The sequence below is a fragment of the Ovis canadensis genome, chromosome 26 (genome assembly GCF_042477335.2).
Source record: "Ovis canadensis isolate MfBH-ARS-UI-01 breed Bighorn chromosome 26, ARS-UI_OviCan_v2, whole genome shotgun sequence".
Taxonomy (NCBI): Eukaryota; Metazoa; Chordata; class Mammalia; order Artiodactyla; family Bovidae; genus Ovis; species Ovis canadensis.
In genome coordinates, this window is record NC_091270.1 from 44,473,521 (window position 1) to 44,761,878 (window position 288,358).

The following is a 288,358-nucleotide window of genomic DNA, read 5'->3' on the forward strand; positions in this document are numbered from 1 at the left end:
AGTGAAAGTGAAAGTTGCTCACTCGTGTCCGACTCTTTGCAACCCCATGGACCATACAGTCCATGGAATTCTCCAGGCCAGAATACTGAAATGGGTAGCCGCTCCCTTCTTCAGGGGATCTTCCCAACCCAGGGATCTAAACCAGGTCTCCCACATTGCAGGTGGATTCTTTACCAGCTGAGCCACCAGGGAAGCCCTGAATTAACTATGTGTTAAACTAAATCATGTGAATAAAACTATACATATCAAGGTAGGGAAAGAGTGAAGAATTCTTCATAGGGAATAAAATCATGGAGGATTTCCCATTGGAGCAGACAGGTTAACTTGTAAAGCTTTGAAGGACAAATTCACCAGGGGCTAAGGGAGTGTCGTGGTGTTATAATCAGTATGTGTGTTCAGTCGTTCAGTCATGTCTGACTCTTTGGTGACCCCAGAGACTGCAGCCTGCCAGGCTCCTCTGTCCATGGGATTTCCCAGGCAAGAATACTGGAGTGGGTTGCCATTTCCTTCTCCAATTTTAATCGGTAAAAGAAAACGCAAGACATGGCACAGAGTGGATGCTCTCTAAGCAGGGAGCTGAATGAAGGAAAGAATGGAGACATACATTTGTTCTCAAAACAACAGCTTTGTTTTTAAGTGCCAAGAAAAAAAATCCAACTTGGATGGCTTGGCTTCATTTTAGTCTCTCCCTTGCATCAATAATATTATTTTTGTAAACTCATGAGAAATGAGGAAGGAAAAAGTCTTAGACATTTCTCAGACTTTAACAGATAAACCAAATAATAATAAACAATCCTGACTATGATTCAGTCCCCTCATCGTCCAAGTCTCCTTTGTCCCAGCACATTACTCCCCAAAGACAAGGGCAACCTCGACCCTTCATCTGAGCTTGTGGAGCAGCGAACCTCAGGAGGGAACCAGATGTTCATGGAGAAAGGGAACTTTGCTCAGAGCCACATCTTTGAAAAGTGCGTACAATACAGATCAACTGTTTCCTGTTTATCAGTGGACAACAAGCGATCCAACAAAAGGCAAATGTCGTGCAAGACCTAAGCCAAGACACATCACCAAACCTCCCATGACGTCAGTCTGCCTCTAGACATTCTGCTAGGGTTCAGCGAAAAGACTTAAAGGTCTGAAGAAAATGAGGAATGGCCACATGGAAGATCACTGAGGACCCAGACCTGCAGTGAGAGGTACCGGGGAACGACAGCGAGAACAAAGGAAGCGGGGAGGCGAGAGTGATGGGAGGTGGTGAGAGCGAAAAGATCAAGGACCAGACCAAGCAGGGTGTTGACGGCCACAGCAGAGTCTTCAGATGAACGGAACAGACATACGCGCTTCCTTTACAGACACATGGTCTACCAGAGAAAGACACATCTATGAAACAGTCATCACAGACATGATAAGCACCATGAAGTAAAAATGCAAGTATTAGAGGAGCATCAAATGAAGCACTTTTGTGCATCTGAGGGATTTAGAAGAAAAGGCTTCCCAAGTTCTTTAAAGAAAGTATCAGCTAGGAAATAGACGAGTTGGGGTAGAAGGTAGAGCATTCCAGGGAGAGGAAGCAGAATGGACTAAGGCTCAGGGGAGAGAGTGAGAGTGAGCATTTGAGGCCAAAGCACTGAGTACAAGGAGGAGGAAGATTCTAAGGAAGAACACACAGCCAGACAGGGTTGGATCTTGGGAGCCCTTATATAACACAGCAGAAATTTTGATCTCTATCCGAAGAGCAAGGGGAAGCCACTTTAAGCAGTGGAGAAATAGATCAGATCAAAGTTTTAAGAAGGTCACATTAGCAGGTAATGTAGTGTGGCTGAAATACAGCGTGCAGAATGGAGCTGGCAAGACATAACACTGGAGAAGTTGGCTGAGGCCGGGTTGTGCAGGAAATCCAGAAAAGTTTATCTGTCCAGAATTTTTTTTTTTAAAGAAAGAAAAAGTATAGGCAATTTAACATGCAAGAAGGAAAATATCAGCTGGGAAATGGTGCTCTCCTTCCCACTAACTCTATTCTCTTGGCCAGTGAGAGTGAAAGTTATTTTCTCCTCTTGTTCTTAGCCTCACAGTAACTGCCATGTACATTAGTGATTCTTACACTCACTTGAATGTGCATAAAAATCGCTGGTGACATTAGTGAAATGCAGACTCTTGCTCACTAGGTCTGGGGCAGAGTCTGACATAATATATATCAAACATCCTCCCAGGTAACACCTGAGATGCTGGTCTATGAATCATATTCTGAATAGAGCTAAATGGAAGGTATTGCGGCTTTCAGAACATATAGGTAATTCAGGGTTAAAAATGCAAAAGAAGCAAGCAAACAGAGCCAGGGAATTATGCCTCTGGACCTGTCCTGCCTGTTTTCAGAGAACCTGGGTGTGAGATATGTTTGTATAAAGAGACTTTAGGAGATGTTTGGTGTGTAACTTAACTGGAAGCAATTCAACTCCAACAATACTCAGGAAGCCCGAAACTGGAGTCCTTCTGACGGTGACCCTGCACCACAGTGACACCTGCTGGTAGATTGGTGGATTACATTTTAAGGCTTAGAAGAATTGAGTCAAGTGAGCAAATTTTTTCACACATAATTTTGCCTGAAGTGCAACTTCTGGCGATAAAAGCATCCTTTAAAACAAAATGTCAGAAATACCTTGATAAGAAAAAAAGGAATATCTTTATAAGGGTTAAGGTCTTCACTGTATTATATTGATAAAAGCTCCAGGAAGAAAATAAGTGAGTGAATACACACATATACAATAAATTTCACTCATACAAAGGATATGCAACCCATGATTTACCAATAACAGGTTACGTTGTCAATTCTGTATAGAAATTTATTCTTACAGAATTCTTTCACGTATTTTGCCAAACCCATATCGGTTGCTAATCTATAAGTGCAATTCGACAATGTTTTCACAAAAATAGCCTCTGGAAAAATGCTTGCTTAGTATGCAGTTTAGCAAAACTCAATTCATGTCATTGATGGGATGAATGTAGTTCTGACATAAATATTGGTGGGTATTTTTGTTTATATTAATGAATAAATTACCGAAGCAACAAAAACATACGTGAGGACATCTCTCATTTGCTAGTGGCATGACAGTGACCTTTTTGTGGAACTGGATGGTAGCTTTGAATTCTGGAAGACTATTTCTTCATTTCGGGGGCAACTTATAACAGGTTAAGACATAACACAATTTTAAGTTTAATCTACACTGGTAACATTCTGCCATCATTTTCTTGAATCCAGGTGATCAACAAAGCAATACATCCAGCTTTGAATTTGTGAAAATTTTCAGGTTCAATGATAGAAAAGCTCCCACTGTGACCAGCTTCAAGTTACTGAGGTGACATCACTGACTGTGAAGTCGGGAAGATGTGCGTTAGCCCACCTCTCTGCAGTGTTTCTACCAGGCAGATAAAATAGACGGAAATAACCTCAAGAGTATAGGTAACAGGACACTGCAAAAAAATAATCAGGAAAGTGATAAAAATTTTGAGTGTTCTGAACCTTCGTTTTTAAATCATTTAATTGTAAGATTATATAAATAGTGACTGTTTCTAAAAACCAGCTCACAAAGTTCCTAGAAGTTTGAGCACTGGTTCCCGTGAGCCAGTAAGAGCCAGCTCTAGCACGGCACGGGGTCCTTGATGGGAGGTTTCAGAATAACGTAGAAAAGGATTCAGGGAGCGTGGAGAATACTCTAGGACTTAAGACCTAAGATATTTTGTGCCAGGCAAAAAAAATGGCAGATGATGTCATAGAAATCACAGTAGAATATAGAATTATTCCTAATATGAGGAAAGAACTCAGACAAATCGCTCTGCCTAACAGTGGATATAGCAGGGGCCTGGAGGGGGCAAGGCAGGGGCGCTGAGGCAATGACGAAGATTGCCAAAAGGGAAACGAGGGTGAAGAGCCCAGACTCTGGTGCATGATCTCATCCAGAAAACAGAAGGGAAGGAAATACTCTCTGATTCATTTTATGAAACAAGTGTTAAACTCTGATACCAAACCAGACAGAGCACAAAAGAAAAAAATAAAAAATAAAACTGTCGCCAATATCCCGCATGAATGTAAACACAGAATTTCTTAATGAAATACTAGCATATAAAATTCATAAATATATTTTTAAATTATATGTTACGACCAAGCAGACTATGACCCAGGGGTGCAAGGATAATTCAATCCTTGAAAAAAATCAGTATAATTCATCATACTATCAGGCTAAAAAGGAAATAATGACACGATCATAGCAATCAATGCAGAAAAAGCATGTGATAAACTTCAAAACCCATGAACAATTTTTTTAACTTTTAAATGGTTTTTAATTTTTAAAAAATAGGAAATAAGGTGAACTTCTTCAACTCGATTAAAGTGCATCTATAGGGCTTACCTGGTGGTTCAGTGACGAAGGATCCACCTGCCAATACGGAGGACACGGGTTGGATTCCTGATCTGGGGAGATCCCACATCCTGCGGAGCAACTGAACCCGTGCACCACAACTCCTGAAGCCCGTGTGCACAGGGCCCGCGCTTCATGAGAGAAGCCACTGTGCCAAGAAGCCCGAGCACCGCTACTAAAGAGTAGCCCCGCTTGCTGCAACTAGAGTAAGTCCACACGCAGCAACAAAGACCCAGCACAGCCAAAAGTAAAATTACTTACTTAATTAAAAAACAAAGGCACAAATGATAAATGCAAAAAAAAGCAAATTTTGCTTTGCAAAAATCCTGTTAAAAAGGATGAAAAGACAAGCTACAGAGTGGGAGAAAATTACAAACCACTTATACAACAAAGGGACTGGAGTCTAGAATATATTTTTAAATGCTCAAAACTCAACAATAAAAAGGAAGCAATCCAATTAGAATATGGGCTAAAGACACGAAGAGACATTCACAGCAAAAAAAAAATATAGAGACAGCAAGAAAGTCCATGGAAAGGTGTTAAATGTTATTAGCTACTGGGAAATGCAAATTAAGACCACCATGAGACCTCACTACGCACCTATCAGGATAGTGAAAACAAAAAATCAAGAACACGAAATGCTGCTGAAGATACAGAAAAACTGGATCATTCATAAGTATTTGATGGGAATGTTACAGTCACTCTGAAAAAGTTTGCCAATTTTCTTTAAAAACTAAATATGCAACTACTATATGATCCAACAGCTGCATTTCTGGGCACTTATCCCAGAGAAATGAAAACTTATTTTCACACAAAAACCTACATCAGATTTTACTTTGCAATATTTAATCGCCCTCTTGTGTGTTACACGGAAGTATATAAGCGGACACAGGACCAGATCTCTGTCCAGTCCCCTGCCTTGTCACTAGATCCCTGCTCACTCTATCTGGAATGGCATGTAAGTTTTGTCTTCATCTGATGGATAGTGGATGCTTGAAATTCTGTGAAAAAAGGATTCTGAGGCCTTAGAATTCCAAGGTTGGCAGGAAAAGTTCTCACAGTTAATTAGTGGAGTCTGCCATGAATATAACCAGTAAGAATAGCAATATGCAAGTTTAATATTTGCCATTTCTAAATGGAAATATGCTGCCTCACCAATCATAGCATACTGAAACCAAAAGAGGTATTAACAATTACCAAGTGCATAACTCTTTTATTTTACTGATAGGAGAAGTATGAGACAGCCAGACCCCAAGTTTATTATCTGGCTTCTCCATTTTACAAAGTCCAGCCTTGCTCTCAGCAGTAACTGACCAGGTATTTCAAGTCCATGAGTTTTCTCTTTGTGAGGAAGGGATTTTACTTGCGTACTCATTTCTCACAAACAGCTTTCTTGATGCTGGAACTGTCCTAGGGAAAAGGCGAGAGCATTCTAGAAAAGAAAGTACTCAACTTCAAAAATGTGGAACAGAATCTCTTTCATATTCATCATCTTGCTAGTCAGGCTAAAGTTTTCAGACACTCTCTGGCCTTATTTTAAGAAGTACAGGTGTTCTTCACTCATATTTTGGGAAGCGGTAGAGTAGAGATGTAAAAATGTGACGCTGGCACCTTCGAGTCCTTTGCCTACGCAAATCAGCAGCCCCCATCGTGTTGTGAATTTACAGGAGTCTTCTCAGGTTTCCAGAAATAACAGGTTCCACCTTCCTTGTTAGTTCTTTTGCCCTGCTAATATCGAAGAGATCACTAGGGACTTCCCTGGTAGTTCAGGGATTGAGAATCCGCCTGCCAATTCAGGAGACACCAGTTCAGTCCCTGGTCCAGGAAGGTCCCACATGTCATGAGGTGACTAAGTGCACGCGGTGCAACTGCTGAAGCCCACAGGCCCTGCAGCCTGCGTTCTGCAACAGAGAAGCTCCCAGAATGAGAAGCCCGCATGCAGCAACAAGGACCTACTGCAGCCAGAAATAAATAATAAAAATAAAATTAAACAATAAAATAGAACTTTAGGATAAGTAAATGCTCTCAAAAAAAAAAAAAAAAGATCACTAAACTCCATGAATGTTGGTGGTGGTTTAGTCAATAAGTTGGGTCTGACTCTTTTGCAACCCTATGGACTGTAGCCCACCAGGTTCCTCTGTCCATGGGATTTCCCAGGCAAGACTACTGGAGTAGGTTGCCACTCCCTTCTGCAGGGGATCTTCCCGACCCAGGGATCAAACCCACGTTTCCTGCATTGGCAAGTGGATTCTTTACCACTGAGCCACCAGGGGAGCCTAAACTCCAGGAATAAAGAGTCAAATTAAGATTTTCAGGTTTTGACACTTTCGTGTTTTTCAAAGGGAAAGAAGATTGCTGCTTAAACCCTGTGGCCCTGAGAACATGCTGGGCTAAGACATTTGAATTCATTACTGGCTCTTTTGGTTCCATGTGCCTTGAGACTCAGAAACTCTGTCTGAAGCCTCACTATAACCTCCCCGAGTAACCACATGGTGATGGTTAATGAATAAGCAAGGATTTGAGGATGGGGTGAGCAAGCCTGACACTTGATCTTTTGAGTGAAACTCATGATAACAGTTCTCAGTGTGCCTTCTGAGAGCTTCCCAGAGCCCTTGTCACTGCCAGTCCCCCATCTTATCGGCAGGCACCGAAAGCTCCACATTACAGCAGCTAATCAGATGAAAACTGAAATACATCCTTCTAATGGAGGGAGAGATGAATGCCCTGATGTTCCCCCTTCACTCGCGGAGGCAAAACAGAAACACAGATGAAGGTGGTGATGCAGAAAAGCAAATGAGCTCTTCTGCTTCAGCGTCACAAGAGTGGATGTTCCAACTAAAATCAAAGATGTTTCAGAGACTACAGACACACATCAAAAGGACAGAAAACAACCCAAGATAGCAGCTACCAAATTATCCTGGAGACAGTCTGCAAACCCTTTGCTCAGTAACAGTGATCAGTACAATTTACTTTCTTATATAGACAAGTTAGTTTGTAGCTAAAGGTAATTTCATTTATGGCCTGTTTTTATGATATTTTTATATTCTTAATATGCTATGTGGTCCCCAGAAATAAAGAGCTGAAAACTAAGAAGATTCTAAATAAATATTTAATGTGAAACTGTCTAAGGCAATTGGTGCTCATAATTTAGCCAAAAAGAGTATCTTTTTCATGAGTATTCTATTGCACCAACAGATTTCTTCAGGACTAATATAGTTTGTATTAAAAACATATTTGCAGTTGATTCAGGAAAGAAAATTCTTCTGATATTAACCTATTTTATCGAAAGGGGTGCAATATACTGGGTAATTTCATCTTTTTATTAAATTATCCTGAAGAAGAGAGCAATCTTACCATAGGGTGATTGAGACACTAAAATTCAAAGAAGCATGAATGTGAGATAAGTGGGATTTATAGCATTTGAAAAAAATAAGTCTGAGATCAAGGGTCTGGGTGATTTTCTTCTGATAGTTAATCACCACGTGTGGTATATTTTAATATGTTTTTATACTCCATTTTCAAGGGATGAAATTTTGAGTGCCTGAAGGAAGTGTCAGCCTCATGTCAGGGGAGCAGTGGGGAGCAAAAAGAGGAAAGATGATAGCAATCAGACAATTACAGAACTTGGTATTTAATTCATTTAAAAATAATAACCCCTTACTCAGTGAGAGGGAAAGAAAAAGATAAAAACTCCAAGAAGCACTCAAAATGCCTACTAGTGAGCTAAATTTCCTCTCTGGAATACTTACCTTATTGTTTTGAAAAAACTTCTAGATCAACGGATGTCCATCATCTTCTGTCATCTGAGAATTTGGTTCCAACAAACCCATCTCTCTTAATCACCAATCAAAAGCAGAGCCTTGGGTTATATACTCCATGCATGACCAACATGAAATAGACATCATATTTAGATAACATGAATACAACAATCCCATGACCCCCCAAAATGCTGCCTGTCCATTTTGTCAGCTAAAGGATCTCTAAGTACATCCTCTGGAATAATTCTGTTTCTTTAAAAACATACTGCAGAATGATCATGAACTCTATTAACGTATCATGAAATCTATTAACGTATCTGGACTCAGCCGTTTAACTTGCTGTGTACCTTTGGATAAGTTACTCAACACTCTGCATCTGTCTTTCCATCTGCAAAAATCAGTTAATACTATGTTCACTTTGCAAAGTTGTTCTGAGAATCGAATCACAAGACAGCCATAGGAAAAATGTTTGAAACATAGATTTATACTGAGCTATAGAGAATGCAAAGACATGAACCCTTAGGATAAGATAACATAGTAGATGAGCTACAGTGTGGGAATATCCTAAGGAAATACAGGCTTCCCTGGTGGCTCAGATGGTAAAGATTCTACCTGCAATGTGGGAGACCTGGGATTAATCCCTAGGTTGGGAATATGCCCTGGAGAGGGCATGGCAACCCACCCAAGTATTCTTGCCTGGAAAATCCCCATGGACAGAGGAGCCTGGTGGGCTACAGTCCATGGGGTCACAAAGAGTTGGTCATGACTAGGTGACCAAGCACATCAATAAGGAAACATATAGACATACATTATATAAAAGCAGAGAAGACACATCCCATATGAATGTTAGTCACTCAAAGCAAGCAAAAGTCATCATAAGAAAGGTTGGTTAGAGAAAACTTCCAAGACATTTTTTTAAATTTACTACTTTGGCCACCTGATGTGAAGAGCTGACTCATTTGAAAAGACCCTGATGCTGGGAAAGATTGAGGGCAGGAGGAGAAGGGGACGACAGAGGATGAGATGGTTGGATGGCATCACTGACTCAATGGACATGAATCCGGGTAAACTCCGGGAGCTGGTGATGGACAGAGAGGCCTGGCGTGCTGCGGTTCATGGGGTCGCGAAGTCGGACACGACTGAGTGACTGAACTGAGCTGAACTGAATTTGTTTATATGGGAGGTTAATTACTTTACAATAGTGTAGTGGTTTTTGCCGTGCATTGACATGAATCAGCCATGGATGTACACGTGTCCCCCGTCCTGAACCCCTCTCCCCCTCCCTCCCCATCCCATCCCGCTGGGTTGTCCCAGGGCACCGGCTTTGAGTGCCCTGTTTTATGCATCAAACTTGCACTGGTCATCTATTTCATATACAGTAATATACATGTTTCAATGCTATTCTCTCAAATCATCCCACCCTCACCTCCTCCCAGAGTCCAAAAGTCTGTTCTTTACATCTGTGTCTCTTTTGCTATCTTGCATATAGGGTCATTGTTACTGTCTTTCTAAATTTCACATATATGCATTAATATATTGTATTGATGTTTCTCTTTATGAGTTACTTCACTCTGTATAATAGGCTCGTTTCATCCACCTCATTACAACTGACTCAAATGCATTCTTTTTTATAGCTGAGTAATATTTCATTGTGTATATGTACCACAGCTTTCTTATTCACTCATCTGCCGATGGACATCTAGGTTGCTTCCATGTCCTGGCTATTGTAAACAGTGCTGCGATGAACACTGGGGTACACGTGTCTCTTTCAATTCTGGTTTCCTTGGTGTGTATGCCCAGCAATGGGATTGCTGGGTCTTATGGCAGTTCTATTTCCAGTTTTTTAAGGAATCTCTACACTGTCCTCCATAGTGGCTGTACTAGTTTGCATTCCCACCAACAGTGTTACGAGGGTTCCCTTTTCTCCACATCCTCTCCAGCATTTATCGTTTGTAGACTTTTTGATGGCAGCCATTCTGAGCAGAGAGAAATGGTACCTCATTGTGGTTTTGATTTGCATTTCTCTGATAATGAGTGATGTTGAGCATCTTTTCATGTGTTTGTTTGCCATCTGTCTTCTTTGGAGAAATGTCTGTTTAGTTCTTTGGCCCATTTTCTCATTGGGTCATTTATTTTTCTGGAATTGAGCTACATGAGCTGCTTGTATATTTTGGGGATTAATTGTCAGTTGCTTCATTTGCTATTATTTTCTCCCATTCTGAAGGCTGTCTTTTCACCTTGCTTATAGTTTCCTTCATTGTGCAAAAGCTTTTAATTGGGTTCCATTTGTTTATTTTTGGTTTTATTTCCATTACTCTGGGAGGTGGGTCAGAGGATCTTGCTGTCAGAGTCAGAGATTTATGTCAGAGGGTGTTCTGCCTATGTTTTCCTCTCTAAGAGTTTTATAGTTTCTGGTCTTACATTTAGAACTTGAATCCATTTTGAGTTTATTTTTGTGTATGGTGTTAGAAAGTGTTCTAGTTTCATTCCTTTACAGGTGGTTGACGAGTTTTCCCAGCACCACTTGTTAAAGAGATTGTCTTTTCTCCATTGTATATTCTTGGCTCCTTTGTCAAAGATAAGGTGTCCATAGGTGCATGGATTTATTTCTGGGCTTTCTATTTTGTTCTACTGATTTATATTTCTGCCAAGACATTTTGACCCCTGATAGAGTGCGATTTCTCCATAAAATCTAAAATTACAGTACATATCTGCACTTAAAAGGCACATATGTCTTCAAAGGACTTCTTGAATACTTTATCCAACTTTCTGACACCTAGCAATACAATCTATTCTTCAACAAACATTTATCAAAAGCCAGATGATTTTCAGGTGTCCCTTCCCCTGGACCTGTCACCATCTGTACAGAAACAAGAGGACCGATCTAGGCTTTTCCACCCCCTAAGAACAAGGTTGATCTCTGCAACCAGCACTTTGAACTGACACCCAACTTCCTTTTTCAAATGTGCTAAAGAAAACAGTGTATACTGCTTGGTTGCATTTTCTGTGATTGGTTATTCTGTGATTGGTCTTTTTAATGTTCCCTTGATTCTCCAAATATTGCCTACCTCTGGGTGCTCTTTGGAAGGAATGATGCTGAAGCTGAAACTCCACTACTTTGGCCACCTCATGTGAAGAGTTGACTCACTGGAAAAAACCCTGATGCTGGGAGGGACGGGGGGCAGGAGGAGAAGAGGACGACAGAGGTTGAGATGGCTGGATGGCATCACCGACTTGATGGACCTGAGTTTGAGTGAACTCCGGGAGATGGTGATGGACAGGGAGGCCTGGCGTGCTGCAATTCATGGGGTCGCAAAGAGTTGGATACGACTGAGCAACTGAACTGAACTGAATTGAACTGATATACATATATGTTCACCAGCAGCAATAAGACTTGGCAGATTAATTATTCAAATTAATTATCTCGGCTTACCTTTAATTTCTATTTTAAAGGCCAATGTCTTGAATTAGAAGTATCAGCACACGAAAACACTGCCAACATTTATTGCAAATTTTAAATGGAAAATGTTTTAAATTCAAACATATTTGTAGATGTTCATAATTTAACTCACTCATAAGCAAGTTTTAAATGAAGGAAGAACATGCTACTTATAAATCATTAACTTTGCCAATATGTGTGTATAAACAGTATTCAAATTCATAAATGAGATTCATTCATTGAGTTTTCTTAGGCACTAGGGATATATACAAAAACACCATTTGATCTTAGAGATTCTTAGTCTGCAGGAGACAAACATGTAAAATGATTATACAGGAAGTCCTTTATAGACATTGTAGGATAGGTTTTTCCCATCTGACTTTTCTCCTTCTGATGTCAGATGCCTATCAGACTAGGATGAGAGAAGGGAACAGGAGGCAGATGATATTTTAGCAGGACAATCTACAGAACATGCTTATGGAGTTACGGATCCTACATAGTCCAGAACATCAGGGAAGCCTCTTTTCCTCCAGCTGGGATGGCATCCAGCTGATGGCTTGGCAGTGCAAGGACACTCACCTACAGAGAAGAAACAGAGCCCTGAGTGTGGAACAAAAAGTAAAGATGCTAAGTCTCAGACCAGTTGAGAGAAACCAGAGAGGAAGATCCTAATGAAATGTCACAGGAGGGACTCACATAGATCACTTCCTCACTGAAACTCTTAAATAAGCTAGAAGGTAGACCCAAAGATCAAAGACTCTTCAGTGTGTTCTTCCTCATTCCCTGCAGGTATGGGGATGGGCATACATGTAGTATGAGCTTAACCTGTCAACTGTTAAGACCAGCTGGGGAATGGGTTGTCCTGTTCCCTCCTCTTCTACACTGGAGGGTAATCTTGGTGATTACAAGGGGAAATGTGCATTGTGCAATGAAGGGAAAGAAGAGACAGTAATAGTAATCTTTGAGGGTATTAGGGAAGGCTTCATGAGGAAGTCATTTGAGCTGAGGGTTGAAGCGTAAGTAGGGATTCATCAAATTGATATTGGAGCAGAGGAAACAAAACAGTGTATACAAAGATGCAGAAGTGAGGAGAAAGCATGGAGTGTTTAGACAACATATAGTTAGTTTGGTACAACAGAGCACAGGGGCATATTAACAGGTGAGACGTTAAGAGGTGAGCTTGGAAAGTCAAGTAAGGGCTGTATCAGAAGAGTCTGTATCCCAAAGGGAATGAGGGGTTATGAAAGGATATTAAGCTACAGAGTGTTTGATTTACAAGAAAAAAGTTTCTCTTGAAAGAAAGGCCCCAAAGTGAGCAGACTACAAAGCTGACACCATCTAAATAAATTGGGGAAAGGTTATGCAAGGGTCATTTGAGCTTCCAGATGGAAGGATGTGGGGCGTGACCTTGGAAGAGATCCGTGGAGTGCCTGAATCTGGGGGGAGTAGACTGTGGTTGGTGGGGTGCTCCACAAAACAGTGGCAGAAGGAAGGGACTGATGCGAATACGATAAAGGAATAGATCACTAAGTGGGAAGTGTTGCTATGCAGAGAGGGGGCAAGGAAGGAAGAGAGAGGATGCTCAGATGTGTAGTTTCAGTGATCTGACAGACAGGTTTATGAGGAAAGATCTTGATTTCCATTTCATTAAGATCAAGGGGCCGGAGCCGCAGCATGCAGGCAAAAACTGTACTGAAGGAGCAGGACAGGAAAACTCACAAAGTCATCAAACAGCATTTAGTGCTCAGCCATGAAACAGAATCGTGCCATTCTGAAGCTCTTTGGGGGTTTGTATGTCATCTAGCAATGAGGTGAAATGAGTTCATTTTACATAAGAAGGAACTGGGGTTTGTATGAGGTAAAATGCTTTGCTCAGGGTCACAAAGGTAGTTAATAGCGAAGGGAACGCTAGATACAAGCCAGGACCCATGACCTAGGATGGCTCTGTCCTGGGCTATTCCATCAGTGGGACTCAAACATAAAAGGCATCCTACACCACAAAAAAAGGATCCCACTGATGTCCTACTGGAGTGAAGCCATATATTTCTTCCTCTTAGTTACTGTCTTGTGCAGGGCTCATCAAAGAGCCACATGACCCTAAGAGCTTGTAGAAAGCTTTACAAGTCAAAACCACCTGCCACCCTCTGCGATTTTAGAAGTGAAAGGAATATGCTTAGATCTAGAGGTGCGCCACCATGACTGAAAACAGAGGAGGCATTTTTTTTTCATCAACAAGACATATATACCTACAAAGCAGGGTTTTTTTTGTATCTCTGCACACCACAAAGGCATCCTCTGACAGATCAAATGAACATGTCACAAGTCAGTGAAAATTAAGAAAGAGGAGGTGTAGAGAAGGTATCGAACAATTTATCAAGCCACACACCATTTTTCCATTTTTATTTTCCTCTATATTTCTTACAAAACAAACTCATATAAGCATACTTTTATTTATAATGAGAAAAGAGACCAAATGTTGACTTCCTTGGTGAGTACTGAACAGATGGAACCAGAAGCATCAAGGGGAGAGGAAATAGAGACAAACATGGTTGTCATGGTTTCCTTGAGCTGCAGTAAACACAGGGACCCCAGTGGACAATGAAAGCCCCCGTTGGGAAAAACCACATGTCGCTCTTTTCTTCCTTAGATAATTGCCAGGCTCACTTAGAAGATCTGAAGTCCACAGGAGATGAGAAAACAAGCAATGCTGTCACTCATCTCTGGCTCTTCTCAAATTATATCTACACTGAAACCACCCTCCCATCCCATATAACAGGCATCAAACAATTAATGACCATCTCAGATTAATCAGTTATCCCACTGGGCAATGCCCTGCAGAAATCTGTGACACATTAAATGCAAGACGTGAGGGGAGCTGGGCACTACCCGAGACTACACTCTCTGTTTCACTGGGAAGCAGTAAGCCCTGATGCAGAGAACAGCATCATGAAAGATCTGCACGTCCTGGTGACTTGGTCAAGGTCCCAGACTTAGAGCCACTTTCCAGTCATCTCCAAATTATCCTAAACCCACCTCCACTGTCTTCTAGGTAATATGTGAATCGTATGAGAGCTTGATATATCTGCATGGCCCAACTACACGCCCATAGTTTGTTTACAGGGGTGCTAGAAAAGGAGAGAATGGGAGTGGAGAGGGACCCCTTCTCAACTGCTTTCTTTGAGGTTCAAATCAAAGTCTAGCGCCATGAAGACTGTCTCCACGTGATGGCAAACCGTCAAACGTCGGAAACATTCAAATGTTTGGCTGAACGCACGCGTTTTGTCTGGAGGTTCTGATCAAGTTGACATGAGGTCTTTTCCAAGGACATCGCAGAGGCTGCCAGCACTGAGGTCAGACTGCTTCAGCCCTGAGTTCTGCAGCAGCCCCCCTCCCGCACCTGCCAAGACAGACTCTTCCCAGTCCACAGGAGATTAGGGTTGTTTTCTCCTAAAGATGCCCATGAATAACCAGTTTGTTCCAGGCTTCTGCAAGGTGAGCAGATTCCCTTGTCAAGGGAAGGAACGTAGGCTGTGTAGGGAACACTGATTCTGGGGTGATGGGTGCTGAGATAGATGCCAGGTGCTCGAGCCAGCAACATGGACAGGAGGAGGAAGCGGGGTTCACCTTGGCTCAGCTGCATGTCCTCAGAAGCCAAGAAGAGCAGTTTTTAGACTGTTGAAATTTATCTCTCTCGTGAGTCTGTCCCCAAAGCCCAAAGCCTGCAACATCTCATTTCCTGTTTGGGGATTTCCTGAAATCAAAACGGAGATCCTGGCCTCTGTAAAGAAACCTGTAGAAAGGCTTTTTCTCTGGAACTAGGACCATGTGCGGCAGCCTCAGCGTACAGTTTGGCCTCACCAGCCTGATGCTCTTTCACCATCTCCTCTGAAACTGCACGCACCACCTCTCCCTCATTGCCCATACCCTCTGTTCCTGGTCGTCTGCATTCCCCTTCACTTTTTGAAAATGTGAGAGCTTCTTATAAAATTTAGTTGGAGGTACTGCTTTTCCAAAAGATGGGGGCAGAATTTGGGGGAAGCCACATTATCCCTTATAATTGCAAAACTAAAGGAAATTTTGGATAAGCCTCAAATTAGAAAGCATAGCCTTGATGAATGGTACCTTTGTAAACACATCATTATTTTGGTGAGCTTTGCTCTGTCAGTTCTCACACTAGGAAAGAGAAAGGACTCATGTCAACAGAGTTGCATGAGTCTCTTCTAACAAATCAGGCACAATACCAGCAAACTGAGGCCTTCCCAAAGATGGGAGTAAGTTTTGAGGCCAACATATGAGCTTTCCTGCAGACTTCCTAGGTGGCTCAGTGGTAAAGAATCCACCTGCCAATGCAGGAGACATGGGTTTGCTCCCTTTGTCAGGAAGATCCGCTAGAGAAAGAAATGGCAGCCCACTCCAGTATTCTTGCCTGGGAAACCCCAGGGTCAGAGGAGCCTGGTGGGCTACATCCATGGAGTGGCAAAGAGTCAGACACGACTTAGTGACTGAACAATAACACAATGAGATTTCCCAAGTGCTTCAGTTCCCAATACACACAAAGCAAATAGATTATAACTCCAATATCGCAAGAACATTTCTGAAGAGGAAACAGATTGACTTATAAGAATGACGCAAGCTCCCCTCCACTAGTCAAGAATTCCATACCTATTTTAAAGGCTATAAGGGTAGAACTAGATTTTTCCACATCAGTGGGGAAAGGGACATTTTCTTCTCTTCAAAGCCACTGGAAAGAATTGCAGTGAAGAACTGTAAAGGACAAAGAACCTCTTTGTCCTGCCATGGGAGAAGACAGAGTATGGCAAAAAGAATGTGGACACACAATCTTGGGTTTCAAGTTGGATCTGTCATTTCTTAGGGACACAGTATTAATAAGCCATGTATATAATTACTATGTCCCGCCTCACTAGCTTAGGTGAAGTAAAAGCACATGTCTTTTAAAATGAGCTTCCACCTTCCCCATCTCAAAAATGTTTTTTTTCTCAAGGGAACCCTCCTACATTGCTGATGTAGCCACTACTATAGAAACCAGTATGGGGGTTCCTCAAACTACAAATAGAGGTGCCATATGATCTTGCAATCCGACTTCTGGACATATATTCAGATTAAAAAAAATAATTTGAAAAGATACATGTACTCATATTCACAGCAGCACTACTGACAATAGCCAAGACATGGAAACAACGTAAATGTCCACTAACAGCTGAAGAGATAAAGAAGATGTAAGATGTTTTATAAATATATGCATACATATATATATACACACACATACACACACACACACACACACACACACACACGGAGTATTACTCAGCCATGAAAAAGAATGAAATACTGCCATTTGCAGGACCGTGGGTGGACCTAGAGATCATCATATTAACCAAAGTAAGTCAGAGAAAGACAAATACCATAAGATATGACTTATATGTGGAATTTAAACATGACACAGATGAACTTATGCAGAAGACAGAAACAGACTCACAGACACAGAGAACAGACTTGGCTGCCACGAAGGAGGGGATGGAGGAGAGATGGATTCAGAGTTTGGGATAAGCAGATGCAAACTATTATATATAGGATGGATAAACAACAAGGCCCTGCTGTAGAACCCAGAGAACTATATTCAATATCCTGTAACAAACCATAATGGAAAAGAATATGAAAAGGAATATATATGTATAACCGAGTCACTTGGTTACACAGCAGAAATTAACAGAAATTGTAAACCAACTATAGTTCAATTAAAGAAAAAAGATTAACAAAATATATTTCCAATGGCATCCCTAGAGTTACTGCAAAAACAAACAAACAAACCAAGGAAGGGGTGTCAGAGAAGACGTGTTTCATTTTCTTCTTTCCACTTCATCACCTCCAGGCTAAAGACATACTGAAGCTGAGAGGTTAGACCATGAAAACAGGAAGTAGAATCCGTGATTATACTATACTACTCAAAGATGTTCATCTAAGTGACCTGCAGTCTTTCAGACTAGCAGATATTATTATTTCAGTGGTGAAATGAGTCTTCTTATGAATGGTGTATGAGTACCATACGCAATGACTGAATGCAGCTTGGAAGGTAAAACTTTGTCAGGTGCTGCAACTAAGTAAATACTGACTTGCCCCAGACCCTGTCCTGCAGGTGAACAGATGGAGTTCAGCCTCACCGCAGGACCGCTTGCCCAGTGAGCTCACTCCTGTTAACTGCCATTCCCAAGTCAGTTCTTACTCTTGCTGGAAATCACACAATGTCAACAGGACAAATGCTTCCTCTTCTAGGAAACAGGAATAAAACAATGGAGTGAAAAAACGAAAAGAACAGAGAAAGGATTTGCTTCCAGACTTCCCAACTCACTCCAAAGTCGAACCTTCAGTACTTTGAACCATCCTGTCAATACAGCACATTTAATACACTCCTATCCATACAATCCGTTTATACCACATCTCATGTTTCAAATAGAGTAGCAGAAATTCAGGAAGTAAACTCCATCTCATGGGGCTCTAACAGAATAAAGGAACAAAAACCTCCTGGAAGTGATCTGTATTTTCTTAAGGCGTTTCTATTTTCATCCACTCCTAGAATTAGCAGGTAAGCTCTAATGGTAGCAAGGGTTTTATCAGTTTCACTCACTGCTGTAGACTCTTGGCCCAGAATAATTTCTGGCACATATTAAGTGCACAATAAAAAAAATAGAGTAAAGTAATAAATTCCAGGCAGCCTGACATTCTGCTGCTGCTGCTGCTGCTAAGTCGCTTCAGTTGTGTCTGACTCTGTGCGACCCCATGGACTGCAGCCCACCAGGCTCTTCCATCCAGGGATTTTCCAGGCAAGAGTACTGGAGTGGGGTGCCATTGCCTTCTCCACTGAGTGACCCAAATAATGATTTCCTCAATATATTTTAAAAATATTTTTCTTGTTTTTTAAACATTTTTTAAAAATTTCCCAGTTGAAAAAAAAACAAAGGCTTTATTTCCCACATGGAAAGCTCTGATTACCTTTTATCTCACCTCAGTTTTTAAGTGACAGTCATTTTTAAAATATCCATTGTAAACTCTACTTTCACTGATGGAACTCTTTGACCAAAAAAAAAATTATTTAAAATAAATGCCTATCTCTCTAGAATATAATACTACTGCTTTCTTCCTTTGAGTCATAAAAACAAAGAAATAAACTAAAAACACCTTTACACACCATCATCTCTGTTGCCATTCAATGTCAGAAGTAACATCTGTTAGCCTCCTAAGCAAAGTCTCCCACATCAGGAAGGTGTCAAGTTCAAAATGGTGGAAACTCATTTTCAAAATTTGAATGTGGTATATATATGCAAGGGGATATTTCTCAGCCATTAAAAAGAAAGAAATCATGCCATCTGCAGCACTGAGGATGGACCTAGAGATTGTCAAACTGAGCGAAGCAAATCAGACAGAGAAAGAGAAACATTATATGCTATCTCTTATATGAGGAATCTAAAGAGAAATTATACAAATGAAGTTATTTCATCTGAAAGCTGAAGTTTTATCATTGGCAACAAAGTCTATCAGGTCTCTTAAAGTGACAGGCTCACTACATTCCCATGAAGATGACGGACAAAAATCCATCACTGAACAACCACAGTTTGCCAGACACTCTTTTAAGCAAAAATGCTTTTCCATGGAAAAGTTCAGTTCACAACTCGAACCATCACACAAGTACTTTTCTTTGAGATTCCTGTTGTGTGCATTGGTGTACAGCAAATGTGTATAAACATACGCCCCATTTTGTCACACAGAGTATGAAAAAGACATATACTCAAAGGTCAAGGTTTTATAAAATTAGTCATTTTTATTACTTCATCAAGAACACCATTAAGTAAACTTGCTCTATCGTAGTTTACTCTGTATATACGAGAAGCGATTTATGTGAGGCTCCTGGGATAATGCCCTTGCTTCAAAACCATTAATGTCACTTGCTACCTGCATTGATGGTATCTAAAATCTTTAATTACCTACTCAATCAGTTTTTTTTTTTAATTAAGGATTTTGTAATAGTAAAGTTCCAAGTATTCCTAATGGCCTATTGAGGCTGGCTGTATAACTTCCCAAGCTTATTTACTTATTTATTTATTTGTCTGTTTTAAAGTATCTGTCTACTTATTTTTACTCTTCGGCTGCGTGGCACATAGGACCAGGGACTGAGCCTGCACCCTTTGCACTGGAAGTGCAGAGAGGAACCACTGGACCACCAGGGAAATTCCAGGAACACAAACCTACTTAATTATCACAACAACAACTGCACAGACAGCAAACATGATACAGGAGCAAAGCAAAGCTTTAGAAGACCAAGTGACCTGGCCAGGGTGATGAAGATGGCACATTGAAGAGGGGCACTGTAACCAGGTTTTTCTTCCTCTGGAGTCACAGCTCATCATTCCATATTCCCTCTGAGTTTCTCAAGCATTTCCATTTCTGTAATCAGAAGGAACTCAATACCTATGACGTTAGAATTGTGTGTTCTTCTTAGGCACAAAAACGAAGGCCCAGGGTGGTCAAGAGCTTTGTTCAAAATCATATTTAGTTAATGGCAGAGCTGGGATGGAAAGAACCCAGTCCTAGGCGAGAAGCCCTGTGACGCCTCTTGCCTCTAAAAGAATGTTCTGGTTTCATCCTTATTTCTCTGGCAGAGCCAGAGACAGACCTGCGAACAGGAGATGCCCTTGGCAGGCACCGAAAGACACCGGCCTGTGATAAATGGGCAGCTGGTGCCAAGGATGCCTTCCTCAGCTTCCTCCTTGTACCACGTCAGGCACATGAGTACCAGGACCCTTCCTGTCCTCTGCAACTTACGTCTTTCCACTACAAAGCCAGCACACGGCAAGTGGCAACAGGCTCGAGTGTCATCTAGAAGACTTCCCAGGCTCTCAAGAAAAGAGAATGGGAGCTCATGTTTTCTCCCTGTCTTTCATGAAGCTCCAGCAGAAGCTCCAGACAAGACAGTTGAAACTCCTTTGTGACAGGGTCAGAAATGAAGGGGGATGCTCCCAAAATGAAGGGCTGCCCACCACAGGTTGTACATCACCCTAAGACAAGTCAGATTCCACACCACGGGAGTTCTGGCAGGCACGTACTCTCACCATGATGCAAACACACGGACCATCCAGCCCAGCTCATAGGATTCGAGGTACTATTCTGCTCAGTGGAACATGGGACCTCGGGGAACAACTCATTGCTCAAAACATCCAAGGAGGAGGCATGACTTCATGAGAGGAACAGGGGAGGATACAGGGCAAAGTGATGATAAGAAAGGCAGGAGGGGTGGCTGACAGCATGGGGGAGACAGGGATGTACTACGTACTATAGACTTGAAGCAACAGCGGATCAATGCCACGCAGCCTTCACGACACACTCGCGCCCCTGGAAATCAACAGATGGCACCTCTCACTGCCAAGTTCTAATGCATTTCCCATTCACGCTCAGCGTCAGGACACCGGGCTTGCCAAATACCCACTGATGCAGACAGCGAGGGGAGTGGAAGAACCCGCAGCTATACACCTCTGCCTTCTTTGCAAGACCTCGTTCCTCGCAGCAAGGAAAACATTCACTCTGCAGCAGATGAATTTCCACACAGGACGGCAAGGACACGCACCCAGACATGCACTCTGAAGGTGACTAGTATTTGGTAAGAAATGTTAAGCTCACTCAGGTTTTTCCATAAGATGGTATGGAAAAACCTAAACAAACTTTTTGGCCAACCCAATACTTGCTTTTTTTTAGTATAAAAAATAGAGAAGCGACCTCTAAGGGTAATTCATATCTATCATTGGACAGAGCTCACTTGAGTACTGCAGCCATTTATTCTCATCCTAATGGATCGTCAACAGAGCAGCTATTATATTCAAACAGCAAGGCAATCTAGAAAGTAAAACCCTAATACCTTTTGGATATTAGTCCTTGAATACTAGGGCCCAAAACTCCTGAGTTGAAAAGTTTTGATTCCTATCAACCAGCCACCTGAGTGCCTGGGCTTCTTTCTTGGATTGCTGGAAGCTTGGTATCCACATCTCTCGCAAAGAGCGCCGACGTGGGGCCAGGGGTGAGAAAGCGAACACTGTAGGCTCTGGACAGCTCAGGTGGGTAACGTCTGCCTGCCATCTTTTGGGTGGTAAGCCCTGCATTGAGAGAAAGAGGGAAGAATGAAAAATGCAAGTTAGCACAAGTCTCATGTTCCCTAAGTACCTAAAGCAAGTACCTTCACTCCATGGAGTCTCCATAGTCACACTGCTGAAGAATTAAAAGGAGAAAGTATCTAACATTTATTGAGAATATCCTGTGCACTAATGGGCTTTCCAGGTGGCTCCGAGGTAAAGAATTCGCCTGCCAATGCAGGAGATGCAGGAGTCGTGGGTCGGGAAGATCCCCTGGAAGAGGAAATGGTAACCTACTCCAGCACTCTTGCCTGAGAAATCCCATGGACAGAGAGGCCTGGGGGGCTACAGTCTATGGAGTCTCAGAGTCAGGCATGACAGTGACTGGGCGCACAGAACACACTTGGATTAGAAACTCTGCTCGGTGGGCTTCACAGATGCTCTCATTCAATCCTCCAACCCACTCACGCCCAAGTACATTCTTATGGAATTTTAGAACACAGAGGAAAAGGAAGAGACTTTACAAACTCCCTAAGAGGGAAAGGTTAATTCGGAAGGTCAGAAGTTAGGATGGTTTTGGATTTCTGGACAGTAACACTGGAAGTTAAAAAGCAGTGGTGAAAGTCACTGATGAGTATTAACACTAGTAAGTACAACTTTAAAGAGAAAAAAAAAAAGTTGCATAGCCTCAAAATATCTCCCCCCATATATTTACTAACTATTGTGGTGGTTTCAACATATGTCCAGGGATTTCCCTGGTGGTCCAGCGGCTAAGACTCCATTCCCAACGCAAGAGACTTGGGTTCAATCCCTGGTCAGGGAACTAAACCCCACTTGCCATAACTAAAGATCCTGCATGCTGCAATGAAGATCAAAGACCCCACATGCAGCAACTAGGACCCAGGGCAGCCAAATAATTAATTAATAAAAAATATATATATATCCTCAAATTAGTTTATATTCCTCCCCCAAGGAGGTGAAGCTTAATTCCCTTCTCTTTGACTGTGGGCTGCATTTGCTGACTCACTCAGTGGAAAAAGAAAATTAGTGACTTCACAGAGGAAAAACCTAGCAGACACCACCTTAAGCAGGTGATTAAGAGAGCATCACCAGTAACACATCATGCTGATATCACTCATCCTCTGATACGATGCAATGAGAAGGTCCTTTTCACCTCTGTGCTCTTATTCCCCCAAATCCAAAACCCAAGTGTCAACATAAGAAAACATCAGAGAAACTCTATAGAGGGACATTCTGCAGAATATTGACCAATCTTCTTCAAAAATGTCAGCACAACTGTCACAAACTGAAGGCGTCTGAGGCGACATGAAGAGCAACCACAATCTGGTATCCCGGATCTGATCCTGGAACAGACAAAGGATGTGAGTGGAGAAGCTGGAGAAATAGGACTCAAGTCTGTATTGCAGTTCATTGTAGTATTAACAGTCAATATTGGTTTCTCAGTGTTGACACATGTGCATGGTTATGTACAATATTAACATTAGAACAGAATTCTGGCACTCTGCACTATCTTTGCAACCCTTCTATCAATCCGTAATCCTTTCAGAAGTTTAAAAAAAAAAAATTTAAAGAAAGCCAATAACAAAATGCCTTCAAAATTCTAAAAAAAAAAAAAAAACAAAACTAATGTCCATTTTAGTAGTTTACATTCAGCTAAACTACAGCTTAAATGTTAGACTCAAATAAAGACATTTCAGACACCCCCCATACATCCTTTGTCAAGAAGCTATATGAGGGTCAGTTCAGTTGAGTTGCTCAGTCGTGTCCGACTCTTTGTGACCCCATGGACTGCAGCATACCAGGCTTCCCTGTCCATCACCAACTCCTGGAGCTTGCTCAAACTCATGTCCATCAAATCGGTGATGCCATCCAACCATCTCATCCTCTGTCGTCCCTTTCTCCTCCTGCCTTCAATCTTTCCCAGCATCACGGTCTTTTCCAATGAGTCAGTTCTACACATCAGGTGGCCAAAGTATTGGCACTTCAGCTTCAGCATCAGTCCTTCCAATGAATATTCAGGACTGATTTCCTTTACAATTGACTGGTTCGATCTCCTTGCAGTCCAAGGGACTTTCAAGAGTCTTCTCCAATACCACAGTTCAAAAGCATCAGTTCTTCGGCACTCAGCTTTCTTTATAGTCCAACTCTCACATCCATGCATGACTACTGGAAAAACCATAGCTTTGACTAGATGGACTTTTGTTAACAAAGTAATGTCTCTGCTTTTTAATATGCTCTCTAGGTTGGTCATAGCTTTTCTTCCAAGCAGCAAGAGTCTTTTAATTTCATGGCTGCAGTCACCATCTGCAGTGATTTTGGAGCCTCCCAAAAATAAAGTCTCTCACTGTTTCCATTGTTCCCCATCTATTTCCCATGAAGTGATGGGACCAGATGCCATGATCTTCGTTTTTTGAATGTTGACCTGTAAGCCAGCTTTTTCACTCTCCTCTTTCACTTTTATCAAGAGGCTCTTTACTTCTTCTTCACTTTCTGCCATTAGGGTGGTGTCATCTACATATCTGTGGTTACTGATATTTCTCCCAGCGATCTTGATTCCAGCTTGTGCTTCATCCAGCCCAGCATTTTGCATGCTATACTCTGCATATCAGTTAAATAAGCAGGGTGACAATATACAGCCTTGATGTATTCCTTTCCCTATTTGGAACCAGTCTGTTGTTCCATGTCCAGTTCTAACCGTTGTTTCTTGACCTGCATACAGATTTCTCAGGAGGCAGGTCAGGTGATCTGGTATTCACATCTCTTGAAGAATTTTCCACAGTTTGTTATGATCCACACAGTCAGAGGCTTTGGTGTAATCAATAAAGCAGAAGTAGATGTTTTTCTGGAATTCTCTTGCTTTTTCGAAGATCCAACGAATGTTGGCAATTTGATCTCTGGTTCCTCTGCCTTTTCTAAATCCACCTTGAACACCTGGAAGTTCACGGTTCATGTACCTTTGAAGTCTGGCTTGGAGAATTTTGAGCATTACTTTGCTTGTGTATGAGATGAGTGCAATTGTGCAGTAGTTTGAACATTCTTTGGCATTGCCTTTCTTTGGAATTGAAACGAAAATTGACCTTTTCCAGTCCTGTGGCCACTGCTGAATTTTCCAAATTTGCTGGCATATTGAGTACAGCACTTTCATAGCATCATCTTTTAGTATGAGGGTACAATCAGCCAAATAAAAAGAAAGTGAAGAGAAAAGGAGAAAAACATACATGAAACAGAGGTATCAACATAAAAGAAAAAGACAGTAAAGGCAATTCCCAAAATGCTCGGGAAGGGAGATCTCAGAGTGGTCTCTACACAGTGTAGAGGGCAACCAGATGTACCTAACACATGTCACAAGGCTCCAGGAGAGGTTTATTGAACAAGATGAAATGACTTGAATGCCTGGTATAGCTGAACATCTTCAAAGGAGGTTTAAGCAATCAACAAGGATTGAATTCGTTATGTAAAAGTATAAAATAAACAAACAAGAAATAAGACAATTATTAACTCAAGGGAAACCAAAAGCTGTACAGGTAAGGGAAATAAATCATAGTATGTACTAAACGGTTCATTTCTACATAAGTTACATGATCATATAAACAGTGGATATTAAAAAAAATTGTGTATGAGAGCATGTTATTTAGAAACATTGAAAAACAAAAAATTATTTTTGTTAAGTATAATAATAATTTGTTAAGTATGGTGGTAAGTGGCTTCCCAGGTGGCGTCAGTGGTAAAGAATCTGCCGGCCAACGCAGGAGACGCAGAAGACGTGGGATTCGATCCCTGAGTTGGGAAAATCCCTTGGAGGAGGGCATGGTAGCCCACTCCAGTATTCTTGCCTGGGAAATCCCATGGACAGAGCCACCTGGTGGGCTTCAGTCCGTGGGGCTTCAGGGAGTCGGACATGATTGAGTACAGCACATGGCTGGTGGTAAGTGGCTGCCTTCTAGGGAAGGAGAAAAGAGAAAAGAAGTAGAAGATTGTTTTGTTTTACTAACTTTGCAGAATTAATTGATAAGCAGAACTAATTGATAACCTATGTACCTATATATCTCTTTCTTAAAAATTTTTTTTTATCTTTTGGCTATACCACGTGGCATGTGGGATCTCAGTTCCTCAACCAGGGGAAAAACCCACGCCCTCTGCATTGGAAGCAGTCTTAACCACTGAACCACCCGGAAAGTCCTAAAAAATTTTTTAATGGACAGGGAGGCCTGGCGTGCTGCGATTCATGGGGTCGCAAAGAGTCAGACACAACCGAGCAACTGAACTGAACTGAACTGAAGATATTAGAGTTGATAATAGTCAGGTTTGCAATGATTACTCTTCATCCATACCAAATTTAGAAAGAAGAGCAGAAAAGCCAATCTGAAATATACGAGAGATGTTTAGCCTGTAAAAGAGATGACTTTGAGTGAACATAAGGCTTGTTTTGAAGCATCTAAAGAGATTACAAGCGGAAGAGTGAACTAACTTGTTTGGTAGAGCATGAAGGATAGGGTTGCCTAAATTCCTTCTTCTCGATAACTACTCACAGATGGTCATGGAGTTGGCTTCCAAGAGCCTGGAACAAGTGTAAGGATTCTTTACCAAGACAAAACTGAGCAGAGAAAGCCAGAACAGGAATCCAAATGGCAAACCACAAGAAAACGCAAAGACTTTCAATCTGGGGAGTCTAAATGCCCACCCAGGGATGTCCCTGATGGACCAGCGGCTAAGACTCTATGCTCCTGGGCTTGACCCCTGATCAGGGACTAGATGTCACATGCCACAATTAAAGGTTCCACATGCCAGAATGAAGATCCTTCTTGCATGCTGCAACTAAGACCCGGCACTGCCAAATAAATACCAACTCAGAGTTCAAAGGGTTAGATGCAGGCTCAAACTTCGGGTTACTACAGCCAGAGTTCATGATTGGGGACAGCCTGTATTTGGAGCAAAACCAGAATTAAATAAGGAGGACCCCAATCGATTACTACAAAACAGCTTTGGAAAGGCCATTGCTCATCTTTCCTGACTGATGGTCACATATGCAAAGCTGTATCTCCCTGCATTAGAGTTAGAAGTGGGTAGCTAAGAAAGAACCATAGAAGGGAAAGTCTTGGTTCAATACAAAGACCGGTATAACTGTAGAAATTTAACAAAAGATAAGATTTGCTACCCTAAAAAATGGTGAAATCACCAGCTCTGGAAATGTAACATAAATTAGCAGATGACTTGGTCGTGATATTTGAAACACCAGTTTCATCTGAACTGACCACACAACCGTCAGTGGCCTTCCCAACCCTAACCTTGTGTAACTGTCTACATGAGAAAGTCAGTAGTAATACCCTCTTTCCCTGCCTGCCCACCTGAGAGTTCTTCCAATGGTGTAGGATAAAGTTCCACTTAAGGTGACATCATAGAGAAAGGAATCTTGTGAAATGGACTCTTTCAGCTCTAGTGTTCGTCCAGAAATGTCTCACAGCGCGACCTGAAGAAAGTGTGTCCGATGAAATAGTTATGACATGTTTAGTAGTAACTAACTTCCAGCATCCCGAATTGCCTTTCCAGCTGAAGTCCTAGACAGAAAAACAAGCCGTTCCTAAACTACAATTAAAAAATATTTTGCTTCCAAGGAGAACATGGCTCCTACTTTAACAATAAGGAAAAAGTCAGATGATCTACAGATTCATAACTCTTCTTGAGTTCATCAGGGAACCGAGATCACACAACAACCAAGTGACCTGAATCCCAAAGTGACATGTTCGTCTCAGGAAAGATGGACACAGGATCAACTTCACTTTTTGCAGAACACAGGAGGAGGTGGCTACCACAAAGTAGGTAACAAGAAATCAACTAAAATTTTAACAAATCCTTAAAAGTATGGGCCACCATGTTAGTTTGGAATAGCTGGGTTACACCAAAAAAGAGGTCAAACTCACTCAAAAGCTCTTTTCTTTTTTAAAAAAATATTTATTATTTATTTGGCAACATTGGGTCTTAGTTGCATGCAGGGGGCACATGGGCTTAGCTGCTCCACAGAATGTGGGATCTTAGTTCCCAGACCAGGGACTGAACCCACATCCTTGGCATTGCAAGGCAGATTTTTAACCACTGAACCACCAGGGAAGTCCCCAAAGCTTTTTCCATGCACCTCCATCAGATGCCCAGGAAGAGACTGGGGCCAGGGCAGAATACTGGAAACAGCCTCCTTCTTTGGCTCAGGGCAGGGAGGGGAATGTCAGGAAGCCCCTTCCATCTCCCCAGAACCTTCCCTCACAAGGAGAAAAAGCCTTATGACACTGAAGAAGCAGGAGCAAACCTTTCATCTTCAGATCGAAGGGATGAAAATCTACCACTCCTCCATGCAAAATTCACCTGTCTCATGGTCTGGGGGGAGGCTGGAAATGAATCCGGACCTAGGATCCCACCATGATACCAGAAGTCACCTACCCCTGAAGGGACACAGAACTCTCTTCCATCCAAACCAACCACAGATACAAGGCAGAGTCTGGCTTGAAGGAGAGGCAAGAACACTGAGAAAGCTTCACTCCTGAGTTCCAGGAATGCAAAAACCTGCCTAAGCCTGATGCTGCCGAGAAAACAAAGAACCCACCCTGCCCACACCACAAGCCAGTCGCTGAGCAACAAGCCACAGCAGTTTACTGCCGATGGAGAAGCAAGAGAAGGGAGACCTCCTCTGTGACCCGGCAATACAGGACCTGCCAAAAGCTGAGGGTAAGGGAGAAAGGCTGAGAAAAACCACTTAGTGCCAGGTCCCACTGTAAGTACAGGTAACTACCATAGTTAATACTGATGATGTTTAACCTTTGATTATTGTAATTATAAATACTGGAATAATTTGAAGCTGTAGAGCACTAAACCTAACAGTAACAACACAAACCTTTCTTTTTTCTCTTTTTTTAGCCACAACCCGTGGCATGTGGGGTCTCAGTTCCCTGACCAGGGATGGAATTTTCACCTCTGTAATGGAAGGCAGAGTCTTACACATTGGACTGCCAGAAAAGTTGTGCAAACCCAAATTTAGGTCAGCTCTTGAGGTGGCGCTAGTGGTAAATTGGCACTAGTGCTTGCCAATGCAGGAGACACAGGTTTGATCCCTGAGTTGGAAAGATCCCCTGGAGGCAGGCACGGCAACCCACTCCTGGAATCTTGCCTGGAGAATCCCATGGACAAGGGGAGCCTGGCCTATGGCCCACAGGGTCACAAAAGGTCAGACACAACTGAAGTGATTCGGCACTTGACTAGACCAACTTAACTGGCATTAGATTCTCACAGGAGCATGAACCCTACTGTGAACTGCACCTGCGAGGGATCTAGGCTGGGTGCTCCTTATAAGAATCTAATGCCTGATGATCTGAGGTGGAGCTGAAGCGGTGCTGCTAGCCCTGGGGAGTGGCTGCCACTGTCTCTAGTTACCCTGAGATGTTTTCTAGTTGCACGAAAACAAGCTCATGGCTCCTGATTCTGCATTATGGTGAGTTGTATGATTATTTTATTATATATTACAATGCAGTAATAGCAATAAAGGGCACAATAAATATAATGCACTTGAGTCTTCCCAAAACATTCCCCTCGCTGTCCCCTGGTCCATGGAAAAATTGTCTTCCGTGAAACTGGTTGCTGGTGCAAAAAGGCTGGGGACGACTGGGCTGAAGGACTGAAAATGTGGATGAGATTCAGAACTTGCCATTTAAAAAATTTTTTTGGCCTTCATGCCTCCGCTGCAGCTTCTGTGCATCACTGCCCAGCACCTGTAGTGTGGTAACCTCCAGAAGAAAGAGTAAAGGAGAATTTAGAGCCTTCAGGACAGACTAGTAAACTTCATGGCAGTCCTCAAATAGAAATGAAATATCCATCCTTCTCGCAGAGCCTGGCCTCTCTGATAAAAGTGAGGACCAGTGATGGGGCAGCTGCAACAGAAGAATGCGGAGCAGCAGAGAACATCAAGACGGCCATCCCAGCACCTCTCTGTGAAACCTGGACCCACTTACCTTCTCCTGGAGCCTAATGTTATCCCACACCTTGCTGCACACCATACACTCAAATGCGTCAATGTGGCTGTCCTGCTTAACGTCCTGCACCCCCCATTTCCGTTCCCTGAGTGCAGTGAGAAGTCGCTGATTGGAGATCTCGCCCTCCAGCTTCCATTCTATGTAGGCCTGGTAGCGTCTGTCATCCTGATCCAGCGCTCTGATGTAACTCGCCAGCTCTCTAGGGTGAGAAAATTCTGATACCATGATAGCACTTCTATTGCTTGGAAGCCAGTCTGCAATGTTGGGGGATCCATAATACACAGGGACGACCCCCAGTTTCAGAGGTCTCCAGAACTTCTCAGTGATGTAATCGTCACACACCGCATTCTCAAAAGCAAGGATAAACTTATACTGGGCAAGGATCCTGTAAAAGCCATCGGCGTCCATAGAGGCTGGATTGCTCAACCGTGGAGGGAGAGGTTTGTTTCGCAGACACTCGCCGTAGGAATCGACCTCAATGTATGTCATCAGCTCTCGAACATAGGTGTCCCTGTCTGAGGGCGGGTCACAGTCGGACTGTACGTACACCAGTGGGGCGAGGCTCTTCCGGAGGTGGTTTTTGGACCGCAAGGGGACCAGGTATCGGAGTGACGTCAGGACTTCCGTGCCCTCCAAGTACTGGGTGGTTAGTGGCAGGTGAGAGTGCCGGCTGAAGGTGGCGGTGTAGTTGAACAAGGTGATGACTGGCTGGTGAAAGAGCTTATAATTATTTTTTGGAGACTCTTCGTGAAAAAGGGCCCAGTCGTGATGGGCTTTCCGAGGCAGAGGTAAGCTATCTATGCTAAAGTCAGTACCTAGGAGAAAAAAAGACAATGTTAGTATGTCCAGAAGAATTCTGGTGTTTCAGTTTGAGTCACCTGGGAAGACTAATACACAGAAGAGCTTGAGGCTATAAATAAGAAGCCTGTTACAGTGGCTGCAAAATGCCTGGCAGTTAGACTTCCCTGGTGGCGCAGTGGATGAGAATCCCCACCTTCCCATGCAGTGGACATGGATCCATCCCTGGTCCAGAAAGATCCCACATGGCGTGAAGCATCTAAGCCCACACGCCACAAATACTGAGCCTGAGCTCTAGAACCTGGGAGGCACAGCTCCTGAAGCCCATTGCCCCAGAGCCTGTGCACCACGACGGGAGAAGCCACTGCAATGAGAAGCCCGCACACCCCAGCTAGAGAGTAGCCTGTGCTCACTGCAACCAGAGAAAAGCCCACACACAGCAACACAGACCCAGCACAGCCAAAAATAAATATATGAAGAAATAATTTTTTAAGTGCCCAACGGTCAAAATCATGAAGCTTTCACCCTAGAAACTGCTCATAGGGAGGGTCACCAAGGAAAGGGACCCTCCCTCTCGTTTCATGAAAAGAGAAATGGGAGGAAGTGTCCTAGTCTGGTTCTAAAGGATTTATTTCACTGCCTCCTGCAACTGAGTTTTTCTTTCCAGAGGCATTACCCAAAGAGGGAAGGAGAAACGAAGAGAGAGACAATTCTTAAAAAAGAAAAGAAAAAGGAAGCCAAAAAGGGGAAAGAAAACCAGCTTGGCAGATTGATTAAATGGAAAAGAAAAAAAAGGAAAGTATGCAAAAGTAGCCAGAACAAATACACGGGAGAGATTTTTTTTTTTAATCCAAAATGATCGATTTTCAACAAAGTGCAGTGAATCAGTCTTAGTCAAAACGGTAGATAAGAGGCTTTTAAAGACTTAAGAGCTGATAATAGCACTATGTTACAGATCGCTGAAGGATGAATGTGAAATAACAAGCACATCATGAAATAAAGAAGGCATAACAGGATTATAATTGTGAGTGATTCTAGCTTCCAGAGGATTAATTGGGGAAAACTTTGAAACATGATAATGTGCAGACAGAAATGATGGATGTGGTAAACCATTGTTTCCTGACTGTGGGTGGAGACCCAATCAGGAAGAAGTAATTTCCATAACTGAGAAAGAAGAATTAAGACAATATCACAATACATAATACAATTTCTAAGGTGTTCCAGACACTGATGATATTTTGGCCCAGTGACTTGATTTTTTTTTTTTTAATGCAAGAAAATGGTATACACACACACAAAAAATCCATCTTCTAGCATCCACTGGGGAAAAAACACACCAAATAAATTCTTCCAGAAAAAATGAGACATATTCTCTGGTAGAATTCATAAAAATCAACTATGTAATGCCAGTGCACACCCTCTCAAATAAACACATACTCTTTGGTGCAAACAGTACATCAATGAGAAATCAATTAATCAAGAAAGGCTTTTAAACAATTAAAGATCAAAGAAGTTTATGCTGGAGGACGTATATTGAGCCCAGAGAAACTGCTGAAGGTTATGTATTACTGTCTTGATAATAGGCTTTTATTCTCAGTGAGAAGGAATGAAAGACCAGCATCTAAAAATGGTCATGTCTTGGTTTACTTGGCATTTACTGCCCAAGTCCTTTAGAAGCAAAAAGAATACTCAGGGGACTTCCCTGGTGGTCCAGTGGTTAAGAATCCACCTTCCAGTACCCCAGTGTTCATCGCAGCACTGTTTATAATAGCCAGGACATGGAAACAACCTAGATGTCCATCAGCAGATGAATGGATAAGAAAGCTGTGGTACATATACACAATGGAGTATTACTCAGCCGTTAAAAAGAATTCATTTGAATCAGTTCTGATGAGACGGATGAAACTGGAGCCGATTATACAGAGTGAAGTAAGCCAGAAAGAAAAACACCAATACAGTATACTAACACATATATATGGAATTTAGAAAGATGGCAATGACGACCCTGTATGCAAGACAGGAAAAAAGACACAGATGTGTATAACGGACTTTTGGACTCAGAGGGAAAGGGAGAGGGTGGGATGATTTGGGAGAATGGCATTCTAACATGTATGCTATCATGTAAGAATTGAATCGCCAGTCTATGTCTGACGCAGGATACGGCATGCTTGGGGCTGGTGCATGGGGATGACCCACAGAGATGTTATGGGGAGTGAGGTGGGAGGGGGATTCATGTTTGGGAACACATGTAAGAATTAAAGATTTTAAAATTAAAAAAAAAAAAAAAAGAATCCACCTTCCAGAGCAGGGCACTCAGGTCCGTCCCTGGCTGGGGAACTAAGATCCCACACACAGCAGGGCAACTAAGCCCTTGCTGAAACCGCTGAGCCCAAGCACCAAAACTAGAGAGGAGTGCGCGTGACACAACCAAGACCCGATGTAAACAGACAAGAAGAATACGCACACACGCCTGAACTGTATCGGCACAGAGTCGGACGGCCAGCAATGGTTAACAGACAAACATCAGACATGAAAGAGAACTTGAGAACAAAGGCAATTTACTGCACTGAACTGGCAGCTGCTCACAAAGGTTCTAAGTTGGTCAAGTGGCCAGTGATGGGCACTGAACCGATAAATGTGAGTTAGAACATAAAGCTTCCACAGAAAGCAGAGCAGAGAATCAAGGCCATTTTCCTGGGAGAGGAAGATTCAGAGTCCAAGCCACAGGCCTAGAGGGCAGGGATCCAGATGTACGATTAGAGGCTGGAGGCGATATGGTTAAGATGAAAGCGGGTCCAGAATTAGCGATCAGGCACCAGTGCTCTGAGAGAGGCACTCAGATGCCAGGGGCTGTCCGCTGCTGGTGCCTGGCACACGAGTGACTCTTAATCGCCTCACCCTGCAGACACCACGGCAAAGATCCAAACTGCTGAGCGAGGAAGCAGAAAGACACCACTAGGGCTTCAGAGCGTGCAGGGGGCCTGACTCTCATCACTGCTTGTCTACATCTGTAAAGTATAAGAGGAAGTAAACATGTTGAGACCTCGTCACAGCCAATATCTAAGTCTGTGTGCTGGTAATAAGAATGAGACTTATTCTTATGAAACTGGGACCAGTTATAATGAGCTTCTCACTCCTTTTAACTAGGAGGTGAGGGCTTCCAGGCTCATTATACCTTGCATTATACCACACACACACACCACATTGAAATAAGTTGTGTGTGTGTATTTTTTTTAATCAGATTCTTCCTAACTAAAATTCTCTGAGGAAGATTAAAAAATATATGTCATCTTGCCCAGCAAGCTCCTCCCCTAAACTTACAGCTTACACTCAAGAAATCTTAAGTTACAACGATAACAAACCTAAAATACGTCTCTGAGGATATTACAACTGACAATGCGAGTGGCGGTACTGAGCAATTTCTCAAAGGTACTTGGATGTGGGTTGGGCTTCCCAGGTGGCGCTAGTGGTAAAGAACCTGCCTGCCAATGCAGGAAACGTAAGAGACTCAGGTTCGATCCCTGGGTAGGGAAGATCCCCTGGAGGAGGGCATGGCAACCCACTCCAGTACTCTTTCCTGGAGAATCCTATGGACAGAGGAGCCTGGCAGGCTACAGTCCATGGGGTCACAAGAGTCAGATACAACTGAAGCAACTTAGCAGGCACACACGCACTGGAGGTGGGTCAGGAAACAGCTGAGTTATTTAGCTCTGACTCCAGGGCAACGCCCACTGTAACAAGAGTCGGAACCGGGGTATTCAAAGAAAAGAAAATCAACTGAACTATGATAAGTCTATACAAATGTGACTAACTTGCGTGTGACCAGTTCAGGAGTTTTGTACAGCCATGTTCACTGGCTCTTACAGGTAACAACTTCGGATTCAAACTTCCATTTCTCTGGGTTATTTTGTGTTTCCTGAATACTGACAAATTCATTCATCCCTTTATTAGCTGACAAATAGATCTTCAACACTAAAGTGCACTGTAAAGGAAATCACAACTGGAAGCACAAAAGGAATACAATTCATGCTGGCAAACGGTGCTTCCGCCTCAGACAGGAAGGGGAGGCGGACACCGCCACAGCATGGATGAACCTTGGGGACGTAGTGCTGAGTTCAGTGACATAAGTCAGTTACCAAAAAAAGAAAAAAAAAAAAAAATATATATATATATAGTCTGATTCTTCTTGGCTGAGGTCCCTAGAATAGTCAAATCCAAACGGTGCTAGGATGCTGATGACGGGGACTGAATCTGAAAAGGCAGAGAAGCAGGGTGATCATCCTTTAGGAAGTGTTTATGTGCTCTCTTTCTTCTTCAGGGGCATGTACTCTTCTTTTATTATTCCCACACAAACTGGGAAAAGCAGGAGGCAACACATGTTACTAACCCGACTCTACGAAGAAAGTTTGGTTTGAGTTGTGTATCTGAAGTTAAAGATCCCTGGTGGGAACCAGAATTTTCAGAGTGGCTAATGGCAAAGGACCAGAGAGACCACTGGCCCCGCTACAATGCTGATGCTGTTGAATAACCGACTCTCGGCAGTCCCAAGACACTCACAGAAATATGACCCAGCTTACACCCAGTCCGCTTGGGAAGAGGCATGCCTTAACTCAGAAAAAAGAAATGTTCCCACACAATGTCCCCCAAAGGTCACCTGTTTTTAAAAAAAGGACCTGTACTGTAAAATGGTATGGCCCATAAAATGTGATCCCGCAAAAAGACCCCAATAGAAGGATCTAAAACTGCAGAGGAAAACAATTTAGGCCAAGGGGCTCCCTGATAATATTATCATCTGCATAGTCCATGGCTAATTCATTTCACATGAATTTTCTAGACTTATTCACAAGGTCCTATCAGATTGTTTATTTTCTGTAAGGTTTGGCGGGTTACCTAAAAATACCGCACACACACTTCTACAGACAGCCTGGCTCTTGCCACTTCAGAGGGACTCTGAGAGAGGTCCCGACTTCCAGACCCATGTTCTCCTCTCTTCTCCCACCATCTCTCTTCATGAGTCTGCTTGCCTGACCATTACATCAATTCTACGTCACGTAGCCCAGCAGTCCCCGATGTTTTTGACACTGGGCAAAACTGGTTTCCTGGAAGATACTGACCGCTGGGCAAGGACTGGTTTTGTGGAAGACAATTTCTCCATGGATTGGGGAAGGGGGGATGGTTTGGGGATGATCCTGTTCAGGAGTGCATGACCTGGGGCCCTCACATGCGCAGTTCACAGTAGGATTCAAGTTCCTCTGTAAATTGCAAGAATCGAGAATCAAACGCTGCTGCTGAGCAGACAGGAGGTGATAATGCAAACAATGGGGAGCGGCTGTAAATACAGAGGAAGCTTCACTCGCCAGCCTGCTGTTCGCCTCCTGCTGCCCAGCCCAGTTCCTAACACGCCCAGGGCTTAGGGACCTCTCTCGATGATACACGTTCAGCTAGGCATCTGTGCATTCTACCTCTAAGCATGGAAATCTCTCAGACCACCCTGAACTGAACCTGTGCTGTAGGCCAGTCAATAACTTTGCAGTTCCCTTCCTAACAGCACACGGCCAGAGGCAAGAGTGCAAACAGAGTCCCACCCACCATATGGCTGAATATTTCAAGGCTATAAATCAATCTAACAGGCTGTTAAATGTTTTGTCTTCTACCTTTACCACACATACACAACTCATGATTTTTTTTTTAAATCATGCAAAGTAACAGTTCACACCAAACATGGATAACATCTATTCAAAATGAACATCTTTCTCTACGACAAACCACGACTCTCTTTGGGGCCTGGCAGGGCATGACAAGAGGAGAAGAGAGATAACTCTTCCTCACTTGCTGACTCACCCTCACCTACTCGCTCAGACCTTGCCCTCCATTCACTCAGGACACCACAGAGGAAACACCCATTTGCTCTCCCTCCTCGGGGTCTCTCCCTCTCTGACCCCCACTGACCAGCCGCCTCAGGAAGCAATGAGCGTGTCGTCTGTAAGGGTTCTCCCTGGTTGAAAGAGCCCCCACCAAAACACGTCTGCCCCACCTTTCAAGTCCCTCAAAGGACCTTGCAGCCGAAGGCCAGGTTCAAGTTCAGGACTCTCAGGCTCCTAAGAGTTCCAGACTAGATGGCAGTGGTGCCTGGACTCCCTTCCTTCCACCCTGGCTCTGTCCCACACTCTGGGGATCTTGCAAACATCGACACTGAAAATTGACCTCAATCTGCAAGGCCAAGTTCCATCACGTGTGCTCTTTTCATCACTCAAGCTTGGCCAGCCGCCCGCACTTGGCCCACAGAGCCCAGCTGCAGCAAAGAATCCTGCTTGTTGGTTTAGTGAGACACACCCCCCACCCCGACCCTGGACCCTCAATGTCTGAAAAAGTTTCTCAATCCCCACACTCATTGGCTAAAGTCTGTCTTTAGCAAGAACCCTGTTACGCCAGTTTAGCAAGAATCTTCCTGCCTTTGCTGTCCTCTTAGTCATTTTCTCTCTGCTGACTCCTCATTCTTGCTGGCTCTCAGTCCCCAGCTGTCTTTGCTGGACTTGGAGTTGAGCTCAGTTCTATACCGAAGTCTCTCTTTTCTACTTGACTAACTCCAATAAAATCTTCCTTGCTGTTTTTAACAAGTGTCTAGTGTAGAATTTTTCTTTTTCTTTTTTTTTGGCTGCACTGTGCAGCACGTGGGATGTTAGTTCCCAAACCTGGGGATCAAACCCTCTCCTTTGGAAGTAGGGAGTCTTAACCACTGGACCACCAGGGAAGTCTCTGAAATTTTTCTTTTACACTCCACACGTTTGCAGTCACCCCCGGCCATCTATCAAGCCCAGGAGTGCATACTAGCAGCCCAGTTTGACCTTGGGAGGATAAAGCAGAGAACAGCCCACTGCAAGGTCTGGAAGTAGGCCCCACCTTGGCCTTGGGGGCAAGGGATTCTGGGATCCTGGTGTGTGCAGTGTGATGCTCAGCCAGGAAGCATGGGCTCTGTGGGCACAGGTGAGCAAGTGACCTTGGTCTGTGGACTCTGCCCCACATGAAGGGGAACAGCTGAAGGAAGACCACATAGACTCTTCCTGAGCAAGTATAAACATTCCAGTATCCAGATTCACGCTGCATATGATCCTCTTCAAGCACAGTTACTGGGAGGCTGGAATTCAAGCTCTGAACTACACAGATGCCTGATGTACCTTTTCTATTCCTTAAACCAAAGATACAAAGTGAAAGTGAAAGTCGCTCAGTGCTGTCCAACTCTCTGCGACCCCAAGGACTACACCGTCCATGGAATTCTCCAGGCCAGAATACTGGAGTGGAGTGGCTAGCCTTTCCCTTCTCCAGGGGATCTTTCCAACCCAGGGATCAAACCCAGGTCTTCGGCAAGGATACAAAGTTGGACTTAAAACCTCTGAACAGCGACACCCAATATGGTTGGGGAGGAAGAGGAGTGACTGGAGGGGTGATCACTTCCTTTTAGCACTTTTCCTTAAAAATGACTCCTTTTTCAATGATTTATTCTAAAACAGGTCTACATAACTACTGTTGTTCCATCTCCACTGAGGTTTTTAACTAAACCTAGTTACTGATGGATCCTAAATGTATACTGTATCCAGACTGTTCCCCTAAGCTTAGACCAGACATCTAGCAGCATTCAGAAAAATTCTGCTTGGAGAGTCCAGAGACAATCACAAAGTACGGGCCTCTGACTAAATTAGCCATCTTGCTCTGAAACCCGTTCCTTTATGGGTCTTCTTTTTCTCCATCAATGTCATCACCAAGGTTGGCTTAAAGCTCTTACAGTAAGCCAGGTGTTCTGCCTTTGAGCATAATGCTTCATTTTTTAAAAATAGATCTCAGGTGCACAGAATTGGAGTTATAACCTTTGGCACATGACACACTTTAAAAGCCCAAGTATAAAGCTACAGAAACGACATCACAACGACATCACAGATATTTGGAATCTTAGCTCCAACACAGAACTCCAGAATACCTAGGAGTTGCGGCCCAGTGTACAGCCCCAGAGATCTGAGCAGTTCCTAAAGCTTTTACAAGATGGACCAATAAATAGCTTTTTATGCTCATTTTTCCTTGGAATCCCTATGAGGAACAAAACATCATGTACGTGGAAGATTTTGCCATTTTTTAAACAATTTCCACCCAAAATGGACCCAAGGTTCTCTGCAGTTACACAGGTTACACAGCCTTCCTCTCTCTTCTTCTCCTCTACTGATCCTTCAACCCCTCTGTAATCAATTCCTGTAAAAATTCCTATTGTTTGAAATGCCTAAGATAATCTTTATTCCTATCAGACTACGATTAATACATAAGTCTGTTTCCAAAACTTGAGATTTCTATCTGATTATAACTTTTATTCCAAGTTTTGCTCCGAGTTTTCCCTTGGTTTCTTTCTCCTTGATTTTTCTAAAAATGCTATCTTTCTTCACAATTCTACCCCCTTGTTACCACTTCCCAGGCTTCCATTTTCCCCTAAGAAAGCCACCTTTCTGTTTAATCTCTTATTCCATCTGGTGAGGACGTGGAGGCAGGAAAAATGCAAGCCTTCTATTTAAGAAGAGAAAATATAAAATCAGAAGACGAGACTCCCTTTAAGAAAGGAACCCTCAAATTACTGGAAATCAAAAGCACATTCTTCATTCAGGTACTATGTGGAAAAGTCTCTCTCTGAGTTGCTAATAAAAATAGACAGAATACTGATGACCTCAGTTCAGTTCAGTCACTCAGTCGTGTCCGACTCTTTGCAACCCCATGGACGGCAGCACGCCAGGCTTACTGATGACCTAGGCAGAACAAAGAATGATGAGGTAGAAGTGAAGATCTTCCAGGAAACTCTACCTGACCATATTCTAAGTTTTATCGCAAATTACAAATCTTCTTTGCTGTATGTTTGGCACAATCTGAAAAGAGATAAAGACTTTCTTGTTGCTCTAATAAAATAAAAGATTTTATTAAAGAGCCTTTACCCATCACAAATGAACACTTCTATGGCCAAAAGATATAAAAGCTAATGAAACAATGAGCAAAATATGGTTATTGTGGGAGACTGCAATAGTTCATAAATCACACCTACTGTTAATCATCTCAGCTGTAGCTAAACTTCCAGTGACCTCACTGAGTTTGTTCTCATTTCCTGCCTTGGATTAAATCATAAAGCTCAAACAACTTTTAGTTTTTGAGATAAACTATTACAATTGCTACCTCCCTGCCCCAGCTGTCTGCAATAAGCTTAACAGCCAATTTAAGTACTGGACAGTTTCTAAATCTAAGTGAAAAAAAGAAATTCAGTGTCTTTCCCAGTAATAATTAGAAAAAGTGAGGATTAGGTTCTGTGAAGACCAAGGAGAAACCGGAGCAGAAATAACACTGTGCGGTGCAGCCAAAGCTCTGCCCTCTGCCTGGGGAGACAGGAGCTGGTGTCACCAGGGCTTGATAGCACAGCCACTTTGATAAGTTCCAGAAAGTTCTGCTCAACAGGAAACTTTCATGGCCCTGGTTAGAGCTTATGGTCTCTCTCAAGGCATGTGAAGAATTTACTCTCTGATATTAAACCCACATTCAGGTGTTTCTTTGCCCCCATTCTGAATCCCACTATTGAAGGCAACGTACGTAGGGACAGGAGATACCACCACTAACTCAGAGAAACCCAGCCACTCCTAAAAGAGCAAGGTTTTACCAAACCCTCATACTTGGAAAACATTAAGTAGGAAACTCTGTGGCTTCAAACATGAACCAAATAGGTCTCAGGTATCTTATGATTATAAACATAAATATTAAACCATTAGCTGTAATTCAACATTTCTTGTTGTTGCTCATTCAGTTGTGTCTGACTCTTCTGTGACCCCCACGGACTGCAACACGCCAGGCTCCTCTGTCCATGGGATTTCCAGGCAAGTACACTGGAGTAAGTTGCCATTTCCTACTTCAGGGGACCTTCCTAAACCAGGACTAGCAGACAGGTCTCCTGCATTGGCAGATGGATTCTTTACCACCGAGCCACCAGGGAAAGCATAATTCAACGTTCAGTTCAGTCGCTCAGTCGTGTACGACTCTCTGCCACCGCATGGACTGCAGCATGCCAGACTTCCCTGCCCATCACCAACTCCCGTAGCTTGCTCAAACTCATGTCCATCGAGTCGGTGATGCCATCCAAATTCAACATAGAATAATACAAAGGCAGGAAAAAGAAAGGAATATTTACTTCTGACCGGTCAGACAGTTGAAAGCTGAATTTCTGATAATTACATTTTTTAAAAAATCAAGCAGGGCAGCGGTGGCGGCGATTGCTGTTCGGAGCAGTTGAGACACCTCTGCAGCAGCCGGTGGTGCAGGCAGCGTGGACGCGGGCAGGCGTGGCCGGCACCCCGAGGCATCCTCCCCGCCTCCCGCCTGCGGAGCCCCGGCCCCCGTCCACCCTCCGGGATCCCCTCGCGGTCCTCTCCGCCGCACCTCCTGGGCTTCGGAGCCTCTGCCTCGCCGCTGAACCATGACTTGCGAATTCAAACCTGGGACCTCATCTTCGTCAAGGTGAAAGGTTATCCTCACTGACCAGCTCGAGTAGATGAAGTTCCTGACAGAGCTGTAAAACCACCCACAAACAAACTACTGATTTTCTTTTTTGGAACTCATGAGACTGCTTTTTTAGGCCCAAAGGATGTACTTCCTTACTCAGGAAATAAGGAAAAGTATGGCAAACCAAAAAAAAACAAAAAGGCTTTAATGAAGGTTTATGGGAGATGGATAATAATCCAAAAGTGAAATTTTCAAGTCAACAGGCATCAGCTAAACAGTCAAATCCATCATCTGATGTTGAAGAAAAAGAAACAAGTGTTTTTACAGGAAGACACCGAACATGAAGGAAAAGCCAGCAATGAATGTTACCGAAGCAATTGACGTAACCCCTCCAAAAGCTGCGGGGTGAGGGAGGAAGAGAAAGGCAGAAAAACAAGCAGAAACTGAGGAGGCCGGAGTAGCGCCTGCAGAACAGCATCTGCTGATCTAAAAGTGAGTCAGAGAGGACAGCCTCCAGCTACAGAGGCAAGATCCCAGAACCAAGAGGCAGACCCCCCAAATGGCAAAACAGCCCTGTCCTTCAGAGAGTGGCAAGGTAACTGAGGAAGACAAAGGGAAGAAAAGGGGGCAAGAGGAAAAACAACCTAAAAAACAGCTTAAAAAGGATGAAGAAGGCCAGAAGGAAGAAGAAAAGCCAAGAAAAGAGATTAAAAAAAGAGGGGGAAAAGCAAGTTGAATCAAAAAGGAAAGATTTCGCCAAAACAGGGGTTACATCCACCTCTGATTGTGAAGAGGAAGGAGATGATTAAGAAGGTGAAGAGGAAAGGTGGAAGAAACTTTGAAACTGCTCATAGAGGGGATATGCTCAAAGGACAACAGGAGAAAGAAGCCGCAGATAGAAAAGGCAAGCAAGAATAGCAAATGGAAACTGAGTAACATAATAAAGATGAAGGAAAGAAGCCAGAAGTTAAGAAAGTGGAGGAGAGAGAAACATCAATGGATTCTCAGCTTCAAAGGATACATGCTGAAATTAACAATTCACTCAAAATTGATCACCTTGATGTCAATGGATGTATTGAGGCCTTGGATGAACTGGCTTCACTTCAGGTCACAATGCAACAAGCTCAAAAACACACAGAGATGATTACAATGCTACAAAAAGTACAGCGATTCAAAGTCAGGCTATCATGCAAAAGTCTGCAATATTGTATAACAAGTTTAAGAACATGTTTTTGGTTGGTGAAGGAGATTCTGTGATCACACAAGTGCTGGACAAATCCCCTGCCGCACAAACACAGCATGAGGAAGCAACTAAAACCGAAGATCAAGGGGAAGAAAGGGCCAAACAAAAAGCTAGAAAAGGAACAAACAGGTTCAAAGGCTCTAAATGGAGGATCGGATGCTCAAGACAGTAATCAACCGCAACACAATGGAGACAGTGATGAAAGCAAAGACAACCGAGGCCAATAGGAAGAAAAAGCCATCCAGTGAAGAGAGAAAGACTGCAATATCTCTGAAAGATTCTAAACTAGATAACTAGGTTGACATACCTGGAATATAAAGAACATTTGAGAAGTTTGCAATGGTCTTCATTTGAAATATTTAGACTGCTGAAAGTTTTAAATTTTGAAAGCATAGGTTTTGATGTTTGAAACTTGTTTTGAGGGAGTAATCTCCTTATCTTTTTTTAAAAGTGACTAAACACTGCTAATTGTACTTGGTGCAATATTAACAGCTACATTATACAGTGATGTGAGGGGAAGTTCACTTAGGAAATGTGAAACTGCTCTTCCAGACTTTGGTTGTAGTATATTTTCATTTAGTGTGCGTATGTTAATGTGCAATTGATAGTAGAAAAAAGTTACATTTTTAAAACTGCTACTTGTATAAACCTTTCCTCTTTTCCCAGATACTATGGGTTTTGTGCACAGTTTTTTTTACAAATGTTGGATTTACCAGACTGTCTTTTCACTGTTGTGGGTTTTGTAGAATTTAAGCATTTTTATGGTTGATAAAATGTTACGTCCATACAAGCACTCACTCCCTCCTTTCTTTTATCCAAAGTCGATTTTAATCTCAGTCTACCTTGTGCTACATTATCCTGCTGCTTTGTAACAATGTGCAGTCTGTACGTCTTTTTGTATGACAACTAGATACCCAATTGACATTGAACTGACAATTCTAGGAGGTGCGAAACTCATGTTAACTTCTGAAGGTAATTTAGTTTTGTGGCTGAGAAGTCAGTGAAAGTCACATGAGTTTCCTGCAGTAAGCAGTAGTGTACGTAGGGATGAATTTGGCTTTTAGGGTTCAACCATTTAAGATCCTTTACAGGTAGTAGTAGCTGAAACTGAAAACTAAATGATAAAAGTTTATTTTTGAGAAATGTCTCGAGTTTCTGAATTTTTTAAAAAGTCCCACTCATTAAAGAAGTCATTAAGTATTTTTTTAACTGGAAAAAACACAATCCATAATGCTTTTTTGCAATAAATAAAAATAAATACTATATAAGGAAACTAACATATTTGAAAACATGGCTGTATGAGAAGGGAATTTTTATTTCTAATGCATACATGTGACAGGATTGCAAAAAGCTAGTTACTCCGAGGCAGTAGACCAAAGTAAAGAAGCTGTCTGTATATTCATGTATATGGAGTAAATGAGAGTGAACCAAGGTTAACACAAAGTTTAAGAACAACCTTAACAAACAGCATTTCTAAGATATTCTGAATACTAGGCCAGCTGGTGCTTTGCAGTAGCTTAAAAGATGCTTCCCATGTTTGAAAACTAGGAATACAGGGGAAAAGGCTTCATACCAGTGTTTGCATGTGACATGCATTGCATGCTTTGACCTCTGGGGTAATTGTTTTTCATCTTTATGAAAACTTGGAATCATTTCAGTAATTGGAGTTTTGCTTTTGAGAGGTCTTATAATGGAACTAGGACCCACTGTTTTGAGGGAACTCTGGCTATTATATCTGTTTGGTCCTTACACAATTTAAACTTGGACAAATTTATTCTAGTTAAGCCACAAGTGTCAACATGTAAACTTGTTTTGATTAAAGAATTTTTCTATCAAAAAAAAAATCAAGCAATTAAAAAAAATCTAATTATTAACTCAGGGTAAACAAGAAAAGTAATCAGTATACTGATTCATCCATGAATATCATTTGGATGGCTATATAATGCATGGTGAGCATTGGTCTATCAAATACAATAATAAAAGTGGAAGACAAGGATACTAAAAGGGGAGTGTGTATGTGTGTGTTGAGCAACAAGAGGTAAAAGAATAAATCCTGATCTTCCAAGATAGAGTCAGAAGTTAATGCCTAACATTGAAAAATTATGAAATAGTCAATATCCCTGTGTTACTTAGGCTTCTCACTTGGCTCAGTGGTAAAGAATCTGCCTGCCAATGCAGGAGACCCAGGAGATTCAGGTTCCATCCCTGGGCCAGGAAGGTCCCCTGGAGGAGGAAATGGCAACCTACTCCAGTATTTTTGCCTGGAAAATTCCATGGGCAGAGGAACATGGGGTCTCAAAGAGCCAGACACAGCTCAGTGACAGCATGCGTGCCCCATGTTATAATACTCAGAGATCTGGTGGTAGTAACCAAAGCAGTCAGATGACAGTCTTGAGTGGTCACATCAGGAGATAGCGACTCGTGGTCTAAATGTGGAATATGTATGGCTTTCATAAAAATTAAAATGAAGTGAACAAAAGATTTACGTAAGAAACAGTATCTTCCTCCTCATCCCTTAGGCACCCAGATCCCTCTCCTGTGTTTATGTTCCACATTTTATAAAAAGGGCTTCCCAGGTGGCACTAGCAATAAAGAATCTGCCTGCCAATGCAGGAGACGTGGTTTTGCTGTCTTGGGAAGATCCTCTAGAGAAGGAAATGGCAACCCACTCAGTATTCTTGCCTGGAGAATTGCCCAGACAGAGGAACATGGCAGGCTACGGTCCATGCGGTTGAAAAGAGTCGGGCACAACTGAGCACACACACATACACACACATACATGTGCGCACATGTGTGACTTTTTAAAGATGGAAGGATGAATGGGAGGAACTAGGAAAGGAAGGAAGGGAGTCACATTTAATTGAATCCAGGAAAAATAAATTATAAGATGTACTATTATTTTTTGTGTCACTAAGAAAAATATTTTGGGACTTTTCTGCCAATGACATTAGACATTCTCTCCAATGGTTAAGACTCTGCTCTTCCGCTGCAGGGAGGCACAGGTTTGATCCCTCATCCACCTGCCACAAGGTGTGCCAAAAATAAGGAAAAGAAAAATATTTCCAATTAAACTGTTGATACAATGCTTCCACATATTGAGAATTTTTATTTATACTTACTAAAAGAACCCTTTCAGATTTTCTCATACCTTTTTTATCACCTATCACTCCTGTTAATATTGTGAGAAATATAGAGGTGAAAATTTAAGTATCTAACACACTTTCACAGAGTCCAGCTCTCTGAATCACTTTCCAATCTCTGAAGTCTCTTTTTGAACACACTATTTTGCTCTGCGCCGTTGAGACTGCTGGCAATCCTAATACAACACTGCAAGTCAAATACAACTCAGTTAAAAAGAAAAAAAGGTTGCTGGCAATACAGACTGCTTAAAAAATGCTCCACTACTGTCTCCAAGATTTTTCTCCCAAACCACTGACACCCATTCCCAACTTTTGATGCCGATGCTTTCTCGATGCGACCAGAAGCTGTCAAAGAAAGGTTTCTGACACCCCCTTAACTCACATTTTCCTCAAATGACCCTTCACTGGTTTGGGGATGGAAACATCCACCAGCTGCTGTGGTCCCCTCATGCCAGACGGAAGGACAGCCCCGTCCATGCCCACACAGACTGTCTCAGCTGCATCACTGGTGATGCTCCATGGACTGAAGGAAGACTGGAAATGCACGTGGCCACCTGATGCGAAGAGCTGACTCACTGGGAAAAACCCTGATGCTGGGAAAGATTGAAGGCAGGGAGAGAAGGGGGTGACAGAGGATGAGACGGTCAGATGGCGTCACCGAGTCAATGGACATGAGTTTGAGCAGACTCCGGGAGATGGTGAAGGACAGGGAAACCTGGCGTGCTGCAGTCCATGGGGTCGCAAAGAGTCGGACACGACTTAGCGACTGAACAACAGAAACGCAAAATACTTGCTGATTTCAGAGATGTTGAATTTGAAAAAGAACAATGCTCCTTCTGCTCTTTTTCTAAAACAGGCTAAATTGCTACTGCCAATGGACCTGAGGAGGAGAACCCATCTGAAAGATGAGTTTTCCAAACTGCCCTACTCCTCATTCCATTCTTTCCTATTCAATTATTTCATGGTCTTCTGTATAGGCCTGAACTATAGCTTTTCTCACACTCAACTATAATTATGTGAGCACCTGTACAGCACCCCCAGCAGACAGAGGGGCTTTCGAGGAACCATGTCCTATTTCATCTTTGCTGTGGAACCTAACATAGTATCTTGGATATAGCAGGTACTCAAAGATATTTGGGAAATAAATATAAATACATTTTGGTCTTATTTTACATGAGCTTATTTGGGCAAGAAGAGGTAGTGAAAGAGAAAGAAGTAAAAGTAAAAATCCAGTGTTGGGACTTTCCTGGTGGTCTAGTGGTTAAGAGTCTGTTTGCCAGTGCAGGGGACAGGGGTTCTATCCCTGGTCCAGGAAGATCCCACGTGCTGCAAGGCAACTAAGCCTGTGCACCGCAACTACTGAAGCCCAAACTTAAGGGCCTGTGCTCTGCAACGGAAGAAGGCGCCACACTGAGAAACCCACACGGTGCAACTATAGAGTAGCCCCTGCTCGCTGCAACTAGACAAAACCTGCACAGTCAAAGACTTAGCACAGCCAAAAATATACAAATAAATGTTTCTTAAAAAAAGAAAAAGGGTGTTAACGACAAGCATGTGTCAAGGGAATAGACTCAAATGTGGAACCACTGAGAATTATAAAAAAGAAATCTTTCATACAAGTGTCATTGGCAAATTATTAATATATCAGTCCCATCACAAGCAAACAAGAATTTCAGTTCACAATCCTAGACGTCTGATTTCATGACTTGCATCATCACCCAATGAAGTCAACAGGTTTCTGTAAACATAAACATATTAAGTTAGGGAGAAAGAGATGAGAAAAATCACTACATCATCTTAGGACTTTTCTCCTGCCTCATTTGCTCTGACAAGTAGAGCAATTTTATTTTAATTACTTATGACAACACTTCATGATAGACTAGTGATACTACCGCTCATTTAAAAAAATAAATAATAACAAAGTCTTTGCAACACTTTAGCATCCAGTTATTAACTCTTTGCAAAAAAACCAAAAAACTGACAGAGCCAATGATTTGAGAAAGGATTAGTGAGTTATAAAAATTAAACATGGAATACTGGACTTCCCTAGTCTGGTACAGTGGATGGCAGTCTGCCTGCCAATGCCAGGGACACGGGTTCAATCCCTGGTCCGGGAAGATTCCACATGCCTCAAGGTAACTAAGCATGTGCACCCCAACTACTGAGCCCCAGCTCTAAAGCCCATAAGCTGCAACTGCCTAGTCTGTATGCCTCAAGCCGGTGCTTCACAACAAGAGAAACCACCACAATTATTAGAGAGCACCCCACTCACTGCAACTAGGGAAAGCCCTCCAAGCAACAAAGAACCAGCACAACCAAAAATAAATACATTTTTTAAATGGGATCATAAGGAAATACTAAAGAACTAGGCTCTTAGCTGAGTTTCCATACAAATGTTTCAGGCGGAGGTCGTGTGTGCACGCCCAGCGGCTCAGTCGTGTGTGACTCTCTGTGACCCCATGGATTGTAGCCCACCAGGCTCCTCTGTCCATGGGACTATCCTGGCAAGCATACATGAGTGGGTTGCCATTTCCTTCTCCACAGGTAGAGCTCTATAGAATTCCATGCTGACCACATTTTCATCAGTGTTTATTCTAATGAAACATCTTAGCAGTCGGCCACGGAAAATGATTAAAACTCATTCTAATCCTGAGCTCATGCAAACTCCATGAGATTATAGCTGGCAAGTTAAATCAATAAGCCAAGTGTCTAAAGTCTTTTCTGAGCTTTATACAAATCAGATGTATAAATAAGCAATAAATAAGATTTTATTGAAAACAGAGCAAATTCTCAATTTGCTGTTTGAGCTTGCAAAATTTAATTATCCATTTTCATTTTGTTTCAAAATTTTCACATGTTAAAAGAATTTAAACTTTGAGGGGAAATTGGTGTAGCCTTGTTGAGGCCCATTTGGCAGTGTGTACCAAAATTTAATTTAATTTATCCATTGACACAATAACTCCATTATCAAATATCTAGAGTAGTAAGAGTACATATGGGCAAAGACAGATGTATGTTCATGGTAATGTAACAGAAAAACAGCAACCTAAATAGCCATGGACAGGAGAATGGTTAAGTAAATGTAGGTACTGCCATACTACTGAATCAACATAACTTTAGACATAATGAAGTAAACTGATATAGTCTAATGTGAAAAAATTCTTTAAAACACATGTTTAAATGGAAAAAAACAATATATATCTATGGTATGATTCAGTTTAAGGAAAAAAAAAAACAAGACAAAACTACAGGCTGAATTCAATTATACATAAAAATTCTAGAAGGAAAATCTAACTGGGGAAGGGATTGAGAAAGTAAGGTTGAATGTTTTCGCTTGCTATATTTATTGTTTAAATTGTGTCAGTGATTTGTTCATGCCTTAATTGTGTACATTTTGAAAACCAAAAAAATTAAAGGCAGGACTTTCCTGGTGATCCAGTGGCTAAGACTCCAAGCTTCCAAGGCAGGGAACAAGGGTTTGATCCCTGGTCAGGGAAATAAGATCCCACATGCTGCACAGCAGAGCCAAAAGGGTTCTTTTCTTTCTTTTTTTTTTTTTTTAAGGGAAAAAATGAGACACCTCTCTGAAGAGAAGCATTAAAAAGCCTCACAAATTCTGTATAGCACATAAAGGCTCCCAAATCAGAGCCCAGAACTGCCACCTCACCCCAGTGCTACTTTTGAAAGATTTCCGTTGGAATCCAGTGTGCTTACAAGAGCATTATATTTCAGAATTTATGTTGGAAATTATGTGACTCAGTCAACTGCCAAGAATTTCATCTGCCCCAAAAGGAAAGCAGGCAGATTACAGCTTCCTTGACCATCAACAAGTGAACGTGTTCAGCTAACATCCAGTGAATGAATTACTTCAGATATAAAAGAGAGATTGGCACACATCCTCAGAGAAGCCACCTTAGGGCAGAGCCTTGTAATTCAGTCGAAAAAGTGGTTGGATTTTTAAAATTAAACACATCAAAATAATCAAGCTGGAGCCCATCAAACCAAGCATCTTGAAATAATAATAATTATTATTATTTTAATGTTAATCTTTGTGCTTTCAATAGGGCTTCACAATTTTTGACCACATTGAAAAGGATTAAATGCTGGCAGTGCTGGAGCTCTTAAAGGAGTATTCTGGAAAGTAGAAAAGTAATGAAACATAACATGTCCTTAATAAAATAAGGAACTAAACTATAAAAAGTATTTTTTTACAAAAATCAGTTGAGTTCAGGGCTCTGTGATGACCTAAAGGGGTGGGATGGGGGTGGGGTGGGGGGAGGGAGGCTCTAGAGGGAGGGGATATATGTATATACTTATGGCAGATTCATGTTGTTGTATGGCAGAAACTAACACAACATTGTAAAGCAATTACTCTCCAATGAAAAATTTTAAAAATAAACAAAATTTTTAAAAATCAGTTGAAACCGGGTAAGTGACACAAAGCCAGCAAGCCCTCCAACTGCAAGGCCTGCAGAGGGTTCTCCTGGAGCCGGGTCCTTGGAGCTGAGATTCAAGGTGAAGAAGCCTAACATGTCCCTTTTTCTTGCCCTTCGTCTGCTGTTTAGATGCTCCCTCCCCTGGCAGCCGAATCTTCACCGTCTCTAGCACAGAAGCTAGGGTGAGCCACTCATCCCAACTTGCCTGGGGCATCTCCAGTTTTACCAGTGAAAATACGGTACCCTAGGAACTACCTGGTTTAGCCAGGTCTTTCCCTAGTGGCTCAGAGGTTAAAGCGTCTGGCTCCAATGCGGGAGACCTGGGTTCGACCCCTGGGTCGGTAAGATCCCCTGGAGAAGGAAATGGTAACTCACTCCAGTATTCTTGCCTGGAGAATCCCATGGATTCTGGCTTACAGAAGGCACAGGGGAATTTTCTGGAGTGGGTAAATGCTCTATATCTTAACTAAATAAGTTGCAACCAACTGCTGACTTAAAATGTGTGCATTTGTTATATGTACACTTAACCTTCCAAGACTTTATTTCTATTTTATTATTGGAGTATAACTGTTATACAATGTAGTGTTGGTTTCTGCTGTACAATCAAACTAATCAGCTCTGTGGATACATAAATCACCTCCCTCTTGGACCTCTCCCCTAACCACCCCCATCCCCCCTACCCAGGTCATCACGGAGCTATATATAGCAGCTTCCCTCCAGCTATTTATTTTACACCCGGGGTCGCTAAGAGTAGGGCACGACTGAGCGACTTCACTTTCACTTTTCACTTTCATGCATGGAGAAGGAAACGGCAACCTACTCCAGTATTCTTGCCTGGAGAATCCCAGGGACAGAGGAGCCTAGTGAGCTGCTGTCTATGGGGTCGCACAAAGTCGGACACGACTGAAGCGACTTAGCAGCAACAGCAGCAGTGTATACATGACATGAGCTGATTTTAAAAATAAGAGTGAGGGACTTCCCTGGCAGTCCAGCAGATAAGACCCCGCGCTTCTGCTGCAGAGGGTGCAAGTACGCTCCCTGGTGGGGGAACTAAGATCCCACATGCTGCGTGGTGGAGCCAAAAAAAAAAAAGAAGAGCTGGATCTTCCATCATCCAAAGGACGCAGGATAGACCGGAGCAACATCTTTTAGGGATGCTGTTGGAGCGCTCCCTGAAGCTTGAGGAAGGTCGAAGTTCCAGGGTCACTCTCAGCTCTACACTTACAGGAAGCTAGGGCAGCAGCCCGTTACCCCAATCCCTGTGAAAAATCAATTCAAAATTCACTCCAAGCTTGTGCAGCCCTCCATTACAGGAAATTGTACAGATTCCTTCTCTGGTAATATCGAAAGAAAAGCAGGGCCACTGTTCTCCCCTTCTGCAGTGTTTTGCTGTTGTTATAACCATGAACTCATCAAAAGACTAGAAGACCCGGGGCACAATAGAAAAGGAGGCGGGGTAGATTTGAGTGCCTTCTGAACAATGCACTAGGGCAGCCCAACATAAACAGAGATAATCCCGACTATGGGAACCTAATCTACTGAAAATGCGTGAGATGGCTTTTGCTTAGGAGGTGGTCTCCGTTCTGACCCTGAGGTCTTATCTACTCACTTCGAGGAAACATCTGAGAGTTGGTGAGATACTAGGGGATGGAGGCACAGGCCTTCAGGATGGAGGGATGGGGTACCTCAGGGGGACCAGAAAAGTCAAACCGGTGCCCTTCAGCCAATCATGAAGTGACCCTACCCTTCACAACCTCGAGTATTTGGTTTTTTAGAATATTATCTTGCCCTGCTCCCAGGAAACCATCACTTTTCAGTTCTCTGTCTCTTCCTTGATTCTAACGAGGCCCAGAGATCTGGGAGGCGCTACAAGTTGTTGGCATCTGAGGCTGGAATGGATGGACTCTGCCTTATTGCTGGGCAACCCTGAGACAGCTATGACCTTGCAAGGCCCACAGGAGGGGAGGCTCTGCCTCCTGGTGGTGAACGGGGAAGGAGACAGCAGTCCAGCGGGCTGTAGCTCCCATGAACTTGCACTGGAAACTTCTCAAGCAAAAAGCCAGAAGTTCTCCCACTTGCTCCGTACCTGGCGAGGAATAAGAGACGCCTGAGCCTCTGGTGTGTGCGTGCATGTACGCTGCCATGTGCCAGATGTCTGCTGGTTCCTGCTAGCCAGTAAAGCAGCTCCTCGCACGGCACCCGCAGAGCCAAACGTCTTCCCAGAATTATTTCCCGACTGGGAAATGGAAAGTAACTGGGTTGACTCTCCCATCTGCTGGTATGTAATGAAGTCTGGTCCACAGCCGAGATCCTGGCCCCAGGGGAACATGAGAGACAGTCCTGGAGCTGAGCGGGCATGCAGGGGCCCCAGCGCAGCGTCATCTGTCCAGGCGGACCCCTCGGGTCAGCCGCCTGGCGCTGATGACCACCCCGGACCCCATTTCACTCAGGTTTCCTACCATATCCTCAGGTCCCCTCCCGTCTAATAACGAGCCGTGGATAGCGGCTGGGTTTTACAGTCCAGGCCATTCAGGTGCCAAGCCTTGAAAATAAATCCTCCCCCAGTAACTTGGAGCTAGTGCTCAGGAAAAATAATGGCACCAGAGAGATATCTTTGAGCTCGCATGAAAGGAGTGAGAGGATTAGAATCGGTGAATGACGTTATGAGAAAAATAGCACTTTCGCTGATCCAAGGTACATAAGAAAATTAAGAGGGGATAACACAAAATCAGGATGAAGGAGAGAGACAGGGAAATACCGAAGTAGTGTCTAATCTACAGCACAGCTGGAACGAGGCCAAGATGAACCATGGAGTAGTATTTCTACTAATCTGCTCCCTCGCAGATACGCTGAAGAGGATGCGCTTACAGAACGGCTCTGTCTCAGACTGAAAAACTGCACAGCGCTGTTAATCAGAAAAGGAGACTTTAGACAGTCTTCATTTGGGGTTTAAAACAATAACAGGCCAAACGAAGAGGGAGTAATCTAGAGCAGCGGTCCCCAACCTTTTCAGCATCAGGAACCGACTTCATGAAAGACAATTTTTCCACAGACTGGTTGGCGGCGGGGGTGAGGGGGAGGGGCAGGGGATGATTTCGGGATGATTCAAGCACATTACATTTATTGTGCCCTTTATTTCTATTATTATTACATCAGTTCCACCTCAGATCATCAGGCCTTAGGTCCCTTAGATAAAGGTTAGGGACCCTTTATCTAGAGGACTATGTCATGACCCGCTCTAAATAAAGCACGTGTGAACCTCACTAAGCACATTAGAGACTCTTGAAGCTCAAAATTCTTAGTTGTACTTGATCAGCATTCGCCGTTCACAGCTCAGAACAGGCATTTAACCGCTTCCAACCAATTCTGGATGGACATCGGGTCACACCTCCTCGTGGGTGTTCTACAGGCCGAGGGAGCCATCCTGACAGCTAACATTGGAGCAATGATTAAATAACAAGTGTTTAGTCGCTCAGTCATGTCCAACTCTTGCGCCTCCATGGACTGTAGCCTGCCAGCTTCCTCTATCCATGGGATTTCCCAAGCAAGAATGCTGGAGTGGGTTGCCATTTCCTTCTCTAGGGGATCTTCCCAACCCAGGGATTGAACAAGTGTCTCCTGCATTGGCAGGCAGATTCTCCACCACTGAGGCCCCCAGGGAAGCCCTAAATAACAGTGTGCCACACTTAAAACCCATCCTTACTGACTACACATCTTCATTATCTTTAAAGATCCGAGACAGGAAAATCCTCCACCAGCAGTGAAACTCTCGACCTTTAAAATCAACATTACCAAGCTACTCTCTTGAAGAAGCCTTCAACCTATCTTCAAAGACATGGAAGAACCAAGGAAAGCAAAAGTGAAGCCCTAGGAATAAAGAGTACACCAGCATGAAGTTTAAAAAGTCCTCAAAAACACAGCAATGACTCTACCACTGGAACGGCCATTTGATCTGGTCAATTCACTCTCCAACCTCAGAGCCACGCAAAGCAAGATAGGAAATACTGGCCAGCCAATCACAGGCCTAAGAGTCCATCCCAATGGGAAAAAAAACATCACTATGAATTTTTAGAACACTGGTTATTTACAAAGGAATGGGAAGAAAAATATTACCAGATACAAAAAGGTAATAACCTAATATGAAGGTGAACCCAATTCCAGAGTGTTCTCAGCTAGTACAATACTTACGGTATCTTTCCTTCAAACACAGAAAACTGCACCAAAATCAGAAATCCAATGTCCCTTAATTAAATGAGCCTGTGTGACTGACTGGAAAAAGAATCAGAATGACAGTGGACTTCTAGAAAACACTGGTGCAAATCTTCCAAAATTCTGAAGGAGGATAAACTTGCCCTACACAGACCCTTTAATGTTAAACTTTATTTATGTACCTAAAATTCATTTGTTTTATACATACAAACATTCTACCTACATAGATAGGTATATATATCTATGGAAAACTGCTAAAATAAAGTAAATGATAATTAATACAAATTAAGCAATCACTTGAAGACAATTATTAGCTCCAGGTAAAAATATCCAAAAGGGAAATGTAAGATGATATAGTGCTTAGAAATTATTTAAAATGATTAGGAGGGCAAAGAGAAATGTGGGGATGGTCAAATACAAATTGGAGAAGACTGATGACTGCTGAAGCCGGATGAAAAGCGCAAAGATGAAAACTTAAAATTCTAACGATTATATAGCAAACAATGATTTCTGATGTCATTAAAAATAAACTAAATAACTATCTCAAGAAATACAAGTATGCACATATTATTTAGAAATATGAACACAAATTCCAGGAAAGCTATAGGAAACAGAAGTACAGGGGAGAGGGAAAGAGAACTTTTTTTAATTAAAAAGTTTAGAAGATGTGATATACAGTGGAATATTACTCAGCCATAAAAGGAATGAAATAATGCCATTTGCAGCAACGCACATGGACCTACAGACTGTCATACTTAAAAGTTAATTCAGAGAAAGACAAATGTCATACAACAGCAGTCAATGCGAAATCTAAAAAAGGGAACAAATGAACTCATCTACAAAACAGAAACTGAGTTACAGATGTAGAAAACAAACATGGTACCAAGGGGTAAGGCAGGGGAAGGATAAATTGGGAGACTGGGACTGACAGATACACACTATCATATGTAAAATAAATAACTGATAAGGACCTACTGTACACCATAGGCATATACCCTCAGAGTATTGAGGAAATGGCAAACATATAGATTCGTTTCCCCAGTTGAATAAACAGCCGTTAAGAAGAACTCAACTCAATATTCTGTAATGACCCATACGGGGGAAAAAAAAAAACAAAACTAAAAAAGAAGGGATATACGTACATGTATAACTGACTCACTTTGCTGTGCTGTACACCTGAAACTAACAAAACATGGTAAATAAATTACACTCCATGGGATTTTCTAGGCAAGAATACTGGAGTGGGCTGCCATTGCCTTCTCCAGGGGATCTTCCCAACTCAGGGATCGAACCAGGGTCTCCTGCATTGCAGACAGACGCTTTACCGTCTGAGCCACTAGGGAAGCCCAAAATTTTCTTAAACATCTCTTAATACTATCTCATTTTTTAAATTGCTTATGCATTACTTTGGTAAAAGGAAATGGCAACCCACTCCAGTACTCTTGCCTAGAAAATTCCATGGATGGAAGAGCCTGGTGGGCTACAGTCCATGGGGTCGCAAAGGGTCAGACACAACTGAGCGACTTCACCTTTGCTTTGGTAAAAACAAAACTCTTTATCCTCATAAGTTATTTTTTGTTATAGTTGTATATAATTTCAATATCTTCTTCCCATTATTTATGTAATGCAAATTAAAAATTAAGGGGTGACATTTGAACATAAAAAAGCATAACTAGAAATGATAAGAATTCAATAGCTGTTTTCATTATGAGGTTTGACTGTACATACTGCCCTCTAGTGTCAAGTCATGGGAAATCATCTCAAATTTTATAAACTATCAGCCTGTTCAGCCGCTCAGTCGTGTCTGACTCTGTGACCCCATGGACTGCAGCATGCCAGGCTTCCCTGTCCATCACCAACTCCTGGAGCTTGCTCAAACTTGTGTCCAAGTCAGTGATGCTATCCAACCATCTCATCCTCTCCCGTCTCCTTCTCTTCCTGCCTTTAATCTTTCCCAGCATCAGGGTCTTTTCCAATGAGTCAGTTCTTTGCATCAGGTGGCCAAACTATTGGAACTTCAGCTTCAACATCAGTCCTTCCATTCAGGACTGATTTCTTAAATTCACTTAAATCTTCAAATGTCACATGCTCTCTTAATCTTGGATCTTCTAGCCTCTCCATGGAGTAAGTCTCCTATTTCTAGGACCCAATCAGGTTTGGACTATTAATTTTACAGTCTGGCTTCATTATAGATTCAATAGGTTTTGATAGGCGGGTCCTGGAACCTAGTCATGATTAATGGGGAAATGTGTCCTGAATTCTTAACAACTATTTATTCACCTGGGGAAATGAATCTATATGTTTGCCATTTCCTCAATATTTTGAGGGTATATGCCTACAAAATCAAATATAATGCTGACAGAAGTCTGACACATAGATGCTCAAAGAGCAATGCGTAAGTCCAGCAAGTGACTGATTGCAGAACTCATTTTGCTATTTGTGGGCAATTTGGAAGAATGAAGTGTCTCATATGCAAGTGTTCACTGTTGTCATGAATAACCGCTTTAAACCAAATATTTAAGGAATATGGACAAGGCAACCCAGAGAATATGATCAAAATCATTTCTGGAGAGAAAATGGAGAGAGGAAATGATGGAAGGTCCCCCTTGACACCCTCCATCCCCTCTCAAAAGAAAAAAACAAAACCCAAGAACACTCACTTTTCACCACACTTTTGCAATGAAAAGAAGGCACTTTCTTCCTAAACTTTTATTTACTCCTTGATAAAATCTCCCACCTTTCCTTGCCAAAACACTGACACGCTGTGTGTCAGTCTCTCGACACATATTCAGTTCCAAGATTTGTTCCTCTGCCTTTAGATAAGGGAGGGAGCCCTGTGGTTCCCCCAACTCCAACAGTTTTCTGTTTCTGGAGTGGCTGCCCCCTCCTGTCCCCTCCTTGCTCTGCTGATCACAGAAGCATGCTCTTGGACCTGAGTGTTCGATCCTGCTGTGTCAGCACTACAGCAGCGTGGCCTGGGCTCTCCGGAGAAGCACCCTCTTCTAATCTTCATCCTCCAACAGCTCTATTCAAGGTCAGACTTTTTTTTACCTAGCTCAAGGTCATTCTGATGTTAGCTCCTAACCCATGAGCAGAGATCCTATTTCCTACATCGGTATCCCTTTTTGAGGGGGTGGGGGCACTTGGAGCTGCACACAGGATCTTAGTTCCCTGGCCAGGGGTCGAACCTGCACCCCCTGCAGTAGAAGGGCAGAGTCTTAACCAAGGGATGTCCCCTATCAGTACTCCCTTGATAAATATTTTGACCAAGAGCACCGGATGATGGATTTGTACCCACCCGTGGAAAATCAGAATGATAATCCTTGCAAAACTTCTGCCCTTCGCAAACATGCCATACAGAACTTGGACATTTCAGATGCTGAGTTCTTTGTTGGCAACTGTAGATCATAACCTGTCAGTTACATTGCAAATTTTTTGTTTTTTCTTTTTCTTCTTCCAGTTTAATGAGATACGATAGATTCACTGCGCTGTATAAGTTTACAGCATAATGATTTGACTTATGTACATCATGGAATGATTACCCCCAAGCTGAGTGGAGCTCCATCATGTCACAGAGATTAAATTGCAGTATTTTATATTTATGGCACACTTGCTTTCCCGAAAGTCAACAAGTTCATAAACAGGGATAATAGTTTCTAGTATAAACACTGAGTCTACCAACACGACACATAATCTGTGCCATGAAAAGGCTCTGTCTGCTTCTCTTTAGGCACAAGAAGTTTTTTTTTTCAAAGGCCGTTGCCAAAGTCTTCAAGAAGTCACCAGAGTATCTGAGAGAGAATGTGGGTTTCTGAGCCAAGGGAGTTAGGAATTTAAAAAAAACAAAAACTCAGTTTAGCTGTACGAATATGACTTGGAGCATATTATCATAACTCTGAGTCACAGCACCCTCATCATTCAAATGAGGACCAGACAGACCTTGTAGGACGATTTTGTGTCTGTAACTCAGAGAGTACTTGGGAAATGTTAGTTTCCCCCCTTTCCTCTTGCCGCGTCCGGAGGCAGCCCTAGGTTCCTCCCCCTTCCCCCCCCCAATCAGTCCCATCTCCCACTCAAAGGACAGAACGACCACCATTTATCACAAGCTTCTAAACAAAGCCACACCAGCAGGAAGAAACTGGCCTCACTCCTTGCTTTAGGCCTCCACCTGCATCACCAGAGGTTCTCGGTTTCTTGGAGCAGGAATCTTTCCAACCCCAGAGAGGCCTCCTGAGGAGTAATAAGCCACAGATCTGCCCAAGTCACATCAGAGCTCCCCTCCCCACTCCAGCCCCACCCCAGGCTCGTCTACCGAACACCAGCTACAAGTTTCTCCCTGGGGCTCCACTTCTCTTCTGGATAATCTGTTCTGTTTTCTTCTCCGTTTCCACTCACATGTTCTCCCCTTCGCTTCCCCTTTACTCCCGATTAAAACAGCCTGACAAAGGGCATCTTTTCTAACCTAAAAGACAAACCCGAGGCCGCTCCTCCGGCAGCTCTCTGCTGCCCCCTCTTGTCATAGAACGGAACTGGTCCCCACTCTGGCCACAAACAATCAAGTTTCAGGAATGCTCAGTATTTATTGAGGGCCTATTGTGTGGGAGGGACTGTGGCCAGTATCAGAAATACAGTGATGTGCAAAATCAGAAATGCCTCTGTGTTCCTGGAGCCTACACTATACAGTGGAAAAGCCAGCATTTATCAGCCACTCACGTAAGTCAACTCTTGTCATGAAATCCCATGAGAACCCATAAGAGGGAATTGACCTTGTCAGAGAGGTCCAGGAGGGCTTCCTGGAGGTAGTGACCCAGGCTGAGATGGAAAAATGGGTGGAATAAACAAACAAAGAGGGAGAAGGAACATTCCAGAGGGGAGTCAGAACATTCCAGTTCTAAGGGGAGTTATAACATTCCAGTCAGGTGTTCTAAGGTCTATGGTAAGAGGGATCACAAGGGAAATCAGCGTAGCCAGAGAAGGTGGGGTGGGGAACACAGCTGGGTGGGCTGGAGGCCACTGTTGGGGGACCAGGTAAGAGTTACAGTGGATTAGGGTAAAGCTGTGACGATGGAACCTGGGAGGATAAAAAGATTTGAGAAAACATTTAGGAACTATTTTCCATGTTTAGGAAATAGAATCAAAAGAATTTTATGATGGATTGGACTCCTACAGAGGGTAAGGGGAACAGGTCTCCAAGGACCCCTACTTCCCTGCCCTGCGTAAACGGATGGACACTGCACCCACTATCTGAGTCTGGAGGTGAGTCTGTGACCCGTAAAATGGGTACAAGCAGACAATCGGTTATTCAGATACGGAGTCCAGAAGAGAGGTCTGGAGTGAAGGCGCAAGGGCCTGTGTGCTATCTGAACATGGGCTGCAGTCCTGGAGGGGACTACCCCAGCCAGTAGTTCTCAACTACTGAGCAGGACCCCCAAGGGGGGTGGGAATTTTCCAGGGAAGGGGAGGTAGGGGTGGGTATCTCACAGTGACTGAGGGGTTGCGAACTGCCATTCACAGGGGGGACCCGGGATGCCAGACAACTTGAAAAGCACAGCGCGGTTCGCAGAGAAGAAATGTCCCGTGTGCCACGTGCCATGGAGGTTAAAACCCTGTTTTTAATTATGTGAGCCTAGAATCCAACTTTATCTTCCGTATACACACCAAAGCTTGTATTTCATGCCTAGTTTCAATTTACACTGAATTTCCAGTGTAAGAACCATGTAAATTAAGGGGAAATCGTACTACTGTTTAGTCTTTACCCTGACCTACTCACCATTTCAGAAAACTGCATCACTGCTCGAGGTAACTGAGTGCCAGTTAAACAGCCCTCTGTCCGTCTATGAAGCAGAGTCTCCACAAGGAGCCACCCATGTTCACAACTGATGATTCACACAGAGGCTTAGCACGTGGCTACATCGTGATGCCCTCGTATGGCCAAGCACACATACTGAAATACCTATTACATGCAAAGTTATTTTCTTTATATTACAGAGAAGGCATGATATTTTTAAAATTAAATACTGTTGTAAGAAGCAGGCACTTAGGCTGATGGGATTGGGGACCACCAGGCCAGGGAGAACGTCTACAGTCAGGAACAGAGAGGGCCTTGGATGAGTCTTGATGGTTGTTCAGTTGCTCAGTCGTGTCTGACTCTGTGACCCCCATGGACTAAAGCACATCAGGCTTCCCTGTCCTTCTCCATCTCCCGGAGCTTGCTCAAACTCATGCCCATTGAGTCAGTGATGCCATTCAACCATCTCATCCTCTGTCATCCCCTTCCCCTCCTGTCTTCAATCTTTCCCAGCATCAGGGTCTTTTCCAATCAGTTGGCTCTTTGCATCAGGTGGCCAAAGTATTGGAGCTTCACCTTTAGCATCAGTCCTTCCAATAAATATTTAGGACTGATTTCCTTTAGGATTGACTAGTTTGGTCTCCTTGCAGTCAAAGGGAGTCATCTCCAGCACCACAATTTGAAAGCATCAATTTTTCAGCTCTCAGCCTTCTTTATGGTCCAACTCTCACATCCATATATGACTACTGGAAAAACTGTAGCTTTGACTATAAGGACCTTTGTCAGCAAAGTGATGTCTCTGCCTTTAAATATGTTGTCTAAGTTTGTCACTGCTTTTCTTCCAAGGAGTAAGCGTCTTTTCAGTTCATGGCTGCAGTCACTGTCTGTAATGATTTTAGAGCCCCAAAACAAAATCTGGATTCCAACAATGTTTTTTATGATGTCAGTAGCTCTCTTATTATCAAGGTCCAACCTTCATTGATGGATTCTAATGTTTAATTGCTACCTAGAAAAGGGTCTTGCAAGGGCACACAAAGGAGAAAAGAAACAGAAATGCTGGGTTGGAAAAGCACAAGAAAGAGAATATTTCAAAAAGGAAGACATAGTTAATGACATCCAATGTTGCTGAGAAGTACGGACAAGGACTAGAAAAGGCCTCCATCTTACTTAATCTGGAGGATCTGACAAGGGAAATGTCACTGACAAGTCAGCAAGAGCTGTTTCAGTGGAAAGGAAGTAGTTTATCACCATAACAGAATTATTGAGTATAATTCCATTATACTGAATACAATTCCCTGTGCTATTAGTAGGACCTTGCTATTTATCCATTCAATATCATTCTTTATATAATAGTTAGGATCTTGCTATTTATCCATTCAATATCATTCTTTATATAATACTTAGGACCTTGTTATTTATCCTTTCAATATCATTCTTTATAAAATAGTTCAAGTCAGTTCAGTTCAGTCGCTCAGTCGTGTCCGACTCTTCGCGACCCCATGAATCGCAGCACGCCAGGCCTCCCTGTCCATCACCAACTCCCGGAGTTCACTCAGACTCACGTCCATCGAGTCGGTGATGCCATCCAGCCATCTCATCCTCTGTCGTCCCCTTCTTCTCCTGCCCCCAATCCTTCCCATCATCAGAGTCTTTTCCAATGAGTCAACTCTTCGCATGAGGTGGCCAAAGTACTGGAGTTTCAGCTTCAGCATCATTCCCTCCAAAGAAATCCCAGGGCTGATCTCCTTCAGAATGGACTGGTTGGATCTCCTTGCAGTCCAAGCGACTCTCAAGAGTCTTCTCCAATACCACAGCTCAAAAGCATCAATTCTTCGGTGCTCAGCTTTCTTCACAGTCCAACTCTCACATCCATACATGACTACTGGAAAACCATAGCCTTGACGAGACGGACCTTTGTTAGGACCTTGTTATTTATCCATTCAATATCATTCTTCATAAAATAGTTAGGACCTTATTTATCCGTTCAATAGCATTCTTTATATAATAGCTTGCATCTGCTAACCTGAAACTCCCACTCCACCCCTCTCTCGCTCCCTGCCTGGCACCCACAGCTCTGTCCTCTGTCTGTGAGTCTGTTTCTGGTTTGTGGACAAGTTCATCTGTGTCATATTTTAGATGCCACATACAAGTGCTATCATATATTTGTCTTTGTCTGTCTGACTTCACTTAGTATAAGATTATCTCTAGATCCAACCATGCTGTGCAAATGGCATCATTTCATTCTTCTTTATGGCTGAGTAGTATTTGGTTGTATATATGTACCACATCTTTATCCACTTCTCCTTCAAGGGACATTTGGGTTGTTCCCATATGTTAGCCATTGTGAACAGTGCTGCTATGGACATGGGGGTGCGTGCTGAAGATCTTCCTAACGGGGCTGCAGATAAAGGTGACCTCCAATCACACAAGAATCACTGCCAATGTCTGTGGACAGTGTGGAATGAGCATTGAATGGCAAGCAGTGAAAAATGGGAACTGTGTCTATTCCATTTTGGTACTAAATTATTTTTAGGAAACTTCGAGCACTAGCTATGGGGCTTACAATGATCTTGTCTAAAGACCTTTAGAGACATTGGGCAAGAAAACACAGCAAGGATGCAAAGAAGCTGTAGGAAAAGGTTCAGTGACCAGGTTGCAAAATGTGCGCACACCCTGTAGTTCAGATGTTGCAGAGGAAATGGAGTGTATCTCTTGCACAACTAATCCAGGTTTGCACCTAAATCCCCATCCATTGGGCATAAAGGGAAAATAGTGGATTCGGTCCAAACGAATGAAGCAACTTAAAACAGTCCTCTGAAGTACCACCCATTCTCTCCGGGTAAAAAGGCCTGTCAATTTCTCAGATTTTGCCTCCTCTTCTCCAGGACCATATCTACTGGGGGAAAAGATGCCCTGGAACCTGTGTGGTGTCCTCCGATTTCTCTGACCTTGAAGTGGACATCCTGCTGCTGGGGCAGCCAACCTCAGCACCTGGTGTAGCCCACGATCAGGTCCTGAGGAGCCCCGCCCAGGCCGGGGATGCTCCACTGATGACTCAGCCCCTCCTCTCTGCTCTCCGGGGGTACACCTCCCTGAGGATAACCACATCTTTCATGGTACATTTAGGACATTTTTAAACAGAAAGTAATGATCAGAGAGGATGCTGGCCCTGTAGGTGAAAAGAGGACTGTCCTGGGCAAACTGGGACATCTGGTCACCCCGCACCTGCATCTCCACTACACACTACAGGGCCTTGGCTAAGCATCCACCTGCAGCCTTTTCTGGCATGCACTTCGCAGCTCCCCATTAGGAGACATCCACCACGAGAATACAGAGGCCCTCTGCCTTGCCCAGTGAACAACTCCACATTTTAGCTTGAGACATGCTGGTCATTGTGGTTTCCTCAACTTATCAAGATATTTCTAAAGGTTCCTCTTCACAATCTGACCCCAAGGCATGATTTGGGGGTTGGTAAGGACAATTTAAACCCTGCCTCCATCTTCCTCCTCTCCTCTCTTTGTTCTTGTCCCACCAACTCCCTTCCTCCCACCAAGGAGCAGCAGGACTTGCGACCAAGATGTCACAGCTGGAAGGATGATCTTCTCAACAGGAGAAATGTGAACTGAGTCCTCTAGTCTTAGTTCCTGCTATGTTAAAGCAGGAGCTAAAAACAATTTAGAAAACTGTCCTCAAGAGAAGAGTCTGACTTCAGAAGGCTGTTTACTCTCTTACAGAAAATATCCTGTTATGAAAGTCAACACTGAACATGAATGTCAAGCGTTCCTTCTGTATCACTTCTATTCTCCCCCAAAACAGATTATATGATTTGGACCAGCAAGAGAGACAATGATCTACTCTAAAGTAAAGAAATCTTCTTTACCCCAAAACCTCTATTAGTTTAATCTGTTACAACCCTATTATTATTGCTCTTTAGCTTTCTATTTGCTTATCTGAATATAAACATGGTAATGATCACAGAAGCATGTACACTTAGCAACAGACTGCCAAACTTGATGAAGCAGAAACCGACAGAACTGCAAGGAGAAATATGCAAGCCCACAATGATCCCCTGCAGACTTCAACACCCCTCTATTGGAAATGGAGAGATCCAGCAGGCAGAAAGTCAGTAAAGACGTAGCTGAACAAAGCAACACCATCAGTCAGCTGGATATAACAGACATCTATACACTATTTCATCCGACAACAAGAGAATACACACTCTTCTCCAAGGTTACATGGAACATTCATCAAGAACAAATTCTGGCCACAAAACACATCTTAACAAACTTAAAAGAATAGAAATCATACCATGTCTGCTCTCAGACACAATGGAATTCAACTAGAAGTCAAGCACAGGAAGTAACAAAAATCCCCAAATATGTGGAGATTAAACATCACACTTCTAAATAACACATCAAAAAAGAAACTTTAAAATGGAAAAAAAATTAAAACACATGAAAATGAAAACACAACTTACCAAAATTCGTGGGATACAGAGGAAGAAGTACTTAGAGGTAAGTTCATAGCATTAAATGTATGTAATAGAAAAGAAGAAACATCTAAAATCAATAACATTAAGTCTCCACCAAAAAAGAAGGGCAAATTAAATCCAAAGTAAGTAGAAACAAAGAAATAATAAAAATTAGAGCAGAAATCAATGAACTTGAAAACAGAAAATCAATAGAAAAAAATCAATAAAATCAAAAGCCAGATCTTTGAAAAGATCAATAACACCAATAAACCCTAGTCAGGCTAAAAAAAGAGAGAGGGGATACAAATTAGCAATATCAGGAATGAGAAAGGGAACACCCCTGTAGAAACCATAGATCTCAAAAGGATAATAAAAGAATATTATAAATAAATATTACAGTAACTCTCAGGTTGTATTGATAATTCTGTCATTATTTATTGAGCAACTACCATGCCCCAGGCAACACGGTATGCAATTTACATGAATTACCTTAAAACTTCACAAAAACCTCAAAGAAATTGGACTTACTCTCATATTACAAACAAGAAAAGAAGCTTAAAGAGATTGTAACAGTTGTAGCATCACAGATCTCACAAGTAGTGGAGATGAATTCAGCCCAGCTCTTACTGACCATCAACTCCCAGGCTTTTCCATTCCACCACAGAGCTTCTCAAGCAATGTGGGGTACATAGTTTGGTTATAGTATAGCTCACCCTACCTCCTCTCTGCCAGAAAAAAAAAAAAAGCCACATCATGTCTGCAAAATAAGGAAATATATAAAACTGAGCTGCCTTTGGTCATGAACAGAGAAGTTCTTCCTGTCAGTCTGTGTTTCTAATAATAGTTTGGCTAGTGTAAGACAACTTTCAGCTTCTTTCTCCCAAGGAACAAAGTGATACAAAATAGAGCATGATGGGATATTACAAAGAGATTATTTCTATAGTTCATGCCAGAAACGAAGGAAGCAAATGAGGAAGAGGAGACAAGGGTGAAAATGCTGGCCAGTAAATAAGTCAGAAGAGGTATGAGGGCAGAGGAAAAGAAGGTGAAACACTTGATCTCCGCTAAAATGGAAGAGATAATCCAGGGACTTCCCTGATGGTTCTGTGGTTGAGACGCCACACTTCCACTGTAGGGGGCACAGGTTCCAACCCTGGTTGGGTAACCAAGATCCTGCATGCCACATGGGGTGAAAGAAAGAAAGAAAGAATCTAGTTTATATCTAAGCCTAGCAACTCTTTTCCGTGTGCTGAAACACACCACCCTCCACCACCAGCACCATTACCATCCATCACTTCATATGCTGAAGCTGAAACTGAGAAAATCATCTACTTGTGTGGGCACCATGGTGTCCTGGTACCAGATGTCAATTAAGACAGAGCACTGGCTAAAGTGATCAAAGTTATAGGATAAGTAAAAACCAAGCAGTCACTTGGTTGCCATAAAAAAACAAACCCATGGCAGATTCATGTCAATGTATGGCAAAACCAATACAGTATTGTAAAGTAAAAAAATAAAAAATAAAGAGCACACACACAAAAAAAATGCTCTTTTCTTTATGCTTTCAACTCCTCTCCAGATATTGGCCACCCAACCAGGGAGTGTTTGGAAAACTGAATTTAGAGGCTGAAAGTAGGCAACTTCAGAAATTAGAGAATTCGCCTTCACTTTAAACTACAAGACAACTAGGAAGCCTGCAAGCTGCTTGATGCCACATGTGAAAAATAAAAACTAGAGTTTAGTGGACTTGAGAATAAAGAGAATACGGGCCATGCTAGTACCAAGACTCACTCCCAAGAGTCTCTGAAATTAGGAGCTTTACAGGCATTGATCAATGAAAAATGTAAAGGGATTGTTTTAAAGGAACCTAGGAATACATGCACTGCAGCAGACAGCTAAGTCAAATGACCTTGAACATCTTCCCCCTCTTCCCCAGCCAGCCTTACTCAGTAGCTTTACAGAAACACACAGAAGCCTCTCCTCTCTCCCCGAGAGGCTGTGCATTCTGGGTCTGTGCACTGTTGGCTGGAGACAATCGAGAAAAACTTCTATCTCAGCCCTCCAGGATGCATGCTTTTGCTCAGCATCAGCTAAATAATAAGAATCAGATTCTAAGCAGAAGCTCCTGGTTCTAACATTTTCAGGCATCATCAGATGCTGTATTGGTCCAACAGCCAAGTGCTTCCCAAAGACTAAACTGTGCCCATGTGACTAAAAGAATGCGCTAATTGCATAATTCCTTTGAAAGAACCATCAAAATCCACATTTTCAATTACAAACGCTTTTCCAGTCTCAACATAAAACATTCTTGAAAACTCTGTCACTAGGCAGATGTCTTTAGAGAGGAGCTTATTTTCCCAAAGGCACCGAGTTATAATTGGATATTCTGTTAAGAAAGACTAAGCATCGAGTAAATCACAGGCGTACAGAAGTGACAATGGGATAGAAAAGCAAGGACACCTACAAATTCCCATGATGGAACCTAGAGACTTTATACTAAGTCATAAAATGATAGTGGTGGTAGCCACCTAGGAGATCAGCTGTCCCCAGTACCCGTCCACCTGGTCTGGCCCCATCATAACGTCCTGGGAAGCTGGTAAAGAGCACAGGTTCCCAGATCTCATCTCCAGAGACACTGAATTGATACGCTGTGGAAAACAAAATGCTGTATTTTCTTCTCAACTCTTCCAGGTGATTCAAGACACTAGGGAGGGGGGCATGACTCATATAAGTAACACTCCATGTTTTTCTCCTACATTTACTGATCAAATGCTAATGGCTTCATCAGTAAACAAATGAACCTAATGAATCTGTATTCACATTTTTAGACGTTAAAGTTTTTGGCTGTGGATTATATGACAACCCTTGCACAACTTAGATTTTAATCATTGTGCCTTGCATGCAACTGAAATATATAGTCACTAATGATTTGGCTTCCCTGGTGGCTCAGACGATAAAGATTCCGCCTGCAATGCAGGAGACCTGGGTTCGATCCCTGGGTAGGGAAGATCCCCTGGAGGAGGGCATGGCAACCCACTCCAATATTCTCACCTGGAGAATCCCCATGGACAGATAGCGTGGTGGACTCCTGTCCATAAGGACACAACTGAGCAACTAAGGACAGCGCAGTGATCTGAATGTCAAATTCAGACGTCAGTACTTTCCTATACTCAGTAAAGTAAAGTATGCAGATGTCAATAAGCTTAAGGATTAAATATTACAGGCTTATGTAAGCAAAATATTTAGTGATCAATAATTTACTGATTTTTTTTTCATCGTATCAGGAAGGAAATGAAGAGCATTTTCTATGCATCACAGTTGTGGTAAGTTGGTGACACAAGATTGAACTAAGCATCTGAGAGGCCGAGGAGTTAAACGAATGTGTACCGTGAATTTTGCTCCTTGGACACCTATATAAATGAAAATAGGTACCACTAAGACATCAGGACGTCGAGTCTATCTTGAAATTACATCTCAGATCTACCCATTTCTTTCTCCCCTGCCTCCTACCCTAATGCACTTCAATTCAGTTCAGTCACTCAGTCGTGTCTGACTCTTTGGGACCCCATGAATCACAGTATGCCAGGCCTCCCTGTCCATCACCAGCTCCTGGAGTCTACCCAAACTCATGTCCATCAAGTCGGTGATGCCATCCAGCCATCTCATCCTCTGTCATCCCCTTCTCCTCCTGCCCCCAATCCCTCCCAGCATCAGAGTCTTTTCCAATGAGTCAATTATTCGCATGAGGTAGCCAAAGTATTGGAGTTTCAGCTTCAGCATCATTCCTTCCAAAGAACACCCAGGACTGATCTCCGTTAGGATGGACTGGTTGGATCTCCCTGCAGTGCAAGGAACTCTCAAGAGTCTTCTCCAACACCACAGTTCAAAAGCATGAATTCTTCGGCACTCAGCTTTCTTCACCGTCCAACTCTCACATCCATACATGACCACTGGAAAAACCATAGCCTTGACTAGACGGACCTTTGTTGGCAAAGTAATGTCTCTGCTTTCGAATATGCTGTCTAGGTTGATCATAACTTTCCTTCCAAGGAGTAAGCGTCTTTTTAATTTCATGGCTGCAATCACCATCTGCAGTGAGTTTGGAGCCCCAAAAAATAAAGTCTGCCACTGTTTCCACTGTTTCTCCTTCTATTTCCCATGAAGTGATGGGACCGGATGCCATGATCTTAGTTTTCTGAATGTTGAGCTTTAAGCCAACATTTTCACTCTCCTCTTTCACTTTCATCAAGAGGCTCTTCTTCTTCACTTTCTTCACTTTCTGCCATAAAGGTGGTGTCATCTGCATATCTGAGGTTATTGATATTTCTCCCAGCAATCTTGATTCCAGCTTGTGCTTCTGCCAGCCCAGCGTTTCTCATGATGTATTCTGCATATAAGTTAAATAAGCAGGGTGATAATATACAGCCTTGACATACTCCTTTTCCTATCTGGAACCAGTCTGTGTTCCATGTCCAGTTCTAACTGTTGCTTCCTGACCTGCATACAGGTTTCTCAAGAGGCAGGTCAGGTGGTCTGGTATTCCCATCTCTTTCAGAATCTTCCACAGTTTATTGTGATCCACACAGTCAAAGGCTTTGGCATAGTCAATAAAGCAGAAATGGATGTTTTTCTGGAACTCTCTGCTTTTTCGATGATCCAGCGGATGTTGGCAATTTGACCTCTGGTTCCTCTGTCTTTTCTAAACCAGCTTGAACATCAGGAAGTACACGGTTCACATATTGCTGAAGCCTGGCTTGGAGAATTCTGACCCTAATACAGAGCTGCAGCATTTCCACTTATTTCACGAAACTGTGTCCTGCCTCTACTTTCACATTCCAATCCCCTCTCCAAGGAGAACCCACAGGGCTCTTTTCAAAGCACATCTCAGAACAGAACAAAATAAAAATCAGAGCACAGCACCTCTGGTTAAAACTTTCTGCTATTTCCCCATTGCTCTTACAACAAATCCAGCCCTCTCACTCTACGTTAGGGAGCCCTTTCACCTGGCCCTCGTCTCACACTCCAATCTCATCTTGTACTATCCTCCTTCACACGCACACTGACTCCAGCACAGTGACCTTCCTTCTGACCTTCCATCATATTAAACTCCTTCCCCTCTCATCTGTATCTGCAGTTCCCCCTCCCTGAAATGAATTCCCTCCATGTCACAGGAATGATTCCTCTCATCTTTCAAGATTCAACCTCAAATGTTACATCTTCAGAGACGCTTCCCTGATCACTCCATCTCAAGCCAACATGCCTGTCCCTGCCTGGTAGCATCCTATTTACCAAACTCACAGGCTCCATGAGGCTTCACTCTTGGTTCAGTGGTAAAGAATCCGTCTGTCAAGGCAGGGGACTCGTCTTCAGTTCCTGGGTCAACAAAGATCCCCTGGAGAAGGAAATGGCAACCCACTCCATATTCTTGCCTGGTGGGCTACAGTCCACAGGACTTGCAAAGAATCAGACACGACTTAGCGACTAAACAACAGCTACCAACTAAGCCCCATGAGGGCAGACCCTGCTGCAGACAAGCTTGTAGAATCAGCTTATGGAACCACTATAACCCCAGCAGCCAGCACAGTGCCACACATGAAAAAAATGGTTCTTCCATCCCAGCTCCACAACATCAGGAAGGAATATATCCTGAGATAGTCTCAAATTCTCCCAAATTACATGTAGCGCATGATTTCCTGAAACAATGGAGTTTCATAGCCTATTCATACACATCCAAACCTTAAGTTAGTCCAGTGTTCTACTCCTTATCTAAATATCTAACAATTCCATGGACAGTCCATGGGGTTGCAAAGAGTCGGACATGACTGAAGCGACTTAGCACACACGACTGATGACTGCTGTATTTTATTTCTTAAAATACATCTCTTTGTCCTCATTTCCATTATCAGCCCTAGTGGATTACTTTCTTCCTTCAGAGAGGTTACTTTGTCACTAATAAAGAAAATGCTGAATATTTCAGGAGATTTCCAGCTTACGCAACAATATAACACAGAGCCAACTAAGAGATGGACAGACACTGGTTGTTCTTTTTTCCTTCTTCTCTTTTCTCCTTTTTTTAAATTTGTATTTGATTTTGGAGTACATTTGGCTTACAATGTTGTGTTAGCTTCAGGTGTACAGCAAAGTGATTCAGTTATACATATATTTACTCTTTTTCGGATTCTTTTCCCATGTAGGTTATTACAGAGTATCAAGTAGAGTTCCCTGTGCTATCAGGTAGGTCCCTGTTGATGATCTATTTTATATACAGTAGTGGCACATGAATCTCCCCAGCTACCCACTTCTCCAAGGCCAGAAAACTCTAATCTGTGCCCTAGAACTTACTGAGATGGGGTGGATCAAACTGTGAACGTAAACTCTGCGAAAAGACATTTTCTGCTGCCCTTCCTTTCCAGCTGAAGCTGTTCTGGGTCTGTTTTGTCTTTTAATCTTAAAAAGCAAGAAAACTTACCCATTAAAGCCGCCTGGTTTTGTTTTGGGGGCCCATGAGAGATGTGGCTGCCTGCTCTGAAGAACGAGCCGCCAGATTGGTCTCGCAGGATTTCTGGGTGGCAGAGAATCAGCCCAGAACTGGATGGGCACCAGCATATCCAGCGGCCCAAACTGCTGAAACTGCAGTGATGCAATCTGTCCGCTGCCTCCAGCAGGACAAGGCCTGGCTCTTGGCACTTGTCACTCCCACGCTTCCTTTCAGATTTGTAAACCTAACCCGAGAAGTGCTTTCCGATTTTCAGTCCCTTCTCTTCTTCCTTTCATCTTTATACCATCACACGCTCTCAAAGACTGGACAGGGTCAAAAAAGCTAAGTCAGAAACAAGGGGGAGAGAGCTCCCAGTCCTGACAAGACAACTCTTACCACTAAACATTATGACCCTCACGACAGCCTTTGTCCTTAGACCAGACTAACTCCAGCAAAACTCGGCTGATTTATTTAGCTGGAAAGACTGAAAATCAGATAATACGAAAAGGCAATTTCTTGATGGAAGGAAATGAGTACCTTAGCTGTAAAATATTAATGCCTTTGCATAATGAACACTCTTCCTGAAAGGTATCTTAAGAAAGCAAAAAAAGTCTAGGATTTGGATAATTTATTAATAGCTGTTCTTACTATCTTTGTGCTTCACTACTCCTAGGACAAAATGTCTTTGTTAATTCACTTTTTATTGATATCAAATTAATACCTACATATAGCTTTCAGTGTGAAATAGTTTTATCAAGACAGTAACACAGGAGAGCAGGGTGCTACCACCGCATTCCCTATTTCCACGTGCCACGTCGATTTTTCCAGGTGTTTCTTCTGTATTTGCATTTCAAAAATATCTAAATAACACATTCACTGGGCTATTTCTTGATTTTTCAGTTTTAGATAATTCCTATTGTCTTGTTACTATGGAAGGTATAGATTTAATTCTCCCATCCCCTCACACACACACTTGTCTTCCCTCTTCATCCATTTCTGATTAAGTGTCTATCAAGTGCTTTCATTATTACAAGTATAAACACTGTTTACGGCTGTGCCAAATCTGTGCATTACTGCTAAGTTTTCTTTTTTGAAAATCTGTTTTGTTTTCATTTGGTTTGGTTTCAAAATCTCTGGGCCAACCCTCTCCACACCTTCTAACACCTCCCCACAACCTGCAAAATCCTTCTCAAGCCAATATTCCTTGTGGACAAATTGATATACAGCTGACAGATCATGAATCTTCAACACTAGAGATTCTGAGTAAGTTTGCAGTGGGGCCCAGAGGCTTAGGAGTTTGTTTGTTAGTCTGTGCATCTATGATCTTAGGATGAGCTAGGTTTGGGAACCACTCACCCACAGCAAAGCAAGTAAGACCAAAAACTCTCAAGCTTTAGAAATTTAAGTGGCAGAGAATTAAATTTTGGTTCTGTTCTCCCCCATTCTCGTATCACTTGCAGCAACTTCCTAGAGATAGTAATGAATGTGAAAGAACTACCCACACCTTCTATTACATGAATGATCAATAATACTTTCACAACTCCTACCCAAAGGGCTGAAGTTTTGGCCAAGGTTTTGGTTTCCCTGCTTTCCAACCATGGACAGTGACGCCACAACACTGAGGATTTTCTAGTAAGACTGATAACCCATCATCTCCCACTGATGTGACGAAGGGTACAAGAGAGCTGCCGGCAGGGCCTGCAGAGTCAGAGTCCATGGTGAGGATCTGGAATTTTAACAAGATGGGAGGTCGCTGCAGATGTCTGAGCAGAGCTCTGAGAGTGGGTTTACCTTCTGGAAAGATTATGCGATAATTATTTGCTCAAGCAAAAATGAAAAGTCAATTATTTTAATTGAGACATAGTTGATTTAAAATATCATGTTAGTTTCAGGTATACAACAGAGTGATTCACAAGTTTCATACATTATACTTCCTTTATAGTTATTATGAAATATTGGCCTTATTCCCTGTGCTGGACAGTATATCTTTGTAGCTTATTTTTTTTATACATAGCAGTTTGGACATGGGACTTGATTACTGCAAAGATGTACATATGCAGGTAGGTACACCTATACATATCTATACATTCATCGTACTCACATATGATCTATCACTCAGTTACAAGCTTCTTTTCCATGTTCAATGTTGCTGCTGTCCACACAGTCCAAAATAAGTCCATTTCTTCCTCCGCCTCCTAAGTAAATATTAATCTGGCAAAAGCAGTTACCATTACCTGCATTCAATAGGCAGGGCCCAGAAAAGTCAGGTGGCACAGAGGCAAAAATGCAGGAGACCTGGGTTCAACCCTTGGGTAGGGAAGATCCCCTGGAGGAGAAAATGGCAACCCACTCCAGTTCTTGCCTGGAGAATTCCCATGGACAGAGGAGCCTGGCGGGCTACAGCCCATGGGGTCGCAAGAAGTTCAACATGACTGAGCACGCATGCGTGCGTGCGCGCGCGCGCGCGCGCGCACACACACACACACACAGAGGAAAATCAACCTCCAGAGAAAAACCGCTAATAAGGATTGACTCATAATGGCTGATATCAGCAGAAATTACCCCCGAGAACGGTTCACAGATGCATTACTCACGAAGTCTCAGGGACGCTCTGTACAGTGCAGACACCCCCAGTGGCAGAATTCACAGAGGGAACGAAGGAGAGCTTGTTCTACAGCTCATGGATTCCTCAGCGAGGTCACGAATACAGAAAGGGGTGAGAGAAGAGCCTGTGAGGAGATGAATACGGCGCTTCCATGAAGAGGCCTGTTGCCCTGCTCTGAAAATCCTGCTCCAACAGAGCTCCCTAGAGAAATCTGAAATATGTCCTTGAAGTTTGGAGACACAGAGGACGAGTGCCTACCTGAGGAACTCAGGAGGGTGAGGATCAGGTGCAACCGCCCTCTCCGATACGTCTCACCCGGGAATGGTGATCTGCCTGCATGACAGAGGAAAGGGGGACAGCTGTGCTGTGGTCTGCCTACACCCCCGAAGCTCCTCCCTCCAACACATGTGAGCACATGGGGAGTCTTGGGTCCTCAAAGAGCCCTAGGCAGACACAGCTCAGCAGAAAGAAGCTGGATGCGCTGCGGGACCCAGGAGCTAGGAAGCCATCCCACATGTGTACCCTAAGCAGAGATGCAACTTCCTGGAAAAGGACACTGAAAACGCCAGGATTCCAGCGGGAAAACTCGAAATGCCACAAAAAGGGCCCAGAATAGAAAAAGTATAATCATCTGCCACACCCCATCAAGGCCATCCTCTCTAGCCACTTGTTGAGTTCACAGGACATGAAGCCACACAGCCAAGTAAGAAATATCCTGTCTGCTTAATTCTCCTCACTGTCTTCATGATATCGCTGCCAGGCTCCACAAAGCAGACAGTGCAGGATGGAGGAGGTGAGGAGAGGATAGAGGGAGGAAAGACCTGCCCTGCAGAAGAAGAAGCATCACAGGCTTGCGGCAGCGTGAGAGAGGTCCCTTGGACTGCAAGGAGATCAAACCAGTCCATCCTAAAGGAAATCAGTCCTGAATATTCATTGAGAGAACTGATGCTGAAGCTGAAGCTCCAATACTTTGGTCACCTGATGCGAAGAACTAACTCACTGGAAAAGACTCTGAAGCTGGGAAAGACTGAAGGCAGGAGGAGAAGGGGACAACAGAGGATGAGATGGTTGGGTGGCATCATCGACTCGATGGACATGAGTTTGAGCAAGCTCTGGGAGTTGGTGATGGACAGGGAAGCCTGGTGTGCTGCAGTCCATGGGGTTGCAAAGAGTTGGACACGACTGAGCAACTAAACTGAACTGAAGAGAGGTCCGAGCTGGGGACGCAAAAATACGTAACCCCAGGCATGGCCATGGGGCTGAACACTCCATTTACTAAGTTTGAAACTGTATTTGCAACTGAAAGTGACCACACAATTATCCATTCCCTGAGAGTTAGTGCAAAAGTCAGAGTTCTGCCAGTTTCCAGTTAGGGGATGGTGAAAACCCCCTGAATGAGGTCTTACAGGATCAGCAAGAAACATAAGAACCTGTGCTTCCGAACATAAACGTAAAATGGCTTCAAGACGTACATGTAACACACGGCACCATAAAACTCCTAGAAGAGAGCACAGACAAAACATTCCCTGACATACATCCTAGGAACGTTTTCTTAGGTCAGTCTCCCAAGCCAATAGAAATAAAATCTTTCAAAAAAAAAAAAAATTCTGGTTCATAAAATCTTCGAGGTCACAAAATCCTTCGAGTTTCCATTTCCATTAATTAGGTCAGCCTTTGATACCTGAATCATTTTCCTGCCTTTTCTTCTTCAGTCCTGCTGAGCCAGAGTCCCATCTGCAGTTTTCGGTGACCTACTTAATTAGAATTCGGAAGCCTCAGACAGGAATAGTGTGCTGTGTTCAATCTGTTTTGCTCCACAGACCTTATTAAAGAACTGAATTTCTAATCCAATCTGTTAAAACCATATACTGTAAGCAATCCTCAAGTCCAAATATCCAGGTTTTTATAGTTATGAGTGCACATTCACATACAGTTTGGGGGAGGGAGCCCTGGATCGGATCAGGGCACCTTGGTTCTCCGCCCAACTCCTGGCTGTTAACCTCTGTGTCTCTTGACACATCCCTACCCTTCCGGAGCCTCAGTCCCCCTGCCTGTACAAAGAGGAGGTTATACTCCTAGGTCCTTTCGGGCTCCAAGTCTCTGAGACTGTTTCCTGAGTGTCAAATGTGCACAAGGCATTGTGCTCATACAGAGGGGAGGGGAGACACAAAGATGGGGCGATGCCGCCCTGTCATCATAAAAAAAGAAAGAACGAACTTCACAGTCTATCGTGCAAGAAATGATACAGGCCAGAAGCAAATATCGTTACCTTATTTTTCTTCTTTATTCCCCATTACTGTTGCTGTGCCCGACATGTAGAGGCTCAATGAAACAACATAAAAAAAGATACAAAATGCCTATGGACATTTAGAGAAGAGAAGCTACATCTAATAGAGGGGAATTATAAATACAGGTGCTACATTTGAGTTGGGTTTTTAAAATAATTTTTATTTTGGGGGGAGCGCATTGCATAGCATCCAGGACTTTTGTTCCCCAACCAGGGATTGAACCCACACCCCCTACAGTGGGGGCACAGAGCCTTAACCACTGGGCCACCAGGGAAGTCTCCTTGAGCTGGTTTCTAAAAGGCCATTCTATTTCACTGGCTCCATAACACTGGCCTCTAATTTGATGCAAAATCTTAAGCCAAAGTTAGAGTCTCCATGCTTTGGTTTCAGTATATCCTTCAATCTTAATCTCTCTCTTACATGAAACTAAGCTATAGCCATCCAATCTCCTTGCTGTAACCTCAGATATTACCCATAATTTTCTAACTCCATGCCCCCATTCTTGCTGATTTTCATACTGAAATGTCCTCCATTCCCAATATAATCCAATTCCATTCTCCTTCAAGTTCCACTTCAAATTCCCCCTATTTTATGAAGATCTTATGAAGCCTTTCCTGATCCTTCCACTCATATGTACTCTCCCGTCTTTGAAATCCCACAAGACTTGCTGACATTTCTCTTATGGTATATACAAAGGTGGTTCAGTGGTAAAGAATCCGCCTGCAGGAATAAGCGTTCAGTCCCTGGGTGGGGAAGATGCCCTGGAGGAGGACATGGCAAGCCGCTCCAGTATTCTTGCCTGGAGAATCCCATGAACAGAGGAGCCTGGTGGGCTACAGTCCATGCGGTCTCAAAGAGTCAGACACAACAGCATGCATGCACACTAGGCTTCCTGGCAACCAGATATGTGAGTGCTCACCTCAACAGAAGCAAACAGACAAACAGCAAAGCAACCATTACTGAATTTCTTAACATGAATGTCTCAGATAGAATGCCAATTACTCAGTAATTTGGTAAAATACTATGTGTTGTGATGATGTTTATGATTTCAACAGAGTAACTCCAGCGTAATTTGTAAACTTTCAGATATTTTCCCTAATAATTCAAGATCATTGATTACTGACCTTTTAGAAAAGTTTTGTCTAATTTACCTTACATTTCAAGCCTGAATGTATCCCCCTGTAGTGGTTTTCCCTTCTTCATCAGCACTTTATCCTGTATTCCAGGATATTCTTTCTATGTAATCTGTCAGCAGAGTCAAGAATACCAAAGTCTTAATTCCACGTAGGCAGACCTCTTCTGACTCCCACACACATACACACTTAACACTGTTTTATATTCCTATTTTACTTTATTTTAAATAATAAGCCTATTTTTGTTAATTTTTCATCTTCTCAAATGACACTTTAAAGGTTGGTGTAAAAATAATAATCATCATCATCAGTGGAAAATTCATTACTGAATTTCCAAACTGGTGAAAAAGTGAAGGTTCTATATTTTTCCAGAAAAAGGAGAAGGGAAAAAAAAGGCACACTACAAAGGATGGGAAATCAAAATAGCTCTGGATTCCTCAGCAGTAACACTAGAAGTCAGAAGACAGGGGGTCAGTGTCTTAAAAATTCAGAAAGAAAAGAATTTCCAAACTAGAATTCTGTCCTGAGCAAAAGCATCAGTAAACGTAAGGGTAAAATAAGCATATGGTCACACATACAAAGTCCCTGAAAAACTTGCCTTCCATGAACCCTTCTCAGAACACACTGAAATAAAGACACAGACTGGCACTTCTGGGGTCCAGTGCTTGTGACTCTGTGCTTTTCACTGCAGGGGAAGTAGGTTCGATCCCCGCTCTGGGAATTAAGATCCCACATACCACATGCTGCGTGCGTGCTAAGTCACTTCAGTTGTGTCTGACTCTTTGTGACCCCATAGACTGCAGCCCGCCAGGCTCCTCTGTCCATGGGGTTCTCCAGACAAGAACACTGGAGTGGCTTGCCATGTCCTCCTCCAGGGGGTCTTCCCGACCCAGGAATCGAACCCGCATCTCTTATGTCTTCTGAGATTGCATGCTGGTTCTTCACCACTAGTGCCACCTGGGAAGCCCACCGCACGTTACGGCATCACCAAATAAATAAATAAATAAAGACACAAACCAAGAAAGAGGAAGATAAGACATAACAGAAACAGAAAATCCCACACATGAGTGAAATAGAGGAAATCCCTGCAGTGATAGGCAGCCAGGTCAGTACCTGGGCACCAGACAGAAAGGATGATGGCTCAAGTGGACAGGTCAGGAATCTCTGGGAGATGCTTCTCTAAGAATATCTGGGGACTTCGTTGGTGGTGCAGTGGTTGGGACTTTGCCTTCCAGTGCAGTGGGTGCGGGTTTGATCCCTGGCCAAGAAGCTAAGATCCCATGTGCCTCCAGGCCAAAAAACAAAACATAAAACAGAAGCAATATTGCAATAAAGACTTTAATAATGGTCCACATCAAAAAAAAAATATATATATCTGTTGCTTCTCCAGGGAAAACAATTTGTGCAGCAAAAGAAATCTTAGTATCTTAAATCATGGCTCACTGTGACTACATGAAGATGCAGAAACTAGATGTTTTTCTAAAATGATGATATAACTTTCGAGGAAGAATGTGGGGCCAGGAAATGAGTGGGAGGAGCAGGGTGAGGAAGGACAGTTAAATACTCATCCTCCATAGTAAGAATCAATATATAATGCCCCCAAACTGAAAAACCACGAAGTCACAATCTTAGTGCGTTACTTGGAAATACTGGAGCTATATGTGCATGTATAACATGTTAAAAGTTTTAAATATTTAAGATAGTGACTATGATGTGATCGCTCTGGATATTGGTTTGGAAATATTCAGTAAATGTAAATTCATACCAAATAATTCCACTTCTGGGTATGAGTCCTCATGGAATCTCACCCATGTACGTGGATGGTTTATCGTAGTATTTTTTGTCATAAGCAAGGTTTTGCTTTACTTTTTAAATTCATTTTTATTGGCATATAGTTGCTTTACAATGCTGCATTAATTTCCACTGTAAAGCAAAGTGAGTCAGCTATATGTATACATAGATCTCATTTTGGGGGGGTTTCCTTCCCATTTGGGTCACCACAGAGCTTTGAGAAGAGTTCCCTGTGTATTACAATACGTTCTCATTCGTTACCTTAGTTATGTGAAAGTGAAAGTGTGCGAAAGTGAAAGTTGCTCAGTTGTGTCTGACTTTGCAACCCCATGAACTGTAGCCCACCAGGCTCCTCTGTCCATGGGGATTCTCCAGGCAAGAATACTAGAGTGCATTGCCGTGCCCTCCTCCAGGGGATCTTCCCAACCCAGGGATCGAACCCAGGTCTTCTGCACTGCAGGCAGAGTGTTCACTATCTGAGCCATGACACAAGGCTTAATGCATAGTATTGATAGTGTATATATGTCAACCCCAGCCTCCCAGTTTATCCCATCTCTTTTCCCCCGTGGTATCCATGAATTTGTTCTCTACTTCTGTGTCTCTATTTCCATAAGCAAGTTTTCTTTTAAAACAACTTAAATGTCTAACAACAGGAAAATGGTTAAATGAAGTGTGATAAATACAATGGAATTCTATGTAACAGTAAAATGGGTGAACTAGAGCTATAAGGACACATTAATAAGCCTTCAAAAATCATGTAGGAGAAAAAGGAAGATATAGAAAGTTAACTTATCATGCTATGTAATTTTCAAAACATACAAAATAATGCTTTATGTTGTTTAAGTGCACACAGACACACACACACACACACACATATGAATTTCAGAATTATAATCCCCTCTGGGGTAAGACGGAAGGGAATGTGATGGGGTCAGGGAAGGGCTCATAGAAGCTTTCAATTTTACTTGTAATATTTTATTTTTTAAGCTACGTAGTAGGTTTTCTATATACATTACCTATATATTTTTGTGTCTTACTGAAATATGTCTAGGGGCTTCTGTTAAAATTGGGAAAATTAAACTCATATATTTAATGTTGCCTTATCTCAAAACACCAATAGAGGATTATTTGTTGTTTAGTCTCTAAGCTGTGTCAGACTCATTGGTGACCACACGGACTGTAGCCCACCAGGCTCCTCTGTCCAGGGGATTTCCCAGGCAAGAATACTGGAGTGGGTAGCCCTTTCCTCCTCCAGGGGATCTTCCCAACTCAGGGATCAAACCAGAATCTCCTGCATCTCCTTCATTGGCAGGCGGGTTCTTTATCGCTGAGCCACCACGGAAGGCCCCCCTTGCTCTGGAGCCCTGGCCACCTGTAGGGCCCACACACCACCTGATTCCTGCTGAGGCCACTTTCCGCTTTATTGAAGTTGTTGTTAGGCAGAACACTGAAGATGACTCAGCCCTACACCCCAGTCTCAGTCCTGCCACTCCAAAGCCAGCACCACCACACTCACACACACGTTCACAGGCACACACACATTCACAGGCACACACACATTCACACTACTCTAAAGCAGCTGTCCTTGCCCTGACTTCCTAACGTAAGTGACTAATCTTGCCTATATCCCGTCGAGCTTGCTAATCTGTATTCCCCCACACCCACCATCACTCAGCGTCCAAGAGTTCCATATTTCTAACAGCCGCTGGCATCTCGCCACCTCCACCTGGCTGGGTCTGGCGGCCCTTCAATCCCAGCATGACATATAATCAGCCTGGGGGAGGGATGAATACCAGCTTGCTGTAGAAAGCTGATGTGGAACACTCTTTTTATTTCTGACTAGTGAAATAAAAGATACTGTGCTGAGTGTGTGTCCAATGACACATGTTACGGTAATCAAAACCTCCCGGCTGTTACCACAGATGATATTCTGAATTGGTATCAACCGTGTAACCGATACCCAGTTCCTAAATACCAAATCCAGTGAGCGTGGTACCCAACTGTGAAAAGGTGAGAAGAAACAGTTCTTCTCCCCCATAATAAATGCCAGGTGGCCCGGCCCACCACCCATCTGCTGGTGCAGCTCGCATATTTATTATATTGGCTCAGTGCTCAGGCCTTCTCTGTGGCAAGCGTAGGGGTTCAGGCAGGCAATGAGCTTTCAAGGGGAGCCCCCATGTCCTCCTTGGGAGAAAAGTAGTAACTCAGCTTCGGAGGGGGATGTCAGCAAACACGGAGAAAGGCAGAAGCCCCACCTACCATAGAAGAGGAAGGCTTTGGTCCTGTGATGATGGATGTAGGTCCGGTTGATGGTGAAGAAGCAAGCATCCGCCCCGCACTGGCCGAGCCTTCCGGTTTCCCCGGTCAGTGGGGACCACCAGAGCATGATGGGGAAGCCGTCAGCTGCCAATGTCTTCTTCCTGTTCAGGGTCGGTCCTCCTCTCTTAAAGAACGGACGGAGGTGGAGAGGCTCTGCTTCCATTTCTGCACGTCCATCTTTCAAATGAGAATTTTTAAACTTCTTGCCTTCAAATTTTCCCAACTCAACCACGACCTAAAAGAGATGATGACCTATTACCAGTGTCAGACTGTTTACAACTTCCTTCTGCATATTTCCTATGCATCGTGAGGATTTAGCTTCTTGAGTGCATGCGTGCTAAGTCACTTCACTCATGCCTGACTCTGTGGGACCCCACGGTCTGTAGCCTAAGAGGCTCCTCTGTCCATGGGATTCTCCAGGCTAAAAAGACTAGAGTGGGTTGCCATTTCCTCCTTCAGGGGATCTTCCCAACCCAGGGATCAAACTTGATTTAGCGTCGTATTAGCCTATTGCTATTCTAACAGATTATCACAAGTTGAGCAACTTAGAATGATACACCTTTACTATCACAATAGTAAACTGGTTCTGGAGGTTAGAAGTCTGAAATGGTCTTGCTGGGCTAAAAGGTGTTGGGCACTTCACCGACGAGGACAGGAGACTCTAAGTGCTAGGACTGCACGCTGTACTTAATGGACTGGACTCTTAATGGACTGGACTCTTGCCACGGGCCTGGAGGCAGATGTTCAGGGCAAGGCAGGGTGGCGGGCACTCCACCCCCATTTGGAGGGACTTCTTACCTGTGTCTCTATGCCCTAGCAGCTTCCTTCCCTGCCCTCTAAACTCTTCCATTCAGTGTGTGGAGTCCCCTCAAAAAATAAAGAAAAAAAAATTAAGGTGTTGGAAGGGCTACGATCCTTTCGGGAAACTTGGACAGGGAATTCATTTCTTGGTTTTCTTTCAGAGGCACCCGCAGTTCTTGGCTTGCGTGGCCCCCTTCCTCCTCCTTTGGAATCAGAAATGCTGCCTCTTGGGGCTTCCCTGGCAGTACAGCGGCTGGGACTCTGTGCTTCCGCTGCAGGGAGTATGGGTTTGATCTCTGGTAGGGGAATAAGGACCCTACACGCCTCATGGCACAGCCAAAATAAATAATACATTTTTTATAATTAAAAGAAAAAAAAAAAAAGAAATGCTGCATCTCTCTGACCCTTCTTCTGTCATTTCACTTTCTGACCACAGCCAGGAAAGAGCCTCCTCTGTTAAGGACTCCTGTGCTTCCTCCAGGCCTGCACACATAACTCAGGGTTATCTCCTCACCTCCAGGTGTGTCACTGTAATCTTACACACAAGGTCCCTTTTGACAAAAGTGGGCTTCCCTCATAGCTCAGCTGGTAAAGAATCTGCCTGCAGTGTGGGAGACCTGGGTTCGATCCCTGGGTTGGGAAGATCCCCTGGAGAAGGGATAGGCTACCCACTCCAGTATTCCTGGGCTTCCCTTGTGGCTCAGCTGGTAAAGAATCTGCCTGCAGTGTGGGAGACCTGGGTTCGATCCCTGGGTTGGGAAGATCCCCTGGAGAAGGGAAATGCTACCCACTCCAGTATTCTAGCCTAGAGAATTTCATGGACTGTATAGTCCGTGGGGTTGCAAAGAGTCAGACACGACTTGAGAGACTTTCACTTTCTTTCTTTTAGACAAGTAAAATAACACATCACAGTTTCTGGGGGTTAGGGTAGAGACATAGCCTCCAAAATATCTACCATCAAAGACATGTCTCTCTACTAAACACTTAACAGATACATCTCTCCTCCATTTTGTAGGCATATATAGAATCCAGCAGTGGTTGTGTCTCTTAATGAAACCTGCAAGAGTCAGGGCTATTATCTGGCTAATGCTGGAGATTACATTCTGGGGAAAGTGAATTATAAAAATCCTATTGATTTCCTTTTAGTACAATTAAAGGTGTCATGGGGCTTCCCTTGTGGCTCAGCTCGTAAAGAATCCGCCTGACATGCAGGAGACCCTGGTTCATTTCCTGGGTTGGGAAGATCCCCTGGAGAAGGGAAGGGCTACCCACTCCAGAATTCTGGCCTGGAGAATTCCATGCACTTTATGGTCCATGGGGTCCCAAAGAGTTGGATGCAACTGAGCGACTTTCACTTTCACTTTTCAAAGGTGTCATAACATGGGTCTTCTTCTCACTTAAAACTCTGTCCATAGAATTTTCCAGGCAATAATACTGGAGTGGGTCATCACTTCCTGCTCCAGAGAATCTTCCTGACCCACGGAAGGAACCCATGTCACTTATATCTCCTACATCGGCAGACAGATTCTTTACCACTAGTGCCACCTTGGAAGTCCAATAATATCCACCATGGCATGGAGATGGCATAGTACTGGGCTCCTTCTCACTTAAAACCATGTTTTTTATGTATTTCAAGACAGTCTGGGGACTTTCCTGGTGGTCCATGCTCCCAAGGCAAGGGCCCCAGGTTCCATCCCTGGTCAGGGAACTAGATCCCACAGGCCACAACTAAAGATCCCGCTTGCCAAAACAAAGATCGAAGATCTCACATGCCACAACTATTAACAAGACCTGGTACAGCTTCCCTGGTGGCTCAGGAGTAAAGAGTCTGCCTGCCAATGCAGGAGACAAAGGAGACGCAGGTCCAGTTCCTAGGTCAGGAAGATCCCCTGGAGAAGGAGATAGCAACCCACGCCAGGATTCTTGCTGGGAAATCCCATGGACAGAGAGAGAAGCCTGGTGGGCTACAGTCCATGGGGTTGTGAAGAGTCAGACACTACTGAGCACATTGTTCACAGCCAAATAAGTAAATTTTTAAAAGAGACCGAGAGTCAGGGTTCTGGAGAGCAAGGCCATCAATCAAAGTAATCTGGAGGGCAGGGTGGGCAGGTAAAATCAGAGGCAAAATTGCTGCCATTTCATCAAACTTTAAGGTTTGATATTCAGATGGCAAACAAATGTAATACAAACAAATGTAATACATTACAAAAAAAAGATAATATATTTCTAACAATTACAAAATATGTTAGAAAGAGCAGTATAAAAGTAGGGGATGGTCTGCATCATATATAAAAAAACAACAGTCAGACTGTGCAAAGAATAAAGCAGTTAAAAGAAGATGTATTTTCGTGTATTAACTGTTCCACCAGTCAACAGAAGAGACTATCTGCTGGCCCTCAGGCCCCACTCTCAGCAGCCAAGGGTGGTGTCTTCTTTATGCATTTGCTACCTCTGGTGTCAGAAGAGGGCCCCTGCCCACTGATGTGACGGAGGGTCTGTAACTCCCAGGGGAGGGTCTGTAATGTTCACTGGATTTTCTGAGGGATCCAAGGCCAAAAAAACTATTAAGAGCCACTTGGCAAAAAGCCACACAGTATTCCAAAGGAGGAAAGAATTCCATTGGCCTTGAAAAAAGCATGGCTCACTTGTGACACTGAAGTCATCATTAGAACAGTAAAACTGTCACTGAAAACCAAAAACTCTGGCCAACAGTGTCCCTGGCACTTTCATGAATCCGCCCGCAACGCAGGAGCCCTGGGTTCGATCCCTGGGGTGGGATGATCCCCTGGAGGAGGGCATGACAACCCACTCCAGTGTTCCTGCCTGGAGAATCCCATGGACAGAGGAGCCTGGTGGGCTACAGTTCATGGGGTCACAAAGAGTTGGACATGACTGAGCAACTAAGCACGGCACAGCAATAAGATGGCTACGCCCCAGAGCGTGATGGAACAGTGTTGACTTTAGCCACAAATGCTCTATACTTTCACTCAGCCTTTCCCTGCAAATGTACCACCAGCGACTTTAAAGAATCACGTTGAGAAAATCATGGGTATAACTTCAAAGACAAATTTTGCTCCACATTTCTGATCGACATCTACTGTGCGAGGCATAAGGTCATATTCAAATAACAGGGATTGCTTCAAGGAGAGATTGTCCTACCAAACAGCTTTTTAAAAAATGTTTTGCCTCAGACATCAGTACCAGGTGGTAAGAAATACGGGGCACAGAGGAACATATTAAACAAAACCATGAGGAGAAAATCAGCCAAATCAAAAATCTGGGAAATTCAAAATGACAAATGACCTAGTTTCTTCCACAAACCCATGACATGGAATAAAAATGTGGGGCAGAAGAAACTTTTATAGAAAAAAATCCACAAAACTTGAGATAAATTCAAAATGTGGATTTGTTTATTCCAGATTCAAATCAACCCGTTAAAAGTTTTTTTTGAGATAACTGGAGAAACTTTAATATGGCCTGAGACATAGATGGTCCTGAGTAATATTAATTTTGCTGAGTATGACAACAGTCATATGGTTATACTAAATTTAAAGTTCCCATCTGTGAGAGCGGTGGTTCCCCAACCTTTCTGGCACCTGGGAACGATTTCATGGAAGACAATTTTTCCACGGACTGGGGGAAGGAAACTGGGGGGAGGATGGTTTCAGGATGATTCAAGCACATTACACTTATCGTGCACTTTATATCTATTATTATTTCATCAGCTCCACCCAGATCATCAGGCATCAGCTCCTACACATTGGCGGCCCCTGTGTTAGAGAATCACATTAAAGAAAGTCCAAGTGAAATAATATGTCTTAGATTTGCTGTAAAATGATTTCATCAGTTATTTGTGCAACTGAAAGGTAAATAAAATTAAAAAAAAAAAGTAAAGATACCATACACCCAAAGAATCTACAGATACTATATACAAAATATAGTTAAATGTGAATCAAAAACTGTCTCAGATGAATGACTTCCTCCAGAGAACCACAATGCTTTAGTTTAACTGTAGGTCAATGAAACATTTTCAAGTTGAGATTATTAATCATGTTATAAAATCTGTTATGGGTTGAACTGTGCCCCCTCCGCTGCCCCCCTGGCCAAATTCATATGTTGAAGCCCTAACCCCTCCCACCTCGGAATGTGACTGAACTAGGAGACAGGGTCTTAAAAGAGGCAATTAAGTTAAAAAGAGGTCATCAGAGTGGGCCCTAATGCAAAATGACTGGTGTCTGCATAAAAAGAGGAGACAGGGAAGCAGAGAAGTATAGGAAGAGACGTATGTGAAGACCCGGGGAGAAGACAGCACCCACAGGGCCAAGGAGGAGCCTCAGAGAAATGCCCTGCTTGCTGACACCTTGACCTTGACTTCTAGCCTCCACAACTCTGAGAAAATAGATTCCAGTTGTGTAAGCCACCCAACCCAGTCTTTGGTCCTTTATATATGGTCAGTCAGTCAGTTCAGTCACTCAGTCGCTCAGTCGTGTCTGACTCTTTGTGAATCGCATGAATCGCAGCACACCAGGCCTCCCTGTCCATCACCAACTCCTGGAGTTCACTCAGACTCACGTCTATTGAGTCAGTGATGCCATCCAGCCATCTCATCCTCTGTCATCCTCTTCTCCTCCTGCCCCCAATCCTTCCCAGCATCAGAGTCTTTTCCAATGAGTCAACTCTTCACATGAGGTGGCCAAAGTACTGGAGTTTCAGCTTTAGCATCATTCCTTCCAAAGAAATCCCAGCCCTAGCAAACTAATGCAGGATTCATGACGTGATTTTTTTTTTTAATTTAGCCTTCCTTTTCCCTACCTACGTGGCAAATTATTTCATCTTGCCTAGCTTACAAGCCAGTAAAAAGAGGAACGGTCCTAAATGTGGAGCTCTCTACCAAGGTCACAGGTGTACAGCCTTGTACCAAGGGCACAGATGTGGACCCCTGCACCAGGGTCATCTCTGGAACTGATTAAGCACCATAGCAACCATTGCCAGGAGCCCCCCTGGCCTTATATTAGGTAAAAATACCTACCCTCTAGCATCCTAACCAATCATCTCATGTTACCCTTCCAGCAGGAATTTTTCTGTCTTGAGGCTATAAAAATTGGCTGTGCCGTGCTATGCTTAGTCGCTCAGTCATGTCCGACTCTTTGCAACCCCATGGACTGTAGCTTGCCGGGCTACTCTGCCCATGGAGATTCTCCAGGGAATAATACCAAAGTGGGTTGCCATGTCCTCCTCCAGGGGATCTTCCCACCCCAGGGATCAAACCCAGGTCTCCTGCACTGTGGAGACCACAAAAGGGGTCGGCTCTCCCTTGAACCTGCCCACTGTCTAACAGCGTCTCACACTCTAATAAACTGTTCTCCTCTCATGCTGCCTCGTGTCTGGAAATTCTTTTCCAACCTGTGTACAGACTATGACACTAAATATACAGGCATTATATTTGTTCATTTTATAGTGTTCAAATAAAAATAGTATTACAGCAACGCTGAACAATGAAGTACTCAATGTATCCATGAGGACTGGGTAACATTCCAAATCAGACCACCGATAGCAAACTGCAATCAAGATCCAGGTGAAGGTTCAGCTCCAATAAACACGCTACTACCTCTTCTATTCTGGAAACTTAGAGATGACATGCCTACCAAAAGCACAGTAATTTATTCTGACATCAAAAGCAAAATTCTTAACTTGTACACAGGCATTCCTCAAGCCTGGAAAAGAGGTCAAATGTCTAGTAAGATCAAAGCTTTCTCATAAGTTCCCACAGAATGAAGCAGAAAACTGCAGCCTTTCCAGCTCAAGCAGGTCCTAGATCCTTAGCTCCAAGAGAGACACAATGAGAGCCAGGGGTCTGCTCTGACCAGAATCTCTACCTGGCAGCGGAAGGTGGTGGAAACAGCACAGACTACCTGCCAAAGTGATGGTATAAGCATTCATTCACTCATTCCTAAGCAAGGAGAAGGGCAATCCTCCAGAATAAAACGCCCAGAGGACACTGTCGTCTCCATCAGGCCTGTGTGTGAACTACTCACATCCACGAGTAATCTCTAAAAGTCCTTTTGGATTTTGAAACGGACAGGAGGGACACAAGTAGGGGCTAAAAAATCCGAACTCATATTTATACTTTTACCTTCACTGTGAAATTTTTATTTTACTTTGAAATCAGCAAATGAAGTTCAGAAGAACCAACCATATGAGATAAATGGGAGGACTGAAGAAATGCTTCAGTTCATTCACTCTACTACCAACAAATGTATTAATGCCGACATTTGTGTTCTGCAGAACAAACTAGGTTGTTCTTGGAATAGTCACTGCTTCTTCAAGAATGGCATCTTTCAGAAGGGGTCATGACTTGGGAGGAAGTCATCCAAGCTAAACCTTCATCTGGATCTTAATTGCAGTTTGCCATCAGTAGTACAATTGGGGCTGTTACGCAGTGCTCATGGACATATTGAGGGCATCTTTGTTCAGAGTTGTCTTGAGCCAACAAGACAGACAGGGCTCTACTAGAACCAAGACTCCGGGACTTCCCCGGTGATCCAGTAGCTAAGATTTCACCTTCCTATGCAGAGGTTGTGGGTTCGATCCCTGGTCCAAACCAGGAAACAATACTGCAACAAATTCAATTAAGATTTTAAAAATGGTCCACATCCAAAAAAAATCTTAAAACTAGGATCCTGTGAGTCACAAACTGATTTCCCAACTCACTGATCTTGTTTCTACCTACCACATCCACTCACTAAACCTCAGTTCCATATGTTATAAAAAGAAAGTATTTTTCCTGCCTTAGAGAGAACATCCTGACCCTGAGAGATGAAGCAAAAAGTAAAGTCCTTGGCGAGCGTGGGATGGGGGTGGGGGTAGGAGAAGAGGCCCAGGAATCAACACTACACGACCCAAGCTCTTGGTACCTGGAGCGTGATGAGCAGAAAGACAGTAGCCATGACGCACAGGCAAAATGCCAGAAGCTTCCTCCTCTGAATCCGCACCATGCTGCCCTGCCCTGAGTGACTGCCAGAGGGCGAGCCTGGTTACCAGGTGTTCTCGAGTCGGCCCACAGACCAAGACAACTTCACGTGGAGGAACCATCTGCATGCCAATTTCCTCCGCTGCCATTCCTGCTGGGACCCGGGCTCCATGAAGGACTGAGATGTGAGGTTCTGAGGTCGCCTGGCTTGGCATTGAAAGGGAACAGCATGCAGTCTTCTTAAGCTATCATCAGAGCAGCTGGGGATTCTTTAAACCAGAAGACATCCAAAAAATATCTGTAACAAATGAACAACAGTTTGGCCTTAGCACAGGAGATTTTATTAATGCAGTCTCGCAGGGCTGCAGTGTAGAAACGAAAAGCTTTAAAACTAAAAGGAATCTTTGGGATCATTTAGACCTAACACCTCACTCATAGATAAGGACACCAAGACCAGAGAGGTGAAGAGACTTGCTCACGGTCATACAGTCCATTAGAGGAGAGTGAGAGATCGACAATCAGGTCCCGAGACTAAAATGATGCTTCCACTTAATTTTCTTTGCCATCAGACTTGAATTCCAAAAGTCACTGACATGTGATCATTTCCTTTCATCTAAGTTTCAAAAGAACAGACAAGTGGAGCAGAAATAGCCGTGACTGTCCACTCAGTCCTGTAACAATTAGGGAAAGAACAAACGTTTCAGGCTTTGCTCAGAAATGGCAAATGATTGACTGACCTCAGTTCCCGCCAGGGAAAACCACTTTGACCACAACATAAGGAATTTAGGTTACTGCTTTATTTGCTTAGTCTTTTACAGCAAGTGCACTAAAGCAGTGGATTGTGCGGGCAATATGGTTCTCTGGATGTCTTGAAATAAGGTGTCCATCCATCAGAAATGGATGGTCTTTTCCAAAAGCTTTTCAAATGAACTAAATAGTCCCACAGAATGCCTCTTATGCCTGGGGTTCCCTGAAGTCAAACATGCTGAGCAAACCACACCGTGGAGTTCAGAGGAGAGCAAGGATCCACATTTCAGAGAAAGAGGGTGCTCCAAGGACCTGGTCCTAAGATCTGACTGTATACCTCTCAGATATGGAACTGAAGATCCAATGAGAAATACAAAAGTGATGCTTAAAACCTTGGTTTTAAAGGTGTACTCCCCTCTCACGCATCTACCTTGATCAACTTTTAAGTCCAGGCTATTTCTTCCCCTCGGCAACAAAATGACTCTTGGTCTCTGAGACAGCCAAAAGCTCTTTTTTTTTTTTTCATCTGCATAAGTCTTACAATCCACAGGGTCTAAGAAAACAGGCTCTAGCCAGCCTGCCAGGATTCAAATCTCAACTCCTCAGACTGTCTGTGATTCCACGACTCAATTCCCAAAATACAGGTCATAGAGGTGCCCAATTAGAGAGTTACTGTGAGAATTCTATGAGATAAAATTGGTAAAACACTTATTTCAGAGCCTGACACAAAAGAAATACCCAATAAATGTTTGCTCTTCTCATTCTCATTCTGGGCTTCCCTGGTGGCTGAACAGGTAAACCATCCCCTGCAACGCAGGAGACCCAGGTTCAGTCCCTGGGTCGGGAAGATCCTCTGGAGAAGGAAATGGCAACCCACTCCAGTATTCTTGCCTGGAGAATCCCATGGACAGAGTAGCCACGGAATACAGGGCTACAGTCCACTGGGGCACAAACGGTTCAGAGACAAATGAGCAACTAACACTTTCACTTTTTCACAAATCAAGCCAGAAGAATTTAAGGTTACAAAAATCCCTTTCATCCAAAGAATCTCAATAGAGGTCATAGCTCCCAAACGAGATGTACACAGTACCGTCTCAAGGACTGAGCTGTGGGTAAACACCCAGTACTAAAGAACAGAGTCAGCTAGGGTAGATGGTCTGATGATTTAGAGCAGGCAGCAGCCAACCAGGCCTTGGGGCACATCAATCTAATACACATAGGGCACTAGTTACCCGGGAGTCTGTCATCAAATCAGCGGTCCCCGAACTGGGGGCGACAGATGGACCTGCAGAGAGCACCCTGAAGGCCGACAAGCTCCAAGACAAAGAGACCCCAAGAAGAAAGCTCCCTTCTGCTTCCTCATTGCCCTCAGGGTGAATCTCAGACCCTCACTTCTAAGAGAGCACGCCCAGAACACCCCGTCTCAGGCTGGAGCAGTGTGTGTTTGCTCAGCCAGGTCGATAACAGCTGAAGTGGACTCACTAACCTACCCGCCTGACCCAAGCACTGAGCTCTGAGATGCATCGTCGGCCCGTGCACACGGCCTGGGGCCGGCCATCTGCCGCCTAGAGAGGGGTCTGGAGCTGAGAGTCACCACCGCATAGTCCTGCAGGGGCTGTCCCGTCAAAAGCAGCAACACTTTCAGTCCCCAGTCATTTCCACGTTCTCTGCTTTATGTTGAATTAAAATGCACAGGAGGGAGACTAGACGTCTCAGTGAATTAGCAGCCTGAGGATGCCAGCTTCCCACACGGCCCCAGCCATGCAGGGCCAGTCCCCGGTGTGGGTCAAGGGCTTCAGCCGTGGGACTCCGGTGATTTCTGCCCTGTGGTCCTGAGTGGAAAATGAGAAGCCAACCCTGGGTGACACCCACCAGAGAGATCTGGGAAGTCTCAGATCCTCTCTCCTCTAGTAACTGCTGGGTCATTTGGGTTAATAGTGAAGTTGCTCAATCCTGTCCGACTCTCTGCAACCCCATGGACTGTAGCCCACCAGGCTCCTCTGTCCATGGGATTTTCCAGGCAAGAATACTGGAGTGGGTGGCCATTTCCTTCTCCAAGGGATCTTCCCGACCCAGGGATCAAATGCTTCACCGTCTGAGTCACCAGGGAAATCACTGGGTTAATAATCAACTCTTAACTGAGTTTGAGGTTATGCCAGGGAAAGTCTTTTGAAAGAATATGTCTAATTACCAGACACGTTATTCACACCAAAGTGTCATTTTTCAAATGAATACATTCCAAGATGTTTTCATTTCATAATGTATAAAATCCTCGGAGCATCCCTTAAGTAGGGGCTGCTGTCCTGGGAAAGAGAGATGACATGGCAGGCAGATAGGAAAGTCTAAGGGCCTCTGGACAAAGCTCCAGGCAATTTTTAACTCATTGCCTTCGACTCTACTTGACTTCACCTGCACTCCACATCGATTCCTACTTGGTGACTCCAAAAGCCTGATAAGAACTTCCCCAGCAGTCCAGTGTTAAGACTGTGTTTCTATGTCAGGTTTGATCCCTGGTTGGGGAACTAGGATGCCACATGCTTCTCGGTGTGGGAAAAAATAAAAATAAAAAAATTAAGTCTGATAACTAGGATTTCTGACCTGCTAGCATCCCCCACTCAGCTCAGAGATGTTGTTGGAATATAGCCTGGGTATTTCTCCTCTGATTAAAATCCATCAATGGATTTCAATGCCAAAGAGTTCAAGGTAAAGACCAAATTCATTAGCTTAGAAAACAAGAGTCTCTGGACTCTGTCCTATTTCTCCACCTTCTACCTGACAAACCCTTTGTTCTAGCTGTTCCTGGAATATAGTTTCTTGTTCTGTGCTCTGGTCCCTACCTACAACACCCATACCTCTTTCCCTACCAGAGCCATTCTGGGCATTCAAGGCTACCTGCTTTGAGAAGCCTTATTCCACCCTAGTGCCAGGTCAGATAATATAGGGCCATTCATTGTGCTTATTTCTACTACATTAGTGGACAGAATGCTGAGGGAGGTTAGGCAACTCTTTAAAGCTGCTTTATTGGGTGAATATAAAATAACTGTTAAACGTTAAAAAAAAATTGACCAAACACACTAAACAGTTGACCAGTGTTATTAATTCGCAGAAAGACTGTCCCATGGGCACCTGATGAGCATGGCGTGGTGGTTCCACAGTTTCCCTTTTCATCCCATTTTCTTGATTAATACTTATTTGTGTTAATGTGTTCTTCACTTTTTTAATGGACTGCATACTTTGTGGAGCTTTTTTTTCTTTTTTGAGTGGTACTCTGCCTTACAGATTTCTGTCTGGGAGGGTCATCCTCTTGGACCAAGCACACATTGCAGGAGAGACAGAGAATCACAAGAGAGAGAAAGGGATACTGGCAGCTGATGGAATCAAGACTGGTGATTAGGAGGTCCCCTCGTGGTCCAGTGGCGAGGGCTCCATACTCTCAATGCAGGGGCACCAGGTTCAATTCCTACCTGGGGAACTCGATCTTGCATGTGGCAACTAAAGAACTCCCATGATCCCACATGCTACAACTAAGAGCAACAGCAACCGAATGAATAAATAAATACTTTTCAACTAAAAAAAAAGACTGTATTAATAAAAAAGAAAGATTAATGGGAGGATGGAAGCGGCAGCATGACCACCTTCATTCTTCTACTCCTGAAAGTGATGCCATTCTTAAATTCTTAAATTCCAGACACAAACTGAAGCACTCAAAGTATACAGTATTAATACAATCTCACTTAGTGGGTCTAGTTTCTAGATAAAAACAAACCCACTAAAGAACTAAATAAAAAGACTGACATGAAGACCCAAACAGAAGCATTCAAAAACAATAGGTTTTTTAAATGGAAGACGGGGGTGGTCCACTATTGGGAAGATTCTGTATGACACTTAAGAGCTGAGCTTCTTTTTCCTTGGAAGGTGTTCTTTATAACTGTTCTTTCTCCAGGAGGGCTTACTGGTTATTCTGTAAAAATTTTCCTTCCTGGCAAAGATAGGAACTAAAAATCCCTCAGCTGCTTTGATCATTCCTGTAATCATGAGTGAGGAAACAATCAAATAACATGATAAAATCTGGCTAATACTTCACATGCCTAAAAACAAAGAGCTGGAACAAATAATCTTCTGAGGATCTTTATCCCAAAATTAAGTTCTCTGATCTCATGAACAGTGCCCAGGAACACTCCACAGAAGAAAAATCAATCAATTAAAGAGATAGTAATCGGGACAAGCTGAGTCATCACAATCTAAAGATTTCTGGAAATATAAAACAAGAAATATTTCTATATGACAACTGAGGGTTACTTGATCTTCATTCTCCTTTTGACTAATTCAGCATTAACTTTTAAAAACTGAGATCTTACTTTGAAGTAAATAAATATCTGAAAAATACTGTCAATAAGGATGAACTTAATTGTTTTTAATTTTTAAAAAATTCACAGTCAAGAACTCTACTACAAATCTTTATTGTGTTAACAGAATGCTAGTATGTGAAACAGGTACTGGATTTCATACTGAAATCAATTCTTTTCTAAAAAGCATAATTGCTTTACAATGTTGTGTTAGTTTCTGCTGCACAATGAAGTCAATCAGCTACATGTGGAGAAGGTGATGGCACCCCACTCCAGCACTCTTGCCTGGAAACTCCCATGGACGGAGGAGCCTGGTGGGCTGCAGTCCATGGGGTCGCTACTTCACTTTCACTTTTCACTTTCATGTATTGGAGAAGGAAATGGCAACCCACTCCAGTGTTCTTGCCTGGAGAATCCCAGGGATGGGGGAGCCTGGTGGGCTGCCGTTTATGGGGTCGCACAGAGCTGGACACGACTGAAGTGACTTAGCAGCAGCAGCAGCAGCATACATATATCCCCTCCCTCTGGGACCCATCTCCCACCCCCAACCTCTCTTACCCATCTAGGTAGGTCATCACAGAGCACCTGAAATCAACTTTTTACATTCCAAATTTAGAAAGGATTTAAATATGGGTTGGAAATGCCTGCAAACTGAGCAATGCTTACACTTACATGAATAACATCATTGTTTGTCCAAACAATATGTTCATTTTCTTTATTTCCTAACTTTAATTCTGGTTCGAAATTTTTTTCAAATATGTTGTTTGCAAGAAAAAACTTGAAAAATACTTTTTTTTTAAACTGAAGACTGATGAGCCATAAGAACAGTAACAGTTGAGACTGTGTATTTAAATTCACTGTTACACACTGCCATCTAGCAGGAAGACAGCAAATGAAGAGTCACCACAGCAAGTCCAAAAAAGGGACTGACCTAAAAGATGCAGCCGGGCTAGGACATTGCCTCTGGCTTCAGGCAGGAGAGGGAGAAAGTTCTAACGCTGAGGCTAGACTGGTGTCTCTGCCACTTCATTGTGCAAATACCCGGGGCTGCTTATTCAAGTCAGAGAGGCAAGATCCAGGTCCTCCTCTGGAGACCACGTGGGCCGGGCAGGAGAAACAATGCCCCAATTGTAGAATGACGTCACTAACACGCCCACGAGTGGCCCTGAGTGTCCGGGCGGGGGGGCGGGGGCGGTGTCTCATCACCAGTAAATGAAGGACGTAAAAGGAGAACGAGGTCCTGAAGACCAACTTGCCAAATTCAAAACTGCACGTAGCCCTCAACTGAAATAAACAATCCAAGTTGGGACATGAATACTACTCTCCCCGACTATCTCAGACCGCTGTGCGGAGGGGGGTAGGAGGGGGGGATTCTGTTGGTGGTGTTGGGGGTTTGGAGCCGGCAGCCTGCTGGAGCCAAGGTGTTAAGAAAAACAGTCATTTTGCGTGGCATTTGCTACATATTATAGAATCATTAAAAGAGTCCCAGGAAACGTCTTAAAATCACGCCAATGTTCCTTCCATAGCTTACATAAAATGTGTTCTGAGGATGCTAATCGGGTATGCAAAATACCTTGCATATCTTAGGCAAAGCCTGCAGTTCCGGGGTTTTCCCAGGGCATCTTCTGCCTTAAATAGGCAACGCTCTCCCCAACTGGACAGCCAGCCTCGTTCCTACTTCAGCACACAATTCTAGCAACAAGTGATGCTTGAGTCAAGACAGGGAGAAGGAAGCTGTTCACAGCGCACAGAGGTGGAGTTAGGTTCTGGAGTTAGTGGGGCTGGGAAGATGGTGGCAGACGGGGAGGGATGCGAAACCTTCCTTGCGGGGTGCGGGGACGGTGGGGGGGAGCGCGGGAACCCGTTCTCGCCGAGGCCCCTGCACATCACCTCCCTCCCACCTGTGCTTTTCAGCAGCCAGATGGGTTTGCATCTCAGGGAGGGTCCCTGGAAAGAGCTGCCCAAGGTTTCCCAAAGCGGACGCGGACACTTTCTCAGCACAGAAGTCCGTCTTCCTCTTACACTCCCTTCTGGGCACAAAGAGGTTTCCCTAGGGCTGTGAGTTCGGCGAGCAGAGTCTCAGCTTCGGCGCGCCTCTTTAAAGTCTCTTTTCGGTTCTCCGCACCGAGACCCTGCTCCCACCAAGCCATCGCTCAGGAAAGACCCTTAAGATGGTACTCACCGCAGCGCGGACGAGGCGCGCTCTGCCGGGTGCAGCCCCGCGGCTTTTCACTTTCGGTTCGCTTCCCAGCCGCAGCTTGAGCGAAAACTCGGAGAGGAGATTTGGAAGAAGGGATAATAACCCTGAGTGCGTCCAGGCCTGGCGATCCTAGATCCGGGTTTTCGCGCGGATGCTGTGTTTAAAAGCCTGCAGGACCTCCTTGCCCGGGAAACACCCACCCGGCCCCTCTCTTGCCTGTCCCAGGCGCTCCACCCTCTGGAAAGCTCCTAGGAGGCTCCCAAGATCCTCTTCTAAAGCAAGTTGTTGTTTTGGTCGCTAAGTCGTGTCCGACTCTTTTGTGACTCCATGGATTTTAGCCCGCCAGGCTCCTCCGGCCGTGGGATTTCCCAGGAAAGAATGAATACTGGAGTGGATCGCCATTTCCTTCTCCAGGGAATCTTCCTGACCAAGGGATCGAAGAGGGTTCTTCACCACTGAGCCACCAGGGATTTTTGCTTCTCAAACTCTGAGCGAAGCTCATTCAAAGTCACCTATCCAGGAAAACTGAGAACATTTTAAGCTGTCAGTGTTTGGAAGACTGAGCAGGATGATCACTTAGCTCTATTTTACTGGGGAAGAAAAAGTGATTTTAGTTACTTGACTTCTAAATGCAGAGAATCCAATTAAAATTATTTTGGCCTAGTCTAGACCGAAAGGGATAAACCTAGAGGGGTCTTTTCAGACTTTGGGAGGGCCAGGACTAGGTGAGTGTCTAGGGATAAAAATTTGGGGAGGGATTAAGAGTCATGCACCTCCTGGGCACATCTGCAGACAGTGACTGCTCTTGGCTGCCCAGGGCCTGCCTCGCTGTCCTCCAGGCCCTGAGAGCACCAGTGCCCAGCACCTCTGTTATCTGCTTTAGTCATCAGGGAAATGCAAATTAACACTATAATGAGACACTACTACACACCCACCACAATGGCTACAGAATTTAAAACATAACACAGAGCAAAGGCCGAGCTGTGGACCACATGGAACTCTAGTGCATGCTTAAGTGAAAGTGAAGTGAAGTGGCTCAGTCGTGCCCGACTCTTTGTGACCCCATGGACTGTAGCCTACCAGGCTCCTCTGTCCATGGGATTTTCCAGGCAGTAGTACTGGAGTGGATTGCCATTTCCTTCTCCAGGGGATCTTCCTAACCCAGGGATTGAACCCAGGTCTCCCACATTGTAGACAGACGCTTTATAGTCTGAGCCACTAGGGAAGTCCTAGTGTGTGCTTGGTGGGGTGTAATTGTTACAGCCACTTTGGAAAACTTGTCTGTCAGTATTCACTACATCCAAATATGCACTCATTTTGTGATCCACAATTTTACTCGAAGGTATATGGCTAGGAAACATGCATATGTATGTACATCAAAAGACAGGTATATATGTCAAAAGACACGAAACACATCGTAACATATTTAAAAGAGCAGACATCATACAAAATATGGCTTTTGATCACAGTAGAAACCAATTAAATCAGTAATAGAAATATTCTAAAATATTTGGGGATATTTTGGACTATCTCCAAATATTTGAAAATTAAAGAACACACTTCTAAATAACACATGAGTCAAAGAAAAATTATCTGAGAAAAATATTTATGATCAAATAAAAATGAAAATATAACCTATCAAAATTTATGAGATACAGTAGAAGCAATGCTTAGAGGGAAATTGTAACATTGAATTATATCACTGAATGTTAGAAAAGAAGACATCTAAAATCAACATGTTAAGCTTCCACTGTATGAAACTAAAGAAAGAGTAGCAAATTAAATTCAAAGTAAGCAGAAGAGAAGAAATAATAATAATTAGAGCAGAAATCAATGAAATTGAAAGCAGAGAATTAACAGAAAATCAAAGAAATCAAAAGCTGGTTCTTTGAAAAGATCAATAAAATTGACAAATGCTTTTCTAGGATAACCAGTAAAAAAAGGAGAAGACACAAAATACTAACATCAGAAGTAAAAGAAGGGTCATGCCTACTAACCCTGTGAACATTAAAAGATAATAAAGGTCAAGAGAATGAGACAAGTCCAGACTAGGAGAAAATATTTGCGAAAGTTATATGTGATAGAGTCTGATTATCCAAAATATACAACAAACTCTTAAAATTCAACAATCAGGAAGCAAACAACCCAATTTTTAAAATGGGTGAAAGACCTGGACACATCAAGGAAGATATAGAGAGGGCAGATCAGTATATGAAAAGATGCTCGACATCATGTCCTCGTGACTACTGCAAGACCTTCCCAAAGGTTCCCTGTTTCCACACCTGCCTCGATATGAAGCCAGGGTGATCTTTTCAAGTCACAAATCAGATCAGGCCCATATTCTGCTCAAAAAATATGGTCCGGGAAGACTCTACATGCTGAGGGACAGCTAAGCCCATGCACCACAACTACTGACCTGGAGCTCTGAAGCCCACGAGCTCCTGAGCCCCCGAGCTGCAGTTACTAAAGCCCGTGTGCTCTAGACCCCCGGCGCTCCGCAACAAGAGAAGCCACGGCAACGAAAAGCTCCTGCACTGTCACGAGAGAGTAGCCCACGCTCACCATAACTAGAGAAAGTCCTCGCCCAGCAACAAAGACCCAGAGCAGCCAAAAATAAAGAAACAAGGAATTTAAAAAGAAGGGCAATCTCTTAACTGACTATGAGAAAATTTAAGGGACAGATGAGACATGTTGAAAAAGACAGCGGTGTCTTAAGTCAAATTTCTATTAATACTAATTGCAATGATAATTCATTCTATAACTTTTTCTTTACACATAGAGCTTTAAGATTATAGGACATTAAAAAAAAACTATGTAAATGTATAATAATATTTGTGTAGGGAATATGATAGGATAAAGTACCAAAAAGAATAAATACTCAGGAATAAATTTAACCAAGAAAGTGAAAGATTTATACACTGAAACTGTAAGACACTGATGAAAGAAACTGAAGAAAATGCAAATAAGTGGAAAGATATTCTGTACTTGTGTTTTGGGAGAATTAATATTGGTAAAATGTCCATACTACAAAAAGAAATCTATAGATTCAATGCAATCCCTATCAAAATTTCAATAGGATTTTTCACAGAAATGGAACAATCCTAAAATTTGTATGGAATCACAAAGACTCAAAATAGCCACAACAATCTTGAGAAAGAAAAAAGCTAGAGGCATCATGCTTCCCAATTTTAAACTATATGACCAAGTTATAGTGATAAAAGACGGTATGTTATTGGCTTGAAAACAAACACACAGATCAACGGGACAGAGTAGAAAAGCCCAGAAATAACCCATGCTTATACAGTCAATTAATTTACAACAAAGAGCAAAGAACATTGAATGAAAAAAGAACTGTCTCTTCAATAAACAGTGCTGGGAAAACTGGCAGCCACATTCAAAAGAACAAAACTGGACCACTGTCTAACACCATGCACAAAAATCAACCCAAAATAGACTACAGACTGGAATGTAACACCTGAAAATCCCTAGAAGAAAACATAGGTAGTAAGCTCCTTGTCCTCAGTCTTGGTGCTGATTTTTCGGATCTGACACCAAAAGCCAAGGCAACAGGAACAAAAATAAGCGAGTCCACATTAAACTAAAAAGGCTTCTGCATAGCAAAGGAAACCATCAACAAAGCAAAAAGGCAAGTTACTAAAGGGGAGAACATATCTGCAGATCATATGTCTGATAGGGGGTTAAGATCCAAAATATATTTTTCAAAAGCTCATATGACTCAGTAGCAAATAAAACCCACAAACAATCTGATTAAACAATGGACAGATCTGAACAGATAATTTTTTTCAAAGACATACAAGATGGCCACAGGTAAATGAAAAGATGCTCAATATCACCAATCATCAGGGAAATGCAAATCAGAACCACAATGAGGTATCTTTTCACACCTGTTAGAATGGCTGTTATCAAAGAGACAAGAAATAACAAGTGTTGGTGAAAATGTAGAGAAATGCTCAATGTGGAGAAATGTTCAAGAACCCTTGAACACTGCTAATAGGAATGTAAACTGGTGCAGCCACCATGAACAGCATGGAGGTTCCTCCAAAATTTAAAAATAGAACCACTTATATGATCCAGTAATTCCACTTCTGGGTATTTATCCAAAGAAAATGAAAACATTAACTCAAAAAGATAGACTCACTCCCATATTCATTGCAATATTATTTACAATAACCAAGTATGGAAACAGTCATGTCTACTGATGGATGAATTTAAAAAGAAAATGAGGCATATATGTACATACATATATATGTACAATGGAGTATTGCTAACTGCTAAGTCACATCAGTTGTGTCCGACTCTGTGCGACCCCATAGACAGCAGCCCACCAGGCTCCCCCATCCCTGGGATTCTCCAGGCAAGAACACTGGAGTGGGTTGCCATTTCCTTCTCCAGTACATTAAAGTGAAAAGTGAAAGCAAAGTCGCTCAGTCGTGTCCGACTCTTTGCAACCCCATAGACTGTAGCCTACCAGGCTCCCCTGTCCATGGGATTCTCTAGGCGAGAGTACTGGAGTGGGGTGCCATTGCCTTCTCCAACAATGGTGTATTAGTCAGCCATAAAAAGAATGAAACCCTGACATTTGCAAGAACATGGATAGACCTTGAGAGCATAACGCTAAGTGAATTAATCCAGAGAAAGGCAAATACCCTATGATCTTACTTATATATGGAATCTAAAAATAAAACAACAGAGCTCATAGCTACAGAGAACAGATTGGTGGTGGCCAGAGGGGAGGGGTGGGGTGGTGGGGTGGTGGGGTGGTGGGGTGGTGGGGTGGTGGGGTGGGGATGAAATGATTGGAGGGGACATATATATACACACACACATATATGTATATATACATATATATTCAGCATGGTATGTATATATAATAAATAGTATGGTATTGATAATTTATCACAGTTGCAAATTTGAAAATTGCTAAAGAATAAAAACTTTTCATCACAAGAAGCAAATTTGTAACTATGTATAGTGATAAATGTTAACTAGACTTAAGGTGGTGACTCTTCTGCAACATAAACATCAAATCATTATGTTATAGTCCTGAAATTAATACATGTTAATTATACCTCAGCTAAAAATATATTCACAGAACTCACCCGGTGGTGGTGAGCAGCGACAGTGTTATATGAAACCAAACTGAGAAAAAAGACACCATTTCTGATTACCAAAGACCTATTATACAGCAGATGGAACTCTACACAATGCTGTGTGCCAGCCTGGATGGGTAGGGGGGTTGGGGAAGAATGAAAGCAAAAGTGAAAGTCTCTCAGTCCTGTCCAACTCTGCGACCCCATGGACTATAACACTCCATGGAATTCTCCAGGCCAGAATACTGGAGCCGGTAGCCTATCCCTTCTCCAGCGGATCTTCCCAATCCAGGAATTAGACAGGGTCTCTTGCAATACAAGATAAAAAGTTTGAAAAAAAAAAAACCCACACGATTTCTCCTACTTAATTCAGAGAGTGCTGTAGTCCAGGTGGTAAGTGTAGTCTAGGTAATATCCAGCTTTTCAGTTCTTCCACATTGTTTTATACTTGATTTTACTAGCATAAAAGGGTATGTGTATTTATAGTATGACTTTCCTCTGGTCTCTAAACCAGTCTTGTATAAGGCAATAGGCTAGTAAGAAAGATCACTGTTTTTTAGGAAGCAATGTAAACCATACTTTTAACATACTGTTACTGAGTCCAAGCTCTTACTGCTGGCTGCAAGACAGGCCAATGAATAAAAAGATTAATTGTTGAAGCAAGGAATAGCAGTTTTATTTGGAAAGCCGACAGTGGAGAAGATAGAGGACTCAGGCCTTTTTTATAAAAAGGGAAGGTTAGGTTGGTTGTTGCAAACTTTTTGGTGCCAGAATCTTTTATTCTTAAGCTCTCAAGGTGGGCCGGGTCATGATGTTCCCATGAGTCTCCAACAAGAGAAGTGTTATTCTCTGTTCTGCAACTTTTTCTCTCTATATGAATGGGAAAGTGTTACACCTTTAAAGGTCTGATCCTTGAGAATGGGCCAGCCTGTATATTTCAGGCTATAGGCAACATCCTTTTAGTCATTAAAGAGTAAAAAGAGCAATGGAATACAGACGTGGTGGGGGTGGAATCCAATATGAAGTCAGACTTGTTCTTGCCTATCGTAATACCTCTAGGCTTTGCATACTCCTAAATTTGCTAAAGGTTAAGTGACTCTCGCCCAAATATCCAGTAAACTGAAGTCGGTTTTTATCCTCTTATAAGTTTGGCTTCAAAACCCAGTGCTATATCAATGCGTTCTAACAGGATGGTTCCAATTCCTGGTTTTCATCTGCATGCAACGAAGTTATACTATTTATGACACACTGAATTATTTTATAACGTGGTATGCAAATCAAGGACCATCTTTATTCTGAGCGTGTGCCTTTCTTACTCTTTTCGTGGCCTTTTGGAAAACGGTATGAACTAGTGAAGATTTTCTTCTTTCCTTGTCAAAAGAAAGAGCGTGGAAAAAACCTGTTGCTCTTGAAATATCCTCTGATGCATGAATTTCAAGTCAGGACCCAATTCCACACCAAGCAAATGCGTGTTAAGTGCGGAAGAGAGGGTTTTACGTCTTAAAAGACCGCGTCTGAGGTCCACAGACGGGGCGAGGAAGCGACAGCCTAGCTTACCGCCCCGCGCGCAGCCCGAGCCCGCGTCCAAGTCCCGGCGGCCGACTCTCCAGAGAACCGACAAACCGCGGGCTCGACAGGGGGCGCTCCTGGCCTCCCCCGTCTTCTCACATCGGAATCGGCCGGCTCAGGAGCGGCCTCGCACGGACCCTCAGCGGGGTTGACAGTCCCAAGGCCAGCTGGGGACGAGAACCGGCGGAACGAGCGTGTGGGGACAGCCCGGGGACTCGGCGGCGAGCGCGAAGGTCAGACCGCCAGGAGCCGCTGTTGCAAGGCCGCGAAATCAGAACTCTCGCGATAGGCGAGACTGGGCTTCGCGGAAGTGATTATCCGGAAGCAGCATGGCTGCTCCCCTCAATTGACCCGGCTCTACCTGGTGAACTGCTGACGAGATGCAGTCGGACGATGTGAGTCCTGATGCTCTGCCACCCAGATTTTCTGCACAGGGTGTCCTGCCTGTTTTAGGAGCCTCAAGAGCCACCCGTTAGCCTCGTGGGGCTCCGGAAGCGAGGCCTCCAGAGCCCTGATTTCCGAGCGTGGGGCTCTCACGTGTCTACCCGGGTCCTTCGGGGTTCAGGGGACCGCACACCGCACCTCAGCCCCCGGGTTCGGTGTACACGGCCCTTGGTGCCTCGCAAGGGAGGCTTTTGCATATGGTCCCTCGGAATTTGGGAGGCGGCGGGGCGAGGGGTGGGTGCCGGCGTGGGGGACGGTATGGTGAGCTTTAGATAACAAAGTTAAGCGTGCTTTTCATCCACGTGCGCGTTACTCTTCAGCCTGCTTTCCCTGTGTTAGGTTTTTCCTTTACCTTTGCTCCACTCTGCCCGCGTCATAATTTTGGAAGCATCCTAGGTTCATTCATTATTTGTATGAAATATATTCAAGCGCCTACAGTGTGCCAGGCGTTGTAGTAATTACTGGCAATTTGGTTGTTATTAAGCCAGGCAAAAGACCTCTGCTTTCCTGGAGCTCTGGCAGGGGAGACAGTAAACACGTGAACGAATTAAATACAATTGAAATGTGTAGTACTACTATGAAAGAAACACCCGGGTGATAGAGAGTGATGAGAGACCACTTCGGATCAGAGAAGATTTCTCTGAATAGAAGATATCTCAGCCGAGATCTGAAAGATTAGAAGGAACCGCCACGGGGGGCTGAGGGAAAAGCAATCAATCCGGGCCATAGGAACAATATAGTACAAAGATCTGGAGGTAAGAAAGAAGGAATGTGGTAAAGGACATTCGTGTGACTGTGTTACAGGAGTCAAGGGAAGAAAAGTAGTGAAGCTGGATGTCTTTGCAGGACAAGATCATGTAGAGTCTTGAAGGAGGTGTTTTAAAGGTTTTAATGTTACATGACATCTGACTTGCATTTGTGAACTTTTCTGTCCTATGAAAGGAGGGAAGGAATGAAAGCAAGGGGACTACATCGTGATGAAAGTCGGTTCAACTAAGGTAGTACCAGTCGTGAAAAGAAGTGGATGGGCTTGAGATCTGTTTTATCAGTGTAACTGGCAAGACTTGGTTATGGTGTGATGAGGAGAGGGAAGAAATCAAGGGGCTTTCGGATTTGAACAGGCTGTTCAATGGTGATTCTGTTTATGGATGTGGGGAAGACTAGGGAAGGTATTCTTTTGAGAGGTGTGGAATTGGAACCTCCATTTGGACCTGCTAATGTGTTTGAGGCCTTTCAGACATTCAGGCAGAGATGTCAAGTAGGCAGCTGGATGTATATACGAATCTGGTGCTTAGAAGTCTGACTAGGAGATGACAGTTTGGGAGTCTTCAACTTTGAGATGATATTTAAAACCACACACCAGAACTAGCTCCTGCTTTTCCAGTTTCGTTTCCTTGTACCTGTTTCCTACCGTCCCTCACCAAACAGGTCCCATAAGGTTCCAAAAATGTTTCATTCTTTAACACTTCTTTGTGTTTTTCCCTTTAACTTCTCTAGAGCCCTTTGCAAGCTCCTCAAGGCAGCTCACTCAAAGGTTCTCAGGCGCTTATACACCTCTATTGTGGTATTTAGCAATGACTGCTGCTCGATGTTTTGTATCTTTCTAACTAGATAGAGAACACTCTTTAAGGACTGTACCTTCCTTCATTCAGCATGTGCTTGAGTACCTCCTGTGTGTCAGGACTTTGAAATGTCAGTGTCTTACGTAACTACTAAGTGTACATTCAGTGCCGAATGAATATAGAACACGAGTTAGTGGAAGACGGTAGATGATCTTCATTGTCCTCAATGAGATAAAATCATGGAATGTATGTCTAAAAACCTAGTACTGTGCAGCCTTTCACAATGGATAATGAACATATTAAGTAAAAAAGGAAAGTTACTATTATATATATAGTTTATATATACATACTGCAAACTCATATGGTTCAAAATATCCATGTAGGCATATTAGTTGGTGTAACATACAACTATTTATAAAATACTAATGAAATTATATCTCTGGGCAGTAAGGTTATGGTTATTGTTAATTTGTATTTACTTTTCCTGTAAGAATCTGTTACTTGTGTGAAATAACAAATAAATCAGACTATTTTACAAAGCCCTTTGTCCTCATTCCTCAGAGACTTTTTCTCAGTAAAGCAGGGCGCTGCCCTAGGGCATTGTTTTCTTGGATTAATGTGGCGTCTGTTAGGTGAGAGCAATTGAAATGGATTTCTACTTTTGTCTTACAGGTTATCTGGGATACACTAGGAAACAAGCAATTTTGTTCGTTCAAAATAAGGTGAGTCTAGATTTTCAGCTTGAACAGAGATTCTTTCAGTTACCCTCTTGGTAACCCATCTTATAATTTTGGTTCTTTCCCTCTTATTCTAGAACCAAGACTCAGAGTTTCTGCAGAAATGAATATAGCCTGACTGGATTGTGTAATCGGTCATCCTGTCCCCTGGCAAACAGTCAGTATGCCACTATCAAAGAAGAGAAAGGTAACTCCTCAGGTTTAGCTTCATGAGAAGTACTCGGCAGCTTTTAAAAGGATGCTCTTTAGTTTCTCCGCAAATAATAATCAAAGTATTTACTGTATTCTGCAGGACAGTGCTACTTGTATATGAAGGTTATAGAGCGAGCAGCTTTCCCCAGGCGTCTCTGGGAACGGGTAAGACTTGGGGTATTAAATTACCATGACCATTGAGCAACAGCAGAAAGGCCACACACTTTTTCTCTCTTCCTTGACCACATCTACCTTAAACTCCTGGAGTTTAAGGCCTCTAAGAGGCCCCATGGGTGTCATTAACAGTGAAGACCTGATCATTTATCCTCGTTCATCGTGCTTCTGTTAATCTGTTCAACAGGTCCGGCTTCATAAAAACTATGAGAAAGCACTGGAGCAAATAGATGAAAACCTAATTTACTGGCCCCGTTTCATTCGACACAAATGTAAGCAGAGATTCACCAAGATCACCCAGTATCTAATTCGAATTCGAAAACTTACACTTAAGCGACAGTAAGTATTGATCATTCATTTTTTAAATGTCTTTGCATGCATCATATTATGAAAGCTGAGAGATGGTGAAACCTCTAGAAACGCTTTCTCTTAAGTTCAGCTTTGGGTAATTTTTAATGAAGTGCTAACCAGCAGCAGTTTTACCACAAATTAAAATTGTGCCCTTTGATTTTGCAGGATTTTAAAAGCGTATAGTACAGCTTGATTATCCCCTTCCTGTCTGAAAATCAGCTTCAGAAAATTGTCTTTATAACCCTGAGAGAATCCTAAAATTAGAGAATTTAAAATGAGTGTAAGAACTTCACTCTGGGTTCACTGAAAACTAATTTTTAAAAGTGATATGAAATCCACACAATTAATTGCATGCCTTCTTTAAAGAGTGATAGCCCTAATGCTTTCTCATTGTGACCTGCAGAGAAAGCTAGAGATATCACTTCTCTAGAAAGTTCTTTTCTTGTAGTTCACAGAAGCGTTAATCTTCAGCGTTGTGAATGCCCTCAGAGATCTCAGAATGCCTAAAGAAACAAAAACAGCCATGTATGTGAAACATGTCTGTCAAATATATGTAAAATTGCTTGACTTTATAACATTATCAAGGATATTTTAGTATATAATCTTGCTATATTGAGGTGAGCCCTACAAAATCAATTCCAGTCCTTTTTTCTTCTCATTTTTTAAATAAAGGAACGTGTTTTCTGATCATGTGTTTTATTTCCCATAGGAGAAAACTTGTTCCTTTGAGTAAGAAGGTGGAGCGGAGGGAAAAACGAAGAGAGGTAACTTATTGTTCTGACAGTCACAACGTCTACATGTTCACTGAAGAGTATGGGTGTATAAGCAGGGCTCATGAGAACCGTTCAGTCACCACTGTTTGTGAACTGTTCATGCCCTAATAATAGACAACACTGTTAATTGCATATGGTATCTGGTATTCTGTATCTGAAGATTATGACTCTCAGGGCCGGATAAAATGTGGGTGCTTCAGGGACATTTGTAATATGAAACAGGAAGAATACCTTCAACAGAGATTCAAAGCTCTTTGTCTGAAATTTTTGAATCAGGGATTTCAGATTTAGAATCCTGTTATGTGTTGCCGTCTTATATTTTACATTTTACTCTCAGCTAATTTTGAGTATTCTAGTCACACACACTAGTAGTTGTACAGTGATATATAACAGTGTTTCACTAGATAAATTTACGGTAGGTGGAATTTTTTGAAAAAAACTTTTAAGTAGCCTCATGCCAGTCTGGGTCATATTAGACCTCTAAATTGAGCACTGTGCTGTGCTTAGTCACTCAGTCGTGTCCCACTCTTTGTGGCTCCATGGACTTTAGCCCACCCAGCTCCTCTGTCCAAGGGGATTCTCTAGGCAAGAATACTAGAGTGGGTTGCTGTCTCCTCTGGGGATCTTCCCAACCCAGGGATCGAACCTAGGTCTCCCGCATTGCAGGCAGATTCTTTACCATCTGAGCCACCTGGGAAGCCCAAGAATACTGGAGTGGGTAGCCTATCCCTTCTCTAGGACTTCCCAATCCAGGAATTGAACCAGGGTCTCCCTCATTGTTGGTGGATTCTTTACCACCTGAGCTACCAGAGAAGCCCATATTGAGCTTTGGGAGTTCTGAAATTGCTGGTAAGGGATTGAGATTATTTGTTTCTCTGAACTAAACTAGGCAGCTTTGTTACTGAAGTAGTCAACAGTGATGGTAATATTGTGCCAACTGTGGAAAATCTAGTCAGGAAATTCTAGCCTTTGTGGAAGAGAGCAGTCTCCTTGTCCGCCTCATGGGAACCTCACTCAGACTGAACATTCTTACGCTTTTAAGACCTGGAATTAGGTCTTCCTGACAGGTTCACATTTTCAGTCAGTTTAAGTATTTGCTTTGCTCATCCCACATCCACAAACATGTACCTCATCATTTGTCATATCCTGTCAAGAAACAGCTTTAGTAATCTTGATGCTTTTGTTTCCACTAATCACGTAGAGTTCTGCATTTCAAGCCTGAGTCACTGGTCTCCAAACTTTTTTGATCACTCCATCAATAAAATTTTTGAACATTTGCTGCCCAATATATTATTTACAAATGTTATTATACATGTACACTTGTGCTGTAGATATATTTAAATAATAGTTTGTGATGTAGTGAAGGTCTGGTTCTCAGCAAAGTAAAATTTGCCTCTAAGGGCTGTCATAGGTGATAGAGCTCAGAGACAGAGAAAGGAGGGTATTGTTGAGTGCCTGCATTTCGTACTTGCTGTTCACTTTTCATTCTCCACCACCAATTATGCAGACACCTTTGTTTAAATGTGGCTAGTTTTCATCTTCCTTGTCAAAACTTCTTTATATTACATACCACTGACAGCCATTTTTTATCTTAGAAAAGACAAATCTGAACGATGTGTGTGTGTGTGTGTGTGTGTGTGTGACTCAAGTGCTAAACCATTAAATAACCAGCATATATAACTACTGCCTATCTTATTGCAAACTATTCACTATCATCTATAGAGCCACGTAACCAAGCAAACTTAACCAAATAGCTGTATGCTGCAAGAATCTGAATGAGATCACCACTTTCATGCTCTTTGTGTAGCATTTTAAAGAAAAAATATTTACAGAAGTTTTGCGCATTTGGTTCCTATATCTCAGTAGATCACCCCTGAGATGTAAGCACCCACTTTAGAGAAAAATGTAGAACATCATCATAACCTCTTCATTGCTCTGTGAGCCCCCAGCTCCTTTGTAACTGATCCTGTGCACTGTTCATTGTAACACAGCTTCAGAGTGTAAGGCTAACATCCTCTGAGATTTCCACTATCATCTTAATGCACTCTTTGGGGAAAAAGGTAGATTGAGGCTACATTTTGGTTTTTATGTTTCAGTTTTGTAAAGGTAGAGATACCATGTATCACCACCTATAAGAAATCACTAAAGGAAGAGATTTATTTTGTTCAAGTATGTCTGATTTATAGTATTGTGTTAATTTCTGCTGTACAGCAGTGCTTCAGTTACACATATAATATTTTTATGGTTTATCACAGGATATTTAATATAGTTCCCTGATTTATACAGCAGGAAAAGGAAGAGATTTTTTTATCTTCTTTTCTAACATGTCGTATCTGTGGCCTTAGAAAATGTAAAGTGAAGGTCTCTGGTCCTTTTTTGCAGCTTCTATAGTTTTGCTTCAGGGTTGCTAATTTTCTGAAATATTTTAAGTGTTTGTATACCAATTTGCTTTATCAAAGACTCTGTTAGAAGTTAATTTAGAAATCTATTCATAAAACCATAGGAATTTTTTAAGTCGAAAGATTTCCAAAGTTTGACCAGGAAAAAATACATCTATCTGGTTGGACAGGCAGAAGTTCTGTCACAGCAAGAGGGAAAAGGCAATTACGTCTTTCCCATAAAAACTTGGTTTCTTCCCTTCTATAGGCTGAACAGTGAGTACTAATGAAGTAAATGGGTTTGTTCTTTTTCTGTTACAGGAAAAGGCATTAATAGCTGCTCAGCTGGACAATGCCATCGAAAAAGAGTTGCTGGAGAGACTGAAACAGGATACGGTGAGAAAGCTAGAGACTTTGGGGTGCAGATTTTATTTTTTAGGTGGAAATATGCTAGGAGATATGGGACTAGTTGGAAATGGGGTTTATTTTTAAAGATGTTAGAAAGAGCCTTACCTTGATTTTATTCCTGGAATAAAATAAATATCATATTAGCTCTGGCTTGTAATGCAAGCATGTAAACTACTGCAGTTAACCCTTGATACTCGAGTTTGGAGACCTTTCCTTTTGGTCATTATTCCCAACTCCTCCTCCAAACACAGCAATTCCAGGTCTCTACAAAAGCCACACAGCTTTGATCCTCCTGCTTATTCATCCTAGGTTGAATTTTAAGGTTCTTTAAAATGAATTTTTCTTCTCTTTTGAAAAATGAATGTCACTTAAAGAGACAACATGAATAAAATATGCTTTTTAAACCTTATTTCCTCTTTGTTGGTAAAACTACATTTGTTTCAATCCATGGGTTTTATATACTATTAAATTTTAACTGATCTAGCGTCCGTCCTTGATAGAAGTTACCAGTTTGGTATTAACTGCTGATTATTTAAATGTCAAATATGGGTTTTTTAAAGACATCACTGGCTCTAGGCTTGAACATAATATAGTACTATTACTTATCAAACTAAATGTTTTTATTTAATCACTGATAAAAACAATATGCTGGTTGGACAGTGGACTTGACGCACAAGGTCAAACATGGCGAAAGCTGACCCATGTTTCTTTTCTTCAGTACGGTGACATCTACAACTTCCCCATCCACGCCTTCGACAAGGCCCTGGAACAGCAGGAGGCAGAGAGTGACTCTTCAGATGCTGAGGAAAAAGATGATGAAGAAGATGAAGAAGTAAGCTTTGTGTTTTTGCTCTGTCAAACAGTAATCTGTAGGATTAGATCTATTTTTATGTAATAGAAAATATCATTTTCAGTTCTCTAACTAGAAAATAGTTATCTGGTCACTCATTTCCTATCATGATTTATTAATTTGGTTCAGTAGTGGCTTCTTTGTTCTCCAGGTTCAGCCAATAAACCACATGTTGACAATTTAATTTTACTTAGTAGCCTTCTAAAATTTTTCCTGCACGGTGACAAAGAGTCCTTATTGCCTAAGGGAACATAACATTAAGGAACCTACTGAAATTTACCAAGGGTTTAATCTTACTGTTAAATACAGGAAGTACTTAAGTGATAGTATTTTTGGGAAAGGGGCAGACTTAACAAATTGATTCCCAGGAGACTTGCATAGGGACACAGGTATATTTTCCCTATTAGTAATCTAGTTTTTAATATTTGAAATGAATAGTTTTAGTTGAATGTGTAAAGAATTGTTTGTTCCTATATACTGATTTTAACCAATTAAAATGAGGATGTTTTTCTCTCTGATGATTTAAATTAGGCATGAGAATTGATATCCCTAAAGAAATAAGTTGATTTGGTTGCCTAGTAACCATTCCCTCATTGTGTTTTTGTTACTGATGTACAAGCTTAAGCTGAATTCTCATTATGTATCTTGAACCTAATGGTTAGTTTTATTTTAGGATGTGGGCAAAAGAGAGTTTGTGGAAGATGATGAAGTGGATGAGAGTGATCTAAGTGATTTTGAGGTGAGGTTCATGGGTAAAAAACTGTCCTTTGGCTCCAACCAAAAATGGGGGGTGGAGGTTCGGATCACACAGGTAAATTATCTAATTTTAGTTCTAAATAGAACAGAGACAGGAGTTTGGGGAATGAATCTAGTGTCTTTTTTTTTCCCCTTCACGTGTTAGGATATGGATAAACTGGATGCCAGCAGTGATGAAGATCAGGATGATAAATCCTCCAGTGAAGAAGAAAAAACCCTTGATGCCAAACACAAAGGCAAAACGCCTCTGAAAGGGCCTTTGAGGAGGAAAAGAGCCTACGTAGAGATAGAGTACGAGCAAGAGACAGAGCCCGTGGCCAAGGCCAGAACCACGTGACTTCCCTTCAGACACTTGTAAAGAGGACTGAACATCTTCCTTTTTTACATCTTAAACACATAACACTTCTGGGTTTTGCTCTTCTTGTTTTTTAACACAATATTTGTGTTTTTAATATTTATGCTAGTTCTGTGGAGCAAGGAGGGAGTGGAGAAAAGCCTAAATTGTGAATATTTTTATAGCATTGTTACATGACATGTGCTGAAGTAACAGCTTGAGCCCAAGAAGCATAAGGGATGAGTCTGTGGGTATAAATATTTCTAAATTTAAGTGTTACCCATTCACCCGTTTCCTTGGCATCCTCCCCCTTGCATGCCTCCCCCACCCCTTTATTTAGAAATGTCCAGATTCCATTTGTTCACATTCTCCTTTCCCTACTTCTGTGGGAGTTAAAAAGAAGGAACGAGAAGGTCTAAGTTATAATGTTTAGTATAAATATACCTTTTGCCTGAAATAATTCCATTGAAAACAACTGGAAGAGAAAGACAATCCTTTCCTCTTCAGGAAAGTAATACAAGTCTTAAGTTGCGTCGCAGGGAGCGCCTTCAGAAAGCTGTTGCACTCTTCGGATGCAGTTCCCCACCTGACTGTCTTCACAGCTGTGGGGGATTTTAGCCAGGAGACCCTGAAACGTGAAACCAAACAGGCTTGTTTTTCTGATTGTTACTTCACCTTAGCGGTTCTTTCTTGGTATCAGACTCAAAGAAGGAAAGAACTGATGACACTAGGGCAGCTCACAGAACTGGTGACGCTGGGAACTGGCAATGTCCTACTGGCTCACGAAGCAGCAGCTTTCTGCCAGCCAGCATGAAGCAGATGAGATCTAGGGCTTGAAAACCACTTGAGGTAAAAAGCCAAGATGAATATAGTATCCCTCAATATTTTTAGGATGTTAATTTTTTTTTCATGCTGCCTATAACTTTAAATTGAAGATTTTGAGACAATGATTTATAAATTATGTATACATGGACACACAGCTGTTATATGCGATGGCTTGGAAAAGTAAACTTCTATGGAATATGAGACCAAAGGAAGAATTCCCACATGGATAAATAAAGTATGTGGAAAACATCGTTGCCTCTGAAAAACTGGAAACATTTCTGTTACCTGAATTACTTACTCTGCCTAAATTATTCCTTGGTGGATTACAGACCATTATTTTTACTTTTTCTTTTCATTCGAACCACTAGAACAGAATTACCATTTTGCAAACTCTTGATCATGATCCTTTTGCCCATTCTCTCTCCTAGCTCTAGAAGCATCCACTGATCCTCTTGCCTTTTCATCTAAAAAGTTCTGAATAGCTTTAAAGGGAGAATAAGGTATTGATCAAACTCTGAAGGCTAAAAGACTCAGAGGTAGAGACTAGAACCTTCCATGTCCAATTACAGACTTGGTCAGGCACTTAACAATCAGAAATTGCCTGAGGATGTCGAGGCCTCACCGAAACCAAGCAGTGGATGGTCCCTTACCTTCACCCGTCCCGAAGCACAGTGGTCCAGCAGAATCAAGCAGTTGGTGGCCTCTTCTAACAAGGCACTCTTAACACTCTCGGGTGTGAGGCTTGAATCCCTTGCTACGTCACATATCAGTTTCAAGAGAGCCTTCAGTAAGACCACAAGTCTACAGGAGACTCTGGAATCAAGAAGAAACATGGTATTCATACTCTGAATCAGGATATTAAAACTGAAAAAGGGATCTGAGATATGAAAGCCCTCATTTCATAAAGCAAGGAACTGAAGTCCAAGTTTAAGACCACAGAGCTGAAAGCAGAACGAGAGACCAGACTCAAGATTTCTGAACTCCAAGCCTGTTGGTTTTCTCTACAGCACACTGCCCACACACCCTGACACACTGGCATGCCCAAGAACACCTGGCTGCCCTCCAGAAGTTGGTGGTTTTACTGTTAGGAAACAGCTCTCCTGAAAAGGGAGAACTGGGCCCTCCCTACCAGGGGCCTATACTTTTGGCCAGAGAACAGGAAATGGCCCATAGTTCTTTAGCTTGGATGTGGTCTTTGGCCTGGAGGTTAAAGATACAGTGAGAGAAATAAGCTTGGCTTCTGAGAATTCAGTGTTGATTTAACTTTTCTGTCACTTTAATGCTAGATCCTAGATTACCACCAGTTAGGCCCTGTCCCTATTTACTTCTACTTTGCCTTTCTAAAAATTTTTATGATGATGATTATATAAAGTCGTAAATGCGCTTAATGCCACTGAATCATACACTTGAAAATGGTAAATTTTATGTATTTTTTAACCACAATTAAAAAACTAAAAAGCCCTAAGGAAGCTGAAAATTTTAACTTGTAGTGTGGAAATAAAAATAAACCACATTTCTCGGCAGAAATGTGACTGGGAGAAGAAAAGTTTACACCCTTCATCTTGATCTGAAAACCATTAGGTGGTTTCCAGTAACATGGGTGCTATTCAGCACTTCACCTGTCTTCCTTCAACACAGTCGGCTCTGCGTTCCACTCCCCAGAGCTCGCCCCCTCTATACTTCACATTCATTTTCTGACCTCTCCACATTTTCTTGACTTCTTCTACTTAGTATCTGTATTGATTCAGTTTCATTCATCCATCTATTCCAGTCACTTCTGAAATATCCATGTACTTGGTACTGGGCTTTCCCTGGTGGCTCAGTAGTAAAGAATCCACCTGTCAATGCAGGAGCCTTGGGTTCAATCCCTGGCTCAGGAGGATTCCCTGGGTTAGGAAGATCCCCTGGAGGAGGAAATGGCAACCCACTCCAGTATTCCTGCCTGGAAAATCCCATGGACAGAGAAGCCTGGCAGGGGTCCACGGGGCTGCAAAGAGTCAGACATGACTTAGTGTCTAAACAGTAAACAATACCAGGTTCTGAGTAACCCTTGGAGTTCTCGGTATACTAAAGTGATCTTCCATCTTCCTGGAGCTTAGAGTTCAGCAGAGGAGAGAGTAAGTAAATAAATGCAACCTGGGTACAAATGTGATTCTGGGGTGCATTATAAGGAGATGAGAGAATACAGTTCAGAACAGACACATACGTGTTGCTAAGATACTGGGACTCGTGCCCAGTTAAGTCTTGTTATCTCATTCAGACTCACTGGAAAAAGCCCAGATACTGGGGAAGACTGAAGGTAAAAGGAGCATTGGGTGGCAGAAAATGAGATGGCTAGATAGTATCACTGATTCAACAGACAAGAGTTTGAGCAAACTATGGGAGATAGTAAACGACAGGGAAGCCTGGCGTGCTTCAGTCCATGGGGTCGTAAAGAGTCAGACATGACTAAGCAACTGAACATTTCCTGCAAGACAGCCTTTTGCAGACTCAAATGTGTCTGGGTTCCAGCTTGCTGTTCATGATACCGCCTTTGAGCCAGAGTTGGAATGCTAAGCAAATGTATCCCAAATCAGCATTCTGATCACACATGTTCAGTGATGTGCTGGAAGTGCTCTGTTCTAAATTAGGCTTAAGAATCCAAAGGGTGAACAAAGTCAAGTATGTCTACTGTAGCACTGCGAACAGGCCTTGTAAATAGAGATGTCCACCTGAAGGAACTGAGTGTATATCTTGTCAATACCACTCTCACAGTTTAAAGTCCAACTGGTATAGAAAATGGGAGGTATTCACCTGTACAGTATGTCCTTAATACTTTGTACTGGACATACATCTGGGCAAGTTCTGCAGGGAGTATGGGTGGAGTTTTGCCCCTTAGCACACCTGACTGCTGGCTGTCATACCTGGGCCAAGTATACTGCAGGACAAGTTTTAGGGTTTCCAGTATCTTCAATCTGGCCTCCTCCTCGGGTCCATCATATACCTCCAAGTAACCAATGATGACTCGCTCCAGCCTTTTCAAGTGCCGGACAGTTGAGATCCCCAACCTAACGACAACAGAGAAGATGTGATGAAGAGTGAAGTTGAGAATGGCCAGACCCAGCTGCTCAGGGACTCACCTTTTCACAAAAGCTGGTAGGTTTCTTGCGTAAGTCCTACGTAAGAGAAGGCGATGCTCGGGCTCCATGTGCGTCAGGATCAACTGCAGGACCTCGTCACACTGTGTGGTGGGTCGGGCCCCATCTCCCTTCCAGTGCAGGGCTTTCTCCAGGATGGGGAATAAATCCAGCAGACACAGGAGCACAGCCTAGGAGGAAGGAAGAGAAAGGAGCTGTAGTTCACCAGTTGGTAGTCATAACACTCTGATTTCTCTTGCAGCTTCCACTCATCTACCATCCTCAGTGTCCATGTCATAGAATTCTAAAAGATGCTAGTAATAATACATTAAGTATAATGTATTACTTTATCTTTTTAAACATTCTTTATTTCCATCAGACAGTCTCAAGTTAACATCTCCTAGGACTGTTCTTTGCTAATCTATAAAATGGAGCAGAGCTAAGACTTTAATTCAGAATTTAGGAGTCTCAGTCTATTGTCACTAAATACCTAAGTTGATATTTACAAGTGATGACTCTATTTGTACCCAGTTTTGACCAACCTATCTGAAGTTTCAGTATCCATGCAATCCCTTTTAGCTCTCCCAGGATCTTTGCTTTTTCTCTTACTTTTTAACCACCATTCCAAGAGCCCTAACCTTCCTGGCTTTTAGGATAGTCTAGATTCTCAAAACCTAAAACAATATTTTAAAAAGAAAGGGGCAGGCTGAGGTAGGAGGAGGGAGACTATCTGGCCTAAAATAAGAAACAAGGTTATTTCTAACTCTAATTTTATGTAACTTGTTTCTTGACTTCAGAATGGCCTCGGCACCTCTCCCCACACAATATCCCCCAGAAATTCTAACTCATTCTTTATAAGCAAATATCACCTCCTTATCAGATCCTCTTAAAACACCCCAATACCACCAAACCTCGTTAGCTGCCTATTGCTAAACACCTACTGCATTTTATACAGACCTTGATTACTCTCTACTTCGTTTACATTTACAGTGTATTTATTTACCTAAATGTGTCTGCAAAGGATTTCTTAAAGCCAGAAACCTTGCCTGACTCGTTCAGTCTTGGAACCTACAATGGTTACTGGCACACAATAGGTACTCAGTGTCTACTGGATGAAACAGCAAATGACACTTACCCAACTTACAAAGAGTTCCCCATGTCTGTACTGATATAAAAGCAGCCCAGAAGGAAGGACACTTAATAAAAATAGAACTTACTTAGGAGTTCCTTGGTGGTCCAGTGGTTAGGATTCTGCACTTCCACTGCTGGGGCCAGGGTTTAAGCCCTGGTGGGGGGAACTAAGATCCTAAGAGCCATGTGGCTAAAAAGAAAAAAAAGGAAGCAGAGGGCAGAGGGAGGAAAAGAACCCGTCTCTCTCTTGTTCATAAATAGGTGAGAGACTACCAAAAAAAAAATATCTTTTTTAAAACTAGAACTTTTTCAGACATAAAACTGCCCCCAAGTGATATATAATTGACCCAGATGAAGATAAAACACTGGCTTTTCTGTGCAGGCTCAGAAACATGGATGCCTCTTTGGTACTGAGCCATTTTCACTAGCTATTTGCTATCCCCATTTTCTTTTTTTAAATGTATGTATTTTTGCCTGTGCTGGACCTTTGTTGCTGCTCAAGGGCTTTCTCTAGTTGCAGACTGCCAAGGCTACTCTTCATTGCAGTAAACTCACTTTTCAATCAGGTTTCGTTCTCTTATTGCAGAGCGCGGGCTCTAGGTATACTGACTTCAGTAGTTGCAGCCCAAGGGCTCTAGAGCGCAGGCTCAGAGACTGTGGCACAGGGGCTTAGGTGCTCTGCAGCATGTGGGATCTTCCTGGGCCAGGGATCGAACCTGTGTCCCCTCCATTGGCAGGCAGACTCCTGACCACTGTACCACCAGGAAGTCCAGCTATCCCCATATTTTCAACTTGTTAGTGGCTCTCAGTTATTATCCCCACTTTCCAAAAAGAGAAAAATGCTACCAACTATTCTTATTCACATAATGCCACCTTCTACTCAAATTTGAAAGCTTAGACTTAGCGTTATGAGCAAATCTTACAATTACCTGAATGAGGTGGTGTTCCCGTGCGTACAGGTGGTTGAAAAGGGCGTGGTAGAGGACCTGAGCCCTGTTGTACTGCAGCAAATCAGCAGCTGGCTGCAATCAGACAAATTACCCAATTAAAGCTTCCCAAGGCTGGCAAAATGTTGATAAATTTTGAGACTGAACATGGTACATGGGATTCATTACACTACTTTATTTCTGTGTATATTTCAAAAGCTCCATAATACACAGAAGAAAAAAAGTTTCCTTGAGTAATAGGTTACACATTTGAGTATAATCCCTTTCAGCTTCTCAATTTTTTGTTCCTTGAAAGTCAGTTGTTAATTAGTCAAAGTCTGGTTCTTCAGTCTGACAATGGTCTATGTTTCTTATATATAGCACCTCTGAGATACAAGCTACTTGTATTCTTGCCTGGGAAATCCCGTGGACAGAGGAGCCTGCCAGGCTATGGTATATGGGGGTCACAAAGAGTTGGACACAACTGACAGACTTTCACTTCACCTCACAAGCTACTAGGTTGGTAGAGGAAAATATAGGCAAAAATATAAATTATTGAATTGAGTCACATAACAGCATTAATAGTGAATAAAAGATATAAATACAAGCAACAATAAAATGGTGATATCGTGAATGAGGAATGGCCAAGAAGACTCAGTCTGTGCCATCAATACACACGCCAGAGATCGGAGGTCACTCACCACATTAAGCACAATGTGATGGAGGCAATGGACACCCAGGATTTTGTTTTCAGTCTGATAGTCATCTGAGATGAGCAATGATGGAGGAAGTATTCTTTCCAGATGTTGGCTCAGCCAGGGTCGAGTGACCTTTTGCAGAGTCCATGAGAAAACGTATTTGGTGGCTGGGTTATTCTTCCAGGAGTCCCTAAATGGAAATGTGAAACCACATTAAGTGACATGGTGTCCCGGTGAAGCTCAATGTATTTTCTTGGACTTGAAAAAAAAAAGTCCCACATAAGGTAACTCCTGATGTTATAACATACATTTTTAAGATTCAGATCAAAGTAACTTACAGAACTTACACTAAATACATTTATTACCCAGGGCTCTGGGCCTAAAGCATATCCAAGGAGAAGGAGCCAGTTACAGCCACAGCTATGTAAAGAATCTGTGGTGATGGTGGTGGTGGCGGTGGTGGTGGTTACAGTGAGAAAGTCTTCAGAAGGGAGAGAGGTGGAAAGAAAATGCCTTCGGTAACATTATTATTACTATAAGGGAGCAAATGATTCAACATTCAAACAGCAATTTATAACTTATAAAGTAACACATTACTCAACCAATCTTCAAACACAGTATAACAGGTAATGTTATCTTTATATTACAAACAATGAAACTGGTCCTATTCCAAAGCAATAAAAACCAGCACTAGACTGCCTCAAAACTATCTTTTAACTCCATTGTTGTTGTTTAGTTGTTGTGTCCGACTCTGCAACCCCACGGACTGTAGCCCGCCAGGCTCCTCTGTCCATGGGACTTCCTAGGCAAGAATACAGGAGTGGGCTGACATTTCCTTCTCCAGGAGATCTTTCCCACCCAGGGATCGAACCTGTGTCTTCTGTGTCTCCTGCGTTGGCAGGTGGATTCTTTACCGCTGAGCCACCAAACATCACTACTACATCTAATAAACAACGATGAGTTTCAATAGCCCTCAGTTTAAATTTAAACCTTACCTTTAAATCTCCAACTCCCTAACCCCACCTAACTAAAGAAAGTTAACTCTAAATAAATGGGACAGAACTTCCAATTGCTGGGCAGTTGTCAGGACTGGAAAATCGAGTCCGAAGACCTGGGTTCTAATGTCGAATTTGCCACTACCTACTTAATGTCATTTATAGCAAATCACAATCTTTCTGGGCCTTAAGAGACCTGCTATTAAACTACCTCATCTTAGTGATGAAAAAAACAAGACTCCTTTGAACTCCAGCCTTCTAAAATATTAGGCTGATGCTCAAGTTGATGGCATTTATTGGCAAGAGTACTCACTTATTCAAATCGGGTTTGAGAAGCCCCATGATCACAGTAAATCTCCCTTTCTCGTCTTCATTTTCTCCGTGAAGGAATCCAGCCACAGAACTACACTCAGTGACCTGAAGCAATAAGGCGAGCACCTGTCCAGCGACCTCTTGAGATCTTGGGCTGGTCCACGGTTGCTCCAAGCTGTGTGTGACCGCAAAAACATAGATGGGTCCTGCCAAGGGACGGAGGCTTGTCTTCCACGCAGGGCAAACCAAGGAATTCTTGGCGGCCTCGACCTTCCTCAAGAGCTGAAGAAACAGTAACGCAACTGCCGCCGCTTTCTCCGCCACTTCGGAGTGGCGGTCACCTTTCCCTTCCGGCTCCTCTGCAGGGGCTGCATACTTCCCTAGGGCTTTTGCCACCTGCCCCAGCATTTCGGGCATTCCACGGAGCGAGGCGTCACTCCCCTCAAATAACCGATCACATTCTTTAGCTTCGAGCAGAGCAGCGAGGTCCTCAAGAGCTGCACTTCTGGCCTTGCCCCGTCGGGATTCCTGGCCGGCAAACTGGTGCAAGATCTGGGAGAAGGCCTGCCCGAGGGCGGAGGAAGGCCATGCTCCGGGCAAGGAAGAACCCTCCCAAGGTGGGGATTCCCGAGGGCCGTGAGGCTCCATCCGTCAGACCAAGAACGCGGACGGAGGCGGCCGGGGATCTGCTACAAAGCGGGAGAAAAGATCACCTCGGGGGGCTAGGATTCTCGAAAAGCACAGAAAAAAAAAAAATCAAATAAAACTGTGAGACGTCTAGGAGGACCGCGGGGAGAGACGGTCTAACGGGCGGAAGAGTAAAGATATAAAGGAAAAGATGAGGGGAAGAGGTCTCTCTGGAAGTAACAGAGTCTGATTCCCAAAATGGAAAAGGGAAGTTACTCTTGCCTTTCTGAAAACTTAAAAAAAAAAAAGTTTAAGAAATAAACCCTATACACACGATATTCACACGGCCACCGTTACCTGTAGCCCTTCCGGCGCGCCTGGGCGTGTCAGGATCCGACTCAGCCAACATCACTGCCGCAAAGCAGAAGTCTAGCTTCCGCCATTACCGCAGCAACGCTCCGTCATTTCACGACGGACGATCGTAAAGCAATGGCGTCCCAGGTTCAAAAAGGGTGGAGCCGTGAGGAGGATTTTTGCATGGGGAATAACCCCCCTAGATCTTTTCTTTCTATTCCCGCCTACTGGTAGAAACAAAAGAAATAACACGGAATGTCGGTGACGGTGATAAAATGTACAGGATTTTATATGCAAGTATAAATAAATAATCCTACATCTGTCATCCTTCGTGTAAAGTTAGTGGGCCCGTCCCTGGAGCGCCTTAATTGACTAGTGAAGCCGATCCTTTTGTAGTTCATGAGCGTGATGATTGGGTGTTCACGCTGCTGTGTGACATGTGCCTCCCCGCAAACCTTGTTACGACACCGGCACATTACCCGTCTGACGTGAACTAAGAGGATCACTTATAATTACAAGAAAGCCTTACGAACTAGTTGTGTCTTTGTGGTTGATGCTTTTTAGATATTTAGTACGCGCACTGTTTTTATTCTGGTTTGACGTCAACTTTTGAGAGACATTGAGCGCGCGTAGTCGCAGTTCTCTGGGGAAACTCACCCGCAGGGAACGTTGAAGGGTTGCGAGGGTAGAGCGTCAGGCGCTTGCTCGCCTGTGTCCCCGCGACTGTTGGGGCGGGGCCGCCACCCGAAGTTGCCGGAAAAGCGCCGGCCACTGACGCAGTGGGTTCCCGGCGTGAAAGTTGATTCCCGCGTTTCTCAGGGGCCGGTCTGGGAATTTGCCGGGTGATTTCCCGTAACTTCCATCGTGCAGTTGGAATCCGGGGAAGCACACTCCGTTTGTGCCCAGGCGTGGGCGGGAGCGCGCGCGGAGAAACGCGCGGCGGACACCCGGAGGCGGGGGGGCGTCGGAGAGCCTCCTGGGCCGCCTCTAGAGGGAGGCCTCGGGTCGCTGCGCAAACCCACGCAGCCCCGAGGGCCGGCTTAGTCTACGCGGTGTGCCCATCAGGTCGCTTCCGGTCTCTCGGATTCCTCTGGGTTCTGAGCCCTTAGGCCGCCCTGAGGCAGATCTTGGGGCGTGGGACGGTGTCAAGAGCAGGTGCCGGTCCCCAGAGCGTGATTAGGGTGAGGGGAAACTGAAGGACTTTCATTCCGCCGTGGACAGGGCACTACTTGTCATGCCATCGCTCCGTCTTGACTGGCTCTGCTACCGCATGGACTGCAGCACGCCAGGTATCTGTCCATCACCAACTCCCAGAGCTTGCTCAAACTCACGTGCATCCAGCAGGTGAGGACATGCAATCATGCCAACCCTGTTCTCGCCTTCTCTTCCCGCCTTCAGTCTTTCCCAGCATCAGGGTCTTTTACAGTGAGTCCGTTCTTCGCATCAGGTGGCCAAAGTATTGGAGCTTCAGCAGCAGTTCTTTCAATGAATACTCAGGATTGATTTCCTTTAGGATGGACTGGTTTAATCTTTTTGCAGTCTAAGGGACTCTCAAGAGTCTTCTCCAACACCGCAGTTCAAAAGCACCAAACACCCTATCTGGAGATCTTGTCTGCAATTCTTTCCTGCTTCCAACCCCCTCCTCCCCCGACCGCCACCCCCGACCTTGGCCAAAATTTCAGTAACTTCTCTGTGGGTTGTAATGCTGCCTACTTCTTAGGAATGTTATGAGAAATAAAGAAGTTAAATATACGCGGCTCAGAGCAATCCCTAGTCTCTTGTAAATTTAATACAGATGTCAGTTCTTATTGTTAAACCACAGCTTCTGTATTAACTTTTATTTCCTCCTTTTAGGGGAATTTTACGGTTAGGACCCTTAAGCTCTCCCTTTCACCCGACCTTCTTTTCTCTGACCAATTGGTGGCACTGATGGTTTTCTTAGCAATATCCAACATTGATTAAAAAGTCCTCCCAAGGGGATTCTCCCATATCAGATATTGGCCCCTATGGGAGCAAGATGGCAATCCACAGACCATTATTGTACCCCTCTTTTGCTAGACCCTGTCTGCTCTGTTCCACATTCCCCTTGTGCTAAGTGGATCCAAGTTAATTCCTTATGAGGAAAGTACTTGTATTGCAAGAGCTCACCCTCTCTGCACACTGAGTTTCCGGAGGCCAGAGACCATGGCTTTATCTCCAGTGCCTGGCACAAGTTAGTCATGCAATGAATGTTTGTTGAACCCACAAGTCCATCCGCAGAGGACTGGCTGAATAAAGCACCTTACATCCACACAATGCAGGTCTGTGCAGCTGAACAAAGGAATGAAGACCATCTCTGTGGAGGCCACGGAACCCTAGGATATATTGTTAAGTGAAAAAAATCAGGGCTGAGGGACTTCCCTGGGGTCCATTGGTTAAGACTACATGTCCAACGCAGGGGGAGTGGGTTCCATTCTGGGTGGGGGAACTAAAATTCCACATGCTGTGCAGTTCGGTCAAAAAACAAAAGCATGCATCACATATATGTTGCCTATTTCCTAAAAAAGATGTGGTGCATTTGCTCACATTTTTTAAAAGCAGCAATAGAAGAAGAAATTGCACACTAATTTTTAAAAGGGCTACTTAAAAGAACAAGGTGAAAACCATCGATGTGGAAGCTAGACTTCTTTTGATCTACTCAGGTCTTATACTCAGTTTTGACTTTGGGATCTTGTAAATACATAATTATTTTTAAAAGAAAATGACAAAGCACTTCCTACAAAGGAAAAAAACGCCATGAATCAAAGTATATCTCAAGTTACTGGCATAACATATGGAAAAATAAGAAACTGACTTTAAAACTGATGATTTTGGCTGTATATCCTTAGTGTGATACAGGCTAAGAACAGAAAAGAATGGCAGAAAAACCAAGCTGCATTCAGTAACAGTAGTTGTTAGTAATAATACTGGTATTGTTATTTAGATGTTGTTGTATGTATATTTTACATATTTTGTGCATATAAAGTAGCAAAGAAGTCAATGTTGTTAGAAACCAGATCTTTGGTGAAAGATAAAGATATGCAAGTATGAAATCAATGAAGTTAGGTGTAAATTTCATAAGCGATTATTTGAATCGGCAATGGTAGTGTGATTAATCATTAATTTTTCTTATTCTATAAAATAAATATATCGTAACTGTGTTCACTGAAAAGGTCAATAAGTAATGATAATCCAATGGTTATGAGCAGCTCTTGTGTTCAGATTCACAGTTTAAAGGCCATTGTCCACTAAGAGTAGCCAGGATTCCTTGAGGAAATGACTCATGTTAGAACTGGGGCAAGGATTGTAAGATGAGCTTGAGGTGTTTTATAATGACAGAAAGCGAGGTAGCCATCAAATACTACTGAAGTTATGTGAAAAGAACCCAAGAGCAAGGATGAAGGGGGACCCTTTGGCCAAAGATGGAACAACTTGGACTTAAAAAAGAATAATGACTAATGGATTGAAACACATCTAATATCCACAAGCCCATGAATTCACTTATGGTAATACTAAAAAAGTAAAATAAAAATCTCTCCTCATTCACGCTTATATCACTTAAGGCGCTAAATATTTATTTTAAAATTGGTAAAAGGGGAAAAAAGCAAACGTTTATTCTAGTATAAATTTCAGGGTACCCAGATAGTTTGTAAGGGCAGCAAATGTCACAGAACTAGTAGAATTAGGAAGTTACTGTTCACAGCTCCTAATGAAACTCTGGGACTAGACAACAGTCATTCATGGCTATTGGAATTATGAAGAGGAACATTGATGGGAAACTTATAATGGCTGGATCAAGCTAACAAAACCTGAACCCACTGATTGTCTTAACATCATTGAAAGGGAGACAACCAGATGCCATGTGCCTCGATGCAATGCAACAGGAAATACACACGTCGATGAAATATTCTTGCACAAAAACTGACCCTAAATCTAATCAAACTTCTAGATCTAACTTCGTGAAATGGCAAAAAAACATGGAGGACACAGAAATAGATCAAAACACCAAGTCAATATGAGCAGCAGAACTAAGGATACGGGAAATTTCACAAATGATCTAGTTTCTTCAATAAATAACTAGCACAAAGGAAATTATATAGAAGAGAGAATTGATACAGTTTTTAGAGACACTTCAATCAAATGCAATGTTGTATCTTCTTTTCAATAAACATATTGTAAAAAATATATTTAAGACAATTGGGGAAATTTGAGCATAGTTCTGTTACAGGGCGTTCATATAATTTGTCATCTAAACAGGGTAAGTTGAAGTTAAAGGAGGCACTTCTAATAGTTATGCTGGTACAAAGGTGTAAACTGGGTCTGTCCCAAGCAAATTTGATTATCCTAGTATCATACAACTTAGTGGAATTATTGTTAATTTGATAGTGTTATTATGTTTGTTTTTTAACATATTAGTTTCAGCTATACAACATTATGATTCAATATATGTATTGCAAAATAATCACCACAAGAAGTCTGGTTAATGTCCATCACCACACAGTTAAATGTTTTTTCTTGTGATAACTTTTAAAATGTACTCTCTTAGCAACTTTCAAATAGATAATACAATGTTTCTTAATTATAGTCACCATGCTGTACATTACATGCCCAGGACATATTTATTTCAAAGCTAGAAGTTTATGCCGTTTGACCGCCTTCACCCGTTTCGTCTGCCCCCTTCTCCGCCTCCGGCAATCACCCATCTGTCCTGTTTCTATGAACTTGTTCTTTATAAAAACGCTTTCATGTTTTTTTAAAAATTATTTGTTAGTAAAGCAGTCCTCAAATTTTTTAGCGTCAGAAGCCTTTACACACTTTAAAAATTATTGAGTCATACTCACAAAGATAACTGGAATCTAAAAGACTGAAAAATTTTGGTAAGGATGTGGAGACGGTGAAACACTCACAGAGTGGTGGTTGAAATGTAAAATGGTGCAGCTGTTGTGGAAAGCAGTTTGATGGTTAGATTGCATGCGTGCGTGCATGCCAAGTCGCTTCAGTTGTGTCTGACTCTTCACGACCCTATGGACTGTAGCCTGCCACGCTCCTCCGTCCATGAGATTCTCTAGGCAAGAATACTGGAGTGGATTGCCATGCCTTCCTCCAGGGGATCTTCCTGACCTGAGATCGAACCCACATCTCTTACATCTCCTGCATTGGCAGGCAGGTTCTTTACTACTAGCACTACCTGGGGAGCCCCCTATATATAGAATAGCAAAGAAGTAATCATATGAGACCCAGAAACTCTATTCCTAGGTATGTAGCAGAGAGAACAAAAAACATGTATTCATTCAAAACCTTAGATGCAAATGTTCCTAGCAACATTATTCATAATAGCCAAAAATGAAAACAAAAGCCCATCCACTGGCAAAACATGGTATGTACATGCAATGAAACACGATTCAACCATAAAAAAGAATGAGGTTTTGATATCTGCTGCAATATGAGTGAACTTTAAAGACATTATGTTAAATGAAATTAGCCAGACGCCGAATAATTGATGCTTTGGAACTGTGCTTTTGGAGAAGACTCTTGAGAGTCCCTTAGACTGCAAGGAGGTCCAAACAGTCCACCCTAAAGGAAATCAGTCCTGGGTGTTCATTGGAAGGACTGATGCTGAAGCTGAAACTCCAGTACTTTGACCACCTCATGCGAAGAGTTGACTCATTGGAAAAGACCCTGATGCTGGGAGGGGTTGGGGGCAGGAGGAGAAGGGGACCACAGAGGATGAGATGACTGGATGGCATCACTGACTCGATGGACGTGGGTCTGAATGAACTCTGGGAGTTGGTGATGGACAGGGAGGCCTGGCGTGCTGCGGTTCATAGGGTCGCAAAGAGTCGGACGTGACTGAGCAACTAAACTGAACTGATGGATTTCATTTATATGAAATACCCAGGGTAGACACATCAGTGAAGTCATAAAGGGATTGAGGAGGAACTTCCCTGGTGGTCCAGGGGTTACGACGTTGTGCTTCTAATGCAGAGTGCACAGATTTGATCCCTGATGGGGAAGCTGAGATCTCACATGCCTCTTAAGTGCAGCCAAGAAAAAAAGAAAAAAAGTCTGGTTGAGGAGAACAGAGAGTTGACAGTGGCTGTTAAGAGCCATGGGGTTTCTTTTTAGAGTGATAATAATGTTCGAAAATTAACTAGTGGTAATGGTTGCCCAACTTGTAAATATACTAAAATCTACTGAATTATATACTCTAAATGGCCAGTCCTATGGTATGTGATGGAGGAGGAGATAGCAACCCACTCCAGTATTCTAGCCTGGAGAATCACCTGGACAGGGGAGCCTGGCAGGCTATAGTCCACGGGGTTGCAAAGAGTCAGACACGACTGAAGCAACTGAGCAACATGGTATGTGAATTAAATATCAATTTAAAAACTAATTTTAAAAAGTATTGAGGATTCCACATTGCTTTTCTTTATGTTAGATATTATTTTGATAGATATATTTTTCTATGCAAGAAATGAAAACTGACAAAATTTTCATATATCCATTGAATTGCTTAAAATATGGCAATAATAACCCCATTCATTATAAGTTAACTAAAATTTATTTTTATGAAAATCAGTTCTATTTGTCAAGATAAAACGAAAATCAAGAAGAGTAGAAATCTTTACCTTTTTGCAAAAAGTGAAAAAGTGTGAAAGTGCCAGTTGATCAGTCATGTCTGACTCTTTGCAACCCCATGAACTGCAGCCTGCCAGGCTCCTCTGTCCATGGGATTCTCCAGACAAGAATCCTGAAGTGGGTTGCCATTTCCTTCTCCAGGGGATCTTCCTGACCTGGGATCGAACCCACATCTCTTACATCTCCTGCATTGGCTGGATCTTCCCAGCCTAGGGATCAAACCCATGTCTCCTCTCCTGCGTGGCAGGCAGATTCTTTACTGTCTGAGCCCCCAGGGAAGCCCACATTTTTAGGTAAACATTTCTGTAAATATTTTCAGCTGTCATATCTGGTTTAATAGGAGAAAGCTGGATTCTCAGATCTGCTGCTTCATCCAGTCTGTTGAAAAACTCCATCATACTTTCATGAAAGAATAAGAATGAAAAAGATAGACAATATATTAATATTATTATAAAAATAGTTTTGACCTGGCAGACCTCCTAATAGAGTCTTGGGAAAACTCAGGGGGCTCCAGATCATACTCTGAGAACAGCACCTGGAAATTCACACAAGAGTCGGATACAACTGAGGCGATTGAGCACGCGTGCATGAACCATTGATATCAGTTGATATCTAGGATTCACACTGAAATACTTCAGAAAGAGGGGTGGTGGGCAGAAGTGATTGAGAGAGAGAGATGAAACAAGATTATCAACATGTTGAATCTGGGTAGTGGATCATGGGTGTTCTTATCAGCCTCTCTAATGTAAGTCTGAAATTTTCCATAATACAAGATGTGCTGTTGCTCCTATTTTAATCAGTGTTGGTTTAAGGGCTTCCCAGGTGGCCCTAGTGGTAAAGAATCTGCCTGCTAATGCAGGAGACACAAGAGACTTGGGTTTGATTCCTGGGTCATTAAGATTCCTTGGAGTAGGAAATGGCAACCCACTCCAGTATTCTTGCCTGGGAAATCCCACAGACTGAGGAGACTGGCAGGCTACAATTCATGGGGTCACAAAGAGTCAGGCACAACTGAGCGTGAGTGTGCCTGCACGCACACACACCCACATACACACTACTGAGCAAAAGACCTTAAAGAAATTGGTAGGAGAGAAAAGCAAGTGACGGATTGGATAGGTAAAGATGCAAAGATGTGGGGCTTGCCTGGCAGTCCAGTGGTTACGACTTTGCCTTCCAAAGCAGAGGGTGTGAGTTTGATCCCTGGTCAAGGGCTTCCCGGATGGCTCAGTGGTAAAGAAGCCACCTGCCAGTGCAGGAAACGCAAGAGACATGGGTTTGATCCCTGTGTCGGGACGATCCCCTTGAATAGGAAATGGCAACCCACTCGGGTATCCTTGCCTGAAGAATTACAGGGATAGAGGAGCCTGGTGGGCTACAGTCCGTGAGGTTGCAAAGGGTCGACACGACTGAACACACACCCATACACACACACACACACACAGGGCGCTAAGAACTTATATGCCTCTCGGCCAAAACACCAAAACACCAAACAAGAACAATATTGAAACAAATTCAATAAAGACTTTAAAAAGTGGTGCACATTTGAAAAATAAAAAATCTTGGGACTTCCCTGGTGGTCCAGTGGCTAAGACTCTGTGCTTCCAATGCAAGGGATGAAGGTCTGATCCCTGGTCAGGGAACTAAGATCCCACATGCCATTCGGTCAAAAAATAGAAATAGACACTTTTTAAAAAAGGATACAGAGGTGAATTTGAGGAAGTTCTTGCCTTCAACAGCTTTTCATCTGCTGGAGGATGAGCTATAAAGAAGGCATTTGAGAAAAAGTGGCGCTTTTAGGGGGCGCCAGCCATTCTGCTCGGGGCCTCAAGTCCGATGTTTCCTCCTCACAGTCACCCTATGAGGCTGGCATCATTATCCCCGTCCTGCAGATGAGGAAACTGAAGCTTTGAAACTTCAAAGTTTAGAAACTTATCCAAGATCTCGCAGTGGAAAGTGGTAAAATGCGATTAAAACTGGATCTGATAAATCCCCAAGCCTTTGCTCTTCCTGGCTCTTCCTTTTCTCTGTAGACCCCCCTCTGGGAGGTGGTACCCCCTGGAACGTCACTACTACTGTGTACCTCGTGAATGGGCCCCTTCAACAGAAGCCCAGGTGGTGACATGAGGAGCCCCCAGTCTATAGGGAAAGAACTAATAATAATTAGGGCTGGTCTTTACTCTCCACCTGTCCCCTCACTCAATCTATACAACTTAACTCCTTGGAGTAGGTATGCTGTCCATGCTGCCTCCCTCTCCTCAACTCTTTCTCCTCCCCCAGCTTTTGGAAAGCAATCTGGCAACACCCCTTGAAAGACTAACTGAATTCAGTGGCAACTGTAGTCTTGAGACTCCATCAAATATAAATAACTCTATATAAGGATATGGGTTTAAGACCACAAAGGAACAAGTAGGTTCCTTGTGTGACTGTAAGGCAAAACCCTGAAGACAAAATGAACGTTCGTCAAGACACATCCCCACTGGGGAATTCCCCAGCCATTTATTAAAAGAATGAAATAGAGCTAAACCAGAGGACCAGGCAGGAGGGGTTTCCACAAGGTGTTGTGCAGTGGAGAGTGTAAGATGCAAGAGATGTCCCAGTTATCAGACAGTGCTTTAAAGTTAATGCCTTTAGGTCTTAGAATACTTGCATAAGGAAGACATATGCCAGTCTATACCCCAGAGTCTCTGCACAGATGACCGTGGATGCTGACATGGGGTAAAGAAGGAGCAGAGGAAAATGCATGAGCTTAAGAAAACCAAAACAGAAAGGGGGAAAAATGACCACATCTTTTTACAAAGCATATATGTGATTATATTTATATACTTAAGTAAAATTATGTATGAATGTGGTTATGTATATAAAGAGATTCGAGTTTTAAACCTTTCTTTTAAAGAGAAATGGAAGAATGCAGTAAATTCCAGGGATTTTGTGGCTAAACATTTAGTAGTGCCTCTCAGGTTTTCCAAGACCATAGGTCTGACGACTTAAAGTGAAAATGAAGTTTTTGCTCCCGTTTATTAAACTAAGTGTAAAAGCTGATGTCAGAAAGTGAAGAAGAACTAAAAAGCCTCTTGATGAAAGTGAAAGAGGAGAGTGAAAATGTTGGCTTAAAGCTCAACATTCAGAAAACGAAGATCATGGCATCTGGTCCCATCACTTCATGGGAAATAGATGGGGAAACAGTGGAAACAGGGTCAGACTTTATTTTGTGGGGCTCCAAAATCACTGCAGATGGTGACTGTAGCCATGAAATTAAAAGATGCTTACTCCTTGGAAGGAAAATTATGACTAACCTAGATAGTATATTCAAAAGCAGAGACATTACTTTGCCTACAAAGGTCCATCTACTTAAAGCTATGGTTTTTTAATGGTCATGTATGGATATGAGAGTTAGACTCTGAAGAAAGCTGAGTGCCGAAGAATTGATGCTTTTGAACTGTGGTGTTGGAGAAGACTCTTGAGAGTCCCTTGGACTGCAAGAAGATCCAACCAGCCATCCTAAAGGAGATCAGTCCTGGGTGTTCATTGGAAGGACTGATGCTGAAGCTGAAACTCCAATACTTTGGCCACCTCATGTGAAGAGTCGACTCATTGGAAAAGACCCTGATGCTGGGAGGGATTGGGGGCAGGAGGAGAAGGGGACGACAGAAGATGAGATGGCTGGATGGCATCACCGACTCAATGGACATAGGTTTGGGTGGACTCCAGGAGTTGGTGATGGACAGGGAGGCCTGGCGTGCTGCGATTCATGGGGTCGCAAAGAGTTGGACAAGACTGAGCGACTGAACTGAACTGAAAAGCTGATGTGATTACAGCTTGACTATATTCCAACTATGTCTTTCAAGGCTCAGATGGTCTAAACATGGTTAATAATAGGATTCTGAAACACACTGTAAGATAATTACTGCTTGCGCAGAGAAACTTTTCTGTTTATAGGGCCAAATAGAAAATGATAATATAATATTTAAACCCTTGAATACCCATGGAGAGTGAGGCAACCACTATATCCTTTTGCATATAAGGTTATAAAAATTTTAACATTGGTTATGACTATAACTCTTGGACTAAGAATATACTAATTATTTTGAAAGTTCATATGTTCATAAAACCTGTAGAACAAGCACCAAATGGCTCTTAATGAACAAAAATTCTTTTGAAACAGTATCAATTCAGTTCAGTTCAGTCGCTCAGTCATGCCCAACTCTTTTTGACCTCATGGACTGCAGCATGCCAGGTTTCTCTGTCCATCACCAACTCTCAGAGCTTGCTCAAACTCATGACAACTGAGTTGGTGATGCCGTCCTACCATCCCATCCTCTGTCGTCTCCTTCTCCTCCTGCCTTCAGTCTTTCCAGCATCAGAGTCTTTTCCACTGAGTCGGCTCTTCACATCAGGTGGCCAAAGTCTTGACGTTTCAGCTTCAGCACCAATCCTTCCAATGAATATTCAGGACTGATCTCCTTTAGGATGGACTGGTTGGATCTTCTTGCAGTTCAAGGGACTCTCAAAAGTCTTCTCCAACACCACAATTCAAAAGCATCAATTCTTTGGCACTCAGCTTTCTTTATAGTCCAACTCACATCCATATATGACTCCTGAAAAAAACATAACATTACAGAGAACTATAAAGCAAAAGAGTATTGTAAATATGGATGGAACCCAGGTCTCCAGCATTGCAGGCAGAGTCTTTACTGTCTGAGCCACCAGGGAAGCCCGTAAACATGGAACATCCATCAAAGTAACAGTTGTAGCCACGTTGAAAATGTGACTAAGTGAATTGACTTTCACTATGATATGAGCCCATGGCATCTCCAGTTATATACCTTTCTCCCTCCTAAAATTTTAGGTTCACTTGGCCTCCTTTTTGTGCCTGTGCTCTCGGTGTAATATGTCTACAATCATTTCTTTTGTTAAGGCGGTATATGATCAAAGAACATCTTCCCCACGTGCTGTTCCTTCCACAAGGGTGTGGATCCCGCGCACTTGTTTTTCCTCGAGGACCTCGTTCCAATGGCATGACCTGCCTATGTTCCCTACTCCATATGTTTCCAAAAGGCTCATTCTATTCCACTGCTAAACCGTCCTCCCTGATGCCATATTCCCCTGGAGCTACCCTCTTTCTCTGCTTAGCAAAAAGTCTATTTATTGTCTGCACCAGGTCTTAGTTGGGGCACTCAGGATCCTCGTTGCGTCTGTGGGATCATTCGTTGCTGTGCACAGACTCTAGCTGTGGCTCACCACCTCAGTAGTTGCAGCCCGTGAGCTTCATTGTTCCATGGCACGTGGGATCTTAGTTCCCCTACCAGGGGTCAAACCTGCATCCCCTTCAGTGGGTAAGGTGGAGTCTTAAGGTGGAACCTTAACCACTGAACCACCGGGGAAGTCCCTCAGCAAAATACCTTACAAAAAAAAAGAAAACAACAAACCTATTCGTGTTGTCACCAACTCCCCACTTAACATTCACTCAGATTTTTTTTTTTAATTATGAAAAGTTCACATCTGGTTGTCTCCCCTAAGTTTTTACTACTTTATAATACTTGTCTCTCTTTACAAAAAATAAAAAGCCATTGAGGAAGAAGGACCATTTCTTCCTGTAAAGGGACCAGAGCTCTGAGTTTGGCAGACTGCTTCTGTTTGGCATCATTTAAATTGTTCCTCTATCGCCCCCATTTCCTGTGAAGAGCTAGTTAGATCTAGAGGCAGGACTACAGCCAGGATCAGTCTTGAGGGGCAGGGCTGTGTCCTGACTGTATTGCAGGAGGCACGTCACTTCCCACTATTATTGATAAGAGAGAAATATCTGACATAAAGTTCCTTATCAGCCTCTCCCTTGGTGGCATTAGCAGCCATAGATGATCTCTGCTTTATTAGGGGTTGCAAAATGGTAATTTTCTAGTTTTATTTCTAATTTCTAATTTCACTTTGAAGATAGTATCTTTGTTTACAAATTGAAGGTTTGTGGCAAACTTGCGTCAAGCAAGCCCACCGGTCCTGTTTTTCTAACAGCGTTTGTTCACTTTGTATCTCCGCATCCCCTTTTGGTGATTCTCAAAGAATTAGAAGTGAAGCCTGAAGATGGGACTGAATTGCTGCAATCTCATGGGAAAAAAAAAAAAACTTTAATGGTTGAGGAGTTGCTTCCTTATGGATGAGGAAAGAAAATGGCTTCTTGAGATAGAAGCTACTCCTGGTGAAGATGCCGTGAAAACTTGAAATGACAACGAAGGATTTAGAACACAACATAAACTGAATTGGACAGAGTTTGAGAGGACTGATTCCAGTACTGAAAGAGGTGCTACTGTAGATAGATTGCTATAAAACAGCTGTGCCTGCTAGAGAGAAATGATTCATGAAAGGATGTCAATCGATGTGGCCCACTTCACTGATGTCTTATTTTAAGAAATTGCCACAGGCACCACAACCTTCAGCCACCACCACCCTGATCAATCAGCTGCCATCAAGATGCCAGTCACTTGAAATAAATTTCCTTTTTTTTATGGCTATGTGACCAACTTGATATACATTTAGATCCGCTTATTTCTTTTCCTTTTTTTTTTTTAACAATAGCTTCTTTCTTGCTTCTCATTCACTTTTCAAGATGCTCACCCAAGCCTGCACCCCCCTAAATCCAGCAAAACTGCTTTTGTTCAGGCCATCAGCGTCCCCTTCACGGCCAGATTCAGTGGACATTTTCACATCCCTCTTACCTGATTCCTAAGAAACACCCAGCTCTTGACCTTCCTCTCCTTAGCACTGTCTTCTCTTGCTTATGGGGAGCCCACCCCTCCTGGTCCTCCTCCCGTCTCTCTGTCACTCCTTTCCAGGATCATCTGCTTTTCCTGGTCTGGACAGTCTCTAGTTTCTCAGAATTCATCAGGTATCTTTTTTTTTTTTTCATCGCCGACCCTCTCTCCCAAGGTGATCTCATATTGCCCACAACCTCCAACACAGTGGGTTAGGGTTAGGGTGTCCAAACCCCACTGTGGATGTCCATACCCACCGCTGACCTTCAGAATCACACACTCAAATCTCTACCTCCTTCTATCTCCTTTTGTAGGTCTCGTGGGTAAATATTTTTTAAAAAAAAAACATATTTCTTTCTTTCTTGTTTGTCTGGACTGCAGAGCCTGCAGGATCTTAGTTACCTGACCAGAGAGCCAGCCCATGCCCCCTAGAGTGGAAGCTCAGACTCTTTTTTTTTTTTCAAATGTGAACCACTTTTAAAGTCTTTATTGAGTTTGTTACAGCACTGCTCCTGTTTTTGTGTTTTGGTTTTTTCGGCCGGGAGGCCTGGGAGACCTTAATTCCCCGACCAGGGATAGAACCTGTGACCTCTACAGTGGAGAGTCCTAACCACTAAACGGCCAGGGAATTTCCTAAACTTAACATTTCTAAATTAAAATTTGAATCCTCCTCTCTAAAGCTTTTCTTTCCATCATCTTGCTCCTTTTGAATAACCCTCCACCCACCAAGTCCTTTAGGCCGAAACCTGGCGGTCATCCTGGCTTGTTCCCTCCCTCCCATCTGGCCGCTGGCGTTCGTTCCATGCAGCACCGCGTCTCCATTGAACCACTACCTCAAGTCAGGCACTTCTGTGCTTAAATCCTATTATCACAAATTAAAACTCCTCACCCGGGCCCTGACGTGATCTGACCCCTGAGTCCCTTCAACCTCATTTTATACTGTCCTCCCCGACTTTTCACGAAGCTCCAACCACACTGGATTTGCTAATAACTCAAGCCCTGCTGAGCCTCCAAGTCCTTGCGCACCCTCTTCTGTCTGGTCTTTCTCTCCCTCTTGTCATTCTTCTGGGCTCAGAAAGGCCTTCCTGGCCTCCCTTCCACACCCCGGGCCCATTTCATCTGCGAAGGCACCGCACACTTTGTCGTGGTTGCCGTGTGTGTCTGTTCTGTTTGCCTTGTCCCTGTCTTTCCCGTTAGACTGTAAGTGTCTTAGGAGTAGGGACCGTATTGGTTTTGTGGGCTGGCGCAGGGTACAGTGGCTGCCACATGGGAGGCACTCAATATGCACTGGCAGTTGAATAAAGAGGAAAATTTTGATCTATGTACTTTTCAACATGTGACTCTAAGTACAATTATGTATATGACTTCTCTATAAGTGGCACATTCAATAGGTCTCAGCTATGCCCAGTGAAGTAAAGCAAATCTTCTCTATACGAAATGAGTGCAGAAAAACAAATATCGTATATCAACGCATATATGCGGAATCTAGAAAAATGGAACGCTTGAACCTATTTGCAGGGCAAAAATAGAAACACAGACATATGGACACAGTGAGGAAGGGGAGGGTGGGGTGAACTGGGGGATTAGGGTTGACATATACACACTGCTGCTGCTGCTGCTGCTGCTGCTGCTAAGTCGCTTCAGTCGTGTCCGACTCTCTGCGACCCCATAGACAGCAGCCCACCAGGCTCTCCCATCCCTGGGATTCTCTACCACGAGTAAATAGCTAGCAAGTGGGAACCTGTTGTATAGTACTGGGAGCTCAGCTATGTGATGACCTAGAGGGGCGGCATGGGGCCGGCAGTGGCGCGGGGAGGTCCAAGAGGGAGGGGATATATGTATACGAAGAGCTGATTCACTTCACTGTAGAGCAGAAACTAACACGACATTGTAAAGCAATATACCCCGATTTTTAAAAAATGAATGCAGCGCCTGCAACAGTCTATGCTCTGTAAAGGATGCTGTATCATCAGGACAACTCGGAGAAATCCACAAGACTTTCTCATTTCTGAGAGATCTCTCTCTTAGTCCCCTTATCTGGAAACTTGACTTTAGAAACATAAAGAGCTTATATTTGAAAGTGACTTTGAGCCTTATTACACATTCTTTTGTGTACTCTTCCTAACCACACTCCCAGGCATCTTCCACGCTCTCCATTTTACAGAGGAGAAAAGCGAGGCTTAAAGAGAGTAAGAAATAAGGCCAATGCCTCCCAGCTAATTAGAGGCAGAGTTGGGTTTAAAACCCATTCTTTGGATTCCGGTGCTGGCTCTGTTTATTCCACTCAACAAATTAACCTCATAATGAGGAGCAGAAGGGAGAGGACCCCTGGTTTCCTAAAACACAGCCCCAGTTCATCGCTGACTCTTGCCAGGTAACCATTTGTTTCTCAACCCCTGAGCCCTTACCCCTTTTAAAACAAATCACTATGAGCAAAACTCATTCACTCAAAATGGCTCTTTCTTGATTTGTGCTAGCTTCCTGCATTGTCAGCCAGGCTTTAAAGAAATTTCTTCCAATTTATATTAGTCTATAGGCATGTCGCACTTTAGAAAAAAAAAAAAACAGATTTTATATGAAGATTTTTGTGTTTCAAAGTATATGAATGAAAAAGTCCTTAGATCTCCTTTTAAAGACTTTCTTAGGCATTAAAAACTCAGACAGAGAATTCCTTTTAAATAATGAAATCCGCCTGGCACACTTAAGGCAATTATTCAATTCAGTGTGCACCGTGGCCAGAACACACAAAGCCTGGAATGCCTGGCCTGTTTCTTAATCCGAATGTATACGTTTTTAATCTTACAAACCTGTAATGAATTTGCTGCAAGACTGTTTTTGCTCTATCCTCAGCATACAATAAAGGAGGAGTCTGAGTCTTGGCTGAAGAATTAAATTGAGACCACGGCATCTTAACCACAAGGAAATGCAGAATTCCGCACCCCCCAACCCCCTAGCTTCTTCCTTTCAAAAGAGTTGCTTCAAGTGGCGCCTTAAAGATAATTCTAGCTTACTAAATTTAGGGTGTGGAAAAAGTCCAAAATGAGAATATTCCATGGGTAACTGTGCAAGCAAGGTTAATATGTGAAGGAGGAGAAGGATGTCTCACACTTTGGATGCATAGTCCTGTCTCTCTTTCTGCCTGGACACCCAGAGTATAATTTAGCAAGGTGAGATGTTACCTGAGGCAGTGAAAGGTGCTTTATGGCCACGATCACATTTTCAATATAAAAATCATTTCATATCTGAGTTGTTTCTCAAACCAGCCTGAGTCAGAGTCATTCACCACCATATATCTACCAGTTTTCAGAAAATGCTTATCTTCTTCATATGCGAGGCAGATTTCTGATTATACTCAGTTCACTTGCTTTAAAAAAAAAGTTGGCTATACAACTTAATATAAGTATGCTGCTATCTGAGGACTTCCTGGTGGTCTGATGGTTAAGGCTGTGTTTTCAACGCAGGGTACAAGAGTTCGATCCCTGGTTGGGGAGCTAAGAACCCACATGCCACAGGGTGTGGTCAAAATTTTTTCTAGTTAAAGTGTACTGGTATTTGAAGCTTGCTTTGAAATGCAATTGAACAGCACATGAACAAAGCCTAGATGGATAGATATGGGATAAAACAGAAATAGCAAAATGTTTGTTGTGGAATGCAGGTGACTCATTCTACAACTGACTCTTCAGCCTGGAAAGGATCAAAGTGGCCAGTTCCAAGGTTACTTGGAACCTGCCTCTTCGTTCCCAGGTAGCTTCCAGAGATGGTGCCCGTGAAGGCCGCTATGTGGGACTTGGACAAACGGTGCTCTCAACATCCCAACAAGCTTCACACACAACAAACTGGACACCGATAGTGATGGAGGCAGGGTCTCTGGGGACCAGAGAATGGACATCTCTGTGGTTAAATCATCTTTTCAGAAGGATGGAGGGAGGGGGTCGATCTGTGTGAGACTGATTCATGAATAATTTGGGGAGGAAGGCAAGCACTGCAGATGGGGAGAAAATTGGTGGCTCGGGGTCAAAGATAACTTAAAACAATACATTTCTGGAACGTCAGAGTCCATGATAGAGATGCATAGTTGCAACATAATATTGAATGTCACCACTAAGTTCTTGCCCCTTGGTCTTTATCCATCCACACTTAAAATACTCCAGCTTTTTTCTCATGGTCCTTTTTATAGCTTTTTTTGGTTTTGCGCAGACATAAAATATGAGCAAAGTAATCCCAGAGAGATTTGCTCAATACTGAAGAAGGCTGGGAGGATGAGTCCCGGACTGTGTACAGCTTCACTATTGCATTTTGGATTTGTAAGGATTTTTTTTTTTTTTCTGACATACCCAACTTGATAGCCACCGTGTTTCCAGATCCAGGTCTCCCACTGAAGCAAGCCTCGTTTTTCCTTTTTTGGGGTTTGGATTTCTTGGCTTCTCTCACATTGCATTATGTCCTTAATTTATCAGCATCACCATGGATCTTTGAGGCTATCAGCTGCCTTCTTGAGACTTAATGAACACATGTAATATTAAATATATAGAAACTCAGAGCTGGTCCCTGGGGTTGCTCACACAACCATTTGGCTATCAACCCCTCAGAACTGGTATATCTTTTGAACCACTGATGACAATGATGGCCCATCATGAGGGTTCTGTGATGGCTCTGGGGCTCTGTGTCATGCCAGAGAAGAGGCTGGGATGGAGAAAAAGAGGGTAAAGAGAGGAAAGTGTTCGTCACTCAGTCGAATCCGACTCTTTGTGACCTCATGGACGGCAGCCCGCCCGGCTCCTCTGTCCATGGGATTTCCCAGGCAAGAATACTGGAGTGGGTTGCCATTCCCTTCTCCAGGGGATCTTCCTGATCCAAGAATTGAATCTGCCTCCCGCATTGCAGGCAGATTCTTTACCATCTGAGCCACCAGGGAAGCCTCAAACAGAGGAAGAGGGAGAAAGAAAGGAAAGAGAGAGAAGAGAGGATGGATAAGAAAAATGTGCTGGGGATTCCCTTGGGGTCCAGTGGTTAGGTCTCTGCACTTTCACAGCCAAGGGGTCGGGTTGGATCCCTGGTCTGGGAACTAAGATCCCATATGCTGAGAGGCATGGACAAAAAGAAATGTGCTGGGCTGGGCTGCAGTACCAGTGGGGAGCTGACAGGTGGTGGTGACTGGTCAGAGGCCGTCATCTTGGGCCTCCGGGTGCTGTTCGTTTCCCCTTTGTCTGCCCAGGACAGGCTCTGGCTTGCAGCTGAGACTGTCATATGGAGACAGGATCCAGGGCTATGACAAAGCACGAAGGTGACATCGGTGGCATCCTCCCTGTCTAGAGTCTGCCAGTTTATCAAGGAGGAAGCCTATGATGCTTTATAAAATCGGATCAGTGGGAATCGAATGCCATTGTTGGCCTGGGGCACGGTACACAGCTTGCCTCTTTTCCCATGAATGGCTTTGCTGTACAAGCTTGATGACTAGTCATCCGTTTACCCTTTTGCCCCCCAGTTCGGTCACATCTGTCCCTCTGAAACCATGTGTATGGCTTTAAAAGAAGCTTTACCTGTGAGTGATAATGGTCAAGGGCACTCCAGGTGTTATTCTGATGCCCAGAGAGACAGAATAGAGTGGCAGAGTGAAAGGCAGGGGTAGCGGTAGGTTTATAGGGGAAACATGGCGCAATTGAGCAGGCATCAAAGGACCCAGTGAGAAGGCAGAAAGGGCCAGTGCGGATGGGAGAACTGATGGGAGAGAGGGGGATGGGAGGGCACAATTCATCAACATCAGTCATCCCATGCAAGGACATCCCATCCAAGTCAGTGCTTTTCAAATTCTGCTCCGAGTTTAATTATGCATTTTGTCAATGGTGGATCTATAAGATTTCTGTAAAAGAAGCAATCTATTGCAGAGTTTCAAAACATCCACAAACCATTTGATGGTGACCTGGAGTTGCTGTCCTCCACGACTGCATCAGCCCAGGAGCTAAAAGCACCTGCTCCTTTTGAGTATCTTCATAGTAAGCAATCTGCTACCAAAGTTATGCGGAGCATGAAAATCAAGGATGCTTAGATATGCAGGATTCAAGTCTGTGCCTTGGTTTCGATGCTTGTATCTATGTAATTATGAGTACGAAATTATGTAATTTCAACATTCCTTTCCTGATCCCAAACTCAAAGGGGTATACATTGAAAGAAAAGCAAAACGTATTTTGTGAAAGAACTTGGTAGGTAAATGCTCCTTATCTTTTGACTGATGGATGGTATTTGCTCACCATAGATACATACACTCACTGAAGTCATAATCCTGGTATGTATCACTCAGCTTCCTTTCTTTATTTTAACTCCTTGAAACACATCTAGGGTACAAATTTTCAGTAATGGGAACTACTCAGCACAGTAATTCCCATGAATATTTTGTGCTCAGATTAGAAAACCATTGACTTTGCTGCCAACTGATGTCCAGGTTTTTTTTTTTTTTGGCTATGCCACACGGCATTGGAGATCTTAGTTTCTCGACCAGGGATTGAACCCACGGATCCCAGGTTGGAAGGGAGGAGTCTTAACCACTGGACTGCCAGGGAAACCCCCATGCCCAGATTTTTAAAGAAACTTCAGGGTTCTTAGGCTATCGAGTCCCAGATTTCTAGCACATAGAGACCTTTCTCACCCCCAGCCTTCCTTCACCCCAACTTCACATGGATGATGTGGTCTCCAGCACCCACAGGTGGTTAACCCTTGTATTCTTTTCTCCGCGTTACTGGCAAGCCCCACCTTGAGGACCGTTTCCTTGCAGGCACCTATGTAGTGACTTCCATACCAGGGTCTAAGCTAAGGGTCTATCAGACGAGCTCCTGACCCAAATTACAGTGCACTTATGCCCTCCCCCAAGGCCAGGGCTGTTTTCTCTTCTGGCAACATCTGACACAGTGCCTGGCCCAGGCAGTAGATCTTCTAGAAATGCTGAACTAACAAGATCACACTTATGACTATGGATTTGGGACCTGTGACTATTTTAGCTGGTGATCAGCTACTGATCACATCCCATCTGATCAGCTAAAAACTAGCCAGCGTTCCCATCTCTGTCTGCTGCAGCACCATCCTACCAAGCTGCATGGAACCCATGAAGGTCATACCTCACCATTCCTAGCATTGTTTTGACTTCAGGACAATGCTATGCAAATTGGCAACACAGACACTCCCGTGTTGGCACTCCAGTTTTACTTCAACCCTGACGAGCTTTCCTTGAGATGAAGCCGGGGTGGGGAGAGAGGAGTGGGAGAGGTCGAGACTGCCCTCCACCCCTTACCTGGAGACCTCATTTCCCACCTCCTTCTCTTGATGCATCCACCTGGAGGCTAAGGCAAGAGTGAGGGGGAGGACTCCTGTTTTGCTCCAGAAATACATTGTATTCACAGTACTACAGCAAGTGGGCAGAACTGGAGAAAGTGATGCTCTCAATGAAGAAAAGATCCAACCCTGTAGAGTGTGGTAGCAATGAGCAGCAGGTAGAGGCTCTAAGGAGCAGTGGTTACCCTGAGTGTGAAGCAAGAAGTGGCAAGGGAGCGGGCCAGTGGTTAAAACTCCACCCTTCCAATGCAGGGGCCTCGGATTCCATCCCTGGTTGGATAACTAAGATCCCACATGGCTCGGGGCAACTAAGCCCGTGCGTCACAACTACTGAGCCTGCAGCTAATGAAGGTCACGCACTGCGATGAAGAGCAGGCCCCATTTGCTGCAGCTGGAGAAAGCCCACACACAGCAACAAAGACCCAGCGTAGCCAAAAAAAAATTTGTTAAAAAGTTAACAACATAGTATTTCTAGATGTGGTGCAGGCTGGGATGGGTCAGTGATTCTCAGCTAAGGTGAAGTTGCTCAGTCGTGTCGGACTCTTTGTGACCGCATGGACTGTAGCCTACCAGGCTCTTCCATCTATGGGATTTTCCAGGCAAGAGTACTGGAGTGGGTTGCCATTTCCTTCTCCAGAGGATATTCCCGACCCAAGGATCGAACCCAGGTCTCCCGCGTTGTAGGCAGACACTTTACCGTCTGAGCCAGTCTTACCAGCAAAAGAAATCAAGCCTTTATGGTAGCATAGAGGCTTTTTTTTCTTTTTTAAAGAGCTCAGTGAGTTACAAGGACAATTCTATGAATGACAAGTCTTGGTAGCTGGAATGCTCTGGTGCCATATACCAGCTTAAAAAAAAAAAATACTAGAGATCACTTGAGTGAGCCTGGCTCAGTCAGGTTTTCAAGCACATTGATGTTAGTCCTGCTGCTGCTGCTGCTGCTAAGTCGCTCCAGTCGTGTCCAAGTCGCTCCAGTCGTGTCCAACTCTGTGGGAGCCCAGAGACAGCAGCCCACCAGACTCCCCCATCCCTGGGATTCTCCAGGCAAGAACACTGGAGTGGGTTGCCATTTTCTTCTCCAATGCATGAAAGTGAAAAGTGAGAGTGAAGTCACTCAGGCGTGTCCAACTCCTAGTGACCCCATGGGCTGCAGCCTACCAGGCTCCTCCATCCATGGGATTTTCCAGGCAAGAGTACCAGAGAGGGGTGCCATTGACTTCTCCGGATGTTAGTCTTAACCTATGCTAAAAAGATAGATACTACATGCTTGTTCAGTTGCTCAATCATTTTCAACTCTTTGGGACCCCATGGCCTGTAGGCCGCCAGGCTCCTCTGTCCATGGGGTTTCCCAGGCAAGAATACTGGAGTGGGATGCCATTTCCTCCTGCAGGGGATCTTCCTGCCCAAGGGATCTCTCCTGCATTGTCAGGCAGATTCTTTACCACAGAGCCACCTGGGAAGCCCAGACAGATACTAACCTAAATACCAATTCTCCTTGGCAAGGATTAGGAACCTCTGTGTGTGCATCTGCTCTGAGCACAGGGGAAGCGGGAAGGCGCTGCTGGAGGATTCTGTTTCCTCTGTTGGAAGCAAAGGGCCAACAGACACAAGCCACAACCACAGGCAGGAGGTTAGAGAAACTTGTTATTAAATTTAATTTTCTTTAAATACATACCTTTTTCCCACCCTCACCCACTTGGGGGGAGGAACAGAGAAAGCCCCCAGTCCTTCCATTTGGGGGATTCCATGTATAAAGCCTGAGATGGTGAGGATGAAGTATAAAAATACTATTTACAAAGGAAAAGAGGGTGTCCGTCGCAACCTTAACCTTCAGACAGCCCCTCATCCCCAGGCCCTTTTTTGCTCCTTTAGAAAAGAAAAAAAAAAAAACAACCCTTGGGGAATCCACCTGGGTGTAGAAAAAGCCCTTCCTCTGGGAGGGGTGGGGAGGGGCGCTCAAACCCCAACATGGAATAGGAAGCTCTGAGATCAACTGAGGAACAGTGAATGGATTAAGCACCTCAGATGCTAAGAGAGGGCTGGGGCTGCCCCCCAGCACCCCTCCACCCCCGCTGTAGTCAGCAGGCAGGCCAGCCAGCCTTTGTTTCTGCAGGTCCCATGTAAACACTGACTCTTCTGCACGTCCACGCACTTCCCGATTTCCTACAGAGCCTCCTTGGCTTCTACTGGAGGCACCTGGTTCCTCCGTCTTTCCCCCCTTGCCTTCTAACCTTCCTCGGGAAGCTGTGGCAAGGAGGTGGGGGGGATCACAGGCGGGGCACAGCTCATCGCACCCCTTCTTCGAGGTCAGGGCAGCTCATCCTCCTTGGGGAAACCCTCAAGGCAGGGTGAGCTCCAAGTTCTTGGCCAAACAGGAGTGGATTTCTGTTCCCAGAGCAGGGACAACGCAGGCAGAGTCCGGTCCCGGCAAGGCAAGGCCATCGGCACGGGGTAACAGGGAGGAAGGCTTCGGGAGGCAGAAGTGGGTGAGTCTGGTCTCACCCTGACGGTGGAAGACCAGCCCGGCATCCCCTCCCCTGCAGGTGACTGGGACCCTCACCACCTGTCAGTCTTGTTCACCGTGGATGCGAGGAAGGACCAGGCACCCACGAAGCTAGAGGTCTCCTTCAAGCCTGGTACGGAGGCAGCGCTCACACCAGCTCATCCAATAGGATCCCGATGCTCTGGGAGGCCTCGGAGGGGCCAGCGATGGGCTTGTTACACATGGGGCAGACACAGCGCACCTCCAGCCACTTCACCAGACACCTGCGGGCAAAAGCTGACCTGTTACTCCCTAAGAAGAAGATACTAGTGTGCTCCAGCTGCCCCTTCATAGAGCCCCGCCGCTTCTCAAGACAAGAACCTCTCCATCCCTGCCCTGGTCTAACCCTTCTGGCTTGCCTGGTGTGCAGACAGGATGCAGGGCATCAGCAAGGGGTGTGTGGGAAGGGCAGGGACTTCAGCCTCTAGAAGACTGTTGTTATTGTTCCGTCTAAGTCATGACCGACTCTGCAACCCCATGGACTGTAAACCGCCAGGGTCCTCCAACCATGGGATTCTCCAGGCAAGAAAACTGGAGTGGGTTGCCATGTCCTTCTCCAGGGGATCTTCCCAACCCAGGGATCGAACCCAAGTCTCCTTCTTGGCAGGCAGGTTCTTTACCACTGTATCACCTGGGAAGCCCCCCTTTAGAAGATGCACCCTGCTTTCTTTGCTCCAGGGCACCTGGACACTTACTTGCGGTGAAAGGCGTGTTGGCACGGGAGCACACCTAGCTCGTCCTTGCCCTTGAAGTCTTCCAGACAGACGGCACAGGTCTGCTGTGGGAAGAGAGAGCCGTGTGAGAGGGGATGGGGAGGAGCCTCCCCCGCCCCGAATCCTCAGTCACATCACCCCATCTGCACCCAAGAGAGGGCTAACCCTGACACGTGTGGCAGCCACAATCCACGGCGGACTGCTTCAGGGTTAAACTGACCCAAGTAGATGAAATTAAATGGTTAGTTCCTCGGTCACAGCAGCCACATTTTAAGTGCTCAACAACCACAGTGTGGCTAGTGGCTCCCAAGCCAGAGAATACAGATAAAAAGCATTTAATTGTTATTAATGTGTTAATTTCTGTTGTGCAGCAGAATGACTCATGTTATTTTTCATATTCTTTTCCATTATGGTTTATTTTAGCATACTGAATATAGTTCCCGGTGCTATATAATACAACTTCGTTGTTTATCCATCCTACATATAACAGTTTGCATCTGCTAATCCCAAACTCTCAATCCGCCCTTCTCTACCCCTCTTTCCCTTGGCAACAACAAATCTGTCCTCTGTGTCTATGAGTCTGTTTTTCTTTCGTAGATAAGTTCATTTGTGCCATATTTTACATTCCACATGTAAGTGTTATCACATGGTATTTATCTCTCTCTGTCTGACTTCACTTAGCATGACAATCTCTAGGTCCACCCACGTTACTGTGAATAGCATTATTTCATCTTTTTTTTAATAGTCTTTCTAGCTGAGGACTTTCGACCAGGGGACACTTATCCATAACTAGAGGTAAGGAGGGGGGTCTGGTGTATGGTTTCCATCCTTTAAAGCCAGCCTTGCATCCTAGTATATTAGCCCCTCAATCCCAGCTGAATTTCCTCTTCTGGAGGAGAGCTTAAGAAACATCAGAACTTGGGGACATCATGACTATGGACCCCAAAGAGACAGATGAGATGAGGCCATATCCAGGCTAGTCTTGTGTGTGATGGGACCTGTGATTCTTCCCACACACAGACAACCACACACATGCTCTCTGCACAAGTGCGTATGGTTATGGACAGAAGTCTTGGGACATGAATTAGGTGACCCCAAAGGCGCAGGTGGGAAAGGAAGAAGAAACGGTCTAGTCCTAAAAGAGTTGGGAGTTGAGGGGCCCCAGAAAGTGGGTGTGATGGGGTCCAGGGGAATGGAGGGGATGAGGGGAGAACTAGAGGGCTGGACCTGCATGTCAGACCCACAGTCTCCAGCACAGAGCACACACAAAGGGGACCCCTTTCGGACCCAGATGGGGGCACTGAGCTGGGAAAGTTAGAGAAGTCTGGCCCAGGGCGGTCAGACTGCCCTCCCTGTTAAGATCATGTCTAGCAGGACTCCTGGGGTCACAGGTCACCATGTACCCAAACCCTTTGGTGACCCCCTTTGTTTTCTGCCTGTGTCAGTCCCAGACATAACAGATTCTGCATATTGATCACCTCCTGGGATGTGTCTTCAATTTGGCCCAAGGAGACCAGAAGGCAGGGACTAAGAAGGTTCCTAAAAAGGTCTTCAGACCTGGAGAAGGTTTGCCTTACCCGATGGGCACCCCGTGTGCTGCCCCAGGGCACTCACCCCATATAACTGCAACTTCTTGGCATCTCCTTTAAGCACCACCTGGGAAAAAAGAGGGGAGACCTGGGGTCAGAAGAAACCAAACATGGGGCCAGGTGGTATCAGCCGAGGAAGGGAGCCCCCAGCTCCACCTAGGGAGACCCTCGCTCTCCCTAGGCACGAGGGGAGAACAGGCCAGCTTCATCTTGCCCCCTCCCTGTTCCCTCCACCTCCCCCGGCCATCTCTATCTGGGCTAGTAGTGGTGGAGCAGGGAGAGGTCTCAGGACAAAATGAGGACTTTATTTACCTCTTTATATCCATATCGTTCGCTCTGTGCCTGGTTCCGGAGTTTGCTGGGGGGAGCAAGAAAGAGGGAAGAGAAGAAGTCATTATGTCTTTGCACAAACAGCCATTCAGAGCAGGAGACAGGCCGGTGGCTTGGGACTTCCTTCTGGGGGTGGGGAGATGCGTCCCGTAGACACAGAATATGCATAGAAGTCTTTGCAGGTCACCAGCGTGGGGTAAGGACTCAGACTCTTAGGTTCAACTGCCTCAAAACTCACTGTCACCTACCCTCAACTGGGGGTGGGGGTTCTGACAGAACACCCTAAAAGTTCATTCACCTTCCTGGCAGGTCACCTCCTTTGGGCTCCCCAACTAGACAGATCAACCATCTGCTTGCTGAGTGTGCAAAAGTTAGTTTTGTTTTTGTTTTTTGGTCATACCACATGGTTTGTGGGATCTTAGGTCCTGACCAGGGACGAACCTGCCCCCTTCAGCAGCGAAAGCGAGGAGCCCTAACCACTCAACTTCCAGGGAAGTCCCAGAAGGTAGACACTCTTAAGAGGGCTATTTCCACCAAGCCTGGGCAGCAGGAAAACATCTGTTGAGCCTGGGGAATTTTCCACCAGGAGAACACAAGTATTCTGGAGGCAGAGCACACGCTTCCCCCTTCACAGCACCAGGGCAACACAGGCAATCCCTTCTTTGTTTTCCTCTTTTTGTTTCAAGCTGGTGGCCTGCATACAGCCGGACTCTCAATGGCCAGAACACAATGGCCAGAACATGCCGTTACTAATGGCAGGAGCATAACTGTGATGGGGGATTTGCTAGGCGTCGATCTCTACAGATATAGATCCGTATCTGATATCTAGCAATATAGATCCATAGCCTTGCTCATCGATTTCAAACACCTTCCAGAGGGAGAGATGTGCTTCTTGGCAGACAAGGAACACGGAGTCCAAAGAAGCTAAGTAACTTGCTCAAACTTCAGAGCTGCCTGGCAGCAGAGCCTGGATTCTCACCAAAGTCGACCTGATGACACAGCCCGAGCTCTTTACCACAAACTGTGGCCAGCCTCACATTCAGGGGGCACACACCCTGCTCCTGGGCATAGGATGGGGTTTGGGGAAACACCCTTTCAATCAACAAGCCACCAACTTTCTGAATGGCTTACTGTGCCAATGGCCGAAACCAAGATGATGTACTGATAACTTTTTTTTTTTTGCTGTTTTATTTTCAGTGAGAGAAACCTTCTGCACTGTGCAGGAAGCTCTATGGTCTCCTGTACCTGGGGACCAGATAGAGTTTTCTCTCCCAGGAATCATTTCTACCAAAGATTTGTGTTATTGGAAGAAGCCATCAGAGAACCACCAGGTTAAGACCAGGGGGGCCAATCATGGTTTCCTGAGGGTCAAAGCCAGCTAACCATTTGTTTCATAAGGCTCAGAAGTGAAGAAGTGTTCTTTCCTATATATACACTTTTATTTATTTAATTTTTGTGCTCTGTTGCTGCTTGAGGGCTTTTATCTAGTTGCGGGAAAGCGGGGGCTACTCTTTGCTTGGATGCTCAGGGTTCTGTTGTGGAGCATGGGCTCTGGGGTGCGTGGGCTTCAGCAGCTGTAGCACGTGGATTCAGTAGTTGCGGCTTTCGGGCTCTAGAGCACAGACTCAGTAGTTGCAGTGCACGGGTTTAGCTGCTCCGCGGCACGTGGGAACTTCCCGGCTCAGGGACCAAACCCGTGTCTTCTGCACTGGCAGGTAGGTTCTTTACCACTGAGCCACCAGGGAAGCTCTGTACTTTTTCTTTTTTTAAAAAAAACTAAACTTTTTAGTTTGTCATGGGGTATAGCAGATTAACAAATGTTGTGATAGCTTCAGGTGGACTGCGAAGGGACTCAGCCATATATATCCACGGACCCATTCTCCCCCAAACTCCCCTCCCATCCAGGCTGCCACGTTACACTGAGCAGAGTTCTGTGTGCTGGCCTTGTTGGTTACAGAACTGTGCTTACTCATAAATGGTTGAAAGCAGGAATTGAAAGAATATTTCATGCCATGTGGAAATTATATGAAAATCAACTTTCAGTGCTTGCCATAAAATTTTACTGGAGCACAGCCACACTTATACTTTATGACTGCTTCTGTACAGAAGGGCTGGGTGGTTCAGACAGATATCATATGACTCGCAAAGCCTGTAATAGCTGGCATTTTATGAAAAAAAAAATGCTGGTCTGATTTAGAGGAAGAGACTCTTTGATCACTAGCCTTAATTGAAGGGAGGGTAGAAGGTAAGATGCTCCAAGAGCAACGCAGAGATACTGGAACCAGAGCAAAGGAGGATGCAGAAAGCCTGGTGCACAGGCTGGGGGCAGATAAGATCCGACAGCCTCCACCTCCATGGCTCCTAACAGGAGGTCAGGGGACAGGTGAGGCCAGTGTTCCTCTGCCTCAGGGCTGAGGGCAAGGCAGCACCGCCGCTGCCTGGCCCCTGACCCTAACCTCCACCCTCATGGGCAGGGGGGTTTCTGGTCCTTGGAGGGACGGGCTGAGGGTCTAACCAGAGCTCCCACTGTTCAACCCCTACCTGCACACGTTCCGGTACACATCTGCATCTGCGTCCCCACTTCTAAATGAGAGGGGCAGGGAAGGATGCACTCAAAACGAAGGATGCACTTAAAAGATCAAGGGCCACCTGCCTGACACTGGGTTCATCTGGGGAAGAAGAAGCGTGCTCTTGTCAGGCTGCCCAGAGCTGCCTTCTGAGGGAGAGACTGCTGCTCTTTTAGCTGGTATGTACAGAGTGAATAAGGAAGTGGCGAGGAGCCTGCCGGCTTCTTGGCTCAGAAAGAGGAGCCTCGCCTACTTCGCCTGCAGCATGGCTACCCTTATGCAGTACTTACGCAGTAAGCGCAGTGCCTTTCTGCTCGCTCTGTCGAAAGATGCCTGGGGGGCCCTTCTGTCTGTCTGGCTCCATTTAATGGTCTTACCCAAGGATTCTCCAGAAGCTGACTCTGAGAGTCGGGGACCATCAATTGGAACATTGAAGGCTTCAGAGTCACGCTCTAGATTCACTCTGCCTGTAGATTTCCATATCAGGAAGGTAGAGGTTGGGATGAAATGGGGCCAAAAGGGTTGCAAGGAAAACGAGAGCAAAAAAGCAGAGATCTTGGGCCATCCCAGCAGGGAGGGAGCGCCAACAACTAGGGACAGGTGGCCTTCTCAGCTGCTGGGGTGAGCGAAGCAGCTAAAAATACCCTGAATTCAATGAGCCCATTTCAAGCCACTGCCAGTGGGCGCTTCCTGGCTTTTCCCCTTTTGCAACAAACAATGCGGGCAAGTCCTGCAAAGAGTCATTTCTTTCCTGCCTGATTTGTACTTCACGGGGCCCCTTCCATCCTGTGTAGGGCAGAGATCAGCTCCTGGTGGGTCGGGCGGCGGGGCGGGGGCGGGTCAGGGAAGATGGAGCGAGGGGGAGTTGGGCCGATGAGCTCAGCAGGTCGGGAGCCAGAGGGTCACAGGCCTATTTTGGCTGAGGAGGAAACCGAGACGCAGGCAGAGGAAGTGGCTTCTGTGCTTGTGTGTCTTTCTATATATAGGCGCTCCCAGGCTGCCACATACCAGCAAGGCTGGGGAACTATGAGACGCCAGGGTCACACCGGCTTTGGGCTGTCGGACAGAGGGCAGGGTGGTGAAGGGGCAGATGACTGCAGAAGGAAAACAGGTGGCGCCAAGCAGCCCCACAGCGGGGGGAAAGCTTCTGGTGTCATGTGGTCACCAACTCCAGCCAAGCAAAAATAAATAAATAAACCTTCCGTACCCAGAGCTCCTAGCCCATTCTTCTGCAGCACCACGGTGTCTGGCTGCAAGCGGGTGGCCACGGGAGCCCCAGATGATCCCGTTCAAGGAATAAGAATCTGGGAAGGCCAACATCTGGAATCCGAAAGACCCTCGCTAACCGTCATCAGACAAGCCCATCTCACCATCTTTCCGGATACAGGACTTCAGGCAGCTCTTTAACCGCCTGAGCACAAGTTTCCTCATTTACGAAGCAGACTAATACTGAAACTGGAGGGCAGTTCTGAGGACTAAGGAAGATGAACATTTCACAAGGTGGTCAGCACGGTGCCTGGCACACCAGGAAGTCCTGGGCAAAGAGGAGCTTAAACCCCAAGATCACACCTATTAGTGGCAGAACTGGGAAATGAAGCTGGGTCTCCCACCTACTGGCTCAGAGTGATTTTGTAGAATTTCTCTTGACCACCTCTGCAGCCTGGCAGGGATGTACATGCATGCGTGTGTGTGTGTGTGTAGGGGCCAGACACAGCCTGGTTTTACAGCCTCCTGCCAGCATCACACATAAATCTTGGGTATGCCTCCATCTTCCGTCTCCGGGGAGTTGCATATATTGCTTCATATGCAGAGAGCGAGGTGGTTGTTGGTCAGGAAGACGAAAAGTTTGAGGAAGAAAACTTCAGCTGGGGGAAAGGGGCGGGCGGGTGTGCAAGGGGGTGTTGAGATACCGGAAATCTACCCACACCCTCACTTTACTAATGAGATGCAAATTTCAGACTCAGTGGTACAAGAGGGGAAAATAAACCACTACCTTCTCTGCAAAAAGCCTTGTAAGTGGAAAATTCCAGTCCCAGGGACTTTTTAAAGTCTGGAGAAAAAAAGGAGAGCTGAGGCAGTGGATGAGAAGCAAAGGAGAGCAGGGCCCCAGGGCACTTCCCCTTCTTAGGAAGGGGCTCCTTGGCCTGAGGAATCTGAACAAGCGTCTCCTAACCCTCTAGCCTCCCACCAGGCGAGCCACTCAAACCCACCAGGATATCTCCGTGGGGAATGCAAACTCCTTTGTCCTTCATCTTAATTTAATCTGTTTAGATGATCTGATCAGATACTAGACACCCCAGCTGATGTCCGTCTACCCAGGCATTGGGTAATCATATGCTTGTGTGTGTGTCTGTGTGTGGGCGTGTGGCTTGGTTTTATCACAATGGCTCAAGGAACCATGACATTCTACTGGTCAGGGGTGTGCAATGTTCCCCAGTTCACAGGACAGACCCATACAATGAGGAATTGTTAATACCCATAGGGTGCCCTAGTTCAGAAACACTACTGTATTTTCCACCCTGAATACCAGGCATGCCCTACATTTTTGATAGAAGATAGCCACCAATTCCCTTGTCTAGAAGCAAAGAAAACAGTTCCTGGAGCTTGGCTCGCCCTGCTAAGCTCCAATCCTTCCCTGGACCCCTATGTGATAAGAAGTGATGGTTTTCAGTTTTTATTCCTTCAAACATAAGAGGCAGTACAAACAGGCAGCTCTGCAGACACCAGCTTGCTAATATTAGCATCTGGAAGTATGATAACAGGATTTCCCAGGAGGGCAGAGGGTCATGCCACTGGTGGAATGATACCCCCTTAGCCCTGGCCACCCAGAGGTGTGAGTGGATGGAGAGAGATGGCGAGGGTCCACTGATGATATTCCTTAGTCATTCTAGGCAACATGAGAGGAACTGGCCAGCAGGCGGGATGCAGGCTGATCCATGCTGACCTTGTATGTGCTGGACAGCTTGATAGGCTGATGGAAATAGAAACAGCAGGCCTCAGGGGCCCAGCTAACAGCAGGCTAAGTTTTGTCCTCAAAGCAAGGAGCCCCAGCTGGAGGCTGGTGACTCTGCAACAGGAGGCTTGTTCGGTTCACCCTACCTATGGCCGCCACCTCCTGGACCTCCCCCTCCCCGAGACCCCAGGTCAGACAGTGAGCCACCCACCTGATAAAATAGCAGCAGAAGATGAGGCTCAGCATGAAGACGAAGATGCCCGTGCCGAAGATGACCATGTAGATGTTGAGGGGAAGGTCTTGGAAACTGATGGGGGGCATTGAGCAGGACTTGTTGGTGCTCACCAGTCCCAGGCCACAGAAACACCCTGCAGAGAACAGGAGAGGGCGAGTGTTACAATAGTGGGAAATTTACTACCGAGGCTGATGCCACTCTGTGTGAGCAAGGATGCAGCGAGAAGTGGCAAGCCTCTGACTCAGGGACTTACTTTTTTCTAACTGAAGCATAATTGATTTACAATGTTGTGTTCACTGTGGACGTTCAGCAAAGTGATTCAGATATCCATATACGTATATGTATTCTTGTTCATATTCTTTTCCATGATGGCTTATTATAGAATATTGAACACAGTTCCCTGTGCTTTGCAGTAGGTCCTTGCTATTTATTTTATACACAGTAGTTGGTATCTGTTAATCCCAAACTCGTAATTTACCCCTCCCTCATTCCTTTCCTTCTTTGGGAACTATAAGCTTGTTTTCTATGTTTCTATGTCTGTGTGCCTGTTTCTGTTTTGTAAACAAGCTGTGTCATATTTTAGATTCCACATATAAGTGATACTGTATGGTATCTGTCTTTTTCACTGCACTTAGTATGATAATCTCTAGGTCCATCTAGGTTGCTGCAAAGAGCATTATTTCATTCTTCTCTTTTTATGGCTGAGTAGTTTTCCATGATTATATTGGATTGGCCAGAGTTCGTTGGGGTATTTCCTGAAACACTGTATGGAAAAACCCAAATGAACTTTTGGACCAACCCAATATCCTGTTAGTATGTGTGTGTATGTATGTGTATGTATGTGTGTATGTCTCTGTGTGTCTCTCTGTGTGTATATGTGTGCATATGTGTATGTGTGTGTGTGTTGTATGTGTATGTGTGTATCTCTCAGTGTGTGCATGTGTGTGTATCTCCCTGTGTATGTGTGTTTATGTGTGTATGTGTGTGTGCATGTGTGTATCTCTCTGTGTGTATGTCTCTATGTATGTGTATGTATGTATATGTCTCTCTGTGTATGTATGTCTCTATGTATGTGTATGTATTTATATGTGTGTGTATATATGTGTGTGTATGTCTCTCTCTGTGTATGTGTGTATGTCTCTGTGTGTGTATGTGTGCATGTGTGTATCTGTGTGTGTGCATGTCTCTACGTATGTATGTCTCTCTGTGTGTATGTCTCTGTGTATGTGTATGTGTGTATATGTGTGTGTGTGTATGTGTGTGTGAACCACATCTTCTTTATCCATTCATGTGTTGGTGAGCATTCAGCCTGCTGTCAGTAGCGCTGCTATGAATGCTGGGGTGCAACTATCTTTTTGAATGCATGTTTTTTGGGGGGTAAATACCCAGAAGTGGGACTGCAAGATTAAGTGGCAGTTCTACTTTGAGTTTTTTAAGGAACCTCTACACTGTTTTCCACACTGGGTGCACCAATTAACATTCCAGGGACTTACATTTACAACCTCGTCCTAACACTAGTGACATGATCTCGGGTAAATGATTTAATCAATCTAGGAAATAGGATCCTACACATGATACTTCAACCTGCACCTCCTTCTAGGGGATCAAGGAATCGGGCAATGGGTGGAAATGGAAAACTCACTTCCGTCTGGTAGAAGCCCCTAGGGTGCACTAGCAAGACGAAGAGCCTCAGGTGAGGAAACATCCATCTGGGCTCCAATCCCACCGCTCCCTAGCTACGTGACCTTTGAGAAATTACCTCGCTGAAAAGCTCCCCTTTGTCACAGGAAAACAAGCAAAGTACAGAGGCAACCCAAGACTATGGTGTAAGAAATATGCTTTGTAAATTGCAAAGCGAAGTTGCAAAGGTCATTTGTCATTATTAAGCCACCTGCTCCAGAAGCCAGGCTGCACCCAGACCAGAATAGAAATTGTTCACTCTGAGTCTGGGCCCGTGTTCCAGAATGTGGCGGGGGTGGGGGAGGGGGAGCCACGGCTCACTTTTTCTGGCCACCCTCCCCTTTTCTACTCAAAGCCTCACCATGCGGTCTGCTAATGGCAGCGGCGTCCCCAGAGCTTGCAGAACACAGAATCTCAGGCCAGCCGCCGTCAAAGCAAATCAGAATCTACATTTTAACAAGGTCCCTTCAGTGTGGGAAGCACAGGTGGCCTCTAGAAGCTTCATTCATGTGACTCAGAAGCAAATCTTGATTGATCTGAAGGTGACAATCACCTCGCTTTTGCCAGGGTTTGGTGTTGGGGTAGGTATGTGATTGGGCTTCCCTGGTGGCTCAGCGGTAAGAATCCACTTGTCAAAGAAGGAGATGGGGGTTCGATCCTTGGGTAGGGAAGATCCCCTGGAGAAGAGAGGGAAATGGCAACCCACTCCAGTATCCTTGCCTGGGAAATTCCGTGGACAGAGGAGCCTGGGGGGCTACAGTCCATGGGGTCACAGAGACTAAATGACAACAACACCAACAAAGGCATGTGATTAGGTTCTGGCTGAAAAAAAACAAAGAACATCTGCTATAAAGACAAGATTTTCCTTTCTTGGGTCACCTTTCTCCAAAGCATTTGGAATGGTGGAAGCCAAGTTACAGCTGGTAAGAGGGAAGTTCGATATGAAGCTGGTGGCAGAGAAGACAAGGAAAGAGGAAGAATGAAAGATGTTGTCTGTCAAGGGGCTGGAAAAATCAATCGTACTACTTCATGGGACCATTGGTCCTGAGGGTTAGAACACTGTCTATTATGGTTATAAGGGGGAAAAAAGAAAAAGGAATTAACCATAAATCAGGTGAGTGTTTTTTCTTGTTAGCAGGCAAATATCAGTGATCTGAAAGGTAAGTCTCAGAGTCTTGAATTTCAGAAAGTGTTGGGACAGGAAGGCTAAACTTCACCATACGTTTGTGTGTGTGTGTGTGTGCATTCATTCACTCAGTTGTTTCCAACTGTGCAACTCTACAGATTGCAGCATGCCAGGCTCCTCTGTCTATGGGATTCTCCAGGCAAGAATGCTGGGTTGCCATTTCCCTCTCCAGGGATCTTCCCGACTCAGGGATCGAAGGTCTCGAGTTTCCTGCATTGGCAGGCGGATTCTTTACCGATGAGCCACTTGGGAAGCCCTTACGCACGCTACCAGCCAAACACATCTCATGCTACCAACTGAACCTTCGTAATACCATCACCGTGAAATGTACTCTCCCCGCCCTCTCCACAGGGTTGAAAAAAAAGACTCAATCATTAAATAACACGAATAGTCAAACAGCTAAGAAGGCCTGGCTTCAAAGACCTATGGGGACTTCCCTGGCAGTTGAGTGGTTAGCACTCTGCACTTTCACTGCTGAGGGCACAGGTTCAGTCCCTGGTAGGGGTGAGGGGAGTGGGGAGGTGGGGACAAAGATCTCACAAGCTGTGGAGGGGCGGGCGGGTGGGGAGAGCGGGGAGGAGGACTCAGGCCTTCAATACGGGTTCCTGTGCTTTCCTGACATTGTGGTTACGAGCCATTGATATACTTTGGAACGCTATACCATAATTAGGGCTGCGACCCCAACTCCACAAAAGACTTGAAAGACCGTAGTCATCTCTGACCTCACACATCTCCACCCTCTTCATCCCCGAGATCAATCTAGTGACCAATATAACAAGCCCTCTCCAAACCTCTTTCAGACTGTATGCCAACTCTGCTGCCAAGTCTCTATTCCAAACACACTTGGAGCCCAGTTCTACTCCAAGTCCCTATTAATTGATGTCTAGTCCCTCCTCTAATTTAGCCCACATGTCTGGCATATCCTCCCACTCCGTTTTTCTACTATGATCTACCAAACTCAGGCTTCTAGTCCTCCCAAACAAGAATGCGCTGGGTCCTCTCTCTCCCTCCCCAACTTAGTATCCCCCAGCATCACCCAAGGTGAGCAAGTCTCCTCTCTATTTCTTGCCCAACCCGGTCTTCACCTGCCTCCAAACTTTTGCTCATGCAGCTTTCTCTGCCTGAAACTCTCTCTCCCTTCCCAAAGTCCCCCAAGGCTGGTCTTTGTGATATTCACCACCCACCCTCCCCTACACCCCCCACCCTCCACCCTCCCCCAGCCGCCAGACCCCAGCTGGAATTCTATAGCGCTCACAGCCTGAATCCCATGTTCTGGCTCCAGCACTCTCAGTTGACTGTCTTAGGTTACCCTACGGTTCCTAGAATCAGCTTCATTTAACTCAAACATGCATTACACACTGGTTACACGACAAGTACCATGATAGACACTGAAGAAAAAAGGAAAGACCAGATGATATTACAGTCTAGGGAAGAAGACAGACACAAAGGTTTCCATCGTGGAAAGTGTGGTACATAGTAGATGTGTGACTGATGAGGTGGTTGGATGGCATCATCGACTTAACGGACAAGAATCTGAGCAAACTCAGGGAGATAGTGATGGACAGGGAAGCCTGGCATGCTGCAGTCCATGGGGTCGCAAAGAGTCGGACACGACTGAGTGACTGAACACCAACATAGAATTCTGAGATCAGAGACAGAGTTCTAACCCACCTGAGCACTCCTAGGTCTGAGGATAGCAAACTTTCGTACTTTGACTGAAATGGCAACCCACTCCAGCATTCTTGCCTGGAGAATCCCATGGACGGAGGAGCCTGATAGGCTACAGTCCATGGGGTTGCAAAGAGTAGGACACGACTGAGCAACTACACTTACCCTCATGTTTGGCTTTTTTTCAGTAACTGGTTAACAGATAAGTAATTCCTGATTTTTCTCAAGGCGACCTAGTCCTCTTGGCAAAAGCTCCCACTTTAAAGTAAGGAAACTGAAGTTTGGGAAAATTGCCCAGAAACTGCCCTCAGCTGACGGGTGACCAGTCAACCAACAAGTACTGCTTGCTGGCTTGACTTATACACTGATCTAGACATTGTGGGGGAGAAGGCAATGGCAACCCACTCCAGTACTCTTCCCTGGAAAATCCCATGGACGGAGGAACCTGGTAGGCTGCAGTCCATGGGGTCCCTAGGAGTCGGACACGACTGAATGACTTCACTTTCACTTTTATGCATTGGAGAAGGAAATGGCAACCCACTCCAGTATTCTAGCCTGGAGAATCCCAGGGACGGAGGAGCCTGGTGGGCTGCTATCTACGGGGTCGCATAGAGTCAGATACGACTAAAGCGACTTAGCAGCAGCAGCAGCAGACATTGTGGGGAAATAAAAAGTAAAAGTAGTTCTTGTCCAGAGAGACTTTTGGGTTCAAGTTGGGAAAAAAATTAATTAGCTACTAAACTTTGCTAACCTGCTGCTTCTTAGCCTCTGGCATGGGTTAGAAAGTTTTCACCACCTCTTCACCCTCCGCTCAAACATTTGATCTCTGTGGGCCAAAGGAGATTGATTTTTCCGTGAAGGCACCATGGTGGACTGGCCAGGCAGGAACAACTTTCTGTCTACTCTGGAAAACAGTGTTTGGCATTGTCTTCCAGGTAACTCTGTCCTCCATCCCAAAGAGGCTTCTTCCCCACCAGGCACATCTCCCCCAGCCCTGTCTCATCAATAGCTGATGCTGTAAGAGTCTAATCCTCCATCTGCCTTGACTCTCCATGTACCGTTTTTTTTTTTTTAAGAGTCTTTACTGAAATTTGTTACAGATTTCCTTTTATGTTTTGGTTTTTTCGCTAGGAGGCAAGTGGGATCTCAGTTCCTTGACAGGGACTGAACTCACATCCACTGCATTGGAAGTCAAACTGTTGACCACTGGATCACCAGGGAAATTCCACCATGTACCTTTCCTCAGCTGTATGCTGGCATCCATAGGATCCCAAAGAACCTCATTTGGTTCCCTTGCATGGCAATAACCATAGATAACGAAGAGGGTCTGCATATATGCACTCTGAAGGCACTCTGGCCTCAGCAGTGTATCAGTTTATTGATCATCTGATCTTGCCAAGAGGCTTTCTGGGGCTCCAGGATTGAGTCATGGGCTTCCCTGGTGGCTCAGAGGTTAAAGCGTCTGCCTCCAATGTGGGAAACCCGGGTTTGATCCCTGGGTCGGGAAGATCCCCTGGAGAAGGAAATGGCAACCCACTCCAGTATTCTTGCCTGGAGAATCCTATGGATGGAGGAGCTTGATAGGCTACAGTCCATAGGGTCACAAAGAGTCAGACACGACTGAGTGACTTCACTTTCACTTTCCAGGACTGAGTCAGCGAGTTGGGACTTTCTATGATAAAGAGGTGTGGGTGAGAAGAGCTTCATGGCTAAGAGGAGATAGCCCATTTGCTTGCATTCTGATCAAAGAAGTAGACAAAAACACAGTGGGTTAAAAGCTGACAGTGGTGTAGCTTTTTCTCTAAACTCATAAGGAAAGAATTATTTATCACAAAGGTGTTTGGGGAGGGATTGCTTCTTCCCTGGAGTCAGAGAACAGTCCTTTCTCCATCACTTCAAGAAGTAAAAAGAAACACAACATAGTAAGTCAACTGTGTTGTTGTTTAGTCGCTGAGCCGTGTCCAACTCTTTTGCGACTCCGTGGACTGTAGCCCGCCAGGCTCCTTTATCCATGGAACTCTCCAGGCAAGAATACTGGAGTGGGTTGCCATTTCCTTCTCCAGGGGAATCTTCTTGATCCAGGGATCACACACATGTCTCCTGCATTGGCAGAGTGATTCTTTACAGCTGAGTCACCTGGGAAGCCCAAGTCAACTATAAATCAACAAAAAATAAATACATGTTTTAAAAAGTGGAAAGATGAAGCAGCAAGTGCTCTGCTGGTCTAAAAATCTATGAAAGGGGGTGGCCCAGAAACAGGCTACTGTTCACTGACAGCTAGCTACCTTGGTTCTTCTCCTGAAGTCTGTTCCATTGTTTCCCCCGACCTATGAAAGCCTTGACATCAGAATGTCTCATCCCCCAGCTCGCGGGCTGGGAGCTGGAGTGACGTCAAGAGAAGGGCTGGCCAAGAACGACCAGGGGATCTGGGAAATGCTTCTCTTTCCCAGCCAACGGGAATCTTTCCCAGATGCGGGGGTTCACTGTCCTCCCCCACCCCCACCCCCGCCCCCACTCCAGCTATGCCTCCGATCACACACACAGCTAGGTTCATTTTCAGGAAATTAGATCCTACCAGCTAGAGGAAGAGGGGGATGGGAGCCCCTCATACACAGGCTGCCCAAACCCTGCCTTAAAACAAAAGCCTCTTGAAATAATTAATGCAAGATCTGGCAAGAGTCTGCTCTCAAGAATGGATTTCTTCCGCGCCCCCCCCCCCAACCCCACTAACTAGCCAGCCTACCCTACTCAGAGATAAGGCCAGCTGCTTCTTTCTCCCTGCCCCCGGCCCCTGCCCGCCCTTCCCCCCTTTCTCCAGAAACTCTCCAAGCTTTAGAACAAGGCAGTCAATATCCCATGGTCACTGGAGGGTATTAGCAGCCAAAGTTTTGAACTGACCCGCTTAGAAGGGCGTCTCTTCAGGTAGCCTGGACAAGGAATCAGCCCTAAGCCCAACTGTAGTCACGGAAACTGCTAAAAAACCCAAATGTGAGGTGCATTTAGCATCAACCAGGCTGGGGAGGGAGGGGAGACTGGGTCTGGAGGCGCGGACACCACTGAGGCACAGGAGCTTGTACCGTGGTCTGGCCTTGGGGCCAGTGAGCACAGATCCCCAGGCAAGCCTTGCATTCAAGGGTAGCCGGGCGCCAGAAGATCTACACGGCTTTATCAATCCAATAAAGGCACGCTCATTAATCCGGCGTCATCCCCGGGCACAAAGCCCCCGAGCAGCCGGTGCGAAGCTAACAAAGGCGCAAGGGAAGCCGCCCCCACGCCGGGTCCTGCACGCTGCACTGTATACATATTTAAAATAGCCTGCGAAGTTTCAGACCAGGAACTTGAGCTCCCTCTAGGAGATCCGAGCCCGAGCGCGGATTTAATTCTCCGCCGACGACCACAACAAAGAGCAAGAGTTTGAGCTCACAAAGGCGAGGAGGGAGGCGGGTATGAGTGCGAAGCCGCCACATAGAGGCCGGGAATCCCTCGGCTCCCACGACCCCCGCCCGCCGGAGAGACCCCTCTCGGCCCTCCAGGGAAACCTGGATTCCACACCTCCCCCCCTTTCAAATTCCGCGCTGTGAAGAGCCGAGTTGAGCGCCAGGACGCCTCCTCGTCGGTCCCATTGCAGTAAAAACTTGGCTCGAGAGGGAGAAGGAGCCCTCCGATCTGAAACCTGGCGCCCCCTCCAACCCTCGTCTCCAGCCAGCCCCACGTCCCTTGCGCCCCCGCTCCCCTCACCCCTCCAAAGCCCGGTGCTCACCGTTACACCACTGGAATGGGTGCATCAATGAACTCTCGGCTGGCTTCCTCGGGCGAAAGAAGGCAGGTGCGGGGCGGGAAGGCGGGGTGGGCGCGCCGGCCGGTGGGGTCGCCGGAGGGGCCGGTGCGCTGCGCGGGCGGCCGCCCTTCCCCAGCAAGTGGAACTCCCTCCGGAGCCGGGAGCTTCGCCGCGATGGGTTTTTGGAGCCACAAAGGGGAAAGACGAGAAAAGAGACAGAAAAGTCTCCCGGCTTTAAGGACCGCGGAGGGAAGGCAGGAAGGGCCCGGGGGCTGGGGGCTGCTGCGGGGCGCCGGGTGGGCAGAGGAGAGGAAATAGCCCTAGGCAGAGGCGCGCCCTGGACGCCGCCGCACGGAGGTGAGACGCCAGGGACTCCGAAACTGACACGGTGCACGCACACCCCCTCCCTTATACTGCCCCCGTCCCCCTCCCGTCACCGGCCCTCAGCCAATGGGAGCCTTCCTCCGGCCCCTGGCATCGCTTGCAGACCCGCCCCATCCGAGTGTGGAGAGCATCTCTGAGGCTTGGGCGCCTCCCCTTCACCTTCAGTCCGGAGAAGATCGGGCGGCGCGCTGGCCCGAGCAGCCCCGAGCCAGCCTCCTCCGCTCGGGACCTGGAGGAAGGTGAACAATTAGTGCCACCTTGTTTTCGTCCTCCAGATCGGTTTCTGTTTAGCATTTCTCTGGCTCTTTGAGAAAGCCAGTTCGAGGGAGTGGTCCCATTTCTGTCCAGAGGGCAAGGACGCGCGCGGTCTTAGGTGGCGGGCTCTCACATTTCTTTGCTCGCTCTGAAAGAGGGAGCATTGCAGCTCGAGATTGTCCTACCAAGTGAAGTGGGAAAGACAAATATCATACCATATCCCTTATATGCCGGCTGTAAAAAAAAATTAATACAAATGAACTTATTTATAAAACAGACTCACAGAAACAAAGTTATGGTAACCAAAGGAAAAGGGGGAGGGAAGGATAAATTATAATTTTGGGATGAACAGAAACATGCTGCTATACATGAACTAGATAAACAAGAAGGACCTGTATAAAAAAAAAAAAAAAAGAAGGACCTGTATAGCACAAGGAACTATACTCACTATCTTGTAATAACCTATGATGGAAAAACAATCTGAAAAAGAGTATATACATACATATATATTTGAATCACTTTGCTGTACATCTGAAAGTAACAACCTTGTAAATCAACTGCACTCCAATAAAATCATTAAGTAAGATAGTAATAAAGTTGCTAAATAGAATTCCACTATGTGAATGCATCACAACTTCTTTGTTCACCTGTTGTTGGGTGTTTTGGGTTATTTCCAGTTTGGGACTATTAAAAATAAAGGTTTTAAAAACAAAATAAACAAAAAGAGAAAGAGGGACTGAAGCCAAGATTTAAAGCAGGTGAATCTGAAAAGTGCTTTAGTTGTCATCTTATCCTCTCCGCCTGCCCCCCACCCCCACCCCCCAACCACCATCAGTTTAAGCTTAAGGTAGACTTGTCAGGGCTCTAGGCTCCTGAATAGCAGATATCAACACTGGCAATATCATAAGGGCAGCATCTTTGGCATTTAGCACTGCACAGGTGTTGAATAAACAGTAGTTAGAAGAAAGACTGTATCTGCTAATTCCCTGTCCAATGTGATGGTTTCTTTTACCGGACATTCCACCATTTCCTTCTGTTTCTCTCTCATTCTTTCCCTTCCTGCCTGCCTTTCTTTCCCTCCCTCCCTCCCTTTTTCCTTCCTTCCTTTTTTTTCTTTCTTTCCTTCCCCCTTTCTCCCCTCATTTCTCTCTTCCTCTGCCTCCTTTTTCCTTACTTTGTCTGTCTTTCTATTTTTCATTTACTCAGAATATATTCACCAAGAGCCTACTCTGGGACAAGCACTGTTTCCCTGGAAAGCCATCAATGTTCTCAAGCCTGTTCTCCTGGGATTTACTTCGCATAAGAAGATAAACAGTGAGCAAGCAAGGAAACAAAGAAGAATGACTCAATCTTATCTTTGTATTCAACTTAATGTCCTATTGGAAGGTGAAAAATACTTTCCCTGACTCTTGAGAGTTTGTAACACTTAAATAAGACTATGCAAATGAGTCTTCTGCCATTTAATAGCATGATGGTTATGGTAGCAAAGGATCCGGCCAAGATTACTTAGCAGTCTGCGAAAATAGGTTAGCACTTACTTATGCAGTTGTCTGAAAACAATCTTTTTTTCTTTCTGAGCTGCTCTGGAAGGGTATCATGTACAAATCCAGCTGACTTCATCTCCTAATTGGACATCTACAAAAACTTCTTAATTGGTCTTGGTCTCTGAACATGAACGTGCATATTCACTGCTGTGTCCGACCCTTTGTGGCCCCATGGACTGTAGCCCGCCAACCTCCTCTGTCCATGGGATTTCCCAGGCAAGAATACTGGAGTGGGTTGCCATTTCTTTCTCCATCTTGGCAGAGTGCAGAGGATTTGAAAAGACAAAACAGTTGTGTTGTTACTTACCCAATAGTTCTATTTAATGGTTCAGGGGAAAGGTGTTGATAGGTGAGCTGATAGATTGAGGAAATCTGCTAGGCGCCTCTAGGGCACACCTGTGAAGGGCAAGCCTATGAATGGGAAACTGACTGGAAGTAAGGAATACCTCTTCCCTTCCTAAGAACCCAGATGGGAAAACAAGATTCTCGATAGACCCTCCAGAAAGGAAGACAGCCCATCTGACACCCTGATGTTAGCCCAGGGAGACCTGTGTCAGTCTTCTGACCTACAGAGTTGTAATATGATAAAGTAAAAGTGAAAATTGCTCAATCGTGTCTGACTCTTTGTGACCCCATGGACTATATAGTCCATGGAATTCTCCAGGCCAGAATACTTAAGTGGGTAGCCTTTCCTTTCTCCAGGGGGATCTTCCCAACCCAGGGATAGAACCCAGATCTCCTGTACTGCAGGTGGATTCTTTACCAGCTGAGCCACAAGGGAAACTGGTAATATAATAAATCTGTTGTTTAAAAAAAAATCCACCTTCCAATGCAGGGGATGTGGGTTCCATCTCTGGTTGGGGAATTAAGATCCCACACACCACTGGGCAACTAAGCTGGCAAGTCACAAAGAAAGATTCCTACAACTAAGGCCTGATGTAGCAAAAAATAAATAAATAAATAAATTTTTTACACAGTTGATTTCTGCAAGTCAAAACCACAATGAGGTACCATCTCACCATCTCACGCTGGTCAGAATGGCTGCCATCAAAAAGTCTACAAACAATAAATGCTGGAGAGGGTGTGGAGAAAAAGGAACCCTCTTACACTGTTGGTAATGCAAACTAGTACAGCCACCATGGAGAAAAGTGTGATTTTCTTTAAAAACTGTAAGTAGAACTGCCATATGACCCAGCAATCCCACTGCAGGGCATATACACTGAGGCAACCAGAACTGAAAGAGACTCGTGTACCCCAGTGTTCATTGCAACACTGTTTACAATAGCCAGGACGTGGAAGCAACCTAGATGTCCATCGGCAGACGAATGGATAAGGAAGTTGTGGTACATATACACAATGGAGTATTACTCAGTTATAAAAAAGAATGCATTGGAGTCAGTTCTAATGAGGTGAATGAAACTGGAGTCTATTATACAGAGTGAAGTAAGTCATAAAGAGAAACACCAATATAGCGTATATATGGAATTTAGAAAGATGGTAATGATGAGCCTATATACAAGACAGCAAAAGAAACAGATATGAACAGACTTTCAGACTCTGTGGGAGAAGGCGAGGGTGGGATGGTTTGAGAGGATAGCATTGAAACATGTATATTACCATATGTAAAACAGATGACCAGCGCACGTTCAATGCATGAAGCAGGGCATTTAAACCCAGAGCCCGGGGACAGCCCAGAGGGATGGGGTGGGGGGGAGGGGGGTGGGGATTCAGGATGGGAGACACATGTACCCCCGTGGCTGATTCATGTCAATGCATGGCAAAGACCACCACAATATTGTAAACTAATTAGCCTCCAGTTAAAGTAAATAAATTAATTTTTTTTAAGGCATAAAGAGTTGATTTCTCACATTGTATCAGTATAGTTTAGATAACTCACCTTCCCCCCAACCTCAACCAATGATGCCCCAGCTTCTTGTGAATCAGGAGAGAAGTCTGGTTACTTCATGATGATGAAATGGAGACAGTAAAGAAGATGATAGCTTATACATCCAAGTCTGTCTGAAGAAGTCTGAAGTAGAATTATGTTTCTAAATCTTCCATAGCAAGAAAGAAAGGTAATACTAAAGACTGAACTTCCAGAAAATCTTCTGAGGAGTCAGGGACTCTTCATTTCCAGGATTCCACTTCAGCATCCTCTTACAAACCCTAGAAGCCCGTTCACTTTATGGCCTTGTTAACACTAGAGAAATGCATTTTGGAGAGAGTGCTAATTCTTTGGAGGAACATGAGACTAGAAACCTTGATCCCATCATTTCGCCTTTTACTAAGACTCTTCCACCCACCTCCATTTTTTTTTTTTTAACTAAGTCACGTCAGTCGTGTTCAACTCTGTGCGACCCCATAGACAGCAGCCCACCAGGCTCCCCCATCCTTGGGATTCTTCAGGCAAGAACACTGGAGTGGGTTGCTATTTCCTTCTCCAATGCATGAAAGTGAAAAGTGAAAAGTGAAGTCGCTCAGTCATGTCCGACTCAGTGACCCCATGGACTGAAGCCTACCAGGCTTCTCTGTCCATGGGATTTTCCAGGCAGGAGTACTGGAGTGGGGTGCCATTGCCTTCTCCGACCCGCCTCTATGTCCAGCCCTAAAATGTGGAAAAGAATGCTAACCGTGGCTGGTTATAAAAAGATTTGTCCTCAGGCTAAGTCACTTCAGTCGTGTCTGATTCTTTGTGACCCCATGGGCTGTAGCACGCCAGGCTCCTCTATCCAAGGAATTCTCCAAGCAAGAATACTGCAGTGGGTTGCCATGTCCTTCTCCAGGGATTCTTTCCAACCCAGGGATTAAGCCCGAGTCTCTCATGTCTCCTGCATTGCAGGCAGATTATTTTTTTTAAACTGGGGAAACCCAGTAAAAAGTGATAATTGACCACAAATAAACAGGTCATACTTCACAATTAGACACATTGTCATATTTCCCCAAGTCTTTTCATTTTTTAAGAGAACAATTTTCATAAGAATATTTAATTCTTTGAAGCAGTTTAGAGTTATTTATTATATATTCAGGCTAACGAGGCCTTTCCCTTATTTAATTCTTAAAAGATCCAGCCTTCCTCTGAAAGTCTCCATACCAGAATGTTTTTAGGATGATTGATGCAACTTTTTTTTCCCTTTTATTTATTTATTTTTGGCTGTGTTAGGTTTTCATTGCTGCACAGGCTTTCCTTTCGTTGCAACAAGTGGGGTCCACTCTTTAGCTGTAGTACAGGAGCAGCAATTTGTCCCTGCCCCTGGGTTCAATCCCTGGGTTGGGAAGATCCCCTGGAGAAGAGAATGGCTACCCACTCCAGTATTCTTGCCTGGAAAATTCCATGGATTCTATAGTCCATGGGGTCGCCAAGAGTCAGACACAACTGAGCAACTTTCACTCACTCACTCCTGCTTCCCAGGTGACGCTAGTGGTAAAGAACCTGCCACTGCAGGAGATGTAAGAGATTTGGGTTTGATCCCTGGTTCAGGCAGACTCCCTGGAGAAGGGAATGGCAACCCACTCCAGTATTCTTGCCTGGAGAATCCCATGGACAGAGGTGCTTCGTGGGCTACAGTCCATGGGGTTGCAAAGAGTCAGACACGATTGAAGTGACTTTGCACGCACCCACATGCTGCCCCTAGCTCCCAACTCACCTGGGAAATCCAATAAAGCGAATAAGGGAGCTTCCTTGGTGGTTCAGTGGTTACAACTTCGAGCTCCCAGTACAGGGGACTCAGGTTTGATCCCTGGTGAGGGAACCGAGATCCCACATGCTTTGCAGCACAGCCAAACAGAAAAAAAAAAAAAAAAGAGAGAGAGAGAGAGAGAGAGGGAGAGAGAGAATAAGGCTTTGGTGTGACCCTGGAAGCAAGGCTTCCTTTCTCTCTCTTAGAGGATTGTCAGTTCTGGGGTGATGCCCACGCTCTCCCCAGGTTTCTCCTAAGCATTCCTGATGAAGTTTCTAGGTGCCAGAGAAGGCTGGAAGGAAACAGGCTAGCTTGGTTTCCCAGGGATCCTTCACAGCCCTGCTGTGAATTAGGATTTCTGGAACGAAGGAATCTTCTAGGCCAGAGCGGAACCATCATCCCACATGTAAGAGTGGAGATTGGAGAATGAAACAGAGGACGAGAAACAGGCACCATTGCCAGAGCACCTGCCGTGTGCCACGCCCGGGACTCAGCACTTCACAGTTTTTCATGGATTCTTCACCACAACCTGCAGGGTAAGGTTATTTTTTACTTTTTCTTTTTTTTTTTCCTGGCTGCATCATGAGACATTTGGAATCTAATTCCCTGATCAGGGATCAAACCCTCACCCCCTGCATTAGAAACTGAGGTCTCAACCACTGGACCACCAGGGTCCAGTCATTTTAAAATACTCCCATCCATTCATTTTAAAATACTCCTCCCTTAAAAATGGGGAACCTGAGGCTTTCCTGGTGGTGCAGTGGCATAGACTACATGCTCCCAATGCAGGGGGCCTGGGTTCGATCCCTGGTCAGCGAACTACATCCCACCTGTGGCAACTAAGACGATCCTGCATGTCACAGCTGAGACCCGGCGCAGCCCAATGAATAAAATAAAATGGCAGAACAAAGCAACAGCAGAACAGAGAGCCTACTTCCCATTGTCTTGAGATCGGGCTGGACTTACTTGTACTTGTTAGAAACAAGCTGTGTGAAGTAGAGATGTCAGTCGTTGATTCCGGAGACTGGGTCATAAAACGTCACTGTGCTTTCTTTCTCTCTTGCTTCTTCTCTTCCTGCCTTTGTCTGTCTGTCTGTCTGTCTGTCTCCCTCTGGTCACTTGCTCTGGGGAGGCCAGAACTCATGTCCCACGAACACTTACCTGTGGAGACGTCCCACGGCAGGGAACGGAGGTCTCTCTAGCAGCTGTGTGAACGGACATTGTGCCTTTGCCCAAGTCCTGGCTGTAGACTCTTGGGAGACCCTGAGGCAAAACCACACAGTTCAGCTGCTCCTGAATTCCTGACCCACAGGAACTGGGAAACACCCAGTGTTTGCTGTTCTAAGCCACTGAGTTTGAGGGGTAATTTGTTATTGAGCCAGAGACAAATATGACAGCCACCGTCAGGAAGAGATGTGAGAGTGCAGGGGCTCTGACCCTCCTGTTTATTTCTGTCTCAGGAATATTCCAAAGAGAGGAGGTGAATTCTGTTTCACAAAACCATGCAGAGACCCAGGTTCCACGCTCTCGCTGTTCCGCCCCACGCTAGGATATGTTCCTTGTTCATCTGTGACAAGCCAACTGACCAGTCACATAGCTTATGTTCTAACCCTGTGGGAGGGGACGAAAGAGCGGAAAGACGGCATTTTCTTTGTAGGAATTAAAGTTTTACTTTTGTTCCCATTCCACTGGTGAGAGCTTAGTCACTGGGTCACACCTATTTGCAAAGAAGCCTGAAGAATGGAGTCTCAGGCTAGACAATTGCCCTGAAGCTCTGGGCAGATCTGTAGTAACAGGAGGACATGAAGGATGGAATTGCGTGGATGGAGGCCCAGCAACCTACCCTGCCCGTGCCCGACCCAGTGCTGGCACCTTCTCTGTGACTTGTAGTGACACTTTTCCAAGGCTGGTGGTTAAGACTCTGTGCTTCCACTGCCAAGGGCAGGGGTTCAGTTCCTGGTTGGGGAACTAAGATCCTGCATGCCACATGGCTGGGCCAAAATAAATAAACTAAAAACAAAAATGAAGATGATTGCACATGATGTTTGCTCACTGTTTTTATTTTTAACTTTTTATTTTATATTGTACTATGGTGGCTCATCAGTAAAGAACCCACCTGCTCTGAAGGAGGAAATGGCAACTCACTCCAGTATTCTTGCCTGCAAAAAACCATGGACAGAGGAGCCTGGTGGGTTACAGTCCACAGGGTCTCAAAGAATTGGATACCACTTAGCTTTTAAACAGCAACAATAGTTGATTAACAATGTCGCTTTAGTTTCAGGTGTACAATAAAGTGATTCAGTTATACAGATACCTGTCTCTATTCTTTTCAAATTCTTTTCCCAATTAGCTAACCTATTCTTTAAAAATTAAAAATAAAACGAAGGATTGGATAAGCTTGGTGGTTTTCAATTTGTGTGTGTGTGTATGCCAGAATGTTTGTTAAGTAATATTTAAAAGCAGACACTGCATGCAATAGAGATATAAAAACAGAACTGATCTGTTTGAATCATGTGGAGTTTTCTCTCTGATTTTCCCCCATCCCATCAGTGGGCACACAGAAAACTGTTTCAAGCACTAGAGGTCTTTAAGGCATGATCAGAAAGCCCCCAGGTGAGATGTTCTCCTGGTCTCCTTCCAGTTCTTTTATTTCTGAGGCTCTGATCACTTACCTGTGTTCCCTGCCCTGGGCTGGATCACAGCTCCGTCTTTCTGGGCAGCTGGGGGCTTGTATCTGGCAGGTATTGGTGGAGGAAGATGAAATGAGCCTTTGCCCTGGGTCTCCAGCCTCACTTCACTTCATCCCTTTTCTGACCTTGTGATGTATCTCTCCTTTCTCCTAAGGCAAGTGAGGGTCCTCCTACCCCACCCCACCCTTGGACCAGGGGTCTAAGTGAGGAGCTCTGAAGGCATGATCCAGAAGGCCAGCACACCACAGATAGCCTTGAGGTCCACCCCTCAGATGGAGACATGGAAATTCTCAGAGCAAGCAGCCTCCCTTCCCAGGCTGACACTTTTTCTAACCCTCTTGTCCTCTTCTGGGCTGTCACTGGCTTCAACGGGGTTAGGAGCTCAGGCTCTCACTTGCTCAGCTTTGGTCTGGTTTGTGAGTGACCCTCAGTGACTGGAAGGGGACAGGCCTCTCCGCTCTGATTTTTCCCTACCCTAATTCGCAGAATTCTCAAGAATACAGACTGCCATAGGGAAAGTTACCTAGGGAGAAGAGAGGTCCTTTCTTTTAGTCCATGGCCATCAAAAGCTGGCTCCTGCATGGGTAAATATTCCCCTCCCTGCTTCCTAGGTTCTTTCCAGAGAGATCTGGGGGTGTCAGCCACCTTCTCCCAGGCTGGCTCCAGAAGAAGAAGTGGAATTTGGCAGAGACCTTAAGGAACAATCCCAGTGCATTCAGAAGGCTGGTAACCACTGCCCACAAACAGCATTCTAAGAATGGCTGGGGCAGTCCCACTCCTGAGCATATATCCGAAGAAAACCATAATCCAAAGACCCACACAGCCCTGTGTTCACTGCAGCACTCTTTACAATAGCCAAGACATGGAAGCAACCTAAATGTCCATTGATGGATGAGTGGATGAAGAAGATGTGGGACAAATATACAGTGGAATGTTCAGTTCAGTTCAGTCGGTCAGTCGTGTCCAACTCTTTACGACCCCATGGACTGCAGCACACCAGGCCGCCCTGTCCTGATCACCATCTTCTGGAGTTTACTCAAACTCATGTCCATCGAGTTGGTGATGCTATCCAGTCATCCCATCCTCTGTCGTCCGCTTCTCCTTCTGCCTTCAATCTTTCCCAGCATCAAGGTCTTTTCCAGTGAGTCAGTTCTTTGAATCAGGTGGCCAAAGTATTAGAGTTTCAGCTTCAGCATCAATCCTTCCAATGAATGTTCAGGACTGATTTCCTTTAGGATGGACTGGTTGGATCTCCTTGCTGTCCAAGGGACTCTCAAGAGTCTTCTCCAACACCACAGTTCAAAAGCATCAATTCTTCAGTGCTCAGCTTTCTTTATAGTCCAACTCTCACATCCATACATGACCACTGGAAAAACCATAGTCTTGACTAGACAGACCTCTAGGATGGTACTCAGTCATAAAAAAGAATGAGGGACTTCCCTGGTGGTCCAGTGGCTCCCAAGACTACACACTCCCAGTGCAGGGGGCCCAGGTGTGATCCTTGATGGGCAACTAGATCCCACATACCGCAACTAACAGTTCTCACGCCACAATTAGAGACCCTGCTTGCTACGCAACTAAGCCCCAGCACAGCCAAATAAATAAATAAGAGTGAACCATTCCATTTGCAGCAGGGATGGGCCTTGAGACCATCATACAGAGTAAAATGAGTCAGATAAAGAAAAACAATATATGAGATCGCATATATGTGAAATCTAAAAGATATATACAAACGAACTTATTTACAAAGCAGAGACAGACTTCCAGATATCAAAAACAAATGTATGGTTACCAAAGGTGTGGCAGGGAGGAATAAATCAGGAGCTCGGCATAAACACACACATACCACTAGATAGGAAATAAATACCCAATAAGGACCTATTGGATGGCACAGGGAACTCGACTCAGCACTCTGGAAAGAGTATACTCACACTCTCCGTGAGGAAAGAAGCTAAAAAAGAATGAATACATGTATATGTATTCATCTACTTAGGAAATAAACCCAAAGGAATGGCGGGGGCAGGGTGGAGATTGGGAGAAGATGAGGGCCAGTGGACTTTCCCAGGCTTCTTAGGCTTCTTACATTTCTGGGTAAGACGTTAGGACACAGTGATAGAAGGTCGATTTACCCCCAGGGTTGGAGGCAAACAATCTCCAGGGAGGGGAGGCAGATCCAGTGTAAGAAAAAGGCTATGGGCAGCGATGACTGGAGGGCAGGCTTGTCCTTGTCTCATTGGGACCGCCCTGCTCAGACTCACCATGTGCAGACTTGGGCCCACAGTGCCTTTCCACATTTTAAGAGAAACTGGAAATCTGAATGTTGTGCAACATTTCCTGGTTATCGAGAGGTTGCATGGAAAACAAAATACCCTGTGCTGGTGGGTTTTGCTCAGTGATGCAGTGCCCTTGCCCAACACATCTTCCTCCCTGACTGCGTGTCACCAATTCTTGGTTTTTCTTTTAAAGACTTTTTTTAATGTGAACCCTTTATTGAATTTGTTCCAACATTGCTTCTGTTTTATGTTTTGGTTTTTTGGCCCCCAGGCATGAGAGGTCTTAGCTCCCTGACCAAGGATCAAACCTGCACCCCCCTGCACTGGAAGGCAAAGTCCCAACTACTGGACTACCAGGGACATCCTACTAGTTCTCAATTTTTAATCCAAATCAGAGATGAGTGCTGGCATTTGCAAGCGGAGTTCACGGCATGTCAAAGGGCTTTGATCAGTTTCCCACTGGTGTTGTAACAAATTGCCGCTAACTTCATGACTTGAACAATGCACATTTATTATCTTACAGAAAACGGGCATGGGACTCGCTGGGCTAACATCAAGCTGTCAGCCGGCTACCTTCTGTTCTGGAGGCTCTAGGAGAGAATCCATTTTCTTGTCTATTCCAGCTTCTAGAAGTGCCCACATTCCTTATACCACAGCTCCCATCCTTGTCTTCAAAGACAGCAATGGGTCCTCAGAACAAATCTCTCAGCTCTGTTTGAAAAGGTTCTGTGCTTTTTAAGGACTCATGTGATCGGGCCTCACTGGATACTTCGGTGGAATCTTCCCACCGTGAGGCTGCGGGGTTTTTAAAAGTAATTAAAGACTGTGCTGGGTCTTGGTTGCTGCGCACAGGCTTTCTGTAGTTGCGGTGAGCAGGGAGGGCACAGCTACTCCCTAGTCTTGGTGCTCGGGCTTCTCGTTGCTCTGACTTCTCTTGTTGCAGTCGGAGGCCTCTAGAGCACAGGCTCAGTAGTGGTGGCACAAGAGGTTAGTTGCTTCATAGCACGTGGGATCTTTCCAGACTGGGGATCGAACCCATATCCGCTGCATCGGCAGGCAGGTTCTTAACCCCTGGACCACCAGGGAGATCCCAAGGTTTTGGTTTTAATTACATGTGCAAGATACCCTTTGCCACAGAGGTAATATATTCAGAGATTCTGGGGTTTAGAGAATCAATAGGGCTCTTCCCTAAATTTTTCCATTGTTTGCTCATTTCTTCTTCTTCGAAAAAAAAAAAGTTCTGAGGACAGAAACTTATGATAAATAGGGTTTATCTTTCTGCATAATCTAGCCCACTCTTTTTCTGTTCAGGCTTCCTTTTCCTTAAAATATGTTTTTTTTTTTTTCTATTTTCTTTCTAGTTGAGGCATAGTTGATTTACAATATCATATAAATCTCAGGTGTACAACATAGGGGTTCACGATTTCTAAAGGTTACCTTCCATTTATAGTTATAATCAAACATTGGCTATATTCCCTGTGCTATACAATATACCCTTGTAACTTAATTATTTTATATAGAGTAGTTTGTGCCTCCTAGCCCCTGCCCTACTGTGCTCCTTTCCACTTTCCCCTCCGCACTGGTAATCACTAATTTGCTCTCTAGATCTGTGAGTCTGTTTCTGCTTTGTTATATTCACTATGTTGCTTTATTTTTTAGATTTCCCATGTAAGTGATATCATATACTGTTTGTCTCTGTCCGACTTATTTCACTTAGCAGAATACCTTGCAAGTCCATCCATGTTGTTGTGAGTGGAAAAATTTTATTCGTTTTTAAAATGGCTGAGTGTTTAATTGGGCTTCCCTGGTGGCTCAGCAGTAAAGAATCTGCCTGCAATGCAGGAGACTTGGGTTCGATCCCTGGGTCAGGAAAATCCTCTAGAGAAGGAGATGGCAAGCCATTCCAGTAGTCTTGCTTGGGAAATCCCATGGATAGAGGGGCCTGGCAGGCTACAGTCCATGGGTTCACAAAAGAGTCAGACATGACTTAGAGACTAAACAACAACAACATTCCATCGGGTATATACACCACATCTTCTTTATCTATTTATCTGTTGATGGGCACTTAGTTTGTCTCCATATCTTGGCTATTGTAAACAATGCTGCTGTGAACATTGGGGTGCATGTGTCTTTTTTAATTAATGCTTTCATTTTTTTCCCCCCAGTAAATACAGAGGAGTAGGATTGCTGGATCATACAGTAGTTCCATTTTTTTGAAGAAATCACCCATACTGGTTTCCAATGCAGCACCAATTTACATTCCCACCAACAGTGCATGAAGCTTCCTTTTTCTAAGGGATCTGTTTGCAGGGGGCCCTTCAGTGAGGTGTGGCTGCATGCTCTCCAGCAGTGATATTTTCAGCTGCCAGTCTGCTTTCTGGCTCCATCTGCTGCTGTGGCACGCAGAAACAGAAGCTCTCTCTTCACTGCCGCTTCCTGAGCAGCTTCTCAGCTGGGATTAGTCACAGGGTGAAGGACCAGGCAAACATTCCTCCTTCTCCCGAGAGTCGTCAAGGGCCCTGGGGCCAGCCCCAAGGGTTTGAGTCGACACTGGATGGGGCAGGGTGGGAGGATGATGACTTAGGCTTGAGTCACCGTTCCCCGGGGGCAGGAGGCTCTGCCGGTTAGAGGAACAGGCTGTGTCTAACAAGAACACGTTTATTCCTGTTCATTTTCAAGTTTTATGCTTGGGTCCAAAGGGTCCATTGTGCGAGAACTGGATGCAGGAGGTTGGATTTTTTTTTTTTTTAAATGTTTTTTCTGTGGCTGTGCTGGGTCTAAGTTTCGGCATGTGGCATCCTTAGCTGCAGCATATGGGATTTGGTTCCCTGACCAGTGATTGAACCCAAGCCCTCTGCATTGGGACAGTGGAGTCTTAGCCACTGGACCACCAGGGAAGTCCCAGGAGCCTGGATTTTTAATGCCGGTTTGGACAGGTGGTGGCTTCCCTGGGGGCTCAGAGGATAAAGCATCTGCCTGCAATGTGGGAGACCCGAGTTCGATCCCCGGGTCGGGAAGATCCCCTGGAGAAGGACATGGCAACTCACTCCGGTACTCTTGCCTGGAAAATCCCATTCATGGAGAAGCCTGGTAGGCTACACAGTCCGTGCAGTCACAAAGAGTCGGAAACGACTGAGTGACTTCACTTTGGGCAGGTGTGAGTGAGATCCATCTGGGACAGGTGTCCCCCTCAGCCCCCCTGGAGGCGAGAACGGATTCGGTGTGGTCACCGGGCTGTGCCCTTCCCTTCTGTCTCTTGACGCCTGTAGGTCCCCAAAACACACACGTACCCTTAAATGGTGGAGGTGGAGGGCCCTACACCAGTGTGATGGCCACTCAGGCTGGAGCCAGAGCTCCCGGGCTGGGGTCTGAGTTCTGCCGCTTACTCTCTGTGTCGTGCGCTCTGTGGCCTCCATGGCCTGCAGCCCTTGGGGCTCCACTGTCCACGGGATTTTCCAGGCGAGAATTCTGGAGTGGGTTGCCACTTCCTACTCCCGGGGATTTTCCTGGCCCAGGGATCAAACCCATGTCTCTCGCATCTCCTGCACTGGTGGCAAATTCTTTATCCTTAGGAAAATTACTTAACCTCAATTTCCTTGTTTCTACACATTGACAAGGCAATCACTTCACACGATTCTTAATGAGGATTAAATGACCTAATATCTGCAAAGATAGAAGAGCGCCTGGGCCAGAGCCACAATATGGCTTTTGTTAAATAATAATAATATATACATATATATATGGGAGATATATATACATATGCATATATATACACATATATACCTATATATACATATATATGGGATATATATGCATATATATACATATATATGGGAGATATGTGTGTGTGTGTGTGTGTGTGTGTGTGTGTGTGTATATATATTATATATGGCTTCCTAGGTGGTGTTAGTGTTAAAGAATCTGCCTGCCAATTCAGGAGGCCTAAGAAACCTGGGTTGGGTCCATCTGTCAGGAAGATCCCCTGGAAATGGCAACCCACTCCATTATTCTCACCTAGGAATTCCCATGGACAGAAGAGCCGGGGGAGAGAGGTAAATTAATGTCACCAACACCCTCATGGCTGTGTGCTGGGGCCAAGGGTCCTAGCTGTCAGATCTTTTGGCCCCATCTTCCCACTATTGTAATGTGGTTATGGGATGCAAGTGTCAAACGAGAGCTTTCTAACACTAAGAGCTAGTAACATGTAATGATTCCCGACCGTCAAAAATGGCCAAGCAAGGGACTTCCTGGGTGGGCCAGTGGTTAAGACTCCAAGGCAGGGGGTATGGCTTCAATCCCTGGTCAGGGAACTAAAATCCCATCTGCCTTGCAGTGTGGTCAATAAATAAATCAAAATAATCTCTCTTTGCTTCAGTTAAAAAGAAAAAAAAAATGGCCAAGCAAATAAATGCTTGATAATTATCATTGTGACTTATTGAAAAGGCAATTTATTTATGCCTGTGGAGAGTGGAAATCGTTCATCTGTGAAGGCGTCTTTGAGCTTTGAGATTCTGAGTTTCTGTACTTTGGAGTAGAGTCTACGCTTTAGTTATATTAAGTGATTTTTCTCCTGTACTTTTCACTTCCTTTTACATTCCATCCTCTTCTTCCACTCATGCAGATGTTCTGGGAACACACCGCCCGTTTCTGTTTGTTTGTTTTGGCCATGGGAATCTTAGTTTTCTGACCAGGGATTGAACCTGTATCTTCTGTCAGTGAAAGTGCAGAGTCCTAAGCACTGGACTGCCAGGGAATTTCTGGGAAACACACCCTTCAAAAAGAAGGATGTGGTAAAAAAAAAAAAAAAAGAGAAAGCTGTGGTGGCTGGCAGTTTGGCAGTTGGAATATTAAAAAAGACCATACTATTCGCTCTGGTGGTTCGCTCTATTTTTGGACTAGATTTACTAGGGGGATTATGTTACCCTCTTCGGAGGAAAACCTGGAAAGATTAGAAGAGGAAGCAATCACATCACCTCCCCTCCCCTCGTCTCCAATTTCTTGGCACGAGGCAAAAACCCAACCCATGATTTAGGGCTGGGATTGATTTAAGATTAATATTCTGCTCTTCCATGAGAATGGGGGACTTGACATAGAAAGCAAGCTGCCTTTTTGAAAATAAGTTATATTGTGTCTGCCAAAAAGCTCGTTCGGGATTTTTGGACCACCCCAGTATTTCTTAACACACTGGAGTTTATGAACAGAGACCTATTTTAAGCTTCGAAGATAGCAGTGTGCCGAATCCCAATCCAGGTTGCAACTCTGACTTTTTGGTCCTCTGCTGTCCCCGTGTGGACGTAAATGGAAATAACAAGATATCCCTTACAGCTGGCATGTGGAATCGGACTTGGGAGAAAACTCCCTTAAAAACTGGAAACGTTAGCTGCTCAGTCGTGTCCGAGTCCTTGCGATCCCATGGACTGCAGCCCGTCAGGCCCCTCTGTCCATAGAATCCTCCAGGCAAGAAGACTGGAGTGGGTTGCCATGTCCTTCTCCAGAGGATCTTCCAGACCCAGGGATCGAACCCTGGTCTCCTGCATTGCAGGAGGATTTTTTACTGTCCGAGCCACCAGGGATGATCCCCCTTAAAAACCGCTGGAGGCATTAGGGCTGGTGGGGGTCCATGACCCTTAGGAGGGAGCCAGGGACTGCCCTCAGGAAGAGAGCTGCAGACTCAGACAAGCCAGTGATTCAAGAGGCTCGCGTCGTTTTCACCATTTTTATTTTTCCTGCAGCGCTTGGATCCAGTAAGCGAGTGATCAGTGACAGACTCGCAGTCATGCACCTCTGCCGATTTTGGGCCACGACCAGCACCCACGGGCATGGTGCCAAGCCTCCCACACCTCTTCCTGCCGTGTTTGGAGTAACAAGTCTGTAGGCTTCTCTCTTAGCTTTTCTCACCATCTCATCACCGTCTGTCTCTCTGCTCCTGGCCCCACACAACTCGACATCATCACAGCCGTGCCTGCTGCCTCCCTGACTCTCCCCGCAGGGGCACAGGGCAGAGTGGGTCCGTATCAGAGAGGGAGGGGAACACTTGAGCACAAACAGGGGAAGGGGCCTTGAATCTCTGGGGCCACCCTGCCTAGAATCCAGGACCCTAGCTGCCTTCCTCCCTGGCCAGCTCCCTGCTAGATGACTGTCACCCTGCTCAGCTAACCCCTCCCCATCCCCTCGCAGTAGATAGCAGCTGTGGTCTGGGGCCATGTCCCAGCCCTCTAAGGAGAGAATGGGTTCATTCGGTCTCCCCACCACCTGTTCCCTGGGCCTCCGCTGTCCAGCTGGGATCCAGGGACACACAGGCCTGGCCTGACCTCCCTCCCCCACCCCTCATGCCTCCAGCCCCTGCCGCAGCCTGCGGTCCAAGGCCAGGAGCTGCCTCAGGAAGCCCCGGTTGGGGATGATGCCTCGGTGGTCCTTGACTTTCTTGATGGCCTCCACGAGGGTGAGGCGGTGGTACAGCATGAGGTAGGCCAGCACCAGGGTGGCCGAGCGGCTCACTCCCACGGCGCAGTGCACCAGGATCCTCCCTGTGAATACAGACAGATGGAGACAGGCGGCTGGGGGACCGTGCGCTGGGCTGGAGGAGGCTGGGGGCAGGTGAGGAGGAAGACAGGTAAGCAGAGATGCTCGGAGGCACACATGGGGAGATGGTAAGAATCTGAATCCCAACAAACAGGGGCACATAGACGGGAAGACACAGAAAACCTGCAGCAGTTCAGCATCCATAAACCCAAAATGGGCTTGAAGAGGGACGTGCTTGGTGGTCCAGCAGCTAAGACTCCAAGCTCCCAATGCACGGGGCCCCGATTCAAGACCTGATCAGGGAACTAGATTCTGCATGCCACAGTTAAGACCCAGAACAGCCAAATAAATAAATAAATATTTAAAACATAACTAACATAGAGTGTAAAAAAAAAAAAGAGCTTGAAGGGAAAGACTCAAGATTAATGCAAAACTGAGCTTTGTACCAAGTAGAGTTTCTGCTTGAAGCTCGCTGAGTGCATTCATGGAAAATCCTTTGTGTCTAACCTGGCCCTTCCTCAGGTTCCCATCCATTCTGGGGGGAGGAGGGGTGTGTGGGTGATCAGTATATATTTTTTTTCCTATTTTAAAAAATCTTCTTATTTTTTCGCTGCGATGAACAGCATGTGGGAATCTTAGTTCTCCAACTGAGGATTGAACCCACACCCCTGCATTGGAAGAGTAAAGTCTCAGGCCACTGGGGAAGTCCCAATACATCTTACATTTTTAAAATAAAATCCTCTTTACTTTAAAAAATAAAATATTTTTATATCTTAAATATATATATATATATATTTTCTGATCACTAAAGCAAAACAGGCAAAGCAAGAATCGTTAGAAAGTCTAGAAATATGTAAAGAAGGCAACAATTAAAAAATATATCTCCCATAATCTTCCCACCCAGGGGCAATTTGCCAACTCTCCCGACATTTGGGATTATTTCCTTCTTTTTACGGATTGCATTGAAAAGATGGTTGAGAGAAGAGTTTTCTTTCCTGAGCATCTTATTACATCATTCAACTCTCTTTCTTTTTCCACATCCAGAGCCCTGGGCTTTGCTCTAACTCAGTGTCCGTGGGTCCACCCCTCCACCTCGCTCCCCTCCCTTCCTACCTCCTGGCTGGCTCAGCGCCCGGTGGATGAAGTCAGCGGCTGCCTGGAAGTGGACGCTCATGTCGAAGGCTGGCGAGTCGTGGGCCTCGACACCCAGGTAGCGGATGCCCAGCCCCTCGTAGGCTTCGGGCGTCCCTCGCCACCGGCTGTGAGAGGCGTTGAGGACGTGCGTGATGCCCAGGCGACGCAGCTCCCGGTGGTTGTTGGCTATTTCCCTGCATTGAGGAGCAGAGGTTAGAGGGGGTGAGGCTGGACGGTGGGACCAGACACCCCGGTCAGTACTCTGATCACCGCCAGGCCAACATCACTGGCTCCAGGCCTTCCCTTCACTTCCTGAGGACCTGAGGTGTGCAATGACTCTGAGTCTTGTCCTGGAGCAAACCTGGGGAGTCCTGGAGAGATTTTTGGCCTGGGGGAGAGAAGACGGAGAGACAGGCAAACCACAGCCCTGATAACATTATTGAAAGATGCTCGGAGGCCACAGGATTTTATTAATACTTGATCCGTGAGAAAGATCAACATGGTTTGTACTTCATGGAAGGAAGTACCTGCCAACGGTGGAATCTAGCTGGAGAAAGATTGGGGCGTCTCAGGAGAGAGGGGTTTTCTTCACACCAAGGCTTTCAGGTATAGAGAGATCAGTGGATGGGTCTGGATATGGCAGGGAGGATCTGGACACCGGATGGCTTGTTGGAGCAGCTCACATTTAACCTGGTAAACTTGAATTGCTATGGTTTTCACCACTCCCCCATTACTTTATTTTTATTTTTGTAAAACTTTTTCTTTTTTTTTTTTTTCTGGCTGTCCCATGAGGCCTGCAGGATCTTAGTTCCTTGACCAGGGATCGAACCTGTGCACACTGAAGTGGAAGCAGGGAGTCCTAAACACTGGTCAGGAAGTCCCTTTCCCGTTTAGACTCTCTCTGATGCCCAGAATCTTGTGTTTTGCCAGTTACTCCAAGCCCATGGTTACCCTGTGGATGTCACCTGCAAGGGTTTCTGTGGTTCACAGCCCTCAGCTCATGCCAACAAGGTCCTATCGAATGCCCTGTCTAGCGCCAACTCCTGGAGCAGAAAACACGCTGAACTTGAACCTCTTAAGTCCTGGGCTCTGCTACTTACGACCTGTGGGACCTTGGGCCAGTCCCAGCTTCTCTGAGCTTCCAATTCCTTCTATGTAACCTGGGGATAGTGGTACCTACCTTACAAGGCTATTGTGAAGATTAATAGAGAAAAAGCCTGTGAAAACTCCCTGTAGGCTCTAAAGCTCTCGGAAAAGACCTGTAGGGCCTCCTTTCTCTTTGACTCCCATCTCTCTGTCGCCCCCATCTGGCAGAACCTCTGCATACTCTGTGGCTTGGCTTGGTCCTCCCCTCCCCTTTTTGTTATATGCGCTTAGTCGCTTTAGTCCAACTCTTTGTGACCCTGTGGACTGTAACCCACCAGGCTCCTCTGTCCATGGGCTTCTCCAGGCAAGAATACTGAAGTGGGCTGCCATGCCCTCCTCCAGGGGATCTTCCCGACCCAGGGATCGAACCCATGTCTCTTACATGTTCTGCATTGCCAGGCAGGTTCTTGACCATTAATGTCACCTGGGGCACCCCTCGCCTTACCATCCACTTTTCCTGGCCCCTGTGATAGCTTTTTTTCAGGGCACAAAGATGGAAGGTCAGATAAGTCATCTATGATGTCCAGCCCACAGCACTGGCATATGAAAATGCTAATGCGTTGTGCTAAATGAATCACACGATTACTTGAACAGAGCCTGTCTGTCCAGAATTGGGTCTATCAGTAATCCTGTCCCACCTAAGAGACGTGGGTTCGATTCTTGGGCTGGGAAGATCCCCTGGAGGAGGGCATGGCAACCCACTCCAGCAATCTTGCCTGGAGAATTCTATGGACAGAGGAGCCTTGTGGGCTACAGTTCATGGGGTTGCAAAGAGTCCAACTCGACTGAAGTGACTTAGCAGGTAGGTAATCCTGTCTACTCTCCCCAACCCTCCAGCCTCCACTCTACCCAGGTACCCCCTCGTTTCCACCCTCAATGTGGAACCAACAGCACAACTCCACGCCTCTCTGCCACCCTTCTCCTTTCTTCTTGCACACACACGCACGCACACACACAGCCGTGGCCCCAGTCTGCCCGGTACCTACTGGTCTCCGAGGTAGAGGCCTGGCCAGACCTCGTCGGCATGGTTACAGGCGGTCTTGCCGGTGTAGAGCAGCCTCTCCAACTCGAAGACATTGAGGAAGGGGTGCTGGACGGCGGGCGGCTCCTCCAGGGCGCCTCTCACGCGGACCGGAGACCTCGAGCCGCTCCGGGAGAAGCGGGCCATGAATGTCACCGAAGCCCAGAGCCAGTTGCCGGGACACATCTTAGAGGTGGCAGGAGGCCTGGCAGCCCCCGGGGTGCGCGAGGTGAGGCGGGGCGGGTGTCCAGGTGGCAGCTGCCGGCAGAGGCGGGGGTGTGAGTGACGCCTGAGCGGGTCCGGGGCGGCGGGGTCCCTTCCCGCCCCCGGGGAGAAGGTTCTGGGGGAGGACGGTGAAGTCTGGCGGGCGCTCTGGACGGTCGTCTCCTTTGAGTGGCAGCGGCTCCTGTCGCCCTGCTCTTTGGCTCCGCCAGGCAAGGAGGTGGGAGCGTCACATGTTCTTGTTTACGGGCCGAGGCAGCGGCCCAGCTGCTGGGCGTCTGCTCCACCACCCCGCCCCCACTCCGCACACACAGTCAACACACACGCACGCACACACACGCACACACATTTGGCATCTGGGTGGCAGGGCCCAGTGCTGGAAGCCTTGCCAGCCCCCGTCTGGGTCTCATCTGCCTGGGGCTGAAGCAGACAGGCTGGGGAGCTGGGAGGGGGGTTTGGGGGGAGGTTCTGGATCCATCCAGAAGGAGTTGGTCTGAAGCCAGCAGCAGCTGGGGCCGTGACCCAGCCCCGCCGGCCTCAAGGGTGGGGTGGTGGTGGAGATGGGCTGCTTTAACCCCCTCCTGCCCTCCTGCCGCCTCAGCCCTCAGCCTGCTCTGAGAACTCCAGCTGGGGGCATGGGGCGCGTGGGGAAGAGTAGGAAAGAGGAAGCTGAAGTTTTTGAAAAACAGTCGCTGAAGACCCAGGTTCATGGAAAGAAGCGCCAGTTATCTGTGCGCCACAGGCAAAGCAGCCTCCCTTGGTCAACATGACAGGTATCACTGATTAAACCTCATCTCTCTGGGTCCAGGCAGGGCTGGAGTACTGTGTGTGTGTGTGTGTGTGGGTGGGAAGAGGCAGAGGGTGAGGGGCTGGAGGAGGGAGGAAAGGGAAGAAATGGGGGCTCCTGGCTGGCCCAGGGGCTCAGAGTGTGGAATTAGCGCCTGTGTTGCTGGTGAAATCAAGTGACCCTATTTAGCACACGGGGGTCCTCAGTGAAGGGCCCGAGATGTGCCTGACTCTCTGTGAACAGTGGGACCACGCACTGAGCTGTGGAGCTCGGAAGAGCCAGCCTTTGAAACTTGCCCTGGGAGCTGCAGGCAGGGGGGATTGTAGCAACAGCCCACTACTCCAGTGCCTCTTCTCTCTTCTTCCAACCCCTCTTCCTCTCGCATGGTGATCCTGGCCCTCAGCAAAAGTGGGGCGCTCTGAAGAATTCCCCTCCCACTCCTTTTCCTGTCTTCTGCCCCAGGGACTCAAGGCAAGGTCCCCAGTGAGAGGCCATCTTCGCCCTGCCCCCCACCCCTCCCCCACAGTCTCAACAGGGGCCCAGTTTTCCCCAATCCCCCTGTCCCTCCAGGGCCAGGAGAGCTCCAGCACTCATAAGGCATAAGAAGCAGGGGTCTCAGGATCAAGACTGGCGAGGGGAGGCTGGATCTTAGGCTGTTGAGGGGTTGTTTAGGAAGAGAGGGTTTTTTCCCCCCAGTGGCTGATCGGAAGGAGTGTAGAAAGAGAGCACTACAGCAGTCACGGCCACCTCCATCAGCGCTATCACCATCATGCCCATCCTTCCCACCGCCGCTATCACTGCCATCACCCCCAGGGTCGACATCTTCATCACCAGCATCACCATTATCATCATCGACTTTCGCTCCGCAGGCCTAAAGACCTCACCACTTGGCTCCCAAACAACCTTTTCTGGGGACAGAATGCTGCTGCCTGTGTGATGCTGAATGGTGGAAAGAAAGCGGGAAGCCGCCCAGGTGTAGCCGGAGCTCGGTGGCACTCGCTTTCTCCCCATTCCGTCCCTGGACACGCTCCAACCCCATCCGCCAGCTTCTGGGGGCCCCGGTCCGCGGCCCCCTCCCTCCCCCCCCCCCCCAATCCCTCTGCTGTGGTTGTAACAGGTTCATGGCTGTCGCCCAGCCCTCGCCAACCGAGACAGCCAGGCGCGGAGGGAGGGGCCCCGGCAGGCCCCCGCCGGCGGGCTCCCAGGCCCCTTTTAAGCGCCCCCGTCCCCCGCCCGGCGCCCCCCAGCCCCGATCCCCGGCGCCTAGCCCACCCGCCGCGGCCCCGCTACCTCGCGAGGCGGCGCGGGTCTCAGTCCCGGAGGCGGATCGCAGGCGCAGGCAGCCCCACGGCCATGACTCCGCCGCCGCCTCGGTCTGGCTTGGCAGACCGGTTGACGGATTAGCATCTATTTTTAAGCCATGACACGCACGTCGAAGCGGGGCTGGTGTCGGTGTGCGCGTGTGTCGGCGACACGCAGGGACCCGGTCTCGCACCCGGGGGCCCTAGCGGACAGGCGGCGTGGGCCACGCAGCCCGCACCCCCTGCGGCCCCGCCTCGCGGGCATGCTCGTGTGTATGTGTATTTTCGGAGCTGCGCCAATGACAGGCACTCTGCCTAAAGCTGACATTATGTAAGGCGTCCCAGACGGTGTCTTGAGCACACACGCTCCTCCCCAGGCAGCATTAATTACACAGACTCCAGGACGATGCCCACTCACTTGTACATGTCTCCTGCGCCAGAACACTATGGCATAAATAACTCTTGTCCCCAACCCTGATTCATATTTACTAAGCATGGTGTACCCTGTGTTTCACAGATCTTAACTCATTTTATCTTCATCACAGTCTCTGAGAGAGGAGAGGATATTGTTATTGTACCCATTTTAGGGAGAAGGAGATGGAGGCATCCAGAGGCTAAGTAATTTGCCCAGGGCACTCCCTAGGCATGCCAGAGCTGAGGGTCCCAGCCTGGTTGCCTGCCTGGGAAGTTCAAGTCCTTAGGGGCTTTCTGGACAGGTGGCAGCACCTTCATCCACCTGCTCTCCCCACACCCCAACACACACACAATGGAGAAGGTACAGTGGATTTCTTTTTTTGAAAAGGTATTTATCTGGCTGCTCCGGGTCTTAGTTGTGGGGTGTGGGATCTAGTTCCTGGACCAGGATGGAACCCAGTCCCTCTGCATTGGGAATGTGAAGTCTTAACTACTGAACCACCAGTTCAGCACCGTGGCTTTTTATCAGGAAGACTTTCTCACCAGCTCAGCTCCTTGTGAATTTCCTTTTCCTCTGTTCTTGAAGAAATTCGCATGTTGCTTTCTGGTGATACTTAGCTTCACTTGCTAAGTGAACTACCCTAAGTACCTTGTTGGCTCCCCTTATTGTAAACACTTCGAAGGCAAGGACTGTGTTGTGGTCCCCAGCACCTGGCTCACTGTGTGATGGGGGTAGGGTGGGGGCAGTAATGAATGTTATCAGGTGATGCTTTAAAAAGACTCAGACGCCAGGCGAGCTGCCTGGTGGGAGGAAGGCAGGAAGAAGACCAAGGTCAGGCTGGACCTGGCTGGAGATGAGTAGATGGTATACCTACTGTAGCTGAAACCAGGATGGACTCCATTCCTGGAGGGAGAGTAGATCAGGCTTTGAAATCTGAGTCAAAGAAAGTGACACAGTCCCCAGGTCAGCTCCATCATGGGATGCCGGTAATTCCCCTTCTACGCAGTCTTTCCTGCTCTAGAGAAGCAAAAGCAATTCCTCTTCCTTTTCCTTGTGCCTTCTTTGTATGGAAGTTTACATGAAGAAATGAAATCTTCATCACTGAAAACAAAAACTCTCCTGGGAAATTGGGATTTGTCAATTCAGGACAACTTTGGTAAATAATGGTCACAGGGGACTTCCCTGGTGGTCCAGTTGTTAAGATTCCTCATGTCCAATGCAGGGGGTATGGGTTCAATCACTCAGTTGGGGAATTAAGATCCCATATGCCACATGGTGCTGACAAAAAGTAAACATTAAAAAGAAGAAATGGTTCTGAATCAAACTGTTAAACAGTATATGTCATACACTAACCTCATTACAAGTGACAGAGACTTTAGGGTTGGTAGGTTGAGAAGATGTTATAAATGATAAACTTCATCTCAGTCTTTAGTTGAGATCTAAATCTTTCAACCCTGCATTGCACTTTTCTCAGAAAGCTGGGAAAATATGCTTTAAAGCATACTATAGACAATTTGGCCAGATGTAACCATAGAAATTGTCCATAGATCAAGATCTTCATGAGGACGGGGTCAACCTACAACTCAAGTGGCTTCATACTTTCCTTGGTAACTTCTTAGATGGCTTATTATGTTTCCAGGTGACACCCAGCTGAACTAAAGATGGAGAGGGGGGGAGAATGGAAGAAAGAGTTAGTAAGAAGGTAATGGAGAGGATTCAACAGGTAATGAGTGGAAGGAAAGAAAATAAGCATGTATCAATAAGTTATTATCATCAATTCCTTGGATTCCCACATTTATGAACTCATTTAATCCCACTTCCCTTTGAGGTGGGTGTTATTATCTTCATAGAACACATGAGAAGACTGATACTTGGCCAGATTAGTTAACTCACCCACAGCTAATTAGTGCCAGAACAGGGGTTCAATCCCAGGACTATCTGATTCCAAAATTTTATATTTCGAGATTGAAGTGTCACTTCTACAAAGCCTTTCTTGATTTACTTTTATTTGTTCTTTTCCTTCTTTGTGCTCATAATGACTTCTAGCAAAGGACATATGGGCTAGTAACTTCATGATTTGCTACATTTATTTAAATGTCTGTTCCCATTATTAGAAGTTATGAATGGATTCACCACACTGGGATGAAAAGAACAGAGATGATAAAGCAGATAGGAATATATTTCCAAGTGGTTTCTAAAGAAATACTTCTTCTAAAAAAATAGTTACATGGAGAGAAAGAGGGAGAAAGAGTTCAGTATGAGCAAAGAGGAGGAAAAACAGGCAAGACTAGGAAATACATGTTAAATGGTAGTTCTAACTGCTACAGTTTAACTATGGACTCTGTGCTACTGGGTTAAAAGCTTTCCATCTGTTAGCTAATTTAATCCCATAACGTAGATATTATTAATTCCATTTCCTAGTTGAGGAAATATGTTTCGTGGTGGTAAACCCATTCCAAAGCAACTGTTTCAAACCAAAACCTGGGCCTCAAAGCACTGTAGCATAAGGAAAAATCATGGTAATAGTGTGCATGTGTGCTAAGTCACTTCAGTCGTGTCTGACTCTTTTCGTCCCGTGGACTGTAGCCCACCAGGCTCCTCTGTCCATGGGATTTTCCAGGCAAGACTACTGGAGTGGGTTGCCATGCCTTCCTCCAAGGGGTCTTCCCTACAAGTGGGACAGAGAGCAAGTCTCCCGCCTTGCGGGCAGGTTCTTTACCACTAGGGCCATCTGAGAAGCCCAGGAGTTAGTGTATCAAGCCCTATTTTGTGCCAAGAATGTAGCAGAACTTACAGGAATTATCCGCTGGAAGCCAGAGCAAGGCATTCTCAAGCACCCCGCCCCCACTGGTCCCTCAGAGGGCGTGGCTCCCGGGTGGCAGGCTCTGCAGCTTTTGGAGGTTGGGGGTAGCGGCCTTTAGTCCCCCGGGGGTCACTCGACGCCCTGTAATCTTTTGCCATAAGTGGAGAAATGCAGGTCGAGACGGACCTGGCTTCCCCCACCCACGCCCTCCGCACTGCCACGCCTGTCCGTCCCAGGCTGGTTCACCCCGAGCTCGGCTGCAGGTTTAAACGGCCCCTTTCGTGGACAGGTTCAGGCCACAGAGCACCAACAGGTATGACTGCGTTTAGCGATGGGTGTGTGGTGAGGGGAGGCGGGGCAGGGAACGGAGTGGAGGAAAGATGCGCCGTACGGATGCTGGCTTATTCTTCCAGATCTCCATCCTCCCAGCCCCCTTCCTGCTTCAGCATCTTCCTCCGCCCCGATCTGGCACCAGTCTTCCCCAGGTCCCTGCGTGTGATCGGCGTGTCAGTTCTCCCAGGCGTTAGTTCTCCCAGGCATTAGCCAGGGATGAACCGGCTGGTTTCCCCCGCCCCAGGGCTGCTGCTGGCTCTGAACTGGGGAGGAGGGCTACTAAGTAGGTCCTTTCAGGGTCGTGAGAATCTGGTTTTCGCTTCAACTCTAAAACCCTCCTTCTCCGTCGGTCCACCAAAGTGTCCTGTAGCCCGGTTCGCTGACTTACCTAGAGGTGGACACGTCTTATCACTATGAATAGTCCCTTTTTCTAAGAACCACACATTTATCCCGAAGAGTGGATGTGCTTTCCGTTAGCCTGATTTTGTGATGAAAAGAAACTCTGGGGAGACTGATAGGTCCTAGAGCGGTAAATTACGGCATCATTAGTTGCAAACCAAACGATATAAAAGGAATACACAGTAAACATCACTATTACCAAAAAAAGAAGAAAAAAGAAAAAGAAAAGCGTGTATGAAAACACATTTCGAAAAAGCCTGAAAGGAAATATGCCAAACAGTAAAAGAACTCAGAGTGAGACGATAGATAAGTTTTGTCTTGCTCTTTAAACTGTCTACATTTCCTGCATTTTCTACCATCAGTGTGAATTAATTTAAAATGTCAGTTCTATAAAATCAGTCCAGACTTTCTTACTGGAAATGAATGTCCCACTAGTGCTTGAAGAGAATATTCAATCTCTGCTTGGGGTCACAGGTTTCTTTATTTCCTCTCTACATAAGGTTTTAAATATTCTAAATTGTTAATTTCCTCTCTTGTTTTTACCAGCTGCTTTGTTTTTTTAATTTTTGGCCCCACCCCAAGGCATGTGGGACCTTACTTCCCCCACTAGGGATTGAACCCATGGCCCCTGTATTGGAAGGCAAGAGTCTTAACCACTGGACCATCAGGGAAGCCCCTTTACCAGCTTTAGAGGGAGGGAATTTTTAGTAAAAAAATAGTTTACTATGATTTTCTGCCACGTGTTTGTGGGTTTCTTAATATCTTTTTCTAATTCTGTCAGTTTTATGGGGGTATAGTATCAGTCTGTATTATTAGGTCCACAAAGTTCACAGGGTTTTAAAAATTCATTGTTATTATTTTTAAAATGTTTTAGTCAATGAGCAGTTTCTCTAAGAGTTAAAAAAAAATCTATCTTTTTTGGAATAATGTATCTTTACATATAATTCTTCTGTTTGAGTTTAACTCATAAACTCTCTTTAGCTAGATTAAAATTAAACTGTATTTTAATCAATGACTTTTTATATTAATTGTGTTTTATATTATTTTTAATTTTTTGTTTATATATTTATAGTATTTAAAAAATGATTTCCACCATCTTATTTTGTGTTTTCTAACTCTTGTGCTTTCTCTTTCTTCTTTACCCCTTTTCTTTCTTTGGGCAAATTTATCTAGTGTTCATTATTCACGTTATTGAGCTCAGTGGATTTGAAAGTTAATGTCTAAATTTAATTGGTACTTTTATGCCCTCCCTGAATAACACAAGGATTTTGATTTTAATTTCCCTTAGAAACATTTTCTCTCCTATCTTCTTTATTATTATTATCCACTACTTTGAATACAGCTTTGAAACATTCCTTTGTTTTCATCATCAGTCACATAAGGCACATAATTTAAAGAATCAACACACTCTGCAATACTCATACAAAAATAACAACCTCCATAGATCACTTTCTAACACCGCACACAAAAATAAACTCAAAATGGATTAAAGATCTAAATGTAAGATCAGAAACTATAAAACTCCTAGAGGAGAACATAGGCAAAACACTCTCAGACATAAATCACAGCAGGATCCTCTATGATCCACCTCCCAGAATTCTGGAAATAAAAGCAAAAATAAACAAATGGGATCTAATTAAAATTAAAAGCTTCTGCACAACAAAGGAAAATATAAGCAAGGTGAAAAGACAGCCTTCTGAATGGGAGAAAATAATAGCAAATGAAGCAACTGACAAACAACTAATCTCAAAAATATACAAGCAACTTATGCAGCTCAACTCCAGAAAAATAAATGACCCAATCAAAAAATGGGCCAAAGAACTAAATAGACATTTCTCCAAAGAAGACATACGGATGGCTAACAAACACATGAAAAGATGCTCAACATCACTCATTATTAGAGAAATGCAAATCAAAACCACAATGAGGTACCACTTCACACCAGTCAGAATGGCTGCGATCCAAAAATCTGCAAGCAATAAATGCTGGAGAGGGTGTGGAGAAAAGGGAACCCTCCTACACTGTTGGTGGGAATGCAAACTAGTACAGCCACTATGGAGAACAGTGTGGAGATTCCTTAAAAAATTGCAAATAGAACTACCTTATGACCCAGCAATCCCACTTCTGGGCATACACACCGAGGAAACCAGAATGGAAAGAGACACATGTACCCCAATGTTCATCGCAGCACTGTTTATAATAGCCAGGACATGGAAACAACCTAGATGTCCATCAGCAGATGAATGGATAAGAAAGCTGTGGTACATATACACAATGGAGTATTACTCAGCCGTTAAAAAGAATTCATTTGAATCAGTTCTGTTGAGATGGATGAAACTGGAGCCGATTATACAGAGTGAAGTAAGCCAGAAAGAAAAACACCAATACAGTATACTAACACATATATATGGAATTTAGGAAGATGGCAATGACGACCCTGTATGCAAGACAGGGAAAGAGACACAGATGTGTATAACGGACTTTTGGACTCAGAGGGAGAGGGAGAGGGTGGGATGATTTGGGAGAATGCCATTCTAACATGTATACTATCATGTGAATTGAATCGCCAGTCTATGTCTGACGCAGGATGCAGCATGCTTGGGGCTGGTGCATGGGGATGACCCAGAAAGATGTTATGGGGAGGGAAGTGGGAGGGGGGTTCATGTTTGGGAATGCATGTAAGAATTAAAGATTTTAAAATTTAAATAAAAAAAAATAAAAAATAATAAAAAAAATAATAAAATAAAATATTACAATACAAAAAAAAAAACAACCTCCTGCTTATTGTCCGCCATCCATATCCTAAGGAAGCACACTGAACAATTTCAAGTATTAAATTTTTGTATCTCTCATTATGTTTATATTGCTGTGTCTTGATTTTCCAGTTTTGGGCATTATCTATTGATTTCTCACTGTGAATGTTGAGGGTTTATTTCTCTGCTATTTCATTTCCCCAAGATATATATGTGTATATATATACACACATTCCCTCTTTATGCACTTTTATATGCACAGCTATATCATCATTTTGTTATATAAATAATCAGTATTTAAGATACTAGAACTATATAATCATTATTCACAGTTGAACCACGTTGTTTGCTATGATTGCTTTTTTTCTTGCATCACTTTGTTTTCCCTTCAGTTAATAATTATTTTTTTGCTTTATCGCTTAATTTTCAATGGATATCTCACTAGTTTGGCCCCATGCTTTTCTCCAAGTGCCTGAATTTCTTGTCAGTAAGCATATCAGTTATTTTCTCAGTATTTTTTTTCATAAGTCTTTTCTTCTTTTAAAGATCATTTATTAATTTTTATTTTTGACCATGCTGGGTCTTTGTTGCTGCATGCAGGCTTCCTCTAGATGTGGCTGAGCAGTGTGGTGTGAGGGCTTCTCATTGCAGAGGCTTCTCTTGTTGGAGGACACAGGCTCTGGGCACTTGGGCTTCAGTAACTGGCTCAGGGGCTTAGCTGCTCTGCAACATATGGGATTTTCCCGGACCAGGAATCAAACCCCTGTCCCCCTGCATTGGCAGGTGGATCCCTAACCACTGCTCCCCCAGGCAAGTCCCATAAGTGTCTTCTGGAGACTTCTGGTGGATCCCCATCTGGTTAGGCTGCTCTCAACACTAGGGAAAGCCTATTCCTCTGGGACTGATCTCCTTTTACTCTCATGCTGGGAATTCAATGTCCTATTTCCTGGGCATCGTCCATTCTTAGTATGCTGCCACCATGCTCAAACGTGCCTGATACCTGCGCAATCAAGAGACCCTCTGTTTTACTTTAAAGAATAAGCTTGACTTCTGAGAAGGCACAGTTGCCCGGACTTCAGTGATACGAGGTCTGTGGAGTTTAACTTAAAAAGACTTCCAATCCATTCTATGCTTTTAATTCATCTTCCAGAGATATATGGAGTTGCTGTTCCTTGGCCTTTTGGTTGCTCTGATGTGTAAATCAGATTGATCACCAATATTCCCCAACCGACTTGCCTGCTGCTCTTCCGCATCCAATATTTTGTCGCTACTGAAATAGTTCCTGTTCTTTTCATTCTGGTGGGTTTTATGTTTTTTGTTGTTTTTTTTCTTTTTAAAGAAATCTTTCAACTATCAATTTTGTGGGGTTTCAGGAAGAAGCAGAATTAAATGCTTGTTTTAACTGGGAATGCCAGCTGGCTTTTGAAAACACACAAAAAATGATTGATATTCTAATGTTTTTCACATGCAATATTTATCTAGATTTACCAGCATATTTAATTCTTTTGCCAACTCTTGCTTCTTTATCCTGTTCATCTTTTCTAGATTCTTTTTTTGTTGTTGTTTCTCGTTTAGTAGTTCTTTTTGTAAGAGACAGTTAGTAGTAAATTTCTAAGTGCTTGAATGTCAAAAAAATTTCTAATTTGCCTTGATTTGTAAATGATATTTTGCTTGACTTTAGAAATTTAGGTTCCCAATTATGTTTCTTCAGTGCATTAAAGATATTACTTTATTGTCTTTCAGCGTTTATTTTTGCTGATGAGAAGTCTTTTTTCTCCAGTGTTCTTGTGATTCCTTTATTGTAATCTGTCCTTTCTCTTTGTTAGCTTTAACTTCCCTCTGAATGCTGGCTTCCAAATTAGTATCCAAATAACTTCTTGGTTTCCCAAAACTGAGTTTATTGCTTATTAGAGTAACTGTTAGTTGTTCAGTCGTGTCTGACTCTTTGCGACCCCATGGGCTATAGCCCTTCAGGCTCCCAGGTCCATGGGATTCTTCAGGCAAGAATACTGGAGTGGGTTGACATTCCCTTCTCCAGGAGATCTTCCTGAGCTAGTCAGTGTACACTGGACTTAGTGACTCTCTCCACAGTAAATAGAATACAGCAGAAGTGATGGAACATCTCTTCTAATATTAGGTTATATTATGGCTCCCTTTTAAAATATAATCTCATTTCACTGTGTAGTGATACCACAGGATATTCAATCAACAGTCTGTTGATGGACATATGGTTGGTTTCCAATCTCTTTTTTACCATGAACAGTGCTGCAATGAATATTCTTCTGACATTATTACAAATTCTGGACAGTGGGTTTTAGCTCATCGAACTGTGGAATGGTAGCTTAGTTCAGTTGAGCCAAAACCCTGTCTCAGGGTTTTGTTTTCAGAAGACAGTTCACATCTGAATCCAGGCCCAACATGTTATGAAAACTCAGGGCTCTTGTCTTGTGGGGATCCTCCTGTTGATGGCAACAGCCAGGGGTCAGGGGATCATTCTGGCTTCAGACGTGAGGTGGCGAGTTCTGTTGATCGGTAGGAAGTTTACTCCCCGCTCCTGGCTCTCTACCACGCCTCTCTCTCAGCTCTTGTCTCTGCTCAGACACTGAAAACTCAGCTCATAGGGTCCAAATCTCGTCTCGGTACCCCCGTGGGAGCTTCTGTTTCAGCTACTTTGTGCCACCCTTCTAGTTTCTGGTAGGTCGAGGTTTCCCTTTCTGTTTTTCTCATCAACATTTTATGCGGAAAAAACTGCAGACTTACAGAAAATTTGAAAATGAGGGACTTCCCTGGCAGTCCAGTGGTTAAGACTCCGCACTTCCACTTCAGGGGTCATGGGTTTGATCCCTGGTTGGGGAACTAAGATCCCACATGCCACGTGGCATGGCCAAAAAAATAAATAAACAAAATAAAATATTATTGTTAAAAAAAAAGAAAAAGGAAGTGTGCTGTCTTAGTTTCAACCCCAGTGACTTAGCAGCAGCAGCAGCAGCAGTCTGTTATCAGTTGTGATCTGGGGCAACTTATTCATTAAAAAAAGGAAGAAAGAGAACTACAATGAAATAATACTATTCATCCACCATTTAAATTGAACAATTGTGAACATTTTGCCACTTTTACCTTTTCTACTTGTTTTTATATGTATATATTATAAATGTATATTTATATGTATGTGTTTTATTTCCTGTTCCTATTATATATAGTTATGTAGATAATTTATAAAGTATTTATAATCATATGTGTACATTTATATTGCTAATTTACTGACCTGCAAAATACTTTCAACTCAGATACTTTAGTGTATATCCCCTAAAAGTAAGGACACTCTCATATATAACCACAGTGCTATTATGAGACCTGGTGAGTTTGATATTTTAATATCTTTTAGTACACAGTCTATATTCAATTTTCTCCAACTGAGGAGAAATTTTATAGCTTATTTGTTTAACCAGTGGCCCAACTAAGGTTCATGGATTCCTTTGGTTTATTATGCTCTTTGGGCTTCAGCAGTAAAGAATCTGCTTGCAATACAGGAGAGGAGGGTTTGATCCCTGGGACAGGAAGATCCCCTAGAGCAGTGCATGGCAACCCATTCCAGTATTCTTGCCTGGGAAATCCCATGGACAGAGGAGCCTGGTGGGCTACGGTCCATGGGGTCACAATTGTCTTAAAGGATGTCCCACATACTAGACTTGCTTTTATCATAGTATCATTTGAATCTTTCCTTTATTCCTATATTTTCTATAAACTTAGAATTCTGTCAGAAGCTGCAGATAGTCTGTAAACATTTTGACAAGACCATTCATACATGGCACTGTGTAAATCATAACACATTAGGAATGGCACTATACTTTTCAAGTATAATTTTATATTCCTATTCTATTAAACATTCTAATGTAGTTTCAGGTGGATAGGATGATATGATTTTAGTATGTACTCAAATCATCATTTATTGTCACAACACAGTGGTTTTTTTCTGTTTCAATTTAAAATTGAAAAAATGCTTTTTGCAGTTTATATTCCATTATAGGTTATTATAAGATATTGGGTATAATTTCCTGTGCTACATAGTAAATCCTTATTGCTTATCTATTTTACGTAGAGTAGTTTGTGTCTGTTAGTCCCACACTCTGAAAATAGACTGGCAATCTAAATATTGAGTGAACAAATGAATAAATACAAATTTAAAAGCTATGCCCAGTGCTGGGCTGAACTAAGGGGACTGTGGTTGAGAGACACAACGAGGAGGATCATCTTGACATTTTTCTTTTTTTTTTTCTTTTTCAAAAGATATTTTATTCAACATTTCTTAACTTTTTGTTGCTATATATTCATAAAGAAGTATCAATCCATTGTTAAAAACATATTCAAACTATATATTTTAAAATTTATATTCTTTCAGTTTCCCATAAATGATCCATCTTGGAATATGTCAAATGTCTTGGAATTTGCCAAATGTCTCAAATTTACCATCAATATTAGTCTTTTGGTAAGTAAAGCTCAGTGCACCACTTAAAGCCGTAAAGGAGGTCACTTCTTTTAAGAGTCTTAGTAGCATCTCAGAAGGGTGAGGGGCAAGTTTTCATATTTATGAAGCTTTTGTTAGGTGTCATTCATGTAGGGACTTGATCAGGATTTGTAAAGCTCCTGGTATAATAATTTTGAATTGATAGACTCAGTGTTTGAGACTTGCAAGGTGATGTTTTTCAGCAAGTCTGAGAGATTGTTATTTGATGATATTTATTGAAAAGTAAAGTTGTTTAGTGTTTGTTTAAATAGGTTTGCTAAAATAATAGTAATTTCCACTGTTGCTCTTGCCAGATAAAGGGCAAGGATTTATTAGATCACTAAAGTTGTGTTAATGTATATAGCAAAATATATAGTCAGTCATGTCTGACTATGTGACCCTATGGACTGTAGCCCACCAGGCTTCTCTGTCCATGGGATTCTCCAGGCCGGACTACTGGCATGGGTTGCCATTTCCTCCTCCAGGGGATCTTCCCGACTCAGGGACTGAACCTGTGTCTCCTTTGTCTCCTGCATTGGCAGGCAGGTTCTTTATCACTAGTGCCACCTGGGAAGCAAAATATATAGAGGTAGATAATTTAGGTTTTAAGTATCTCCTTGTTTCCAAACCCTACCCACCAATTCCACCCCCAACTTCTCCCATAATCATTCTTCATCTTGATCTAAAGGATAGACCATTAACAGCTGAAAGTGTCAGTTGCTCAATGATGTCCAACTCTTTGCGACCCCATGGACTGTAGCCCACCAGGCTCCTCTGTCCATGGGATTCTCCAGGCAAGAATACTGGAGTGGGTTGCCATTTCCTTCTCCGACATTTTTCTCACCAGTGGTCAAACCCTCCTGGTGTTTAAGTTAGCATTTAATTTAGATCAGCCTGGTGTTAATTCAGTATTAGCTTAAACACTGAAAGTCTGTTGTGTGCAGGGTACAATGCTTACCTGTCAATCTTCTTTATTCGTTTTAGCAGCACAGATTCCAAAGATGAAGTACAATCAGTGAAAAAAAATATTAAATGATCTTTAATTTGGTTGCAGGAGGGAAGATCAGAGGGAAATTCAGAGTTTTTTTTTTCTTTCAGTTTATTGAAGAATCCTCCATCCTTGATGAGGTCAAAGATGTGCTTAATATGTGCCTCCATATTACAGCATACAAGTAGATAAAAAGGGACTTCTAATCATGTGTGTCTGTTACCAAATGTTGCCAGCAATAAATACTTGTAATAAATAAATGAGTAGTATAGTTTTAAGCCAGGATTAATTTTCTTCCACCTAAAATGGTCTAAGTTAACTTCTATAGTACATCACGTTGATCATCTCAGTGACATTTTTAATGATTTCTGTAATTTCCAACATCCGCTGGATCATGGAAAAAGCAAGAGAGTTCCAGAAAAACATATATTTCTGCTTTATTGACTATGCCAAAGCCTTTGACTGTGTGGATCACAATAAACTGTGGAAAATTCTGAGAGAGATGGGAATACCAGACCACCTGACCTACCTCTTGAGAAATCTGTCTGCAGGTCAGGAAGCAACAGTTAGAACTGGACATGGAACAACAGACTGGTTCCAAATAGGAAAAGGTATGTCAAGGCTGCACATTGTCACCCTGCTTATTTATCTTATATGCAGAGTACATCATGAGAAACGCTGGACTGGAAGAAACACAAGCTGGAATCAAGGTTGCCGGGAGAAATATCAATAACCTCAGATATGCAGGTGACACCACCTTTATGGCAGAAAGTGAAGAGGAACTAAAGAGCTTCTTGATGAAAGTGAAAGTGGAGAGTGAAAAAGTTGGCTTAGAACTCAACATTCAGAAAACGAAGATCATGGCATCTGGTCCCATCACTTCATGGGAAATAGATGGGGGAAACAGTGGAAACAGTGTCAGACTTTATTTTTTTGGGCTCCCAAATCACTGCAGATGGTGATTGCAGCCATGAAATTAAAAGACGCTTACTCCTTGGAAGAAAAGTTATGACCGACCTAGACAGCATATTCAAAAGCAGAGACAGTACTTTGCCGACTAAGGTCCGTCTAGTCAAGGCTATGGTTTTTCCAGTGGTCATGTATGGATATGAGAGTTGGACTGTGAAGAAGGCTCAGTGCTGAAGAATTGATGCGTTTGAACTGTGATGTTGGAGAAGACTCTTGAGAGTCCCATGGACTGCAAGGAGATCCAACCAGTCCATTCTGAAGGAGATCAGCCCTGGGATTTCTTTGGAAGGACTGATGCTAAAGCTGAAACTCCAGTACTTTAGCCACCTCATGCAAAGAGTTGACTCATTGGGAAAGACTCTGATGCTGGGAGGGATTGGGGGCAGGAGGAGAAGGGGATGACAGAGGATGAGATGGCTGGATGGCATCACTGACTGAATGGATGTGAGTCTGAGTCAACTCCAGGAGTTGGTGATGGACAGGGAGGCCTGGTGTGCTGCGATTCATGGGGTTGCAAAGAGTCGGACATGACTGAGCTATTGAACTGAACTGAACTGTACTTCTGATGGCAGGTTCAGGAAAGATAACAGAAATTAATTTAGCTGAATCTTAATCATCCGTGGGGGGAGGAAAGTTGAGAGATTTACTGTATGACAGACTACACACTTATAATGCCACAGTCTTTACCAGTGATCCTGAGAAATTATATTCAGTGAATTTACTGGGAATTCCAGCTAGAATTAGTGAAAGCTTGATGAAGCATGTATACAATTTTTTTAATACTATTCTTGTGAGTTTTCTATGAATTTGAAATTATTTCCACCAAAAAAGTTAAAAATAAGGGCTCTGGTGCCTAAAACGAATGAAATAGTTATACTGAGTATATTTTTGTCTAGGTACCTGCATTATTGTTAATACATTTACTTTTATGCCTTTATCAAGCAAGTTTACCTTTCTCTGGATATAATTCCAATATGATCGGCATATGCTTCTAAATCCACAGGGAATTAAAAAAAAGCAAATCAGAAATCTAGAGTGGTGCTGCTTAATAACTTAAATGGAGATACAGGAAAAGGGACAAATCCAAGAATTAAAAAGCAGAGGCAAACTGTCCCCCATACTTCAACAGCCTCTTGGGCATGGCTGTTTCACAGCATTGCAAAATAATTGAGGGAATGAGTTGATAATGATGAATGAATTCATGTCTGTAAAGCAATTAAAACAGTATCTGGCATGTGGCAAGCTTTGAATAAATGTTAGCTATTGTTAGATGGATCAGGGTACTCTTGTGTTGTCACTCAAAGGGAAAATTCAGCTGTTTTTTCTAGGAAGACAAGACATTTTGCAATAGACTGTGTTGGATGAACAGCTGAAGGAGGTAACGAAACCTCAGCGCTTCCCTTGTGTGGTTGAGAAAAGTGAACTCGGTTTTTCTCTTCTCCCCGCACCTACATTGGTATAACTTATGTACGTAGAATGTTTTGCTGGGGAACGTGCCCTGGTGGGTACAGCTTCTGTATGGACCTTGGAAGGCAGCCATATGTGGACTCTCCCAAATGGTTTAAAAGCAGCTGGGGGGAACAGAGGAGGAAAAGGGGGTTAGCAAAAAGAGGAAGGTGTGAAAATCTGTGAGAGGGAAGAAGACTGACCCTTGGCCTTCTACAAAGCTCAGCGGTTCACACTGAGACACTTCTTCCAGTTCAGCTGGCATCAAGGACTTGTTCCTAAGGATGGAAGGAAAGGCCCTGTGTCCAGTGGGGACTTTCAGAGCATAGTCAGGCAGGAGTAAATAAAGGGATGCAGGGTTTGAATACTGGTTCCAATTCGAAGGGCTTTTCCTGCTGTCTGTGCAAATCACTTAATCCTATGGAGCCTTAGTTCCTGACCTGTAGGTGCAGATGAATATCGCCTTCAATCTCTGTTGACCTCATAGAGCTATTGTGAGGCTCACAGATATCACACAGATACCATGCACGCATAAACACGTATACACACAGTGAGATGCAAATCAAAGGGGTTCTTTTTTTAAAGCTGCCATTCAGCTTTATTTCACACATATATATGAAATAACAATCCACCCCTCTGAATGTAATAGATTAACAAAGAACCAAAGACTTAACAGGCGTTTTTTTTTTTTTTTAAATCTTAATGTTTTAAAGCAATGTTTTTGACTAAAACTGTCCGATTCCCCTTAACCCCATATATGCTCCCTGGACCAAAGTTGGTCTCTGCCTCCCAGGTTTTGAAGGGGTTATTTTCAAGTTGAATCCTGAGGCACAAGAAGCTTTTTCCAGACTCCCCCACAATCATCCCATGAGGGCCAAGAGCATAGTTTCAAAGGGAGACCAGGGGCTTCCATTGGCCTCAGACACCCGGGGTGCACCCTGGCTTTCTGCCTCAGAGATGTAGACAAGTTACTTCAAAGTTCGTAAGTCTCAGTTTGCTCATTTATACTGCCACTTGTTGGTTGTAAGGATTGAATGCGATAACGCTCGCAAAGCACTTACTTAGCATCCGTTCACAGTAAGCGCTCAGCAAATAAACATCATTATTATTCCACCCTGAGTCAAGCACGTACTTACCCATCCCCCATAGAGAACTAATTTATTTTAATTAAAATTAACTTTTAATTTTATATTGGAGTATAGCCAATTAACAATGTTGGGATAGTTTCAGGTGGACAGCAAAGGGACTGAGCCAGACATAGACATGTATCTCTTCTCCCATAAACTCCCCTCCTATCCAGGCATTGAACCTGTAGAGAATTGATCAGTTCATTGACTCCCTTATTTGTTTCATGTGTATGTGTGTGTGTGTCTTCTCTCATTTAAGTAGGGACAAAGAAGCACAAACAGATTTCGGAATCACTGAAGGAGATCTTCCATGGGGTCCACATTTTCTGAACCAAGAATCAGAATGTATGATCTGACGAAGCATGTGTGACCTAGGCCATCATAGATCAGGAGACTTGCAATTGGTTGCCTCAGAAAATCTGGGAGAGGGTAAAGTAACTGGGACTAAATAAAGGCAAAAAGCAGGGTTTAGGGTTGGCAGAAAGAAAAAAGACCTGGGAGGAATTCACGTCTTCAACCACTGGAGGCTGCTCTGGTTTTTCTTATAAGTAGCTCCATGCAGCCAACAGGCTTTACCAGCCAAGGAATCTCACACTGAACACGGAAGAGTCAACAGAGGAAGGAAGTGTGAACAAAAGGGAAAACCACGGACACAGAACTATTAGTCCCTCAAAGCAGAGGGTCACTTCATGAAGAGAAGATCTCCTTTGAGGATAAAACGGTTTTTTGAAAATCTGGTGGGGAGGTAGGTTAGCAAAGCTACATGACATCTAAACTTTATAGAGCTCTGGATTTCTTCTTGATTAGAGAACATAATGGGAATGCAAATATCTCTGGGGCAGAAGTGTCAAATTCACACTGAACAACATCAGATTCTTTCCTGACAGCAAGCTTTTGTGAGACAGAAAGGAAATAGAAGTATTTCCTCTTAAAAATTTGTTTGCAATTATGAACTTTTTCATTACAGGGAAATAAGTGTAAAAGACTGTAAAGAAAATGTATTACTCTTATTCCCTTCATCCAAAGGTAACTTCTGCTGATTAAGTGAATTTATTTTGTTCTAAGGTTTGCCACTGTAAGGATAGAATAAATTCATAAGACCAAACCTTTGGGAAATGATATTAATTTTTAAACTCTAGTATATTAAATATTTATCACCTTGAATTTGGCAAATGCATAAAGGCACAATAATAAAATAAAAAATCAGTCCAAAATCCCAACTCTCAGAGACAGGCTGAATAATATTTTACTGTTTTGCATTCCATGTTATCCCTGTGTATAGGTACACATATATTTTTATGAAAAGTAGAATCATATTGCATCTATTATTTTGTAAATGGTTCTTTTTTCTTGAGAGTGTTTTCATGATTTTTTCTTCATTCATTAAATATTTTTTAAAAATACAAATCATTTAAAATGGCTGCACAGTACTTTACTGTGTGCATGCATCATTGTGTAACCAATTAGAAAGAGACATTTTAAAAATATGCAGGAAAAGAAGTTTTCTACTACCTTCAAGCATTTTGGAAATAACCATTTCAATCCAAACAATTCTAAAATTCTTACATGTTTACAAAAGAAGATTCCATAGGGCAGGTTAAATTGGAGATAGTAGAAATAAAAACAAAATAAAACAAAATTTAAAAATCATCATCATAAGAAAATAAAGCAAATCCGAATGAAAACACAATCATAACTTTTCACATAAAGTACATAATTTAGTTTCCTGTTAAGCCAAATTAGTCTCTGCCCAGTGAGCCCAAACTAATGAGGGACTTTTTCAAATTAGTGTTTATCTTCAGTTCAGTCCAGTCGCTCAGTCGTGTCCGACTCTTTGCGACCCCATGAATCGCAGCACGCCAGGCCTCCCTGTCCATCACCATCTCCCGGAGTTCACTCAGACTCACGTCCGTCGCGTCTGTGATGCCATCCAGCCATCTCATCCTGGGTCGTCCCCTTCTCCTCCTGCCCCTAATCCCCCCCAGCATCAGAATCTTTTTCAATGAGTCAACTCTTCGCATGAGGTGGCCAAAGTACTGGAGCTTCAGCTTTAGCATCATTCCTTCCAAAGAAATCCCAGGGCTGATCTCCTTCAGAATGGACTGGTTAGATCTCCTTGCAGTCCAAGGGACCCTCAAGAGTCTTCTCCAACACCACAGTTCAAACACATCAATTCTTCGGCGCTCAGCCTTCTTCACAGTCCAACTCTCACATCCATATATGACCACAGGAACAACCATAGCCTTGACTAGGCAGACAATCAAACCCGATATACTCCAAACCAAACTAATTTCTTCCTTCTTCCCTTTCTTCCTGTTCTATTTCCTGTCTTATTAGTATGAGGCTACCTTTTGGTCCCTAATCCTGAAACCTACACTCCTCAGACTGCTTGGTTCTTTTCCCATCCGCACCTGACTCAGCAGGTCACCAAACTGCATCACTTCTGTATTGTTAATCTTTCAAATCGCCTCTCCTCTCTGCCGTCACTGTCACTCTGTGGGTAGGTCCCCCTTATTTCTTACTTGGACAGCAACAGCCTCCACACGACTCTAATGCCCTCTACTTTATCCTGTTGGGGAGGAAGAAACTTTTCTCCACCCTTCCAGATGCTCTGACTGGTCCAAGAATTAAATGGACATGAGGCAAACAGGAGAAAGTCAAACAAAAGCTGAATAACATGTATGTACGTGAGAGATCCAGGGAAACTGAGTAACTCACTAAAATGGCCCAAGCTCTCACCTTAAATACCATCTACAACCAAAGACAAAAGAGGCTGTTGGGGGTAGTGGTTTGGGACTTCAAAAGGGAGGAAGGTGATTCACATGGAGATGGAAAAGCTGATGTTTGGTTCATAATGTTTGCTGGGCTTGTAGTGATGGTGGGACCTAGAGTGGACTCTGATCTCTAGGGGTTTACCCCACCGCACTTGGTTCATATTCTTTGCCGATGTCTCTGGTAATCACTTTAGTCCAGGAACAGATCCTCTATTTAAATTCTTTAAGCAGCTAAGAGGGAAGGTCAAAGTTTATTCCTGAGTCATTTGGGCTGATGAAATAAAGTTCATATTTTATGGCAAGGTAAGAAAAATTTAAACATCAACATTTTCTCTGCTTGTTGGGGCCTCCTTCCTGCATTAATCAGAACTCCTTAGGAGATAACACCCTTCCTGAATCTTGTAAGAGGTTGTGATGACGCACTCTTGCCTTGCACCAGCAGCTGTGGATTGTGTAAACTGTCATTGTGTCATTGATGCAGAGCCCTTTGTCTCCAAAACTGTGCTTTGACCTCCGATGGGTGAAACAGTCCTCAGAGCTTTCTGAAAGACTGTCTCCCTGGTTATAATCCTCAGGTGGGTTTGATTAAAATTTCCCATTTCTTTCTTAGATCAACTATTGATTAATTTTGTTGTTGTTGTTGTTGTTGAGGGCCTTGATTGTTTTTAGCTTTAATTATTAACCTATATGCTGAAGAGGCAAGTTGGAGTGGCAAATTCTCCTTGCCTATAACTTCAACCATAGTTTTACATTACTAATTGAGTAGTGCCTCCCCCCTTTTTTTTGGCTATATCATCTCATATATAAGATCTTAGTTCCCTAACCAGGGATTGAACCTGTGCCCCCTGCAGCGGAAGTGTGGAGGCTTAACTACTGCACTGCCAGGGAAGTCCCAAGAGTGACTTTAAGTGCACATTTAATTTGTCTCCCTTGCTTAAAGTGGCTTCTCATTTCCCACCAGCTTTAGCGAAAAATCTAAAAACAAACAAAAAACCAGCCCCTGTCTATCCTTATTTCCTGTTTTACACTCTGAATCCTATTGTATACCAGTTCCAAGGAATTATGTGCAAGTTCCAAAATATCTGTCCCCCCCTCCTTCCCATCTTCATACCACTGAAAGAGTCTGGGATCTCTTAGCCTATTTTCCCTGCCTTTTTACTTGGCAGCAGCTACTCATCATTTAAAACCTGACTCCAAGGTGAGCTCACTCAGTAAGTGTTTTTCTCTGTCTTCTTACTATCCAGTCTGGTGTAGTTATCTCTTTTATGTGCTTTTGTATCCCCCAGAAGCACAGTTCTATCATGGTACCCATCACACTGCATTGTAATACCTGGTTACTTATTTCTCACTTACATTCAACTCGGGGCCATGTGAGCCAGGAATGCTGTTTGCACTTCCCTCTAGCTGAGAAAGGGCTCACGCCGCTCATAAACGTTGTTAAAGTCAAGCATAACTGATGTTGGGAATGTCTCAGGACCTAGGACTGCTCGGAGCACTTCACTGAGAAAGGAAAGATCCTCACCAAGTGGAAGGAAGCGGTTTGTGTTTTTAAATTAATTCTTTCTTGAGTTGATAGGTGCAGTGGTACTGAAATATAGCCATATTTTTTTTTAGCTATCCATAAATTTTTTCGATATTTTTCCTTTTGTTTTTTGTTTATTTTTTGATATTTATCCTCTCCTTGGATGTGGTCTGTATTTACCAATTTTTCAGAAAAGAATGCGGTAGAAGTGATGGTGTATGACTTCTGAGGCTAGGTCATAAAGGGAACGGCAGCTTCTGCCTTATTCTCTCAGAAAACTTGCTTTAGGGAAACCAGTTACCATCCCCAACTCTTTTCTTGATTTTGAATGGTAAATTGGCCTAAGTTCACCCAATTATTATTTTAAAACTTTCTTTATTGTGGTAAATAAAAAAAAAATATATAAACAATTTTACGTGTAAAATTTTAACCATTTTACATGTAAAATTGAGAGGCATTAATTAACATTCAGTTATGCAGCCATCACCAGTATCTATTTCCAAAACTTTTTGTTACCCTCAAATAGAAACTCTGTAATAATCAAGCAATAATTTCCCATTTCTTCTTCCTCTGCCTCTGGTAACCTCTAATCTACCTTCTGTTTCTAGGAATTTGCTTATTCTAGGCACCTCATATAATGGAACCATACAGTACTTGTCTTTTTGTGCCTGACTGGCTTGTTTCACTCAACATAATGTTTTCAGAGTTCACTTCTGCTATGACACAACCCAACTCCATTCCTTTTTAATGGTTGAATAATATTCCATTGTATGAATTCACCACATTCTGTTTATCCATTCACCTGTTGGTGGACACGTGGATTGCCTCCATCTTTTGGTGGTTGTGAATAATGATGGTGAACATTCATGTGCAAGAGTCTCTTTGAATTCCTGCTTTCAATTTTTTTGAGGAGTAGAAATGACTGGGTTAAATGATAATTCTATGTCTTGCTTTCTGAGCAACTGCCAAAGTGTTTTCCACAACAGTCACCCAATTCTGCACTCCCACCAGCAATGCCCAAAGGTTAAAATTTCTCTCCATCCTCAGCAATGTTTGTTATTTTCCTGTCTTATATATATATAAAATTGCCATCCTAATAGGTGTCAATAGGTGTCAAGCAGTATCTTACTGGGATTTTGATGGCTTCCCTTGTGGCTCAGCTGGTAAAGAATCTGCCTGCAATGCAGGAGGCCTGGGTTCTATCCCTGGCTTGGGAAGATCCGCTGGAGAAGGGAATGGCTACCCACTCTAGTATTCTGGCCTGGAGAATTCCATGGACTGTATAGTCCATGGGGTTGTAAAGAGTCAGACATGACTGAGCGACTTTCACTTTCACTTTCAATAGGTGTAAAGCAGTATCTTACTGGGATTCTGATTGGCATTCCCTAATGACTAGTGAAGTTGAGCATCTTAGATCTTGGGGATTCACAAACATTTTCTCACCTGGTTTCTCAAACAAAAATGAGTATCATCATTCCATTATATGAGGTACCTAGAATAAGCAAATTCCTATTGAAACTGAGGCTTTTATATCTTGTGACTTGACCAAAGTTGCACAGTTTTAAGAGTCAGAACCTGAAAGGATATTCAGGACTTCTGACTCCAGTGTCCCTTCTTGTTCCGTAAATTTTTAAACATCTTACAATGCAAGGCAACCTTAATGCTTTTTTTACATGGCAAGGCACAAGTCACAGTTCTGGCCAAAGCTTTCTATTTGAAGCATGAATATTCTGGGCACATGAAAAGCAGTACCCTTTCATCTTTTAAGAGTGGACAGTAGTTTCCACTACCCAACTCAAGGTCATGGAGAACACAGGTGACTTATCACTGAAAAATGTAACCATTTATTGATCAGGAAGGATCAGGTATAACCACTGATTTCCATTCAGTGCTGACAGTTCCAGAGAGCAAACAGAAGGCAGAAGTCTGGCCAAAAAAAAAAAAAAAGCTTCCATAATCTTGGACCTGAATTCAAATTCCTTTCTTCTGGGCTTAGCCTTACATTCCTAGAAAGCAAAGTTCCTATTTGCACTTGGAAGAAAACACATGCCGCTTATGCAAAATCGTTGATTTTTCTTTTTTCTAAAGCTCTGCACACGCCACCTGGTGGCAAGATTCTGAAAACACAAGACTGCGTTTTTCCTCCCTTTAAGATGGTGTGGTGTTGGAGAAGACTCTTGTGAGTCCCTTGGACTGTAAGGAGATCCAACCCGTCCATTCTAAAGGAAACCAGCCCTGAATATTCTTTGGAAGGACTGATGGTGAAGCTGAAAGTCCAATACTTTGGCCACCTGATGCGAAGAACTTACTCATTTGAAAAGACCCCGATGCTGGGAAAGATTGAAAGCAGGAGGAGAAGGGGACGACAGAGGATGAGATGGTTGGATGGCATCACCGACTCAATGGACATGAATTTGGGTAAACTCCGGGAGTTGGCGATGGTCAGGGAAGCCTGGTGTGCTGAGTCCATGAGGTCGCAAAGAGTCGGACACGACTGAACGACTGAACTGAACTGAACGATGACCTTTGCTCCAAGTCCCATCCCTTGCTGTCTTTCTGCACTTGAAGTACCACAAGGTGGCAAGAATCAGTATTTTCTTTCTGGCGACTGTGTATTTTTTTTTTTTTTTCAATTTTGTGTTCATGACATTGGATTTAGGAAAAGGATGGAGTCATAAGCATGTGGAATTGTGATATCTTTTTGTCTTTCAAATGAGATTCCAGGTTCCAATTGTCCTGAAGTTCTAGATTTGGTTCTGAGGCATCCACCCCTACTGCTGGAGGAGGCGGGGTGGGACTGGGTGTTGGAAGTGCAGGAAATGGGTGTGGACTGGACCACGGAGGGCTCCGGATTCAGAGCACCCGCGGCCGATCCCTGATGTCCTTAGAGCAGATACCATTCAGTAGAGCAGAGTCATTGTGCAGTGCCGTGCTTTCCTAGACTTCAGAGGCCAGGGTGACGCGAGAATCCAACCACAGCGACATCTGTCGGAATAGGTGCCGCAGCCACAAGGCACACTCTCCGCCATCCCGCCCGCTTCCTGCGGGCTTCGGAGAACTAGGGAGATGCGACTGCTTCCAGATCCAGATCCAGACTGCTCCAGATCCAGATCCAGACTGCATCTGGGATACAGACTGCAACCCAGCCTCCGGACACATTAGGACACACGCATTCTTGGGACTGAGTGCTTTCCACTTGGCAGTCAGGCTTGGATCTGCAGGGCCTCTTTTCAAACTGCATTCATCCGGTCCGGTCCGGTCCTCGGAGGATGGCTTTGCGCTGAAGAAACAGTTTGAGGATGGAGCAGGGTTTCTGATGAGAAAAATGGGCCGAGAGTGATTCTCCTGGCTTCTTTCCTTTGTGAGGTTCTTTCTCAGCTTCCTTTATCTTCTGGTCCAACTCAGTCTTGGCTCAGTCAGCTTCCAGCGATCAGAGGACTATTTCGCTTCTTTTCATTTCCCACATGTAGGCTGCCTGTTTGTTTTTTTTTTGTGTGTGTGTTTTGGCCGGGTTGTGCAGCATGTGGGATCTTAGTTCCCTAACTAGGGATCAAATCCCGCGCCCCCTGCTTTGGAGGAACCAATCCTAACCACTGCACTGCCAGGGAAGTCCCCTAGAGTGAACTGAGCTGAGCATCAGGACATGTAGGACTGCTTTCCCCAGCTCTTTGCCTTCTGTTCCCTGCAGTTCTGAGCCTCGGAGAACCATCATGGGGTATTTGAAGGGCTCCCACTTGATTCAGTCATGCCCAACTTGCACCTTACCCCTTGTGATTAACCTGAGGATTTGGGATCCCTTGTTTACATCTGCCAATCCCTTCACAGCTGCATCTCAAGTAAGATTTGGCTGGCTAACTGGGAGACAGGATGCTATGCACCATCCAGAGTATAATAATCACAATCTGGCCCAGATCATCACAAAGCTGCCGTTGAAACAATTCACAAACCCAGAGTATAAATGATACGTTTATGAATTTAACTAAGCGACAGACTGGAAATGTTTTCCCAGGCTTGGCTCTTGTGCTTCAGTTGCCTCTTCATATGGCAAGAATGATGCTGTATGTTCTATAGCATGGATAGAAAATTATTTCAGCATTTCTTCCAGCACAGGTGGTCCCAGTGAGTCGTCTTTGGCTGATCATTTAGAAAAGTTCCTTTCAGCTTCTCAAGTCCTGCTTGACTGGGCCCCTTCTTGGGTTCCAGCAGGTACCCAAGGTGCCAGGGGAGCCTCTGGGAATCCTCTCTTCCAGTTATGGAGAACAGCCTGTGTATGTGAGGGCCCTTGGGTAGGTTGAAAGTGGTCATTCCAAAGATCTATTCCACAGAAACTGAGCTCTTGTATGGAAAAAGGATTGTGAGATGGGGAGCTTATTCTAGATTAACTGAGTGGGCCTTAAATGCAGTCCCATGTATTTTCATAAGGGGAAGGCAGGGACTTCTCTGATAGTCTAGTGGTTAAGATTCCGAGCTCCTAATGCAGGTCAGGGAACTTGATCCCACGTGTCACAACTAAGACCCAGCACAGTCAAATGAAAAAAAATATCTTATTGATGAGGCAATAAAAATTATTTTTTCAAAAGAAGAGGGAGGCAAAGGGAAATTTGACACAAGATATGGCAATGTGCCCATGGAGGCAGAGACTGGAGGGAAGTGGCCACAAGTCAAGGAGTGTTGGAAGCCGCCAGAAACTGGGAGGGGCAAGAACAGATATCCTCTTGTCTTCCAGAGGAAGTGTGGTCCTGCAGACACTATGATGTGAGCCCAGTGACTCCAACCTGAGACTTGTGGCCTCCAGAATGGGGAGACAGTAAATCTGCATTGGTTTAAGCTTCCAAGTTTGTGGTCATTTGTTTCAGCCACATAGGAAAATAATACAACCCTGAAGCTTCAGTTTTGTTAGCTTCACACCAAACCCAACTGTTCTGATATTTTAGGGTTTGGGACAGAAGACTGAAGGTTGCGGGGGCCAGGGACTTCATCTTCAGGAAGATATTTTGAAGATTCCACATATCTGCTAAGAAAGGCAGTCAGGTTATGACTGTGTTGACCCTGGGTCGGGGCGGGGGGCGCTCTTTGAGATTGCTCAGTTCCCCACGGTTGGCCATTTCTCTAACTGTCCTGCTTACTTTAGCAGGAATAGAAGGGCTGTAGAGACTGTAAAGGAGGTGCTGTAACACTGAATTCTTTCATATGGCCAGTCTCGGGAGAAGTAGGAATATAATCCTATGAAATAAAATCAAAGTGGCACTTTGAAGAGGGACTGGAAAAAGAATATAAGTCTCTGGGGACTCAACACAAGAAAATGGGAAATCTGGGACTGGGAGCATGGGATTAGCAGAGGCAAACTGTATGTATTATATATAGGGTGGATTAGCAACAGTAGCATCTCCAACTCAATGGACCTGAGTTTGAGCAAACTCCGGGAGACAGTGGAGGACAGAGAAGCCTGGCGGGCTGTAGTCTGTGGGACTGCAAGGAGTTGGACACGACTGAGCGACTGAACAAAAAACAAGGTCTTACTATATGGCGCAGGGAACTATATTCGATAGCCCGTGACAAACCATAATTGAAAAGAATATGAAAAAGAATATATATGTATATATAGAATATAGATAAAAGACTATATTTATGTATACATCTATGCGTATAATTGAGTCACTTTGCTGTACAGAAGAAATTAACACAACATTATAAATCAATTCCACTTCAACAAAATTAAAAGAAAAACACACCAGACAACCATGCTGCTGCTGCTGCTGCTGCTAAGTCGCTTCAGTCGTGTCCGACTCTGTGCGACCCCACAGATGGCAGCCTACTAGGCTCCTCTCTCTCTGGGATTCTCCAGGCAAGAACACTGGAGTGGGTTGCCATTTCCTTCTCCAATGCATGAAAGTGAAAAGTGAAAGTGAAGTTGCTCAGTCATGCCCAACTCTTTGCGACCCCATGGACTGCAGCCTACCAGGCTCCTCCGTCCATGGGATTTTCCAGGCAAGAGAACTGGAGTGGGGTGCCATTGCCTTCTCCGCCAGACAACTATGAACAGACTTAATTCCTACTGGTGAAGATGGAAGAAGGAAGCTATTGGTCTGTAGCATTATTGTTGATTTTCTCTCCCCATTCCTGTAAGAAGAGTCTCCATCTCTGCTTGTTGTCATGGAGTTTACTGTGCGTGACTTTGGGAGGAGAGTGCTTTCTTACCTTACCTGTGTCAGGCTTAGCGTGTGATTTGATTCTGCCAATATGACTGGAAAGGGCAGTGTGCCAGTCCCCTGGAGAAGCTTTTGGAACCATCAGAATGTTTCTCCTGCTTTCCCACTTCTCTTGTTCTAACAAGGGATAAGTAGGTTCCCTGTGGGGACTGTTCCTTTGACCTGCCGCCTCCCTTGCCTCCTCTACCCCTAACCAGACACAAGGAGGGAAGCCACAGCCAGCCCTCCTAACAAGTAGTAAGAACAATCTCTGTGGTTCTCAGCCTTTGAGATTCTGGGGTTGGTTTTCCCACAGAAATCCATAACTAAGTGGAGATGAGGGGAAGATGAGGATGGAGCCATCCCTTATCACATCGTCGTTGGTAAGAGGGGAGGCAAGAATTACGGCAGTGCTGTGAATGCATTTCCAGAAAAGGAAGTGTGCGTGGGTGGAGGAAGGAGCTATCGTGATCAGGGAGGTTCCTAGAAACAGGGAACTTTGAACTTTCAGAAGAATATAAAGGTGTTTATGAAGTGAAAAAATAAGGGGAAACACCCCAACAGAGGGTTGGGGGATACATCCCAGCAAAAGTAGAGAATTACACGTGAGAATGCTGTCCGCAAAAAGCCTGCTGGAATGATTGCACTCGCGTTGTGGGGTGTTGTGAATTTCTTGCAAAGGGATTTGAATTTCATATCCAAATCTCTGGGAAGATCACAAAAGGTGTCAAGCAAGACCCATAGTATCACATTTAGATCTTATAATGGATGGAATGTAATGGGATGTGCTCAAACCATTTATAGAAGGACTGAAAAGAGCCAGTGAGTTACCACGTCCCGAGTGTTCCAGGTGCTTGGTTTCCAGAGGTCTTCTCCAGTGATCTCCTCACTAAAGGCAGCAGAAGATTTCACTTTCTATGAGCAAATACACATAATAGTATTTGGACAGTCTTTGCTCTTTAAAAGGGGGACAATATGAGGTCTTCTGAGTGTGTGGTAAATGAGTATCTTATGTTTTTCCCCACTTGGCCAACTGGTCACTCCTTAGTTGAATGCCCTTGGCTATTTCAGTCTCAATTATCATTCACTCTATTCCTAGAATGTGCCATTGGTTGAAGAAAGGAAATGTAAGGAACACAGATTTTAAAACATTGCAAGTTAGGGGTAGAAATTGAAAATATTTCTGCAAATTCCTTTCCAGTAGATCTTTATCATCAGTCTGAGTTCTCTTCCATTACTGATCAAATGTTTTAGAGATACATTAAATGTCTCTGGCTTAAAACATAGGTTAAACAGAGAAAATAGAGTGGTGGGTATATACCAATTTTCCTTTTCATTCAATGGGAGTAAATGCTATTCATACTTGAAATGTTATTTGCAGAAAAGTACAGTTGACACTTGAGCAGCGTGGGTTTGAACTGTGTGGGCCCACGTGTACTTGGACTTTTTAAAATAGAAATACAACACTACTGCAAGATCCTGGGTTGTTTAAATCTGAGGATGCAGGATGTCAGATAGTATGGAGGAAACACGGATGCAGAGGACCCACTATAAATTGTACATAGATTTTTGACTTGAGTAGGGTTGGTGCTTCTAACCCACCAGCTGTTCAAGGGCCAACAGTACTTGCAAATATCACGTTCTCTCATCTTGACAATTAGAAATAAAACATACAAATATTAAACCCCTCCAAATGTTAATGCAAAATAATGAATTCAGACGTTTAGGCAGTGTAGGCAGATTCTGCCTGTATTTAATAGCTTAACATAGGGCTGATCTGAATACATATGTTGATATCAATTCAGTTTTCAGTGTGATATGTTGCCAGTTTAGCATTTTGACAACAAAAATATTTTTCTTTTTTTAACTTAAAAAATTATTTGTTTGATTGAAGTATATTTGATTTACAATGTATTAATTTCTGCTATACAACAAAGTGATTTATACATTTATATGTATATATATATTTATATACACACATACTTTCTTATATTCTTTTCATAATGGTTTATCATAGGATATTGAATATAGTTCCCCGTGCTGGGAACCTTGTTGTTTATCCAGGACATACTTTTATTCTTTAATTTTATTGGAGTATCATTGATTTCAGTTCAGTTCAGTTCAGTCGCTCAGTTGAGTCCGACTCTTTGCGACCCCATGAACCGCAGCACACCAGGCCTCCCTGTCCATCACCAACTCGTGTCCACCCAAACCCATGTCCATCAAGTCGGTGATGCCATCCAGCCATCTCATCCTCTGTTGTCCCCTTCTCCTCCTGCCCCCAACCCCTCCCAGCATCAGGGTCTTTTCCAATGAGTCAACTCTCCGCATGGTGGCCAAAGTATTGGAGTTTCAGCTTTAGCATCAGTCCTTCCGATGAACACCCAGGACTGATCTCTTTTAGGATGGGCTGGTTGGATCTCCTTGCAGTCCAAGGGACTCTCAACAATCTTCTCCAACACCGCAGTTCAAAAGCATCAATTCTTCGGCACTCAGCTTTCTTTACAGTATTAATTTCTGCTATACAACAAAGTGATTCAAGTGTGTATATATATATATACACATACTTTTTAATATTCTTTTCCATAATGGTTTATCACAGGATTTTGAATATAGTTCCCTGTGCTATGCAGTGGGAACTTGTTTATTTAGGACATACTTTTATTTTTTATTTTAATTTTATTGGAGTACAGTTGATTTACAATGCTGAGTTAGTTTCAGTTGTACAGCACAGTGATTCAGTTATCCATCCACATGAATTTATTCTTTGTTAGATTCTTTTCTCATATAGGTTATCACAGAATATTGACTATAGCTTCCTGCGCTATACAGTAGGTCCTTGCTGGTAATCTGTCTTATATATAGCAGTGTGTGTATGTCCATCCCCCAAATATTTTTTCTATATAAAAAATTTGAGGGATATTAAATGACAGATTTACTAAATGAGATCAGCTAAAATGCATCTTTATGAGTTAGCACAGGGTGTGGCTCATATCAGAACCTCAATCTATATTTACTGAATAAATGAATATATATTGTTAAGGGTGCATTAAATAAATTTTATAATAATAATCTTTCAAAGCATATAGGTCTAAAATAATATTTTTTCTCTATGAAATTGCTTGGATATCATAGATTAAGTAAGAAGGTAAAATAATTTTAGAAAATCTTAAGAAAGCTTGAGGTTCCCTCTTATTAAGGGGCGCCCATCCCCTCTGGTAACCCCAAGCTCGTTCTCTAATGAGAATTACTTGACTATGTTATCATGCTGTCTTTACGATGCGGGATTCTAGGCCAGGCCCTCAGCCCTGGCTGTGGGAGGCTCTGTCCAGACGCTGCTGTCTGTACAGCCCAGTGTGGTTCTAGGTTGTGAGCACTGATGGATGCACATCTGTGGGCCAGGAGCTTCCCTCTCCTGTCTGGAGCCTGAATCTAACCTGTGAGTGATGATCATCACCTCCCCCCCACCCCCATCCCGGCCCAGTTCCTTCCCTGCAGACCAGCCTGAGCCCTGCCTGTGCCTATGGCTGGGTCGGGGGACCGTGATGCTGAGAAAAGCTGTAACAAGAGAAGGTGTGTGTGCTCAGCCTCCAGGCGGGGCTTGGAATTTGACCCCCATGTCTATTACAGTCAGCGTATGACTTTCACGGGGCACATGGCAGCTGCGGTCGCTCCTTTCTGAGCGGCCTGGTTGTGTCTTTTTATACAGGTCATAATGTGCGAACGTGTGTGTGTGTGTGTGTGTGTGTGTGTGTGTGTGTGTGTATAGAAAGGAGGCAGGTGGGCATAGGAGATGGGCACGAGTTCATAAAGAAAGCAGAAAGAATCACCAGGATGGGAGAGAGACAGAACTGGGGAAGCCGTGAATCCCACCTGAACGAAAAATGGTAATTTACTCTGCCAAAGGGCAGAAGGCGTCATCTGAGAGCTCCCATTGTCTGCCGGTGAAAGGAGTAACCTTTCTAGAGAGGGAAGAGATGCTCATGGGGAAGGAGATGGGGAGGTATTGTTCTTGGCAGTGCAAAAAGGACTGTGGCTTTCATTAAAATAAGAAAGGTTGGGGGAAGACAGGTGTTGAGAGCGGGCAGAGTTCTGGCGGAGACGTTCAGGTGCCCCAAGCAGAGGTCTCGCCTATCGGCTGGGACTCCTGCGGCCACCACCACACGTGAGGACGGTGGGGAACCCGCCCCCCACCTTCCCACTCAGTCTCTTTGGGATGGATAACCAGCCAAGCACACATTTGGTCTGAAATAGGCAGCCTGAATTCTCCCCGGTCTCTGGGAGAAGGAGCTTAGGTAATTATACGTATGCATCTCAGTCAGTGAATTCCGCTGGGCTGACAATCCTCACTGATTGAGAGAACCAGTTCATTCAAAAGGTGTTCTGTGCCCTGTTTGCACCAGTGAACCGGGGATGGCAGTTCCCAGTTTAGGGTGCTAAGGGGACTCAGTTCACGATTCCCCTTTGTGAGCTGCTAAAATTCGCTACTTTTGGAGTTTGTTTCTCAGCCAGAAAGTCTGTCGAGTGAAAGAACTGCTGTCCAATTTCTTGTTGTTTCTGGAAAACAAGCCAGGTCTTGTGAGGGTTTTATTGTTGCCTCTTATGGGTTGAATTATGTTTCTCCAAACTCATACATTAAAATCTCACCCCCAATAGCCTAGGATAGGACTTATATTTTTTTAATTGGAGTATAGCTTGTTTATAATGTTATATTACTCTCTGCTGTACAACAAAGTGAGTCAGTTACACATATACATATACCCCTTATTTTTTAGATTCTTTTCCATATAGGTCATTACAAAGTACTGAGTAGAGTTCCCTGTGTTGTATAGTAGGTCTTAAATTAATTATCTATTTTAAATGTAGTAGTGTGTATGTGTCTATCCCAATCTCTCATTCATCCCTTCTTGCCTTCCCCTCTTGGTAACCATAAGATTGTTTTCAGCTTCTTTAACTCCACTTCTGTTTTGTAGATAAGTTCATTTGTACCTTTTTTTTTTTTTTTTTTTTTTTAGATTTCACATTTAAAGTCTTGTGAATAGGACCTTTTTTGGAAGCGATGTCTTTGCAGATATAATTAATTACGACTTAGCCCTGCTGGAGTAGGGTGGTCCTTCAATAAAAAGAGATCTTTTATTAAGTCCTTAATAAAAAGGAAATTTGGATACAGACAGTCATACAGGGAGAATGCCATGTGAACATGAAGTTGCCCACCTGTAAACCAAGGAGTGAGGCCTGGAACAGACCTTCCCTCAGTCCTCGGTAGAAACTAACCCTCTGACTTCTTGACCTTGGATATTGACCTTGGACTTCCAGCCTCCAGAATGGTGAGATGCTATGGCAGCAAATGAATACACTGACCTTCGGTGGTCACCAATCAGAAAGAACCAACATGTAGACATAGCAAAAGGAATTAAGTTTCCAGAATAGTGGCAAACCTTTACCGTCTTGGCGGGGGACCACGTTGCCTTCTGGCTGCTCTCTGACTTTTGCTTTTAACTAGAGCCCCACAGATCCCATTAGGAGTTCCTCAGAGCCATTATAATAGGTAATAGAATGTATTCTTTTCATTGTTTATTCTTTCTCCACCCATTCACGTCTTCCTGAGAAGAAGTCTCATGCCCATTTGACTGGCTTTGGTTTGGGCCTTATAACTTGAGTTGCCAGTGGAGTGTGGGTGGATGTAACAGCTTCCACTCTCTGCCAAACAGAAACTTTTTTTTTTTTTAATGGATGCACTGAGTCTTCATTGCTGCTCACGGGCTTTCTCTAGTTGCAGCGAGTAGGGGCTACTCTTTGTCACGGTGCAGGCTTCTCGTTGCAGTGGCTTCTTTTGTTGCGGAGCACGGGCTCTAGACATGCAGGCTCAGCAGATGTGGTGCACGGGCTTAGCTGCTCCGAGGTATGATCTTCCCAGACCAAGGACTGAACCTGTGTTTCCTCCATCGGCAGGTAGATTCTTAACTACTGCACCGCTAAGGAAGCCCCCAAACAGAAGCTTTCAATGGGGTTACCCTCTTTGTTCCACTCTCTGCCAAGAGCCTATGGGGTATCCTGGGATCTCTTCACTGACCTGGGTCCCGAAATGAGAACCTAAGTAGAGTCCAGCTTAGCTCAGAAGAACCAAGAAAGTGACAAGATCGAGGAACAAACGTTACAGGGTTCACACATTAATATGACGCAATCTGACACACAAATGCATAACGTTAGCTCTCTCGTGTCAGCTTTTGAGCTAGGAATTTCCATGTGCCGTATTTAATGTAGGTGGAGCCTCCATATCGCTGTTTTGCTTCCAGCCCCATGTTGAGGAAACAGGCTCAGAGGGATTAAGTAAGTTGCATGAACTCCCATGGCTGGTTGTGGCAGAGCTAGGAAGTGAATCCAGGTTATGTGGACTCTGAAAGCAGTTTTCTGGACTTCCCTGGTGGTACAGCGGATAAGAATCTGCCTGCCAATGCAGGGGACACAGGATGGATCTCTTGTCAGAAAGATCTCACATGCTGCAGAGCAACTAAGCCCATGCGCCCCAACTACTGAGCTACTGAGCTTGTGTGCTGTAGCTACTGAAGCTCACGTGCTAGAGCCGATGCTTTGCAGTAAGAGGAGACACCACACCCAGAGAGTGGCCCTGGCTGGCCACAACTAGAGAAAGCCCGAACACAGCAACAAAGACCCAGCACAGCCCAGAAGAAAAGAAATAAAGGGCTTAAACAAATAAATAAAAGCAGTGTTCTCTCTCCCTTCAGGGATGCCTTCCTGTCATCAGTTATTCCTACGGCCCTATACATGCTGTCAGAGAATCCCTATTGCAATTGATTATATTACACTATTTTTTTTTTTTTTTGGTCAAAATCCTACTGGACCTCCCACTCCATCTTTACACCCAGTACTAGAATTCAGCACCTGGAGTTTGGCAGAATGTATCTCAGGCTATCCTTTTGTAAATTCTCAATCAATCTCTCTTTTTCTTCCCAGTAGTTCTTTCAAAGTTTCCCATCCTTTTGAAGTCTCTAGCCTCACCACTTCCTTCCCAGTCTTAGCAAATGAGCTTGTCTCTTTAATTCTCAGACTTGTGCATGTATCAAGATTGTCTGTGGAATTTATTAAACAGATCAGGCCCCATCCCCAGAATTTCTGATGAAGTAAATCTTCTGGGGTAGCGTGTTAGAGTGGATTTTTCCAGTAAGTTCTTTGGAGGGTTTCTCAGGTGGCGCCAGTGGCAAAGAACCTGCCTGCCAATGCAGATAGACAAAACAGATGTGGGTTTGATCCCTGGGCTGGGAAGATCCCCTGGAGGAGGAAATGACAACTCATTCCAGTATTTTTGCCTGGAGAATCTCATGGACAGAGAAGCCTGGAGAGATACAGTCCATAGGGTCATAAAGAGTTGGACATGACTGAAGCAGCTTAGCGCACCTTGCTTTAGAAACTAATGGAAGACAAAGACTATTTGAGAGGTCTGTGGCTGCAGACTCACCTCCACCGCCAGCTTCAGTGATGCGAGCTGCTGTCTTCTGCCTTGTCTGGGAGAGCGTCCACCTTCACGAGGGAAATTCATGCCCTGCTTTTAGGCAGATGAAGGGAGGACAGAGAATTTCTCTTTCATCTGTTGATTATCAATAGTCAAAATAATCCTTATGCCAGTGTGGCCTGTTTTGGGGTGACCAATCCTGATCCCCTTCAAACTCTTTATCTATAGTTCCATGGCCATTATTACTTACTGAGCATATATCCTCTCCTTGGTCTCACAGACACTTTAAGAAGAACTTGTCTTACATCGAAGCCATCTTTTCTCTCTCCTTTACTAGGCTGAAGTCTCCTCTTAGAGTGTCTAATTGAGAATAGCATCAACATTACTCTGAATTAGCTAGGATTAGGATTGAATAAACCCTAAATAACAGTGCATTAAAAAAAGATGTTGGGGTTTCCCACAAGAGAAAATTCATAACCAGGCTAATTCAGGCTGGTGTGATGGCTTCTTATTTCCACACACCTGGATTACATTTATCTTTCTGACCTAATGTTATAGAACATGGTTTCTGTCATCAGGGTCACCTCATGGTCCAAGACAGCTGCAGAGATCCTGCCACTGTGTGAGATTCCAGGCATCAGAAAGGAGGAAATGAAGGTCAGCTAAGGCTATAGCGGAGTCTGATTATGAAACATAGTGCTACCCTGGATTCATACAAATTGCCTCCATTCATACATCACTTCTTGCCAGAAATACTTCCTGACTTTCCTCATCATCCAGTTCAGGCTAATTTCCCTCCCTCTGGGCTGCCCTGATGGCCTGTGTAGACTTGTAAACTAAAGGGCAGTAGGCACACTATTTTGTAATTGTCTCTGTCCATTTTGTGGCTCAGCTGGTAAAGAATCCACCTGCATTGTGGGAGACCTGGGTTCGATCCCTGGATTGGGAAGATTCCCTGGAGAAGGGAAAGGCTACCCACTCCAGTATTCTGGCCTGGAGAATTCCATGGACTGTATAGTCCACGGGGTCCCAAAGAGTCGGACATGACTGAATGACCTTCACTTCACTTCTGCCCATTTTCTCCCATAGTCTCAGACTCTTTGAAGAAATGAACTATGTCTTAATTGTCTTTGCATTTCTAAGACCTACCAGAGTGCCTGGCTCTCAGTAAATGTTTGCTGAATTACCGAACATGCATCCAGAATAAAACAGATTTTAAAGACATATCCATTTCTCTAGGATTAAATCATATTTACATCAAGGTTTCTAAAATGTAAACGGGCACAATGTCAGGATTTTTTCATAAAACAAAAGCAACCCTTAAGTCTCTGGTGCACTTGAGTGGGAAGAGATGACCTTACTTGGCATTAGAGGGGTATGGATTTTGGATAGAAATGTGTTTTAATTCTGATCCTGACATTTATAGGGCTTCCCTGGCGGCTCAGATGGTAAAGAATCTGCCTGCAATGCTGAAGACCCAGGTTTGAACCCTGGGTTGAGAAGATCCTCTGGAGAAGGGAATGGCTACCCAGCCCAGTATTCTTGTCTGGAGAATCTCATGGACAGGAGAACCTTGTGGGTTACAGTCCATGGGTCACAAAGAGTCAGACGCAACTGAGCGACTTCTACTTTCACTGACATTTGTAAGTCTTACAACCTCAGTGAAATTGTTTCGCCTCTTTGAACTTTGGGATCCTTGTCAGTAGAAGTGACTGCTCTTAGATTGGGTTCAATCCCTGGGTTGGGAAGATCCCCTGGAGAAGGGAAAGGCTGCCCACTCCAGTATTCTGGCCTGGAGAATTCTATGGACTGTATAGTCCATGGGGTTGCAAAGAATTGGACACGACTGAGTAACTTTCACTCACTCACTCAGATTGTTGTAAGGAGTAAGGTGAAATATAACATGAGATGTCTTGTTGAATGCTTGCCATGTAGGAGAAAACCAATAAACAATGCTATGGTTAATTCTTTCTCCCCAAATTCTTAGTCTCTTTGCTTGATTCCTCCCTTCTTGGCAGATATCAAGGTTTTAAAAAATTAATTCATTTATTTGGTCATGCCACACAGGGATGCGAGATCTTCTAGGACCAGGGATGGAAACCATGCCCCTCGTGCTGGGAACTTGGAGTCTTAGCCACTGGACCTGGGAAGTCCCCAGAGAGCCAGCATGTTGATGGAATACATAACTCTGGATATAAAGATGGGAGTTTGAATCTAGGCTCTGCCGCTGTCTGTATTTGCTATGTTCTTGTACCATGTAAGCTGTTTTAATTTTGTTCCGTAAGTTACATTTCTTTGTTTCTCGCCCAGCCCCTCCCATAGCGCTATGCGCAGTTTATCAGTCACATAGATTTATTCAGGAAATACCCGTTGGGCCCCTGTGGTTTCTAGCTAAAGAGCCGCCCCTGGAGGGAGGATTTTCAAGGCAGGGGAGTGTGGACCAGTTCCGGGATGAGGCAGCAGCTGCGGACCTGGCGGGTCAGGACCGGCAGCAGCCATCCGCTTGGCCAGCACTTGATTGGTGGCACATAGAAACGAATGAACACCAATCAAGAAAGATGACCTTTCGTGGAATTCAGCAATTTGCAAGCAGCTGCAGATATCCCCTACCACCCCCCGCCCCCAGTAAGAGCAAGCAGCTTCGCTTGGCTTTGCTGTTGAACTTGCATCAAACTCGTTAATGTCAATAAGCAAGAAATTGAACTTGTCTTTGTGGTGAGCCTAATGAAGCCTTTGTGGGTGCTCAGAATTTCTCCCTTTGATTTCCCTCTCTTTGCCTTTTTCTGTTTTGCTTGATTTAATATCCTTCTTGGCAGCGGCTCTTTTACTTTTTATTTTCAAGCAAGGGAAGGGAGATGGAGAAGAGAGAGAGAGAAGTTTAAAACCTAAGGAAGACTTTGAAGTGAATGTTTACACTTTTTCCAAGTCTGATGCGCTTAGATCCTGCCCGGTCCAAGTCTGGGGACACTCTGCCCTGGGTGGTGAGGGACAGGTGGTGAGGCAAAGGTCGGGTCTGGTTATGTGGTGGGTTAGAATTCACTCCAAGGGAGAGCTGAGCCCCTCCCTCTCTGCTGAATCACTTCTCACTGTGCTGTTTCTCAGCTGGCAAGATTGGTAAATTATGCCCCTATCTGACTTCTAAATGGTAAGTTATGTTGTGAATAACATGATATCCATCTCCATCTGACTGAAGCCAAAGGGAGACTTTTAGCTCATCTTGCTGAAAACTCCCAGAGTAAAGCTGGCTTTAGGTAATGTCATCAGAAATTGGTTTCTCTCCGTCTCCTGGCTTTATAGTCAGATTTACTGGCAGGCTTCCTACAGTAGTCTTTAGCAACTGCAGGCTAATATCTACCCAAGGTTAAGCTGGGCTTCCCTTGTGGCTCAGCTGGTAAAGAATCTGCCCTCAATGCGGGAGACCTGGGTTTGATCCCTGGGTTGGGAAGATCCCCTGGAGGAGGGAAAGGCTACCCACTCCCGTATTCTGGCCTGGAGAATTCCATGGACTGTATAGTGCATGGGGTCCCAAAGAGTTGGACACGACTGAGCGACTTTCACTCTCACTTCAAGGTTAAGTTTAATAGAAGAAAAGAAAGACAGAGAGAGGGAGGAGAGGGAGGAGAAAGAGGAGAAAGAGAGAATGGATCCCTTTCCTGCGGTTCCTATTTATACCCTGGGATGAACTGTGATTGGACCACTTCAAGGTGACTGAACCAATTGCTGTGGCAAGGGAATGAGGAGAAATCACATAATAATTTGGGCAGGAATATTGAGTATAAAGGATTGGTTTTGATAGGGTATTGGAGTAATGTGATGTTCATTAGTGGGAAGTAAGGAGAACACTACAGAGCATACGAGCAGCAGATGTAAGGAGTAGCCATACCCACTCCCTGAGATCAGGAGCCCAGGGGAGGGGCCTGCCCTCTTTCAGGGTTGGGGTCTAGACCTTGTTGGAGAGGGCATGCCTGTGGCTCACAGATGGCAGAGAAGTCACTGTGGGGCCTGGACAGTGTAACTTGTTGGAAATCTGTCCTCTAGAGTTTTCCAGAAATCTACCCTCTAGGGTGCTGGGCAAAGCTGTTGGTGGGAGGTGTCTTACTGCCAACTCTCCACTGCAAAACTACTTGGAATAAAGCCCAGCACTCCCACTCCTGGGCGTATACCCTGAGAAAACCTCAATTCTAACAAAGATGCATGTATCCCAGTGTTGATTGCAGCAATGTTTACAATAGCCTGGAATGGAAGCAACCTAGATGCCCATCGACAGATGAACGGGTAAAGAAGATGTGGTATAAATATATATATATTTCACAAGGGAATATTGCTCAGCCATACAAAGGAATGAATTTGAGTCAGTTCTCAGGTGGTGGATGAACCTAGAGACTCTTGTACAGAGGGAAGTAAGTCAGAAAGAGAAAAACAAGTATCGCATGTTAACAAGTATCGTGTATATATATATATATATATATATATATATATATATATATATATATACATATGGAATCTAGATGAACCTAGTAGAGAACAGACTTTTGACACAGTGGGGGAAGGTGAGGGTGGGACAGATTGTCAAAGTAGCCTTGACATATATATACTGCTGTGTATAAGATGGATAGTTAGCGGGAAGCTGCTGTATAACTCAGAGGTCCCAGCCCAGCGCTCTGTGGTGACCTAGAGGGGTGGGAAGGCAGGAGGGGCGGGAGGCTCACGAGGGAGGGGAAATATATATTTATAGAATTATGACTGATTTGCATTGATGTATAGCAGGAAACCAACACAGCATTGTAAAGCAATTTTCCACCAATTAAAAAATAAATTAAATTGAAAAACACATTAAAAAAAAACACACACAACTGCATGGAGGAGGATGCTAGCGAAGTCTTCAGTCCTCCTGAAGTCTGCTGGGTGCTGGAGGCCTGCTGCTGCAGAACTGCCTGACTGTCCCCAGGGACAGTTCTGGGGAAAACTGTTGGTCTCAGGGTGTTGTTGACCACTGCGCACTGCAGGAGCCCCTCACATGGGACCCGCCTGTGCTCAGACCCCTGATGAAAGAGCAGAGCCGGGAAAGAAACCCCTTCCTCCTGAACGGCTTCTCCATCTTCCTCCCTTTACTGATGAGGCTTAATATTGTGTCAGCCGACAGAAAAAAAACATTAAAAAGGGCCCATATTCCCTTTTGCTGAGCAGGCAATCCATTGGTAACAGGCACAGATCAGGAGTTGAAGGCAATCTGAATCTCTCCAGGGAAGCAGGTTAAAAACCACCACTATAAAGCCAAGGGCTTCGCTGGAATCTCAGCCTGGGTCGGGAAGATCCCCTGGAGAAGGAAATGGCAAATCACTCCAGTATTCTTGCCTGGAAACTCCCATGGATTTTGGCAAGCTATAGCCCGTGGGTTGCAAGAGTCAGACACGACTGAATGACTAATCCACCACCATAAAGCCAAGAGGTGGAGAGGGACTAATTTGTTTGCTATGTGGAGGATGGAATAAAAGTAAATATAAAATAAATAAGGAACTTTTTATAGATAATTATGACAGTGGGCCATGAAGAATACGGTTAAATTAACTCTTGGGACATGAGTCTAAAATTAAAAAAAAAATTTGCTTTTACCATAACAAATATTCATACAATATATTTTAGTTCAGTTCAGTTCAGTTGCTCAGTCGTGTCTGACACTTTGCGACCCCATGGACTGCAGCACGCCAGGCCTCCCTGTCCATCCGCAACTCCCGGAGTTTATCCTAACTCACGTCCATTGGGTCAGTGGACCTCCTCCTTCCTCCTCCTCCCACCTTCAGTCTTTCCCAGCATCGGGGTTCTTTCCAATGAGTCAGCTCTTCGTATCAGGTGGCCAAAGTATTGGAGTTTCAGCTTCAGCATCAGTCCTTCCAATGAATATTCAGGACTGATTTCCTTTAGGATGGACTGGTTGGATCTCCTTGCAGTCCAAGGGACTCTCAAGAGTCTTCTCCAACACCACAGTTCTAAAGCATCCATTCTTCAGTGCTCAGCCTTCTTTATAGTCCAACTCCATACATGACCCCTGGAAAAACCATTGCCTTGACTAGACAGATCTTTGTTGGCAAAGTAATGTCTCTGCTTTTTAATTTGCTGTCTAGGTTGGTCATAACTTTTCTTCCAAGGAGTAAGTGTCTTTTAATTTCATGGCTGCAATCACCATCTGCAGTGAGTTTGGAGCCCCCCAAAATAAAGTCTGCCACTGTTTACACTGTTTCCCCATCTATTTGCCATGAAGTGATGGGACCAGATGCCATGATCTTAGTTTTCTGAATGTTGAGCTTTAAGCCAACTTTTTCACGCTCCTCTTTTACTTTCATCAAGAGGCTCTTTAGTTCTTCTTCATTTTCTGCCATAAGGGTGGTGTCATTTGCATATCTGAGGTTTTTGATATTTCTCCCAGCAATCTTGATTCTAGCTTGTGCTTCACCCAGCCCAGCGTTTCTCATTATGCACTCTGCATAAAAGTTAAATAAGCAGGGTGACAATATACAGACTTGACATACTCCTTTTCCTATTTGGAACCAGTCTGTTCCATGTCCAGTTCTAACTGCTGCTTCCTGACCTGCAGACAGATTTCTCAGGAGGCAGGTCAGGTGGTCTGGTATTCCAGTCTCTTTCAGAATTTTCCACAGTTTGTTGTGATCCACACAGTCAAAGGCTTTGGCATAGTCAATAAAGCACAAATAGAAGTATTTTTGGAACTCTCTTGCTTTTTTGATGATCCAGCAGATGTTGGCAATTTGATCTCTGGTTCCCCTGCCTTTTCTAAAACCAGCTTGAACATCTTGAAGTTCACGGTTCACGTATTGCCGAAGCCTGGCTTGGAGAATTTTGAGCATTACTTTACTAGCATGTGAGATGAGTGCAACTGTTCAGTAGTTGGAGCATTCTTTGGCATTGCCTTTCTTTGGGATTGGAATGAAAACTGACCTGGTCCAGTCCTGTGGCCACTGCTGAGTTTTCCAAATTTGCTGGCATATTGAGAGCAGCACTTTCACAGCATCATCTTTTAGGATTTGAAATAGCTCAATTGGAATTCCATCACCTCCACTAGCTTTGTTTGTAGTGATCCTTCCTAAGGCCCACTTGACTTTGCATTCCAGGATGTCTAGCTCTAGGTGAGTGTGATCATACCATCATGATTATCTGGGTCGTGAAGATCTTTTTTGTGTAGTTCTTCTGTGTATTCTTGCTACCTCTTTTTAATAGCTTCTGCTTCTGTTAGGTCCATACAATTTCTGTCCTTTATTGTGTCCATCTTTGCATGAAATGTTCCTTTGGTATCTCTAATTGTCTTGAAGAGATCTCTAGTCTTTCCCATTCTATTGTTTTCCACTATTTCTTTGCATTGATCACTGAGGAAGGCTTTCTTACCTCTCCTAGCTATTCTTTGGAACTGCATTCAAATGGGTATATCTTTCCTTTTCTCCTTTGCATTTTGCTTCTCTTCCTTTCACAGCTATTTGTAAGTCTTCCTCAGACAGCCATTTTGCTTTTTTGCATTTCTTTTTCATGGGTATGGTCTTGATTCCTGTCTTCTATACAATGGTACGAATCTCCATCCATAGCTCTTCAGGCACCCTGTCAATAAGATCTAATCCTTTGAATCTATTTCTCACTTCTACTATATAATCATAAGGGATTTGATTCATATTTGACAATATATTTAGTGTCCAACAAATATTTGAGTTACCTAGTCTTTTGGATTGAGGTATATCTCTTCATTAGTTTGAGGACTAAAAGAAATATTACCAAAGCTGTGATAAGAAGAAAACAAACAAAATAAAAATAGAACACTTAAAATATAAATAATTTAAAATCTATTTTAGAGAGATAAAACTTTTAGAATACAGAAGATTTATTTAAAAAGGGAAAAAGGCTGAAAAGAGATGATTTTCTTGGAGTCACAAGACCTGCTGATGCAATTATACATAAATGAAGTAAGAAAACAGTGAGGTCATAGAAAGTAGATTGTCACAAGGTAGATGGTTAAAATAAACCTTCTGTGAGAAAAATAGTTTGCAATCTAGTGTTCTAATAGTTTTCTGTAGGAAATACTGTAACAAATATTTATTGCCCAGGACTATTAAAACAAATCTCTCAATATCATAGAAATGTTCTTTGATATTCTTAGGAAAACTTCTCAGGCAGAAACTCAACTTTATGCTGACAGGTCACAGCAAAAGTCTACATTTAACTTAGAGTTTTATCATGGGTTGCCTGTAAATATTCACCAAGCTTTTCCTGGAGCCTAAACAAGATGGGGTATCCAATAGAATACTTTGTCTTTTCAAAATTCCCATTCAACTGTCTTCCAGTTCTTTTCAAGGGTGCTCATTATCCTGCTAATTAGGTTTTGTAGCCTTTGGCTTCAGTCACATTTTTTAGTCAAGGCTGAATTTTAAAATCTGGGGCACCCCTGAAGGAGAAATGCTATCAGCAGGCTGTGATATCTCTGGTGGGTGCTAGGAGCCCATATTTACTGTGACTGTAAGGTATGAATCTGGACGGTTACATTTTAGCCTGATGGGGACTGGAGAAATAGGTTACCATACCAAGGCTAAGTGTTTCAAAGTCAAGCATCCTGTGCCTTTTCCTTTGTGTTCCCCGAATGAAATGCAGATGTATAATAAATGCCATGTACGTACCAAAATGGATTCTCCTGCTCTTTTGAATTCAGCAGCCAAACCAAAGAAAATGTAAGTAGCAGGTAAATAATGTTACAGATGATGGCCCAGATCCCCACCTTGGAGTTTATGCTTTTGGGGTTCATGCTGTTGTTGTCTGAAATATTTCTGTGTGCAGAGTGATATTTTCCTGTGGGGCCCCAGAGATACCTTGTTTAAAGCTCAGAGCACACAATTTTATTTTAAGTGCATAACTGACATTATAGGATTTCTATCTCAAATATTCCAAGTTAGTGAGCAAATGGTTATTTACCAGGGCCAAATAGTGAGTGGTAATATGTGAATAATATCCATCTCTGAGCTTAGGAAAACAAATTCAGAAATTACTCAGCACCATACGAATCTGATAAGAGATGCCATGTAATCTGGGCTTTGCTGGAACTGTAAGGAAAACTCATCTGGCAAAGGGTCCTTCTACATAGTTATCCATTAAAATTTATTTTTAATTTATTTTTATTTATTTATTTCACGGTGCTGGATCTTAGTTGTGGCATGTGGGATCTTCAATCTTCATTGGGGCATTTCCCAGGGATCTAGTTCTCCAACCAGGGATTGAACCCAGGTCCTCTGCAGTGGGAGCATGGAGTCTTAGCCACTAGACCACCAGGGAAGTCCCTGGGTTTCTTGTTTAGAGGGGTTGCTTCATCTAAGTCTTTTCAAAGAACCATGTTGACATATAGGGACAGCCTCCTGCTTTCAGCGCGGAAGCTCAGAGCAAAAGTTATGGAACATTAACCCAACGTGATGAAGGCACTTGCCTGATGGTTCATGCCCAAAATGATGTATGTTTCACTTTGCTACCAGGGCTACTCCACTGTGGGTGAAGGGCAGCTATCGTGTTTTTGAAAGAGCATGCGAACTCCACCAGGTACTGCCTCTCATCTCTTGCATGATTAGTGTCTACAGACACTTACGGATGTTTGTGTTTACAGGCGGATGGCGTGTTCTTTCCTTTGGGGAGTCTCCATGTGTTTAGAGGTGTGGGTGTGTATGTGTATATAGGTATACAGCATAAAAGGGTGTATGTGTTTAAAAACCCCTAGACATAGGTAAAACAGTTGACCATTGTCTATATTCTATGACTTAAAGGCTGTCACTGAAAGCTTTTCCCCATCTGATCCATCTATGTATTTTCCCTGCTGGCTTTGTCAGTATTCATGGCGCCTAAAATCCTGCCGGTTATTCATGCCTTTAATTAAGTGATGGGACTGACAGAGGCCTTTGTCAACATACAAATATTTGAGGGTAGCTAATGTATCAAGTAATTAGCTACAGTAACTTGGCTTTTGGTTTATGTGATTTGCCAGAAACAATTAAACAGATCATTCAGCAATTAAAAACTGGGGAATTTTTTTTTAAACAAAAGGACTAGTGTGTGTGTATGTGTGTGAGGTTTTCTTTCTTTTTTTCTTTTCTTTTCTTTTTAATATTTATTTATTTGGTTGCTCAGGCAGGTCTTAGTTGGGCTTCCCAGGTTGTGCTAGTGGTAAAGAACCCGCCTGCCAATGCAGGAGATATAAGAAATGTAGGTTCGATCCCTGGGTCGGGAAGATCCCCTGGGGTCCATAGGGTGGCACAGAGTCATGACTGAATTGACTTAGCATGCATGCAGGCAGGTTTTAGTTGTGGCATGCAAACTCTTAGTTGAGACACGTGAGATCTAATTCCCTGACCAGGGATGGAACTATATGGAGCCATATAAAATCCTAAAAGATGATGCTGTGAAAGTGCTGCCCTCAATATGCCAGCAAATTTGGAAAACTCAGCAGTGGCCACAGGACTGGAAAAGGTCAGTTTTCATTCCAATCCCAAAGAAAGGCAATGCCAAAGAATGCTCAAACTACCACACAATTGCACTCATCTCACACATTAGTAAAGTAATGCTCAAAATTCTCCAAGCCAGGCTTCAGCAATACATGAACCGTGAACTTCAAGATGTTCAAGCTGGTTTTAGAAAAGGCAGAGGAACCAGAGATCAAATTGCCAACATCTGCTGGATCATCAAAAAAGCAAGAGAATTCCAGAAAAACATCTATTTCTGCTTTATTGACTATGCCAAAGCCTTTGACTGTATGGATCACAACAAACTGTGGAAAATTCTGAAAGAGATGGGAATACCAGACCACCTGACCTGCCTCCTGAGAAATCTGTCTGCAGGTCAGGAAGCAACAGTTGGAACTGGACATGGAACAACAGACTAGTTCCAAATAGGGAAAGGAGTATGTCAAGCCTGTATTTTGTCATCTTGCTTATTTAACTTATATGCAGAGTACATTATGAGAAACATTGGGCTGGATGAAGCACAAGCTAGAATCAAGATTGCAGGGAGAAATATCAATAACCTCAGATATGCAGATGACACCACCCTTATGGCAGAAAGTGAAGAACTAAAGAGCCTCTTGATGAAAGTAAAAGAGGAGCGTGAAAAAGTTGGCTTAAAGCTCAACATTCAGAAAACTAAGATCATGGCATCTGGTCCCATCACTTCATGGCAAATAGATGGGAAACAGTGTAAACAGTGGCAGACTTTATTTTGGGGGGCTCCAAACTCACTGCAGATGGTGATTGCAGCCATGAAATTAAAAGACGCTTACTCCTTGGAAGAAAAGTTATGACCAACCTAGACAGCAAATTAAAAAGCAGAGACATTACTTTGCCAACAAAGATCCATCTAGTCAAGGCAATGGTTTTTCAAGTAGTCATGTATGGATGTGAGAGTTGGACTATAAAGAGAGCTGAGTGCCGAAGAATGGATGCTTTTGAACTGTGGTGTTGGAGAAGACTCTTGAGAGTCCCTTGGACTGCAAGGAGATCCAACCAGTCCATCCTAAAGGGAATCAGTCCTGGGTGTTCATTGGAAGGAGTGATGCTGAAGCTAAAACTCCAATACTTTGGCCATCTGATGCGAAGAGCTGACTCATTTGAAAAGACCCTGATGCTGGGAAAGATTGAAGGCGGGAGGAGAAGGGGATGACAGAGGGTGAGATGGTTGGATGGCATCACCCACTCAGTGGGCAAGAGTTTGGGTAAACTCCGGGAGTTGGTGATGAACAGGGAGGCCTGGTGTTCTGCAGTCCATGGGGTCTCAAAGAGTCGGACACGACTGAAGTGACTTAGCATAGCACAGCACATGTCCACCAGGGAAGTTCCCAGAGTAGTAAGTTTTGATGAGGTGGTAGTGGGTGGTGCTTGAGGAGGAATCTGGAAAGGTCTGACTGAGTTTGAGAGGTCCCAGATTTTATAATGTGCCTTGTTGAGTGTCTCAGAAAGACAACTTGGACGACTAAGGCTCATCAGAAGGTCATGGGCATGGAAGGCAGGAGAGAAGGGACAATACATCTCCAAAAGGTGACTAGAATCCTGAAGATCAACTTGGCTTATATCATAAGTTTTCTGAAACCTGGCTCTATCTCTGATTTGGTCCATTGTAGTTAAGGGTCAGTGTGTGTACATTTCGGATGCAATAAGAGGATCTGACCATTCTATATTTAACAAATGATGAAAAATATTTATTTACTTATTTGGCTGCTTCAGGTCTTAGTGGCGGCACGTGGGGTTGTGGTTTGCAGGCTTAGTTGCTCCCTGGCAGGTAGGGTATTAGTTGCCTGGCCTAGGATCGAATCCTCATCCTCTGCATTGCAAGGCAAGTTCTTAACCACTGGACCACTAGGGAAGTCCCCTAACTACTTTTGCTGCCTACATATTAAACAAATAGTTTCTCACTCAATATGCCTAGGTGTATACATATATACAACTTAAAAGGAGATATGTAATAAGTGCGTATTTGTATTCCCAGAGGAAGAAGTTTGCTACGCACTTATTATCTTACTCTCGTGTACACAGGCTATTTTTTTAATCTTTTGGTTGCATTGCATGGCATGTGGGCTCTTAGTTCCCTGAGTACCCTTTGCTTTGGAAGCACAGAGTCTTAACCTCTGGATCACCAGGGAAGTCTCTGCTTTTTTTTTTAATTGAAGTATAGTTGATTTTGAGGAGGGCATAGCAACCCACTCCAGTGTTCTTGCCTGGAGAATCTCCATGGACAGAAGAGCCTGGTGGGCTACAGTCCGTGGGGTGGCAAAGAGTCGGGCACCGCTGAGCGACTAAGCACAGCACACAGCTGATTTACAAATGCTGTGTTCCTTTCAGGTGTACAGAAAAGTGACTCAGCTATTCACATATGTTTGTATTTCTAATCTTTTCAAATTCTTTTCCTATTTAGGTTATTATAGAATAATGAGCAGAGTCTCTGTGCTATATATAGTAAGTCCTTGCTGGTTATCTATTTTATATATAATAGCAGGAGGAGAAGGGGACGACAGAGGACGAGATGGCTGGATGGCATCACTGACTCAATGGACGTGAATCTGAGTGAACTCCGGGAGTTGGTGATGGACAGGAAGGCTTGGCGTGCTGCGATGCACGGGGTCGCAAAGAGTCGGACACGACTGAACTGAACTGAGTGGTACACAGGCTGTACCTGGGATATGAGGAGATACGGCTCATCATTGTAAATTCTGACGCTACAGGGTTTCAACGTTAAATAACCCATCTTGAGTTAATAAAATGAAAGAAAAACTGAAAGTCGAGTTGTTGTATAAGAGGCAAAGTTAGTAAAACATGAAAGTTGGGGTAAGTTTGCAAAACCACCAGGTGAGTTTAGGTAGGTAGAAGGATAATCTGCTTCAATAATGTGCTGAGCTACTGGGATCATAGAGCTCTTTACCCAAATCAAGGAGCTCCCGGTTGCCCTGGCTGCAGCTGCTGCTGCTAAGTGGCTTCAGTCATGTCCGACTCTGTGCGGCGCCATAGACGGCAGCCCACCAGGCTCCTCCGTCCACAGGATTCTCTAGTCAAGAACACTGGAGTGAGCTGCCCTTGCCTTCTCCAGGTTGCCAGGACATCCGCAATCTTTTTCTTCTTTCCGTCCACGGAAAGCGATTTCACTTCCGTACAGCAGGTGGCAGCATTGCTGGCCGCAAGCGCTTCTCAGCCATGGTTGGCTGACTTTGTGTGATGAATCTGCCAAGGCAGAGATGCTTGTTTGCATTACAACAGACTGTAGCCTTTTAGAATTTCATTAGGAAGAGAAAGACTACTCTTATTGCTTTACAATCATTTAACATTTTCAGTATGTCTCTAGAGCAGGCAAATAAGGTAGTTGTGTTACAAGCTCCTGTGTGGCTATTTCAAAATCAGAGATAAGAATTTGTTAACTTCTTGCCCTCAGTGAAAATAGATCTGCTTTTAATTGTATCTACAAAATAATATTAGTACATCTTGGCCAGGCTGCAATCTGAAAATAATCATTGTGTTACTGAAGACCAACTCAGTTATCAGCTGGAGAAATTTTTCTTTTGCATATTTTATTTTCCTGATTCTGTTCATATTTTGAAGAATGCCTTCTTAAACAATAGTAATTGGCAAATTCCTCCCATTTTCTGACTTTTATGCAGAACATTTAAATTCTTAGATTATCAGCTTCTTGAGAGTATTGTGTCTTAATTATGGTGTATTATCAATACTGATAGAATATATGTAAAAATCATGATATTTCATATAAGTTGAGTGCCTACTCTGTGAAGGAGTCTTTGGGGCCTAGGAAAGAAAACAACAGTTTCAAAGGCCCTTGCTGAATCATCTAACTTCAGACAAAACAAAACAGAACTTTAGCTCCCGCCCTGATTCTCCAGGCTGGTTACATCTATCTGGGACTTACCAACCCCTGTCCAGAAACCTTCCACCCCCTACACCTGCCCAGAAGACTTATCACCCCCTGCCCAACTACAAATGCCATCTTAACTAAAGTATACCCAAAACATCTCACCTGATTACCGTTTCCCTTATTGCTTACAAAAACCTCCCTATAAATATGGAGCCTCCTTGATCCCTCTCTGCACTTAGCCTGGTCCTTAGGCCGACTGCCGTCCCTCCTTGCCTGAATAAAGGTACCCTATTTCTATTGAGGTCGTCTTTCCTCTTTCTGCCTCGGCCAGAACTATACCTTACACTCTGTGCTAGCCTCTGTTCCAGACACTTTATGTGTATTAATACATATAATTCTCATTACAGTGCTCTGAGGTATTCCTCAGAGGTATCCCCAATAATATCCAATAGTATTGTCTCTATTTTATAGATGAGGAAATACAAGCACAGAGAGGTTAAACCTCTAGAAAGTTTCCAGAATATGATAACCTTGAATATTTTCTGGTTTCTGAAAAAAATATTTTTTTTTCGTTTGGTTTCCCTCAGAGTGCTAAATGTATGAGTTCCTTAAAAGTTGATGCAAGGCAGCATTTCACTTATTTTAAAAATTGTATTTGCCCTTTATGCAAATATTGTGTGATTCCACTTGTAGGCGGTACCTAGAGTAGGCAAATTCATAGACAGAAGAGGCAGAATGGTGATTGCCAGTGTCTGGAGCAAAGGAGAAATGGGAAATTTTTAAATAGATATAGAATCATAGCTTTGCAAAACAGACAAACAAAAAAATTCTGGAGATCTGTCAGCAAATCAATGGGAATATACTTAATGCTACTGAACTGTACACTCAAAAATTGTTAAGATGGTAAATTTTGTGTTATATTTTTAGCACAGTTAAGAATTTTTTTTTTAAAAGTAACTGTCCAAGAGGGACAAATAAAACCCCATATTTTGTCATTATGTAGTAGATTCAGCTTGTAGTTAATTAAAATTTCAATTGCAGCTCTTAACACATTAAAATCATATTTGTTGGACCAGGAAGCAAAATAGCTTGTTTGCTTCAGTTCTTTTAATGTTTCTAACAATGAACACTCAAAGAAAACCCATTGAAATACCAAAAGCCCTTGATAAGAGCATTAATGGTAAGCAAGCGTTTTGTGTGTGTGTGGTAAAAAACACAGCACTAAATTTACCATTTCAACCATTTTTAAGTGAATGTTCTGTGAAGTGTATTTATATCATAGTGCAACAGATTTCTACAACTTTTTCGTCTTGCAACACTGAAACTCTATTCCCACTAAACACTAATTTACTGTGCCCCTCCCATTCCATTGTATGTGTATACCACATTTTCCGGATCTATTCATCTGCTGATTGACCTCTTGGCTATTTGTGCTACTTTTATTTCCTGGCTATTGTGAATGATGCTGAGATAAACATGTGTGTGTAGATATCTCTTCAAGATCCTGCTTTGAATTCTTTTGGATGTATACCTCCAAAATGGGAATGTTGGATCATGTGGTAATTTAAAGTTTTTGAGGGACCTCTGTTCTGTTTTCCATAATGGTTGCACCATTTTACATTGCCATCAACAAGATTTCCATTTTTTCCACATCTTGGCCATCATTTGTTATTTTTTGTTCTTTTGGTAGTGACCATCCTGATGGGTATGAGGTGATAACTCATTGTGGTTTTTATTTTCATTTTAGAGGCATTTTATTTACTTACTGTGCCAGGTCTCAGCTGCAGCATGTGGGATCTAGTTCCCTGACCAGGGATCGAACCTGGGCCCCCTGCATTGGAAAAGTGGAGTCTTAGCCACTGAACCACCAGGGAAGTCCCTGGGGTTTTGATTTGTATTTCTCTTATGATTAGAGATGCTGAATGTCTTTTATATGGCCATTCATATATCTACTTTGAAAAGCTGCCTACTCAAATTCTTTGCCCATTTAAAAATTGTGTTTTGTTTTTTTCAATTGTTGCATTGTTGAAGTTCCTTATATCTTTGGGATACTAACTCCATGAGATATATGATTTGCAAACATTTTCTTTTATTCCTTAGGTTGCCTTTTTTCTTTGCTGATTTTTTCCTTTTGTGTGCAGAAGTTTTAAATTTGTCTTTTTTAGCTTTTATTACGGTGCTTTTGGTGTCATATCCGAGAAACCATCACACATCCAGTGTCCCAACGTTTCCCCACAATGTTTTCTTCTAGTTTTATAAGTTTGGGTCTTCCATTTAAGTCTTCAGTTCATTTTGAATTAATTTTTGTATAAGGTATAAGGTAAGGGTCCAACTTCATTCATTTGCATGTGGATATCCAGTTTTCTGAGCAGCATTTGTTGAAGGGACTGTCCCTTTCCCCTTGTGCAGTCTCGGCACCTTTGTTGAAAATCATTTGCTATACATGCAAGAATTTATTTCTGGGCTCTCTCTCTTCTATTCCATTGGTCTATAATCTGTCTTTACCATGCTGTCTTAATTACTGTCATTTGTAGTAGGTTTTGTGACACCTCCGAATTTGTCCTCCTTTTTCAAAACTGTTTCAGCTATTCAGGGTTTCTTGAGATTCCTTACGAGTTTTAGGATGGTTCTACTTCTGAAAAAGTGCCATTGGGATTTTGACAGCAATTGCATTGAATCCATGGATTGCTCTGGGTACTATGGGTATTGGGTAAACAGCTTAAAAATTTTATTTGGTTTTATCTTTGGCTGCACTGGGCCTTTGCTGTTGCGCTTGGACTTTCTCTAGTTGCATTGTGTGGGTTTCTCTTGTTGCAGGGCATGGACTCTGGAGCATGGGCTCAGTAGTTGTAGCTCATTGGATTAGCTGCTCCATGGGCATGAGGAATCTTCCTGGACCAGGGATCAAAATATTCTTAACCACTAGCCCACTCAGAAAGTCCTCGGTAAACAGTTTTTAAATAGAGACATAAAGTGTTGATCCCAGTACAATGTGTTAATTTAACAAGGACTCCTAGTTAGTATGGTAAATATGAATATGGTAAAGTAGAAAGAATCCTAGTCTTTGAAATGGGAGATTCGGATTTAAATAATTGCTTTGCTCTGTGACCTCTCTGAGCCATAGTTTTTTCATTTTTAATGAGGATAATAATCCTTTGTGTCTCCTAGAATTATTGAGTGGATTGGATGAGTTAATGACAAAAGAGCGCTTAGGAATATTAATGATTATAATTATGAAATTATGATCATAGTGGTAATGCCTTATATTTATATGTCAGATTATATAGAAGTCTATGCTTTATGTCAGAGTAGACCCAGGTGGCGCTAGTGGTAAAGAACCTGCCTGCCAGTGCAAGAGAGATAAGAGATGGGGGTTTGATCCCAGGGTTGGGAAGATCCCCTGGAGGAGGGCATGGCAACCCACTCCCAGTATTCTTGCCTGGGGAATCCCATGGACAGAGGAGCCTGGCGGGCTACGGTCAGTAGAGTCGCAAGAATTTGGACATGACTGAAGCGATTTAGCACACGTGCAGATTATCTTAGCTTGTGAAATGATAGAAGGTGGAGAGTAGTGCTTGTCTGGTTTTTGAATGTGTCATGTAGAAACACAGCAAATTTATGAGCGAGCTCTTTGGTGGTGCTGACAGTGCTGGCTAAGATGGTCTTGGATGATAGTCCCAACAGCAAGAGACAGTTTTACTTAGGAAGGAGATAAATTGGTAATTTGACTCTCTTCAGTAAGCCCACTTAATTAAGACAACCCCTTATTATAAGCGTGGACTTTTAAAAAAGTAGAATTTCTTTTTTTTCCCTTATTGTTTTGCTCCTCTCCCCACCCCATCACTGTCAACATTCTGGGGCAAACTTCCTTCCTGTTCTTTTTTACGCAGATTTTTACATGGCTGAGCTCACGCTGGAGGTGTAATTTTGCGTTTTACTTTTTGTATTGAAAAGCAGATTGTAGGGACTTCCCTGGCTGGTGGTTCCTTGGTTAAGGCTCTGTGCTTTCAGTGCAGAGAGCTCAGGTTCAACCCCTGGTCAGGAAACTAAGATCCCACATGCTGCATGGTGTGGCCAAGTGAAAAACCTACTGCAGTCATTTTCCTGTGTCTTTAACTCTCCATAAAATCACACCAATGGCTGCAAGATTTATACTAGTTCATTTAACCAGTTGTCTAACATTGGACTGTTAACATTATTCGATTTTAAATGAAAGAATGTGCCTGCAATGGAGGAGACCCAGGTTCGATCCCTGGGTCAGAAAGATCCCCTGGAGAAGGAAATGGCAACCCACTCCAGTGTTCTTGCCTAGAGAATCGCATGGACTGAGGAGCCTGGTGGGCTATAGTCCATGGGGCTGCAAAGAGTTGGACACGACTGAATGCTAACTCTTCATTACCCTCATTATGGAAGTAGTGATGCAGCCTCGACTTTGTTTCTTTGTGAAGAGAACAAGCCAGATTCTCTGGGTCTAAGAACTATGGTTTCTATGAGAATTTTCCATTTTGGAGGATGTGGAAGTCTCTCTGAGACTCAGTGGGGTCTTCAAGGACTCTCTAAAGTCTGTACCTGTGTTGAGTCCCCAGTGTTTTCTTTTGTGACGATGGGAACAGCACGTGGTGTTCCCATTTCCTCTTCTTAAACCATCGGCAGGCTGTCATTTCAGCAACATCTTAACAAATGAAAATCCTCCTCTGAGTCAATAGTAATTATAGAAATTTATCACAATTGCCAATCAAGGTGTTCTGAAGAGACTCATCTTTCTGGTTAAATTAGCTTTCACTGCACGCAAACAGTGAGTTATCTTTAGGAAATCAATTGCAGGGAAATCACAGCTTTCATGGAGTGATATAACCTTGCCAACTGTCTTGTTATACATAATTCCTCTCCCAAGAAATCCAGCTGGGCTCATGTGACTTACTTTTTGGATTCGTATTTCAATGCAGAAAACATGGACAAGCCCAGGAAGGAGGTGGGGGCATGGACCAAGATACTTGCAGCTGCTAAACCATCACCCCCGTAGAAGTCAGTAGGGTAGAGCGTTCATCATAAAGGACTTTAATCCAGTGGATTTGGGGGAGAACGGTTGGTTACAGGTGGTGGATATTATTGGCTACCCTTTGCATACTTACACTAGAAGAAACTCTAGTTGAAAGGTGTATGTGTGTGCACTCAGTAGCTCAGTCGTGTCCAGCTTTTTGCAACCCCATGGACCCCACCAGGCTTCTCTGTCCATGGAATTTTCTAGGGAAGAATACTGGAGTGGGTAGCCATTTCTTACTCTAGGGGATCTTTCTGGCCCATGGATCAAAATTGTATCTCTTATGTCTGCCGATCCATGCATTGGTGGTTTCTTTACCACTTAGGGTAATGACTGACCTCTTAAAAAAGAAAAAAAAAAAAAAGTAACGTAGGGATTTCCCTGGTTGCCCAGTGGTTATGGAGCCCACACACTCTGAAGCCCACGCACCAAAACTAAAGATCCTGCATGATGCAATGAAGATCTTGTGTACTGCAACTAAGACCCAACGCAGCCCCCCCAAACAGAAAACAAAAAAAGCAGTAACATAGAAAGTTTCTCTGAAAAACGTGGACTATATGGAGTGATCAGAGATCACTTCCTGCAGCAGTCTGAGAAGGTTCGTTTTAGTGTTTAATCTCTGCTGTAGGTTCCCACATCAAACGTATGGCTCATTGATGCTATAACAAGATGGTAATTAATATGCAATTAACCCAGAATTACTAGGGAATTACCATGTGATTTTTCAATGAACTTGACTTAGCAATTTTTATACTTATTGGCTGTGCCCCATGCATGTTTTCTTCCTGGAACATTTGTGAATATACTGAGTGATGCCGGTGGTCATGAAAATCAGATAGAGTCTTAGACTTTCACATTAGCCTGACTAGCCTTGGCTTGGCATGTGTATAAAATAAATATGCTATAATACACGTTGGGATTGGGAGGTTATTAGCAGAAGGCAGAAGGACTTCTTTTTTTTTTTTTTGTGTGTTCTGTTTTTTTTTTTTTTTATTTTTAGTTTTTTATTTTTTACATTTTAAAATCTTTAATTCTTACATGCATTCCCAAACATGAACCCCCCTCCCACCTCCCTCCCCAGAACCACTTTCTGGGTCATCCCCATGCACCAGCCCCAAGCATGCTGCATCCTGCGTCAGACATAGACTGGCGATTCAATTCACATGATAGTATACATGTTAGAATGTCATTCTCCCAAATCATCCCACCCTCTCCCTCTCCCTCTGAGTCCAAAAGTCCGTTATACACATCTGTGTCTCTTTCCCTGTCTTGCATACAGGGTCGTCATTGCCATCTTCCTAAATTCCATATATATGTGTTAGTATACTGTATTGGTGTTTTTCTTTCTGGCTTACTTCACTCTGTATAATCGGCTCCAGTTTCATCCATCTCATCAGAACTGATTCAAATGAATTCTTTTTAACCGCTGAGTAATACTCCATTGTGTATATGTACCACAGCTTTCTTATCCATTCATCTGCTGATGGACATCTAGGTTGTTTCCATGTCCTGGCTATTATAAACAGTGCTGCGATGAACATTGGGGTACATGTGTCTCTTTCAATTCTGGTTTCCTCGGTGTGTATGCCCAGAAGTGGGATTGCTGGGTCATAAGGTAGTTCTATTTGCAATTTTTTAAGGAATCTCCACACCGTTCTCCATAGTGGCTGTACTAGTTTGCATTCCCACCAACAGTGTAGGAGGGTTCCCTTTTCTCCACACCCTCTCCAGCATTTATTGCTTGCAGATTTTTGGATCGCAGCCATTCTGACTGGTGTGAAGTGGTACCTCATTGTGGTTTTGATTTGCATTTCTCTAACAATGAGTGATGTTGAGCATCTTTTCATGTGTTTGTTAGCCATCCGTGTGTCTTCTTTGGAGAAATGTCTATTTAGTTCTTTGGCCCATTTTTTGATAGGGTCATTTATTTTTCTGGAGTTGAGCTGCAGAAGTTGCTTGTATATTTTTGAGATTAGTTGTTTGTCAGTTGCTTCATTAGCTATTATTTTCTCCCATTCAGAAGGCTGTCTTTTCACCTTGCTTATATTTTCCTTTGTTGTGCAGAAGCTTTTAATTTTAATTAGATCCCATTTGTTTATTTTTGCTTTTATTTCCAGAATTCTGGGAGGTGGATCATAGAGGATCCTGCTGTGATTTATGTCTGAGAGTGTTTTGCCTATGTTCTCCTCTAGGAGTTTTATAGTTTCTGATCTTACATTTAGATCTTTAATCCATGAAAGAAATCAAAGAGGACACTAATAGATGGAGAAATATACCATGTTCATGGATTGGAAGAATCAATATAGTGAAAATGAGTATACTACCCAAAGCAATTTACAAATTCAATGCAATCCCTATCAAGCTACCAGCCACATTTTTCACAGAACTAGAACAAATCATTTCAAGATTTGTATGGAAATACAAAAAACCTCGAATAGCCAAAGCAATCTTGAGAAAGAAGAATGGAACTGGAGGAATCAACTTGCCTGACTTCAGGCTCTACTACAAAGCCACAGTCATCAAGACAGTATGGTACTGGCACAAAGACAGACATATAGATCAATGGAACAAAATAGAAAGCCCAGAGATAAATCCACACACATATGGACACCTTATCTTTGACAAAGGAGGCAAGAATATACAATGGAGTAAAGACAATCTGTTTAACAAGTGGTGCTGGGAAAACTGGTCAACCACTTGTAAAAGAATGAAACTAGATCACTTTCTAACACCGCACACAAAAATAAACTCAAAAAAGGACTTCTTTTAAGTTACGTGTCAGTATCACGTTAAACACTTCTTCCTTGAGTTGTCTCATTTAATCCTCACCTCTACACTCTGGGATCAGATTATTACTTTTCCCATTTTTACAGATCAGGAAACTAAAGCACTTGCCCAAGCTCACAGAGCTAGGAAATGGCAGGGGAGGGGTTTGAACCCAGCTGGTGGACTCTGAAGTCCACATCCAATGGCTCTTTCCTTCCTGTGTTCTCTAGCAAAGGCCCCCAGGGGTCATGTGCTAACAGTCATTCCTGAAAGCACAATACCTTCATCACCTCAGTCTGTTGGGTACTGCCTTGAGAATATCAGAGGCACTTTCTCTGTATAGAAGCTTGGTCTCTCTCTGGTAGATGGGTAAATGCAGGCTCTGGGGAGGGACAGATTGCAAGGACTGCTCTCTCCTCCTAGTTTTGCACAAACATTTGTCTGATTTGGGGTAAGTCACTTAATATTTCTAGCCTCAGTTGCTTCCTTTTTAAAAATAGACAATTTAAAAGCTTACTTTTCATTTGCAGTTACTACAAAATATCGGCTGTATTCCCCGTGTTGTTTAATGCATCCTTGAGTCTGTCTTACACTCAGTGGTTTGTCTCTCCTGCTCCCCCACACCTGTGTTGACCCTCCCTGCTTCCCTCTCCCCACTGGTAACCACAAGTTTGCTCTCTGTGTCTGTGAGTCTGCTCCTTTTTTTGTTATATTCACAAGTTCCAAGTCCATCCATGTTGCTGCAAATGGCAAAATTTCATGCTTATGGCTGAGTAATATTGCATTGTATAAATATATATATATATATATATATATATATATATATATATACCACATCTTTATCCATTCATCTGTTGATGAACACTTATGTTGCTTTCATATCTGACTATTATAAATAATGCTGCTATGAGTATTAGGATACATGTATCTTTTTAAAGGGCTTCCCAGGTGGTAAAGAACCTGCCTGCCAGTGCAGGAGATATGCAGATGTGGGTTTGACCCCTGGGTATGGAAGATCCCCTGGACGAAGGCACTAAAAACCGGCTTCAGTCTTCTTGCCTGGAGAATCCTGTGGACAGAGGAGCCTGGCGGGCTATAGTCCATAAGACTGCAAAGAGTCGGACATGACTGAAGCGACTTAGCATAGCACAGCACAGCACATCTTTTTAAATTAGTGTTTTTGGGTTTTTTGGATATAAACCCAGGAGTGGAATTGCTGAGTCATGGTTCATTTTCTTTTTTGAAGATAAAATTGCATGAGATGAATTGCATGAGATGAAGACTCCTTCCAGAAACTAGATTTTTAATTCTATGGAATGAATCATTTTAGACACCTTCCTAAATTCTCATACAGTTTCAGAGGCTCCATAACATAGTTCTAAAATTGTGAATTTCAGACAGAGGGCTTGGTTAGAAACATCATGACATTATTCTGAGAGTCGCCAGGGTTGGAGGAAAGAAGGTGTGAGGCAAGGAAGTTGAGACTCGGCTCTGATGGGGAGAGTCAAGGAGAAAGGCTGGCGTCCGTCAGGGGTCAGACACAGTGAAACTCGGAAGGGAAAATGACTGAACGTGAGAAATATGGTGGACGGGGGGACTTAAATGGAAAATCTGATCTAAAAGTTAAATGACGTCTAGGGCAGTTTGTTGGTGTCTAAAGAGTTTTTGGAATAGAATAGAATGGAATAGAATAAACTAAAAGAATATAATTGAGTCAAATAAAATAAAATGCTAGGCTTCTCTGCCTGGACAGTTGATGCTCAGTTTTTAGACAGATTTCCGTGCTGTTGGGATTCAGGGCACAAATACGTGCTGGATGGCTCTCTCATTTTGCAGAGGTAGGACCAGTGTTGTTGCATTCGGGGAGCTTTGTAGAAGTTTGTGCATTTGGGAGAGGGCCCCCCAGGGGCAGGCACCGCTCCTTAGGAATGTGGCTTGGGAGCAGATCTTGTGTTTGAGAGAGAGGTGATCCTTCCCACCAGCAGTGGTCCACATGACAGGGACAAGACCGGATGTGTGGGTCTGGTCTCCACTTTCCTGCTTAGTCGGACACCCTCATGTTTATATTTAACCTGCATGCCCACCTGCAACGCCGCCACCTTGGGAACAGGGGTCCCGATGTCGGAAGAATCAAAGGCTTAGCCCGTGTTGCTACAGGGTTAAGGGTCCTCTATCTATGCAGATGGCCTTCTGTCTGCAGAGTGGAATTGAGTCGTCTCCCTGATTCTGATCCTCCTCTTTATAGGCTGTGGCTTCTGATGTATGTTGGGGGTGCTAATACTCTTTGGTTCTCCAAGTTGATAGACTGGGGAGATGGCACAAGGGCATCAAATCAACCTGCTAGTCCTCGTCTCTCCTCTTGATCTCATCGTGAGCTTAGGGGCCAAAGTAGTTTATGGCCTGCTCCTGTCTGGAGAGTTTGTTGGGGGAACCCTGCTCTGAGAAATAATGTCCTTGTACTAACTCAGCCAGCATCTGAGCAAATCAAAAAAGAGGGTCATAAGCATCCGAAGTCAGTACCTTTTCTTTCAGAACGGGAAGGGCGAGGGCCTTGGAAACCGCAGCCTTTGAATCAGAGCCCAGAGCCAAACACAATATGATGGCCTTGCCTGTGCCCTCAGCATCCCCTGGAGCCCTGACTCACAAATCTGTAGAAGGCGGCAGCTCTTTACCCTGAAGGGGCCTTGGAGCATCCTCCAGTTCTGTGGAAGCTTCTGTCATTGCTAGAAGCGAATGCTACCCTCGGGGCCCCCAGGGCTTAAAGGTACAGGGCCTGTGAGCATCTTGGAAGCTGGTGAGGCAGGGATGGTGGGTAAATAGTTAGCAGAGAAACTAGCTGATAAATGTTTACAAAAGAATGTATGACTTTTTCTCTTGTCCTCATTTGTTACGGCAAAAGCAATCCAACAATGTAAAATGAAATAAAAAAATAGAAAAACATGACCCCTAGCCCTACATCTCTATACAACTATTTTCACTTTTGCACATTGACTCTGGTTCTTGTGTATAGTTACACAGTTCTACATCAGTGATGTAATTTGTATTATATTATGTGTTGGTAGCCGAATATTAAATCCCTTCTCCTATTTCTTCTTCCTATCTTCCTGTTTCTCAGTTGTAATGGCTAGATACTATTCATCTGTTAAAATAAGAACATACTTTCAAAACCTTGCTCTTTAACCATTATTTCTTCTCTGCCCTAATATCTTTCTTGACTTCATCCCACATGGACAGGAAGAAGTACATATCATGTTTAAACTTTAGAAAATATCCTGGGCTGGTCAAAACTGAGAAAATGGAAACATGAAGATCTTGCCTTCCATCATTATACTTTATAACACTTGTCATCAGTAAATTTATATTGGAAAATCAGCCTGTAGTTTGTAAAACTATTTCAGGCATGTTATGAGATCCTCACCACAAGTGTATGGTAGAACTTTTCTTACTTTTACAGATGAAGAAAAAGAGCCACATCAAAGGAAGTTGTGGTTCTAGGACATAAAGTCAGACTTCTGACTCACTGTCCAGTGAACTCCTATTCACCCTTCAAAGCCCAAATCACACATAATGATTTCTCAGTAACTTTTGTTACCAGTGCTCTCTTAAATTTCATTCTCTTGAATGAAAATTTCCTTTTCTTGCTTTAAAAAATTGTGGTAAAGTGTACACAACATACAATCAATCATGTTAATAATTAAGTTCAGTGGCATTAAGTACTTACACACTGTTGTGCAACCATCTGTCTCCAGAATGTTTTCATTATCCCAAACAGAAACTCTGTATCCATTAAATACTAAAGTACTTATTCCCTTTAACCTTTGGTAACCTCACTTATTTCTTCTGCTTTTATGAATTTGCTTTGAGTAGGTACAACATATAAGTGGAAGCACATAATATTTGTTCTTCTGTGCCTGATTTATTTTCCTTAGCATTATATCCTCAAGGGTCTTTCATGTTATCATACGTATCAGAATTTCCTTCCTTTTGAAGGCTATAAAATATTCATGAGTGTGTGTGTGTGTGTGTGTGTGTGTGTGCGCATGCGTGTATGTGTGTCTCATTTTGTTTATATCTGTTGATGGAGACTTGGGTTGTTTCTCTTTTGCTTATTCTATATAATGCTGCTGTGAACATGGGTGTCTAAGTGTTTTAGTCCCAACTTTTTGTTTTGTTTGAGTCCCAACTTTTAATTTTTTGAGAGTGGAATTGTTAAAATCTATGTTTACCTCTTTGAGGAGCCACTGACCACTTCTCCATATTGGCTCTGCTGTTTTATGTTCCCACTCGCTATGCCCAAGAGTTCCAGTTTCCCCTTACTAGAAGTTACTTTTGATAATAACCATTTTAATGGGTGTGAACTGGAGCTTCATTGCCTTTTAAACATCTATGAAACATGTCTCTGTTGATCACTCTATGCTTTGCGCCATCTTGCATGCTTTATATGCCGGAATCCTTCTGTGTAGTCTACAGTAGAATAGCAGTGGCTCCACAAAGAGGCCCTTATCCCTGGCAGTTTTGAGTGTGTTACTATGTACAGCGCGAGGGAATCTGCAGGACTTAACACGAGAGTGACTCTGGATTAAGTGGGTTAATAATTCTGGATTATTTTTTGAGTGGCCCAGTCAAATCACACGAGTCCTTCAAAGTGGAAGAGGGGAAGCAGAAGGTGGGTCAGATGTGAGTGAGGACTTGACTCCATATTGCTGGCTTTCAAGAAATATGGCAGCCTCTAGAAGCCTCTAGAAGCTGTGAGCTGTTCTTAGCTTCAGATGACAAGGAAGCCAGCTCTGTGGTCACATGGAACTGAGCTCTGCCAATAACTGGATGAACAAGGAAATGTACCCTCCCCTAGAACTTATGGGAAGAAACAGCCTTGCCAACACCTTGATTTTAACTCAGTGAGTCTGTAGGCGTGACTTAGAGAACTGTGAGATAATGCATTTGTGTGTATATGTGTGTGTATTTGGCTGCGAGGCATGGGGTATCTTAGTTCCTCAACCAGGGATCAAAACCCATGTTCCCCCCAGTGGAAGTGTGAGTCTTAACTACCGGACCGTAAAGGAAGTCCCTAAATTTGTGTTGTTCAAACTGCTGAGTTTGTGATAATTTGTTATGGCAACAGGAAAGTTAATGTAGTCACAAAGCTAGTAAAAGGCAAGGTTGCACCCGAGGTCATATTACAAAACCCGTGTTCTCGCCATTATATAATGTTTCATATTTTAAAATGTTCCAGGTCCAGGACTATCCTACACTATGTTAAATTAGAAAATAGAAGATGTGGGTTTGTTTTTCCTTTGGAAATAAACTTATTGTTGAAAAAAACAATAGAGCTTCTTCAAAGAGAGCCAAACAATACATAAATATGCACAAAATAGAGTAAAAACTCCCGGAGACTGCATAACCTAAAAATCAGCAAGCACTACCACCATTTTCACAAATGTCTTTCTAGAAAACCTGTTTTGCATGTGTGTATGATAAATATTTATATTTTATATACATTTCTGTAATTGCTTTCTTGACTGGACAATTTTTCATAGATATCTCTGTGTCAGTAAATATAGATCAACCCCATTATTTTAGGTGACTGAGGACTATTCAATTGTATGGATATTTCATAATTTCTTGAAGCAGTTCTTATAAATGGACATTTATGTTTTTTACACTATTTAGCGCTTAAAAACAATGCTGTGATTAGTGCCTTTTTATCTTATCATACTCATTTAAATATCCTATAAAGGTAATTTCTGGGAGTGGAGATGTTCAAGGAGTATGCATCAATTACATTTTTATATATTTTGAAAAAAATACCTTCCAGGATGGTTTGATAACTTACATTCTCAACAACACTGCATGAACGAGTCAGTGTTTCTGTAAAGTCATTATCACTAGGCTTTGTTAATCTTAGTCTTTGTCTACCTGATAAGTAGAAAAAAAATTAGATAAATGCATCATTATTCTTTTGGTTTTGACTTTTTGGTTACTATCACGATGAAATTTTTAAAAAATGCTTCTTGGTCACTCGTATTTCTTTCTTCATGGGCTGCCTGGGAAAAATTGATTTGACATAGTATTGAAGTATAGACTTTGAACAGACAAACCTGGTCTGAATCACTGCTTCATCATCTGTTAGTTGTGAGAGCTTGAGCAACTTACTCAAATCGTCTAAGCCTCAATTTTTTCACCTGTCAAATGAGTGTAACATTATTTACCTCCTAAGGTATCTGAGAGATTTAAGGGAGGTAACTGAATACTGGGAGAAATATCAACAACCTCAGATATGTGGATGATACCATTCTAATGGCAGAAAGTGAAGAGGAACTAAAGAGCCTCTTGATAAGGGTGAAAGAAGAGAGTGAAAAAGTTGGCTTGAAACTCAACATTCAAAAAATGAGGAACATGGCATCAGGTCCCATCACTTCATGGCAAATAGAAGGGAAAAAGTGGAAGCAATGACAGATTTTCTTTTTTGGGGTTCCAAAATCACTGTGGACAGTGACTGCAGCCATGAAATTAAAAGAAGATTGCTCCTTGGAAGAAAAGCTATCACAAACCTAGACAGCATATTAAAAAGCAGAGACATCACCTTGCCAACAAAGGTCCATACAGACAAAGCGATGGTTTTTCCAGAAGTCATCTATGGGTGTGAGATTCAGACCATAAAGAAGATTGAAGGCTGAAGAAGTGATGCTTTTGAATTGTGGTGCTGGTAGACTCTTGAGAGTCCCTTAGACTGCAAGGAGATCAAATCAGTTAATTCTAAAGGAAATCAACCCTGAATATTCATTGGAAGGACTGATACTGAAGTTCCAATACTTTGGCCACCTGATGTGAAGAACCGACTCATTTGAAAAGACCCTGATGCTGTGAAAGATTGAAGGCAAAAGAAGAAGGGGGCTGCAGAGGATGAGTTGGTTAGATGGCAGCACCTACTCAGTGGAGATGACTTTGAGCAAAGTGGAGGACAAGGGAGCCTGGCATGCTGCAGTCCATGGGGTCGCAAAGAGTCGGACATGACTTAGCAACTTAAACACCAATAAGAATAATTGAAAGCTCTTAGGCTATGCCTGGCATCCAGTAAGGTTTTCATAAATATCAGTAATTATTATTAATGAGATCTTCTGTTTATTCTTTGTGATTTACAGGAGCATGGCACCCCACTCCAGTACTCTTGCCTGGGAAATCCCATGGATGGAGGAGCCTGGTACGTGGCAGTTCATGGGGTCACTAAGAGTCAGACACAACTGAGCAACTTCACTTTCACTTTTCACTTTCATGCATTGGAGAAGGAAATGGCAACCCACTCCAGTGGTCTTGCCTGGAGAATCCCAGGGGTGGAGGAGCCTGGTGGGCTGCCATCTATGGGGTTGCACAGAGTCGGACACGACTGAAGTGATTTAGCAGTAGCAATAGCAGCAGAAGCTCTTTATCCTTTGACGTGTTGTCCCAGGTGGCGCTAGTGGTAAAGAATCTGCCCGCAATGCAGGAAACTCAGGTTCCATCCCTGGGTTGGGAAAATCCCCTGGAGAAAATTCTTGCCTGGGAAATCCCATGGACAGAGGACTCCAGTACCTGGGGTCTCAAGAGTTGGACAGGGCTTAACGACTAAACAACGACAGCATCCTTTGAGGTGGACGTTGCAAAATACTTTGTGTGAGTATATTTTAAACCTGTAGAAATGGAGAGGAAAAACACACCAGTATCATGTATGGATGTGAGAGTTGGACTGTGAAGAAAGCTGAGTGCCAAAGACTTGATGCTTTTGAACTGTGGTGTTGGAGAAGACTCTTGAGAGTCCCTTGGACTGCAAGGAGATCCAACCAGTCCATTCTGAAGGAGATCAGCCCTGGGATTTCTTTGGAAGGAATGATGCTAAAACTGAAACTCCAGTACTTTGGCCACCTCATGCGAAGAGTTGACTCATTGGAAACGACTCTGATGCTGGGAGGGATTGGGGGCAGGAGGAGAAGGGGATGACGGAGGATGAGATGGCTGGATGGCATCACTGACTTGATGAATGTGAATCTGAGTGAACTCTGGGAGTTGGTGATGGACATGGAGGCCTGGCATGCTGTGATTCATGGGGTCGCAAAGAGACGACTGAGCGACTGAACTGAACTGAACTGAACAGTCACATACCTGGTAGGGGACCACACCGTCAAAACTTAAGCTGTACCCTAAACAAAATCCGGCAGTCTTCCTAACTGGTTAGATCTGGCTTCATAAACCCTTTCATTAGCATGATACTAGCCGATCAAAACTCTCCATCTTTAGGGAGCTGGGAGCCCTACCCTTTACGGCTTTTTGGGGTCTGCCCTGGTGGCTCAGAGGTTAAAGCGTCTGCCTGCAATGCAGGAGACCTGGGTTTGATCCCTGGGTCCGGAAGATCCCCTGGAGAAGGATATGGCAACCCACTCCAGTATTCTTGCCTGGAAAATCCCATGGATGGAGGAACCTGGTGGGCTATTGTCCACCGGGTCGCAAAGAGTCGGACACGACTGAACGACTTCACTTTCTTGCTTTCTTGGCTATGAGCCCTGTACAGGGCTTTCTGATTGACCTTTCTGTCTCTGACTGGTGCATGTTTCCTTCGGCCTTGCTGCTCGGCTGAGTGCTCTCTCCTCCCTCGGAGGCGCTAGCTGGCTCGGTTTGGAACAGGGGCCAAGGCCCTGCCCCCTTTCTCTGGCTGAGACTTTCCCTGAATCATCAGCTTCTTTCTCTTTACTGATTGACTCGGGGGCCCAGCCCGACAGCCGCTGACAGAGGAGTGATCTGTTGATTCATGTTAACAACTATTAATAGGGCTCATTATTTCCCAGGAAACCGACAGGATGACGCTCCTCCTTGTCTTCTGTTTTCAGGGCACAATTGATTCCTCTTCACCGCATTAAGTGGCAGCCGTTTAAATCATATTGATGCCTCCAGTTCACAGTGATGCCTCTGATGTCTTGCATGTTAACAAATTAAATATGGATGCTGGAATCCTGAGTGTGCCATTTCCCTGTTGTTGCACAGGGGATGGAGTAAACTGCATGGATTGAGGCCCTGGGTTTTAAAACTTCTGAGGCATAAGGATGCCTATATAGCCTGTTTGGGAGGAGTTTCCATACACATGTCTTTCTATCTGACCTCTGTCTCTGTATGCTTTGCCCCTCCCCCTCAGTTCCCTCTTTTTTTTTTTTTTCCCTAAGTTTTGGCCAAGTGGCATTTGGGATCTTAGTTCCCCAACCGGGGGTCAAACCGGCACCCCCTGCAGTGGAAGCACAGAGCATTAACAACTGGGCCATCAGGGAAGTAATTTTTATTTATTTACGTTTTGGCCATGGCGTTCAGGATCTTCCCCAACCAAGGATCAAACCGGTGCCAGCCTGCACTGGGACCATGGGGTCTCAACCAGTGGACCTCCAGGGAAGTTCTGAATTTCCTTTTTATTTATGGTGGTTTTAACACCCCCAGTGCCTCAGTGGACTTACTCAAGAGAATCTTTTTTTTTTTTTTTAAACAAGATTTGGCCTCTTTGGTCTCTTCTAGAAGGATGTTGAACTTGTTTCCAGTGCACATGTTTTGGGCAGGTGGAGTGGCCAGACAGGTGAGTGTGAATAAGAAATTAAAGTGGGCTTGGGAGGAGAAAGCATAAGATTCAAGATCAGTTACCTTTAAAAAGATGTTAAAAAAAAGACATTAATGCATATATATGGAATGTAGAAAAATGGTACAGATGAACCTATTTGCAGGGCAGGAATAGAGACACAGACATGCAGAAGCGACGTGTGAACACAGCGGGGGAAGGAGAGCATGGAGTGAATTGAGAGAACAGCACTGATGTATATATACTACCCTGTGTAAAATAGACGGCTAGTGGGAAGCCCTGTATGGCGCAGGGAGCTCACGCTCTGTGATGACCTAGAGAGGTGGGATGCGGAGGGGGTGGGAGGGAGCTTTAAGAGGGAGGGGGTACGTCATACTGATGGCCGATGCGTGTTGTTATCAGGCAGAAACCAACTCAACACTGTAAAGCAATTATCCTCCAATTAAAAAAAACAACTAAAAAAAAAAGCAAGGCTTAAAGAAAGTCACTCCATATGGACATCAGTGCAGTCTGAAAAAGTCCAGACACTGGACTCTTGTGGCTTATTTTATTAAAGAAAGAAAAGAAAGTGAAGTCGCTTACTCATATCTGACTCTTTGTGTCCCCATGGACTGTAGCCTACCAGGCTCCTCCATCCGTGGGATTTTCCAGGATTTCCTTCTCCAGGGGGTCTTCCTGACCCAGGGATCGAACCCGCGTCTTCAGCATTGCAGGCTTTACCATCTGAGCCACCAGGGAAGCCCCTATTTTATTAAAAACAAAATGCAAATAAGCTAAACCATTGTCCTTTCAAGTACCGTGGCCTGCCTGCTTGCAAGAGGGGACACTGCTGATGGATGTCTCTTTTCTTCTGATGTGTCATTTCCTCAGGGCGGGGTCTACACCATCTGACCTGGTCAGCGAGGCTGCAGTCCCCTCAGTGGTCCTGAACCCAGGGGGAAACTTGTGCACCTTCTTGAGTGCCTTCAGGAGGATGCTCCCCCTGCCCCAGGCAGCCTGGTTCTGTGTGGATGCGTTTCTGAATATATGTGACTTGTCTGGGAGTTACTGATTAGCCAAGTGCAGCACAAAGCCATCGAAGGAGGAAAGACCTCAGAAGGACTGATGTGTAATGGGCTTCACGTAGTGGACTGGGCTCAAATGAAACTGCCCCAAGAAGCAGCTGTGGTGGCGATTGGCTCCTTCAAACCCAGTGAGTGGGCGGCCCCAGCTTCTGTGGGTGGCATGCCCGATGGATTGAACATTGCAGCCTGGGAAAAACATGGGAAGGTGTGGCTGCAGTTGATGGTGGCTGTCAGCCCAGTAAATGGTGCCTGAGAGAGTCTGGGGAGGGAGTGGGGTCCTGTTAGCCCAGAGCCAGGGGCTCCCTTCCTTCCTGCTTCACCGACCCCTCGGTGTCCAGAGAGTTGAAGAATGCTGAAGATCCTTGTGCAGATAACACACGAATCGTGCAGGTACACACACATTGTACCTTCTGTAATCGCACAGCCAAGGGGGGAAACAGAAGGAGGCCGTCATTAGCTAGCTATTGATTGGAACAGTCACAGAGGAGTCCCTGCGTGCAGGCCAAGCATTCTGGGGGACAGGGACTCCCCAGAAAAGGAATAAAGTGGAGGCAAAGGAAACGCCTGTGTCTATTTCCTCGGGGGACCCCATTTCCTCTTTTTGGGACAAGTCAAGGAAACCACTTTGGGTTGGACGGGCAGCCCTCCTGTTTTCTGAGGAGGTGGCTACAGAGGGTACGGCCAGGCCCCAGACCCTTACATTCCCTTAGTCTGCTGATGGATCGGTCATTACTTTGTCCCTTAGTTTAGGGCAGTGGTCCCCAATCTTTTTGACACCAGGGATCGATTTTGTGGGAGGCAATTTTTTCACGGACCTGGTGGGAGGGCGATGGTTTTGGGGCGACTCAAGCACGCTACATTTATTGTGCACAATATTTCTGTTGCTGTTACATTGTGAGACATAGTAACCATTACGACTCACCGCAATGCAGAACCAGTGGGAGCCCTGAGCTTGCTTTCCTGCAGCTGACGGCCCTATTTGCGGTGATAGGAGAGTGACAGGGAGTGGCTGTGACGTGAAAGTCACTCAGTCATGTCGGACTCTTGGTGACCTCCTGGGCTATACAGTCCATGGAATTCCCCAGGCCAGAATACTGCCTTTCTCTTCTCCTGGGGAATCTTCCCAACCCAGGGATTGAACCCAGGTCTCCCACACTGCAGGCAGATTCTTTTCCAGTTGAGTCACTAGGGAAGCCCAAGAATACTGGAGTGGGTAGCCTATCCCTTCTCCAGGGGACTCTCCCCGACCCAGGAATCCCACTGGGGTCTCTTGCATTGCAGGCGGATTCTTTACCAGCTGAGCTACCGGGGAAGGCCTGGGAAGGCAGGGAGCAGCTGAGACCATCCCTGGGTTCCCAGGGGCAGATTCAAACAGTCGCTAATTAGGGAAGTGAGGTAAGGCAGAAAGTAACAATAGAGCAATGGGCAGGGTCCTGCTCCCTCCTCCAGGGATGTGCAGGACAATTTCACTCATGTCTCCGAGCTCCTCTACATTTTTAAAGGATGTCACTGAGACCCAGAGAAGTCTAGTATAACTTGCCCAAGTTGGCACAGCCAGCCTGTGACCAATACCATGATAAAATTAAGAGTTCATATCTTTCGAGTCCAAGTTTAATACTTCTTTGTTTTATGAATAGATTTTATGTGTTTTAAAAAATTAAAGAAAAATTCTTTTAGGTCATGCTGTGCGGCTTAGTTCCCTGACCAGGGATCAAACCTGTGTCCTCTTCATTGGGAGTGTGGAGTCTTAACCACTGGACTGCCAGGGAAGTCCCTAAACTTTATTTTTTTTAAAGAGCAGTTTTAGGTTCACAGCGAAATCAAGCAGAAAATACAGAAGTTCCCATACACACGTTCCCATTCTCACACATGTACAGTAGCCCCTGACCACAGTGGTGCATTTGGTACCATCAAGGAATGTACCTCCTCATCACTCAAAGTCCTTGTGGACAGACATCAGGGTTCCATCTGGTGTTGTCCATTTCACGGGTTTGGACAAATGTATGAATGACATATATCCGTCACTATAACAATATACAAAATAGTTTATTAAAAATCCTCGGTGCTCTATCTGTTCATCCCTTTCTGCCTCCTCCCTCATAAAACCACAGACCTTTTTACTGTCTCCATAGTTTTACCTTTTCCAGAATGTAGAGTTGGAATCATTAGGCATGAAGGCTTTTCAGATGCTTCTTTTACTTAGCAATATGTACTTAATCCTAAAGGAAATCAATCCTGAATATTCGTTGGAAGGACTGATGCTGAAGCTGAAGCTCCAATACTTTGGCCACCTGATGTGAAGAACTGACTCATTGGAAAAGACCCTGATGCTGAGAAGATTGAAGGCAGGAAGAAAAGGGAATGACAGAGAATGATGATGGGATGGCATCAGACTCAACGGACATGAGTTTGAGCAAACTCCAGGAGATAGTGAAGGACAGAGAACCCTGGCCTGCTGCAGCTCATGGGATCGCAGAGTTGGACACGACTGGGCGACTGAAGAGCAACAGTGCACTTCAGGCTCCTTTCAATGTAGCTGATGCTTCTCGGGTCCAAAAAATTACCCACTGTCGGCCAGAGCATAAAGGCACTCAAGCCTGCCAGATTTTGTCATTGTAATGCATTTGTATAATAGCTATAAGATGCCTTAATAACAGCCAATTGTGAACATGAAGTATGATTTCATTTATTCTGACTTCCCACCTCCTGATCCTCAACCTCTCCTGAAGACAGGACACCCCTCCCCACTCTCCCCATCGCCCCGACCCCACCCGCCCGCCCCATGTCGACAGCCACAGGACTCTGAACTGGTGGCTTCTGTATAACTAATGAGGTATAAATAGTAAGACAAAATGGGCAGAGAGAAATCAGGAGCCAGGGGACAAGGACGCAGACACAGACGCGGTGACCTCTGATCATCCAAAGTTGTTTATTGAACACATTTTTGTGCTAAGACCGCCTGCTGTCCCCAATCCGCATGCAGCCTTCACTCCTAATTAAAGCCAGGGGCTAGGATGGAAAAAAACAATTTCAAGGCGAGGAGGTGGGGTAGGGAGCCAACAATCACTTCCTTTTCTCTCATTTTAGGGAGACTCTGAGCTTTTACCAGGTGAAGCTGGCCTGAAGGACATGTCCAGAAAATGAAAATCCAGGGTAATAGGAATCCTTTGAATTTACTGTGTTCCATTTCACTCCGGCCTCTGGGACTTCCCTGCTTGGTCTAGGGGTTAAGACTCTGAGCTCCTGATGCAAGGGGTAGGGGTTTAAACTCTGGTCAGGTAACTAAATGCTACATGCTTGTGGCCAAAAACCCCCCACAAACAAGCAAAAAAACAAAACAAAACAAAAAAACACCTCACAGCTTGTCACCCAAGCCTCAGGGCTAGGGCCCCTCATGGGAAAGGGAGCCATAAATGAAGGCAAGTTAGCCTTTGTCAGCAGATGCTCCCAGTGTACATGACTGTCCTTGCCTGAATTAGTGCTGGAGCCTCAATCAGAGGCAACTGCTATTCAAAAATGACTTTGGTTACCATCCATCTCTCTCCTCTCTTCAGTGCATTGCACTGGTCCTCAAAGTCTGGTGGACATCAGAGGCTTTAAAAAATACAGACAACTGTGTTTTCTGTAATATCTATCTAGATCTATTTATTTGTATATATTACATATATATGTATGTATGGTGATGGTGAAGTCGCTCAGTCGTGTCCGACTCTTTGTGACCCATGGACTGTAGCCTACCAGGCTCCTCCGTCCATGGGATTTTCCAGACAAGAATACTGCAGTGGGTTGCCATTTCCTTCTCCAGTATATATGGTAGCTATATATAAACATATAAAAATAAATAAATATAAATAGATGGATCGTTCCTCTGTCCATGGGAGTTCTCCAGGCAAGAATATTGGAGTGGGTTGCCATGCCTTCCTCCATGGGATCTTCCCAACCCAGGGATCGAACCCAGGTCTCCCACATTGCAGGTGGATTCTTTACCATCTGAGCCACCAGGGAAGCCCAGATATTTACATATTTATATAAAATAGCTATGTTTATGTGTGTACCCAGTTGCTCAGTTGCATCTGACTCTTTGTGACCCCCATGGCCTGTAGCCCTGGGGGCTCCTTTATTTATGGGACTCTCCAGGCAAGAATAATGGAATAGGTTGTCATTTCCTCCTTCAGGGGATCTTCCTGACCCTGGGATGGAAACCACATCTCTTATGTCTCCTGCAAGAATACTGGAGTGGGTAGCCATTCCCTTCTTCAGGGGATCTTCCTGACCTAGGGATCGAACCCAGGTCTCATGCATTGCAGGCCAATTCTGTACTGTCTGAACCACCAGGAACCCCATATATATATATACAACTTCTTGCTATTTGTTTCCAAGATACACTATGTCAAATACTCCGCTAGTGGAAGCAGTAAGGGGCCACAGGTGAGGGGGTGGACAATGGGAGGAAGGAAAGAATGTACCCGAAGGAAGAGGGGTCTGGCAGGAACAGCACCTCCGCGTGAGACGGGCCAGGCAGATAGATGCTCCTCATCCTGACGGCGCGTGTCCTGGGTAAAGGGATTGATGAGCACAGGTAGCCCTGGCGTCCTGTCCTATCCCTGTTACCTCAGGGCCTTCTAAACCACTGAGCCGACAGCAATTTGTCTGGAAGGACATACTCCATGACCTTCCTGTATCCTCACGCTGCGTTCTTTGGGCGTTGAGTCCCAACCAGCCCAGGACTGGTGAAGCTCTGTCCACACGCGGCTTTTTGAGAGGCAGATGGAACATTTCGGGTCCCGGGTAGCTCACCTCTGTGGTTGTTTTGCCCATTTGCTATAAATGACTATCTCTAGCACTTGGTTAATTATGTGATTACAGCACCCAGTGACAAGGAGAAAATTAAAAATCCATGCTGCATTTTCCAGAACACTTTATTGCTCTATGCAAAAGAGGGCAAAGGCAATTTAGCAGAGCTGCTGTGAACAAGAGCTGTTTCCTTCCCCTTGCTTCGGCCCCTCCCTTGCTTCGCCCTGGGGAGAAGCTGAGTTCGCAGCTGACTGAAGCAGGAAAGAGAGCAGGTGTGGAAGAAAACATAAATTACCATTATCCGTGACAATCCTGGGCAGGGCCCCCCACAGAGAAGGCGCTTAGCCAGACGGTGTCCCCTCCTAATTTCAATAAAGCCCAGGAAGGTGTGGACTTCTGGCCAGCGCATTAGTGTCCAACACAGACTCAGCCTGGGCTCCATGTGTGATCTTTATTTCTTTATGTTCACCTGTTGTGATTGCGCTTCCTTAGAAAACCACAGGAAGGACTTCCCTGCTGGTACAGTGGATAAGACTCTGCCTGCCAATGCCAGAGACACGAGTTTGATCCCTGATCAGGGAAGATGCCTTATGCCTCTGAGTGGCTGAGCCAATGAGCCACAACTGCTGAAGCCCGTGTGCCTATAGTCCGACTCTGCAACAAGAGAAGTCACTCCAAGAAGACCATGCTCTGCAACCTATAGAGTAGCCCCTGCTTGCCACAACTAGAGAAAGCCCTCTCGCAGCAAGGAAGACCCAGCACAACCAAAAATATAATAAATAAATCAAAATGAAAAAGAAATACCCAAGAGACACCAACCAGGACGCCCTGCTAATATGCCAAGACTACATATCTCGGAGCTGAGAAACCCGAGCTGGCCTCTGAACTTCGCCCCCTGCCTGGTGTCTGCTGTTGGGCCAGTGCTCACGATCTCTAAGCTTTGGTTTCCTCACTTATAAAACGGAGTTTGAAGAGGCACTTTTTTTTTTTTTCCTCTCTCATATTTTACCATCTCTGAAATCAGGATGCCCTTGTAACAGATGGTGTTCGGGCAGGTGTCAAAGTTTCAAGGACCTCACTTTTTCTTTTTTAGTGTTCCATAAAATAATATTGGGTCTCAGAATTGGCATTTTAGGTTTGATGAAACAAGGTACTGTGTAGGCTCGTTGTAGGATCCAAAGTAGAAATGGATACAATCCATGTGACTGTAATATTGTAAGACTTCAAGGATATGAATGCTAATTCTGGCACCTTGGTGTCTCTTAGACAAGTTATTCAAACTTCACTTCTCTCATGGGGAAAATAGAACAACCCTCCAGCTCTCCCTAAGAGTTGTCATAAGGCAGTCTAAGACTGAGAAACTAAACAAGGATTAGATGGCAGTATTATCTGTACCTTCAGCAAATGTTTGTGGATGAAAAGATTCAAGGTGGATACAAAGATAAAGAGAAGCTAGTTGCAGGTGGGGCTTATAGTTTATGGGTAGAGATGGCATACATGGACACAATAGTATCAGTATAATATGCAATATTAATACACTCGAGGATGAGATGGTTGGATGGCATCACCAGCTCAATGGACGTGAGTTTGAGCAAGCTCTGGGAGATGATGAAGGACAGGGAAGCCTAGTGTGCTACAGCCCATGGGGTCTCAAAGAGTTGGACACGACTGAGCAACAATGTTAATAACATTAGTACAAGGTGGGATGGAATACCTGTGGTAACTGAAGTACAGAAAGCACTGTGGGAGGACTTCCTTCATGGTCCAGTGGCTAAGACTATACATTTCAGTGTAATGGACCTGAGGTTTCATCTCTAGTCAGGGAACTAGATCCCACATGCTGCAATTAAGACCTGGCACAGCCAAATAAATAATAAATAAATTTTATAAATAGATATTTTTGAAAAAGCATTGTGAATATAACAGAATTTCGGCAAATGAATTCAAGAGAGAGGACAGTGGCTTTGAGTCTTGAACTATGTCTAGGGTTTGAAAATGCAGAAATGAAGGAAATGGACAATGAAACATACTAGAAAAGAGTAGGTTGTGCGCAAGAGGTGACATGATCTAGGCTGATTCTAGAGTGCCTGGGGGCTTGAGGGGCACACAAAGGACATGATAGAACTCTATAAATGGCACCATGTCAGCCTGCTTGCTCTAGCCAAGCACTTGGAAGTCATCTCTGATGTCTTTCACTCCTCTTTTTCCTCTGCCTCCCATGTGTGATCCAAGAGTACATTTTGGCACTCTTCATCTCCCACATACCAAGAATCAGTTCATCTCTCTGCCTCTCTTTCTCCAATTCTGGTCCAACTCACCATCATCTCTCACTCGAACTTGACCTCAGCTTCCAACTGGGCTCTTGGCTTCCTTCCTTGCCTTGGTTCCGTCTCTTGTCTTCAGAGTAGCCAAACCACCCCTGTTAAGTTGAATATCACAGTGGGGTGCGCCTTTGCTTAAAATCTACTGATGTCTTCTCATCAGACATGGAAGAAAAGTCTAAATTTCTCACCTTTCCTGCAAAGCCTAAGTGGTCCAGGTGTGGCCCCTCCCCATAGTCCTCCCACACTGCTCCTCATGGAGGAGTTAATCTGCCCTCCGTGGTCTTCTTTTTGGTCCTGCCAGGTCTTTATCTTGGCTGGTTCCTTTATTTGACACCATCACTCCCTAGAGAGTCACATGACTTGCCCTTTGTTATTCACATCTCAGCATAAATGTCACCTGCTCTGATGCTGTCCCTAATCACCCCCTTCTAACCAGCTCCCCTGCCATCTTGTCACTCAGTTTCTTTTTCCTGCACAGCATTTATCACCATTTAAAAATTTTGCTTGCTTGCTTAACTTGTCTATTCTACTAGGAATCTTTTTAGAAATTTCTCATTGACATTAAAAAATTGAAGTATAGTTGATATATATTAAGCGACTTCACTTTCACTTTTCACTTTCATGCATTGGAGAAGGAAACGGCAACCCACTCCAGTGTTCTTGCCTGGAGAATCCCAGGGATGGGGGAGCCTGGTGGGCTGCCGTCTCTGGGGTTGCACAGAGTCAGACACGACTGAAGCGACTTAGCAGCAACAGTAGCAGTAGCAGCATGTAAGTTACAGGTATGCTATATAGTGACTCAGTTTTTAAAGATTATTCTTCATGTGTAGTTATTATAAAACATTTGCTATATACCTCATGTTGTACAATATACCTTTGTAGCCTATTTATTTGTTGTTTGGCTGTGTCATGGAGCTTGTGGGATCTTAGTTCCTCGAGCAGGGATCTAACCTGTGTCCCCTGCAGTGGAAGATTGGAGTCTTAACCACTGAACCACCAGGGAAGGTCCAACATATCCTTGTAGCTTATTTATATCTCATGCAGCTAGGAATCTTGATGGTCTTGCATTCTCCAGCATCTCTCATGTCCAGCACTTGACATGAGACATGTCCAGACATGTCTGACACTTACCAGACATTTACTGAATAGTTAAGCAAGGCTGCAATAGCAGCTGGAGGTTGGGTTTGGGAGTGCTCAGGTGCCATGCTAAGGAATCTGGACTTTGCCTGATAATCAAGAGAAGAATTGTGAATCTTTGAGCAGGGGATCAACACAATTAAAATTAAATGTCAGGAGAATTAACTGCGGTGGGAGGAGAGATGAATTAGAAAGGAGACTAGAGGTTATGTAGGAAACCAAACCCCAAGCACTAGAGTAACTGACTCTTTCTAAAATATTGTTGGTTTTCTGGCCTCTCCCTTTATCCTTGTGTGTAAGAAGTAGTATTTGGATGCTCATATAATGCCCTGATTTAAAATCAGTCCTGAATATTCATTGGAAGGACTGATGCTGAAGCTGAAGTTCCAATACTTTGGCCACCTAATGTGAAGAACTGACTCACAGGAAAAGACCCTGATGCTGGGAAAGATTGAGGGCAGGAGGAGAAGGGGATGACAGAGGATGAGATGGTTGGATGGCATCACCGACTCAATGGACATGAGTTTGGGTAGACTCCGGGAGTTGGTGATGGACAGGGAGGCCTGCTGTGCTGCAGTCCATGGGGTTGCAAAGAGTAGGACACAACTGAGTGACTGAATTGATTGAATTGACTGAATTTATAACCCCCTAGGACTTCCCAGATGATGCTTAGTGATAAAGAACCCACCTGCCAATACAGGAGACACAAGAAACGTGGGTTCGATCCCTGGAGGAGATCCCCTGGAGGAGGGCATGGTAACTCATTCTGGTATTCTTGCCTAGAGAATCCCCATGGACAGAGGAGACTGGTGGGCTACGGTCCATAGGGTTGCAAAGAATTGGACACAACTGAAGCAACTTGGCATGCACACACACATAATCCCCTGGGCCTGAAAATATTAGAGCATTCATCACTTTCAAATATAGCTTGTTCCTTCCTCCTTTCCCCCAACCACTCTGGGCTCATTGAGACTGTGGGTCCTGTCTTGTTTTTCTCTTGATTTCAGAATCTGATGCAGTGTAAGGCGTACGGCAAGGGCTTAATAACATGTTTGTGGATGAGAGAAGTAACCCTCTTCAAGTATTTGTGGAAGGCTATTATCCTGATTCATCTTGGGTTGGTCCATAAGCAAAAGCCTTTCTTGTTGCACAAATCTAGAAATGAAGGGCTTTAATGACCTGGGAGGCTGAGGTTCAGAGATAAAAGAATGATGAGTGAAAAGATGGTGAGCTTTTATTTCAGTCTCTCCTCTAGACTTTGACCTATGATTACAGAGTTTTTCAGGTCATAAATGAAGAAGAGATGTTGGAGTGCTGAGAAGGTAACTGTGGTCATAATTCAGTATGTTTTATTTTGGGGAATGAGAAATCCTGTTTTCATTTCATTTGTTGTTTCTAAGCTCTGAAGATTGCCAATTAGCCCTTGCCCTCACTGGATGCCTCGGTAAATTTTTAAAATTCATGGTCCTTGAGAAAACAAAGCAAACAACCCTATTATTTTTCTGCACTTTTGTATCTTTATTATAGTACTTATTATAGCCTGCCTGATATTATGGTTATTCGTTGGTGAGTCTTCTCCGCTCGACTGGGAAATTTTTAAGGCATTCATCTTTTAGCATGGAGCCAGGTACATGGAAAGATCTTAATTGATGCAGGTTACATTGAATTTATTATAATTGTGCATTAAGACCCAGAGAAGGGACAGTTTAGCTCTTTGTTAGTCCCTATAGAAACAAGGAGGTCATGTCATGTTTTTTCATCTTTCTGTTGAGCTGAAAACATTTGTACATTGCCTTCAGATAATTCATAGAATTTGTATATATCTTTGTGTTGGTCTATCAGTTATGTATGGAAGTATGTATGTATATATGTATCAGTCCATTTTATATTTATCTATTCATTATTTAGGGCTTCCCAAGTAGTGCTAGTGGTAAAGAACCTGCCTGCCAATGCAGGAGACATAAGAGATGCAGGTTTGATTCCTGGGTTGAGAAGGTCCCCTGGAGAAGGGAATGGCAACCCACTCCAGTATTCTTGCCTGGATAATCCCATGGACAGAGGAGCCTGGCGGGCTGTAGTCTGTGGTGTCACAAAGAGGTGGACACGACTTAAGCAACTTAGCACATGCATTCATCATCTCTGTATGTATGTATTTATTGTGCATATATGTATGGATCTATTTATTATATATTTATCTATCTCTCTATCACCTGTGTATGTAAGTATGTATGTATACATATATTTATTATCTATCATGTATATAATGTATCTATTATCTATGAATTAAATATATATGTATATAGATATGTAAGTATGTGTGTGTCTGTCTATTATGTATCATCTCTGTATGCATGTATGCATGTAGTATGTACCTATAATCTATCTATTTGTCAGTGAGTCTAATAATACAGATGTCTCGCCCACATTAAATAACTTTCCAGAAACCTGGTAGTATCTGTGGGATAAAGATTGCCCTTGAAAGACTTCTATTGGTATATTTCTGAGATTTTTGCATTATTTTGCAGCTTCCAGGGTATGGGCAGGAAGATTTTCCTGAACCTTATCAAGGATGACTTCCGTGGAGTTTTCCTAAGATGAGGACTCTCTTTGAAGTGAACAGAATCCGTGCTTAAAGCGATACTTCTTTGAAGAGTAGGCAGCTGCAAAGACTCTCTATGGTCTTGGGCTGAACTTGGGCTATATAGATATATTTAGTCCTGGTGGAGGCCCTCAGAATTGCAGGAGATGTAGCTTCTGAATCTGGAGAGAGCCTTGGAAATCCATAATGGGCTTGCTGGAGCTACTGTGACTGGTGCATTTATTCCCGAAGGTCTGACCCTCTAGACTCAGGGCTTGCTCAGGTGGCCTCCTTCTTGTTCACCTAAACTCAAGAGGAGATCAATAAACTGGGAGTGGGAAAGCCAGTTTCCATACAGCATCTTGGTAGGACCTGGGAAACACAGGCAGATGCTGGTGGTAAATGGTCTTCGTGGCTACTTGGCTTTGGTCATGCTGGAAATCAGGATTCAATCCATACGTCCAGGTAGAGATCCAAATTACTTTACTCCATGAGTCCCAGTTTCTTTGGGGTTTTGATTTTAAGTATGTCTCACAGAGCTGATTAAAAAATCATAGTGCTGATACATGGATGGAGCACTGAGAATAGAAAGTTGGGGCCTCGGGGACATGCATCAGAGTGATTCTGGGAGAAAGCTGGTGCCCTTAAAAGATTCACAAAGGTGGCCCAGCAGTTAAAAAAAGGAACCCTTGTGAGCCAGCCCCGAGTCAGGCATCTTCAACTGATAGCTTGGGAGGGAGATTTCTAGCAGCTATCCATCGGGTGGCTGATGGTTACTGATTTCTAGAGGAAGCCATGACACCAGATATAATTGGCCACAGAGAAGAGTATTATGGGCTTTCCAGGTGGCACTAACGGTAAAGAACCTGCCTGTCATGCAGGAGACATAAGACATGTAGTTTGGATCCCTGGGTTGGGAAGATCCCCTGAAGGAGGTCATGGCAACCCATTCCAGTATTCTGGCCTGGAGAATCCCATGGACAGAGTAGCCTGGTGGGCTACAGTCCCAAGGGTCACAGAGAGTTGGACATGACTGAAGCAGCTTATCATGCACATATGCATGAAGAGTATTATGCAGAATGGTGCCTGTATGAGCAAGTTTCTGATCCTCTCAAGATATATTAGCATAACAAATTTTTATGCAAGTGGTCATATCGATGATGAGAAAAATGATTAGGATGAAATGAATTTAAATTGATTCTGGAGATGGAAGAGAGAGAACCTTGATCTGGGGTGAACAGGCACCAGGCCCACAAGCCAGGACAGGTGATGATTTCTTGGTTTCTGGGTTATTTGCTAACCTGGGTCTCTGAAGGGGACGGTGTTGGCCATAAAGTTCCCACTACACAGGTAAAAACCATCAATTTACTCCTCTTGTCGGTGGACCCACCCGTAGGGAGGACCTAGAGGGCATGATGCATAGCTCTTCCTTGTCTGGTGGGGGAGTAGGTTAGAGACAGTTCAGCACAGAGACAGCAGAATGGCCAGACTCCCTTGTGACTCCAAAGGGACGGAGCCCTCAGGGTGGATGAACACACAGCTGTGAGGCAGTGCCCAGGGAGATGGTCACGAGACTGTGGCTATGTGTCTGGGTGGTGGATTCCTCCCTGTGCACCCAGCACAAGCACTCACTACCTTCAGGGACCTGGGTTAGTATTTCACACTTTTGTCCCTTGGATTCCTTACCTGTCTAGTGGGCATAATAAAGGTGCCTCCTGCAGAGGCTTTTTTTTTTTTTTTCGGGGGTGGGGGAACCATTAAGTATTATTATTGAGCAGGTGTCCACAAGCTATAGCCAGAGAGCTAAATCCAGGGGCCACCTGTTTTGTAAATGAAGTTTGATTGGAACTCAGCCACACTCACTTGTTTCTGGATGTCTGCGGCTGCTTTCAGGCCGCAATGGCAGAGCCAAGTAACTGTGACACACAGCATATATCCTACAAAGCCTAACATTCTTTGGCCCTTTACAGAAAACGTTTCCTGGCCTCTGTTACAGAGGTATAAAAATGGGGAGGAGCAAGACCACTCAACAAACACGAAAGAGAATTTGCAAAGTGCCTTAGGGTTGGCAGCTGAGAAGACTGGGGGCGGGGTGCACAGGTGGGGGCGGGGTGCACAGGTGGGGGCGGGGTGCACAGGTGGATGTGGGGTCTGACTCACGACCTGCATTTTTCCCAAATTCGCGTGCGTCTGTCGTATTTAGAATGCAGCCCTGTGGGATTTTCCTCTGCGTCGCATGCAGAGTTATGCTGCCTGGCTTGCCAGCACACAAGGCTGTGTACCCTGCCAGGCAGGTGTGCTTGTTGACTGCTCCTGACTGGCTTCTCTTCTGACCTTTGGCCTTTCTACTGGTCCTTCCCTGTGAGTGTGGAATACAGTCGTGTGCTGCGATCTTCCCAACCAGGATGGTAGGAAGGAGACTGCCAGAGCGGGACACTCAGGGCTGCATTTTTGTTTATTGTGTTTGACTAACCTGTTTCCCCGAACTCCCTTCAGGCAGAAGGGAGTCTGCTGTCTCATAAAAAATCACGGTCCTTTCCGAGTTATCAGAGATTTGGGCTCACTCATGGGACTGTTCAGAAAAGCCTTTGAATCTGAAGCCTCAGGGGGCAGGACCAGGCTTTGTGGTATAATTGGAAGAATTCACATAACCCAGATTTAACTCAAACATCCCTGTGTCCTCTTGGTGGCTGAAGCCTGAGGGTTGATACCTAACAGTCTTCAGGAATCATCCTGAAGGGTCCTTAGGAAGGAGACATGCATTTTGATAGTGTTTATAATAACAGTTACCTGGGGGAGCTATCTTCTAGACTCAGTTCAGTTCAGTTGCTCAGTTGTGTCTGATTCTTTGCGACCCCATGAATCGCAGCACGCCAGGCCTCCCTGTCCATCACCAACTCCCGGAGTTCACTCAGACTCACGTCCATCGAGTCAGGGATGCCATCCAGTCATCTCATCCTCTGTCGTCCCCTTCTCCTCCTGCCCCCAATCCCTCCCAGCATCAGGGTCTTTTCTAATGAGTCAACTCTTCACATGAGGTGGCCAAAGTACTGGAGTTTCAGCTTTAGCATCATTCCTTCCAAAGAAATCCCAGGGCTGATCTCCTTTAGAATGGACTGGTTGGATCTCCTGCAGTCCAAGGGACTCTCAAGAGTCTTCTCCAACACCACAGTTCAAAAGCATCAATTCTTCGGCGCTCAGCCTTCTTCACAGTCCAACTCTCACATCCATACATGACCACAGGAAAAACCATAGCCTTTACTAGACGGACCTTAGTCGGCAAAGTAATGTCTCTGCTTTTGAATATACTATCTAGGTTGGTCATAACTTTTCTTCCAAGGAGTAAGCGTCTTTTAATTCCATGGCTGCAGTCACCATCTGCGGTGATTTTGGAGCCCCCCAAAATAAAGCCTGACACTGTTTCCACTGTTTCCCCATCTATTTGCCATGAAGTGATGGGACCGGATGCCATGATCTTTGTTTTCTGAATGTTTGTGTTCTGAATGTTACTCCAAGGAGTAAGCAACTTTTAATTTCATGGCTAGCCAATGCATTTGAAGGATTAGGGTCTTAGAATCAAAAGGACAGGATTGTGGAGACCATCCAACTGCATTCTCTTCATGAGGCAGCAAAAAAGTCCTAGAAATGAGACGAGACCAATCCAAGACCATACCATCAGTCACACAGCAGTGCTTGGACATTATGAAATTAAAGAAGGTGACATGAGGACCTTCCTTGATGGTCCAGTGGTTAAGACGCTACCTTGCAATGCAAGGGACCCAGGTTCGATCCCTGGTCAGTGAGCTAAGACCCTCACATGCCTCAGAGCAGCTAAGCCTGAGCACCATGAATAGAGAAAGAGTCTGTGCACTGCAGTGAAACATCTCACGTGCTGTAATTAAGACCGAATGCAGCAAATAAATATTTTTTTTAAAAGAAAGTGATGTGAAGGGTCTGACTCAGTGGGACTCCTAGACCTCTAAGCTGTTTTGAAGTTTTTATTAGATTTACGAGTGGCTTTCTGTACCTATATTTGTCCATGTTTAGGTCAAATAGGTTAACTTGAATGTTAGGTTTTATTATTTTGGTCAGAAATGTATTAACCTAGTGTGTTAACACTGGTTCTTGCCTGCAACTAGAAAACTCTGGTTGACATTATAATATGTTTATATATACATACATATATACATACATAGAAATCAGAGCTTATTTTTGTACAAATATAAAATAGTTATCATACAGTATGAAAGTGAAAGTGCTGTTCGCTCAGTAGTGTCTGACTCTTTGCAACCCCATGGACTGTAGCTGGCCAGGCTCCCCTGTTCATGGAGTTCTCCAGGCAAGAATGCTGGAGTGGGTTGCCATTCCCTTCTCTGGGGATCTTCCCAACCCAGGGGTTGAACCCGGGTCTCCTGCATTGCAGGCAGATTCTTTCCCATCTGAGCCACCAGGAAAGCCCATTGTATAGTATATTTATAGTTAAGTTGGAGAACTAATTCTATCCAGACTCAATGCTGTGGATTTGATAGATACAATAATTCTAAGTACAGCATCCACAAGGTGACAGCTAATAAAAGGGATTCCCAGTGGGGAGATAATTTGGACCTGTTAATCTAGGCCAGGGTCAACACACTGTAGCTGTTAGGCCAAACTGGTTTTTTAAAGTAAAAATTGATTAGAACCCAGACAAGCCCATTGTGTTGTGTCTGCTTTCCTAATGGCAGCCGAGATGAGAAGTTACAGCAGAGACCCCCTAGCCCCCAAAGCCTAAAATGTTTACCTTCTGGCCTGTTACAAAAAAAGCTTGCAGATGTCTGACCTGGTCTGCCCTCTCATCTCTCATTTCCTGTGAGGACACAAGCCTGGGAGGTAGCGTGGCCTGCCCTGGGTCCTATGGCTGCAGCAGGAAGAGTCTGAATGGAGAGCATCTTTTCTGTTTCTCTGTTTGTGCTTCGGGTCCTACATCCAGGGTATCACCCACAGCTGCTCAAGGTTCTGCTTCTCCAGTTGCCACCATTTACATCAGAGGAGGAACCTACTCTACAAAGAGTAAGTTTCTGAAAAGGGAAAGAGTGGGAAAGGTCTGGAACACAGTGACTGTTGGAGTCCAGGGAGGTCGTAGTGGGAGATTTGGGACAGGGTCCACAGTAAGAGGGAATTCACAGGTGTGGCCAACTTCTTCAACTTGATTCGTTTATTTTATTTTATTATTTTATTTTTTTTGTAGGAGGCTTAGACTCCAGCATTTATGGGGCATTTACTGTGTGCCAAGCCCTGGCATTGTTTTTATGAGGGTGTCACCGGTTCTTCGGAGAAGGCAATGGGAACCCACTCCAGTACTCTTGCCTGGAAAATCCCATGGACAGAGGAGCCTGGTAGGCTGCAGTCCATGGGGTCGCAAAGAGTCGGACACGACTGAAGCAACTTAGCAGCAGCAACAGCACCGATTCTTATGGCAAACATATGGGGTAGGGGGTATTTTTATTCCTGTTTCAAACAGGATGAGACAGAAGCACAGCGATGTAGTCACATGGCCACTATCACAAAGCTGGAATGTGGTAGGGCTGGGGTTTGGACCTGTGATGATAACTCTGGGGTCAGCCTCATCTTTTTTACTTTATTTTTGGTCATACAACACAGCATGTGGGATCTTATAGTTCTCAGACCAGAGGTTGAACCTGTGCCCTCTACATCAGAACTGTGCAGTCTTAACCACTTGACCAGCAGGGAAGTCCCAGCCTCATCTTCATAGCCCCTTTAATGCAGTATTCTTGCTTCTTTTCTGATGCTGGCCCTGTCATGATGGGGAGAAGCACATATTCTTCTTTGAAAATGAAAGCAGAATTTACATTTATATTAACTCTAATTTCCTTCTCTGTAACTCAGCACAGAGAATCTTTCTTCCAGGGTATGTTTTCTTCCAGGATGAAGCTGCTCGTCCTTCATAAGCATACAGAAGTAACTAGTATATTACTAATATATTACTAATGATTACCTCCTGGTTTTACAAGACCCTTTTCCATATAACTTATCTCAAGAGAGTTGGCTGCTCTAAGACAGAGAAAGAATAAGATTAGTTTCTAGGGAAGGAAATTCTGTAACTGAATCCAGACTATAATTTAACAATAATAAATCCAAATGGAATTATCTCTGAAGCTGTCTTTAGTGTGATTAGAAAGAAAATTATCTTTAGAAAAATAACAACGTTTCTTAAAGAACTTTTTTTTTTGGAAGATCGCTGGAAATTCATAGAAGTTACAAGAAAAAGAAAAGAAAATATATAGGAAAGACACATTTTTTTTTGCAACAGTAACATCTTACATAGCTAGAGTATAATATCAAGACCACAAAATTGACATTGATACAAATGTCAACCCACACAATTTATTCAGATTTCAGTAGTTTTAGATATACTCATTTGTGTGCATATATGTATATAGAGTGCTTCCCAGGTGGCTCAGTGGTAAAGAATCTGCTTGCCAATGCAGGAGACACAGATTTGATCCCTGGGTCCGGAAGATCCTCTGGGAAAGGAAATGGCAACCTACTCCAGTATTCTTGCCTGGGAAACTCCATGGACAGAGGAGCCTGGTGGACTATGGTCTATGGAGTTGCAAAAGAGTCAGACACAACTTAGCTACTAAACAATAAGAACATGTATGTACAGTTCCTTATCACATGTATACATTTATGTAACCATGGTTGCAATCAAGATGTGGATTCTGTCATCTCCACTAGGCTCCCTTGTGCTCTTGATCTATAGTCACACCCACGGCCGCTCTCAGACCTAACCCCTGGCAACCACACCTCTGTTATATCTCTCTTGGTAATACTGTCATCTCAAGACTGTCATGTAAGTGCAGCCAAGCAGTATTTAGCCTTTGGAGACTGATTTTTTTTTTAATTTTTAAACTTAGCAGAATGCCCTGGAGATCCATCTGTTACTTGTATCAGTGGTTTGCTCCTTTTCTTTATTTATTTGGCTGCCTTGGGTCTTAGCTGTAGCATGTGGGATCCTTCTTGGGGCACATGGACTCTCTAGCTGAGGCACAAGGGCTCATTAGTTGCTTAGGCATGCAGGCCTAGTTGCTATGCAGCATGTAGGATCTTAGTTCCCTCACCAGCGATCAAACTCATGTCCCCTGCATTGCAGGGTGGATTCTTAGCCACTGAATCACCAGGGAAGTCCCAGTCCATTCCTTGTTTATTGCTGTGTAGCACTCCATGGATGTACCACTGTTTAACCAGTCACCTGTTGAAGGACGTTTTAGTTGTTTCCATTTATCGGCTGTTATAAATAAAGCTTCTACGGACGTTCATGTACAGGATTTTTTTGGACATTATTTTTTATTTCTGTGGCATAGATGTACAAGAGTACAATGTTAGGTCATACAGTAAGGACTTACTAGTTTCTAAGAAACTGCCAAGCTGCTTTCCAGAGTAGCTCAACCATTTCTAGCCCTACCAGCAGTGTGAGAGGTCCTGTTTCTCTGCATCTTCACTAGCATAAGATATTACCACTATTTTTCATTTTAACCATTTCAATAGGTGTGTCATGATATATTATTATGCTTTTAATTTGCATTTCCCTAATGGCTAATAATGTCGAGGATATTTTCATGTGCTTGTTTGCCATATGTATATTCTTATCAGAGAAGTGTTTATTCATGTGCAATGCCAATTTCTAATTGAAGTGTTTATTTTTTACTGCTGATTTTTGAGAGTCCTGTATGTGTTTTACATCTGAGTCTGTTGTTGAATATGTAGTGTAATGTTTATTTTCTCTAGCTCTGTGGCTTGTTTTGTCATTTTCTTCACAGGTGTTTTTCTCTTTTTCAGTTTTTTATTTTCATGAGGTTCGATTTATCAGTTTTTTTCTTTTATGGTTTGTACTTTTGATGTTACATGAAATGATCTTTCATAGGAATGTGGGAGTTGGCTGGGAGTAGTGAGATGGCAAGAACAGGGGGGTTAATAAAAGAGCACTAAAAGGCTAAGTGATATTTGTGTTCTTCCTGCATGAAGGGTGGTCTTATGCTTTGTTGTAGCATCAAGCCATCAGAGGAGTGCAAGTCAAGCCCTTGGCATGCCATTAGGGTTCAGGAAAGGAGACGGAGGCGCGTGTCGGCAATGTGGGCTCAGAATAAAATCCTCAAGTGCCAAGAGCTATCTCTGAGAATTAATGGACTGCGTTCCTTCAGCCTAGTCAAATAACCCAGCTCATTTCATGTGAGATAAATTATAGGACCTTGTCACCCGGGCTCCCAGGGGAGGACACTTCTGTGATTCATGACACTCGCCCCCCTGGGAGCCTGAGGCAGGCAAGGACCTGCCTTGCTGAATGATGACTTGTGGCCCTGTGACCTCGCCACAAAGCTGCTGCTCAAGCAGCAGAGGTCGCGGGTGGGGAACACGTGGAGGGGAGGATTTCAAATGAAGCCACTCATGGCAACAGACTGGGAGCCGGCCACCCCAGAGGGACAGTCTTTAGGACCACTGTCAGTTAAACCCACCGTCACTAGTGTTCTGAGGGGCCTGAGATGACTCATGCAAATGCCCCCAACAGTCAGCGTTTAGCTTTGTGGTGCTCCACACTTGTGGCTGGTTGTGTTGGTTGGTGCTGTTGCATATGCATCGAGCCTGTGGGGGTGTTTTGCAAGGGAGCAGAGAATGCTGGGTGTATGCTAGAACTAATGGGGTGGGCAGAAATGGAATGGATCTTGATCTTGCGGTAACAAGGGATTCTACCAAGGGGCATGGGTATCTGGTCCTTTGAACAATGGAGATGAATGGAAATTAACCAGAGAGCTAATACTGCTCCATACCCCCAACCCCCACCCCACCATTGCCCCTTTAAACCTCTTCATAGCAGCTGGTTTTGATGCCATTGGATAACACCTCAGGCATCTTCTGACTTTTCTGGTCACTTGTAGGTCTTATAAAATCCAACAATTCTTTTCAGTAACAAACAGCCTATTAATAGTTTCAGAAAGCAGAAAGCCTATTGCCTGATAGTCACCAGTGAGTCAATTCTAACTCACAGCTAAGGCTTCTCCCCCTGCTCCAGCCCTAGCCAAGTCCACTAGGAAAGCCTCCAGCAGATGAAGAGGGGGTGGTCAGCTTCTCCTACATCTGCTTCTTTCTGTCTCTCTGTTGTTTCTGACCCTTCCAGGTTAGAGAGGAGAGGGCAGAAGGAGGGACCAGAGGGGCAGAATATTACTTAATGGACATTGTTGGGAGCTGGCTTCCAGCTAAGCTTGGGAGATACTTAAAATAGAATCTATCTTACGCTACTCTGGTTGGCTCTTTGGACATGCTTTACCTCCCAGTTGCTGGAGATCTCTCACCAGCAGCTGGAGACACCTGCCTTCTGCCTGGTCACTTACTTCTTTCTCAGCACTTGGGAATTTGGCAATACCTTCAGGCTTCCTGGCTTCCTTCATAGCTCAGTTGGTAAAGAATCGGCCTGCAATGCAGGGGACCCCAGTTCGATTCCTAGGTTGGGAAGATCCACTGAAGAAGGGATAAGCTACCCACTCCAGTATTCTTGGGCTTCCCTGGTGGCTCAAGAATCCGCCTGCAGTATGGGAGACCTGGGTTCACTCCCTGGGTTGGGAAGATCCCCTGGAGAAGGGAAAGGCTACCCACTCCAGTATTCTGGCTTGGAGAATTCCACAGACTGTATAGTCCGCAGGGTCAAAAAGAGTCAGACACAACTGAGTCGCTTTCACTTTCAGACTTCCTAGGTGGTGCTGATGGTAAAGAACCTGCCTGCAATGCAGGAGATGTAAGAGACACAGATTCAGTTCCTGGACCAGGAAGATCCCCTGGAGGAGGGCATGGCAATGCACTCCAGTATTCTTGCCTGGAGAATCCCATGGACAGCACTTTTGAAGCCTCTGCTTGTATCTGGTGGGCTACAGTCCATGGGGTCTCGAAGAGTTGGACATGACTGAAGCAACTTAGATGTCAGCTATCATCTCACTAATACAGTTTCTGAATGGCAGTGATTTTGTCTCCCAGGGCACATATGGTAACATCTGGAAACAGTTTTGGCTGTCACAACTATCAGTATCCAATAGATAGTGACCACGGATGCTATTAAGCCTCGTACAGGGCAAAAGGACAGCCTCACTCAACAAAGAATGATCTATCCCTGAATGTCAGTAGTACCCAAGTTGAAACTCTCATACATCCTTTATGTTAACAAATTCAAGGCTTGCAGGTGGCTATCTTTGGAGTCTGTCACTTTCAGCTGACTTGTCAACAGTCAGCCAGCACACCCCCTGCCCAGATCCATCAGACTGCAGTTCTCTGAGTGGTCCTGCTGGAATCCTGCTTCCTTCATTTGGGAATGGGGCATATGGTACAAATTTTTACAGAGAAATTTTCCTTCTAAATCTTTCCTCTTCTTCCACTTCTATGCCTGTGGTGTGGGTGAAGGTCATAGGAGTTATCTGAGCATAATAAAATACAAAAAATTTAAATTTCATATTAGAGTACAGTCAATTAACCATAACTAACCACTCTTGAGAGTCCCTTGGACTGCAAGGAGATCCAACCAGTCAATCATAAAGGAAATCAGTCCTGAATATTCATTGGAAGGACTGATACTGAAGCTGAAACTCCAATACTTTGAACAGCTGATGTGAAGAACTGACTAATTTGAAAAGACCCTGATGCTGGAAAAGGTTTAGGGCAGGAGGAGAAGGGGATGACAGTGGATGAGATGGTTGGATGGCATCACTGATTCAATGGACGTGAGTTTGAGTAAGCTCTGGGAATTGGTGATGGACAGGGAGGCCTGGCATGCTGCAGTCCATGGGGTTGCAAAGAGGGGGACACGATTGAGCGACTGAACTGAACTAAATTATAGTTTCGGGTGAACAGTGAAGAGACTCAGCCATGCATATACATATATCCATTCTCCCTCAAACTCCCCTCCCATCCAGGCTGCCACATAACATTGAGCAGAGGTCCCTGTATTATATAGTAGGAACTTGTTGGTTATCCATTTTAAATATAGCAGAGTATACATGTTGATCCCAAACCCCCTTAACTATGCCTTGCCCCTATTCTTCCCCCAGGTAACCACAAGTTCGTTCTAATTGAGTATTATAAAATTTATTAGCTATTTATTGTCACAAGAATTCTGTCGCAAGACCTTCATGATATATAACGGTGTGCATATTTATTGTCGGTGTCCTTCGTGTGGTCGGCTAGGGCGCTGTTCATCTGAGCTCGCTCACACATCTGGAGGTCAACTGGCCGTTTCTGAATCTGGGCTGGGCTCGGCTGGGGTGATGGCGCTGTGTGTCTTCTATCCACCGGAAGGCATGCCTGGTCATGCATTTATGGCGATGACAGAAGAGCAGGGGTGCGAACAAGTTCAGTTATGCAGCACTTTTGAAGCCTCTGCTTGCATCATATTTGCTGATATTCCGATCACCAAAGTTAGTCACTAGCCAGATCCGGAAGTCCTGAGTCAGCGTGGCAGAGCACCGGAAGCCAAGTGGATGGATACAAGTCTTGGTGAAAGAAAGTCATTGGCTCAAGAAATGGATCCCTCTTGGAGTCCTGGTGTCCACGGGGTCGCGAAGAGTTGGGCTCCACTGAGCCGCTGAGCAACAGCAACAACATTCCTCTTCCTTCGAATGTCTGCAATGTATTCCCTTAAGAATATGGCATCTCTCAGTTTCAAGACTCAGCTGAAACATACACAGGAAGATTCTCATGTTAACACAATAAGCAGGTACGTATGTTTATCTTATCCACTGCTGTACACATAGTTGACAGGGAACTGATGCCATTGCCTTTACTGAAAAAAAAAAAAAAACAAAACAAAGAAAATGTATGGATGAATTCGTGAGTAGATGAATGAGATGGGGGCAGCTTGCCAGCCAGTATCTGAGGCAGCAAAAACCAGCAACTGTATCTGACCTGGCCTCTCTCAGCCACTTGTCACCACGTTCCCAAGAAACACAGCTTATAAACCCACCTCCCATCTCACACCTTAAAATCAATTGACTTCAGGGAAATCAAAAATAGAAGCTTTTCAGGAAAAAACCAAGAAACTCTGGAAGTACAGGAAAGAAATGTTAGGATTCTTTTGAATTCAGGCAGGCACCAAAGCAGAAAAACTCAGCAAGACATCGTTGGATTTTTCTCACACCTGTCTTTTCTTCTGTGTTCTCTGTTATGTAACAATTGCAGACATTTATTGAGAACTTACTATGGGTAAGGTACTGCATGTGAGTTTTACAAGCTTTATTTCCTTACAACGACTTGGAGAGGCATGCATGATGAATATTTTATTATGGAGGAAACTGAGGCTTGAAGAGAAGTTACTGAACTTGTTGAACCTCAGAGAACTGGTCATGAGTAAAAATTTTAAAAGTTGAGCTCAAGTCTGTCTGACTTTCAATTACTATATTGTTCAGCTTCATATCTTAAGTTTGGGTTTGTTTTGTTCGGAAAAAAAAACAAAAAACAAACCCTCAAGCCATGTTTTATTCTTACCTACTTTCTTATATTTTGGTGGAAGAAATTGGTTGATACATTTCAGACACTGAGAAAGCTTTGCCCCTTCAAACATCAGCCCTTCACCCCACACCTCTATCACCCAGAGACGTGTTTTCGTTGCCTCCCTTGGGCCACTTAATTATATTCTCTCTTCTTTAGGAGGAAAGCTGACATGTAATTATTTCCATGATTAGCACTCTTGTGCAGCTAATTGTAATTATGCCTTATAATCACAGTTATGATCGTCAATTACTCATTCCTGCCTCATTTGAATGTTTTTCTTTATCCCAGCTTCACAGAGTTGATGGAGGTAATGTGCCTGCCTACACAGACACAGACACACAGACACACAGACACACACACACACACATCACACAGGGTCACCCTTTGGTCTTCTCTGTTTGTTCTCATCTTTGTTCTCGTACCAGATTTTATTACAGTATTCCACTGGCCACTGGCCAGTTGGTATTGCCTCTCGTTTCTGGCTTGGCTAGATTTAAATGTATTCTATTGACTCTATAAGTGAGAGAGAAATTCTTGCCCTAGAATTTCCAGGATGGCCAAACACGTGACACCAGATACTGGGAAAGCACATAATATTGACCTCATTTCAGGCCTTGGACAACAGCACTCCCACCTGTAAGTGGCAACAGAGCAGCTGTAGAAGGAGAGGGAACAAGCCCAGGCCCTGGTGGTGGATGTGCAAGTTTGAGCTTCAGTACTTAGCCGTTGGATGATGGGAAAGTTCCTTAACATTCCTGGGTCTTAATTTCCCCATTTGCAAATGGGGATAATTCTGTCTGTACTTCCTCAGGTTGTTGCAAATATTGTGCCTGTTCCATCTTGTCTGTAAGGTGTTTAGCTGCCTGCCTACCCTACTGTGTTGCTCCAGACATGAATCTAGTCTTCATCAGAAGACGTCTCAGGTTTTGATCTTTGAGAGAATTTTCTAGAATCTATGACACTTTCTCTATTTCTTTTCTTTCTAAGATGCTTGAAGAAAATGATGTAACTAATAGAATTTTAAGGTTGCACACTAAAGTCCAGTGCTAGGATGCACAGTCCCTGTGAAGAACTGTGGGTAGTCTAGGGACCTCATGCATCTCTGCTTCTAACCATCCTCCCCTCTGGAGCCATCCAGTTATTTAAATCATAAGCATCACATAGCATTCATGATTCCTTGAATATGATTTGTCCTGGGCTGCAGCCTGAACAACTGTGGGGGCCTCAGTCTTCTCTTGCTTTTCAAGAGCTTCAAGATACATGGAGAAGATGGACCACCAGGGGGCCTGCATATTGTCCTGTTTTGCAGGAAACACTGGGCTGGATGAAGCACAAGCTAGAATCAAGATTGCTGGGAAAAATATCAGTAAACTCAGATATGCAGATGACACCACCCTTATGGCAGAAAGTGGAGAGGAACTAAAGAGCCTCTTGATGAAAGTGAAAGAGGAGAGTGAAAAAGTTGGCTTAAAGCTCAACATTCAGAAAACGAAGATCATGGCATCCGGTCCCATCACTTCATGGCAAATAGATGGGGAAACAGTGGAGATAGTGGCTGACTTTATTTTTTTGGGCTCCAAAATCACTGCAGATGGTGATTGCAGCCATGAAATTAAAAGATGCTTACTCCTTGGAAGAAAAGTTATGACCAACTTAGAGAGCATATTAAAAAGCAGAGACATTACTTTGGCGACAAAAGTCCGTCTAGTCAAGGCTATGGTTTTTCCAGTAGTCATGTATGGATATGAGAGTTGGACTGTGAAGAAAGCTGAATGCCGAAGAATTGATGCTTTTGAACTGTGGTGTTGGAGAAGACTCTTGAGAGTCCCTTGGAGTGCAAGCAGATCCAACCAGTTCATCCTAAAGGAGATCAATCCTGGGTATTCATTGGAAGGACTGATGTTGAAGCTGAAACTCCAATACTTTGGCCACCTGATGTGAAGAGTTGACTCACTGGAGAAGACCCTGATGCTGGGAAAGATTGAAGGCAGGAGGAGAAGGGGACGACAGAGGATGAGATGGTTGGATGGCATCACGAACTCAATGGACATGAGTTTGGGTGGACTCTGAGAGTTGGTGATGGACAGGGAGGGGATTGCAGAGAATTGAACACGACTGAGTGACTGAACTGAACTGCTTGCTTCAGGGATCAGCCTCACTACCTTCCTTGGCTATCCAAAGCTCTAAATCCATTAATCCATTCTATTCTTCAAGTCCTTCCCATGAGAATTTCCCTTATCTCCTAAGACATGATATTGCTGTTTTCTAAATGCCTCTATTCAAGGTCTGCTCCAGTCTTGGGCACATCTGTCATTGCAGTGTCTTGTGTTGCTGATGATACTTTTATAAATGCAAACCTCATCTGTCCATCTAGGATATAAGTCAGGTACAGAGTGGGTGCTGAATGCACGGTTGCTGCTTAACCTTCCAGAAACAGTGTGTGTGATGATCTCTGCCTTCCAAAGCCCAGGTGAGATCTTGCAGATGGTCCTGGAGAAGGACTAGGGCTCCAGGTCATGGACAGGCAAAATTTCCTGGTTCTTGTTTTTGTCCTGCTGCTGATGCTGTGCGTGGCTTTTGCCATCTTGATAGAGGGAAGCTGATTCTGGGAGTCGTCACCATTTCTGGGCTCAAATCAGAGTCACCCAGAAAAGAGCCCTGATTCTGGAGAATTTAGTAGCAAGTTTGCTGTGAAACTGACTTTTGGGAAAGCTGGTAGGAGTGGAAGAAACTAATATTGAGTTCTCTCTATGGGAATCATGTGACAGTCATTACCTAAAAGTGGCATCTCTGTGTTACAAACGTAGTGCATACACATGGCAGGTTGGATTCTCCAAGAAGCAGGCTCCCAGGTGGAGACTGGCATGTGGGAAATTTACTAGGGTTTAATGCCTGAGTTGGGGTGGGGATGGGAGGAAGGAAGCAGGCACTGGGTCAAGGGAAAAGCAGGGATGCAGTGTAGTCACTCCAGAGGCCCCAGCAAGCCCACGGGGAGTTCTGGAGCTGGGATGGCCTTTCTGAGCCCCACACTGAGAGAGGGGCTCAGACCCCTAGATGTGTGGTGTCTCTAGGAAGGGGTGCAGTTGGGGCAAAGCAAGAAGTTTCCCCTTGCTCAAGAACAATTCCCAAGAGTGCTGATAGCTATGGGCAGCACCCCCAGACACTGAAGGAGCCAGGCATTCGGTTCTGAAGGGGAGATTTCATGGCGCAGCATGGCACCCACTACATGGTTCTGATCTCCATGGAGACCATGCCCTTTGTCTCTGGAAATGCTTCTCTCTGAATAGGTCCCAGGGGCCATGTTTTCTTTTGACACTGTTCTCCTGACCTTTGATGAGTGGACCAGGCGTAGATCCTGGATCAGGTTAGGTCAGTCAATCAACTGTTCTGCCCCCGGGATGGATACCAGTTGACTGAATTGGTGACCATTGTTTTATGCCTTATGCCTGGAGATTCTGAGAAAGTCAGTCTGTAAAGAGACATAGATGTGATGACTCATGAGGTCAAGAAGAGGTGAAGGGACAGAATGGATTCCTGAGGACTTTGTGTCTCTTGGCCTTCTTTGCCCATGAAGCCTGAGTGGACTTCCTGTGCTTGGGTTCTGTAAGAAAGACTGGTGTTCTCTTATTTCTCATCTCCTTTTCCTCAAGTCAAAGGAGGCTTCTGTTATGTGCAAAACCAATTTAAAAAGAGCATTGGTTAAGACTACAGACGATGAAACTGAAGTTCAGAGAGGTCAAGGAACTTACCCCAAATCATGGCAAATTACTGACAGAATAGTAATTCAGCTTTTTCCTTTTTTCCAACAGAGAAATTTTTTTTTCTTTTTTAAAGAATATTATACAGTGTAACATATTTACTATAGATGAAAATGAAATTCAAAGTTTTGGTTTATTCTATTCATTTACATTTGTTTTATCTTTTATGGTTTTTTTTTCCTGCTGTTTTTATGCTCACAAGGCATGTGAGATCTTAGTTTCCCTGACCAGGGATCGAACCTGCATCTCCTGCACTGGAAGAACAGTCTTAACCACTGGGCTGCCAGGGAAGCTTCTCTTACAAGGTTTTAAACTGCATTCACATTCAGCACTTTGTTAGATTTGCTCAACACATGAACTTGGGTGTTGACAGGGCAGACATTACAATCTTCATTTGCAGATAAGGACTCTGCAGCTAGGGAGAAAGTACAAGAGAGAGAGAGAGACAGACAGACTGAATTGGAGGTGGGTCCAACTGAGCCTAGAAGGAAATTTCTCTCTTCAATGCCAGCACATCCCATTTTAGCCTCAGTACTATTCTCTGGGTGAGCGGAGTTGATTCAAAAGGGACTGAAGTCAAAGGGCCATGTTAGGTGTTGGGTTCTGTGGAGTCAGAGTTCGGGGGAGCTTTCTGGCTGAAGGCTCATAAGATGCTGAAAACTGGAAGAAAGGAGAAAAGTTAAGATCCAAATCCTGAGGGGATCAGGAACAAATGCCTCATCCTGGGATTGGAGGGAGTCTCCTGGATCTAATAGAGCGGAGATGGGGGCAAAGCTCCAGGAGACTCCTGGCTCTGTGTGGCTCCCTGTCTGCTGTGGGGTCGGCAGGGATGGGGAAGATAAGCTTGAAGAACCAGAGGCTGGGAGACTGTTTCCTCAAGACCACGGTTGGTCCTGTGAACATTTTCCCAGTCAATAGCAAATTCTTTTTCAGAATGAGGCCACGTATAAATAAATAACAAACCAATAAAGGAAGAAAGAGTGCCTCTGGCTGATGCAAAATTTAATAGAATCAGCCCTGTTTCTTAGACCATGAGCTATTTTATCTTTTGAGTCTTGAAGACAGATCTAATATAAACCATGAATACTTTGAACTCTGCAAGTTGTAAGATAGGCAGAGAACTGCTGGTTTCTTTCTGGAAAGTTTCCACTAGTTATCTCCTTCTCTACCTATTTAGGATGTACCTTTGGGAATTGAGTGCCAGCTGTCTTCTGGTATATGACAACTGGTGCGTATCAACGTGCTTTTTTCCCGACCCTCGTCATCCTGTTGAAGATTCCGGTGAGCCGAGTAACCACAGTTAACTGGCTAGGGTGGGTCATCTTATTCTAATATTTCCACATCCAGTCCTTATTCTTAAAGTTGACCCATTGACAATAGCAGATGAGGGAGCAGTGGTCATCTGAAAGTTAAATGAATTTTTTTCAGGAGTCTATGATGGAATCTGATGCACGTCTTTGAAAAAGTAAATAAGCATCTTTAAGAGATGCAAGAGAGAGGTCTGTGTGCCTGTGAGTGAGCGGTGGATTGAGATGATGAGTATATGCGTTTGATGGATACAGAATGGCAAAACACCTTTGTCAATAAATGGTTTCATTCTTTTTGTTTTCCTCTCTATTTTTTCTCCTGATTGGACTCTGCATAGATTTTTGTACAAATATGCCAAGTTAATTATTTCATTCTTTTCAACTAAACAAGGACAATTACAAAAATCACTAGTAGTCCTAGATTTCTCTGAAACTTGGAATCAGACCACGTTTCTCCCCTCCTGTCTAACAGAGGGCATTGAGGGGAGGGGTGAGATTACAGCTCTAAAAAGATTCTTATTCAGAAGACGCCAGAATCCTTTTCAGATGAATAAATAAAGAACAACCCTCTGTCTCTGAGGTGACTGCCTTTTTCACATAGGAATCTGTATACTTCTTATAGGAATATATGTTTACTGTTTATTTTTGATAATTTTAAAAATAAAATTAGATGAGCATAGCAAAAAGAACAAAAGTTCTCATACCCCAGTTCCACCTACCAGGTTTTTTCCAGTCACATTAAATGTTCATCCTTCTATTCATAGGCGCTGTACATTTTGATAGAGAGAAAGGAATAATTCCATAAAATAGAATCCAGCCAATATTGCTGCTTTTTGTGCAACATGTTAACTTTAGTTTTATATGAAGTCAATGGAAACAGAAGAAAGAAGTGAATTTTTAGGCATTGCTGAACTTACATAAATGTTTCCTCACCTCAAGAGTTGGTAGGTTTTGAAAAGATCTTGTTAAGGTTATGAGCAAAGACAAGGGAAAAAAAATTAGAAAATGGAAACCCTTGTGTGTGTTTTATAACTCAAGACTTCCATTTTTGATGGTGCTGAATAGCTCCTTACTATGAAGATGAAGAAAATAGCACTCTGAACAGCTTTCTGCACCTCCCCTCTCCTCCCAACCTGCCAACTACTATTTTTACTGTGTCGGTGTTTATAACATTTAATTGTATTCTTTAACCATGATTTTCACACTTATTGAGTTTAAGTTCTGTTTTGAAGAATTTTCAAGTTCCAAAGATGGAATATGTATCTCCCTGACATTCCTTCTTCCATCCCTCATCAGACTCCCCTCTCCTGGAGCCAAACCCTGTCCAGATCCGTCCCGTCTTTTTCTTTTTTTTCAAATCCTTCTAGTCTTTTTTCGGCTTTTCATTTCTCTCTTGGGTGGGATTCCAGGTTGCGTGGACCAAGAGACATCTTCTTTCTTGGTTCATTCCATGTATTTGAGAGAACATTTACTCAACTAACTTCATGAGGACACCTTATTTTATGAGACTAGACTCCTTAAAAATTCTTGTGGGTTGCTGCATTTGGCAAAATCTAAAAGTTGACAACAAGCACAGGTTCAGATTTTAAAACCCCTGGCATGATTGTTCGAGGAGATGAGACATTCTTCTGCTTAAAAAATCTTTTATTTTCTTTAAAACAAAGCACATTGTTTATAGTTTAGGAAATGCAGACAAACAAGGAGCAAACGATGCATCTCTCCCATAGTTCGACCACCCAGGGATAAGAATTGCTAAAAATCTTAGTAATTAGGTTATTTTGTATTCTTACAACCTCCTTCTGTATTCACAGGAAAATATCTAGTTATCTTTAAATATAGAGATATAATTATACTATAATATTGTTTGTAGCCTGATTTTTAAAAACTCAGTATTATTGGGAAATATCTTAATTGCGTTTTCATTTATTGTTTTAAATAAGTGTAGCCGTTTAAAAACCGATTCAGAAAATGTCAGAAGCAGAATGGACTGAAATAACATTACCATTAAGTAGTACTTTTATTTTAAATAGGTTTAAAGATTTTGCCTATATAATTATGCTTATTAAACACACACACACACATTCAAAAGCATGGAATATGGAGGACATATTTATAAGTTGTTCAGATTTTTTATTTTCTTCTTGTTCGGTCATGTTTCGTGTAAGGAGTTGAAACTGTGGCCCCTCCAGTGGAAACTCAGTCTTAATCAGGAAGTCCCTCAATTTTTTTTTCTTCTGAACAAAAGAATTGGTACAGATAATGATTTTTATAGAGATGGTGATTGTGATGGTTAATTTTATATGTCAACTTGACGGGGATGTACGGAGCACATATTAAACATTATTTCTGAGTGTGTCTGTGAGGGTGTATCAGACAAGATTAGAGTTTGAATCAGTAGACGGGATGACCTTCCCTGATATGGGAGGATATCATCCACTCCATTAAAGCCCTGAATAGAACAAAAAGGCTAGGCAGGGAGACTTCTCTGCAGGAAAGATAGTTTCTTCTCTTTCCTAAAAGCTACGTATCTCAAAGTTACAGTTGATAACTAGGAAAAGCTTTTTATATTCCATCTGCCTCCATTTCACCATTGTGTAGTGAAAGTCTAGATCAGTGGTATGAGGTCATGTTTCCATGTAAAGTCATTTCACCGACCATGCAAACCCCCACGATAACAGTTTTTATTTTTCTTTAGTTGCTCTACTGTTGGTAGCAGACCCCTTGGAGTAACTGTTAGGTCCAAAGGTAGAGCGGCCTCAGTTGAAATGGCTGAAGCCACATAAAGAGTCTAGGGGTCTTTCTCCACTTAGGGTCAACTACACAGGTCAAAGGAAGCATTGAGAAGGAAATGAGAGAATGGCTGTATTCGTTTCCTAGGGCTGCCAAGACCAAGAATAGCAAACAAGGTGGCTAAAAACAACAGGAGCCTGGGATGAGCACACACCCAGGCATTTCCTCAGGCCACATTGACCTAGGACAGTGGTGGGGAAGCCAGAGAATAATAAAGGTTTCCCAGGTAGCGCTAGTGGTAAAGACTCTGCCTGTTAATGCAGGAGATACCAGAGACCTGGGTTCAATCCCTGGGTCAGGAAGATCCCTTGGAGGAGGGAGGACATGGCAATTCACTCCAATATTCTTACCTGGAGAATTCCAAGGACAGAGGAGCCTGGCGGGCTACAGTCCATGGGGTCACAGAGAATCAGACACCACTGAGCAACTAACGCACACTCACAACAGAATAATAAACCATTGATCCCTGAGTCTGTTTCTGTTTTGTAAATAAGTTCATTTGCATCATTAAAAAATTAGATTCCACATATGAATGATATCATATGGTATTTGTCTTTATCTGACGTACTTCGTATGATCATCTCTAGATCTATTCATGTTGCGGCAAATGATAGTATTTCATTCTTTTTGACGGCTGAGTAATATTCCATTGTATATATGTACCAAATCCTCTTTATTTACTCCTCCGTTGCTGGACATTGAGACTGCTTCCATGTCTTTCCTATTGTAAGCAGCACTGCTATGAACATCGGGGTACATAAACCTTTTTGAATTATGGTTTTTTCCAGATATATGCTCAGGAGTGGTTTTGCAGGACTGTATGGTAGCTCAATTTTTAGCTTTTTAAGAAACCTCCAAACTGTCATCCAATGTGGTTGTACCGATTTACATTCCCACCAATGGTGTAGGACGGTTCTCCACACGGAGGGTGCTTTTAAAAGGAAGGGAGATATAGGCTTTTTCTTACCTGGAGAAGGTTTATGATCTTCACAGTTGCCTACTTAAAACAATTTTAACAGTAATACATGCAGATTAAATGTACACGCTAACCATCTCGATTCTATTCACGTCTCCATTACCCGTTTCCATCCTCTGCAAAGAGTAACATGTATTTTTATTTCCCCAACACCCAACATTTTACACAAAAGGAAATATACCCTATACAGTCCTCTGAATCTTTTTTTTTTTCATTCAACAATGTATTTTGGAAGTCTTTCCATAACAGCTGTATATAGATAGCGTATTCATTCTATGTTACACTGTGTAAGATTCTATTATATGAATGTACCATAAGTAACTTCCACTGAGGGAACCTTGCACTGTTCAAACACATTGTTATTATAGACAATGCTGGAAAAATATGTTTACACACACCAGGTAGTACATATGCAAATGTATCTAAGACGTGTTCCCAGAAATCAGGTCGCTAGGTCAAAGGATAAATGGGCAAACTTTGAAGATGCTCTATTAAATGAAAGCAGTCTGACACAAAAGGCCACATGTTGTCTGATTCTATTTAGATGAACTGTTCAGAATAGGTAATTTCAGAGAGATGGACAGTAGTTCGGTGGTTGCCAGGGACTGGAGGGAGGGAGGAAAGAAGAGTAGCTGCTATGAACGTGGGCTTTCCTTTGTGGGTGATGAAAATGCTCTAAAATTACATAGTGATGATGGTTGCCTGACTGTGTGAATATACTAAAGCCTACTGAATTGTATACTTTTACAAGATGAATTTTATGGTATGTGAATTATAGCTCAGTAAAACTGTGATTAAAAAAAAAAGTTAAGATATTAGGGTGTCAGCCTGGTGCTCTGTGAGGACCTGGTGGTTTAGTCCCTAAGTCATGTCTGACTCTTGTGGCCCTGTAGACTGTAGCCCACCAGGCTCCTCAGTCCATGGGATTCTTCAGGCGAGAATACTGGAGTGGGTTGCCATTTCCTTCTCCAGGGGATCTTCCCGACCCAGGGATTGAACCCAGGTCTCTGGCATTGCAGGCAGATTCTTTTCCAGCTGAGCTATCAGGGAAGTCCTTGTGATGACCTAGAGGGGTGGAATGGGAGAAGGGGAAGGAGGCCCATGAGAGAGGATATATATATATATATATATATATATATATATATATATATATATATATGTGTGTGTGTGTGTGTGTGTGTGTGTGTGTGCTTGTGTGTGTATAAAAAATATATATATATATATATATGTATGTATGACTGATTCGCATAGCATATTGAAAAGCAGAGATGTTATCCAGTGGTCATGTATGGATGTGAGAGTTGGACTGTGAAGAAAGCTGAGCACCAAAGAATTGATGCTTTTGAACTGTGGTGCTGGAGAAGACTCGAGAGAGTCCCTTGGGTTGCAAGGAGATCCGGCCAGTCCATCCTAAAGGAGATCAGTCCTGGGTGTTCATTGAAAGGACTGATGTTGAAGCTCAAACTCCAATACTTTGGCCACCTGATGCAAAGAGCTGACTCATTTGAAAAGACCCTGATGCTGGGAATGATTTAAGGTGAGAGGAGAAGGGGATGACAGAGGATGAGATGGTTGGATGGCATCACTGACTCAATGGACATGGGTTTGGGTGGACTCCGGGAGTTGGTGATGGACAGGGAGGCCTGGAGTGCTGTGATTCATGGGGTTGCAGAGTCGGACACGACCGAGCGACTGAACTGAACTGAACTGATGACTGATTCGTGTTGTTGTATAGCAGAAATCAACACCATGCTGTAAAGAAATTTTTCTCCAATTAAAATTAAAGATCTTAAGGTGTCAGAGGGCAGGAATAGTTCCTTTATCAGGCTGTGCTCACCTTCTCCAGAGAAATCTCATCAAAAGGGTTAACTTGGAAACGCTGAACTGTGTCACTAAATTCCACTGTGTTGCCTGGAGACCTCTGCCCTAAATTATCCTGAAGACTTCGCCATACCAATTCAGAGAATTAATTCAAAACCGGAATTGGGAAAGATTGTCAGGAGGCTAGATATGTCTGTCACTGAGCCCCTTCTAACTTGCTAGAGAGAGAATGAAGAATTGATCAGATGGAATGATTAGGAAGAGATGCCATCTCCCCAAAGATTCCAATTTCGTTATTGCGGGCATCTTTGCTCATTATTCTGATGAAAGGTGTGAGCCTCTGCCTTTCGGTGCAGATGAAGATGGACGTGAGGTGTCTGCCGGAAGGTGACAGCGTGCAGGCTGGCTGGGGGGCAGCTTATGGTACCCGCGGTTAGACTTAATCAGCAGCAAACACACTCATCCACGCTCCCTTTTCCTTGTTCTGGGTCATCCTGAAGAGGCCACCAGCTGGTGTTTTGGGGGATTGAGCCGATGAGATATTATTATCTGCCAGTCTTCATTTTCAAAAATAAAAAGAGATTCAAATGGATGCGGGGGACACTTGTTAGCTTTCAGCCACAGTGTACACAAGGTTTGGGTAACTGTTTGTAGAGTTTAAAGGGTAGAAGAGTGGAGAATCAAGTGTTCACAGGCAATCTGCTTGTGGTCCGAAGAGGAGGCAAGATGTCCAGCACACACCCCCTTTTTCTCTTTTTCTATCCCAACATCCTATTCTGTCTTTGAAACGTTCTTTGCCAAGTTTCTCTGACTTCCCTTTTTGTTACTCTACTTGAACCACTCCTGCAAATTTTTTTTTTTTCTCAAATACATATTGGATGCTGTGACTCCCCTGCTGAAAAATCCCTGATAACTGTTTTGGAACATAGAATAAAGTCCAGAGCCCTTACCTAGGATTCAGGTTCCTCATCGGATCAGGATATATTCATCCACTTTGGCTTTTCAGCCATATGTCCTAAGTCCCTGATACATTTAAAGAGTTTAGGGAGCATCTATATCTTCCGTCACTTATGCTGGATATTCTTATTCATCCTTGAAGGCTTGGCTCAGATATACCTTCTCTAAGAAGCCTTTTGCTGATTCGTCCAAGCAGGATTATATTCACCCACCATGGCTACACCTCATCCACCAGACAGATTGCTTATGGGGGTTCGGTCAGTTTTCTACACGAGGCTAAATGCCTAAGAACAGGCTCTTACGGGGGTCTGTATTTTTAGTTCCTAGCAGGGTATCTTGTTCATTGCAGGTTCTCTGTCTCTGCCTGTCTGTTTCTCTCTCTTTCTATAATATATGAATGAAAAAGTGGACAACGGGACCAGATACATGAATAAAATATAGGCTAAGATGAAATTTAAATTGGGGAAAGATTATGCTAAACTTGGAACTAGCATCTTCTATTTTTCCTTTGCAAATGAAGGGTGCCAAAAAAGGAAGATGCTAAGAAGGCAGCAAGAAATGCCAGAATTATCAGGGGCCCTTGTGATTTGAAAATGGTGTCCTTACCAGGAAATTAAACTGAGCTCATTATCTCATTAACTTGTGACTGGAGAGGGAATATGCAGCTGAGATTGTATTATCTTTCCAATATGACAAGTTGGTAACAACCTGGGATTTTGAAAGACATTTTGTTTTCTTAGCAAGAATTTCCACCCATACAAATGAGGATCCATGGAGAGGAATCCCATTTGAGAAAGATTCTAAAAGGCAAGAACCATGTGTGTCTAAATTGCTTTGTGTGCATGATAAATCCCAGTGGTTGCTAAAGGTATCCTTGCCCTAAGATTAAATCTCACCACCAACATATTGGAGTAGTTAAAATTTTAACTGCTATACAAGATAATTGTGCTTGACCAACCTCTCTCCGTCTCTCAAGAGATCCTTTAAAATGCAGATAGCAACGCCAGCATGCTTATTAGTGACCACCATTTTTAATGTCCTTCAATGTCTACCGGGATATTATGAATTCTGTTTAATCAGATTGCCTACGCAATGGCCTTGTTTTTTAAAGGTGGGAGGAGACATATGGAGATTCTAAAACTGCGCACTGGTCAGACACTTACTATGCAAACTAGATGGGATCTGTGTTCCTGGAATAAATTATTTTATTTCTAAAAGTTGGAGGAATGGGATAGAGTGGGAAGAACTATAGGCTTAAAGTCATGGACATGGGTTTTAATTTCAATTCTTCCCCAAATTTAAATTTAGTCTCAATTCTCTTAACTATAAAATAGGTAGAATATATATGTCATAAGATATTTTTTGGGGGGTGGCTAAATGGTAGATTACTTGGATGTCTTCTCTGGCTCAGAAAGACCCTCACATGTTATCCTGGCTAGAGAAGGTCCTAGAATATGCTAAGCAAATAGTCTGAGGAGTGACTTTAATTGGTGTCCTTCAAACAAACTACCTTCTATATTGTACCTCTTAAAACTTGCAGTTAATACTCGGAGTTAGTATACACACACACACACACACACACACACGCACACACACAGGTTTGCTTGGTTTTTGGCTGAGTGGCATGGGGGATCCTAGATCTCCGACCAGGGATGGAACTCATGCCCCCTGCAGTGCAAGTGTGGATTTCTAACTGATGGACTGCCAGGGAAGTTTCAGGAGTTTAATATTAATATTTTTAAGCTCCCTAATGACTATCCTCGATGTTTTCAGGTGAGTGCCTATAAACACTGCACTTGGACATGACAGCAAAAATCTAAGGAGACACCAGTAAGGTGACTTTCTTTCTTTGTTGTTCATTTATTTTAAAAAAATTATTATTATTTTTTTGCCTATGCTACAAGGCATGTGGTATCTTAGTTCCCTGACTTGGAATCAAACCTACACCCCTGCCTTGGCAGCACAGAGTCTTAATCACTGGATTACCAGAGAAATCCCAAGGTCGCTTTCTTGAAAAGCAGGTTTCTTCATCCGTGTGAAGGCAAATTAAGGGAGTGCCATCAGGTCAGCCCCACATTTCCTTTGCGAAATTATTTTGAAACTGCCCTCTCTCACAAAGTAACAAGCACTTGTGTTTGAGAAACTGAATTCACACCCTCTTCACCTAATAAGGTTTTTCTTTCCATTTTCCATAGCAAGATGGGCATGCAACCTGCACAGTAAAGAGGGCATAAATAAACAAGTTTAGAGATTGTAGAGAACTATTCCTTCTCCAGGATCCCTACCCGAGGTCCAAGGTCTGCACTTAGAAATGAAGGAGCCAGGGGTGATAGAGGTTGCTGATGAAGGCAAAGACACAGCTTTTCAGAGCCGGGGAAGTTGGGGGCAGGGAAAGCCCTTTCAACATCTGCTGATAACTTTGCACTGAGACAAGACGGTAACATCTGAATGAGTGTTACAGGTGGCTGAATTAATTAACTCCAACTCCCAACACCCCTGAACATCCGGTGCTGGGATTAGAGAGTCAGAGCTAGTTTACTAGAGAATCCCAAATCTCAGACATTATTTGGATTCAAATTGGAACTGTTGCTGAAAAATCCAGGTGGGAAAAGGACTAGGGAAATGGGATGGTCGGGCATTTTCTCTCTCCTCTGGGACAAAACGATTCTCTCCTTTCTTCCCTCTGTCCTCTCATCCTCTCTTCTGTCTTTTCTATGGACCGATTCTTCCTCTTTCTTTTCTTCCCTCCATCTATCTGTCTGTCTCTTTTCACTTCTGTCACCATTGTTCTATCTCCACTCTTTTCCTTTGTCCCTTCATTTGTAATTTATTCTTTGCTTAAAGGCACATGTGTACTGCTTGAGGAGTTTCCCTTGTTTCCAGAAAATCCAATTTCACTACAGAAGTGAAAAAAATACTGCCTCTTCGAAAGCGGAAGCTTTAAGGCTGGGAATAAACAGCTATCAAGAGTGGCAAGAACGTACTAAGGTCATTTTAAGGCAGCATGGGTTTACCCGCTACTGACTGAGCACATCGGTGGCTGGTGGGATTTTATGTTCATAAGGACTTATCATCCCATCATCAAATGAAAGGATACTGGGTGTTCTCAGCTTCCATGGCAATGTTCTGAAGGAGAAAGATGAAATTTAAGGGGAAAATCAGTCACGGAAACCTGACACTTGCACGGATTTTAGAATTAGGGATGGGATGAGTTTGATGAGAAAAGAAAATTTGGGTGCAGAGATGGGGTGTTAATCTCAATTTATTTTTCAGTCT

The 288,358-nt window shown here is 43.8% G+C and overlaps 5 protein-coding genes, 1 long non-coding RNA gene, 1 other non-coding gene and 1 pseudogene across 20 annotated transcripts; 4 read left to right on the forward strand and 4 right to left on the reverse strand.

Moving 5' to 3' along the window:
* Nucleotides 1–19,417: 19,417 nt before the first annotated feature.
* On the reverse strand, nucleotides 19,418–102,986 carry FUT10 (fucosyltransferase 10). Of its 4 annotated transcripts, XM_069572879.1 has the most exons (6): nucleotides 102,716–102,986; nucleotides 96,030–96,572; nucleotides 88,699–89,052; nucleotides 80,924–81,218; nucleotides 29,755–30,590; nucleotides 19,418–21,766 (listed from the first exon to the last, which is right to left on the reverse strand). In XM_069572879.1, the coding sequence occupies exons 3-6, from the start codon at nucleotides 88,777–88,779 to the stop codon at nucleotides 21,542–21,544; spliced, it is 1,437 nt and encodes a 478-aa protein (XP_069428980.1). In that variant the 5' UTR covers nucleotides 88,780–89,052; nucleotides 96,030–96,572; nucleotides 102,716–102,986; the 3' UTR covers nucleotides 19,418–21,541. The 4 variants fall into 4 exon arrangements, with proteins under 4 accessions (XP_069428980.1, XP_069428982.1, XP_069428981.1 ...); XM_069572881.1 differs by lacking the exon at nucleotides 96,030–96,572 and having other exon boundaries at nucleotides 102,716–102,957; XM_069572880.1 differs by lacking the exon at nucleotides 102,716–102,986 and having other exon boundaries at nucleotides 95,421–96,053.
* LOC138430860 (PC4 and SFRS1-interacting protein pseudogene) lies at nucleotides 41,057–42,622 on the forward strand (annotated as a pseudogene).
* MAK16 (MAK16 homolog) lies at nucleotides 102,688–112,760 on the forward strand. The gene is made up of 10 exons (XM_069572883.1): nucleotides 102,688–103,122; nucleotides 105,406–105,455; nucleotides 105,548–105,657; nucleotides 105,763–105,827; nucleotides 106,024–106,175; nucleotides 106,897–106,951; nucleotides 109,660–109,734; nucleotides 110,465–110,578; nucleotides 111,270–111,335; nucleotides 111,498–112,760. The coding sequence occupies exons 1-10, from the start codon at nucleotides 103,108–103,110 to the stop codon at nucleotides 111,687–111,689; spliced, it is 894 nt and encodes a 297-aa protein (XP_069428984.1). The 5' UTR covers nucleotides 102,688–103,107; the 3' UTR covers nucleotides 111,690–112,760.
* Nucleotides 110,349–121,659, reverse strand: TTI2 (TELO2 interacting protein 2). Of its 5 annotated transcripts, XR_011253416.1 has the most exons (10): nucleotides 121,328–121,574; nucleotides 120,674–120,897; nucleotides 119,691–120,378; nucleotides 118,386–118,572; nucleotides 117,688–117,780; nucleotides 115,631–115,818; nucleotides 115,415–115,558; nucleotides 113,162–113,324; nucleotides 112,131–112,314; nucleotides 110,349–110,546 (listed from the first exon to the last, which is right to left on the reverse strand). XR_011253416.1 is itself a non-coding variant. In XM_069572877.1 (8 exons), exons 2-8 carry the CDS (start codon nucleotides 120,335–120,337, stop codon nucleotides 112,210–112,212), a joined length of 1,527 nt encoding a protein of 508 aa, XP_069428978.1. In that variant the 5' UTR covers nucleotides 120,338–120,897; nucleotides 121,328–121,596; the 3' UTR covers nucleotides 110,349–112,209. The 5 variants fall into 5 exon arrangements, 2 of the variants coding, with proteins under 2 accessions (XP_069428978.1, XP_069428979.1); XR_011253414.1 differs by having other exon boundaries at nucleotides 119,691–120,897; nucleotides 121,328–121,659; XR_011253415.1 differs by having other exon boundaries at nucleotides 119,691–120,894; nucleotides 121,328–121,592.
* Nucleotides 121,055–121,159, forward strand: LOC138431194 (small nucleolar RNA U13). The gene has a single exon (XR_011253594.1). It is a non-coding gene; the product is annotated as a small nucleolar RNA U13 (small nucleolar RNA).
* A 21,365-nt stretch (nucleotides 121,660–143,024) lies between the features above and the next one.
* On the reverse strand, nucleotides 143,025–168,023 carry RNF122 (ring finger protein 122). 7 transcript variants are annotated; one of them, XM_069572884.1, is made up of 9 exons: nucleotides 167,656–167,802; nucleotides 166,962–167,023; nucleotides 166,462–166,581; nucleotides 160,617–161,454; nucleotides 152,299–152,455; nucleotides 146,550–146,595; nucleotides 146,263–146,304; nucleotides 144,631–144,713; nucleotides 143,025–144,159 (listed from the first exon to the last, which is right to left on the reverse strand). In XM_069572884.1, exons 4-9 carry the CDS (start codon nucleotides 160,639–160,641, stop codon nucleotides 144,045–144,047), a joined length of 468 nt encoding a protein of 155 aa, XP_069428985.1. In that variant the 5' UTR covers nucleotides 160,642–161,454; nucleotides 166,462–166,581; nucleotides 166,962–167,023; nucleotides 167,656–167,802; the 3' UTR covers nucleotides 143,025–144,044. The 7 variants fall into 7 exon arrangements, with proteins under 7 accessions (XP_069428985.1, XP_069428991.1, XP_069428987.1 ...); XM_069572890.1 differs by lacking the exon at nucleotides 166,962–167,023 and having other exon boundaries at nucleotides 144,631–144,710; nucleotides 160,617–161,247; nucleotides 167,656–168,023; XM_069572886.1 differs by lacking the exon at nucleotides 166,962–167,023 and having other exon boundaries at nucleotides 160,617–161,247; nucleotides 167,656–167,947.
* Nucleotides 168,024–177,159: 9,136 nt separating this feature from the next.
* DUSP26 (dual specificity phosphatase 26) lies at nucleotides 177,160–183,891 on the reverse strand. Its single transcript, XM_069572891.1, has 4 exons — nucleotides 183,580–183,891; nucleotides 181,246–181,538; nucleotides 179,093–179,307; nucleotides 177,160–177,984 (listed from the first exon to the last, which is right to left on the reverse strand). The coding sequence occupies exons 1-4, from the start codon at nucleotides 183,694–183,696 to the stop codon at nucleotides 177,785–177,787; spliced, it is 825 nt and encodes a 274-aa protein (XP_069428992.1). The 5' UTR covers nucleotides 183,697–183,891; the 3' UTR covers nucleotides 177,160–177,784.
* Nucleotides 181,854–197,988, forward strand: LOC138430867 (uncharacterized). Its single transcript, XR_011253417.1, has 2 exons — nucleotides 181,854–182,275; nucleotides 195,896–197,988. It is a non-coding gene; the product is annotated as an uncharacterized lncRNA (long non-coding RNA).
* Nucleotides 197,989–288,358: the final 90,370 nt, after the last annotated feature.

Coding starts and splice junctions, on each gene's coding strand:
- FUT10 (XM_069572879.1), bottom strand. CDS start 88,779: ATGGTGCGGATTCAGAGGAGGAAGCTTCTGGCATTTTGCCTGTGCGTC. Junction 30,591..80,923: donor CAAAGCCTTCCTCTTCTATG/GTAGGTGGGGCT, acceptor TTTTTCTCCTAG/GTACTGACTTTAGCATAGAT. Junction 21,767..29,754: donor ACATTAGGCTCCAGGAGAAG/GTAAGTGGGTCC, acceptor CTCTCAATGCAG/GGCTTACCACCCAAAAGATG.
- MAK16 (XM_069572883.1), top strand. Junction 105,456..105,547: donor TTTTGTTCGTTCAAAATAAG/GTGAGTCTAGAT, acceptor CTCTTATTCTAG/AACCAAGACTCAGAGTTTCT. Junction 105,658..105,762: donor CACTATCAAAGAAGAGAAAG/GTAACTCCTCAG, acceptor TGTATTCTGCAG/GACAGTGCTACTTGTATATG.
- TTI2 (XM_069572877.1), bottom strand. CDS start 120,337: ATGGAGCCTCACGGCCCTCGGGAATCCCCACCTTGGGAGGGTTCTTCC. Junction 115,819..117,687: donor GGGAACACCACCTCATTCAG/GTAATTGTAAGA, acceptor CCTTCCTCCTAG/GCTGTGCTCCTGTGTCTGCT. Junction 113,325..115,414: donor CTGCAGTATACTTGGCCCAG/GTATGACAGCCA, acceptor TCTTGATTCCAG/AGTCTCCTGTAGACTTGTGG.
- RNF122 (XM_069572886.1), bottom strand. CDS start 160,641: ATGCACCCATTCCAGTGGTGTAACG. Junction 152,456..160,616: donor CCCATTCCAGTGGTGTAACG/GTGAGCACCGGG, acceptor TGTTCTCTGCAG/GGTGTTTCTGTGGCCTGGGA. Junction 146,305..146,549: donor AACGATATGGATATAAAGAG/GTAAATAAAGTC, acceptor CTTTTTTCCCAG/GTGGTGCTTAAAGGAGATGC.
- DUSP26 (XM_069572891.1), bottom strand. CDS start 183,696: ATGCTAATCCGTCAACCGGTCTGCCAAGCCAGACCGAGGCGGCGGCGG. Junction 181,539..183,579: donor GACCCGCGCCGCCTCGCGAG/GTAGCGGGGCCG, acceptor CTCTGCCGGCAG/CTGCCACCTGGACACCCGCC. Junction 177,985..179,092: donor GGCGCTGAGCCAGCCAGGAG/GTAGGAAGGGAG, acceptor CTGTATTCACAG/GGAGGATCCTGGTGCACTGC.